Below are 288,358 nucleotides of genomic sequence, written 5' to 3'. Positions count from 1 at the left end.
ATCCTTTTGGGTCATAGTTATATCTATGCTATGTTAGTTGTCACATCTGTGGTTCACCATAAGATGTGCTTTCCACACAATAGAAAGATCGTCACCATAGATTAGTTGACATAGTACGATCCCAAATCTCAAACTTCACCTCAATCCAATATCTCATCAGTGACTAACGATAAGACAGTCTCGTCCCTCGCCAATGTCTCTCCTAGAGTCTACAAAGATTCCGCCTTTCTTGGTGCTTATTATGTTCCACCACCTACTCCTTCTAGCCTATCTCATCCAGTGTTTGCATGCTCCAAGCATCACATGGCTCCCACAAATAGTTTGGTATGCCTTCACAACATCCAATACATTTGCAACCTATTGTCCCCAACTCAACCCAGCCTTCTAGTACTACCCCTCAAGGAACATTTCCTTCTTCTGGTGTCTCTCCTAATCCATTTTTGCATGGAACCATTCCTCAGGTCTTAACCATTTGAGATAAGTTCCCCGAGACCATTATCCTTCTAGTCATATATCGTTCTTATTTCCACCCTCGAGAGTTTATTATACACCTGTTATGCTAACATTGAGTTTACCTAACATTACCTTGGGGATCCCAGTCTGGTACATTGATCCTCCCACAAACACTCCCCCAAATCAACTAAAACCTTACCCTTCTTTGACCCCTATCCACCTGTTGTTCCTACCCCTACCTTTGCTTCAAGTCCACAACAACCTCAACAAGAACCTACTCCTGTTGCAAAAGCATCTGGTGAAGGGGGAAAAGTCCAGAAGAAGGGAACCAAAGACAGGGCACCCCCAGCAACTCCAACTCCTCCTAAGCCACCAAAGCCTATTCCTCCAGGTGCTTTGTGCAATTTTTTGGTCATGCCACCAATCATTGTCATGAACTCCCTCATATCAAGAATTTGATCTCTAATACCTTCCCTGATTCTAACATTCATGAGGTCCATGTCACCTTACCTTATTCAACTAAGAAGAGCACATCATTACGTGTGAATCATCCACGTGCTTTGTGTAATAATTATGGCCATTATTCTCACTTTTGTCCCTGTCTTGATGATTTTCATGATACACTCCAAGTGTTTCGAGAATTAGAGGCCACTCATAGTGATTCCACCTCTCTTCTACCTACGATTCTGTTCCAACTCCTACACTGAATTAGGAGGTCTCTCAACCACCCATTATGATCCCTCCCCTTGATGTCAAGATGACAAATAATACCTTTACTATTCTCTACCTATCACCATCCATGAGATTGATGCATTGGAACCCTCTTAATGTCTCCTATTATGATTATATTGAACCTTCTTTAAGCATACTTTGGTCTCAACATCGATAGATGTCCCATCTACTAGTCATATGTCTCCCAACTGTGACGATGTGTATGTGAAACTTGTCTCTCATGAAGATGCCTCAAGTAACTCTTCTTCATCATGTGGCCTCTTTTCCTCCCATTGCCCCATATTCCATTCTGATGAAGACATCATGGAATCCATTGCTACCCTTGATTATCCTTGCTATGGAAATATCCTTGCCTATCTATGAACCCAAAAATTCACCCCCCATCTCACTAGTGATGATAGATGACTTATTCAACATCAAGCTCCTCACTACCTCCTCATCGGTGATGATCTCTATCGTCGCAATGTAGAAATTGTCCTTTGTCATTGTCTCACCCATGCTGAAGCTGAGAAAGTGATCAATGCCTACCATAGTGGCACTTGTGGTGGTCACCTCTCCCGAATGTCCACTGCCCATAAAATCATGCGTGTTGATTAATTTTTTCCTTCTCTGTTTAGAAATTATATTGAGGTAGTCAAATACTATCCCAATTTCTAGTTATACGCCCTAAATGCACGAGCTCCACCTGTTCCCCTCCACCCTGTCATCGCATTCAGACCTTTCTTTAAATGGGCTATTGACTTTATGGAGTGTTGGCCCTCATATGCTAATAACCACAAGTATATTATCGTGGTCATTGACTATTTCACCAAATGGGCTGAAGCCATGCCAACTTTCAATAATATCGTGGCTACTGCAGCTCTCTTTTTCTTTAACCATGTTATGTCTCCATTTGGGGTTCTGAAACAATTGGTATTTGACCATGGAAGACACTTTGAAGATGAGATATGGCATGATCTATCCTCTTTGTTGGGCTTCGAACACCAATATTCATTGTCAAAAAAATCCTTATGACTATGGTTCAGGAGATCGTGAATAAACACAAGACTAACTGAAATTTAATGCTATTCTCTTCTTTTTGGGCCTATAGAACTTCTATCAAGACCACCACTGGGTTCACTCCTTTCCACCTTGTTTTTGGAGAGGATGCAATCATACAAATCGAGTGTGAAATCCCCTCCCTCCACCTTGTCGTCGAACTCCTCCCAAACATCCAACCTCTAGAGCAATGACTTATCATGCTTGAGTGCACCAATGAAGACCATTGAGTTTCATTTCAAACCATTGAAGTGCTGAAAAAGTGCACTAAAGCTCTGTATGACCGAAAATTCCACCCTCATACCTTCCATAAAGGAGACCTTATTCTTGTTTTATGACAAATATCATGATCTCCTCGGTCACAAAATGTTTGAACCATTATGGCTAGGAACTTACAGCATTCGTAAGTGTTTGGGCAAAGCGGCATACCTTTTAGAGCGTCCAGAAGGAGAAATCATTCCTATCCCTTGCAATGCACTCTACCTCAAGAAATTTTATCCATAACATTTCCCATTTAAATGTATGTATCTCTTTCTTTTTCTTTTCATTTAGGTGATTTCATCCTCCAAAATCTTATACATTATCTTTTTACGTCTTTCATATGGATCCATCATCCACATCTTATATTGGTTATGCCGATGGTGTGATCTAGGTTATCTTTTGTTTATAGATGCATTAAAAGAATTACATATACAGTTTGTAACTTAACCAAAGAGAAACTTAAATGTGCACATGTGAGACGAAGAAGAAGAAGAGCATAAGAAGACAAGAAGACAAGAACTTGATAACGGAGTTCGTCCCTCCTGGACTACATCTCTGGGCCCTACTCGATCAATGGGGAGGCCTTCATTCATTAAAAATGGCATCAAAAGAAGTTACATTCATCAGTTACAAAAATGGAGCATTATACCTCCATGCTGGAAATGCCTGAAGATTAGAAAGCTCTACTACAAAAACTGACACCACCGTTGGATTCCCGTCGCCGAGAAGTGCAAAATCGATATAAAACTTGCCCAATTTTGATACTGGACCAAAATCACCCTCTTCAAAAATTCTGCTCTCCTTGACTTGAAAAATGTAACTTCTGATTTCTCGTTGCTCTGGGTAAAGATTCGAATTTATATAGCTCCCTGGGTGGAGTTTCCAAGAGGATAGTTTGGTATTACTTAAGAATTGGTTGAGGGAGGTCAAAAGCTCAAATCCTACCCCCTTTAATTTTACCATATTTGTTTTCATAAAACCCAACTTTTACTATATAAGAAACCATATGACATGGTTTATTTTATTTTTTTTGCTGCAGCAAAGTTAACAGAGTACGGTGGCGGATATGGTGGGGTTATATATGTATGGTACGGTGGTTGCGTTGTTTTATGCAACGGTTAATACATAACCCCGAAACCCATGGTGGTTACGTAACCCATATGGTATTTATATGCCCATACCATGTGCGGTTTTGTAAAACGGTTGGGTATATATATATATATTATAGTTTAATAATATATGCCAAGGTTTATATATGGGTTGAAATATATGGCTCACGTTTTTTTTTGTGGGTTTTCATTTTTTTATATATATTATATATATATTTTATATAACCAAATTCATACCCATAATATATATTAACTTTTTTTGGTTATATGATTTTTTTTTAAATTGTTTTATATAGTTATTTTAATAACCTTATTAAAATAATTTTTGCTATAGGGTTTCTAATCCAAAAAATGATTTTTGTTGCTTGTGCAGGTTTAGGAGGCCACTAGAGGGATGCCATGTGTCAAGCTACCATGTGGGTCCCACGTGCTGACTGGGATGCCATGTGGCGCACTGTGGGCCCCATTTTTCCCCTGCCATACCAAACTTTGAAGAGCTCTATCTTTTGCATACGAGCTCAGATTGACGAACCGTTCACGCCACTGCGATCAGGAAGACGAGCCCTCTCAACTAATGCCACCAAATTCTCCTTTCTACCATTTTGAATTTCGAGCCTTATCCATCCCCTTAGTGTCTCAAGATCCTCTTGGATCATGGTGTGAGTCTCGTCGCCAATACTCTAGCCTCGGTAGCTTGGGCCATTTTTACCCCCTTACATTCATTATTACACTCCAACAATATCTGCATTGGATCTTCCACCAATAATGAGGTCGAATATGATGTTGTGATAGGTTTGTTAGCCGATTCCCTTGATCTTCACATCCTTCTTTTTCATGTTTGTCTTCATTCCTTGCTACTTGTCATGCAATTGAATGTGTTTATTATGTGCATAATCGTGTCCTATTTAGAAATTATCTATGAGTTAAGATTTTGGCACATGAATTTGAATCCATTACATTTAGCCATTATCCTAGAGCCAAAAATCACTATGTAGATACCATTGCAAATAATATTCCAGATTGGAATTTATCATGTGCATATACAAGAAGACATCCATAACATAAACAAATGGTGAACCACAATCATCACAAAATATGCATAACCATAATTATGTATCATCATATCCAATATTGAGTGTTTTGAGTCCACTACACTAAATACATTCAACATGCTCTTAGCATGTTATCAAAAAACAAAAATGGGGACCCACATGTCCCTATGCCTAATCACTACCATCTAGAGGCTCCCGAGCCAATGACTCCATCCCACCAGCCTATAAGTCTCATTCTGCCTGACTGACAATAGCAATTCATCGCGTGATTCCTCGCCACTATGAGGGAAGAACTCATATGTATACCAATCTTCTAACTCATGCCACCCACACTCTGTTACCCCGGTCAGTAGCACATTGAATCTACATCGGAGATCCTCCAACAGAGAATCACTACCTTCTCTCTGTTGCGATGTGGACCCACCCTAATCTGCAACCTTAGGCACTGCAGATCGTCCCGTGTATCCTGTCGGTCTCATCATTTCTATATCTACATACCAAAAATATTAGAAATCAGTACCACATACACATATTTCTTAAACTATAAATGTATCCAATATATAACAACTTTCACTTACCATCTCGACCCCATGCTCGTCCTGACAGAAGTGGTAAGTCAGGATCCCCTTGATAGTTCATTCCATTATACAGATAATAATCAATGTATAGTGGAATCTAGTCCTAATGAGAAAAAAACCCAGGTAAGAACACTCGTCTAACTCCCCATCCTCTACCTTGTCCCGGTAGCTTCCCCTAGCGGCGTATCCTAGGCTCCTATGGGACCCCATCTTGGAACTTTACATGAGGTCAAATATTGGGGATCTTCTCAAAGAAGAATGAGAATAAAAATGTCTCAAAAGAAGAGTTATCATTGGTCCCCCACCTGCATAGTGTCAACTTTCGTTTCAACTTCGACAACATCATTTGGGCCCACCCATAGTAGGTCCCTGCCAACACACTCTCCACCAGCATCATCTGCCCCCCAGTGATATGGTGGAAAGCATGACTACCCAAGATCTCCAACACCCTAGCGGCCATAGAAAATGTCTCAAGCCTCTCTAGGTCACTGATCTAAATGGTTGTGCCCTTTGAATGAAACCCTAGTACACAGTTACAATTAATAAACTCACCTATATGCCTCCCACGAGGCAACACTAGATGTATCTCCCCCATGAACCCCCGAGGGGTAATCCCATCAGAAACGATGTGTCCTGGATCATGATCTTGATCCTATGCCCCTATACTACAAAGGCCTCCTAATCTAGGTCTCAGTAGCTTACAATCCTCGACAACAAGGGTTCACCATCCCTCATCAAAGGGTTCTTGAGGAACTTTAGCACACCTTACCATTCCAAAATCCCTCTCATTGTTTGATTCCCTTGAATCTCAGCATGAAGGGTATCCATATCTTGTTCTCACCATACAACCTTTATCTTTTCCATACCTGCAAAATACCTTTATATTTTTTTTGTTCAAAGTCAAAGGCATGCATGTTTGGTTCTTAGCTTCAACTCACCTTAGACCACAAATCCTTCTTTTCCTCTCCACCCAGAGAATAATTTTTTCCTTCAAAACTATGTTGGATGCACTTATCAGCCCAGTTTCTATGTTCTAGAATGCAGAACAAACCCCCAAAGTGTGTTGTGACTATGAGGATAAGCAAGGGTTCCCCATAGTGAACTGAAACCCTAATCTAAAAATCTAATCCACCAAAAATGATGAGTAAGGCTAGGCCACCTACCTCCAATTTTCATATCCTGATTGCAACAATATATGTCTCTTCTATGATCTCCATACGATTTAGGGCCTTCTCCTGATCTTCTCCAAATTTTCCAACAACTCACTATGAAAATGAATTGTATTTGGGGGAGAACAGGCCTTTAATAGGAAAACCCTATTCTTTTGATCGCCCATTGCGACCAAACCATAGCTCCATTTGACGAACCGTTAGCACCATTGGAAATTTCTCACTAAGTTCTATAATGGGTCTCCCTTTGGTTTTGGTAATTTGACCCTTCACCAGGAAGCCATTTTTCCATGAGGTCTCACTTTGCTACCTATTAAAATTGAAATTATTCACCTGAGCCACCCGTACTCTGGTACCAATTTACCTTTTCACTTGTAGACTCATGTGTCAATTTTCATCATGAGTGACCATCATTTACTCATGTTTTTAGGGTCCCCTCCGAGCCTTCCCCATGTGGAAGCATCATCGAGCCACCCTTGTTTAGAGCATCCGAGATGAGTGACCCTTGCATCTATGGATATTGTGTCGATTCCCGTTGAGTCCAGATACAACATTACATACATATTTGTGTCACATCCATCATATTTTATTCATCTCTTACCTCCAACTATATTTCTCCATCTTTGAAAAGCTCACGTCTGAGTGTTTGGTCAATTTAGTGTCCTAAATTGCTCTACATAAATTATCAATCCAAATATCGTAAACTGATGAAGTGTACTGCACTGTTTGTGCTAGATGACCCTTCTTACTTCATTGTTTTTATATTTTATGTTGTTTTTGGGGGTTTTGGGTCCTTTAATCCCTAATGATGCACAATGTAACTATCAAAATCTTAAATCTAACTTCTGTAAAGATTGCTAAAAATATAAAATGAGAAACAAAAGAGATTAAGGAAGACTTGAGAGCAAAGTTTAAGCAAGAAATGAAAACAGAGTTTCTATTCCTATTTTATCATTATTCCTAAATCATGAACTTAAAAAATGAAAGTGAAATTGCAACTAGTGTCTAATCTATCATAGAAACAAAACTAAATGAAATACTTAATTTCCCTGCCTCTCAATTTTGGGAGAAAATCTCCCTGTGATGACATTTGAGGATTTTTGTACTTCATTATTCTAAGAGAAAATAAATGCAGGAATGCAGAAAAGACTCATTGCATGAATGAAGTATTCAACCACTTAGTTTAAGATGAGATATCAACTAGAAGGGCTCTTCAGAAACATTCATTAACACCATGAGTCAATAAACTAGCAATAAACTGACAAGAACAATAATGGCACTGATCAATCTATTTGAAAATTGAAAGACTAGTAAAGCAGTTAAATGAAATAAACTAAATTATACTACTACCTTTTAACTTGTAATTGTTGATAAAAACTATAAAGAAATGAAGTAAGAAGAAACTATTCTGCACTAAAATAAGTTATTCTGCATTAGTGAGAAAATGATAAAATTTGCAATATAAACAAGGTTAGTACCAAAATGATTATGAACATTGTAATGAATTTACAAGTTAACTAGAAAAGACAAAACAAAATGAAATAAAACCTCATTCAGCGTAGGGGCCCTTTGCGCTGATCAGGTTATGCGTGCTTAATCAATCTCAAAGAAACTTTTTTCAGATATCCATAAAACACATGGTCTTCATATTAAAATAGGGAAATAAGTTTCAAAAACTACAAAGTGGTAAGTCTGTGCTTAATACATGAGGAAATTCGAACTCCTTCCGAGTCCTTTACAACTGATATTTAAAGAAAATTCCTAACTGTCCTTTGAGAGAATTTAGCTATAGGTGGTCCACGTATTACAACAGTTCTGTGTGAATGGATTGATCAGCCACAGGTGACTTTAAGTTAGCAAGGTAGTTGCGTGAAACAGTTATTACCGATGGCTGGTTCAAGTAGATGCTGCAACAGAAGCTGTCGAAATTATTAAATAGCCACAAAGAATGGACACAGAGTCCTATTTCTCCCAGGTTTCTTCATTTGACTCCACCTTTGACTGTGGCCTTGAGCTGGTTTCTTTGTTGATTTGGGCTGGTTGATTAGGATAGGATCCATGTCATGACCATTCCAGAGATGCCCATGTGGTCGGTTTCCTCGTTTGACACCTGTAACCTGTTGAAGAATGAAGATAGCTACAGAACAACCGATTAGCTGCAGAATAGGTTGCATTTTGTAGCTAAAAGACAAAAATTTATTCAAACAGCAAAATAAGAAGACTGTGTATATGGAAATAAGAAGACTGTGTATAAGGAGATAGGAAGAATGTGTATATGTAAATAGGAACACTGTGTGTATGGAATGACTGCATGAATATGAGAGAAAACTTAAGAGTTTACATGCAATAAATAGACAGTAAGGGTTTAGAAAGTCATAGATAGGTAGGTCACATTGTTGTTTTCACTGTTAAAAGGTGTAGTTATGGAAGACCGTTTGAGTACAAACTATGGAGTTTGAAGCGGAGATTTGTTATGAAAAAATAATTGAGATTGTTTGTCATTAAAGACAGAAGATATGGCAGAGACATTGTGGCAGTCAAATCAAACGATGATTGGTTAAGGAGACATGTGATCATACATATTATACAAACTTATGTTTTTAAATTGCTTTTTGAAATAAATTTTTGCATTTACCTTTGGAACCTTTACCTTCTACTTGCTAATATTTTGATGTTGATCCACAGGTACCTTGAGCTTGATTTCTTCAAAAAAAAAATGATTTTTCTTCAATCTCCTGCATACATGGTTTTATTATGAATTGTACACTTATGCCTGAACTGATAAGAAAATTGTAGCTGGAGAATCAGATTAGCTGTAAAACAGAATTAACTACAGAATGTGAAACAGAAAGTAAAATAAGGCTTAAGAATGAATGAAATGGAAATGGTTTTGTTAGTGAAAATAAGATGAGATGTAAGACAAGATAATAAATGAAAATGGAGATGGAAGAAATACTGGAAAAGGAAAATTTATTGGTGAAATATGCCAATCGAATGAAGTGAAACTATAAAGACAGAGTGAAATGAGATGAGATAATGGATTTTGCAGAATACAGAGAGACTGTGGCTTTTTGTCACGACTTATTACAGAAAGGAAATGGAAAATATAGGGTGTCAGAAATCTCTAATTTTCACCCTGTATTTTTTGTATAATCATGCTAATCACTGATTGGTTTTCAACCTTATACAATTTGTTTTTTAGATAGGAAAAATAAAGACTAAGTTGGTGAAGAAGAAGGATTCTTCTTCACTAACTTCATTTCAGAATTGCTCTGGAAGATCTTGATGAACTCCTCCTTTGAAATTGGTTTTTGATATATTTTTAATCTATGACCATTCACAAGAAGAGGAGTTTGACTTTCATCTATTGTTTTGATCCTCACTGCTCCATTACTAAAGAATTTTTCAATCTCATATGGCCCAATCCAATGAGTTTGAAACTTTCCTTGAAAATATTTAAATTTTGAACCAAATAACAACACCCAATCTCCCTCTTGAAAACTCTTGTCCTTGATATATTTTTCATGCCATTTATCCCTCTGTTGTTGGACTATACCAGTCCTTTGAACTGCCACTTGCCTAATTTCATCAAGTTCATTTAATTGCTCCAGTCTATGCTTTTGTGCTTCTGATAAATCCAACCCCAATTGGATTGCCATCTTGAAAGTTCTGATTTGGAACTCTATAAGGAACAAGACCTGTTTCCCATAAACAAGTTCATAGGGTGTATGTCATGTTGTGTTCCTCCATGTAGTTCTATAGGCCCATAAGGCTTCAGGAAGCCTTTTTGCCCAATCTCTTCTATGTAGATGCGTAGTATTGGTGATGATTCCTTCAATCACTTTATTTGTAGACTCCACTTAACCATTTACTTGTGGATGATAGGGAGTAGATTTCCTATGCTTCATCTTGGATTCCTCCACAAGCCTTTCCCCCATGTTGGATGTGAATTGAGATCCCTGATTTGTCACAATATCTCTTGGAACACCAAAACGAGTAAATATGTCCTCAAAAAGAAAATTAACTACAAATTTTTCATTAGCAAAAGGTAATGATTTGGCTTCTACCCATTTAGTGACATAATCAATGCATACCAATATATAATTTTTCTGCTTAGATGGAGGATTAATTGGTCCAATAAATTCTAAAGCCCACTTTTCAAAAAGGTTCGATAAGTACCTGAGTTTGTAATGGCATTTCATTTGAGGGAGCAAGTTTCCCTACCCTTTGGCAGTTGTCACATCTTCTGACATATTCTTTAGCATCCTTGAAGATGGATGGCCAATAATATCCTAAAGAAAGGATTTTATAAGCTTTCCTCTTGTCAGCAAAGTGTCCTCCACATGGCTCATCATGACATGCTTTGGGAATCTCAGGCATTTCATCTTCTCTGACACACCTTCTGATCATAAGATCTGGCCCTGTTTTATACAATTCATTAGTGATCCATGAATATCTTGCACTTTCTTAAATAATTTTTCTTTTCTCTCTAGGAAAAAAAGGTGAAGGTAACTTTCCTGTGACCAAGTAATTAGCAACATCTGCAAACCAAGGAGTTTGAGTAGTTACTGCAAAAATATATTCATCAGGAAACTTATCTTCAACCGAGGAATCTTCTTTGATATTCTGAATCCTGGACAAGAAATCAACAACTGTGTTTCGTTTTCCAGGTCTATATAGCACAATAATGTTGAATTCTTGCAAAAGTAAAAGCCATCTTGTAACTCTGCCATTAGTATTAGGTTTATTCATCAAATATCTAATTGCAGAGTGATCTGTATGAACAAAGGTTTCATAGCCTGTTATATAGTGTCTGAACTTGTTAATTGCATGAACAACAGCTAAAAATTTCTTTTCAATCACAGTATAATTCAACTCAGTGGGAGTCAAATTCTTACTTGTATAGTAAATGGCATAAGGAATCAAATCTTTTTGTCCCAATGTAGCTCCCAGAGCTGTATCTAAAGCATCTGTGGAAATATGGAAAGGGAGTTTCCAATTTGTACCTCTTAAAATAGGTGCTTCAGAAATTTTTTCTTTCAAGGTTTCAAATGTTAATTAACAATCAGGATTCCAACTGAATTCACAATCTTTCGTAAGAAATTTGAAGAATGGAAAATGCTATTTTATTGAAGTTTTCAATATCCTATAAATCCTAGAAAACTTCTAACATCCTTTTGGCAATTTGGAATTGATAACTTAGAGATGACTTCAACCTCTGATTTGTCAACTTTAATCCCATCTCCTGAAATGTGATGTCCTAAAACAATACCTTCTGTAAACATCATAAAACATTTTTCATGGCTTAGTGAAAGGTTTGTTTCTTTACATATTTTAAGAACTTTTTCCAAATTTTCCAAATCTTCTTCAAATGTATTTCCATAGACTGTAAAATCATGCATATATACCTCTACACAATCATGTATTAGATAAAAAAAAACTCCTAATACTGCTCTTTGGAATGTTGCAGGTGCATTACATAATCCAAAATGAAGTACTCGGTAGGAAAAAGTTCCCCATGGATAAGTAAATGTGGTTTTATCCTGATCCTTAGGTGCTACCTGAATTTGATTATAACCACTAAAACCATCCAAGAATGAGAAATACTTCTTACCTGCTAATGTATCTAATACTTGATCTATAAAGGGCAAAGGAAAATGATCTTTAAAGGTTGCTTTATTCAATTCTCAGTAATCAATGAACACCCTCCATTTACCATTCTTTTTAGGCACAATTACCAAAGGAGAAACCCATTGGCTATCTAAAATTGGGTAAATGAAGTTTACATTCAACAATTTTTGGAGCTCTTCTTTTACAATATCCCTAATATTTGGATTCATCCTTCTCTGAAGTTATCTAATAGGTCTACTGTTTTCCTCAATATAGATATGATGGATACAAGTATTAGGATCAATGCCTTTCATGTCGATGTATTCCCATGCAAATGCAGCGTAATGTTTTTGTAATGTTTGGTTAGCTCTTCTCGTTGTAGTTTCTCCAAGTTTTTGTTTATGTTCAATGTCCTACCTAGAAAAATTTCAATTGTAGAGCAACCAAACTCTTCCATAGAATAAAGAGACATCTACCTAGATGACAAGTATTCAACACTATATTTTTCTTGAAATTGTGCATGATCATATTCTGAAGATGTTTCAAAATTTTCCAATGTATTCAAAATTTGACTATCTTCACTAATTTCTGAAATAGTAAAGAGAGGTTGAATATCATCTTCATCATCAATCCATTCCTTTTCATCTATTTCTGTGATTTCTTTTGCTGGAGGATATAGAGTAAATTTCTTTATTGAATTACCATCAGAAATATACATGTCACCAGATCTACAACTAATAAAAGCATCAGTTGTGGCCAGCCAAGGTCTTCCTAATATGAGTGGGTGTCCTCCTAGATTATTCTTGGGAGTTAAGATCATGAAATCAATAGGATATTCCCAAGAATCTAAGGATACTGAAATATCTTCTAACACACCATCTGGTTTGATTATTGATCTATCTGCAAGTTGCAGTAAGGTAGGTGTGTAAAGAAGATTAGGAAGTTTAAGCTGCTCCATAGTTTGTCTACTCATAATGTTTATTGCTACCCCTAAGTCAATCAATGTATTTGGAATTTCAATTCCATTTATATGTGTCTTGACAATTGGACTTCCTGGATCCACATATTTTTGTAAGGAAATTTTTCCCATCATTATGTCTGCTATTTTTCCTACCAAGTGAATTCTTTTTGTTTCTTTTGCTTTTCTTCCTGGCCTTTTTATGCTCAACTCCTTTATTGTTTTGTCTGGAATAGGAATTTCTCTAATGGCTTGTAGCAAAGGAATTTTGATACAAACATTCTTCAATTCATATAGAAAATCATAGTTGGGCAACAAGATCTGTTTTTCTACCCCTCTATCAATTTGTAGTCTTTCAGGAAAAGGAGGTGTAGAAGTAGATGCTGGTTGCTCAATGATAGGAGTTGTGTTCACTGGTTCTTTTTGTTTTCCTTTTTCAATGTTTTGGTTTTGGAGAGATGTTCCCTCAAAACTTTTATTAACTTTTAGAGAATCCTCCTCAGAAATATCTTGTTCTTGAATAACTACAAAAGGTCTTTCCTTTGCTAATATCCTTCCATATCTTAGTTGCACATCGTTAAGATCTAGAGGAGTAATCATGTAAGTTGGAAATTGTTGTCCTTCTACCATGTAAGCATTCTAATGGTTTTTATTGTTGGGGTTTGGTAATGGTTGGGCAGGTAGCTGATTTGGTTTTTGCTAAAATGGTAGTAAGAGTTGGGGATTTTGGTTTTGTTGTGGAGGTTGTTGTGGAAATGGCAATGAAAGTTGAGGGTTGTAATTTTGATGTTGTGGCTACTGATTTTGTTGTTGATTATGTGGGGGAGGAAAATTCTGATAGGATGGAGGATATTGATAATATTGAGCAAATCTCCCATAAGGATTTTGTATTCCTTATGCCCACTATTGAGATTGAGGTTGAGGTTGAGGTTGAGGCCAAGGTTGCTGCCAAGAATTCCAGTTTGGTGGGGGTTGAAGATACATTTGATTGTTAAATCCCTGATTTTGTGTCCCAAACCAAGGTATTCTTGTAACAGAACTAAGAGATTCTGTAGAATTTGGGACTGTTTCCTCTTGAAAGACAGCCTTAAGACCTGGGATTGAAGGACAACCCTTGGTCTCATGGCTTTCGGAAAAAATCATACAAGTTTCTACAATTTTTGCATCTAAAGGACACTCCCTTAGAGCATGTTTTTTTCTGCATTTTGGACAAAAAATGGTTAAAGCATCAGCCTCTGTTTTCTACTTGTTTTGAATTTTAAGGGTGTCTAGTTGCTCACTAAGGCTCCCTAGAATGTCAGTTTTAAACTCCTCAAGCATATTGCCAATTTTTGCCCTACTTACAGATCCAGTTGCAGATTTGTTTTCTCTAACAAGAGAAGGATCTCGACCTTTTCCCTGTTTTAGATTTCCCTCTTGAGAGATGAACACATAATTCTCCTATATCACTAAATGGAAGTTGAGAGATATCTCCCTTCCCCATCATGTTAAGGATATTTATCCACTCATCTCTAATGACTTTTAATAAGAGAGCTTTCAAAGTTTCTTCATCTAAATTGTTCATCTTTGCTCTTTTCAAATTATAGTTGAATCTCTCAATCAAATCTTCTAAGTTTTCATCCTCTCTATGCATCATTTTGAACACCTCATCTTTATGATTGGTAGGCATGCAATATTTCAAGTGCCTATCCAAAAATGCCTTTTTCATGTCATTCCATGTTCTAATGGATTGAGTGACTAACCCCATGAACCATTTCAAAGCAGCTCCTTTCAGTGTTGAAGGAAACAATTTAAGTTTTTGAGAGTCCTCTAAATAGTCATAAGTTCTGCACAAGACTTCAAACTCAATCAAAAATGTTTCAGGGTCCTCACTTCTCAACCCATAGAAGTTTGGGAGGACAGAAGGTGAAATATTTTTCATTATGGCATGTGTTTCCTCATCCACTATAGGAAATCCGAAAGAGTTATCTATTTCCCTATTTCCTCTACCTCCTCCATTATTACCTCTACCTCCTCCATTATTTCCTCTACCTCTCCCTCTACCCCCTCCTCCAAACAGTGAGAATTCTCCATCTTGTTCCTCTTTTGCCATTATAGTTTCTTCAGAGTCAGTATAGGGTTCAACTTGTAAGGTTATTCCCTCCTCCTCTGGTTCTTCTATTAATGGACTATGGGAGAGAGGTTCTACTTCTTCTTCTCCACCAGGTACTCCTAATTCTTCAACTATAATGGGCTCTCCTGTGGAGGTAAGAAAAAATATCCCTGCTATTGGAGATTAGAAATTTTTCTCCCCTAGGACAGTGTCGGTAGAAGAAGTAGGAGATTCTTCTTATTCGATTTCTGCCCTTGGAATTTTAGGAGTCCTATGGCTAGGAGTATGAGTTTGGGATGGAGGTGTGTCTTTTTTTATTCTTGGAGTGGATGGTGTTGTGGGAATCAAACTTCTGCCCCTAGCTATAAATCTACCCCTAGTGTCTCTTTCTCTATGCATGTCATTGTTTTTTTTTTGAATGTAAGAGATAAGGCTACCTAGTTACACTTCCCCGGCAATGCTGCCAAAATGTTTGGTCAATTTAGTGTCCTAAATTTCTCTACATAAATTATCAATCCGGGTATCGTAAACTGATGAAGTGTAGTGCACTGTTTGTACTAGATGACCCTTCTTACTTCATTATTTTTATATTTTATGTTGTTTTTGGGGGTTTTAGGTCCTTTAATCCCTAATGATGCACAATGTAACTATCAAAATCTTAAATCTAACTTCTGTAAAGACTGCTAAAAATCTAAATATGAAAAAAAAAAGATCTTAAGGAAGACTTGAGAGCAACGTTTAGCAAGAAATGAAAACAGATTTTCTATTCCTATTTTATCATTATTCCCTAATCATGAACTTAAAAACTGAAAGTGAAATTGCAACTAGTGTCTAATCTATCATAGAAACAAAACTAAATGAAATATTTAACTGCCCTACCTCTCAATTTTGGGAGAAAATCTCTTTGTGATGACATTGAGGATTTATGTACTTCATTATTCTAAGAGAAAATAAATGTAGGAATGCAGAAGAGACTCATTGCATGAATGAAGTATTCAACCACTTAGTTTAAGATGAGATAGCAACTAGAAGGGCTCTTCAGAAACATTCATTAACACCATGAATCAATAAACTAGAAATAAACTAATAAGAACAATAATGGCACTGATCAGTCTATTTGAAAATTGAAATACTAGTAAAGCAATTAAATGAAATAAACTAAATTATACTACTAACTTTTAACTTCTAACTGCTGATAAAAACTATAAAGAAATGAAGCAAGAAGAAACTATTCTACACTAAAAGAAGTTATTCTGCATTAGTGAGAAAATGATAAAAGTTGCAATATAAACAAGGTTAGTACCAAAATGATTATGAACACTGTAATGAATTTACAAGTTAACAAGAAAAGACAAAACAAAATGAAATAAAACCTCATTCAGCGTAAGGGCCCTCTACACTAATCAGGTTATGCGTGCTTAATCAATATCCAAGAAACTCTTTCCAGATATCCATAAAACACATGGTCTTCATATTAAAACAGGGAAATAAGTTTCAAAAATTACAAAGCGGTAAGTCTGTGCTTAATACATGAGGAAATTCGAACTCCTTCTGAGTCCTTTACAACAGATATTTAAAGAAAAATCCTAACTGTCCTTTCAGATAATTTAGCTACAAGTGGTCCAAGTATTACAACAGTGCTACGTGAATGGATTGATCAGCTACAAGTGACTTTAAGTCAGCAAGGTAGTTGTGTGAAACAGTTATCACCAATGGCTGGTTCAAGTAGATGCTGCAACAGAAGTTGTCGGATTTATTAAATAGCCACGAAGAATGGACAAAGAGTCCTATTGGACACAAAGTCCTATTTCTCCTAGGTTTCTTCATTTGACTCCACCTTTGACTGTGGTCTTGAGCTGGTTTCATTGTCGATTTGGGCTGGTTGACTATGATAGGATCCATGTCGTGACCATTCCAGAGATGCCCATGTGGCCGATTTCCTCGTTTGACACCTGTAACCTATTGAAGCATGAAGATAGCTGTGGAACAGCCGATTAGCTACAGAATAGGCCGCGTTCTGTAGCTAAAAGACAAAAAATTATTCAAACAACAAAACATAAAATTATAACATGTAAATCACTAAATGTCATCCTTAAGGCAATATATACTGATCATTGATGATGAGAATGCATTTTCTTCATGGAAAAACAAAGGAAAGGGATGAGAAGAGTTCCCAGGGAGAGATTAGTTTTGAGGCTCAACACTGAGTAATTGAGCATCCCCTCTAGAATTAAGTAAATCGTTGCTAGGTCAATCATACATATCATGATCTAACAAGGGAAGTCATCAATCCACCACTCATCTTGTTTCCTTCCATCATCAACCCTAGTGCCAATCCATCAATCACTCTATTATGATACCACATCCCTTTGTTAAGGATTCCTTATTGCCTTAACTTGGGCGAGACCTCTTCTATCGACCTCAGTACATGTATTCCAGAAGAGTGGTTTAGAGGGTGGTGTACCTTGGTTCCAATTTTCATCTTTGTTCGGTACCTCAAATCAAGCAAAGGGAATCATCATTTCCCTTTGAATTAGTTTTTTCTCATGTTCTTGATGCCAGCTCCTTATTGCAAATTGAGAATCATACACTTGATGGTTCAGTGATCTAGACAATTGTCCCCGTGATTCGTGGGTGTGTGTGAGATATTTCTGACCTCATGAGGGGTTGTCCCTTTAGGTATCCCCCCACATGCCCGAATTTCCAGGGATGTTGATCCAACCTCAGATGTAGTTCCACAGATGTGATGGATTTGGTTTAAACCACTTGCAGCACCCACAACATGCATGTCTGCTTCAGATGGTCCATTCACATCTTTAGAGTCCTCCCCTGTTCAGCTGGGCTTCTCTGGTTGCAATCACCCTTCACCGTGTCAGCCTAAGGGGCATTATGTCTCATGTAGTCATATGTTATTGTATTCAATCCTAGCCTATGTCTTTCCAAGCGCATTATGTATATGGGATCCATTGTATTATTTTTTGGCCCATTGATGCCAGCATATCATGTATCATATACTTTGTAGCCCAGTCCCACATTGCAGGGCTCACCATTATTCTCTATACCAGTTATCTCGGAGGGTATGGGTATGCCTCCCTTGTCTCATTTTAGATCATGTACTCCCAAATAAAAGGAAACTTCTATCCATTTAGTAGGTCTCGTCCCCTCCATTTTTGTCCTCCCTTGCATTAATTCAGTTCTCTCTCTCTCTCCCCTTTAGTGTCTCGTGGAAATGTAACCTACAACATATTTCAGTCATACAATTTTCTCCTAACAGTCATACATTGGGGGGCAATGTGTTATCACCAAAAAGTTATCACCTAGCCATTTCTAACTAGGTGGATCGAAATACACCATGCAGGAATAATTTTACCATAGTAAAATCACTTTCACCATGGGAAATAATTTAGTAAACCATTTTTATTAAATTATTTTCTGATTAAAATAAAAAACCCTATGAGAATATTGAATAAATCACTATTTATTTAATTTTCTCTAGGAATAATTATTAAATCATTGTTTGATAATTATTCCTTGTCATATTTGACTAAATCCCCTACGCATAATTAAATAAATCACTATTTATTTATTAGTCCTTATTTCTATTATTGGAATCATTGTTAAATCACTATTTAATAATTATTTCATTTTCACACCATTCTTAATCTTCGTGAAATAATTAATAAATCATTTTATTTGTTAATTATTTCTAAATAAATATATTTGACCATTTTGAATATATTTTCCCTCTCCAAAAAATATAATAAAGTACCCCTAATGGTTAGATCTTGTTTTGGTCAATATTATTTTATTATTCTCCACTTTCAAGACTAACTCAATACTTTTTTATAAATAGGAGGGTTTTCCATTCATTCTTCACCATGATCATTATCATCATCACCATTATCATCTCTTTTCACTTGAGCTCCCATTTGAGTTCTCCACATTGTTTTAGGTTTTTCACATATTGAGAGAGAGAATTGATTACTTAAGCATCAAGGACATCAAAGGACCCATCCCACAAAGTGGGATTTGCAGATCCTTTTTGTAGATTTCCTTCACCAGGGGTTATCAATAAAATATTTGCTCAATTTACAGTCTTTCCATTTGGGTTATTGCATTGGATATATATATTGTTGTTTGATGTTTTAGATCGTATAAGTTGTTTTGTTGCAATTTTTCCAAGTTTTTACAGATCTAAAGTGTAGTCAACCACTAATTCTTGTTAGGTTCATGTCTCACCTAGTGACTTAAGTGAAGTGTCTTTGGTACATATTCCAAGAAATTTCACACTAACACCTAATCAAAAATCACATAGAGACTATAAGTTGTTCGTGCTAGAGCCCACTATAAATTATGTCAAGGAGTAGATTTTGGGAATCATGCCCAAAATTTATTCGGGCACTTGCTGAGGTGGAAACTATAGTAACTCACTAGATCATTAAAAATGCATATTTCTCTTTAAAGGAAAAGACATTCAGATTCTTTGTTAGCTACGGAAATTATCTGAATTAGTAAAGATCATTGGGATCTTTGGATTGCAGTACACAAGAATATGGTTTCAATCTTGGATGGAGTGTGATTAAGAATTTAAAACTCCAAGTTAAATTTGATCACCACTATTATTCCATGCTAATTTCAACTATAGAGAGAAGAGTAACTAATTTATTATGAATATTTAAAGGCACCAATTCGAGAATTAAGGAGTGAGATTCAACATAAGTAAGATCAAGGCATCAGTTTCGTATCAAAGCAAGGAGTGCTCAATATGAAAAAAAACATATAGCAGTAGCTAAAGGAGCATGTCAAGGGAGGCCTATAGAAAATGTGACCATATAATTAGAGATGAGACACATTTAGATGAGATTAGAGGCAATGGAAACTAATCAGAAAATAGGAGCTTACATGGGAAATTTTAGTGAAGTAGAAGAAGAAGGTGAAGAATTAATAGAGGATATAGTTCTAAAGATGATAGCTAAGATGGGTTATAGACCAAACATGGAGGTGCATATATATGAATGTAATTTAAATCTTAATGATTTCATGGACTAGATCAATGATATGGATAAACATTTTGATTACAAATATGTTGATGACGAATGTCGAGTGAAGTATATAGTGTTAGGATTGAAATATCAAGCAATCTTATGGTAGGACAAAGTGCAAGCCCATAGAAATAGGAAACAAAATTCCAAGATCAAGATCTAGTACATAATCGTTGCAAATTTCAAAGGTAAGTTCATGCCTAAAGATCACTGATTAAATATTTTCAAGCAATTGCGGAATATTAGACAAAAATATATGTCAATAAAGGAGTACACTAAAGAATTTTATAAATTAAACATTAGATCTAGACATGTTGAAGAGGATGATGAAAAGATTTCTAGGTATATCAATTATTTAATATATGGAATTCAAGACAAGATTAGTATCATATCCTTGAGGAAAATTGAGGATGCATATCAAGCTAGTTTGAAAGTAGAAGAGAAGAACATTAGAAAACAAAGTCTAAAGAATAGAAGAAGAACTCCTAGAAAAGGACACGGAAAACGTGGAGTGGTGGAGAAATATTTCAACCTCCAAGAGAGGAAAGTGGAACTTCAACTAGTCAATCACCACGAGGAGGTGATCAGAAGGGATTCAGAAGATATTTCTAAAGAGGCAGAAGAAGAGGTAGAGATTACTAACCTAGATGTTATAGATGTGAAAATTTGGGACATGAACTATGGGAATGTCTATAGAATAATATAGAAAGTCAGAGAAGTGAACATGTGATAGAAGAAAACTTGAGGAAAGTGTGAATTCGGCTGCAACCGAAAAAATCCCTAAATCAAGAAAGTCATTATTGATGAAGATAGTTTTAATAAAAATAGAGAAATATGTTAAGGAGATAATACAATGTAAAAGCTTGTTCAAAATTGTATTTAATTCAAAGGATGTGTTGCAAAATTGTGATTGATAGTGGTAGTGTAGATAATTTGGTTTCTATTGAGATGGTATAAAAATTATATTTGAAAATAAAAACACACCCTACTTCTCATAACGTATCATTGCTATAAAAAGGACTTCAAATTTTGGTGAATGAAAAATGAAAGATGGAATTTAAGATATGAAGCTATAATGTTGAGGTATTATGTGACATAATTTTGTTGGGAAGACCATTATAGTAGGACCCAAAGGTTATTCATGATGGTAGGAAAAACACATATACTATTGAGAAGAATGGTTAGAGACATACATTGTTAACTTTTAAAGATGAAGGGTCAAAGGAAGAAGTTGATCCTAGTGTGTGTTGATGAGTGGAAAGGAGCTATTGCAAGAACTCAAAAAGGTAGAGGTACATTTTTCTTTATTTCGAAGACCCAAGGTAATTCTTATTAGCACAAACTTAGATGAATTGCTTGAACAAGTAAATATTATGTTGAATGAATTTTTTGATATTGTTGTTTATGAATTACCAAGTATTTTACATCCTCTTAGAAGAATTAATCATCATATAGACTTAATCCCAGAATGAATTTTTCCAAATAAAACAACATACATAATGACTCCATAAGAGAATGAAGAAGTGAAGAGACAAGTGCAAGAGTTGTTGAATAAGGGTCTCATCAAGGAAATTTTGAGTCCATATTTTTTTTCCTATAGCGCTCAACCCAAAAAAGATGGTGGATGGAGAATGTGAACCAATTCAAAGCCATAAATAAAATTATAATCAAGGACATATTTCCACTTCCATGTATTTATGCTTTAATTGAATTCTTAAGTGGTGCCAAGTATTTATTTAAAATTGATCTGAATAGTGGATACCATCATATTAGGATTAAAGAAGGGGATGAATGGAATATAGCCTTCAAAACAAATCAGGGATTGTATGAATGGTTAGTGATGCCTTTTGATCTCACTAATGACCCTAGCACTTTTATAAGGTTGATGAACGAAGTTTTAAAATATTTAACTCATGAACTTGCCATTGTCTATTTACATGATATATTGGTATACAATCAAACAAAAGATGAGTATTTCATACATATTAGGTTAGCCTTAATAACATTGCATCAAGAAAAATTATTCATTAATTTGAAGAAGTGTAGTTTTATAAAGAAGGAATTGTTATATTTGGGTTTTATGATTTTTTAAGATGGATCTAGAAAAATTTAAACAATTATTAATTGGCCTTTCCCAAAGAATTTCTTTTAGGTGGGAGGTTTTCATGGTATAGAAAGTTTTTATACAAATTTTATAAATAAATTTAGTAGAGTGTGTACTTATATTGTACATACCATCAAAGAAAGAAAAAAATCATTCAACTGAAAATTATCAATTGATATTAGGAATTTTAAGTTGCTAAAAAAAAGATAACATAACAAATTTTCTTTACTTTATCAAATTTCAATAATCTTTTCCAAGTTGAGAGAGATGCAAGTGGAGATGCTATTAGAGTTGTTTTAAGCCAAGAGGGAGGGCTAATTTACTATTTTAGTGAGAAATTGAATGAAGAAAAATAGAAGTATTTTTCGTATGAAAAGGAATTATATGCCATAGTTCAAGCCTTAAAGAAATGGAGACATTATATTATGCCCAAAGAGGTTAGCTTCTACAATGATAATCAAGTTTTGTATTTTATCAACAATCAAGTAAAATTAAACCAATGATATGTGATGTGGGTATATATTCTACAAATTTCCACTTTTATAATTAAGCACGCAAGTGGTTCATCAAATATGGTAGCTAATGCATTAAATAGAATTCATTTTAGTTCTACATGAATTTCAAGTACATGTTTTGGGGTTTGATGAGCTAAAGCAGATGTACAAAGAGGATGTAGATTTTAAAGATGTCTATGCAACATTGAAAAATCCAGTTAGCATAAAAAAACCCATTGGTTGAATTACATGATCTAGGAAATATTGTTTTCCAAGAACAATAAGATTTGCATACCAAAAAAATAGAGGAGGACTATTAGGTCATTTTGTATAGGATAAAACATTTTCCTATGAAACACCTTTTTTATTTTTGGCTAGGTATGCAAGCTGATGTAAAGAGATTCATTGAAAGATGCAGAGTATGTCAACATACTAAAGGAAGGAGTCAAAATATAGGTTTATATCAGGCTTTTCCAATTCCAAAAATATCGTGGGACTTAATGAGTATGGATTTTTTTGGGGTTTCCTTCAACTTAGAGGGGTAAAGATTTTATTTATGTGGTTGTAGATAGATTTTCAAAGATGGCACATTTCATAGTTTGTACAAAGACTAGTGATGAAACTGATGTTGCTAAGATTTTCCCAAAAGTATTGTTTCAGATAGAGATACGAGATTTGTAGACCCTTTTTGGAGAACATTATGGAAGAAACTTGGCACAAACTTAAATTTTAGTTCAAAATATCACCCACAAACATATGAGCAAATAAAGGTGGCGTTGAAGCCCTAGAAATTGGGTCTACAACAAGGGGGATACCCACCCAGTCCAGACCTTGGTTAACAGCTCCTTTTTCGTTTGGTATAGTGGGTCCGACTGGGGATATGGGACCAGTTTCCCAATTTATGTGTGTGTGTGTGTGTGATGGACTGATATTTCTCTTTCTAACAGTTTCTAAATGGAATACTTCTACTCTAATTCTAATCTAATAATATAAAAATTGTATTCTAATAAGCAGAAATATCTAAGTCTACACTAACCTGGGGTGTAACCTTTCTTTTATGCGATCTAAAATGATTTCAAATAACAACTGGTAATAAAGATCATTCAACTATTATGAGAAAAGAATTCAATAAGGATGAACCACTTCGTATAAAAAGTTAGACGAAACAGTTGTAAGAAACATATTGCATAATAAGCGACTCATACATTAATCATAAATAAATAGCTATCACCGTATAAAAGTGCCAAATGATAACTCAGGCATTCATACATTAATATATAAATAATTGAACATGAAAATCACTTTAACACAAGGGCAGAAATACTTAAGAGATAGAAATACCATTTATAACTAGTCCTACTCATGAGCTTCAAGCAATAACGATTTATCTCTTCTTGATCTAACATCCACTAAGAGTACAAAAGTGCAACATCAGTAGTAGATATCAAATGCAAACATCAATAAATCTTGTTCCATTCATTCATCAAAACCTCCTCAGAGGGTACAAAAGTGCATGTTCTGGGGATAAGTTTTTGACAAATTTCAGGACCCTTCTCTAAATGCATGAGAAGGGTTTAAATACTACTAACTAAATCTAAAAATAAATTATTACAAAAATGCAGGATGCGGTTTAAATGACCGTCCTTATTTCAGGAAAATAAAACAAAATTAAAACTAAGATTGAATCTAAAATTAAAACTACTTCTGCATCTGGTCCTTGAAATCGCACGCATGCAACATCTGTTTGAGAAGAGTCGGCTGGCCGACTTCCGATTTTAGCTGACCTAAGAAAACAAAATCGACAAGAGCTGGCGCCATCTTTTCGGCCGAATTGATGATACACTTAAGAGTCATCCACTGGCTATGTGGCTTTATCAAGTATGCCCAGTAATAATCCCAGTTCAACTTGGTTAACCCTTGGATTGCTTCTGCCTTTTCTTGGGCCTTCTGCTTCCAATCTATTTGTAATTGTTGTACGTTAGGTAAATACCCTGGAGTGGTTTCTGCGATCAAATTTTCCCTGTGCAAATTTTCATTTACACAATCAATAATACTGTTTGCTGCTGTGGCTACTCCTTCTGCTGCTTGCTCTGCCTCCCTGATTTGTTCGTCCCATTTGTTAAAGAGCATTTCTTTGTGGTTTTCATTGATCCTTGGTGCACCTGCTCTTTTTCCCTCATCTGTTTCTTGCCAAGCCAAATATTCAGTCACCTGTTTATCAATTAAATCATAATCACTTCATAAATATACAACTTGATTAGTGGTTTTATCACTTATTTCACAATAATAGTTCCACTGTGATATTTTTTGGCCCAACGCCTCCTACTGTTGTAGTAATTATTCATTCAAGGAAATAGATTCTGTGATAAATTTTGTGAGTTTAGGATTGTCCTTGTGCATTTTCTGTAGGTCTTGTAACTGCTCTCCTTTCTCATCCAAACTTTTCTGGTATCCTATCTACATTTGTTGGAAGTCCTGCTATAACCTTTCAAGCTGTTTCGGTGTTTCATTTCTCCGTTCCTGCAATTCACAAGTGAAGTGAAAATAATGACAAGGAAGGGTGATGGGAAAGTTTTAAATGCCGAAGACACATCAAATATACCACCTTACGTGAGATGATTTTTCGATAAGCACGAAACTATATTCCATTAATAACTGGAAACTAACTCAGTTATTAGCATTAAAGCACATAACCAGGTGTCAGTTTATGGAAAATACTTTTCTTGAATAATGAGCCCGAAATATCTGCGATGAAGCAATTTTGCGATTTGCTTCACAATATCACAAATCGCAACATCACGAAATGATAACGTCGCAGAAGCATAACATCGCAAAGTTGACCGCTCGTGACATCACATTATCACTGTGTCGCTGTATCGTGAAATCGCAATATCGCAATATCGCAAATCGTAGAAACGTGGTATATGGCAATCTTTGTTATTCTGTTTTCTGCGAAATGCGATTTTCGATCGACGTCATCTCATATCGGAAAATTAAAGTGTTTCGATGTAAGTTGTGCTTGATATATGCGATGCGATATTTTATTATCCCGTATCATGATCTCGTAATGTTGGAATTTGGTTTGTAAGGTGGTATCCTGTCATCTTTTTGTGATGCGATATTTCCTAAGGAAAGATTTTGTCTTACCTTATCATAAAACTTAGATTTTTTTATTTTTCAAGGGGGTCTTCCTAAGCTTATGATGGTAAGCTTATTCGAAAAGGAAATTTAAGCACTACTTTGATTTTTTAAATTTTTAACTAAGGGTCCCCACTTATTTAGTATTAGGAATAACACTAAATAAGAAGGGGGGTTATTGCTGGCCACAAAAATTGGCGATTCACTTGGAAGAACCAGTTATCTCTGCTACTCTTTTGAATTTTCAAAACTTCCAAAACAGAAAATTTTCCAGAAAATTAAACTTTGCTATAGAAAGACTAAGTACATTATGCTTTTTCCTATCAATGATATTTTGTTTCTTCTTTTTCCCAACTTTGATTATTTACTTTCCCAAGCCATTCCTTGTATCTACATCAGTCATTACTTCGTTTATAAAGATAAAAACAAATTCTTCTCTGTAAATCGGTTTTAAATATGCTCATTTGTCATAGGTAGAGCCTCTGCTGCCAGCAAGCGTTTATAGCTTCAACAGGGTTAGCTATTATCTAGCAATGATCATGTATCCTACATAGAGAAATTTACAGCTTTTCAAAGAAAAATCCATTTCCACACTTTTTGCTTTCATTTTCTTTTTATTCGTAAAGAGCAATGTCTTGGTTTGGTAGCCAATTCATGACACAGTCATTCACTGATTTATAAATTTGCTGGACAAGCTGGCTTGTGATGAGACCCCTTGTCTTTTGATTTTAACAATCTTGAGTCATTGCCCTGTTGTGGTGTGCAGTATTTAGCAAAGTCAGCAAGCTATAACATCTATGATCATGATAATTCAGCTCGTGATGAGACCTCTTACTCTTTAAGTTAAAGTGTATCTTTGGTTCATTATCTAAATATTGTAGTTTCCTAAGTGGGGAGGAAGTCATTGTTTCCTTAAGACAGCTCTGGACGACAATGATAGAGTTTTTTTGAAAGAGCCTTTCTACAGAGAATCTTTATTTTGTTATTGGTACCTTTCATTGACTGAAATAAAACAATTTCTAACAAAAGGTGTTTTTTGTCAAAGTTTATACAGTTGAAACTAATATCATTTCTAGGCTATAGTCTTTAACTCTATATTTCAATAGTAATGATTAATTTTTCAGAAAGAATTCTATTTATACAAGCGAAAAAACAAAATCTATAAGAGAATTTGTCTCTTTTTCGTGAATCTCAAATGTAACCATTTACAACCGATTTTATTATGGAAAGAAAAAGAACTACTCTACAAAAATAGAAGAATGATCTTCTATGGAAAATATTTCTTAAGAATCTGACCATTAACAGGTAAATAATCTCTTTTCCCTGTTAAATCTTGTAACATGAAGGTAGACGGACCTATGACTTCTATGATTTGAAAAGGACCAAGCCACATTCTTTGAAATTTTGTATGTTTTCCCTTTTCCTCATGAGCCTTGTCCCATTTTAAAACTAGATCTCCCATCTGAAAATCTTTTCTGGATATCATATTGGAATCAAAAGAGGCTTTCACCAATGCTTGATGATGAGCGTGAGTAATCTTAGCCCGTTCTCGTTGTTCTTCTAGCTTAATTAATTCCAGCTGCCTTAGTTGTAGGGAAGAAGTTGGTGCTTCATCAATATATTGAACCAAGGCTAAAGAGGGAATTGCCAGATGTGTTGGAAGAACTACTTCTTTCCCATAAACTAAATTAAAGGGAGAAGTGCCAATAGAGGCTTTCTGTGTTATTCGATCTGCCCATAAAGCATATATTAAAGACTTATGCCAATTTTTATGATTTTGGTCAATGGTTCGCTTAATGATTCTGATTAAGTTCTTATTTGTAGATTCAACTAACCCATTCCCTTGTGGGTAATAATTGGCCGAGTATTTAAGCTTGAAACCCCTTTTGAGTGCAAATTCAGTCATTGCATTACCTGAAAAATATGATGCATTATCAAACATTAAAGTGGAAGGCAATCCAAACCTGGTGATTATGAATTGATCTATGAATTCAATTATATTTTCAGCATTAGCCATCTTGAGTGGAACTGCTTCTACCCATTTAGTAAAGTAATCTGTTGCTGTAAGGATATATCTATGTTGTTTAAAAGAGTGAGGAACGATCTCACCTCTTACGTCCAATCCCCACTGATCGAAAGGTTGTTCAATGGTAACTGGTTGCAGTGGCAAGGATGGTTTCTTTTGTCTCCCAGCAGCGGTTTGACAGACTTGATATTTCCTTACGTAGTTATGTGCGTCTTTAAACAATGTGGGCTAGTAATAGCCTGCGCGCAAAATTTTATGAGCAGCAACGTCTCCAACGTAGTGTCCGCCTGCTGGTCCATCGTGGAGTTCCTGCAAGACTTTTTCAGCTTCATCTTTCTCAAGACATCTAAGGAGAACATAATCATAATTTATTCTGAAAAGAATGTCATTCACGAGTTGATATTGTTTGGATTTTAACCTTAGAGCTCTTTCTTGGTATGATCGAGGTTTGAAGGAGCATATCCATTCTTTAAATAATAAATAATATCAGCGTATAATGACTCAACATCGTTTAGGCTTACCTCGTACAGTTGTACCTCTGCAGATGGATTTTCGGACATTAGCGATGCTCCTGCCAGCATTTTGCAAAAGCCTTGACCTTTTACAATACTTGCTGGTTTGATTTCTACATCATATTCCTGTAAGGCAGTAACCCAATTGGCCCTTTTCTCACCCACATCCTTCTGTACTAGAAGATTTCTTACCGCTGGAAACGGTAGTATGATTTTGGTATGTGTTTTGAGTAAAAAAGGTCTTAAATATTTAATTGCTTTAAAAACATCATAAGCTTGTTTTTCCACATCTGAATAATTCAACTCAGCTCCTTGTAAATTGGAACTGAAAAAAGCAATTGGGGCTTCCGCTTTTTCTTGATTTGCTTGAGTGAGTATAGAAACATATGACCTATCTGAGGCAAATGTATACAAAATAAAAGGATCGGAAAAATTTGGAGTTGCTAAAGATGGAGCATTAATAATTGCCTATTTGATTAAATTGAATGCTTCATGTTCATCTTGACCCCATTTAAAGTTTACGTTCTTTTTAATCATGGCTTGTAAAAAAGATACGATTCTTGAAAAATTTGGAACAAATCTCTTTACAAAGTTAATCTGGACAAGGAAAGATTGCATGGCTTTCTTGTTGTGAGGTAGGGGTACTGTGGAAATTTCCTTGATTCTGTCAGGATCAAAGTGAATTCCGGATTTTGACACTATGAATCCTAGAAGTTTTCCTTCACTTAATGCGAAAAAATATTTTTTCGGGTTAAGTGAAATCCCATACCTTAAACAACATTGGAATATTTGTTTTAAATCTCTGAGATGGTTGTTTCGTTTCTTGGAATAAATAGTTATATCATCCAAATAGATTACCACTGATTTATTAACTAACCCCTTGAATGCAATGTCCATGCCTCTCTGAAATGTGGCACCCGCGTTAGTCAAACCAAGTGGCATCTTTTGATATGCGTATGTGCCCCATTTAGTTCTGAATGTCGTTTTTAATTGATCGTCAGGATGTACCAACACTTGATTGTATCTTGAGAATCCATCCAAGAATGACATTAATTATGAGCCCGCAACTACCTGCAATATTTGTTCCATGGGAGGTAAAGGAAAATTATCCTTTTGGCAGGCCTTGTTAAGGTTTCGAAAGTCAATGCAGATTCTAATATCTCCGTTTTTCTTTCTAACAGGTACCATATTGGAGACCCATTTAGAATGTCTAACGGGAAATATTATTTTGGCTTTCAATAACTTATTGAGTTCAGTTTTGATCTGATTTTCTAAATTTGGATGGATCTTTCTCAACTTTTGTTGGACATGTTTTTCATTATCGATCATTGGGACAGTATGTTTGATGATGGAGGTGTCGTATGTTTTGAGTTCATCGTAATTCCAAGCAAAGACACTTTTGTATTGTTTCAAGAGACAGATATACGCTAATTTTTCTTCAGGGGCTAGGCCAAGGCCTAGGTTGATCTTCTGTGGTTTGGCATCAGTTCCTAGATTTACTAATTCATAATTCAAAGTTGAACTTTGGAGTTTTGAATTGGTAGATCTTTTGAATCGATCTTTTAAATCATAAAGGTATTCTAATTTGACTACTGATTTAGGTATATCATTGTTAGTACTATCCAGTTGCAATTGTTGGTCATGTTGGTCTTCATCAATTATTTGATTGGTGTAGGATCCTTCAGATGTGAGAAAACCATGGAAAATTTTAGGGGCTAATGTTCGCCCAGTGGGCTAATTTTCCATGATTTTTCCAAAAAACGATTCGCTAATTTCCAATTTTTATAAAAGATGATTCGCCCAAATTTTAGAATATAAAATTATTTTACCTTAAAAATCGCCAACATTATATAGAGACCATATATAAAATCATTATAAATTTGAATAATTTTGCAAATATATCATTAAAAATTTTATAGTTTGCATATTAGGGATTAGTGAGATTCGCCAAGTTTTTAAACTTCAAGAAAATTTTCCATCCTTAAAATTTTCCTTGGAGAAAACTCATGATATTAGGATCGTCGTTGAAAATCCTCCAATTGGTAATGTTATCAGGAATAGATGGTCTAAAAATTAACTCAATTGAAAATCGATCAGGGCTAAAATCTTCTGAAGGAATGAGCTTGGAAGTTACATTGGCAAAGAGGTTTGCGCTAGCATTCTAGAGTCTGGGAATTGATGAAATATTAAATGCTATAGAGTGTTCAGTCAGATCTTGAATTAAAGATTGGTAATGCTTTAAATGACCTGATAAACAGTGTATAGTATTACGTACCTGTCTGATTACAATTTCAAAATCTCCAGAAACTTGCAAGTATTTGACGTCTAGTCCGATTGCTTTATATAACCCTTGGATTAGAGCCTCGTATTCTGCGGTATTGTTGGTGCACTCAAATTTGAGTCTACAAGTTAGCATGGTTTTATCTCCCTCTGGGCTTAATAACACGCATCCCGCTCCTACTCCTTCGTTAGACTTAGAACCATCAAAAAATAATTTCCAAAACAAAGATTTATTTACAGGACTATCTAAAAAATCAATGCATTTAGAACTATCTGTTTGAGAGAAATTTTCTACTTGAGATAAAATAGAATGTTCTAAGTAAGGTGAAGTATGAGCATTAAAATTTCCTAGGAATGAATCTACTGAATAGTTGCCTATGATGTTAGAATTATATGCTACTGGTTCATTTTCTCCCTCGAGTTCTATTACTATGTATTTCTGATGTCGTTCGCGCTCAACTTTTATTTGGTTTGGTTTACCATTATAAGGCAGCCACATGTGAGACCAATCGGTTGCAAAGTATCCGTGAAGTTTTTCTGACCAATCTCTGCTAAGAATTAAGCCATAAAATTCAGGAATATCAGCAACTAAAATGTCAATAACTTGACATACCTTTGGGTTGGATGACAGCCTTATGGTAACCTGATTTAACTCGCCAATCACTTCGACTTGCGATCGATCTAGCTGAACTATGCATACAGTGGATTTCTGTGGTTGAACGTTCAATTTTGCACATATTGATCTTGGTAAAATATTTGATGAAGCTCCAGAATCCACTAAGCAATTATGCACGTTTTTATTGAAAATTTCATAAGTAAGGAGAAATGGGGGAGTATGAGATCTCGATCTTCCTCTAATTAATGCAATATCGTTTGGATCAATTTTATTCATCGTATTAGTTGGAGTTCTTCCCATATCATGGGAAGCTTGAGAGATTACAGCGGCTGGTAAAGGTGCAACTGGTACAACATGTAATTCTTTCAAAAGTACCTTTTGCTGGTGTTTTAACTTGCTCAATTCAAAAAGAGTAATATTTGCCTTAGTCTTTTTCATGTCTTCTATGATATTATACTCCATTTCATCTGAGACGATTAGCGTTTTAGATGGAGTTGATGTGTTTGTTTGGACTGGGCTGGTTTGAGTCGCTTTAGGTGATGTTTTCTTGGCTGCGACTTTATCCTTAGTCATCGAGCTTGCGCTCTTTGGCTTAGGTGTAGGTTGAGGAGGATCAAGTTGATTTCTACTGCGAGTACTAACCAGGAATGCCTCTTGATCCTCTTCATCTGGGAGGATGAAATCCCACATACCTTGTAACTCTACAACTTTTTCTTCATCGGTATGTTCTTCAGTAGCATTTTCCTCTTCTTCTTCTTCTGATTCAGCATTTGAAATAGCATTAGGGGGTTTGGAATCGGTTGAAGGATTTCTTTTAAAAGGCCTGTATGGCTTTTTAGAAGAAGTTTCTACCACTTGTTTCTTAATGTCGACCATCTTGTTAGACATGGTATTCAAAAAATTTTGTAATCCTTCTAAATCGAATGGATCTTTCGATTGTTTTTTCTTGGGATCTTCTTTGAAAGAAACCTTCTTAGGTTTTCGTTCCTCTATTGCGTTTTTCTTTTCTAGGGCCATAATATGTCTCTCTACTACTATTGCTTCTTTCATATTTTCAACTAAAGTTGTTTTGTTAGCCCTATCAATAAAGATTGCTAAGTTTGATGGTAAAGCAGTAATGTACCATTCACTTCGCACTTCTTCACTAGGCTGAGAAGCAGTAGGACTTTTGTTTAAGATTTTATTGAAACGTAAATTGAAATCTTTGATAGGTTCTCTTGGCTCAGCCTTAAGGTTAGACAAGTCATTGATCAGTGTTGTTGTAGACCTGTCATCACCAAACTTGGTCAGGAATTGTTCTTGGAAGATGTTCCAACTAGTAATAGATCCAGATGGTAATGATAAATACCATGATCCGGCTGTTCCTTGCAGAGTATAAGGAAAAAGTCGAACAACAGAATCTTCGTTAACAACTCCATTAAGATTTATGGATAGCATAAAGTTATTTATATGTTTGTTCTCTAGCATGCATACCTCAGGATTAAACATAGGAAGCCATTTTTCAGGATGGACCGGTAACTGACTCAAGGGTGCAGGCATTAAGACTGCCCCTAGGTTATTCCATGGAGATTGGGCCATCGCTGAACTACTAACAGAGGAAAGTGAAGAAGATGATCCCTGCGATTGAGAATATGAGGATATTACGACTCCAGATGGTTGAGAGGGAGTTGTGGAAGTTCCAGTAGGCTAATGGACAATGATATGAAGTGGAGGAGTGGATGGTTGACTTCACGGTGAAGAGGTTGAGATGGATGACGATGATGAAGAGTCTCTCTATCAGATCCTTTAGGAGACTTCCTTACTCTCTTCCTAGTAGGTAGAGATAATTCAGTTGGCTGAACACCAAACTTTTCGCTCTTTAACCTGGTAAGAGGATGAGCAGGGCTATATTGCGAAGTCAATCTGCCTTGAGATTTATCAGATTTTTGAGGAGATATAGAAAATTGCTGAATTTTTTGAATCAAAGATTCAACTTCAGGAGGTTCAATGGTAGATTGTTCTGAAATGTCAGGGTTTGTAGCAGCGGCTGTTGCTCTAGCGACTTCTGACCCTGGATTTAAAGATTCTAAATGCAATGGAGAATTCAGGGGAGATGGTGAGGGTGATTTACTCTCAGAATGGTATTTAGATTTAGATTTACTTTCCATTCACAGTTTGTGGCCCTCATTCTAGCGCCAAATATGTTGAAGCCCCAAAAATCGGGTGTACAACAAGGGGGATACCCACCCGGTCCGGACCTTGGTTAGCAACTCCTTTTCCATTTGGTATAGTGGGTTCGACTGGGGATATGGGACCAGTTTCCTAATTTGTGTGTGTGTGTGATGGACTGATATTTCTCTTTCTAACAGTTTCTAAATGGAATACTTCTACTCTAATTCTAATCTAATAATATAAAAATTGTATTCTAATAAGCAGAAATATCTAAGTCTACACTAACCTGGGGTGTAACCTTTCTTTTATGCGATCTAAAATGATTTCAAATAACAACTGGTAATAAAGATCATTCAACTGTTATGAGAAAAGAATTCAATAAGGATGAACCACTTCGTATAAAAAGTTAGACGAAACAGTTGTGAGAAACATATCGCATAATAAGCTACTCATACATTAAGCATAAATAAATAGCTATCACCGTACAAAAGTGCCAAATGATAACTCAGGCATTCATACATCAATATATAAATAACTGAACATGAAAATCACTTTAACACAAGGGTAGAAATAGTTAAGAGATAGAAATACCATTTATAACTAGTCCTACTCATCAACTTCAAGCGATAATGATTTATCTCTTCTTGATCTAACATCCACTAAGAGTACAAAAATGCAACATCAGTAGCAGATATCAAATGCAAACATCAATAAATCATGTTCCATTCATTCATCAAAACCTCCTCAGAGGGTACAGAAGTGCATGTTCTGGGGATAAGTTTTTGACAAATTTCAGGACCCTTTTCTAAATGCATGAGAAGGGTTTAAATACTACTAACTAAATCTAAAAATAAATTATTACAAAAATGTAGGATGTGATTTAAATGACCGTCCTTATTTTAGGAAAATAAAACAAAATTAAAACTAAAATTGAATCTAAAATTAAAACTACTTCTGTATCCGGTCCTTGAAATCGCACGCATGCAGCATCTATTTGAGAAGAGTCGGCTGGACGACTTCCGATTTTAGCTGAGCTGAGAAAACAGAATTGACAAGAGCTAGCACCATATTTTCGGCCGAATTGATGATACACTTAAGAGTCATACACTGGCTATGTGGCTTTACCATGTATGCCGAGTAATAATCCTAGTTCAACTTGGTTAACCCTTGGATTGCTTCTGCCTTTTCTTGGGCCTTCTGCTTCCAATCTATTTGTAATTGTTGTACGTTACGTAAATACCCTGGAGTGGTTTCTGCGATCAAATTTTCCTTGTGCAAATTTTCATTTACACAATCAATAATACTGTTTGCTGCTGTCGCTGCTCCTTCTGCTGCTTGCTCTGCCTCCCTGATTTGTTCATCCCATTTGTTAAAGAGAATTTCTTTGTGGTTTTCATTGATCCTTGGTGCACCTGCTCTTTTTCCCTCATCTGTTTCTTGCCAAGCCAAATATTCAGTCACCTGTTTATCAATTAAATCATAATCACTTCATAAATATACAACTTGATTAGTGGTTTTATCACTTATTTCACAATAATAGTTCCACTGTGATATTTTTTGGCCCAACGCCTCCTGTTGCTGTAGTAATTATTCATTCAAGGAAATGGATTCTGTGAGTTTAGGATTGTCCTTGTGCATTTCCTGTAGGTCTTTTAACTGCTTTCCTTTCTCATCCAAACTTTTCTGGTATCCTATCTGCATTTGTTGGAAGTCCCGCTATAACCTTTCAAGCTATTTCTGTGTTTCATTTCTCCGTTCCTGCAATTCACAAGTGAAGTGAAAATAATGACAAGGAAGGGTGATGGGAAAGTTTTAAATGCCGAAGACACATCAAATATACCACCTTACATGAGATGATTTTCGATAAGCACGAAACTATATTCCATTAATAACTGGAAACTAACTCATTTATTAGCATTAAAGCACATAACCAGGTGTCAGTTTATGGAAAATACTTTTCTTGAATAACGAGCCCGAAATATCTGCGATGAAGCGATTTTGCGATTTGCTTCACAATATCACAAATCGCAACATCATGAAATTATAACGTCGCAGAATCGTAACATCGCAAAGTTGACCACTCGTGACATTGCATTATCGCTGTGTCGCTATATCGCGAAATCGCAATATTGCAGATCACAAGAACGTGGTATATGGAAATCTTTGTTATTCTGTTTTCTGCGAAATGCGATTTGCGATCGGCGTCATCTCATATCGGAAAATTAAAGTGTTTCGATGTAAGTTGTGCTTGATAAATGCGATGCGATATTTTATTATCGCGTATCGTGATCTCGCAATGTTGGAATTTGGTTTGTAAGGTGGTATCTTGTCATCTTTTTGTGATGCGATATTTCCTAAGGAAATATTTTGTCTTACCATATCATAAAACTTAGATTTTTTGATTTTTCAAGGGGGTCTTCCTAAGCTTATGATGGTAAGCTTATTCGAAAAGGAAATTTAAGTACTACTTTGATTTTTTAAATTTTTAACTAAGGGTCCCCACTTATTTAGTATTAGGAATAACACTAAATAAGAAGGGGGGTTGTTGCTGGCCACAACAGGTGGTCGAAAAGAGTTTAGGAAATATGTTGAGTTTGCTAAGTGATCATCCCAAACAATTGGATCAAGTGCTTGCTTAGGTTGAGTTTGCATATAATGACTCATCCAAGAGAAGCATAAGGATGTGCCCATTTCAAATAGTGTATGGAATTCATCCAAGAGGAGTTTTTGAGTTGAGAAATTTGGTGAAGTAGGAATTATGAAGTGACAATGGTGGATACTTTGCAACAAGCATGCAATATTAACAAGAAATAGTCATACAAAAACTACAAGAGAACATAAACAAATATAAACAAAGAGAATATATGAAAAGAAAACAGGTGGAATTTAAATTTGGTGACTTCATGATGGCATATATCAGGAAAGAAAGGTTTACTATAAGGACATAAAATAAATCAAAACTTAATAAATAGGTCCATGTAAAATTTTAATAATATTTTCTTTTAATGCTTATGAGTTAGAAATCCCAAGTTATATTGGGATTTCTCTAAATTTTGATGTTGTGTATTTGTATCCCTTCAAGGAGATAGAAAATGTTATAGTAGATGAGCTTGTAAGTGATGAAAATTATACCAATGGATGGAATAAACAACTACCAAAAGAAGTTCATAAAGATATTGAAGTAGTTTTGGGTCAAACGGTAACTAATAGAACCAAAGGTGAAGAGTATTTTCGGTATTTGATCAAATGAAAGAACAAACTAAAAGAAGATGCCAGTTGGATGATAGCAACATAAATCTCCAAGTATGATATAAATGTTGAAGACCTCATAAACAATTTATTTTCTTCCCTAGGATTCTATTGCAAGAACATCTACTCGTTAAAACCATTTTGACCCTCCTACATCAAAACCCATTTACGAAAGGAAGTTTAATTCCCCAATTTATTTAATTTTGTAATATTTTCATAGTTATAATTTAGAAGGTATTTGTACTATTAGGAAGTTATATGAGTGTCATTCAGTTTCTATGTAAATGGATAGATTAAGACAAATTAATGATATAGATAATCTACCAAAACCAGTAAAGTTTGCTGAGTTAAAAATGTGAGAGATTTTATGAAATGAAACTGAATGTAATTATGGGGTATGTAGAGATAGATATAGATTTGAGAGTGAAGAGGTCAAATTTGACCAAAGGAAGCCTATGCACAAACACTCAATTATAATATTCCTCTTTTTTGCTTGAACTAATATATTACCTATATATTTATGTGTATGGTGCATGTTTAATTTGTGTGTGATTTAGTAATGGAGCCAAATTTGGTTCTTATTTATTACATGATGAATACAATGTCACAAGCAATAAATTCTTCGGGTCAATTTCAAGGGTACAATTCAAGTCATGTATAATTCAACGTTTTCAAGATGGTTTTTTCAACTTTTGATAGAAACATTGATTGATGGAGGTGCAAATAAATCTTTTGGGGAGTGTTGTCAATCCGGGCTAGCAAACATATTCGGGTTGGAGACTATTTGACTTCACAATAGATGAGTTGTGCATCTATAAACCATATTTTCAATCACTTCAATAATCTAGTGTGGATCCCGCCAAGCGTTTTGTAAAGAGATCCAAATTCTAGATCAAAAATCACATCTGAACTATAAGTCATCCAGGTGGAACCCACTATGAATTACAACAAGGAGAAAATTTTAGGAATCATGCCCAAATTTTATTTGGGAAAAACATATCTAGGCCCTTCTTGAGGTGTGAAGTATAGTAACTCATCGCTTGTAACCACCCCTCCCACCTTTACCCAATTTCACAAGCCTACCAGGGTAAACATGAGGCAAGTGTCACTATGTCATGACCCGACCTCCTAGTTCCAATTAAGGAAGTGGGGCCTATAAATGACCATAAACTAACATCCTATAGGGACAAAAGATCACATAAGAGCTAAAGAAACACATTAGGTGGTCGATCCATGAGCTAGAACCTTGTTTCATTGACCTAGACCCACAAACGCACCCTTCACACTACTTCCATGCAATTATGAGATTATAACCACACTCACAAGATTTCATGTGGTTATGTCCTAACTCTTCACTATTGAGCATGTGATCCCGCAATCTCTGCCACAGTTATAGGCCAACCTCCAGACTTGCCCATAATTTCCTGAAACTCTACTGAATGCACTAAACGGTACTGGGAATGCTAGTCAATCAAAACTAAAGCAAGAACTTGACCCAAAGATGTCTAATCCATAGAAAACATTTCATAAAACATATGGAAAACATGTAAGCTATAAGTCATGAATGCATATATGATCATAATAGTCTGATACTCATCTGAGAAACACCAACAAGGCTTTAAACCCTCTCCTCATAGCTTCAACAAAACTTATTAGTCCATACATTCATAAACCAATAAATAACTAAACAATTCATGACAGGATCCATAGATGGTACGAATCATATAATGAACATATAACCATAAAATAACCAACAAAGAAACTATGGAAACTCAACATAATCATTACAAATGCTCATAGAACTCAATAGGAAAATGTCTCATATTAACATATGAAAATTCTAACCAAGTTAGGGACTTCCGCATACCACTTGACCATAGATTGGGCTAAACCAAATCTCTATTTCAACTAATCACCCTTGCACCATATTCTAAGAATGAATGTGGGATCGTATGAATTAAACCAAAAAAAACCAAACCAAGGCTTCCTGAGGCTAAACCACCTTAACCCTCAACCACAATGACTCCATCTCTACGGTCAAACATCACTAACATCAACTAGATCAATCAAGTCGTCCAGGGCTTCAAGAACTAGTAACTCAACCCACAACCTTTGAGGGCTCTAGAGTGTTTGTCCAACCTGCTTCCAGGGACTATTAAATCAACACACCAAGGGGTCTAGAGTGTTTGTCCCAACCTAGGATTCACGACTAGTAACTCAACTTGAGATGTTCCATGGATTTTGGAGCATTTGTTCCAACCCACAACCAAAAGGAAACTCAACACCAATTGAAAAAAAATAAGTGGTAAAACCCACAACACTATGGCTATCCAGGAAATGGAAAGGCAAGTTAAAACCACTTTCCATCAAATAAAATTTCCATGCTAATGACAACACATAACCAAAAAATCACATATTTATAGCATGAATCCATAAATTAGCAAGGAAATCACACATGTAACATGTTACCTACAAATCAATCAAATTGTAGCTGCTAATCCAACTATTCCTTTGTGCTTTCCTGCTTTTCTTTGCCTTATTTCTCCAAATCCAAGTGAATGCTAAAGTGCTCCAAGCATGCTCCAAGATTTCTCTAAGTGTGAAAGAGTAGGAGAGAATGAGAGAATAGAAGAGAGCTCCAAAATTGAACTGAAAAAGTGTTGTGAATTGATCCTCATAAGACTTTTTATCATTGAGGCATATATTTTCTTAATTTTCCTTCAATTTCCTTGGCATGCAAACTCGTGTCTCTTCACCTTCTTCTTCTCCTATTTTCCTTTATGTCATAAATAAAATGCAAATTATCACCACTTTGCCTCTGTCAATGCCTTTACCAATTTCCATAGCCATAAATTAATCACTAGTGATACCCATCCCTATGTTTTTCCCAACATTTAGCTTGGAATATGTGTCTCATGACCTTCATCTTATTTTATTTACATAGAAAATCAATTAGAGGTTGTTACAAACACCTCCCCCTCGAGGGAACATCGTCCTCAATGTTCTATCACATTTATGACCAAAACACTACTGAAATAAAAACACATACTTCCCATGGAGTTTTATAACATAGCTTGATGCAATATTTACAATGAACAACTATGGAAAACCAGGACCAACTTAACAAACATGACAATCATACTGCTTATTGGAGATTTATAACATATATCATTACGGTATTTAAAAAACATCCACATTTACATATACATATACCAAAAAAATCATTTTATTGAACCAACAAATAATGAAGGATACATAGCCCACATCTGATCAATCATCTCATATGTTGCTTCATCGGGCCAAAAATGCTTCCGCCGCATTTTAACTTGCTCGATTTCTCTTTACCAAAGCATGAGTTGTTTCCATTGTAATATGCGTTGTGGTTCTAGCTGGAATTCTCCCTCCGGCTACACCTGCAATATAGACCATTCAATCACATGATCAACCTATTTCACGTACTTCTTAAGTAATGAAACATGGAAAACATCATGTAATTTCATTGTCGGATGTAGTGCAAGTTTGTAGGCCACTAGTCCAATCTTCTCAAGGATCTCAAAATGACCACAATATTAAGGTTCCATATTGGCACATGATCCAATCCATAAGGGGGTCCTCTTGGGCTTGATGTGCAAGTACACATGCTCCCCAACCTAAAAATCCTTAAATACCCTGTGTTGAATTGCATAAATCTTCTGTCTATCATGTGTTGCCTTCAAATTCCTCTTAATAACCTCCATTTCCTATTCCATATATACCAACATATATGGTCCAATGAACACCCTATTCTCTGGATCACTCCAGTTGATAGAAGTATTACAAATCCACCCATAATGCTCCTCAAATGGAGTCATTTTCAAGGACTCCTAAATACAAGTAAACTCAACTAGTGTAATATCCTCTTCCCACTTCCTCTATTGATGCATGACGTACATCCTCAACATGTCCTCAAGAATCTTGTTAACCCTCTTTTTCTTTCCATTTTTCTGCAGATGAAAAGATGTATTGAAATCCAAATCTCTCCCCAAGCCTGAAAACAACTCCTTCCAAAACATAAAAATTAACTTGGCATCTCTGTCATATATAATATTCTTAGGAACACCATGCAACCTTACTAACTCCTTGATGAAAATCTAAGCTACCTCACTAGTTGAATTTGCAAACTTAACTACAATGAAGTGGGCTACCTTAACTCGTCAACCTCAACCATGATGAAATCATGTTGTCTAGATGTACTTAACAAACTTGTAATGAAATCCATGGATATGACCTCCCATTTCTAGTCTAGAATTGGAATTGGTTGCAATAGACCACCTGTATGCTTACACTTTTCTTTTACCTGCTGATAATCCAAACATCTCTCACCAAACTTAGCTACCTCTTTCTTCAAGTTCGTCCAATGATATAACTTCTTAACTGTTGTCAATGTCTTCTGATATCTTAGGTGACCTAAATATGGCTTGACATGAAACTCCCTAAAGATAAGCTTCTTAAGCTCACTGTCATTTGGTACATAAATCGTGTTCCTGAATCTAACTAAGCCATCTACCTTGAGATGATACTACTCATCCCTATCACCTTCACCCTGCTACTATAACCTATGCATTAAGTGTTGACAATTTTCATCATGATGTCCTTCCTACAAGATCCACTCCTGCAAGTTTGTCCCATAATAATAATCATTGTTGTAATTTGATTCACCTACACTCTTCTAATAAGAGCTTCTCCAACCCTACTCTCCTTTCCCTTGATGTACCTAATCTTGAAATCAAACTCACTGAGAGTATCCAACCATCTAGCTTGTTTGGAATTTAGATATCGTTGATCAAATAAGTATATCATCCCACTGTGATCACTCATCAAGATGAAACTCCTACCAAAAAGATAGTGTCTCCAGATATTCAAGGAATGAATGATAGCTTCCAACTCAAGATCGCGAGCTACATAGTTCTTCTCATCCTCACTCAGCTTCCTTGACTCATAGCATACCACCTTTCCTTCCTGCATCAGGACTCCACCAAGTCCTCTCTTACAAGCATTTGTAAATACCATGAACTCTTTGTCAGGATCTGAAATATTCAAAACCAAATCATTTGTAAGAAATTGCTTCCACTACTCAAAACTAGCTACACACTCCTCAGTCCATTCAAACTTCTTTCCTTTTCACTGCAAATATGTAATAGGATAGAAAATCCGTGAGAAGTTCTTGATGAACCACCTATAGCAATCTACTAATATCATCAATGATCTAACCTCATCCACATTCCTATGAACTTCCCACTCCATTATAGCTTTGATATTTTCCAAGTCCATTGCAATACCTTCCTTGGAAACAACATGTCCCAAGTAATGAACTTTTGTCTGAAAAAGGCTACACTTACTAAGCTTGCAATAAAACTGATACTCTCTCAGCAATATTAACACTGCTACCATGTGTTGTACATGCTCTTCCTCATTCTTAGAGGACATCAATATGTCATCAATAAATATGATCACAAACTTGTCTAGATAAGAATATAACAAACTATTCATCAAACACATGAAAGTAGTTGGAGCATTAGTAAGACCAAAAGGAACTACTAAAAACTCATAATTCCCATACCTGATACAGAATGTGGTTTTGTAGATGTCCTCTTCTTTGATGGGTACCTAATGATATCCTGTTCTTAATTAAATCTTTCAGAACATTGTTTCTCCCTAAAAGTGATCAAACAAATTGTCAATCCATGAAAAAGGACACCTTTTCTTGATAGTCACCTTATTTAACTGCATGTAATCAATACACAACTTGAGAGTACCATTAGTATTCTTCACAGACCAAAATGGTGCACCAAAAGGTGACAAAATTGGCCTAATGTATCCTTTATCAAGCATTTCATTAAGGTGCAAATTCAGCTCCACTAATTATGGAGTGCTCATCCTGTAAGGTGTCTTTTATGTTGGTGCTTCTCCCAGCATCAACTCAATAAAATAGTTCACCTCCTTATGAGACAAGAACTCTGAAATATCTATTGGAAACACATCTTAAAACTTCTACAAAATTGGATACCTCTTTAATACTTCAGCATCCTCAAAATCCTTCCCTTCATCACTGGAAATATGAGTTGAAAACAATACACACCGTTTCCTGCTATTGCATTTTTCTTGCATAGTTGTAACCATTCTCACTAGCATAGGCTTCTTCTTACTCTGCAACATTATCTTCTCTCCATAATCATCGAAGAACTCAATAGCCTTGGCATAGCAATCTACCTTAGTATTTTGAATGTACAACCAATCCATACCAAACAACATATTGTATGATCCCAAAGGAAGCACATTTAGATGTTCTGATGTAGACATACCATTCACCTCAAATGCATAAGATCTCACCCAATGATGAATTATTTTTTTGGTACCTATATCCAACTGCACCAACCAATACTCTTCCTGCACTTCTTTATTCAAGAAACACTTATCTACCAGGCCATGATTTATATAACTATAGTATATCCAAGGTCAATCAAAATAGATACAACATGATCACAAGGCTTACTTTCCATCTCAATAATAGATGTTTGATTATCAACTTGCATATTATCCAATGTTGTATAAATCTTAGGAATACTTTGTCCAACATCCCCAACTATCTGGGCCTCATGAGAACCGTAAATCTGAGGTCTGCCACCCTGCTACTATGGAAAATATCTCCTGCGATGATCCTTGACACAAGTCCAACACTGCAAAGGCTTCCTTCTATCACCCTTGTTCTGGTCCTCAGATTAAAATCCTTGTCCTTTGTCAACTGCATTCAATTTCTTGTATGGAGTTGCATTCTCTTTGTTACCTGTATCATGAGGTCTTCCTCGCTTCTTATCCCATCTTCTTTTAGTCTTGTCATTACCTTTCCAATGCTTCTTAGGCTCTAAGTTATGCTTAGACTACTCATAACAATTTTTGAGCTTCCCAATTACTTCCTCCAATGTCTAAAGGTCATCATACTCAACTTGGTCTTTAAATGACAATTTCAATCCACTAACAAATCTTTGAACCTTCACCTTCTCATATTTAATATATGGTACATACCTCAACAACTCCAAGAACTTAGTTGTATACTCTTCATCTGTCATAGATTCCATCTTCAGCTCGTAAAACTCCTTATCCTTACCATCATAATATCTATCTGAAAAATCCTTCTTTCTAAAAATTCTTTTGAATTCATGCCAACTCAACTCCATTGTCTTGATGCCTCTTACATTCTTCACATCTTCCCACCAATTCTTTGCTTTCCCTTTGAGACTGAAAATGGTTATGCTAGCTTTTATATTCCTTGTATAATCATGTTACTCGTACAACTTCTTCTTCCCAAGCATCCATGCTTCTGCATCTTTAAGTTTCTTCAGCTCTCCATCAAAGGTAGGAGGTTTTGCTTTCTTAAACTCATCCAACAAGTATTTCTTCTTACTCCTCCTATAAGGACGATAACGATGATGACCATGTTGTCTCTCTGATATGGAACAAGAATAGAACCCATAAGCAATACCTCACCCATTAGGTGTATCCATCCATATGCCGCCTCTAACTGTGTCATACCTATCCAAATTGTGTCCTCCATGAGACCTACTACCATATTCCTCATTTGTCCTTCCCTCCTATCCATAATTGATCCATGGTTTTCCTTGTATCTGAAAATATGATAAACTCTAAAGGATCACTACATTGAACTCTGTCTACTTTTCTTGATCTTTGGAAAGTCTTTCATGTGATTCAATGATTTTTTCATTATCCACCTTAGAACTTCTAATTTCTTCCTTTAAACTTCTCAGAGTATCTACTATGTCAAGAGAGTACTCATCTCTTTGTTGCTCATCTAATCTATAAGGAGAGACACATGAACTGTAGTCCACCATTTTGCTTATCAATTCTGACCTTCTTCCTACAAACATACCATGTCAAGCAAACCAAATATAAACATGATCAAACATACCTTAGTGAAGTTCATGGCATGCTATCTCATCTGACAATCAATCTGATTAGCACAACATATGTATATATAATGAAATCAACATATTAATCATCCCAACATCAACTTCATGACAACACAAGACCATGACAATGAACATCACAATGCATGCATAACAATCAAATCAACAAGTAAGGTGCATGCATAAAAATCACACCTTAGCCCATCTAGTCCAAGTGTTTGAGCCTGAAAGCTCTGATACCACCCTATAACCCCCCTCCCACATTTACCCAATTTCACAAGCCTACCAGGGTAAAATGCATCAAGTGTCACGATGTAATGAATTCGCCTCCTAGTTCGAGTTAAGGAAGTGGGTCCTATAAACTAACCACAAACTGACATCCTACAGGGACTAAAAATCACCTAGGACCTAAACAATAACCCAAGGTGGTCAATCCATGAGCTGGAACCTTAATTCACTTACCTAGACCCACAAATCCACCCTTGAAGATATTCCATGTGGTTATGCGACTATAACCACACTTACAAGATTTCATCCATGTGGTTATGGCCTAACTCTTCAATTCTTAGCATGCGATCCCGTGAACTATGCCACTTTTTCAGGCCAACCTCTAGACTACCTAAAACTCTTCAGAATGCAATCAAAGGTACTGAAAATGCTAGTCAATCAAAACTCAAGCAAGAAATTAATCCAAATATGCCTAATCCATAACAAACATTTCATCAAACATATGGAAAACATGTAAGCTACAATTTATGAATGGATATTTAATCATAATAGCTTGAGATTCATCTAAGAATGACCAAGAAGGCTCTATTCCCTCTCCACATAGTTGAAAAAACACTTATTAGTCTATACATTCATCCACCAATCAATAAGAAACCATGGAAACTTAGCCATAATATCACCAACATTATCACTACAAATTCTCATAGATAACAATAGGAAATGTTTCATATCAACATATTAAAATTTCAACCAAGTCAGGGACTTCCACATACCATACAACCAAAGATTGGGCTGAACCAAATCTCTCTTTCAACCAATCAACCTCACCCCATATTCCAAGCATGAATGTGTGGTAATATGGATTAAACCAAAAAAAAAAAACAAACCAGGCTTTGAGAGGCCAAACTACCTCAACCCTCAACCACAGTGATTCCACCTCTATGGTTGGACATCACTAACATCAACCAAATCGATCTCTACCAAAGTTTTCCAGGGCTCCAAGAACTACTAACTCAACCCATACCCTTCCAGGGCTTCAAATTGTTTTTCCAACGTAGCTCAAAGGAATAGTAACTCAACCCACCAAGGGATCCATAGAAGTTTTCGCAACCTAGGCTCTAGGACTAGTAATTCAACCCAAGTTGTTCTAGGGATTCTATAGCAGTTGTTCCAGCCAACGACCATAAGGAACCTACACACCAATTGAAAAAACAAGTGGAAAAACCCACAACACCATGGACATCTAGGAAATGGCAAGACAAGGCTAAAATTACTGTTAATATAGAAAAATATACATGGTAATGACATCACATAACCAGAAAATCACATGCATATACTATGCATCCATAAATTAATAAGGAAATCACACATGCAACATAATACCTACATGGAAATCTAGTTGTATCTGTTGATCCAACTATTCCCTTACACTTTCCTATTTTTGTTTGCCTTCTATCTCCAAATCCATGCGAATGCTAACGTGGTCCAAGCATGCTCCAATATTTCTCCAATATTTCTCTAAGTGTGCAAGAGAATGAGAGAATGGAAGAGAGCTCCAAAATTGAATTGACAAATGGTTGTGACTTGATCTTTGGAAGCCTTTTTATCATTGATCCCTCTATTTTCTTCATTTTCCTACAATTTCCTTAGCATGCAAATATGTGTCTCTTCACCTTCCTTTTCTCATATTTTCCTTTATTTAATAAATAAAATGCAAATTATTGCCACTTTTCCTTTGCCAATGCATTTTTCAATTTCCATAGCCATAAATTAATCACCAATGATACCCATCGCTATGTTTTTCCCAACATTCAGCTTGTCCGATGACCTTGGTTTTAATTTTTTTTACATATAAAATCAACTACGGATAGTTATACTGCATCACCAGACATCCAAATTTTTCATTCAAGGAAAAGATATCCAGGTCACTTACTAGTTGGGGAAATTATCTAGATTGGTAAGGACAATTGGGATATTTGGATTTACCTATGCAAGAATGGCATTTCAGGCTTGGACATAATGTGATTAATTATTTAAACTCTAGGTTGAAGTCAATTACCACTATTATTCCACACTAGTTTTTTTGCAAAGAGAATGGTAAGAAATTTCTTACGAATATTTAAGGGCACTGATCTAAGAATTAAGGAGAGAATTTTAACACAAATGAGATCAAGGCATCATAATTATAGGAGATTCCTAATGAATTATTTTCCCTAACCTTAATTGGATTTCTTGAACACAAATAATTGAATATGCAGTGTTTGTTTCTTCTTCAGTATTTTTCCTCTTTATTATTTGGATTTGCCACTGGATGGGTTAGTAACTGGGTAGGTCTTAGTAGTGGTTCGTTAGATTGAAATTGTAATTATTGTGGTTGGGTTTCTTGCAGTGGAGGATGTATAAGATATGATTGTTTAGTTAACTAAGGATATTGTACAAATCATGATTATGGATATTGGTGTTGATATCGTTGGAAAGAAAAGGGTTGTTTTTTAATATGGTTGTTGAAGATATGACAATTGTTAAGATTCACGAGGATTATAGGGAGGTTGGTTTCCATAAGTAGGTACTCACCAACCTTGTTGAAACGGTTGGTTTTGGGCTTGCTAAGGAGGCCATGCCTACCAAGGCATAGGAACATTCCAAGTGTTTTGTATAGGATTTGCATTATAAAATTGAGGAAATTGTTGAGTAGAGTCTTGAAACATACTTATTGCTCTCAGTTGTCAATATCTTCTTAATACATCATAGTATAAAGATTCCAATACTTGATTTACTCTTTTGTACGTTGTTTTCAAGTTTAGTAGCATTGGAATTTTTTTAGTTTCATGCCCTTTTACACAAATTCCACAATGTTGAATACCATCTAATGGACATTCTCTCAATAAATGCTTCATTATACGCTTAGGAAAAAATAAACAGTATTTCATTTTTCTTTTCCTGCCTCTTCTTGGAGTTTAATGTATCTATTTGTGAGAAAAGTGTACTTAAGAAATCAATTTTAAAATTCTCTAATGAATTTCTTGATTCTTCCCTAGTGACACTATAGCCGAATTATTGATTTTGGTCAAAGTCTCTCTTTGATCTTTACCAACTTTTTCTCTTTCTCTAGAATACTTCTTGCAAAACTCACATATTTAATCACGAGGTAAATAATAAATGTCACTTTCTCCCATAATATTAAGTACATCAATATATTCATCCTTAATTAATGATTTCTTGGTTTATTGAGCTTTATTTAGATTTTTGAAGATTATAGGAAAATATTTCCAAATAATCTTCTAAACTTTCATCTTCTTGTTGGGAAATCCTAAATATAGCCTCCTTAGAGTCTTTAGGTCTGCAATATGCTTGAAAAATATTAAGAAATTTTTTTCTCATATCATCTCAATACATAATAGTCTATTCTCCCAAACAAATAAACCATTTTAAGGCATGTTCGTTTAAGGTAGTTACAAAAAAAACATGATTTTTGTGCATTATTTTTGTACCCGTAGGTATGACACAAAATTTAAAATTCAAAAAATAAATAATTAGGATCTTTAGTTGACATACCATAAAATATTTCAAGTACATATAGAGGAATATTTTCATTTTTACTTTAGTACCAAGGAATGTTGGCACATCTAATATGGAAACCCAAACTCGATTTCATTCTCTTCTTTTTGTGCTCGATATCCCTCTTCTCTCTCATTTATTCTTATAACTTCAACATTAGATCCTTTTTCATCTTGTTTTTCTTTATCTTTTCCTTCTCTTTCTTTGCTTATCGCTATTGGTCCTTCTCTTGCTACTCTCTCCCTTTCTCGTGCAATTGTAGCATCTATGTTAAGTTCTTGTTCCTCATACTCTTACATATATTCTTCCTAAAGGACCCAAAATTATTTGGTGCAATCTTAAGGGTTTACTTTCAATGTCCCAGTAGATGAGCTTGCTTGAACTTGTCCTTATCTTGATGTTTCTATAACCTACAGAGTTTCTTAAGTGAATCCTCATGGTTGTAATTCTTTTTTTCTTGATTGTTCCACAAGAGTGAATTGTTCTTGCATTTTCTGAGTACTCTAAGTTATATTAGTAGTGGGGGGATTTTTTTCTTCAACTCCAATATATTTTGTAGCTTTAATAAAACTACCTTTATTATTATTATAACTAATTAATATATTCTTATAATAATGGCAAGGGCTTGTCAAAGCTCACTAAAGTGAATGCACATTTTATTACATTTCATCTTAATACTTTCACTCCTCCTCCTAATTGTTTGTATTGAAAATCAAATGAAAATATCAAGAAAACCTTCATGATCTAAATATATTTTAATATGCTTCCCCAAAAACAATGCCATACTAATGATTTAATTTATTTGCATATATTCATACATAAATCTTATCAATCTGGGAGTTTGTAAACTTGGAAGCACACTGCTATATGTGAAGAGCTAGTCTTATCTTCACTTAGTGCCTAAAGAATGAATTTTCTTATAATCAATTCTAAATAAATATGTAGTTGTAGATACTATGATTTAACTATAGATTCAAATTTAAAATGAAATTTGAACTAATATAATATGAAAACATAAAAGATAGCTAAGTCAGTACAGTGGAAAAAGTAAAATTTTAAATTGCAAGCTTAAAGCAAACTTAAATCTTCTTCCCTCTAGAGTACAAAATCCTACATTGGTAGAAAATTAGCGAGTGGGAATCTATGCCATGAGAACAAATCAAACAATAATTATCCTTTGACTTATGTAGATTGTTGACAAAAGAAGAAATTTTAACCACAAATGCTTGAAATGAAAACTACTCTAAAAGATAAAACACACACACACACACACAAATAACTCATGTCTAATTGGTTGATCAAACACACATTAGGGAATCCACTAGTATAAACTTGATTTGTAGTGTCTTTGTATCACTCATTAAAGTGGCTCAAAGGCTTATAATAATAATCCTTTAGACTCCTCAATGTTTTACTTAATCAAGCAATATTAAACTCTCGTTTTGAAAAACAATAGCATTTCTATTTAAATGAAACTACGGTTGTTCATGAACACTACAACAATTAAGGTATCATGAAAGAAAATTAAACTTGAAAATAAACAACGAACATATTAAGAAAACAATGCAACTACTAGCATATAAAAAAAGGATATAAACAATCATTAGTTTGCACATCTAAATATGAAAATGAAAAGGAAACCACATAGATATTTACCAACAAATTTAACTACAATAATAAACAATATGCATAGGAAAAATAAATGGGAATCTTTGGAAAATTTTGGGACTTGAACTAATAATATACGACCCATATGTTTGGCTATTATAAGTGATGCATGGGAAAAATAAATGGTGCACATAAGGAATTGGGGACCTCCAAGCCTCAACTTGTACACTAAATAATTCTATGAGCTGAAGAAACTCAACACTATTGCATATATTGATAAGAGGAAACATAGTACAAATATTTAATGAAAAATTCTTTTGAGTATGAGGAACTAAATAGAACTTAAAACTTAAATCTAATAGATCCCCTCAAGCTTCACTTGTTTGTATATTTAGACAATAAATAATAAAACTAAAATGCTAGTGGATATCAACCAAACCAACTAATTCCTATTTTTATCACCCATCTAGATAAAATTTGACCAAGTGGCCAAAATGATGCAAAATTTGGAGCTCATGAAATCCGGGTGGATTTTCTTGTTGTGGTATCATATTTTTCTCCTAGGTGGTTGGGTTGACTAGACCCCTATGAAGCATTTTTTTCTCAAAAGCGTAGGACACAATCCATACAAGGAACAAGGAACAAAACCGATGTCTTCATTTTCTCCTAGCGCACCTACATATATCTCAACGAAGTAGAAATTATCAAAACTCCTATTTTCCTATAAAATTTGGTAAAAACAATTTAACAATGCAGAAAAAATGTCAAAATTCAAAAATTAAAGAAAATGACAAAAATACCTTTTGAGTAGTTGTATTGATTACAATGAAGACAAAATGTGATAAAATTGGTAGGTGATAGATTTATTTTGGTTGAAGTAAAGATTATTATGATGGTTATTTTACACTAAAAATGAAGACAAACACCCATGCTAAGTACATTATATATTTTTCATGACTCACTGAAAAGTAAGCATTTTATGACTTCAACTCCTGCCTTAACACAAAGTATTAGTCCTTTTCTTGCCATGGATTATATCATTCGCATCATAGTCAAAGTGCACTGTCTCTACATTATTTTGTTGTGTTTTTGAAATTTTAACTAAAGTTTTGGAAAATATTGAATATTTCTGTTTTCCTGTAAATTCAAAAATAATTTTCTAATTTTCTAAAAATCTTATTTCTAATTTTTTATTGTCTAAGCAAGCTATGATGGGACATAACCCCCCTAGTCAAGGTCATTTTATTTTCGGTATTTATCAGTGCATGATAATTTATTTTAAAATTAAAAAAAGGCTAATTTTGTGAGTGGCCATTTCGTTGGTGAGTGCTCTAACACCAACACTGTTATTCTACTATTATGTCCAATGATACAAAAGCTGGCGTGGTTACAGATCCTTTACATAGGCAGGGGGGGTGTGAAAATATCTCCATAAAGTTAATACATTATGTAGAGTGCAGAGGTCCAAAGGAAGAAGAAGCTTTCTCCTAGCAAACTAAAACCATAATTGTAGCAACCTCCTTCATTGTGTGGATCTTTCAAAGAAAGCTTTTATTGTGCATAGGAAGCTTCCTCCGCACAATGAAATATTTCATTAAAACACTATAAACCTTAAATCATAAAGATAAATTAATTTGATTTAACTTTATGACCAAATCAAATTTATTTAATAATAAATTTTATTAATTGTTGAAAACAATTAATATTATTATGAAATAAAATTCAGTGTCATTTATGAGTGCATGTAGGCAAGCCGGAGTTGTAGGGATCAATTTTTCATTGTGCATATCTTTCACTACGGGGAGCTTATAATGAAAGCTTCCATTGAATAGAGGAGACTTCCTTCGCATAGTGAAAGCTCCACACAATAAAACATTGACAATGACCAAATCTAATTTATTTAATAATAAATTTTATTAATTTCTAAAGACAACAAGGACTTATGATACAATAAATTATTTTGTCGAAGTTGAAAGAAGAATCTCATAATACATTAAACTATGGGCTTTATTTTTCAAAGCGTTGTGAAAATCTTCAAATTTCATTTTGCAATAGTTAATTATAAATTAGTATTTGTAATTAATTTAGTTATACATGTACATTTTATTTTCTTAAAGCAAAAGAATTTAAAGAACCCATGCTAGACACTGTGTAGACATATTCCCTTTGCACATATATAAAATTCTATCGAAGTTTTAAATATTTATTTAATAAGTAAATATTTAACTTGTCAAAGTGCACTTGGAGAATACACATTGTTTTTGAGATCATAAGCTTGCGGTGCAAATTCAGAACGATAATTGTAGAAGTCTGTTCGATTGTGCGGAGCTTACAATGAAATCTTTCATTGTGTGGATGAATCTTATCTCTATTTAATTTGAAAAAATTCATTGTGTGGATCTTTCATTAAAAAACTATAAATCTAAAAATCATAAATATAAATTAAATTAATTTAACTTTATGAATAAATAAATTTTATTTAATAATAAATTGTATCCTCTACACAATAAAAGATTTCATTAAAAAACTATAAACCTAAAAATCATGAATATAAATTAAATTAATTTAACTTGATAACTAAATCAAGTTTATTTAATAAATTTTTTTATCAATTGTTAAAAATAATTAATATTATTAGGAAAGAAAATTCAATGTCATTTATGAATGCATGCATGAAGCGACAATTGCAAGTATCAATGTTTCATTATGTGGAGCTTACAATAAAACATTTCATTGTGCAGAGGAAACTTCGCCCACACAATGAAATCTCTACACAATCAAACATTAACTATAACCAAGCCTATCTATGTTTTAATTTGAAGAAGTTCATTGTGCAAAGGAAGCTTCCTTCACACAAAAAAAGCTTTCATTAAAAAAATATAAACATAAAAATCATAAATACAAATAAAATTAATTTAACTTTATGACCAAACCAAATTTATTTAATAATAAACTTTATCAATTGCTAAAACTAATTAATATTATTATGAAAGCAAATTCAATGTTAGCTATGATTTCACGCAGAAGCCAAAGTGAAAGTTGTGCACAAAGAAACATTGATTATGACCAAATCAAAATTATTTAATAATAAATTTTATCAATTTTTAGAAACAACGGGGACTAACAATATAATAAATTATTTTCTTGAAGATGAAAGCAGTGTCTCATAATACATTGAACTATCGGTTTTACTTTTCTCAGTGTTGTGAAAAAATCCATATTTCATTTTGCAATAGCCATTGTCAAATTAGTTTTTGTAATTAATTTTGCTATATACATGTACATTTTATTTTCTTAAAGAAAATAAGAATTTAAAGAAATCATGCTAGATTATGTATATACATATTCCTTGTACACATATATAAAATGTTATCAAAGTTTTATATATTTATTTAAGAATTAAATATTTAACTTGTCAAAGTGCACATCGAAAATACACATTGTTTTTGTGATCATTGTATAGAGTTTTCCATGTGCGGAGTTTACAATGAAAGCTTTTATTGTGTGGAGGAAGCTTATCTCTATTTTAATTTGAAGAAGTTCATTGTGTGGAAGAAGCTTCCTCCGCTCAATGAAAGCTTTCATTGAAAAAATATAAACATAAAAATCATAAATTTAAATTAAATTAATTTAATTTTATGACCAAATAAATTTTATTTTATAATAAATTTTATCCTTCACCCAATGAAAGATTTCGTTAAAAAACTATAAACCTAAAACTCATAAATATATTAAATCAATTTAAATTTATGAATAAATCAAATTTATTTAATAATAAATTTCTTCAATTGTTAAAAATAAATAACATTATTATGAAATAAAATGTAGTGTCATTTATGAATGCATGCATGGAATCCAAAGTTGCAAGTATCAGTATTTCATTGTGTGGAGCTTCCCTATCTAGAGATTTCATTATGTAGAGTTTACAATAAAATATTTCATTATGCAGAGAAAGTTTCCTCTATACAAAGAAAGCACCGCACAATAAAACATTTACTATGACCAAACTTATCTATGTTTTAATTTGAAAAGACACATTATGCAGAGCTTACAATGAACGATTTCATTGTGCAGAGGAAGTTTCCCACCCATAATGAAAGCTTTCATTAAAAAACTATAAATGAAATTACTTTAAATTTTTGATCAAATAAATTTTATCCTTTGCAAAATGAAAAAATTCATTAAAAAACTATAAATTAAAAATCATAAATATAAATTAAATTAAATTAATTTTATGAACAAATCAAATTTATTTAATAATAAACTTTATCAATAGTTAAAAACAATTAATATTATTATGAAATAAAATTTAGTTCTGTTTATGAATGTGTGCACGAAATCTAGAGTTGTAAGGATCAATGTTTCATTGTGTTGAGCTTCCTTATGCGGAGCTTACAATGAAAGTTTTCATTGTACAGAGTAAGTGTCCTCCTTGTAGTGAAAGCCCCACACAATGAAACATTGACTATGACCAAATCAAATTAATTTAATAATAAATTCTACCAATTTCTAAACAAGAGGGACTTATGATACAATAAATTATTTTGCTGAAGTTGAAAGTAGGATTTATTGATACATTAAACTATGGTTTTAATTTTCAAAGCCTTGTGAAAAGCTTAGTATTTCATTTTTAAATAGTCAATGCTAGATTAGCCTTTGTAATTAATTTAGTTATATCTGTGTACACATTATTTTCTTAAAGCAAATAAAAATTTAAAGAAATCATGTTAAACGTTTTATATACATATTCCCTCTACACATATATAACAGGCTATCAAAGTTTTAAATTTTTATTTAAAAATTAAATATTTAACTGGTAAAGCACACATAGAGAATGCACATTGTTTTTATCATCATAATCTTGCGGTGTAAACTGAGAATCATAATTGTAGGAGCCTATTTCATTGTGTGGAGCTTTGCTTAAGCGAAGCTTGCAATAAAAGTTTTCATTATGCATATGAAGCTTATATCTATTTTAATTTGAAGAAGCTCATTGTACGGAGCTTTCATAAACTAATTAATATAGATCACAAGTTACAAATAATTAAATGAAAACATTTAGAGAAACTTATTGAATTGATATGGATCACATATTTACATATGATTACAAAGAAACATGTGATTGCAACAGAAAAGGAGGAATTCAACAAACCACACCAAAAGAAATCCAAAGCTAGACAATCCTAACATCTATCGGGTTGAGTCCCTATTATTCATATCATTTAATGAATGCATAAATAGAAGTTAGGGTTGAGTCCCTATTATTCATATCATTTAATGAATGCATAAATAGAAGTTAAAATTGCACGTATCAATGTTTCATTATGTGGAGCTTTCATTGTGCAGAGGAACTTCGTTCGCATAGTGAAATATCCACACAATGAAACATTTACTATAACCAAATCAAATTTATTTGTTATTAAATTATTAATTTCTAAAAATAACAGGGATTTATGATACAATAAATTATTTTGCTGAAGTTCAAAGTAGGATCTCATAATACATTAAACTATGGGTTTTATTTTTTAATGAGTAGCTTCTTCCGCCCTCCACACTTTCGCAGTCTGCACAGCCTTGAACAATTAACTAGTGGCAGAGGCAGGGACTACGTTGTGATGTATCTATTTCCCTTGTTTCATACAACCATTTAATCAATTTCCAAAAATTCAAAAAGTGTTTTTACCTTTCTTACCAAATTTCACTACATCCCTCACTACACAACCCATGTTAACTGGAAGTTTCACATTAAATTCAGCCAACATAACAATATATCATCCTCTCTAGCTTTTATTTACGTACTTTTTCTAGTTTCCATACACTTCAACTCTTATTACGACCATCCCAAAAATAATCAATTATTATCTATTGTGTAGTTTATTCCTTTGGGATTTATTAAACCATAAAAATGGGGCATCTGAAACATGCAATGATCTAACTACTATATCTAGTTTCAAAGCTTTGTTTTTCATCGTGTAATTAGAAATAATTTTGAAATTTTCTTAATGCAACAAAAATAACCTATAACCTTTTCATTCTTGATCTAATCTTGCAAAAAATTACACTTTGAATCTTTAAGGAATTTAGACTTCTGTGATCCATAACATTGTTTAGATAATCTTCGGCAAAATCACATAACCAATCTTTTGTCGACGCGTTTCGAACCAACCAGTGTGGTTCATCGTCAGGACAAGTTGAAGAACCAATCCGGTTTAGCTGATTAAATAGAGTGTGCAGAGACTCCAATGGCTATATTCCAACGGCTAATTTGACCTAATGATCCTGGTCAAACCATCAATTCAATTATTAACATTTCTATAAATAGCTAAAGCAGGTAAATTTGTTAATTATATTTAAGATCATTTAATAATATGAGTATTGAATAATACAATATCCATGTTTATTATTTAAATATAATGGTCATATGTTTATTAAATAATCTATAATTATTATTATTCTAATATTATTTAAGTATAAATAAATGTTACTCTTAGAATTTAGTTATCTTAGGTAAAAATATACCATTTTATTATTTATTATTTAAATATAATGGTCCATTCGAGAATAATATGTTTATTAATTCAAACCTATATAATAGCTAAACCATATAAATAGTTGTAATTCAAACCTCTAAATAGCTAAAACAGGTAAATTTGTTAATTATATCTAAGATTAAAATCATTGAATAATATAATATCATGTTTATTATTTAAGTATAATAATCTATACTTGTTATTATTCTAATAATATTTAAATATAAATAAATGTTACTCTTAGAATTTAGTTATCTTCGGTAAAAATATACCATTTTATTACTTATTATTTAAGTATAATGGCCATTTGAAAAATAATAATATATGTTTATTAATAAATCCATATTTATTTAATAATTCATAATTCCAATATTATTAAAAACAAACAAATAGAATTCTTAATAAATATTATTATTATTAGAATAAAGTAATGTTCATGTTTATTAATACTAGAATAACTAATATTATTGTTATATCATATATATATTTATTTATACTACTATCTAATTATCTTTTAAACCTAATGGTCATTTGGTAAACTAGGTCTCCTTTAATATTTAAATTACTGATTTATATTTATTAATTACTCAATATATACTCAATAATCTGTTATTCCATTATTAAAGTTAATTATGTCATTAGGTAAATATAATATTACTATAAGGTTTAAAAGGGGTATTTTAGACATTAGTAAAGGAAGCATATTTAATCAAAATAATGGAACCAAAAAAAAAAAAAAAAATCTAATCCAATAATAATATATCCAATAGTATCATAAGCGGGACAACGTTAATACCATGAAACTCACTAGGACTAATCCGCCAAAAACGAAACTTAAGGAGGGGGAAGACGGAAACCCTAAGACTAAACACAAGGGGAATGAGGAGGTTAGGAAGACAAGGCTGGGACCCAACAGCTGCTAATCTTCCAGCCATCATCCCTATTAAGATTATGCGGCCTTTTTTCAATCTCCAGGGCCTCTCTAAATTTGCGATGGTGAAACTGCGCAACTTTGGCAATGACTTGAGCCTCCTCTATACATACATGATGCATAGTCTTCCCCGCATGTTCAGCCAGGGCGGAGGACTTGGTCCTACCATGTCTCAAGTCAGCCGAATGCTCACTAATCCGTTGATTGATAGACCGACCAGTCTCACCAATATAAGGGGTCCCACAGGAACAGGGAATGACATAGACGCCCTTCATGTCCTTAGGGTCAATCGGGTCTTTCACAGACCTGAGGTAGCCACAGATAGTGTTGAGAGGTCTAAAACTAGCGGTCACATCGTACTTCCTCAGAATTCTCGCAATCCTGTCCGTGGTCCCCTGGATGTAAGGAAGGTTCACACCCAAGATATGATCTTTAGGAACCTTTCGGATTGAAGGCTCCTTCTTGGCCCTGAGGAAGGCTCTATGACCGAGGTTGCCTACTGTAACCATTCTTCTCAAAGACATCTAGGAGATGAGCCTTCTCTGTTTCCAGGCTCTCCTCATCCGAAATTCTTACAGCACGGGTGGCGAGCGTGCTAAGAACCCCTAACTTCTGAGCGGGGAAATGATGCGAAGAAGCATGCAAATATTGCTCAGTATGCGTCTTCTTTCTAAACACCTGATGAGAAAAGGAACCATCCACCTTCTTAGAGATGAGAACATCCAAGAACGGAAGACAACCATTATCTTCTTTTTCCATCGTGAATTTAATGGCGGCGGATTGGTTATTGAGGTGACTAAAGAAACGATCCAGCTCGACGGGACCATGGGACCAGACAACACCAGTGTCATCAACGAATCTTTTCCAAAGCTTTGGTAAGAGACGAGAGGAGGCCAAAGCCTTAGACTCAAAATCCTCCATGAAGAGATTGGCGACGACAGGGGACAAGGGGGAGCCCATGGCAACTCCGCAAGTCTGCTCATAGAATTCTCCCTCGAAGCTGAAAAAGGTAGAGGTAAGGCACAACTCAACTAACTTAGCCGTATCAGGGTCGGTTAGCTTATTAATAACGCTCATGGCCTCATTAATAGGAATACAAGTATAAAGAGAGACCACGTCAAAACTCACCAGAATGTCCTCGGGCTCAAGTTTAATTCTCTTAAGATCCTCAATAAAAGAAGCTGAGTCTTTAACAAAGGACTCAGTCTGCCCAACCAAGGGTCTTAACTTTGCAGCGAGAAACTTGGCCAGGAGGTAAGTCGGACCACCGATGGTATTGACAATGGGTCTCAAGGGGACCCCATCCTTATGGATTTTAGGAAGACCATATATCCTAGGAGTGATGGGGTTTCCCTCAATAAGCTTCTGGGCTAGAGGAATCGTGGAATTGCACGACTTTATCGCAAGAGCGACCGCTCTGGAAACTTTTTTGAGGGGATTTTTAGAAAGCTTCTTATAACTCCCACTATTACAAAGATGGTCAAGCATCTTATTTCTGTAATCTTTCCTATCCAGGATAACGGCAGCCCCACCTTTGTCAGCTTTTAAGACCACGACGTCACGATTTTCGTTCAAGCTCTTCAGAGCTTCAAACTCGGCCTTGCTGATATTGCTACGGGGAGGCTTAGCCCTCCTCAGGGTAACAACACAATCCTGCCTGATCGTGTCTTTAATCTTATCAGGAAGGTTCTTAATGCCAAATTCCACATCGCAAATGATGTCTTCAATCGGGATTTTTCTGGGTGCTAAGGCAAAATTAAGACCTTTCCCTAAGAGACTAAAAACCGCAGGCGGAAAAGAAAAACTCGACAGATTTACCACCTTATTGCCCTGAGGGGGGAAAACGAATTACCCACCGACATAACTCTACAATCAAGGTTAACATTCCTATTTACCACATTATTACAACGACTCCTATTATTATTATATACCTTATCATCAACAATTATATTATTGCTTTTATGTATTACATATTTATTATCACGATTGTTTATAATCATATTATCATTACCTTTATGTATATTATCACAATCGTTCATAATAATATCGTGCTTATTGTTATCACAATCGTTTATACTAATATTATTACTTTTATATATATTATCACAATTGTTTATAACACTAACGTGCTTAATAATCTCGTTATTAACCTTAACAATACTATCCTTATCCTTATTTGCCACGCTATTAGAACTAACGATACCATTATTCACGCGCAGATCAGTTTTCACCGATCTACCACCATTTATATCGTTCTTATTAATTATTACAGCTTCACAATTGTTTAAAACGCTATTAGAACTCACGTTATCATAATTAACGCTCAGATCAGTTTCCGTTGATTTACCTGCAGCAACGCCATCTGAAACCACCGCTGATTTACCAGCAGCAACGCCATCCGAAACCGGCGAGACAACTACCACACCAGATCTTGCGCGCAGATCCATTTTCAATGACGAGTCAGCAGCTACACCATCCGAAGAACAGGTCGAACAGAAAGGAGAGCTATCACCCGAATCTGCTGCTTGGCTGATCAGATTCACGGGCCCTCGCTTAACGCAGATCGATTCACTGTTCAACACCAGGCCGTTCACATCGCTGCTTCCTTTCACCAAACCGGAGCCAGAGGGTGGCGGATCAAGACCAGAAGAGCCGCACAAAACCCAAGCCCTCAGGGAGGATACCTCGTTAAAGGAGACCCGACTATCTGAATGCCGACCATAGAATCTACCAGACTCCAAAGTTGAACAACCAAGTTAGTTGAGCTGTGCCTTACCTCCACCTTTTTCAGCTTCGAGGGAGAATTCTATGAGCAGACTTGCGGAGTTGCCATGGGCTCCCCCTTGTCCCCTGTCGTCGCCAATCTCTTCATGGAGGATTTTGAGTCTAAGGCTTTGGCCTCCTCTCGTCTCTTACCAAAGCTTTGGAAAAGATTCGTTGATGACACTGGTGTTGTCTGGTCCCATGGTCCCGTCGAGCTGGATCGTTTCTTTAGTCACCTCAATAACCAATCCGCCGCCATTAAATTCACGATGGAAAAAGAAGATAATGGTTGTCTTCCGTTCTTGGATGTTCTCATCTCTAAGAAGGTGGATGGTTCCTTTTCTCATCAGGTGTTTAGAAAGAAGACGCATACTGAGCAATACTTGCATGCTTCTTCGCATCATTTCCCCGCTCAGAAGTTAGGGGTTCTTAGCACGCTCGCCACCCGTGCTGTAAGAATTTCGGATGAGGAGAGCCTGGAAACAGAGAAGGCTCATCTCCTAGATGTCTTTGAGAAGAATGGTTACAGTAGGCACCTCGGTCGTAGAGCCTTCCTCAGGGCCAAGAAGGAGCCTTCAATCCGAAAGGTTCCTAAAGATCATATCATGGGTGTGAACCTTCCTTACATCCAGGGGACCACGGACAGGATTGCGAGAATTCTGAGGAAGTACGATGTGCCCGCTAGTTTTAGACCTCTCAACACTATCCGTGGCTCCCTCAGGTCTGTGAAAGACCCGATTGACCCTAAGGACATGAAGGGCGTCTATGTCATTCCCTGTTCCTGTGGGACCCCTTATATTGGTGAGACTGGTCGGTCTATCAATCAACGGATTAGTGAGCATTCGGCTGACTTGAGACATGGTAGGACCAAGTCCTCCGCCCTGGCTGAACATGTGGGGAAGACTATGCATCATGTATGTATAGAGGAGGCTCAAGTCATTGCCAAAGTTGCGTAGTTTCACCATCGCAAATTTAGAGAGGCCCTGGAGATTGAAAAAAGGCCGCATAATCTTAATAGGGATGATGGCTGGAAGATTAGCAGCTGTTGGGTCCCAGCCTTGTCTTCCTAACCTCCTCATTCCCCTTGTGTTTAGTCTTAGGGTTTCCGTCTTCCCCCTCCTTAAGTTTCGTTTTTGGCGGATTAGTCCTAGTGAGTTTCAGGGTATTAACCTTGTCCCGCTTATGATACTATTGGATATATTATTATTGGATTAGATTTTTTGGTTCCATTATTTTGATTAAATATGCTTCCTTTACTAATGTCTAAAATACCCCTTTTAAACCTTATAGTAATATTATATTTACCTAATGACATAATTAACTTTAATAATGGAATAACAGATTATTGAGTATATATTGAGTAATTAATAAATATAAATCAGTAATTTAAATATTAAAGGAGACCTAGTTTACCAAATGACCATTAGGTTTAAAAGATAATTAGATAGTAGTATAAATAAATATATATATGATATAACAATAATATTAGTTATTCTAGTATTAATAAACATGAACATTACTTTATTCTAATAATAATAATATTTATTAAGAATTCTATTTGTTTGTTTTTAATAATATTGGAATTATGAATTATTAAATAAATATGGATTTATTAATAAACATATATTATTATTTTTCAAATGGCCATTATACTTAAATAATAAGTAATAAAATGGTATATTTTTACCGAAGATAACTAAATTCTAAGAGTAACATTTATTTATATTTAAATATTATTAGAATAATAACAAGTATAGATTATTATACTTAAATAATAAACATGATATTATATTATTCAATGATTTTAATCTTAGATATAATTAACAAATTTACCCGTTTTAGCTATTTAGAGGTTTGAATTACAACTATTTATATGGTTTAGCTATTATATAGGTTTGAATTAATAAACATATTATTCTCGAATGGACCATTATATTTAAATAATAAATAATAAAATGGTATATTTTTACCTAAGATAACTAAATTCTAAGAGTAACATTTATTTATACTTAAATAATATTAGAATAATAATAATTATAGATTATTTAATAAACATATGACCATTATATTTAAATAATAAACATGGATATTGTATTATTCAATACTCATATTATTAAATGATCTTAAATATAATTAACAAATTTACCTGCTTTAGCTATTTATAGAAATGTTAATAATTGAATTGATGGTTTGACCAGGATCATTAGGTCAAATTAGCCGTTGGAATATAGCCGTTGGAGTCTCTGCACACTCTATTTAATCAGCTAAACCGGATTGGTTCTTCAACTTGTCCTGACGATGAACCACACTGGTTGGTTCGAAACGCGTCGACAAAAGATTGGTTATGTGATTTTGCCGAAGATTATCTAAACAACTTTGAATCTTATTAGGACCACCCCAAAAAAGACAGATTATTATCTACCATATGTAGTTTTTTCCTCTAGGATTTATTAAACTATAAAAATGGGGACATCTAAAACATGCAATGCCCTAACTATTATGTCTAGCTAGTAAGATTTGTTTTTCACAATGTAACTAAAAATAATAATGAAATTTTCTTAATGCAATAATAAGAACCTCTAACCTCTGTAGTCTTGATTTGATCTTGCAAAAACACATCATCTTTTGTAGCACTAGTTTTGCCATCATCAACTTCAGCAACAACCTTGTCATTTTCTTTGTCACAAAAGAATGGCTGAATGCATCTTGAGCAAATTGTTAATTCGTTTCTACCACATAAATTACTGCACAACTCCCTTGCACCAATTATCATACACCAACAAAAAATGTAAAGTAGTCTCATGGTGAGCTCCAACTCCAAGGGTGCTTTCGTCCCTTAGATTTTAACAAGTTGTCTTTCTAGACACGTTCTTAATAGAAAATTCTACAAATTCACAAGTTTAACAATAATAAAGTTAGTTTGATATAATTTATAGTCACAATCTCAGAGTCAACCCTTCAATAGGTTTTCCTCCATGGAGGTTACAAGAAACTCTCATGGGTGGAATATTAAGTTGCACTTCTATGTCTAAGAAATAGAACATAGGGATCCTGCTTCATGTGGCAAACATAAATACTTTCAGAATCTGTAGTCGACATACAGATTCCCTAGTAGAATCCTAAACTTATGTAGATTTCATATTTCATAAATATCTTGGAATCTGATGGTCAAGAGAGATATCAATTCTTTGACCTCTCTCCTGATAGTTAGATTCCTAGATATTCTAAGAATCTTGATCTACATAAAGATTCCCATAGCATAAATGTTACTTCAAGCCATATTTCCTTATACGTGGTATTTCCTTGTACTAAATGTTGCTTCAAGTGATATTTTGTTTTACGTGGTATTTCCCTATACATGGATTGGAGAAGATAGGATTGTTGACAACATGGCCTCCTTATTTTATGTGGTGACTATAATAGGTGGCTCCTTCTCCTCGTTTACAACCCTCTCTATGACTCTAGTAGAGGCTCGAATGCATATAATTTGTCTAACAACCTATTTAGGTGTCTTTTGCTATTTAAGGTAATACCTCTTTCATCATTAGGATCCATCAATAACATTAATATTCTCTAGTTGATGCAAATATATTGCATGCTACATAACCACAACTCTTGAAAAAAATGAAGTGAGTGAACCACATTTCTTTGACACCCAAAATAGATCTTAGCGAAATCACCAACTCCAATTTTCTGCCTTAGAAATATTTTTGCATCATAGAAGTTGAACTAAGAGTTTATGGGTTATAGGAACTCAATGCAATCATGGATTTTCCCACTTTCTAAGCATGTAGATCAATACACAATTCATGCCATAATTTTGAATATCCACAATTACAAATCGACAAAATTTATCTGTAGTGTCAAAATGAGGTTTCTATACAAATTCACCACTTCTATCCATTGGTGCTTCACTAACAAAGTAATACCATAACATGTGCATTCATATTAAGGCATTAAAAATGAGGAAAACATAAAATAATGTATTGAGCATATAATAGGGGTTTAAAGGGTTTTTATATGTTATATAGTAATATGTGTATTTAAGGTATTGTTTATAAGGTACATTGGCCAAGAAGAGGCCAAAAAATAAGCGAAATAAGGAAAAATATATGCATAGACTAAGCTTTTGGCTTGGAAGAGTCAATTTTGTTAGTGGAATAGAGGTCATGGGTTTTCTTTGTGTACTAGGCATGCATAATGATGGTGCCAAGTTTTGGGATCGGAAGAGTCAATTTTCTTGGTGGAATAGAGGTCGTGGGTTTTCTCTATGTATTGGGTGTGTAGAACCATGGCGTCAACCTTGTTGAGGACAACTTTGGGATCCCTAACTAGTTGAGTTTCCCTCACGGTTGGAGTTTGAGTCATATATTTGTTGTTGGCCATAACTAGTCCACTCAAGAGTTGAAGGGTGAGTTTCATAAGAAGTCGAGGTGTACCAAATTCCTTGATAATTTGTATCATCCTTTAGTGGGAGTCTTGTAACATGTCTTAGATAGAGCGAAGTGTCAAATTAAAGTAATGGAAGGGCTAGTCATTATATATATATATATATATGTATATATGTATATATATATCTATATATATATATATATATATATATATATATATATATATATATATATATATATATATATATATATATATATATATATATATATATATATATATATATATACATATATATATATATATATATATATATATATATATATATATATATATATATATATATATATATATATATATATATATAGCGCAAAACAAAGCTTTGAGTTGAAGCATCGTTGCAATCCTTGACCAAGTTCCTTTATTTCCTCTGTTATGTATTTTTGGCTTTGTTAAATGTGAATACCATGTTATTTCTAGTTCATCATTTGTTATAAAGTTTTACCAGTGAATCTTGTCAATTTCCTGAGTATGGTATGAAATATCAGTCACTGATATGAGGCTGGCCTCTTCATATGTACATCACTGTATGTTTATATTCAATATTAAATTAATATATTACAGCTACAACATTATGTTTGTGACGTGTTTTGTGAAATTGTTCTCTGAAGAGAGATATTAAACTTAGAAAATCCTTGACCCTTTGGAGTATTTCCTACGTGGTATCTTACACCAATATTCCTTGATGTTAAAACATAGCAACAATTTTGGCCAAGGTTTTGGCACTAAGATTCTTTAACCCAAGGGATGGCTTCCTCGTAGCTCTATTTTTTGTTAGGTTTTTTTGTTTGGAGTTTTCGAATTCTACTAGAAATGTGCAAGAGAGTTGGGAGGTTCTTGCATCCACCTTTAGGGATGCCATGGGGCTTGCAACGAAAAATGAACATAGCAAACCCTAGTATTTCCTTCCTTTCTCTTATTTTTCACCAAAATTTGTACAAATTATTTGAAGTTGCGCATGCCAATCAACAACATTTGTGTTTTCCTAATTTCTTGAGTCACTAAAGCATGAAGAATTAACATTCGGAAGAAAAAAAATTAGTCAAGGTCTAGACCTCCACTTCTCTTATGCTTTTGTTACCTACTCAACATCTGCAAATTCTAGTCTCTAGGGTATCCCTCCATTCTATTTCCTTAAATCTTCACTATTTGAAAAGTAAGAGTAGTTACAAGGAAGTTAAAGGATCTACAATCTTCCTTCATTATTTCCATTTTTAGGGATTTTGTAAATGGAAGAGTCATGAACCATTGTATTGTGGCTATAATTTGGTTAACTTGTTGTTTTTACATCTTTTCAAAGCTAGGAGGAGATTTGATTCGATGGGTTGGCCTGGGATCAACTTCCATAACCTCTCTAGATGTCTTAATACTCAGAATAATAGAAAAAATTCCAGCAAAGTGATAATGTTTCGAAGGTCAGAGGAGTAACCCAAAGTCCAACAACCTCATATATAAATAATGAGGACTAAGTTGATACCAAATTAGTTAGTTGTGGTTCCAATGCTTTAAAGACAATTATGGCTCACCAAGTTGTTGCATGTAGAGTGAAATTATTGATAGGAGAAGCAAGAGAGCATGGGACACAGAAGTGCCATACCTAATGTGAATCACATTTTCCCCAGTGTGCATGCCTACGGTGGGATCCAATGGATGATGGAAATAAATCTAGTGTAACTTTGTCATACATGTTGTACTATTAATCATTGAATGCATTAGGATGGTGGATTAATTTTCTTCTTTAATGTCAACCAATCCCACACAAACATGTCACCTTAGCATTATTCACAAGGTCTACATGCCGAAATTCATACCAAAGTTCAATCAAGTATCCAAGGAAAGTACTGAGTTATGCATAACATTTCGATAAGTCTCCAAACATATCCCATAATGACAAGATAGATCAATAATTTATGCCTGAGAAAAGTTTTAGACATAGGTTTATCCTTTCATGAATCCAGACAAAGTACACTGATACATCTAAGCAAGGTTTTATATTGATTGTTCCTGGAATTATGGTTGTTTTCATCCCAACAAAACCTATCTGTCACCTCTTTTCATCTACACACCATTGTTGGAAAAATCACTGAAATCAAAGCCTTGGTTATACATTAGTTTACAAGAAATACAACCACTACAATATCAACTATGGATCCCCACGCTATCATGACCATTAACCATGGCTTATGCCACCCAATGTTACTCACATAATTGAAAAATTACCTAGCCATGGCCTTGTTGGTGGTGTTGAAAGGTCCTACACCAGAGTCTACTAGGGACTATGAAACTCAATGAAATGATTATTTACATGTTACGTAACCATTGTGATTTTTTATACCAAGTGATATTTCAAATGACAAGCTCTTCAAGGAGTTAAGAATCACATTACAAATGATTTTTTATTTTTATTTCAAAGTTATTATAAGGTGATTATTTTGTTGAAATTAATATGAAGTTCCATTTATTTAATCCAATCATTTTTTTATGGACAACTTTGATGATTGTTCTCTTCTAATTCCTCTTCTACTTAGTGTTGAAACAAATCAAAATAGTGACATTAGGCACCCTTTCTCTTTCCTATGTAACATAGAAAATTATGTTGGCCACCTTGTACTTGTTTTGAATATTTTTGTAAGCCAAAGTTGTGTTTTCTCGAAAGAACCTTGCATTTGGACTGAATTTTCTTTGCACAAGTAGTAGTGATTGAAATAAATTAACGTATTAGGGTCAATCGTTTCCATCTTAGACTCTAGAGTCTGGATACAATGGAAGTGAATGCAAAATTTAGTATGGTTTTTTCTTCTGAATATGTATCTCTAAAATGCTTATAAAATTGTATATTCTAGCACTAATAAAAGTTGGGATCTTTTTATGTGAAACTTTTGAGGCATATCAAATGGTTCCTTCATATAGTTGCCAATACAATTCCTTTGGATTTTTCTATCTTGCTTCAAGTAGAAATGACTCTGTCTCTAAATAAAGAATGGATAATTTGTTCTCCGGTTTCACCTTTCTTGATATGCAAATGTGTGTACCAACATTGTATGTACTTCCTCACCCTTATGAGCTGTGATTGACAATATTGTCTTTTCTCTATCAAAGTTTCAAGCACCACCTTTCCATTTTTGTGATGTATGTTGTGTACTAGTGTCAGCCAATTGAAGAAATCCTCTTTAATTATTCTTTTATGTCTCAAATCTATATACACAATTAATTTACAGAGACTTTTTCCCACAAGTTTTCCTCTTTTTCAATGGCATGTATCCAGATTTAGGTCAAGGCTTTCCATTGAGGTGAAATGAATTCTCTTGTGCCTTTTCTTGTATTTTCAATTCATACTCGCTTTTGGGTTTTATTTTGTGAGCTTAGTTTTATAATGTTTTTGTACAAGATAAAGGAATATTCTAAAGCCAAATTAGACTAAAACGTTAGGTTGGTATGTTAATTTTGCAGTAGATTTTGAATATCCCTAAGACCATGAGGTACCTTACAGTGAAATTTAGCTAATTATTGTAAATTAAATAGCCTCTTTCCAGTAGAAAACATATTTTTTTATGGAATTTTGGATACCATGAGATAAGGGAATATTATAAAGCCAAATTAGGCTAAACATTTAGGTTGTTGTGTGAATTTTGCAGTATATTTTGAAGATCCATAAGACCATGAGGTACCTTATAGTGAAATTTAGCAAAGTATTGCAAATTCAATGGCCTCTTTCCAATATAAAACATATTGTTGTATGGAATTTTGGATACCTTGAGATAAACTATTTGTACCCTTAAAAGCAGTGTGAGATATGACAACCCTACATATATATGCAATTAGAATAAATCATTATGGTAGGGTTTCCTCAGGGTGATAATGCATAATAGTGAAAGCCCTTAGATAGTCAAACCATAGGGCCTCGATAGATGAATTTTATTAAAGTAATGATAAAGAATGAGCCATTAAATAAACATCTAGGTGTGACTAAACCTTTGAACAAGACAACAAATCATATGTTATGATATGTGGTTGACTGCAATAAAGCTACCTCAGGGAGTGGACCTCAAACGTGTGTCTAGAAGCTCATGTACCAATCCACTAATGTACCAATCCACTAGGGGTGGATTTCAATAAAAGGCTCCGAGGAGCTTATCCCATGCTAGAAAATCTAATATTTTCTGTCCAAATTGTACTAGTTGAGATAACTAGTATCTTGGTATCAATTTTTTCTCACCTTGCGGCAATCATTTAAATTTGCAAGTTGTGATGGGTATGCCTCTCATAGATGAAATTGATTAAGGAACATTGCATTTTGGTTCTCATCATACACAGTGAGAAATTGTCACATTATGTTCGAACTAGCCTTTGTCCTCCTATTGAACAGTTGTCTGTTGTTTCTAGTCATTATACTTCCATAGATCGAGGTGTGCACTTGAAAAATTGATAACTTGATTGAATAACTAGTTTATACATATTGTCATTGTATATATGAAAAAAAAGTGAAATATCACTTAATCTCAAGAACCAATGAATTTAATCAGCGAATACAAATTTATATAAAATTTGTACAAAAATGGTTAAGCTTCATTTGTTTAAAAATAAAATTTACAACACTGCATTGCTTTGCGTTCCTTCTTTTAATTGCAAAATTTCTTTACCAAACCATTCATTTAAGGTCCATGTTGGGCATGGAATCCCCCCGCAAGGCATGTTTTGGGGCTTAAAGCCCAAGTTTTGACCAAGTCCATTGTAAAGGCTCCGTGATGTGTGGGCGTGGAGCGCAAAGTCATAATAGAGAAACATGGTTGTTCGCCCTTGTTTTGTAATGTAATGTCGGCTTGATAGACCTACCCATGGTCTACAGACCATGGGATTGTATAAATAGAGCGAGGCTCTAAGTGTAGAAACAACCAATTAAGGAATAAAATAGAAGCATGATGAGTCTAAGGGATTGAATCGAAGTGTAAAGTTGTGTCTTTGGGTCGTAGAGTAGGAGAAGGCTATGTAGCTGTGTGCGTAGAGGCCTAGTAGTCCGCAGTTGAGTGCAAGGACCCCTACAAATGAGTGCACAGGGCAAGTCGAGTCTGTAACGGTGGGAAGAATTAATAAAGAGACGTTTTACCATATTTTTGTGTATGTTTTCCTGCTTTATGTATTATTGGGTATAATTTGCAAGTTTATTGTTTATTTACTGCGCAAACTTATATGAACGTGTTGTATAAATAAATATAACACAAGGCTTCTATTTATGCGAAGATAACTAACTGGTGTAAGAAGGTAAGTAAGATCTTAGGTGTGATTTAGGGGAATAGTGCAGAACGTTGTTGCAACAGTGCGGAAGCCCCACAGCCCCTGGTTAGGGTTGCGCAAATGTGAATATATCAGAGTGCGAAGGATAGGGAAGTGTGTGAAGCAACCTACATGCAAGGACTAGCAGTTGGACCAAATCAACCCCTCAAACATCTCAAGGGTGCAGAAACCTAGTTCCAGCATCCCCCATACTACTTCGGGTGAGACCTCAGTCCACGCTCTGCGGACTATTGCTAAAAGGGCCAGTAGTACAAGGATTTGCTTGGCTAACTAAATCCAAACCTGGGTCATGCCACAACAAACCAACAGTCCATGAAACTTTCATAGTTTTCCTCTCTTTCAATATCTTATATACAACTTGATCAAATATCAAAATGCAAAAAAAATGGAAAGTACCTTGTTTTATCTCTAAGAAACTCTCTTTCTATATTACTCAAATCAAAATAGTATGTTTATGTTTAGAGACATTTGACAAAAACACTTTTGAAGGCCTTCTATTTAAAAATACTCCCACAAAACCATCTTTATAGTGATAAGGTCCCCTTGTCTAGGTGCAAATTTTGGATGAGAAAATGTCTTAAGTTACTGTTAACTGCATTGTTACGACCATAATTGGAATGAAATTATGGACATAATTTTTTTAGAGAAGTTCTCATGCTGGAATATAAACTCAAGAATATCCCTTATTGATGTCACACTGTATTAGCGATTGTCATATCATCTTTGTAAGTTTATAGTACTTATCTATACAATGTTGTCATTGGACTTTGATGCATGGTTAATAAGTTGCAAACATGTTGGTCAATATTTTGTTTTCAAATCTCTTACATGAGGTATTCTAAGTCATTCGTTCATAATTGACATTGATATATTTTGGCTCAATGCAGAAGGCTCCCAATAACATTATTGTAAGTTATCATGTATGAGTGGAAGATTCTAAAGATGCCTAGATCAATGGAGAATTTCTAGAGATCAACGGATGGAAAACTAAAATTCAAACCACTAATAGAAACATAGTAAGACAATGTTACCATTTATGGACTTTTTGTTTTATTTTTTATATTAAAGATCTTCTGTAATTGATGCAATTTATTTCTTTTACCGATTGGATTTGAGAAGCAAATTATGAAAGTTATGTTCCAAAAATACACATTTCCAGTGTCCAACAATTTTGCACCAATTAAAGATGTTTACTTTCCTAAGTATCCTATAAGCATTCCTCATTAGATGAATTACCTAGACAAAAGACCAGAATGAGTCATTTATTTTGCAATGCATAATGTTATAGCTTATCAACATTTGCTATAGAAATTTAGAATGAATTTAATTTATGAATATATTATTTGTCTCATTGAAATTCTATGAGTATCCTTGAAGGTATTTGCATTTATTCTCACCTCTACTTTCCTTGGTTTTGGAAAAATCTCATCTCACTCTCAAGCATATATGTGAGGGAGATTGTCAATACCTCGCCAACCCTAATTGGCCCATGAATAGAAAACATGTCACAAGAAAGATTTGACTTTGGGTGGGGAGGATAAAAACTTTTCCTCTTAACCATGCAAGCTAAAACTAGCTGACACAATACTTGCATAATAGTTTATAACTAGTTTTTTAGCAATTGATTATTTTGAAAATTATATGATCGTAAACAAAAAGGAATTATTTAAGTAATTTCACTTTTTTGGGTTGTAAATGATAGTTTGTTTACTTCTTTATAGGTGGTTGTGGATGTTTCAAATGCACACCTTAAATATACATAAGCACTGCCAAGGGGTGTGGATGATATGAAGAAATTAGCTTATTTGCATGAACTTGGAGTTTTGCACAATTTGTCAACTAGATATGAACTTGATGAAATTTATGTGTGTCTTAGTTTCTTGAAAATGACCACTCTATTGAGCATTGCGCTTGAACTTTTTGAGTGGTTTTCTCAGGATTTGATTATTTTCACAATAATTGGTTAAGTTATATTGATAAGAAAGTTATACATAATTTGTCAACTAGATATGAACTTGATGAAATTTATGTGAGTGTTTTAGTTTCTTGAAAGTGACTACTCTATTGGGCATTGCATTTAAACTGTCTGAGTGTTTTTCTCAGGCTTTGATTTTTTTAACAATAATTAGGTAACCTATATTGATAGTAAAACTACATCTACAACTGCAGCAGATGTCACATCACTGTATTGTTAAAAGATAATCTCAAACTAATTTATTTATAATCCATATGAAGTCCTACTACAAGCCCAAAACATGAATTGGCTTGATTCTTATACAAAACTTCCTAGTGTTCCTTAATATTGTAAACCCTAAAACATATCCCTAATTTAGGCTAACTATTATGAAATAAAAGAACTAACAATTATCATAATGAATTGTAGTATCCGCTAGACATTTGGTTGCTAGTTCACTTTCTCGGTTCATAGTTTCCACCTCCTTGTCAAGTTGGTTCACATTCTCTTCTCCCTTGAACTCTTTCCCATGGATGAGTAGGTTTTCATCCTTTGGTTAATGAACTGGTTAACTTTACGTAGATTCAAAGTCAAATTCCAAAGGATACAATACCCGGCTTCCACATATGCTAATTATTTCTTCAATTCTGGCAATGACCCCACATATTCTAAAAATTTTGAAATACATCAAAAACTAACAAAGAGAATAATTATTAGCAACGTCTTACATACTTGTGCTTGTTGGTTCAGTTTCTTGGTTCATATTTTCCATCTCCTTGTCAAATTGGTTCATGGACTCTTATCCCTTAAAATTTCCCCTGGATGAGGATGGTACTATGCTGGTTGTCATCCTTTGGTTAGTGGACTAATCACCCTTACACAGATTCAAAGTCAAATTGTAAAGGAGATTTCACTTTGATTCCAAATTTCTATCTGCTTCTTCAATTCTAGCAAAATACCGCATAATTTTTGCTGCTAATGTAGTGATTTGACATCCCATTTCATGAACCTTAGAAATAACTATAATATTAAAAATTGAGTACTTGTTGCAATGCACATTTTCCTCATGGATTCTGAGAGAATGACATATTTCTTGAATCTCTCTAGTGTCCATTTGATGTCTCAAATGACTGCATGTTTCAGTTATGGAAATATATTGTACCTTGCTTGCTATAAATTATCCATCAAGCACATAGATCATGCCAAAATTGGAGATTCACAAGTTGGTTTGTCTCTCAAATTTTGCAGACAGTATAGGCCTAGAAACGATTATGTTTCTGCAGACTACAATTTTTTCAGGAAAATGGTTCCCCTAAGGAATCCCTAACACCACAAAACTCTTGAAACAACAAACAAAAAAAACATTGGTTAGATTGTTGAGAGTTTTACTGGTCCACCTGAACCTTCCTAATAGAGATATCATTATCCCACAATGAACTAGAGAAACCAATGCTATCAGAATATAAATGAGCAAAAATAATTCTTGGAGGATGTGATTGACTGACTTCCATCCCCTCACATTTCAAATTGTATGTTATATGAGGCATGGAATGTGCGCCATGAGACCTAAGCTTTCCTTATCACTTGTCATGTGACAACTTAAGGTTCATAGGCATGTCATGGTACTGATCAATAAATTAGGATATGGATTGTTTTCATGTGCAATTAACCACTAATTTCCCACCTTGAAAACTTGAACCATAATTTACCACCAATGTACTACTTGGTTTAGTTCACACAAGACATGGTAGAAATTGATGGGGGAGGAGCTCATTTCATGCATACTACAAATTAGAATTTAATCTAGATGATGATATTTTCGCTTTTAATTATGCACCATATATTTAAAAATTGTTTTAGAATCTAATCCCTCTAAAAAATTTAAGCCCTTGCCACAAAGATTATGATTCTTCCCTGTTGTTGGGAACAATATCAAGACCGCAAGGATAATAGATTTCATTTGTTCCTCTAGGATCCATGATGATCCCTTCCACACCTGACACCCTAGCTTAAGACTTGATTTATTATTATTTTATATGAGAAGAATTGCATTCAGTTTTTTTTTTTTTTTTTTTAAATAAAATGAAGAGTTATTTCAGTTATAATAGAAACAACGAACTTAAGGTGTTCTCCAGTATTTTATAGACATATACTTGGAGCATACTGATTGCCATCAATCCTTTTTAAACACTTCCTCATTTGTATGATAGCCAAATGATGGAACAATACAAGGGGGCTACATTTGGAGAGTTAAGCCCTCATGTTTCTGTTGTTGTAGATGTTGCATATAGGTATGATTTTGTGATTCTTCTTGATCAAGCGATGTTTAACCTAGACTCAAGCTTATTAAGGTAGATAATTGAGAATTTTATGAAAGTAGGGTGATATTCAATGATGGAATAAGTCAGGCCATTTTAGTCAAAGGAGAACGTGGAACAGGTAAAATAGAATTTACCAAAATTATTATGTGTTGTCTTTCTTACATGGGGGGTCGAGGAGAAACTAAGGGGAGAATAGTGGAACAACAAGTGGTAGAAGTAAGAAACAATATTTCTATTTTTGAATAGAGGCCATAGAATTATTGACAATCCACCATTTATAAAATCTCTTAGGATATTAGTTTTGTTTTGGTATGTTTCTAAATGATAATTTTCTTTCTAGTTATCTAACTTTTCCCTTTTGTCCTATTCTTGAAGCCTTTGGAAATGCAAAAACCGTCAGAAATAACAATTTGAGGTGAAGGAATTTTTATATTTTAATATATGTTATTATGTGATTTATCTAAGGAACTCATGGGAAATTCAAGTTGTCATTTAAATTAGCCGTAAAATATGTTTTTTAATGTTTTAAAACGATAGTTTGATTACATTCCTTATCATCTACAATCGCTTTGGTAAATTTGTTGAGCTTCAATTTTACAAGAATGGGAGAATCTCATGAGCTACTATTAGAACCTACCTACTGGAAAGGACCTATGTTTGTTAGGTTTTTGATCCAGAGAGGAACTATCATTGTTTTTGTTGTCACCTACTATACCTTTTTGAATTGTGCCAAATGTTGTCAAGTGTTGGCCCAAAAGGGGGATCCAAAGTGAAAAAGACAAAGGGAGAACAAATATCAAAGGCCGAAAGCTCGAGGAGGAGGCCAAAACCAAATCTTAAATTTTAAATCCAAGAGGAAAGCCCAAATTTAAAGAAGAGCATTGCAGTTCGGGACCCAATCACATCAGAGCCTGATATTGGTGAGACTCGTAGGAAGCCATATCGAAGGAGGTAATATCAAAGGTTGGTGGCATCAAAACCCTTTTAAATATCTTTTTGAAAATTTTGAATGAGAAGGGCTTCAATATTAGCTAGCATGTGGTAACAAAGACCTCAAACGACAAAGGGCACTGAGTTGGGCGGAACTCCCTAGTGCTAAGAAGGAATATTGGGGACTGAAAGCATCGATACTCCTTTATAAAATGTTTTGATGAAGGGAGTTTCCAATACAGATTGGTACACGGTCATGAGAGATCCACGAAACCTGAATCCAAGGGAATATTTAGACACATGAGTGCTACAAACCATATCAGGGAGGAAAATATCGTAACTCGTGTTTAAGTTTATTTTGGAAAAGTTACGATAAAGAGGGCTTTCAATGTATACTGGCTCTTGGTCACAACAATATAAAGAAACCATCAAAAACGAAAGGCCCTAAGGACCCTTTCTCTCACCTCAAAATTGTACACACGAAAATAGGTAGTTGGTCCTGAGAAGTGACTGTAGAAATTCCTTGTAGATTCAAACTATAGATTGTAATCTGCTAAAACAACTAACTTGAATCTAATCTACTCATCAGAAAAAAATAAAATAAACAATTGATGAAATCATGAAGCATATAAGAGAAATAATTCAATCACACATAACACAATGATTTCTTGGGGAAAGCCAGAGCTAAAAACCCCTACTATCTGCATATTTCATTAATCAGAAAATATGAGAAGATTACAATGCTTTGCTCAAGCCTGAGCAACCTCTACACTATCTCTATCTATCTCACTACCAAGTTGTGCACAAGCTTCTCTTGGCACACCTTTCTCTCACAAGCTCCATGCACAAACTTGTGCTTCCTATTTCTTGGCCTCACCAATTTGTGCTCACCAAAACAATGATTAAACTTATGCATTCATTCCTCCTTTTAAAGGAAATTTGAATGCTTAAAATTAGCGAGTTTTCTAATTAAGGAATCATTTATTTTAGGACTTATTCTCACTGCATGTGCCATCTGTTTAATTTAGATGATTTTACAACTTATAGTACAATGTCCTTGAACTCCAATATCAACTAGGTCTTGCTCTGATATGACATGCATGAGTTAATTATGAGTGAATCTTTAGTTTACTAGTTGAGAAGTGTTGGTTACACCCCACTACTGCAAGTTACTCCCCACTACTGGATCTCCCACTAATTCCTCCATCAGTTGGAACTAGTTTAACTAAATTTAACTCAGTTGAACTAAATTAAATAATTACAACTCAAAAGAACTCAACCCAGGCCGCTAAAATTTAGGGATCACTCTACATGACTCTAGATAGACTTCAAACTCGAATTTACTGAGCCAACTAAGTCAACTTAACTTAGTTAACTGTTACAAGTTGATATGATAATTAGAATTACAATTTAATTCCCATTTAATTCATGGAAAAATTAAATTAGGATTATTATTCATGCTATTTTCAATATTTCTTGTTGTTATTTTCAACACTCCCTCTCACAAAGAAAGGAATTCAACTCTATCCCAATATAGTACCTTTGGAATGTTCTGCATGCAACTCTTTTCATTGTTGTTGTTTCTACTGCAACATCTGCAACCCCAAAAAACATCCAAACAAAATAAACTAAATCAACTACTGAGCCTTCTGCTCTGTTGTCAACACTGCTCTACACTCCTTAGTTTCTTACTGACACTTATCCTGTTGCTACTAAATACTATGGGCCCCCATAGCAAGGTAATGATCCATGAGACAGAAACACCTCAATGGACCTTGCCCAAATTTCTGCACTCTTGGGACTATTGCCTCACATCACCCCACCTCACACCAGGAGGTATAACTGTTGGCATTATGGTACATGTGTTGTCCTTGATGGAAACCCACACACAGGTGAGTTCAAAATTGATAAAGGGAAACTCACATTATAACTTGTCAATTCATAGGTAACAGAGAAATGGCATTGAAGAACAGGATGATGGAACAAAGGATTACAAATTAGAATCAAGCAATTGAAGAAAAAGAATGTTTTAAGTTGTATTAAGTTATATATGTTGGTTCACCTAGTCCAAGTAGCATATACAAGCGGGTTCACAGAATAAAAGGAGCATATATGTACACACGCACTTTCACAAGAGGAAAAGCGCGTATGGGATGGAAAATTAAAGTTAAAGAATACCAAGGGTCAATACCATGGTATTAGCCCACAATATTGAGTGGAATAATGGTTACTTGATCCTGTCTAAGAATACCACAAATTCTAAGTGTTGTTTTGGTCTGAGGTATTGAAAAAGGATCTAAGTATATAAGGAGGAGAAGATCAAAGTGCTAAGGGTGCAAGTGAAAGGGTTTTTCATGAATACTTCTATCTAAAGCATATTTTGAATTGTAAGGGCTATGGTTATGATATAGATATGAAATATCTTGTGTACCCTTCGATACAATGTTGGATCAAGATCATGAGACCTGAAATGACTTATCATTGTATGATATAATAATGGAGAGTCTAGATCTGATTGTTAATTCATGTTTTATCGTTTATATGCTATGATCTAGGTATATCTGAAGTCTGGAATAGCTGTGAAGTTATAAGTTATTATTTACAGATCTATAAGTTGTTTCGCCTGGGTGAAGGCGCGTATACACATTGGTTCAACACTTCCAAGTAGTGTATGCAGAATAAAATTCTTTTGTTCAGAGATGACTGATCTATCTGATCAGTGTTATTGTTTTAGTGTTGTTTTTCAATGATGTCTCCATTAGATCTGAAATTAAAACTAATTGTATAAGGAGATTGAGTCTGGTTGATCGATTGATTGAGTAAGAAGGGTGATCTTTGCTGTTATCTATTTAGAACTCTATAATATGATAGTAGATCTTCAAAATGTCATTGGTTGGTACAATTTTTAGTTCAAAGGTTTTATGATTCAGTATCTTTAGAGGTATACATAGGTTGGGTTACATAAAGTAGTGTATACATGTAGGTTGGCTTCAGTGAAGTAGTGTATGCATTTTGACATATGCTTTTTGAGGTTGCAGCTGGTTCTGGTTGTTGATGCAGTGTTCAGGGTTTAGCTTTGTGTTTTGGTGACAGTGATCTGATTATTCATATTGACTGATTGTTGATAGATGCAGTTGTATTTGATGGTTGTATTACAGCGGTGATTGATTTTGAGCTTCAATGTTACTGATGGGTCCAGTATGAAAATTAGATGAAACGTGACCTACATATTGTGTTGTTGTGTACCAATAGTATCGAGTCAAAAAATTTATGAAACATTTTCCCTGGAGAAAGAGTGAAGGTAGTATCTTTTTGTAGGTCGATGCCTACGTACTGGTAAACATACCAGCCATTACAAGAGTTAGTGGGTTGGAGCTTCCTTCAAGTAGAATATGGAAAACGAATGAAGGTTGTAGCCTTCAGCAGGTAGATGCCTACATACTGGAAAAAGTTTGCACCAATACAAAACTTGTAAACACCTTTTACTATAAGAAGATTAAAGACTGATATGACAACAACAATGGTTTTTTCCCACATTGGGTTTCCACCTAAAAAATCATGTTGTTTATGTGTGCTACTTACGTGTGTTGATTTATTCCATTCTTATTGCATCATTTTATTGCTTAGTAAATACATCACACTTTGATTTAAGAAAATTAATTAGTTGTTTATCAAAGTTTATTATATATATGTTGGTTTCATTCTTTATAGGCACGAACATATGCTGGTTGGTTTCAGTAAAATAGCATATACAGTTTGAAAAGGAAAATCATTATTGTAAAAGTTTAAAATACTGATGCACCTCCCCCCGCCCCCTCCCCTCTCAGTATTTTTCCCAACAATTGGTATCAGAGTAGGTCCTTCAGAAGAAGCTTGATTGCTTGAAGGAAGATCTCTCAATATGAGCAATCACAAAGGAATGGGATCTATCATATCATTAATATTCAACATAAATAACTTAACATTTTGGAAGACAAGAACTAGAGCCTATCTTCAATCACTTGGAATTGATGTTTGGGAAATTGTGGAAGGAGGATACCAATATCCAACAGTAGTCCCCACAGATCAAGCAGAAAAGAAAGCATATGAAACAATGCCAAATTCGTCAATGCGTTATTGGGAAGTCTATCAGAATTAGAATTTGTCAAATTCATGCAGCTCAACACAGCCAAAGCAATATGGGACAAAATCATTTAGAGGTATGAAGGAGACTCCCAAGGAAAACATGCTAAGCTCCAAACTCTCAAAATTCAATATGAAACTCTCAAGATGTATAGTGATGAAAGAATTTCTAGTTACTTTTTATGAGTAGATGAGATTGTAAATCGTATGAATAATCTGGGTGAAAAAATAAAGGAGGCTACTATAGTAGAGAAAATTTTAAGATCTCTATCTTCTAAAATTTAGTCAAAAGTATCTTCCATTGAAGAGAAGCAAGATCTACAATCTGTTACTGTTGTTCAACTTCATGGAATTTTAACTTCCTTTGAAATGAGGAAAGGAGGTCCATCAGAATCAAAGAAGTCGCTTTCAAAACCTCTACAAAGGGAAAAGAAAAGGAATATCTCAATGAATCAGGATATATATCAAAAGAAGGCAAGGTAAACTTTGTGAAGAAACTTCAACTGGGTACCAGAAGATTCAAAGGTAGGCTTCCCTTCAAAAAAAATTCTTTTGGTAGAGTTGGTCATTGTGTTGCCAAATATGCTCATAAAGATAACCATGACAAAGGAAAGGATTCTGCAAAAGTTAATGGGAAAAAAATTGTTAATAGAAGAAATTATTATACTCATGAAGATAGTGATTGCTTATCTAATAGTGATGAAGGTGAATCTGAACAAGACATTAAACTACTCATGGCTTATGAAAATGATGAGTTTATGGACGCCTTAGAAGAAGAAGATTTTCTTGAAGAAATAACTCATCTTAAAATATATTTGGAAGAAAAGAATATCGTCATAGACACTTTGACACATCAACTCACTGAAAGGGAAAAGCACAATGAGAAATTACAATGTGAAGTAGTGGGTCTAAGAAAATAACTTGAGAAGACAAAATCTTTGAAGCTTAGATTTCCTAAACGATCAGAAACCTTAGATGAAATCATCAAGGTTCAGTTTTCTCCTCTTATAAAGACTGGTCTTGGATACACTAGAGAAACACCTGAACCAGAAAAGCCTTCAGCCATCACCAAAATCTATCTTGATGCAGTAAAAACCAATGAACAATGTGTCAATCTTGAGCAAAATCCTAAAGGTACTCCCCAGGTGAATCATGCTCATTTTATTCCAAAGGTGAACATCAATAGAAGCACTAACCGAAAGGTGAACAATACCAAAAGATTTTATGATCACATAAACTTCTTCTTTAATGGAAAATGTTTTTCATGCCATAATTTTGGTCATAAGGCTGATGAATGTGTTGCCTACAAAACTATCATGACTAGAGAATCAAAAAACAAAGAAACATGACTGAAATCAAGAAGAGCTCTTATAATAACTTTCCTCCTCTTGAAGATGAAATTGAATTTTCATTTTGCAATAACTTTGGTCATGAAGAATCTGAATGTTGGAGCAAAATTCAGCCAACATATCAAAAGGAGCAAACATCATCCAAATCCAAGGTATGGAAAAATAAGGAACTATATTCAGAAATATGTGGCATAGATCTGTTTGTAGAAGGAGAAGAAAATAAATGGTAAATTGATAGCGGATGCTCAAAACACATGACATGTGATAAAGATAAACTCATTTCATACAATTCTTTAGAAAAGGAAAAGAATGTCTATTTTGGAAATGACACACCACCTGTCATTAAGGGTAAAGGTTTTTTTATCTAAAAGAAAAGGTTAAATCTGGAAATGTTATGTATGTTGATGGTTTAAATCATAACTTATTGAGTGTTATTAAAATATGTGATCAATGAAATGAAGTTGTGTTTCAATCAAAATAACGTGTGTTTCACGAGCTCGACATAGGAAAGATCATAATCAAAGGTACAAGAACTCCAAGCAATCTATATATACTAAAAGGAGGTCAAGAACAATTTTATCTAAGCAAAATAGAAGAGAACTAGTGATGGCACAAAATATTGGGGCATCTAAGATTTTCTCAAATAACAAAATCATGTAGAATCAAGGCGATTTGTGATCTTCCAGATATCATCATCCCAGAAAATACCATCTGCAAACCACATCAATTCGGTAATAAAACTAGAGTTCAATTCAATGCCAAAGAAGGATCAGAAAGTAAGCCTCCTGAACTCATTCATATTGATTTGTTTGGGCCAACAAGAAAAAAGTCACCTCGTGGAGAAGAATACTACATTTTATTCATTGATGATTTCTCTAGAATATGTTGGATTGGTTTATTAAAGCATAAAGATGAAGCATTTGAAAAGTTCAAGGTCTTCAAAGATTTAGTTGAAAATGAATTAGATCTAAAAATCAAATGTCTCAGATCTGATCGGGGAGGAGAATTCATATCAAATCAATTTTTTTTAATTTTGTGAACAACATGGAATAAAGAGACAATTCTCAGTTGCCAAAACTCCTCAACAAAATGGCGTGGTGGAAAGAATGAATAGAATAGTTCAACAAATGGCTTGAGTTATGCTTGATGAGTCTGGAACTCCTGACACCTTCTGGGGTGAAGCTGCACATACTGCAGTAAATATTCTCAACAAAGCTCATGTACATGTAAATAGTGATCAACCTCCACATGAACTTTGGTATGGTAAGCCTCCTACTATAAGACACTTCAGAGATTTTTGAAGCAAATGTTTCATAAAACAGATTGATGAAAAACTTGGTAAGTTTGAACCCAGAGCTGATGAAGGAATATTTCTTGGTTATTCATTTAGAAGTAAAGGATACAAATGTTATAATAAGAGACTTCGAAAAATTGTTGATTGCATTGATGTTGTAATCTATGAAGCATGCAGAAATCCGAAACAGGTGACATCAACAAAGGAAGATGATAATGATGAATACAGTGAATTCTTTCCCATATCAAATCGAAATGATATCGAGGAAGAAACCATTGAAGCATTGGAAGAAGATACATCTGAAAGGGAAAAGGCTCCATCCAGGTATGTTCAAAAGAATCATCTAGAATCTCAAATTCTAGGAGAAAAAGGGTCTGGACTACAGATAAGAAGAACTCTTGTAGGATCTTCCAGTTATCTAGCATTACTATCCTCCATGGAACCATAAAATGTAAAATAAGATAAGGGATATGAATTTTGGGTTAAGGCCATGGATGAAGAACATGACCAAACTAAAAAGAATGATAGTTGGGAATTAGTTCCTAAACCTCATGATAAAAATGTGATAGGAACAAAATGGATATTCAAGAATAAGTTGAAAGAAAATGGAGAGTTTATTGGGAATAAAGCAAGGATTTTTTGTAAAATGTATTCTCAAAAAGAAGGTATAGACTTTGAAGAAACTTTTGCACCTATTGCTAGACTTGAACCCATAAGAATGTTTCTTTCTCTTTCAAGTTTTCGAAAATTCAAAGTTTATCAAATGGATGTAAAATCTGCATTTCTTAATGGAGATTTAGAGGAATAAGTATACATTGAACAACCAGAAGGATTCATTCTCGGAAATGAATCAAAGCTTGTATGCAAACTTAAAAACGCTTTGTATGGACTAAAACAAGCTTTGAGGGAATGGTATTTACTATTATCATCTTGATAAATATCTTCAACAACAAGGTTTCACAAAAGGATCTACAAACAACAACTTATATACAAAAATTGAGAATGATAAACTGCTAATTATTATCGTTTATGTTGATGATATTATCTTTGGCAGTAATGAAGAATCTATGAGTCAAAACTTTGCTTCTATTATGAAGAAATAATTTGAAATGTCTTTACTTGGAGAAATAACCTATTTTCTTGGTATACAAGTGCAAAAAACAAAAGATGGCATATTTCTTTCACAGACTAAATATCTTAAGGAGATTCTGAAGAAGTACGCAATGGAAGATTCCAAACCAGTATGTACTCTAACGGAACCAAGATGTAATCTCAGTTCTAATGATGAATCTCCTACAGTGAATCAACTAGAGTACATATCTATGATTGGAAGTTTGCTTTATCTAACAAGCACCAGACCAGATATCATGCATGCGATAGGAATTGTTGGAAGATTCCAAGCCAATCCAAAGGAATCACATCTTTGGGAAGTAAAAAGAATATTCAAATATCTCCAAGGAACTCAAGACTTCTGTCTATGGTATCCTATAGATAGAGATCTCACTCTTCGTGCATATACAGGTGCGGATTGGGCTGGAAATTTTGATGACCGAGAAAGCACTAGTGGAGGTGCATTCTATATGGGATCATGATTAGTATATTGGTTCAGCAAGAAACAAAGTTTGATTGCCTTATCTACAACTGAAGCAGAATACGTGGCTGTTGCATCTCACTACACACAACTACTCTAGATGATGCAATCATTACAAGATATTAAAATCACATGTTCTCCACCCATCTCCATTCTATGTGATAACAAAAGTGCTATTAGTATTTCGAAAAATCTAGTCATGCACTCCAAGACCAAACACATACGCATTAAGTACCACTTTTTATGAGAACAAGTGCTTGAAAAAAAGGTTAAATTGAGTATGCCCCCTCCAAAGAACAGGTTGCTAATATATTTACCAAACCTCTTCTCAGAGAAGCATTTGATTATCTCAGACAAAAGTTGGGAGTTGTTTATACCTCATCCTACTGTTAAAACTAGTTTTCAGAGGAATGTTTCCTATACATGGATTTCATGAAGCAAAGTAGTGTATATATGTGAGTTTCTGTGCCTGTAGGGGCATATGTGTTTTTCAGATAGAAAAACAGTGGGTCAAACTCACAATCAGTTGTTGACATGGATGTTTAGTCTGATATTTATGGTTTCATTCTACTAATATGTTTTTATCATTGATTCTTATTTAATTGATGAAGATGCCTTGATGAATGAATTGTTGACAATGCATAGGTAGCATAGGTTCAAGGGGAGCATTAGCCTTCAAAACATTATGCATTGTTGGCATCATGGTTGTTGAATTCAGATATGGTCTCAGTTATTAATATCATTTGTTGTAAAGGTCATGTAAAGACCTATGGTGTAATAATATGTCTCTTTCTGTCATAGTCTATCATGAATGAGTCCTTTTGGACATATGATGTAATTTGTATCCCCACTATGCATGGGAAGGATGATGTAGTAATTGCAATTTTTCAGTCATGTATAAACATTTGGTATATCCCCACTTGGTTGGATGATTGATGTATGTATGAGTCATTGGTGATAGGAAGGTCATACTCACATAGTTGAGTTATAGAGTCATGTTATTCTTTTGAAAAATATTTCTGCAGACTCTACATGTGCCTAGGGGGAGCATGGATATTATAGTGAATCTCAGCATGTACTAAGGGGGATAATATCTTGGTCCGCCCTTTTCCCTTGATGTCAAAGGGGGAGAGTATCTTGGTGTTGCATGATATATCTAACAAGTTCTATAGCTTGAAGTGATCAACAACAACATGGTTGTCGTCAAGTCCAATGGGGGAGATTGTTGGCATTATGGTACATGTGTTGTCCTTGATGGCAACCCACACACAGGTCAGTTCAAAATTGAGAAAGGGAAAATCACATTATAACAGGTAAATTTAGAGGTAACAGAGAAATGTCATAGAAGAATAGGATAATGGAACAAAGGATTACAAATCAGAATTAAGAAATTGAAGAAAAAGAATGTTTTAAGTTGTATGCGTTGGTTCACCTAGTCCAAGTAGTGTATACAAGAAGGTTCACGGAACAACATGAGCATATACGTATGCACACACTTTCATAAGAGGAAAAGCCCATATGGGATGGAAAATTAAGGTTAAAGAATACCAAGGGTCAATACCATGGTATTAGCCCACAATATTGAGTGGAATAACAGTTACTTGATCCCGTCTAAGAATACCACAGGTTCTAAGTGTTGTTTTGGTATGAGGTATTGAAAATGGCTCTAAGTATATATGGAGGAGAAGATCAAAGTGCTAAGGGTGAAAGTGAAAGGGTTTTTCATGAATACTTCTATCTGAAGTATATTTTGGATTGTAAGGGCTATGGTTATGATATAGATCTGAAATATATTTTGCACCCTTAGATACAATGTTGGATCAAGATCGCAAGACCTTAAATGAGTTATCATTGTATGATATGATAATGGAGAGTCTAGATCTGATTGCTAATTCATGTTTTATCCTTTATATGTTATGATCTGGGTATATATAAAGTCTGGAATAGCTGCAAAGATATAAGCTATTATTTACAGATCTATACGTTGTTTCACCTTGGTGAAGGCGCGTATACACACTGGTTCAACACTTCCAAGTAGCTTATGCAAAATAAATTTATGTTGTTCAGAGATCACTGATCTATCTAGTCAGTGTTGTTGTTTTACTGTTGTTTGTCAATGATGTCTTCATTAGATCTGAAAGTAAAACTAATTGTATAAGGAGATTGAGTCTAGTTGATTGATTGATTGAGTAAGAAGGGTGATCTTTGCTACTATCTATTTAGAACTCTGTAATATGACAGTAGATCTTCATAATGTCATTGGTTCGTACATTTTTTGGTTCAGAGGTTTTATGATTTAGTATCTTTAGAGGTATACACAAGTTGGGTTACATAAAGTAGCATATACATGCAGGTTGGATTCATTGAAGTAGTGTATACATTCTGACATATGATTTTTGAGGTTGCAGTTGGTTATGGTTGTTGATGTAGTGTTCAAGGTTCAACTCTGCATTTTGATGACAATGATTTGATTGTTCAGATTGACTGATTGTTGATAGATGCAGTTGTATTTTATGTTTGTATTGAAGTGGTGATTGATTTTGAGCTTCAATGTTACTGATGGGTCCAGTATGAAAATTTGATGAAACGTGGCCTACATATTATTTTGTTGTATACCAAGAGTGTCTAGTCTGAAAATTTATAAAATGTGGTCCCTGGAAAAAGAGTGACGGTAGTAGACTTCTATAGGTTGGCGCATACGTACTGGTAAACATATCAGCCAGTACAAGAGCTAGGGGGTTGGATCTCCCTTCCAGTAGAAGCTGGGAAATGAGTGAAGGTTGTAGCCTTGAGCAGGTAGATGCCTGTGTACTGGAAAAAGTCTGCACCAATAAAAAACTTGTAAGCACCTTTTATTATAAGAAGATTGAAGACTGAGACAACAACAATGGTGGTTTTTTCCCTCATTGGGTTTCCAACTGAAAAATCCTGGTATTCATGTGTACTTATTATGTGTGTTGATTTATTATGTTCTTACTACATCAGTTTACTGCTAAGTAAATACATCACACTCTAATTTAAGAAAATGAATTAGCCTTTTATCAAATATTATTATTTATACGTCGGTTTCATTCTTTATAGGTCCAAAAATATGTTGGTTGGTTTCAATAAAATAGCATATATAGTTTGAAAAGGAAAATCATTATTGTGAAAGTTTAAAATATTGATTCACCCCCCCCCCCCCCCCCTCAATATTTTTCCCAATAATAAATGCATGCAAAGTGAACTTTGATCTACTCATATTGTTGTTTCTACTTATTTTTTGATGCTTTTGCATTGTTGCTGCAACTACTGCAATAATGAGTGTGATTTCGCCATATCTTGGAGTAATAGATTCCATAAGGTTTCTCCCTCTTAAGATAGACTCCCTCATAGTCTCGATATCCCCGTGGGAAATATCTCTTCTCCTCATTATACCAATTTCAATGATGACAACCCCTTTTTTGTGTCACTAAACATTAGCTCACTAATCTACCCACTAGAAACCTTCTTGCTCCATTAAGAAGTCTGCACAGAGGGTCTTCTATATCTGTCCTGAACTAGAGCTCCATCAATCTACAAGGACAACTTCAAATTCTTCTCTTATATCATGATTTTAGTAGTGATATCATGTAGATATTTCTAAAATTCTAGCTCTGATACCATGTAGACATTTCTACAAATCTAGCTCTGATACCATGTAGAAATTTTTACAAATCTAGCTGTGATACCATGTAGAATTTCTACAAATCTAGCTCTGATACCATGTATAAATTCCTTGTAGATTCAAACTAAATATTGGAATATGCTAAAATAATTGACTTGAATATACTCTACCCATCAGCAAAAACAATAAACAATCGATGAAATCACGAAGCATATAAGAGAAAGAATTCAATCACACATAACACAATTATTTCCCGGGGAAATCCACAACTAATAACTCATGCTATCTATATATTTCATTAATCAGAAAATATGAGAATATTACAATTCTTTGCTCAAGCTCAAGAAACCTCTGCATTATATCTATCTATCTCACTACCAACATGTGCACAAGCTTCTCTTGGCACACCTTTCTCTCACAAGCTCCACGCACAAAATTGTGCTTCCTATTGCTTGGTCTCACCAAATTGTGCTCACAAAAACAATGATTAAACTTGTGCCTTCATTCCTCCTTTTAAAGGAAATTCAAATGGTTAAAATTAGTGATTTTTTAATTAAGGAATGATTTATTTTAGGCCTTATTCTAACTACATGCGCCATATATTTAATTTAGATAATTTTACAACTGATAGTACTCTGTCCTTAACTCCAATCTCAATTGGGTCTTTCTCTGATCTGAGATGCATGAGTTAATTGCGAGTGAATATTTAGTTTACTAGTTGAGAAGTGTTGGTTACATCCCACTACTGCAAGTTAACTCGACTATTGGATCTCCCACTAATTCCTCCATTAGTTAGAATGTGTTTAATTGAATTTAACTCAATTAAACTAAATCAAATAATTACAACTCAAAAGAACTTAACCTAGGCCCCTAAAATTTAGCGATCACTCTACATGACTCTAGATAGACTTCCAACTTGAATTCAATGAGCCAACTGTGACAACTTAACTTAGTTAACTATTACAATTTGATATGAGAATTCAAATTACAATTTAATTCTCAATATAATTCAAGACAAATTAAATTAGGATTTTTCTTGATGTTATTTTCAACAGTGACAAAGTAAATTACATCATCATGATGAGGAGGGACAAGGACACGTGCAAAATATTTTCAACATTTTTGAGGGTCCAAAAGGACAAATATGGGTGACGGGTGTCACCACCTAGGAGGCGCCACGTGGAAATGGGACATTGTCATGACGTCACTTGAAAGGCCTACATATCGGAGGAAGAGGCCATCAAAAATATTTGTAAATCTCTTTGCAAAACTTCCGATTAGATATTCTTCGATATCTACTAGCACTTGGTCACAAAGACCTCAAAGGACCAAGGGCATTGAGCTGGCTGGAGCACCCAAGTGCTAAGGAGGAATACTAGAGGTTGAAAGTATCAGAACCCTTTTAGAAAGAGTTACGATGAAGAGGGCTTCCGATATAGGTGGCGCTTGGTCATGACCATCCATAAAACCAAAGGCGAAGCATGAATCACAAAGAGAGATAAGCCCCAATAGGAGCCCAAAAGGTTTTAGCACCCAAGCATTGAGCCTGAGGTCATGGCACCCGGTCCCATGGGATAGACAAGAAGAGGGCCAATAGAAAAGGAGCTTGAAGGCATCAAAACTTTGTGATTTCGGAAGGCTAGTTCAAATAAAGTTATGAGGATGAAAGGCTTTGATATCACAATGCCTATACATTGAAATTTTGGTCACAGGCAGTGGTTCCATGGTTGAGGAGCTTAAGCAAGAGGAGTTAAGGGTGATCAAAACTCTGTGTTATTGTAACGATCTTTTATAAGATGTTATGAGATGTATCGAGTTCTGATGGTATAACTTAGAGTGTAGGCAAGCGGATGGGTTAGGAGCTATGATTACAGAGCATCATCAAGGCCACCACAGTTGATTGCTTCTAGCTCCAAAAAGTAAGAAATTCAAGCAGTTAAGGGAGGAAGCGACAGACGTATCGATCGGTAACTGCAGAGGAAAACCAGGGTAGAGATATGGCCTAATCAAAGGAAATGGCATTGAGATATTTTGTTAAGGCCATCATTCAGTTTTCCCATTTTTTTTATTTTATAATTTCTGCATTTTAAAAAGAGAATCAAATTTGTTGTAATCATTTGGGGAGAAAAACCTCTGCATGTCGAGAAATCTAATCAATCAGATAGCTGGGGCATCACTGAGATTTTTTGTAACTATTGTTTCAAGCTTCCCCTCTCCTTATAAATAGGAGGAAGAAACTCATTTTAATGGTTCCCAAATGCGGCATTCTAGAGGCCGGAATTTTGTTTTTTCATGTTCTAAACTCTATTGCAGAGAACTTGGTTCCACTTTTGGTTCAATTTTGATTGTTTCATGAGGTGCTCAGATTTACACAAATTTTTAATATGATGGACCAGGGATTTGGACTCTATCTTCAAAGATTAATGAAGTCATTTTGTTGATTCCAATCGGAGCAATGTGCAGTACATTTTCCCTTTATCTATCATTTCGTGTATGCTTTTTCTTCCTCCGAAATTGTGTAATGAAGTTGTCGGTCTCACTCTCACTTATGGTTGTATATTTTCTGTGAAGTAGTGAATAGCACTAGTGCAAATGATAGATTTATTTGTGTTATTTTATAGTCTGCACTTCCTTTATGAACATAGATTTACTAATTGATGTTTGGTGACAAATGTTTCCATGAGGCATATAGCTTGAAACCTTAATTTTTGTTCCACTTTTCCTAAATTTTCACATCCTCACTCTTCCATAATTCTGCTGGAGATTGTTTCTTAGGATTCTATGTTTTTACCCAGCCCTCTGCATCGAATTCCTTATTCTATCTCCTCTTGTTCATTTATACTACAACAACAATATTAAGCTGCATTTTGTCGTGTGTCGGCCACCAAGATTAGGACATTCCTCTTTGAGATAAGCCATATTTACCCATGCGTATAATATATGTGTGTATTCTTGAGTATGCCTTGGTGAAGGGCTATTGAACCAATCTCTGAATTATCCAATTTAAAATTATATGACATATGTAGTGCAGTAGAAAGCCCTCAAACAATCTTCAAAAGCACTCCTCTAGGATGCCCTAGGAACTAACCCTTTCCTTCAACCCTGTGGTTGTCTCTAGGAGGCTTCTACATCTTCTGAAGCATTTTTTCACAGGAGATAGAAAAATCTACAAGATATTTCGGTGTCATTTCCTGGGAATGAATCAGAATATGTTTCCTTGGGTATGATCATTTTTACATTCCCTCTGTTAGGTGAGAAAGGGAAGTTTGGGTTGAGATCTCTCACCTTGGCAACTCCATTGTCAGAATCTTATTATAAACACCCTTGTTTTATGGAGACCTCATACTCACTCTGATACTAGCCAGCAAAAATCTCCTCCTGTATTCAACCCTGAGAAAATCATATCCCAGAGGATTTGGAAAGTGAGGACCCCTGTCACTCCAAATTCCACAAGCCTTTTTCCAGAAATATCATCAACCATTTCTCAAAAATTTGTTATAAACTACCATGAGCCTGCCTCCAAAATCTTGGAATATCCTAAAGAACAATGTGTATTGTTTAGCTCATATCCTTCTAGAGTTAAAAATGAAGAAGCTTCTATAAGTTCACCCACTTTCTCATTTCATCCCTCCCCTAAAGTTGACGAAGTTAAATAAATCCTTATAAACAGTCCCACATAAAGTATTAATAGCTTCCCAACCCAGATCCATTCAGGTGCGACTCAAATACCCCCTCAGCAACAACTTGTAATTAATATTCTACCACGTCATTTGCTTAATATGGTTGCCCCAAGTTTTATCCTAAACAAATATGCCCCACTGGACTTGCCACAACCCTTGAATGGTATTCCATAAGACTATCTCAAGCTCTTGCCAAGATTCACAAGGGAATATGACATTTCAACAGAGAGGCATGTAGAAAATTTGTGTACGTTTGCATAGAATATCAATTTAAAACACCTAGATGTAGAGTTAAGACTTTTTATCCAGTCTCTTGATGGGGAGGCCAGGAAATGGTTTAAATCCCTACCAAATGCTTCAACTGCTACATGGGAGGAGATGGAACATTCTTTCATGTAAAAAAGGGGAGAGAAAAGGGACCATGGGTATATCCTTACTTAATTCAATGTTATGAAGAAAAGGCATAATGAAGATGTTTCAGAATTCATAAAAAGGTTTTAAAAATTGTACAATAGTCTCCCTACTGAAATCAAACCTCCACAGGCTATTGCTAAAGTAGTTTTTGTTGGGGCCTTTGAACCAAATTTTGTTTTCACTCTCAGAGAAAGAAAGTCTCGCTCCTTAGACCATATTCAAATAGATACTTTAGAATTTGATGCAAATTTCACCTCTACTAGGAATTGGAGAGGGATAACCGATCATGGAGATAGGAGAAGGGGAAAATAAAAATATAGCTCCTTAAACCAAGGAAAGGAAACTCAAGAGCAGAAACTCGAGGAAATGAACAAGATGATAAGAAACCTATCTAACAAGCTAACAAAACTGGAGTTAGAAAACAAAAATCTTGCTCGATAAATCCAACCAGATCCTAACTGAAGTTTCAATCCTCAGTATAGGAGACCACCTTTGAATATTTTGCAAAGGGAGAGAAGGGAGCAAAAAAATCACATTCAATCTCCATTTTATTTAGAAGATAATCAAGAGGAAAATGCCAAAGAAAAAATAGAAGCCTAATAAAATCATGTTTTTTCTCTTTTAGAGGGAGAAAATGAAATAGAGGCCAATGGAGTAGAGGGGGATGATTTGGATGCACCACTAGATGATGGTGATATTGACAACTACTGCAAACAGTTTTCTTATTTCATGCAAGAACAACTGCATAGGAAATGTGATCTTAGATCTTCCAGGAAAAGAGCTAGAATGTAGGACCAAAATGAGGAATCTTGTCCCCTGAATCCTCTGAAACCAATAGAGAAAGGAAAGAATCCTCTAGACTAAGCCTCACCCAAAAATAAAGAGCCTCTAGTTTCCATTGTCCACAAGCCCAAGGTCTCTAAAATAGAGCAGTCACTTTTACCACCCAGGCCAGTCTGTGATAAAGAAAAATAGTTTATTGATGTTTTTATAGCTCATAGGAGCTATTTTGTTTTCAATCTTCAAAAGGAGATGGAGAAGGTTATAATTTATGTTCCCTTAACTGAATTGTTGAAACAACCAAATTATAAAGCCCAGGTGTCTCATTTTATGTGTCCATCCGTTATAACCCCTCTGGAAGATAGCTTGAAGCTCTAAGAAGAAAGACCCATGGTTGTATTTGGACCTCATGTGGAGGACCAAGACCCTTCTACTCCCCATTTATATGTCACTCTAGTAATTCATGAACTTCTCTTACATAACTGCATGCTTGACTTAGGAGCTTCTCACAATTTGATGCCATTTTCTGTTATGGAATAGTTGGGACTGCAAATAACAATACCATATAAATATATGTATTATTTTGACTCGAAGAGAGTAAAATGCCTAGGGTTGATTAAAGACCTGGTGGTATATTTGGCTCAGATCCCTGCAAAGAGTGTTGTAATGGATATCATAGTGGTTGATATCTTGACGAGGTTTGGTATGCTCTTATCCGAATCATGGGGATCGAAAATGGGAGGATCCATTAAATTGGATTTGACTTATGCTACCATCCCCGTATTCAATGGAGAAGAAATATTATTGTATAGAGAATCAAGGTTTGTTAAGACTGTTACAAAAGATGACTATTCGAATAGCATTCCTATATATGGTAAAGAAAGCGAGTTCTCTTTCTTGATGCTAGAGGAAAATGATATGATCCTAAAAGGGACACAGCTGCAGGCTTCTGTCCAACTAGATCAATAGTTACTAGATTGTGATAAGTTGTGGAGGTTATATATTGATGGTTCTTGTTCCCATGAAGGAAATGGAGCAGGTGTATTGTTGATATCCCCATAACACAGTTTGATCCCTCTCTTTTTTAAATTGGAATTTAAGGCCACCAATAACGTTGTTGAGTACAAATCTTTAGTCCTGGGTTTGCAAGCTACAAAAAATCTAAACATTGAGTGCTTGGATGTGTTTGAAGATTCAAAGCTGATAGTGAAACAAATTAGAAATCAGTGCCAAACCAAGCTGGTGGGCTCCAGTATTGTAGCAATAATGCTACAACTCCTGGAGCTTCCTATCTCTAATTTTATCAACCCGGTAGTTCGTACAAACTTGGAAGCGACGGTGCTGTATGCACAAGTACTAGCTCTTGTCGCAGCTGTCACTTGGTCAGCTGGCACAAGTCCGCTAGGGCTCAAGCCAACTTCTATAGGCTCTTAGAAGAATCTTGCTAATTGATGGACGAAAGCTATTCTCAAAGGAAAACTACTCTACTTGACAAAATGGACTAAAAGCAAATCAAAGCATGTAAACCTAGGAAACCCTAATTTAACTAGTCTAACCTCTACAATGCAAAACATGTGAATGAAACTTCTACCAATGCTGCTGTTACCTCTAATAAGTGCAAATGCATGGATCTAAACTACTTGCATCATGAAAGATATGTTTTTGTATTTTTCCCTTAAGTGTGTGGAATGATTGTGATTTTGTGCTAACTAGGGTTTGATTGTGCAGATGGGATGGAGAAGGAAGGAAAGCGTGGGACAGGTTGGGAAGGCTAGGAGAGGTCCCTAGGGATCCTTAACATCCATCCACAGAGGTTCCTCGCATTCAGATGCTCAGCAACCGAGAGAGTGGCCTCCTACAGGATGGCTGCAGGGGATCCTACAGGATACTCTGGTTTCTACAGGATGTCTACAAACGGCTACAGGATGACCTACCGTGAGTGTTTGAAGTGATGGAGGAGTGATGGAATGGTAGGGGGAGATGTGTAAGGTAGGAATAAGGCTGGTGAATGGAAGGATGGTATCTATGAAAGGTTAAGTAGATGGGGCTATGTGAGTAATAGAAGAGCTGGAGGTTGAATGAGCTGAACAGAGAGTGGCTAAGTGGCTTTAGGTGTGGTTAACAAGAGGAGGAAGGTAATGGAGTGGTATGGAGCAGTGCAGATGAAACAAATTGTTTATGAGTGTCACCAAAACGAGAATGCTTCAACCTAAGCTACCTGTGACATAAAATCAATGAACAGCAATATAAATTGTGAAGGAAACTCATGCATGGCAGTGGAATGAAGAAGTAATGCTAAATATAAAAGTGCATGAATGGATCTAAGTAATGCCTCAGCCTACTTCCAAACAACTACAACAATTCTAACTGATAAAACCAATCTGTTTGACTTCTACAGGAAATCCAAATCAGCAACTATACTCGAATGCATGTAAAGGAAAATGGAAACGAAATGTGAAAGGAACAATATTGATACAAAGGAAGGAGGCCTAAGCTCTCAGGTTGGGCCCAACCCCGAGAGCTTTAGGCTCCTTTAAAAACTCAAAATCTGATCCAAAACTGCTTGCTTTTATTCATAATCAAAAGTCTAATGTCATGCCAAAACTGGCTTACAAAGAGCGAAAACCAAATTGACTAACTAGCTGCTATGAAATGACTAACTACTAGCTACCAAAAATGACTACCAACTAGCTAACCAAAATGAGGCCCCAAGCCTTCTTATTTATACAATTTGAGGACCCAACAGTCCTCCTAAAAGTTAGGGACTTGGCTGCCCAAGACTTGTAGTTAACAGCAGTCCAACTTGACTTGCTTGGCTGCCCTTGAGCTCATTGATTTGGTGGCCTTTGAAATCCGAGCTGATGGTGGAGAATTCGAGGTAAGGGTCCATAAATGAGGGGGACACCTTCCTACAAATCCTCTAGCTTGTTCTCCCACGAATTTGGCTGCCAAGTGCTCATTAAGACCTTCAATTTTGTCTCCAAGTTGACCAACAAGGCTACACAAAGCACCCATTAGACTTGTTGGCATAATGACTAACCAAATTCACTCTATTAACATAAAAATAATCAAAAACATGCAATAAACAAATGAGAATGGTGGATCAAGTCACATTAGGAGGTTGAATGAGCCCAAATATTTGTCCATTTTTGGGGCTCATCATCACCCCCCTACTGAAAGTGTTGCTCATCCTCTGAGCAACCAAATCTCTCCCCTTGTCTTTGATGGCCCTGGTGGCTTCCTTGGCTAACATCTCAGCCGATTTCTCCTTTGGCTTCCCGCTTTTCAAACTTTCCTGTAGAAACTGTTCGCTGGCTTCCTGTAGAAACAGTCTGCCAGCTTCCTGTAGAAAGGCCTTTGTGTTCAACATTTTCATTCTTTCTCTCTAAGTGGATGTCTTCGGGCTTCCCTGTTCATAGCTGATGGATATCTTTGAAGGAGGCTCCTCCCTTTGTTTAGCCTTCGTGTCCTTAATTACGATCTGCTCCTTTGACAGTGGTTTGGGTTTGCCCACTTTTATTTGTGTGCTCCTTTTTTACTTTAAAGTACATGAAGGTTTGCCTCTTTCTGTTCCTTTTTGGTCTTCGAGGTGTGCTAATGGTGGAAAGTATGGCTGCTGCCTCCTTAGCTAGGATGTCCGCCTTCTTCTCCTTTGGTTTTGCCTTTTTAAGGCTTCCTGTAGAAGACCCTGTTTTAGCCAATTTCGGGCTTCCTGTAGAAGCCTGTTTCTGCTTTCCTGTAGACACGGGTGTCACCACCATTTAAATAAAATAATAATTTGCCATCATTCCAAATAACCAGCATGTCCTTGGCACATAAATAAGTCTGAGATGCAGAACAGAACAGCCCTTTTTCTAATCAGAAAGACAGCCACCAATACATGTAATCAGTATGTTCTTTGATGCACAAAAACTGAGATGAACCCTGGAAGTTTAGGCTGAGTGAATGAGAGTGCAGAGATCAATCCAGCCTCTGTGGAATGTGGACATTTAAACCTCTTAAAATTACCCAAGGGAACAATCTTCAGTCTTGGGTTTAAGTGCTGGAGGACATATTTGATTTCTGAAAGGAAATTTCGGGCTTCTATATGAGTGAAGCTTGATCCTTTTTCTGAACATGAAACTCAGCTACAAATGATGACAGGTATATATGAAATCAGTCTCCTCTTAATGCATAAGAAATCTGAAATGGATCTGAGCGAATGGCATTGGAGAAATTCAACTCAGTCCTCTTGACTTGAAGGAAATTCGATCAACAGTGCGACAGGCGGGAATTGTTTAAGGAACTGAAGAGACCTCGAGAATGAAAGGCAGAAATCGGTAGAGCACCGTTGTTTAACTGATCTGGATGGTGGACATGCGCTTCAGTTGACCGCTGTTGAACAAAGAGTGGTGAGAGTTGCAGCCAAGCGTCCCTTGAATTACTGCGTGACTTGTGGTGAGGTGGCAAAACACATGCACGTTGGCTTTTTCGAACTGAAGTGATTTTATGAACTGCATGTCTTCTATTTGTTAATCAACTGCACTAGAGTTAAACTTCCGATCACTGTTTTTTCCCTTTTACAATTTTTTAATAATTTTTTTTTACGTGAGTCCATTGTCCACGTGCACTGCATGGCTGTCGGCGGAGTTCTGAAGGAGGACAATCAGTTGAGCCTTGCTACATTCATGGCTTAATCCCTCATCCCATTCGTTTATACAGTTCCCAATTAAATCTATGCAATAGAAGAATGAGATTAGTCACATACCTCGAAGTTGAATGGTTGCCGTGAGCTGCTGTGGCCTGTCCTTGCTGCATGCATTGATTTTGTGATTGCATGATGGCTTGGCTGCTAATCTTTGTTTGTGTTTTTCATGTGCAGGTGTCCTCTGACCGGATCCAAGCTCCAGAAAATCGTTTCCACGTTCAGATCTGCATCCTGAAACTGCTGCCATTGAATTTTCTCAGGACCAGAACTTCGTTTTGCCATTTCTCCCAAACGGCAAACCGGATTGAGCTGAAACTCGGTGGGCATGTTCCTACCATCATGATGCATCTCCCATAGCAAATTCGTGATCAATGGATGCACAGATTTCGAGAAAAATAGAAAATGGCTGAAGATTTCAGAGGTCGATTTCTCGAAAACCGTGCATCGGAATCGGCTGAAACTGCTTGGGTAGGCTACTATCATCCATGTGCATCTCCCCATGAAACAAGTTTTGAAACGGATGCACGGATATGGAGAAAATGCAAAAATGGCTGATGGTGATGGAGGCCGATTCCTTGGAAACCGTGCACCAGAATTGGCTGAAACTGCTCAAGCATGTTGCCATCGGCCTTGTACAATCCCCCATAAAATGGTTTGTCAAATGGATGCATGGTTCTCAAGTTATGGCAAAAACAAATTCTGCTCTATGTGTTTTTGGCTTCAAGGCATTTTGCATGTGCTTGCATGGTATGACAAAATGAATTTTGGCTGTGATGCAGGTATGGAGATGATGGAGGAGGAGGCGATGGTTGTGGATGAGCAGGTGGTGGAGGAAAATGAGCGGGATGAGAGTTGTACTGGGGCCTCCACTCCTGATAAGGTGCATTCCACTGAGGCTGTGGCTGAGCATAAGAGTGAAATGAATGAGCAACTGGTTGGGCATAATATGGATCTGTGAAGGAACAAGGAGAATATGACCAAGGAGGAGGTGTAGACCAGGAAGGATGAGCAGGGGGATCCCAAGAAGGCATGAAAGTGGCTTGATAAGGGTCATAATAGGTCTCGGGTATCCCTTGCAGTTCCTGCTGGTAAGATCTAGGTCCATGTGGCCAAGTTTGGTTCATATAATAGAGTGATTCAGTGGCTCCCTTGGCTCTTTGATATGCAGCTTTGATTCTGGGCAAGGAAGGGCACTGATCTGTAGGATGGTATCCTTCACATACAAAACACACTTCTAGGGAGTGCATTGGACATTCGTTCCTAGGATGCTTTTTAAGACACCCAGGACAAAAAATGACCAAAGCCCTCTTGGCTTCTTCTTGCTTCTTTTGGATCCGCAAGGTATCCAGTTGCATGGCAAGAAACTGCCACATATCACTCTTGAAATATTTGATCTGATTTTCAAATTCATCTTTGGACAAGATGTTGCTCCCAACATCTCTACTTGTAGCCATTTGCTTCAGAGGAATGTTTCTTCTTCTTCTCCCCTAGAGGTTCTTCAGATATGTCTTGATGTCCACACAGGGGTTCTTTCATCACAGCCATCGAAGAAGAACGTTGGCTGTGTGAAGTAGTGGGGGGTGTTGTGAAATCATTTTTCTAACTTATCTCTACTCCTACAAAGCATGAAATAGATTGAACTGCAACTAACTATCTTGCGAAATTGAAATGAAAGCAGGAAAGGACTAATCTATTTTGCTCAAATGAAATTGCAAGAATGAAATGCTAGTCTACGCTTGCAGAATTGAAATGCTAATCTACGCTTGCAGAATTGAAATGCGGAATTGAAAGGCTATTCTAGGAAAGCAGGAAATGCTAATCTATGAAAGCAAGAAATGCTAATCTATGAAAGCAAGAAATGCTAATCTACTTTTGCATAAATGAAATTGCATAATGGAAATGAAATAAACTACTTAGCAGAAGGTTGTAGTAGAAAATAGAAGAATAGCAACAATCACCAATACTCTGCCGCTTCCCCGGCAACGGCGCCAAAAAGATGGTGGGCTCCAGTATTGTAGCAATAATGCTACAACTCCTGGAGCTTCCTATCTCTAATTTTATCAACCCGGTAGTTCGCACAAACTTGGAAGCGACGGTGCTGTATGCACAAGTACTAGCTCTTGTCGCAGCTGTCACTTGGTCAGCTGGCACAAGTCCGCTAGGGCTCAAGCCAACTTCTATAGGCTCTCAGAAGAAGCTTGCTAATTGATGGACGAAAGCTATTCTCAAAGGAAAACTACTCTACTTGACAAAATGGACTGAAAGCAAATCAAAGCATGTAAACCTAGGAAACCCTAATTTAACTAGTCTAACCTCTACAATGCAAAACATGTGAATGAAACTTCTACCAATGCTGCTGTTACCTCTAATAAGTGCAAATGCATGGATCTAAACTACTTGCATCATGAAAGATATGTTTTTGTATTTTTCCCTTAAGTGTGTGGAATGATTGTGATTTTGTGCTAACTAGGGTTTGATTGTGCAGATGGGATGGAGAAGGAAGGAAAGCGTGGGACAGGTTGGGAAGGCTAGGAGAGGTCCCTAGGGATCCTTAACATCCATCCACAGAGGTTCCTCGCATTCATATGCTCAGCAACCGAGAGAGTGGCCTCCTACAAGATGGCTGCAGGGGATCCTACAGGATACTCTGGTTTCTACAGGATGTCTACAAACGGCTACAGGATGACCTACCGTGAGTGTTTGAAGTGATGGAGGAGTGATGGAATGGTAGGGGGAGATGTGTAAGGTAGGAATAAGGCTGGTGAATGGAAGGATGGTATCTATGAAAGGTTAAGTAGATGGGGCTATGTGAGTAATAGAAGAGCTGGAGGTTGAATGAGCTGAACAGAGAGTGGTTGAGTGGCTTTAGGTGTGGTTGACAAGAGGAGGAAGGTAATGGAGTGGTATGGAGCAGTGCAGATGAAACAAATTGTTTATGAGTGTCACCAAAACGAGAATGCTTCAACCTAAGCTACCTGTGACATAAAATCAATGAACAACAATATAAATTGTGAAGGAAACTCATGCATGGCAGTGGAATGAAGAAGTAATGCTAAATATAAAAGTGCATGAATGGATCTAAGTAATTCCTCAGCCTACTTCCAAACAACTACAACAATTCTAACTGATAAAACCAATATGTTTGACTTCTACAGGAAATCCAAATCAGCAACTATACTCGAATGCATGTAAAGGAAAATGGAAACGAAATGTGAAAGGAACAATATTGATACAAAGGAAGGAGGCCTGAGCTCTCAGGTTGGGCCCAACCCCGAGAGCTTTAGGCTCCTTTAAAAACTCAAAATCTGATCCAAAACTGCTTTCTTTTATTCATAATCAAAAGTCTAATGTCATGCCAAAACTGGCTTACAAAGAGCGAAAACCAAATTGACTAACTAGCTGCTACGAAATGACTAACTACTAGCTACCAAAAATGACTACCAACTAGCTAACCAAAATGAGGCCCCAAGCCTTCTTATTTATACAATTTGAGGACCCAACAGTCCTCCTAAAAGTTAGGGACTTGGCTGCCCAAGACTTGTAGTTAATAGCAGTCCAACTTGACTTGCTTGGCTGCCCTTGAGCTCATTGATTTGGTGGCCTTTGAACTCCGAGCTGATGGTGGAGAATTCGAGGTAAGGGTCCATAAATGAGGGGGACACCTTCCTACAAATCCTCTAGCTTGTTCTCCCACGAATTTGGCTGCCAAGTGCTCATTAAGACCTTCAATTTTGTCTCCAAGTTGACCAAAAAGGCTACACAAAGCACCCATTAGACTTGTTGGCATAATGACTAACCAAATTCACTCTATTAACATAAAAATAATCAAAAACATGCAATAAACAAATGAGAATGGTGGATCAAGTCACATTAGGAGGTTGAATGAGCCCAAATATTTGTCCATTTTTGGGGCTCATCACAAGCATCCAAGATTGAAGGCTTACCGTAATGATGTTTGGGATCGCCAAGATGTCATCACTAGTAGAAAATAATGAAATTAATGACTAGGTGACTAAAAAATTTAGTCGCTGCAATTATTTCAAGTAAATTACTGTTAAATTTGAGCAATTTTAACTGACCAAACTAAAAATGACTAAGTTAAATGACTAATTTAGTCTAGGGATAAAATATATGACTAGCTAATAAGTGACTAAATTAAAAGTGACTAACTTAAATGACTAATTTAGTTAAGGATTAAAATATATGACTAGATAATAAGTGACAACATAATTTCATGACGAGACTACCATACAAGCCACCAAATTTCTATCATATCCATGAGGTCAACAACAAGTTGTGGTCCAAGATATAGCTAATTTGGAACAAACTTAGCTCTAGAGCCTAGGATTTTTTTCTACCTCTAATATTTATGGACAAAGAGATCAATTTCTAAGGCCTGTGGGAGCCAAACTATCACCTTTCCCATGTTGACTCCCTCTATTGAACATCATGGAAAATCTCCATAGATTAGTTATCCTTACTAAAACAAACATTTCATTGGAAATGATCATTAATCCTATGATATTACTGCTTCACTATACTTTTACCACACAAATTTTATTTTTATGTCCACCCTTCTTATTTTATGACAATATTAACCTACAAGCCACCAAATTTCTATCATATCTATGAGGTCAACACCAAATTGTGGTTCAAGATATAACTAAGTTGGAACAAACTTAGCTCTAGAAGCTATGTTATTTTTCCACCCCTAATGTTTATGGACAAAGAGATATCAATTTTCTAAAACATTTGATAGCCAAAGTATTACCTTTCCCATGTTGACTCCCTCTGTTAAACATCATAAAAAATCTCTATAAATTAATTATCCTTATTAAACCAAACATTTAATTGGAAATGATGATTGATCATTACCATGACATTAGTACTTTTCTGCACTTTTTAACCATGCAAAACTTGTTTTGATATCACCATAATTTACTTTTGATAAATCAACCAAAAACCCTCAATTGATATTTGGTGACATAAAAACCTAAATTTTTTCATAACTTAATAATTATTTATAATAAAAAATACCTCCCATTAAACAAAGGAAACGACTCAACCTTTTATTTAATGGAATTTAATTCCCTTGATAAACACAAGAGCATTTCATTTAATTTTCATTAAGGTTTCATGGATTTTTTTCTTTCAAATAATAAAATGGTTTATTTCCCTTCATTTCAAAGGTTGTCCAAATATCAAAATTGTTTATTTCCCTCCATTTCAAAGGTTTGTCCATGGGAAAGAAGGAGAAGGAATGGCACATTTTGAAGGATTGAGGGTCGATGCCACTTTTGGCTTAGCATGTCCACCGGATTTGACATCTATTCTCTAGTAGGGGCTCCTAATGGGACTCCCAATGTCCCATAATGACTTGCGGGCACAAGCATGCATCTTGTGAAACGCATTCCTAACACATTCCATGTGTTCATGTTCCTCTTGTGTCGAAGGGTATATGCGGTGAAGATCTTGTGGGCACAAGCATGCATCATGTGAAACACATTCCTAACACAGTCCTTGTGTTCATGTTCATCTTGCGTCGAAGGGTATATATGGCGAAGAAGGCTAGCATTGCGAACCCAAAGCCATGCTTGCTTACTCTGCAAGTCTTGGACTGAGGCCAGCCCTTGGCGCCTTCTCTCTCACGCATTTGGTTGCATGCCGCGAGATCATAGGGCTTAAGCGCTTTAAATTCTTCACCATTGTCAGCAATAGAGGTTCAATTGATGCCCCTGACAAACAACTCCATAGATGCTATCGTTTATTTCTTGCACCAGGGAAATTACAGTGCCAATCGTGTAGCAAAAAAGGAAAATATTAATATATATAAAGCATGGGTATAAGCTATTTGGGATTTTCAATCCCTACGTATAATATATTTTGATATTTTCAGCCCCCAAATCTCAACATGTCCTAGTTTCCTATGACCATTGGATCCCAAAATGTTGTTTGTCTAGATTTAGGATTCACTAATTCAACCGATCTTTACAATTGGATAGAAGGATGTCCATGTGCCTTTAACTCTAAATATTTTTTAAAAGATAGAGTTGATATATCTTAAAAACTAAAACAAGTGGGTATTGTAGGTGAATGCTCTATTCTGATGATTGTGTTAAATTTTTCTTTCCAAAAGTTGTACGCTTGTTCAAACCCCATCATCCCTTGTGTCGATTTGCCATAGTCTATTGCCGAGAATGCTCTGGATGTCCATGTTCACAAAGGACAGCATTGACCTTGTCTTCAAACAACTTCTCCTGTGTGTGTTCGTTTTGACTCCATGTATAAAATTTGGAACTATCAGTCTGAATTGAAAATAAAAACTACTTGTGTTATGAGTATTGGAAGAATGGTAAGTTGAAGCCAGGGTCCATAATGAAAGATATTGGATCTTGCACATATGGAATTGTGCATGTCTTATTTCCAATTCACCAGTCGAACTATTTTGTGTTTTCCTTCTTTGAAAAGATTTAAAAATTCCAAGGACATGATGCATAGCAATGTCCACATCCTCTTCTTGCATCAAAGCTCGAAGCTCTCAGCGTATCCAAAATTGCAACCAAAAACTACTTGGAAAATTCTCATGTTGTTTTCAGTGCCCCAAAGCCTAATTATTTCTAACTGCAACATCTAGAGGCCTAGAATAGACCATTAATCTAGAATGTGTCCTTCTGACAAGGCAAAGCTCTTTGCAGGAAAATTTAAGACATAGTGGCATTGAAATGTTGTAGCAATAAAATTATGTATTATTGAGGTACTCTGCATCTTGCAAAGAGGGCAAGGTAGATGTGGAAATGACATAGATTGTTAGTTAGAAAGCGCTTGAGACCATTTTCATATATAATGATAACATAAATTATCTTCACTTGGTTCCTAGTTGGAGTTTACTTCAAAAATATTCGACATTTTAGCTCTTCAAGATTTTCTACATCCTGAATCCACATCAATTGGAGTTGTGGAGTTGTTTCTTAATTCCTTGGCCTGGTATTCTTCCTTGGGTGCTAGAACACCAACATCATTTGTCACTGTTGGTTTCTATGCCTTTGTATCTTTCTACATTGCTTCATTTTCTTGTTCAATGCCCTAGATAGCATTAATGATACTGTCATATTTGGACTCCAATTGGTGTAGCCTGAGGCCTCTAAAGGAAAACATTCTCCTGAAGCCTTTTTTTCTCAGTTTCATAAGCTAGTGATTCCTCAATGTGATCAATGATCTTCAAAGGTTTGAGATGATATGATGGCATCTTGTAATGGATCAATGTCAATTGTTTTTTGGGAACAGTGATTGGTTCCATGAATATAGTAGGATAATTTGCACATGACAAGTTTGTTGGACTAGCAAAGGGTGTCAATGAAATTTTCAAACCCTAGAATTCTAGAAGTATATGACTTGTATTGAAATCTTGTTCCCATGGGTTTGTGAAACCCTTGAACAAGACCTAGAATTCTAAATGGTATAGGGTTAAAAATAAACTGTATCAGGTTAAAACTTACATTCTCAAAGCATATATAATGCCTTCAACCACACTAAAATAATCCAAGGATAGATAAAAATGGCACCTGCTTAAAAATAAATATTTTTCATGCTATAAGCCTTTTGGATAAAATCCACAAACATATTCATAGGATCAAACTTTGCTTATCCTTTGATCCATGAGTTCTATCTCAAAAATATGCTCGAGAGGATATTTATGTGTAGAATCTGGATGTGAATGCTAGATCAAAATTTTCATGCCAAGGTTGTACATAAGCTAGGGCTCTTGCAATCATCCATATTCCATTCCAGTAAATGCCCTATGTTGTTCATTATTTTTGAAGAATGGTAGATTTAGTCTTTACCAAGGCCCCATAGGGAATCCACATCCCATATTTTGTTTCCTAATTGCTGGGATACCATTTTTCAATGTCCTTCTCCACCAAGTTTATACTGATTCAAGTGAAATTTTAGGTGTTTACTCCTTATTTTTTTCAGGTTCTTCATAGGTCACTTTCCTTTATATACACCATTTCCAATCTGATGTTTTTTTAATTCCTTTGGTCTTTTCTATCAAAATTTGACTTGTATGCTAAAAAATGCTTTTTTCATATTCATAAAATGAAATTTTTCTTATCCTTTGATCAATGAGTTATATCTCAAAAATATGCTCGATAGGATATTTTTGTGTAGAATCTAGATGTGAATGTTGGATTAAAATTTTCATACCAATGTTGTACATAAGCTAGGGCTCTTGCAATCATCCATATTCCATTCCAGTAAATGCCCTTTGTTGTTCCTTATTTTTGAATAATGGAAGATGTAGTCTTTACCAAGGACCCATAGGGACTCCACTTCCTAGCTTTTGTTTCCTAATTGTTGGGATACCATTTGTAGATTTCCTTCTCCAACAAGTTTATACTAATTTAAGTGAAATTTCAGGTTTTTACTCCTTATTTCTTTTCAGGTGCTTGATAGGTCACTTGCATTTATATACACCATTTCCAATTTGATTTTTTTTTAATTCCTTCAGGATTTTCTGTCAAACTTTGACTTGTGTGCTAAAGAATGTTTTTTTTCTTTAATATAAGTGTATATTGTAGACCTTTCATTTTTGGTTTGATATGGACATTATCATTCTATACTATAGAACAAACTATCCAAGCACACAGGACATTTGTGGCCACATTCAAAAAGTCTTTGTTTGAATTCTACTATGGCGTCAAAGTTTCAAACTACCTCCAATTATAAGTTTTGTACGCCATGAAAACTCTGCAAGTGCTGCTGCAAAGTCACTTTTGAAACACAACCCATGTAACTTTCTTTATGCACATTTGACCCATTCATGCTTCTTGACTTGAATTCAAAGCCAAAATAGTCACATGTCGTTTTGCATATTTTTTTCATTCACCTTATGAAAGTCATTAAAAATACTTTAGACCTTCAACTAGCCATGTGATTTCTTGCAAAAACCAAGGGGTAAACATGTCAACATTGACACATTTATGGTGGTGGATGGTGATGGCTCCTCTTTGTTTCAAATTCTAGTAAGGATGTTGCTCTTCCTCACCTCCATAGTCTTTGCTTTCTAGAGGACTAGTCATGACATGGAGGATTTTCTCTCTCAAGTATTATCTATTATCATTTCCACTTTCTAAGGATACTCTTTTGGGTTCCCTTCCTTCTCTATTTTATTATGTACTCTTCTTTTATTCTTCTTATATTTTAGAACTGGTTGACATATTTTCTAGGCACTCCTTATTGTTGTTGTCAAATGTTTTCCTCCTAGCCCCATTGACATAGTTTGAAGTATTCTTTTGTCACATAGAAGGTATCCCTCTCTTGTTTTTTGTTGAGAAATGTTGCATATATACTTCATAGATCAAATAAGTACATCATGGAACATGAAGGATTACAACAAACAGACAGCAATGGTGCCCCAAAAGGTGAAGGTAAGCGATTTTAGAGTTCCCCTCTCTTTTGTGAACTTTGATATCTATGGATGTTTTCTTGTATGTGTTTTTATAGATTGACATCTTTAAGGAGTTTTTATTTTATTTGTTTACAATAGCAGTCAACACATGTTCCAAAGTTTGGGAATTGGAATACTAAACAAGATATTGGTTACACATGTTATTTTGAGGGTGCCCGTGTTGTTAGAGGTGCAAATCCTGGCCATGAAGAACAATCTAACAAGGAAGATGAGGGTATCAGATGCCAAAGGTTTGGGAACAAACTTGGATCAGAGTGCATGTTACCACCTTCAACAACTGGGCAAGAGTCACAGGGTGGAAACATGCAAATCAATGAAACTATAATTATTTCATAGTTTTTCCTTTTGTAAAAACCATAATTTATAATATTAGAATACATGTTAAGATAATAGTTCCAAATGTAGAAATAAGACAAAATTTTGTAAGTTTTCTAATTAGTCACTAGATAAAGTGGTCAATAACACTGGAAAAGGGCATTAGTTTTTTCTTGTGGTTTGAATAGCCATGATCTTGGATTGATAGATATACTGTCTAACTAGAATAATTTATTATATTTATTTTTTTTATAAATATTACTCCCAATTTGTGTGTCTAGGACCAAAGTATGCTATTACTTTCATGCATATTTTAGAAATCATGCCATGAAATTGCATGCTTTGTGGAGTGTTGGGACTCAGAAATGTCATATTTTCATCCACCTTTTTCTTCACTATTCCTTACATTTCATCATCCCATTAACCTTTTATCATATCATTTTCATAAATACATTTGGGTTTCACCTTCTTATTTTCCATTTTATTCATTTTTGTATTACAAGTGAATTTATGATTAAATATTATAAAATATACATATTTTTATATATATCTCAAGAATATGTGAGTTTTGTAATGTGTAGGAAATATGTGAAGAATTAATATCTCCTCCACCATATTAAGGAGATAATTATGCAAGCCTATTCCTAAGGAGAAAATCATGGAGAATTTGGTTGGCATATCTTATCCTATTCCTAAGGAGCAAATCATGGAGGATTTGGTTGGCATATCTTATCCTATTCCTAAGGAGAAAATCATGGAGGATTTGGTTGGCATATCTTATCCAATTCCTAAGGAGAAGATCATGGAAGATTTGGTTGGCATATCTTATCCAAGATATGTGAGATGTTTATGGAGGATTCAAAGGGATCATATTTTGTAATAATGGGAAAGTAGTTAAAAATGCTTGAGAGATTTGTGGGATCATATTTTGTAATAATGGGAAAGTAGTTAAAAATGGTTGCGATATTTATGGAACTAAAGAGAGATTAGTGGATGATCATTATGAGTTTGTTACTCATCCCATTGTATAAATAGGAGTACAATCTCCTCCATTTGTAATCTGGAAGTTTTTGTAATCTTAGAATTGGTTTGTAATGGAGATTTTGAAATAAAGGATTATACTTCAATTTTGCTTCTACATCTGAGTCTCCATTGGAGTGGTGTGCTTGTGGAGTTATGGAGGGCCCCCATGGCCTCACTTGCATGCTTATTTGTTTATAATTTATTTTATGTTTTTTTTTTATTTCAGCTTTCAAGTTTTGTTAAATGTTCTAATATTGGAAGAGTCTTATTTGAAGGTGTTCTTGTAAGAGAATCGTAAGATCTCATACAATTATTAGATCTAGATTTATTTCATTTCAGTTTTTAATTTCTTATTAGATGTTCTAATGTTGGAAGAGATATTGTAGAATATGTTCTTGTAAGAGAATCATAGATCTCAAACAATTGTTAGATCTAAGTTTTATTAGTTATTGAAAGAGATCTTAATGAATATGTTCTTGTAAGGGGACTTTAAGATCTTGGACAAATTAGGAATCTTTCTAGATCTATATATTTTAGATAAGCACTTCTAAGTTTACCTTCTTGGGTTGACATTAAATTAAACTCTAATTTGCATCCGCATTTTAGACCACACATGGAGAATGGGCGTGAAAAATTGTCAGCGTCCTGCAAGCCATGAATACAAATCTTAGGCACTTATGAACCAAGTTTGAACACAACTGATTTGAGAAATTATTAATGGCATAGGTTGATTAAAATAAAGGCCCTTCCATCTGTAATGTTTGAAATTAAATATTTTAGGTTGACTACAGACATTTCTCACCATCTATTTTTCAAACTCATTATTCTAAAAATTCAAATGATTTTACACCTTCTATGAGACAATACAGGTCTTTGTGAAGCCTTCTTAAGTTAGGTACTAGTAGGGCCTAATTTTTCATCAGAATCTATAATATGGATATTTATTATACCTATGCTTCTAGGAAAACATTAAAATATTGTTGTGTATTATCTGACAGGTGAGAGGAATCCATTAGCATTTCGTTAGGCAGATTCTTAGCTCAAGCAAATTGATTGATCACTATGAATATTTGTTACAAGGTTCATGGCATTAACATAAGATTTCATAAAGCAATAACTCTCTCCAAGGAACAACTCTATATTTCATTGATGTAAGGGTTATTCAACATGCTATGGCTTGGCAGAGGTGCACATATCCTCAGTGTTGGAGCCTTGAGTGAAATCAAACCTATATTTAACAAAGCATGGGAAGACATGCAGACAAGAGGAACAACCAAAATTCCAATAATACCATCAGAAACTCCATCTCGTAACAAGCCACCCTAAAGGTCATCGGTAATTAGTTTTGAACAAGATAGGTTGTATCTACAAAAAATCTAACCATTTTCATTTCGAGCCAGTAAAATTTGAACATGTTTATGTGTTTGTGTTCATGTTGCTTCAAACTAGGAGTTGATTTTTACAATAGAATTTGTCTACAAAATTTGCAATTATTGATTTTAAAATTTAAATCACTCAAATTCTTGCAAGAATTATTATGTGCTTTTCCTGAAGAAATTTCATAGAATAATTTTTGGGAAATTAAAATAAAATTGAAAAGAAATATTGCAATGATACCCATCAAGGTAGGGAGTCGTTGCCCACCAAGGGGAAGTCAGCAATGCCACAGATCTAGACATACCATGAATTAAAAAAAAATTGAAAGTAGCGATGAAAATCCACACCAATGGGGATCTTAGAGTCACTTTAAAAAAATAACACACACCCTCATGACTTTACAAGGCTATAAGGCACATTCTTTGGGCTTATATGGTGTGTCAAAAAATTTTTGGAGTACCCTTACTGAAAGAGGGGTAACATGAACTTGGGCTTACAATAATGGTGATAAATATGGTGAAGTCTTCATATGTACCCATGCTTACAGGAGAGGTAGTAGGCCCAAAAAAGTGACCCATCTCCAACAAATGAGGGGAAAAAAGGCTTTGGTGCAGCATCCAACCTCCAAAGGCCCTTCAAATGTACTTCTCCTCTACAAATCATCCAGTAAACTCCCTAGGTGCCATCTAAAGTAAAGGAATGGGCTCCAAAGTAAACTACCCAACCTTAGTGGTGGGTCTTCTCCTCCAATCCTGTCAAGAATGATCCCAAACCCTCCTGCAAAATGAGCACAAGGACTTCAAAGTGGACACATCTAACTTTCAAGAGGTGGAACAACTCTTCTTATCATGTACATGAGACCTCCAAGTGTTAACCAAGGTGGCAAAAATATTCTAATGTGAATGCTCAACATAAAAATTTGCCAACAATACTCCCAAACAGGCTTTAGCTCTACTTCTCATATCTATAACCCACCCAAAACAGAGGTCAACATCTAATTGTTGCAGTGGCGTGGGCCTGCTTCATATAGAATAGATGATTCAAAACACATTATAAATTGGTCCTCCATGAAATATGTTTCAATACAGCTTCTAGGTTGGCTCAAATAGGTCATCCCTTACTCCTTTAAGAGGTTTCTACACAAGTGTATCTATATATATATATATATATATATATATATATATATATATATATATATATATATATATATAAACCTAAGCGACCCTTTTGAAGAATACAAATAGAAGTGTCTGACCTTGCTCCTACAAAATCTGAAATAGGTACAGAGCACTGGATTCATAATTTAGATAGACATTTGATATCCTTGAGGAGGCTTGAGTTTGCATCCGATCCAAGAATTCTTCATTGTGGAAAGGCTTTGTTGCAATTTCCTGCTTCATTACAGCATATCACACCAAAATTCAGGCTTCAAGAGAGAAATCTTTCTGTGTTGTGTCTAAAAGTAGCCCAGAACACATTAATAGCATCCCTTTATACTGATTCAAGTGAAATTTCAGGTGTTTACACCTTATTTCTTTTTAGGTGCCTAATTGGTCACTTTCCGTTATATACACCATTTCCAATCTGATGTTTTCTAAATTCCATTGGGCTTTTCTATCAAACTTTGACTTGTGTGCTGAATAATTTTTTTTCCTATAATATAAGTGTATCATGTAGATCTTTCATTTTTGGTTTGATGTGGAAATTATCATTCTCTACTTCAAAATAAACTATCCAAGCACACAGGACATATTTTACCACATTCAGAAAGTCTTTATTTGAATTCTACTATGGCATCAAACTGACTCCAATTGCAAGTTTTGTATGCCATGAAAAATCTGCAAGTGCTACTACAAAGCCATTTTTTAAACACAGCCCATGTAACTTTCTTTATGCACATTTGACCCATTCATGTTGCTTGACTTGAATTGAGAACCATAACAGTCATATGCCCTTTTGCCTATTTTTTTCATTCACCTTATGAAAGTCATTAAAAATCCTTTAGACCTTCAATTAGCCCTGTGGTTTCTTGCACAAACCAAGGGGTAATCGTGTCAACTTTGACACATTTATGGTGGTGGATGGTGATGGCTCCTCTTTGCTTCAAGTGCTAGTAAGGATGTTTCTCTTCCTCACCTCCATAGTCTTTGCTTTCGAGAGGACTAGTCATGACTTGGAGAATTTTCTCTCTCAAGTATTATCTATTATCAATTCCAATTTCTAGGGATACGCATTTGGGTTCCCTTACTTTTCTATTTTATTATCTACTCTTCCTTCATTCTTCTTAGATTTTAGAACTGGTTGATAGATGCTCTAGGCACTCCTTATTTTTGTTGTCAAGTGTTGTCCTCCTAGTCCCATTGGCATAGTTTAAAGTATTCTTTTGTCACATAGAAGGTCTTCCTCTCTTGTTTTTTGTTGAGAAATGTTGCATATATACTTCATAGATAAAATAACTACATCATGGAAGATGAAGGATTAAAACAAACAAACAACAATGGTACCCTAAAAGGTGAAGGCAAGGGATTTTAGAGTCCCCCTATATTTTGTGAACTTTGATATCTATGGATGTTTTCTTGTATGTGCTTTTATAGATTGACATTTTTAGGGGGGTTTTTGTTTACAAAAGCAGCCAACACACGTTCCAAAGTTCAGGAACTAGAATACTAAACAAGATACTGGTTACACATCTTATTTTGAGGGTGCCCTTATTGTTAGAGGTGCAAAGCGTAGCCATGAAGAACAATCTAACAAGGAAGATGAGGGTATCAAATGCCAAAGATTTGGGAACAAACCTAGAGTAGAGGGAATTTTCCCACCTTCAACAAGAAATAGTCACAGGGTGGAAACATACGAACCAATAGAACTGTAAGTATTTCATAATTTTTCCTTCTTGTAAATTTCTTTCAGTCAAAACTGACATAATTCAAATTTAAACCATAATTTATAATGTTAGAATACTTGTAACATAATAGTTCCAAATGTAGAAACAAGCCAAAAAATTTAAGTTTCCTAATTATTCACTAGATAAAGTGGTCAGTAACAGTGGAAAAGGGCATTATTTTTTGCTTGTGGTTTAGGAACTCATCCTGATTTATAGGGAATCTGCTAATTTTCAAGAACTAGAGCATGCATGCACAAGAAGAAACTCATTGGGGTTCCTTTGATTAAGGCACAAATCAAGGAACCCTTTCTCGCTAATACTTTTAACAAGAATTTGGCCATGGCTTCCTTCAGGTTGGAACCAAAGAGAGGTTTTTGAGCCATGAAATTGAGATCTCCAACTGAGACACCATTAATGCCCTCCTTTTTGGCCTTAGCTTCTTCTATCAAAGCTTGATTAGATGCCTTCAAATTCTCTTCTTCATCACATCCATACTTGTCCAGTAGTTATTTTTAGTTATATGTCCAACAGGAATCTTCCTGAAAGGCCTCCAAAACACCCATGAGCTCAAAAAGTTGGGCTTTGGAGAGGAACTTGGGCAGAATTTGGTCCCTCATGTCTGCTCTATTTTTTATGTGGAATAGTGCCCTCACCAATGCTCTACAATTTTGAATGGATTTGATTGTTATCACTATGAACAAGAGTGAAATTACCATGAGTAGAGAATCTCGAGCCTCAAAATACCTAGGGAAAATCTCCAAACAACACCAACCATCTTCCATTCCAATGTTAGAAATTTTCCCATGTAGCTTTCAACCTAAGAATCTACTCCTAGAATCTAAAAGGAATTTCCACATTACTAGTCTATGAAACCATTCAAATGAAATACAACATGCATGTTTCAATCTGCAACAGATGATGTCCAATGCAAAGTTGTCCCAGTTCACAAATTTTGCAAAACAACATACAAAATAACATTGCCACACAAAAACTGCCAAGTTGCAAACTTAAATCACATTGATGAACCAGGAACATGTGATGGCCCTAGATTGGGTAGTGCACCCTAGTGAGGGCTAATGGTCATGGCTCTGAAATATCTCCTTCTCTAAAATGGGAATTTTATATGGTAGTGCACATACCATGCTACTTTTTTGTTGCACTTGTTTCTTAGGATCTGAAATCCCTGAAATGTTTCTCCTATATGTTTTGGAATTCATTATTGAATCTTGTTAGATGAAGAATTATTTTGTTATGAAACCAGCTCAAGAAAAGATAGAAAAGATAGATCAACGCCTTAGAATTCAGCCTCTTCGAGGGGGCAACCTCCTTTACATTACATAAATGAACAATTCTTTTATGCTATAAATGACAAAACCTCCTTTCTATATATAGGAGTCTAAGGAGTCACAATATAATCCAGCCGACCTAACAATAATAATATAAAGCCACAAAAATAACAATAGAGGGATTCTATGGGGCACAGTAATAACATTATGGGGGAAATAGGGGCACAACAATATTAATAAGGGGTATAACTACAATAGTAATGGGGTAATCACTAGTATTATAGGGACCCAACATATTTACATCTTCCAATCTAATCCTCAAGATGTCTCTTATTTTAAATTGTGATACTAGTCAATCAAGAAAATTCCAAGAGCAATATCGGTCTATGAAAATGGGGAAGCAAATGAGAGAATTGTTGTTCAAATTTTCACCATCTAGTGTCCTCTATTCTAAACTTGTCTCACCATAATTTTTAGTTCTATTCACATAGATCTCTAACCTGCCTCTAGGATACCATGCATTAAAATTTAAAATTTATCTAAATAACATGACACACTAATAGTAGAATTTTTCTGAGGGAATGACCTAGAACTCTGAGAGGGAAGCGAGGTTCGGCGACACGGCATTAGGGTTTCTGATCTAACCTGCAACGGCAGGACCTTTGGACAGAGGCCACCAGATCCGAACGCGGCAGAGTAGAATACCTCAGCCCGCAGGTTTTGGCAGGCGGGTACAATGAACCCCCATCAGGGGGAAGGAGGGGCGCCTCCTCCAACAAACGACAACCAGCAAGGGAATATCGAGGGTTCTGAAAGGGAACAGGAGCACAATGATGGAAGCACAGACAAAAGTCAGCAGAAGCAGACTGAACAAGCACAGCAAGACAAGCCGAAAGTAAGCTCGTCCACATGCAAGCCAGTAGCTACGTATAGGCCAAAAGTGGAGCTACCCAGTCATCGCATCAATGCTAGAATTCAATATATGAGAGATCATGCTCTCATAGGTAAATTTATTGGAATATGGCCAAATGAGAAAGCGTTGAGAGCCTGGATAAATGTTAAATGGCATCCAAAAGGACACATAACCTTGCATCTAGGGCCGAAGGGGTTTTTCACCGCAGTCTTCAACTGCTTGGAAGACAGAAACAGAGTTTTTGATGGAGGGCCTTATTTCTTTAACTCTGCTGGGCTATTTCTCAGAGAATGGATTGAACGATTCAACCCTGATAAGGAAGATCTAAGTTGGGCACCGGTCTGGATCAGGCTGTACTCGCTGCCATGGGAATATTGGGAAGAGGAGTCTCTCAAAGCTATCGGTAAAGTACTGGGCGACTTCGTCAAGGTAGCAGAAGAAACAAAGACGTAGAGATATACCTCATATGCACGGATCTGCGTCTACATGGACCTAAAACAACCTCTGCCTGATACGATAAGTCTCTTTCATGAAGATGTGGAATGGATCCACTTAATTGATTATGAGCATGTACCCTTTAGGTGCAGGAAATGTCATGACCTAGGACACCTTTACAGAGACTGCCCTTTAAATAGTAAACCTTCGGTTCAAACTGACCAGGAAATCCAATCGTCAGATGGCTTCACTAAGGTGACAAATCGTAGAAGAGGAAATAAAAAATCAGTAGTCCCTACAAAGATACCTCCAGGGGATCAATCAAAACCCTCTACTAGTAACAGCTTTGAAGCTCTAGCCAATGAAGATTTGCAGGATCCAAACAATTCAACCTCCGATAAAAAAGGATCTAACCAGGAAAATATTGAAGGATCCCATTCGAAAGCGTGGGAAAAGGTTGCAGAACAAGAAGGTAATAAGCTCAAGACCGCTTCAAAAACATGGAGCCTCCCTGAAATGGATATAGATGGCACAGACCCCAGTATAGAAAAAGAGAAGGAAGTTGATGGAAGCTATCAAGAACCTCAAATCATGGAGGAGGATATGGAATATATAAACATCGGCGAGCTAGACATATTGGGCCTAGAACAAGCATGCAAAACAGGGAATTTCGACAAAATACCTGATAGACAAGTGGACAACATAGTGGCAGTCCTCAACAAAGCCCAAAAAAATTACTCACTAGGGGTTCAAATCGACAGTCAATGAGATGGGAAATTCATCACCAAAGATAGTAAAAAATGAGGAAGGAAAACTACTCTAGAGAGAACCATCAATATTGGAGAAGTATTGGTAGAATCAGGCAGATATGCTAAGCTAACCAAGTATTTCAATACCAACCCCAAACCTTCCCAATGAAGTTGATATCATGGAATATTAGAGGGCTTAATTGCCCAAGGAAAGGAAGACTTTTAAAAAATATGTTAATGGAGGAAAAACCCGCAATTCTCTTTTTGCAAGAGACAAAATGTAATTCGACAGTCTTGGAAAAGATAGCAGCAAAGGCCTGGCCAGGTGGGTTAGTAACAGCTGTTGATGCTCAGGGAGCCTCAGGAGGACTTGCAGTGCTCTGGGATGCAAGAATGATCCAACTAGTTAACATACATGCAAATAAAAATTTCATTCAAGCTATCTTTCATATAATTGGAACCAATATCTATGGTCACATAACAAATGTGTATTTTCCTCAAGAAACCCAGCACAAGGTTGAAATCCTGGATGCTTTAACGCAGCTTAATGCAGAGAGGAAATACCCGCTATGGGTTTCAGGTGGAGACTACAACATGATCGCATCAATGGAGGAAAAAAAGGGAGGGCGTTGCAGAATAAACAGGGATGGCTCCATATTAAAAGACTTCATTCAAAATAATTGGTTGATAGATCTTCCTACAAACAATGGCCTCTACACCTGGAACAACAAAAGGGCAGCACCAATGCAAATAGCTTCACGTCTTGATCGATTTTTGATCTCTGATAATGCAGTTCATCTAGGGGGAGAATTTACAGCCTCCATCCTTCCTTTTTCAGGCTCTGATCACTGGCCCATAGCCCTTCACTGGAATCAGCCTGGTAGCAATATAAGGCGACCCTTTCAGTTTGAGGCTTTTTGGCTAACTCATCCGGACTTCCATGAATTTATCAGGACAACTTGGCAAAAATTCAATCCAACAGATGGAACAAAAATGTCCATATTCCAAAGGAAGCTGAAGCACCTCAAAGAGGAAATAAAACGCTGGAATAAATCCATTTTCGGCAACATTTTCAAAGCGAAGGAAATCCTCATTCAAGAAATGAAAGATATTCAGCAAAGAATGATCTCTGAAGGACGTTCTGAAGAGCTAGCCCAGAAAGAGCAAGCTACAGAAAACAAAATCCTTGAAAGAGACCTACAGGAGGAAACTCTCTGGAGGCAAAAATCGAGAGTTAGATGGCTGAAGGAGGGTGAAAAGAATACGAAATTCTTTCACAAAACCACAGTCCAAAGAAGAATGATCAATCAAATCTCTTACGTCAACAATGAACAAGGCACCAAAATTGAAACCCACGAAGGAATAGAACAGGAATTCCTCAATTACTTCAAGAAGATGAATCAAGAACCTAACATAAACAGAACAGAGGCTATTGATAAAATTATCAGACATATACCCAGATTAATTACTGAAGATCACAACATTCTTCTTCTCAAGCCTATAAGTCTTCAGGAGGTTGAGACTGCGGTGAATCAACTAAAAGCAGGGAAAGCGCCAGGACCAGACGGATTTACTTCAAACTTTTTTCAGCACTTCTGGGATCTAATCAAATGGGAAGTTTGGCAGGTAGTGGAAGAATCGCGCACTCTAAGATGGATGTATCCAGGTCTGAACGCAACATTCATCGCATTAATCCCCAAAGCATAGGAATCCAATACTCCAGACGAGTACAGACCAATCGCTTTGTGCAACATTATATACAAGATTGTGTCCAAGGTCATAGCTTCCAGACTGAAGCCCATGCTTCCCCTCATCATATCTCCAGAACAATCTGGCTATGTAGAAGGAAGACAGATCACGGATGGGATCATTTTAACCCATGAAATAATCCACTCTCTCAAGCAGTCAAAACAACCAGGTATGATGCTCAAAATTGATTTATCTAAGGCTTTTGATAGTATCAGTTGGGAATATATGCAAAAAATCCTCAAAGCCTTTGGTTTCGCCCCCTCCTGGATCAGATGGATCAGCAATCTTCTATCCTCCTCGTTCTTCTCTATTCTCATTAATGGAATACCGTCGCCCACCTTCCGCCCTTCTAGGGGGATTAGACAAGGGGATCCACTATCGCCCTTTTTGTTTGTCATCTTAGCTGAAGGCTTAGGCCGTAGCATTAAATCGGCTATCCACTCTCACAATCTCAAGGGTCTAGCTTTCCACCAAGCCCCTGCTTTCTCGCACCAGCAATTCGTAGATGATAACATGTTATTCGGTCATCCCTCTGTTCAAGAAGCTCGCTCTTTTAAATCTATTCTTGAAAACTTCTCGGATGCCTCAGGAGCCCTCATCAACAAAGTCAAATCTCAGATATTCTTTTTCAATACACCTCCCACCACCCAAAGAGCTATAGCCCGTATTCTAGGCTTCACCATAGCTTCCCTCCCTTCTAAATATTTGGGAGCTCCTCTAATTGCCTCGGCTCTCAAGCATTCCTCTTGGAATAGCCTTTTAGAAAAACTGGAAGCCAGATTATTCCTCTAGACTCATAGAGCTCTTAATATGGCGAGCAGGATAGTGCTAATTAAAGTTGTTCTACAGTCTATGCCTCTTTACCTATTCTCTATCTTGGCGGCACCGAAGTGGGTGCTCAAAGCTATCAAACAGCTGCAGCGTAACTTCCTATGGGGAAGTTCGGGGCCAAATCGAAAGTGGGCACTTGTCAAATGGGAGAAAGCTTGTCTTCCTAAAAAAGCAGGAGGCATTGGGCTAAGAGACCCAGAACATAGCAATATGGTAATGGGGGCAAAAATCTGGTGGAAGTGGCTCTCAAATCCCAGCACACCTTGGGCTTCCCTATGGACAGCGAAATATGCAAGAAACTTACCCTTAGAGGAGAGAATTAGAATGTCAGAAGTCAGTAAGGGCTCGGTTATTTGGAACTCAGCCATTCAACATCGAGATATAATTCAAAAGCACAGTTTTTGGGATGTGAAAGATGGCCATACAGCAAGGTTCTGGGAAGACTCATGGCAGCAGCTTCCAAACCTCAAAGATATCATTCAGGGAATCTCAGATCGAGACATAAACCAGCATGATAAGGTAAGTCACTTTTGGAGATCACACACTGACCAAGAACACAGAGAGTGGAAAGAAGCTAGTCATATCTTACCTCACAGCTCGGAGCAAATTCAACTTTCTCTCTCCTCAGAACTTCAAAAACGAAAAATTCTAAAGTTGGCAGGCATGGATACTCTAAGATGGGGATATGAGGAAAAGGGTACCTTCACAACCAAGGAAGCCTACAAAATCATTATCAAAAACAGAGTAATCAAAGACAATTTATGGGACAAAATATGGAACCCTCCCATTTGGCCGAAGGTTTCTACTTTTCTGTGGCTTCTTTCACACAATAGAATTCTCACATGGGACAACCTCAGGAAAAGGAACTTCTCTGGTCCATCTATATGTCTCAACTGCAAACAGGAAGAGGAATCAGCATTACATCTTATGCAAACCTGCCCGCTTGGAAGGAAATTGTGGGAAAAGGTTACATTCCGTTGTCGGAAGGATGGCAGAGTGGTGGGGGACATTAAAAGCACCCTTCGCACCTGGAGCCAAGAGCCATATCAGAGCAAAGTTTTAAACACACTTTGGCAAATCATACCGGGATTACTGATGTGGAATATCTGGAAGGAGAGAAATAGACAGATTTTCAAAGATCAATCAATGACGATTGAGCAGATATGGACCGGGTTGCACCATAACATCAAAGAAACTCTATTTATTAAAGGCTGGTCCCAAGAGGATTTTCCATCTCTTCCGCAGGAACAAGCTATATGGGACAACTGGCAGATACAATTACAGAGTCCGACTTCTTCTAACGAAAATTCCTCCAGACATCAAGAGACTACAGCAAGCTGGACTCCGCCGCCAATCAATGTGTTTCAACTCAACTTTGATGGTGCGTCGAAAGGAAATCCTGGGAGAACGGGATTTGGTGGAGTCATCAGAAATTACCAGGGTATTCCCCTCATCACTTTTTTTGGCTCAATTGGTTGGAATACTAATAATGCAGTGGAATTGGAAGGATTATGGAGAGGGCTTAATCTAGCGCAGGATCGAGGGCTCCTTCCTCTTATAGTGGAAGGGGACTCCCAAATCATCATCAATATGGCCTCAAAACTTCAACAGGGATCCCCGGTTCACAAGGTCAGCAGCAGCTGGAGAATGGCCACTCGACTTGAGCTACTACAACAATGGCTCAGTCATAATCAAGCTATTTCCTTCAAACATATCAGAAGGGAAGGGAACAAACTGGCAGATTTTCTTGCTAATTTAGGAGTGGACAGTGGGAAGGAATTCTTTGAAGGATCAATACCTTGCATAGCTTCTGAGAACCAACTTTCTACCTTCCATTCTATATTAACAAGAGATATGCAGTCGAGGGAAGAATCACACCCGGATGCGGGTGTCTTTAATAGATGTTAATGCTGGAGCATGCGCAGCCGGCAACTGGCAAGCAATTAAGCAAGGTAAGGCGGTTCAAGGCAGGTAATCAATTAGCATTAATGCAGGCACGAGCTCGAGGTACGCAGATGGAGGTTATCAGGATGGCGCACATTCTCCATGGTTCATTTGTTCTGGTCCTTTCAGGTATCATTGTAGTGTTTCCGGTCTATGCAAGCAGAGGTCTCTTCTGGTGGTCATGGTCTCAGAGTCTTAGCGCAACCCAGAGACCTGGGAAGCCTCCATGGTCTCATAACTGTTCCCAGTTGGTCAGCTTTAGGTATACAATTCTGCATCTCTTCGAAGGCGTTGGGCGCTCTAAGTTAGTTTTCGCCTTTTGCATCTGGTGTCTCAAGTCAGTCTTCGGCATCATCTCTGTAAGGGATTTGGTCTCTGTCCATGCTGTAGGTGTCTGGGTTGGGAATTGGGTTCACTCAGTCGTGGTTGGGTATTGTCTGGAAGCCGGGTCTATCTTATGTGAGCTCAGAGTCTGGGTCTTACATATTTCAGTCTGGTTCTCATTTTGGGTTCTATTAGTCTGTGAGTTGCTTTTCCCTCACCCTCAGTTCTTGAGTTTCTTCATTTCGTTGTTTCATTCGGTTATGGCCCGTCGTCGGGGCATTCCCAGGCGCGGGAGCAATTCGAGGTCCCGGGGAGGGCTGGGGGGGCGTGGAAGCTCTACGCCTCGTCGTATATCCCCGTTAGCCACTGCTTCGCCTTCCTCTCCGCCCTCAGATAATTCTGTTCCCTCCCTATACAGTTCTCTTCATACGTCCAGGTTCAAATTCAAAAGCAGGCTCAACAGACCGCTCATCTCCGCTATAATCACGATCATCTTCTCGGAGGAAGAAGATGAGCTCGCCAGCTTAGATGAAGCTTCCAAGGAACAGTCGCTTTCTCAGAATGCCAGTGCTTCTCAGAGTAGCTTGGCTGATGTTGTCCTCAAGGTTTCTGCTGAGGTGCACGAAGAGGGTCATCAGGAAGATGCTTGCACTCAGCTGGACTCTCCTCAGGAGCAAATCATAGCTTGTGAGCCAGTGTGCCTATATGAAAGTGTTCTGCACCTCGTGCCTCCTTCAGATGGCAACTTGATGGAAGCTGAAGATGAGGTGATGGTAACCTGGGCGCGCTCCCCTGACCAGGTCAATGATAACGCTACAGGTGAGCCAAAGCAGGTTTAATTACCTTTGGCTTCAGCTTCAGGATAGTATGTCAGTTTTTGGTTTTCAGGATCTCGTGTGTAATTCTCAGTGTGCATGGTACCTGATATCACCAGCAGGAAGTTGTTCACACTCATGGACTTTATTTTGGCTTTCCTTTTTTGTAATGATGTTAAAGGACAGTATTTAGTAATATGGGAGCTCTCTCTGAAGCGTACTGTACTGTTTAGTCTTGGGTCTATATAGGTCTGTTCAGGTTTTAAGGTTATGACTACCATTTTTGTAAACAGAAGGAACAGCGAAATCGGCAACGGTTTTTTGACAGAGGGCTGGCTACGGCCCCCTTAGAGGTTCAAACCTCTTTGTAAATATTTTTTCTCTTTTTAATATTAATAGAATAGCCTTTACACAGAAAAAAAAAACATGACACACTGAGGATTTCATGACACGCCAAGTGGTTCCATACATTCATGTTCCATTATGGTTGGAAAAGGATTGCATCTAGAGAAAATATTAACATCTCATTGCTAAAATTTTCGGCCTTGCACTCATCATCGATTGCATTGTTGTTTCTCTCTACTTTTCTCCCCATTATTGTCTGAATTTCATCCAAAATCCAATGAAATAACATTGCAACTGCTCCACATCACAACCAAAAAAAGCTCGTTTGTTGATTTTTCTCTAGTGTCTTCACATAACCAAGCTCTTCAATGCATTCTTTCAATTCTGGAAGTGCATGGTAGTGCATCACATATAGTTCACAGGTTCTCCATGTTACTAGACTTACGCAACACAACAATATCTTCCTTTATTTCAATAGCTCACATGGAGATAGATAGCCTGATTATGCACAAATTTCAAATGGATATCATCATAGAACCATCTATCTATCCCTCCTGGAAGATCATCTCTCATTCATTATTTACTACCACAACCTTCATCCTCACTTTCTCACTTTATTTCTCTATTCTCAGTCTAAGGCTAGGGAGAAATGGTTGTTGATGTTGTTTTCATCACATTCTTGTACCTTAATTTCAACCGACGAGGGAGTAGTGATACACTCATAAGCTCCTCTACCTTAATCTATGAGTAGCAATCCCAATCAAGGCTATCATCATCATTACAGTTGTCCTTTGTTATCTTAAATGGGATGAGCACTGCTACCATAGTTAACTTGATGTTCACCACAAAAATAAATCTCGCAATGTTCACTCTTAAATGCAAGGTGACTTTGAGCACAAGATGAGTGGGATTGTTAATAACATATAACACTTGAGAATCAGTGGAAACTCAATCAGAAAGAGGACGTCAATGATGAAATCTAGTTTTAATTAGAGTTTGATTGAGCTTGTTGGTTCTTGTGGTTAAACACCCATGTTACAATTTTTATTTTGTTGCTAGTAAAATGTTATTTAAAATTTTATTTTAATGAATTTTTAAAACATTTCTAAAAATTTGTGAAACTAAAGTCTCATTTACTAAGGTTTTATTTAGAAACCTCCCAAGTAACACAAGATTTTGAAAAAATGCTTTGTTGTTTGTTAATTCTATGTGTCATCTTTACAAATGAAGTATTTATATTGTTTGGTTGTTATGTGTAGCATATTATGTTGGGGACAAACTCCTCACATGTTCCACCTGGGTTTGGTAATGGTTCCAGTGTACCAGCTGGTCTTGGCCCACAACAATATATCGATCTGTATAAGTAAGTTCCAAATGGAACCAATTACCCAAATTCCAATGTCAAACTAACTCCAAGGATGCAAGGAAATGTTGAACTTCATAATTCCACAACAGTTGAGGCCTATCAAAGGCAGCATGAGGTTTCAGCCCAGGTATCATTTTCATTTATAAGATGCTTTCACAGCTCTGAAATTTTTTCATGTTTCAAGATATCTACTTTTGTACATTTATTTGGGGAGGTAGATTTGACTAATTTTATGAAATAGAATACATTATTTTGTTCTTGTAAGAATTTCCAATGTGTTGAGTGATCATTTGGATATTTTCTCAAAGCATTTATCACTACTCAAGTCTATTTTCACATTTAGTATTCAAAGTTTCTTCCATATTTTCTAAAATTGTTGTGGTTGTACTAATAGTGGGAATGTAGACTAGATTGTTAGAGGAAGGTTTGTCACTATGTATGGTGTTGCGACATTGCTATGTGGATTTTCCTTGCGAAAAATTATCATTTGAATTTTTATAAAGGGTAGGTTGTGCTCAGAGCGATAATTTTCCTACTCCTTTTATGACAATTAACCAGACTGGATTTCCATCAGAGATTCTTCTAGAGGTAAGATTGTCTACTTTCTCATGCTTTCGATTGTATCTAAGAAATTTGTAGGTTAATTGTGTCTCTTCTCTCCTATAGCTGAGTATTATTTATCTTGGTTTCTACAATTATTATTAGCAACTCTGTTTTTATGTGATTGACATCCTAGTTACTTGTTAACTAGGATAACAAGTTACAATCCACAATGTGTTTAGTGCCAAAATCACTTGTTTTTTATCCCTTGTACTTGTTGCAGGTACGATATTTTCTCCAAAGAGGAGCATATGTTGTAGATTGTATTGTTATACAACATAAACACTGCTCCTTTCTCTCTTGTTTGGCCTTCATGTAGTTGGGGCCTATTTGCTGGGGGATCATTGTCTGAGGGTGGCTTTCAAGTCACAAGACGGGTTCATGACTGCCAATGTTTTTGGGCTAGCCATATATCTTGTGAATAATCCCAATTCTTTTGTCACAGTTGCTTCAATAAGAAACCATGTACATTGGAAATGCTTCTTCTTTGTTACTGATATGTTCAATTTTGTGATGTTTTTGGATAGACTGATTGATGGGATTGCATTTAGAGTATACAGGCTAATTTGTGATACAAAATTTCTGATATTGTTTCAAATGTTGGGTTTTTGAGCTACAAAATGTAGGATTCTCCTCCCCCACTCCAATATAGGCACAATCAAGGCCTATTGCTATGCAAAATTAGGACATAGTAGCCATTGCCAAAACAGGTTCTAGGAAAACATTAGGTTATATTTTACCTGCATTTATTCATCTTCAACGCCATTGTAACAACATTCAGATGGGCCACAATACTTGTTTTGGCACCAATGTGAGAGCTTGCAACTCAAATACAAGAGGAAGTGATGCCATCGTGATGCCACCCAAAATGTTGGCAAGCTTTTCAAACTGCTAGCATTCAATCATTTATACATATTTACCTTCCTTGATATTCCACTTTGCACTTTGTTCCCTCCAATACACTCAAAATGGGTGTTTTCACATCTCACACAGATATGCTCTTTCATGCATTCCCAATGCAACCATGTTGTCACAGTTTTGTTCCTTTTCCGCAGTGTCTTTATCTAGAAGACCACCTTATGGGCACATCGTGAAGTCCATGTCTTCATACAAACCAACGTATTCCAGTTTGAACCAAGGCAATAAAATATTAATTCATCTTACCTCAAAAATATTTATATCCAGAGGTAATTCCCATACCATACCCATTTCCAAAAAGGAATTATGCCCTCTCCTTTGGAACTCAGTGCAACCCTTGCACAATTCACAAATAATGAGGTTCTAAGTCTTTGCACACATTTTTTATTTCAGAATTCCAACAACAATTGGAGTTATCAAAACCATCAGGTGAAATGTCTAGTGAGAGCACAAGATGCCACACTTTCCAGAAAATCAATTTAATAATGGAATTGTAAAATGCCAACGCATTCCTATACATATTTTGCAATGGATCTCAACCCATTCAATGCATTTTCAACATCAATCTCCTTCCTGGCATTAAATTATATACAAGGCGATTTTCCCTCCAACGCACATCTATTGGATGATCGTTTTTGCATATCCATTGCTATGATCAACAAACATTAGAAGAAAAATCTCTTCAATTCTCGAACCACAACTTCTCCAACACAGCTCACAAGGACATTATACTTCATGACATTCAAGTTCTATACTTAAAACTTTATTGCAAAGATCACAAATCGATTATCCTCTCTGAGTCCATCTCACATTTCCAAGACACATATGTCTAATTGGAACACTAGGCATCCTTTAAAGTTTTTCCTCTCATCCTTCTAATATAGAGGTTTCTCTTTTTGTATGCTAGTATTTCATCTCATAATTCCTAGCTTTGAAATCATGCCCTTCTCCACATTAAGTCTTCACTTCAGGCTCTTGTGCCCATTTCATATACACGAAGATTTCAACTGATTCAAAATGGTTACGATATTCACCTAATCCCTTTCATTACCTTTTTCTTTGTGATACCAACACCATCAATTTATGAGTTCTACTCTCATTATACCAGGGTAATTCTATACAGAAAACCCCCTTCTTGAATTCCCAAATGAATCTATCTGCTATCTCTGTTTGTAATAAATATTCCTCATGCCTGCAACTTACTGTGGTTCTTACTATGAACTACAAGATGGGAATCATAACCCATTTCTACTTGACTATCATTCCTATAGATGAAGATATAGACAAACTGAAGGCAGAGCCTTATACAAAATCCCAACATTTTCTAAGATAGAAAACAACTTAGATGTCATAAATGCCTAGCTTATTGCTTCGTATGATGATTAGCAATCATGATTTCTTGGTTGGAGACTTTTCCATATGCTACTCACTCTTCTCTCTCTATTATGTGGGGGGTTATCATGGCCCTCTTTGATCTCGCTAATCTGGTATATCAGGGGTTGGTTCAACTCCTCAATAGCTCAATTTCTCCTTTGTTGCAGCTATCCAATTTTTCTACTACTCACCTTGTGAATGGAGGTTGATGTTCTACACGATTTCTACTTCCCTCACCTTCTCCTTCAAGTAGATCATTGACTTAGATAACATTATATTAGTTTCCTCCAATTTTCCAGTCTTTTATTTGCATTATGCGATGTCAGATTGCACCTACCCTACTTCTCTGTCTTTAGCTAAGCAGTTGGGATAATTGTTGCTCATTCTAGGGTACTTGGGAGACTCCAAGATAGTCTTGAGGTTGATAATATTTAAGGATGTTTCTATTGACCTTGCTACCTCTCTAAGTTTCTTGCTTGGGAATATTAGGAATCTCACTAAAGGATATGAAGTGATTTCCTTCTTTCCCATGACTGTCTATCTTATATTTTTCATTTTGTTCCTTTTTGTTTAGGACATGTGTTTGGTTGGTGTCCTATGAAGAGGACATGTGCCAAATGTGTCAGACATGTATCCTCACGTATTGGTGTCCAACACTAGGATACAAGATATGAGGCTTGTTTGGAGGTGTCCTATTACTTAGTCACTAAGTAAAACACAACTTTATTTTTCAAAGTGAATTTAGCCTCCTAGCTTGAGTGCTCCTTGATAAAGGTCATTTATTGCTTCCATTGTAACCATAATGCTGGTGAAGAGGGTTTTGACCATGTTAAGTGGTTTTCAGGCTCATGTCAACAAGGATGTTCTCTAATTTTGTTTTTCAAAAGCTTCAAATGATAACATGTGGAATTGGAAGTAGTGTTTTCTCATTCCATTCCTTTATTTAACTTAACTTCAAAGTTCAAATTTGTTATCTCACAATCACTAAAATTTATAATACAATTTTTTATGTACTTTGGGTAATGGGGTGAATGACAAGTAGTTTTTCATTTTGAATGACTTCAATGCTTGAGTGATCATGGTTCTCCTTCAACATTTCTTCAAGTTCTATTAAGCACTTTTGATTACACTCTTCATAGGTTGTAGAAGCTTTGTTCAGGGACTCCTTCCATGTAGGTTTCCCATAAATCCAAATATTCATCAATGAGGGGGAATAATATATTGATATTCAATGGATCTCCTTTTTCCACTAGGATTTTGTGGTTGAATGGAACAACATAAAGTGGTTGAAACTCTTTTAATATTGCTTAGAATAACTGCGATGAACCCAAATTAGAAATGACATTAATTCTTTGCTTCAAGTGGCATTGGAATGACCTCAATTTGGTTCACAAGTAGAGAGAAAATCAAGCCACGAGAAAAGTTTCCAGTTTTGACAGCCAAAACTTGTAGAGCTGGAAAGTTGACTTTTTAAGGGTATATCTTCCTCAATATTACTTAAAATTTCTATTATGACCCCAATCTGAAAATGACATCAAAAATTTGCTTTGGATAACACTGGTGTGATTGCAATCAGGCTCCTAAATAAAAAGAAAGACTAAATTCATGCCACAATATAATAATCAACTGATCTCATTTTTTTGGCTATGGTTTTGAGGCCACAACTTAAAATGGTTGTAACTTCCTCAATATGGCTCATAATTGCAATTATAACCCATTTCGGAAATGGTGACACAACTACACTTCTGATGGAATTTGGTGTGACTACAATATGGCTTCCAATCAAGGATGAATTCTACTGCAAGATAATCTACAAAAAATAAAACAATATGATTTCACATTACTCAAATTGATGCATTGATATTACTTAAGATCAATAGTGCATAATAATAACAAGAATAGAAGGAACACACAATTGGACATCAATGGGTTTCTATTATCCACACTAATCAAGTGAGGGAAAGATTTCCCAACCACTTCAAAGGGGATGACCTCCAATATGAGTGCCAAAGCATGATAGATAAAAATCCCTTGATTACATAAGGAATACTCCATCACTAGTTACAACCACTCTAGCTATTGTTGCACTAATCCACCATTAGTGGACCTTACATAATGAACATAGTGACTTATTTATTAACCATCATAGTAGGCTTTCATTACTAACTAGGCCACTTTACATTAATTAACCACAATACATCTATAAAATTTACTCTAATGGACATTTATGCCATTATTACATTATTGGAGAGGGCCATGATGATAATTATGTCTTGCTCTAGTGCTAGAGTGAATTTGATACAGGGGATTTTAGGAACTATAGAAGATATTGTGTTGGACATAATAATTGTGGATTATTTTGCTTTACGTGACTTACTAATACTGTAATATGGAAATTTAGTTCATCATAATGACATCATAAGGATGCTACTAGAATGTGGCTCGTTGTGGTCTTTGTCACTGAAATTTAATTTGTGTGGTTTGTTGAAGTTTAATGTGACCAACTAACCAGTCTTGTGCTTACCTTATACATTACTTTTATTTTTTTGGGCATGCTTTCTAGGCCCTTGATGTTAGTGATCTCTCTGATCCCACGACCTTCTTTTCCCTCTTTTTTTAGAAGTTGATGTGACATTTGGGTATGTGTCATCTATTCATCCTAGTTTCTTCCCTATACTTCTATTTATCTTCCGATTTTATTGTAGCGTCCTTGGACTAGTATTGGCACGAGGGAAGCATCCATATAATCCTTTCTTTGTTGTTTTTTGTTTCTTTTAATAAAGATATGTGATGATTTCTCTCCACTACCTTGCAATGACGTTTTTTTTTTTGGTTCCTTGAATCATACTTGAATTTCACTGATAATAACCTGGATTTATATATTTATTTTAACACCAAATTGACATCATGATAAAAATATGAATATCCCATTAATTATGATCTAAATATGGTTCAAATAATCTCAGCTTTAGCCTAAGCATGTGGCATACTAATTTATGAGGTGTGAAGTTTTATTAGAGGCACTATTTGTTTGTTTGTTTTGCTTGGAAAAAAGGGTTTTCTCTTGGTTTTATGTGACTTTCAATTTATCATTTGTATGATGTTGAGAACTGGGAAATAATAATGTATGACATTTATCTTGCAAAAATTGATGTTGAATGAAAGGATACAGAGTTTAACCAAGCTACAGTCTTCTTTGGTAAACGCAGAGGAACATCTTAAAAATTTGCCTAAGAATACATCATATACAAAGTTTAAACATAAGTAATATATGAATTTTTCTTTTGCATATATTTTATTTTTCTACCCAAGATATCACAAGAAGAAAAATATTGATATTGTAGGAATTGTTTGAGGACCTCATTAAGGCCGATTTTTCTGATGTCCTTGATTGATACCTTCTCATGACATGAAGGTTTTAAATATGAATTAATATGTTCATGAAACAAATCAAATTCAAAATTTATAGATAGAAATGATAATAAAAAATGCCTTCGTTTGATTTTTACTTGACTCTGGTGTCGACAGGTTATTGGAAATGGTATTGGAAAACAGACAGGGAGACAATGTAGAGAATGTTTTGGATATGATTCATTTGTTTTTCAAGATTCTTCAGGCATCTGAGCCATCAACTTTGTAAATGTTTCCAGTATGGATTCCTGTGGTTTTTAATATTGTGATTCTTTCACCTCATGGTTATTTTGGGCAAGAAAATGTTTTAGGAATGCTAGACAAGACACTAGTGGATAGGTAAACAATTTTTTGATAATTGCAATGTTCATTCCATGATATCCTCTCTTTATTATTTGATTATATTTTTAACGTTTCTTTTGATTTTGGTTTGTCTTTTAATTATGAAATTGAAAATACTTGGTATTATGTACATTTAAAAAACATCCAAAGCTTGAAGATGAGTTTAGTATTACACAATATTAATTGAAATCCTTTTAGTTGTTTTGTGTTAAAATATTTTCATGACTATTAAAATGTTGGCATTATGATGCATGTGTTGTACTTGATGACAACCCACTCGTAACAGAATAAGTATATGGAAACTAGATGAATCTACATGACAAATCAGAGGTGACGAAATGATGGAACAGAGATGAATCTATAGGTCAGAGGGGACAAAATGATGGAAGAGAATAATGGTCAAAGGTTTGATACACGGAGATTGTTAGTGTGTGTTTTCCTTGATATTTTATGAATGAACTAATTGATAAAATTATAAACAGGATGTAATAGAATGCATGGCATTTGTGTTTACAGATGTGACAAAATGTAGGGAAATCAACTCAGAAGTGACATATGATAGAAAATCACATTATAACAGGGAAATTGTACAGAAGAACAAGATGTTGGAACAAAGGACTAACGTCAGAATAAAGAAGTTGAAGAAAAAGGATGTTTTTAGGTATGTTAAGTTGTATACATGGGTTCATTGTGCAAAAAGAGCGTATACACATGGGTTCACTATACAAAAAGAGCGTATATGTATGCACACACTTTCACAAGAGGAAAAGCGTGTATGGGATGAAAAATTAAGGAAATTAAGATGAAATAATACCAAGGGTCAATACCATGGTATTAGCCCACAATATTGAGTGGAGTAATGGTTATTTGATCTTGTCTAAGAATACCATAGGTTATAAGAGTTGTTTTGGTCCAAGGTATTGAGAAAGGCTAAAATATATAAGGAGGAGAAGATCAAAGGCTATGTGCACAAGTAATGAATATCTTATGAAGTGTTAGATCAAAATAAATTATGCATGTTATGGATTTTTGATGCTACCTGATTGTTTGATGATGTATGAGATCTAATAATGGATCAGGATCATAATGACTTACCATTATGAGATCTAATAATGGATAGGCTAGATCTGGGTGCTAACAAATGTTTTGTGCTTTAAATGCTATGATATGTTTATATCTGAATATTGGAATAGTTACGAAGTTATAAGTTTTTATCTGCAAATATGTATGTCGGTTCGCCTTGGTGAAGGCGTGTATACACGTTGGTTTGGCACTTCCAAATAGCGTATGAAAAAGAAAATCCTGTTGCTCAAAAAATGATTGATCTATCTGATCAGTGTTGTTGTTTTATTGTTGTCTATCAATGATGTCTTCTTAGATATGAAAGTAGAACTAAATTCATAATGGGATTGAGTCTCATTGATTGATTGATTAAGTGAGAAGGGTGATCTTTTCTACTGTTTGTTTAGATATCTGTAATTTGACAGTAGATCTTGAGATTGTTACTAGTTGGCACAGTTTTGATTCAGAGGTTTTTATGATTAAGTAATTTTAGAAATATATGGAGATTTTGTTAAAGGAAGTAGCATATACACGAAGGTTGGCTCCATTGAAGTAGCGTATGCATTTTGACACATGATTTTTGAGGTTACAGTTGGTTCTAGTTGTTGATGCAGTGTTGTGGGTTCAGATCTATGTACTAGTTACAATGATCTGTCTGTTCCAGTTGATTGGTTTAATTTTGATTAAGGTTTTAATGAGTAGTTGATTCAGTTGTGCTAGAGGTTCAATGATTGTTTGATTTAGTGTGTCAGAGGTTTCAGTGATTGATTGATTCAGTTGATTCAAAGATTGATGGTTAGACTTTAGTTATATCAAAGATTGATGATTGGGTTTCAATGATTGGTTGATTCAGATGTATTTGTTCGATGTATTGTTGTGGTGATTGATTTTGAGCTTCAATGTTAATCATGGGTCCAGTGTGAAAATTTAATGAAACGTGGCCTTCATATTATGTTGTTGTGTACCAGGAGTATCCAGTCTGAAAATTTATGAAACATGGTCCCTAGAGGATACTGAGGGTTGAAGCCTTCAATGAGGAAGTCAAAGCTTCCCACCAATAGTGACTAGTGATTAGATCAGGGGGTTGGAGCTCCCTTCTAGTAGCAGCTGGAAAACGAGCAAAGATTGTAGGTCGGCGCCTACGTACTGGTAAACATATCAGCCAGTACAAGATATATGGGGTTCTAGCTCCCTTCTAGTAGAAGTTGGAGAACGCGAGAAGGTTGTAGTCCTATGCAGGTGGGTGCCTGCATACTAGTATGGGTCTGCACCAGTATAAGATTGTAAATTTCCTATTCTTTATATTAAAAAGAAGACAGAGACAACAACAGTAGGTGGTTTTTCTCCCACATTGGGTTGCCACCTTAAATATTGGTGTTCATCTATGTTTCTTATGTGTTATGGTTTATTCTATTATTACTACACATGGTTACTATTTAATGTTTAATAAAGTACTGATGTACTAATTAAAGATCAACCTATGATGAATTAACTGAATCACAAGTTCACTGGATATACATCGGTTGCCTTAAGAACAATTGTGTGCACATGTGAGTTCCCTTCACTAAAGTAGCGTATATAAATCTGATTATGAAATGGAAAACATTATTGATTTGTAAATATTGATTCACACCCCCCCCCTAGTATTATTCCCAAGAATGGGTATCAGAGCGGGTCCTTTGGCAGAAGCTTGATTTCTTGAATGAGATTCATCGAAACAATGGGAAAGAAGCTAAAGAAGAAAGCACCTCAGAAGAAGAAGACACCTAAAAGGAATAGTAACAGCAGGAGAGTCAACTGGCTATTATGTGGAAGCAACTCTTCATATCCCGAATCACCTCAAAATGAATATGAACAGGCAAAATAATTATCAGGTACGAATTTGTTGTCCTCTGGTGATACATTTCTCTGTTCACTTGAAGATAATGAATGTGACAGTGAAACAACCGAATTTTCTCTTATGGGTGAAAGAGAAAGAATTTAAATAGAGGCAGAATTTTAAAAGCTCATAGACACAATTAGATATCAAAAAGATTTAATTGATAAAAGGGAATGTGCCTACAAAGAAGAAGTTGCCAAGTTAAAAGCTCAGTTGGAGTAAGGAAAAAAAATGAAGAAAAAATACAAAGAAAAGGAAGATCAAAGTCAAAGGATGCAGGATGAAGTGACATCATTGAGAAATGAAGTGAATGAAAAGGACACAACAACCAAGGAACTTATAGAAAAAACCAGTTACTGTAAGGTCTTGAAGCTATGGTCATATCTCTAAAAGAAGATCTTAAAAATTGAAATAAGCATAATGAAGAACTACTTCAAGCATTTGAAGAATAAGAAAATGAAGTTCTCGAATTAAGGCAACAAGTGGAAGAAGGAAGAAAAATTGAAGAAATCATGAGGAAGCAGTATTTTGAAAAGGAAGAGCAATATTAGGTTGAGGTGAATATCCTAAAAGGTAAATTAGAAGAAAAGGAGAAACTTTTACGATTTCAATATAGTACTAATATTTTGGATGTATTCTTAGTAGTCAAAGGTCTTCTTCCATCAAATCTAGTCTTGGTTTTCATGAAACTATTAAAGGTGAATCTAGCTCACAAATTGAAGCAAGGAACTCTAGTGCAAAATCTGAAATGCTCAAGAAGGAGATAAGAGGTCAACCCCATCAACAACCAAGCAAAGAAAGTCTTCAAATAAAATCATTTACTCCAAACCATGGAAGCGTTAACATATTATTTCCTCTCATGAATAATGTTGAATGTTTTATATGTCATAATTTTGGACATGTTGCAGCAAGATGCAGAGGTAGAATGGTTCAAGCTAATAACTGTCACATAGAAATATCATCAACTTCCAGGTACTTTAAGGGATATTGTTTTTCTTGCAATATGTTTGGTCACAAAGCCATTGATTGATTTAGAAGGAATATGAAACATATAAGATGTTATGCTTGTAACAATTTTGGGCATATAGAAAAGAATGTAGGAGAAAATGCCAGCCAACATACCAAAAGGAGCAAACATCATCACACTCCAAGGTGTGGAAGAAGAAGGAATTATAGTCATAAAAATGTGGCATAACTCAGAATACAGACAGAACAAAGTCAGGAGGAACTGAAAGTATGAAATTTCAATGTTCTAATTCTCATACGCAGTTATCATGAATACAAGTCACATATATATGCGAATTAGAAGCTGCACGGTCGCATATATGTTGGTTCTATGTAGAAGTAGTAAGACAGACTCAGGAAAAGGGGTCTGATATGGTTCAGTCAATTATCAAGTATCCTTTATGTTTTGATCGATGATGATTACAATCTGTTGATGATATGCAGAAGTGATTTTAACCCTCATAAGTTGTTAACGACTTGACATATAACTAGTTGATGTGGATGCCTTGATGATCCTTACTAATATATGCAATGATCAGATCTAATAGTGGAAAATTGCCACAGGTTCAGGGGGAGAATATGTTATGCTTCTAATAATGTATTGTTGGAATTATGTTTGGAAGTCTTTGGTACTTATGTTGTTGAAGTGTTTAAATGATACATCATGTTATGTTGCAATCATGAGTTTCCTATGATGAAATCTCATATGATACTTATATTGCTTGAGCCACATAGTCGTTATTCAGATCATATTTATGGATGATTGTGGATGACCCTTTTGATCATGCATACAGTACATATGGTATGTTTCTTACATGGTGATCTTCATAAGGAAAAAGAGAAGAACAAAGCTTGATTACACAACTTCATTATTTGATAAGTGTCATTTCTTCTATGTTGCTGTCATCATGCCTTCAAAGATGCATAAACTTCATATGGTGCAGTTATGGATGAGGATTCATATAGTTCTTGGCTCTCACATGGTTGAGGATTGTTGATGTTGATGGTATCAAGAAAGCTTGAAAAATGAATATGAGCTCATGGTTTGCTAGATACATATTGATATCTCTTTGATGGATACACATTATGCTGGATACATGGATGATTAATTAAGTTTCATATTTCTAAATATTGTTGGTTGACCAAGAGAATGGTATTATTGCAAGTTTTGTGAATACATAGCTATTTGAAGACATGGATATTCGGATACATGGATTACTTAGTCACATAATGATGATGATTTCTTAATTTATGATGATAGGTTTGATAATCACATATGTTGATTATCATGGTTGATTCTTATCAGATGTGGGATGTTCCCTGGTGATGATACATGGTTGATATATTGAGGGTTCTTGTGGAAATATCATGCATTTATTGATGATGATGTTATGATCATAGATAATGACTATGGTGTTTTCACATACATATGATATGATCTGAATGATTTTGTGTTACTGCTTGGAGATATGACATATGCTTAGTTAATTCATGGAAGGTTATGATAAGGCTCCTTCTACTAAGGAAACGGTTCAAGTTGATCTTGATGAGATCAAGAGGATGAGTTGATATCTATATGTGGCATACTTTGTCTTAGGTTGATGATATTTACATTGTCATATCTTGGGAACTGATGATGGACATGTTGGAAATAACACTAAGAGGGGGGGGTGAATCAGTATTATTAATTTCTTTTCAATAAACCATCCAGATTTATGCTTTAAATTATTCTTCCGAATTTGATAATTAACTTGTATGCCAGTACCATAAAATGATGAAAAAGAACAGTTAAAAACATATTTTCACACAACGGAACACCAGATATAAGGTGGAAACCCAATGTGGGTGAAAACCACCTACTGCAATATGTCTCTATCTTCTTTCAAATAGAATTTCTTTTACAATGAATTTGTATTGGTGCAGTCCTTTACCAGTACGCAGGCTGCAACCTGCAGAGAGCTACAACCCTCTCTCGTTTTCCAGTCTCTCCTGGAAGGGAGCTACAACCCCCTACTTCGTTCAAGGACCACGTTTCATTAATTTTCAGACTGGATCCAAGAAGATCAAATGGTCATCAAGTATAAACAAATCTTCAGAATTACCCAAGCATCAGATCAATATATATTTTCTTTATACAACAGATCTTTCAAAATCACCCAAGCGCCAACCCAAGCACTAGATCAAAATATAAATAAATGCTCGATCTGGTCACCCATTAAAAACAGAGGTTGTTTATGCCGAAATCAGAACACAATGCAGAGGATATACATATAACAGTGCACCCAGAGGCTAGACACAAGACAAACCCAATATGCGCACCCAGAACCCTTTAGCGAACAGCAGAGGAGGCTATATCAGAGTTAAAGAATGACTGCTGCTTAAAAGAAACCCTGTGGTTGGCTGCTCTTATGCAATACACCCGAAGCAATGCGATTTCTCTCGAAGAAATGTCTGAACTTCAAGCCTACAATCCTTTGCTCTGTTCTACACACATTCTCCTTGATCAGTAATTGCTCCTTAACCGATCACAAGAATTCCAATCAATTCTCCCTTAAGATCTTCAATTCATAATCGATGCCTTGCCAAAGGATCTCTTTTCTTCTTATATAGCCATGCTTTTGATAAAACCATGAGTTGAAACCAGAGGATCCGAAATCCTGTGGCTCGCTTGCTTTGACCAATGATTTAAGTGATAAAAATAGCGGGAAAACGAAAAACAATTCCAAACAACAAAAGGCGGACTTTTAAACTTAATGTACCCATAACAATAATATATCGGGTCCACTCCTTTTATCGTTATCGGCAATTAGATGTGGGAAGCCTTTATAAAATGGGCGATTACCGCAAATGCGATGTTAATATATGCTGCCTTTAATGCTTCCATCGGGCCCGCCACCTCTTATCGCAATCGGAGGATTGGGGTGGACGACCCTATATACATTGCGACATACTGCAGATGCGATATTATTATAAACCACATTTGAAATGCCATCGGGTCCATATGTTATTACAATCGATTACCGCGGATGCGATGTTAATATATGTTGCCTTTAATGCTTCCATCAGGTCCGCCACCTCTTATCGCAATCGAAGGATTGGGGTGGGCAACCCTTTATGCATTGCGATATACTGCGGATGCGATATTATTATAAACCAAAAGTGATATGTTGTCGGGTCCAATGCAGCCGAAGGTTTCAACAGTGTTACATACCCGAACCATCGATGCGCATATATGCCGAAATACATGTATTAACACATATAACTGTGTTTATCCACCGAAAGGGGGAAATGCATACATGCTATTGTTTATTATGTAATATATATATATATATATAGAGAGAGAGAGAGATATATATATATATATATATATCTATATATATATATATATATATATATATATATATGGGTTTTAAGTGCCCATACACCTCCCGATAGTATTAATGAATGCATATATGGGATTTGATCGCCCGAACAACTCCCGATAGAGTTAAAGCATGCATATATGGCCTGATGACTCCCGATAATGAGTAAGCATGCATCCAAGGGTTATATAGGCCCGATTCCTCCCAATAAGCTCTTTATATATGAGAATGTGCATCTATTGCTCCGATAAGCTCCCAATGGCTCAATGGCTCCCGATAACTGCTTCTTTGGCATATATAAGTGAGATGTTCATCTATGAGAAGGTTTCCATCAAGTACAACGCATGCATCACAATGCCAACAGGACATATACAGGTTTCTGGTCTGGATGCTACTAAAACATTCTTATGGTGCAAATCATATATGGTGTATGATAGTTGTTGATGACTATCATGGTCTTGTTTAGATCTTTGGTCTTTGTTATAAATTCCATGTATATCATTTGATGTAAAGGTAATGTAAATACCTATGATGTAATACTTTTCATATTCAGTCATGTATGGACTTTTCAAATCATGTCAAATATGTAATCCCACTTGGTTGAGAAGTTGAGTCATTTGGTATATCCGCACTTGGTTGGGAGATTGATGTATGTATGAGTCATTACTGATAGGAAGGTCATGCTCACATAGTTGAGTTATAGATTCATGTTATTCTTTTGGAAAATATTTTTGCAGACTCTACATGTGCTCAAGGGGAGCATGGACGGTATAGTGCATCTCAGCATGTAAAAAGCGGGAGTTTATTCAGAGAATTTAGCATGTGCCTAAGGGGAGCATGATCAATGTTCATATTCAGTTGTTCAGATATGGAAGTCTTCATTTAACATTGGCCAGTCAACCCTTTTCCCTTAATGTCAAAGGGGGAGAGTAGCTTGGTGTTTGGAGAGTTATGTTTGGAGAGTAGGTTGATGTTTAGAACATTGGTGTTATTTACAGGTTGTGGTGACCAAACACCAAAGTAGCTGCCATCAAGTCCAAAGGGGGAGATTGTTGGCATTATGATGCATGTGTTGTACTTGATGGAAACCCACTTGTAACAAAACAAGTATATGGAAACTAGATGAATCTACAAGATGGATCAGAGGTGAAAGAATAATGGAATAGAGATGAATCTACAGGTTAGAGGTGACAAAATGATGGAAGAGAATAATGGTCAAAGGTTTGATACAGGGAGATTGTTAGTGTGGGTTTTCCTTGATATTTGATGAATGAACTAATTAATAAAAGTATAAACATGATGTGACAGAATGCATGGTAGTTTTGTTTACAAATGTGACAAAATGCAAGGCAGTCAGTTCAAAAGTGATGTATGATGGAAAATCACATTATAACAGGTCAATTCAGAGGTAACAGGGCAATGGTACAAAAGAACAGGATGTTGGAACAAAGGACTACAGATCAAAATCAAGAAGTTGAAGAAAAATGATGTTTTCAGGTATGTTAAGTTGTATATGCGGGTTCACTGTACAAAAAGAGCGTATACATGTGGGTTCACTATACAAAAAGAGCGTATACGTATGCATGCACTTTCACAAGAGGAAAAGCATGTATGGGATGAAAAATTAAGGAAATTAAGGTGAAAGAATACCAAGGGTCAATACCATGGTATTAGCCCACAATATTGAGCAGAGTAACGGTTATTTGATCCTGTCTAAGAATACCACAGGTTCTAAGTGTTGTTTTGGTCCAAGGTATTGAGAAAGGCTAAAACTATATAAGGAGGAGAAGATCAAAAGGCTATGTGCACAAGTAATGAATATCTTATGAAGTGTTAGAGAAAAAGAAATTATGCATGTTATGGGTTTCTGATGCTTTGCTTGATCTGGACTAAGTATGCACCTGACTGTTTGATGATGGATGAGATCTAATAATGGATCAGGATCATAATGACTTATCATTATCAGATTTAATAATGGATAGGCTAGATCTGAGTGCTAACAAATGTTTTGTGTTTTAAATGTTATGATATGGGTATATCTAAACACTGAAATAGCTACGAAGTTATAGGTTTTTATCTACAGATTTGTACGCTGGTTCACCTTGGTGAAGCGTGTATACATGTTGGTTCGACACTTCCAAGTAATGTATGCAAAAGAAAATCCTCTTGTTCAGAGATGATTGATCTATCTAATTAGTGTTGTTGTTTCACTGATGTTTGTCAATGATGTCTTCTTAGATATGAAAGTATCACTGAATGCATAAGGAGATTGAGTCTGATTGATTGATTGATTAAGTGAGAAGGGTGATCTTTGCTGCTATCTATTTAGATATATGTAATTTGACAGTAGATCTTCATATTGTTACTGGTTGGTACAGTTTTGATTCAGAGGTTTTTATGATTCAGTAATTTTGGAGGTATACACAGATTTTGTTAAAGGAAGTAGCGTATACATGCAGGTTGGCTTCATTGAAGTGGCGTATACATTCTGACACATTATTTTTGAGATTACATTTGGTTTTGGTTGTTGATGCAGTGTTTTGGGTTCAAATCTGTGTACTGGTTACAATTATTTGTCTGTTCTAGTTGATTGGTTGAATTTTGATGAAGGTTTGAATGAATGGTTGATTCAGTTGTGTTAGAGGTTCAATGATTATTTGATTCAGTGTGTCATAGGTTTCAATGATTGATTAATTCAGTTGATTCAAAGATTGATGATTGGGTTTCAATGATTGGTTGATGTAGATGTATTTGTTGGATGTATTATTGTGGTGATTGATTTGAGATTCAATGTTACTAATGGGTCTAGTGTGAAAATTTGATTAAACATGGCCTTCATATTGTGTTGTTGTGTACCAGGAGTATCCAGTCTGAAAAATTATGAAACGTGGTCGCTAGATGATACTAAGGGTTGAAGCCTTCAATGAGGAAGTCAAAGCTTCCCGTCATAATGGCTGGTGATTAGATTAGGGGTTGGAGCTCCCTTCCAATAGCAGCTGGAAAATGAGCGAAGATGGTAGGCCGGCGCCTACGTACTAGTAAACATATCAACCAATACAAGAGCTAGGGGGTTGTAGCTTCCTTCCAATAGAAGCTAGAGGACGAGAGAATCTTGTAGCCTTCTGCAGGTGGGTGCCTTATTCTTTATATTAAAAAGAAGAAAGAGACAACAACAGTAGATGATTTTTCTCCCGTATTGGGTTTCCACCTTAAATCTTGGTGTTCATGTATGTTGCTTATGTGTGATGGTTTATTATGTTATTACTACACATGGTTACTGTTTAATGTTTAATAATGTACTGATGCACTAATTAAAGATCAACATATGATGAATTAATTGAATCACAAGTTCACTCGATATACGTCGGTTGCCTTAAGAACAATAGCGTGCACATGCGAGTTCCCTTCATTGAAGTAGTGTATATAAATCTGATTATGAAATGGAAAAATTTATTGATTTGTAAATATTGATTCACACCCCCTCTCCCCAGTATTATTCCCAACATAAAAAAGTTGACTTTCATGTTGTTATTTGGGCATAGGTTTTCTATATACTTGACCAAGTTCATGCGTTAGAGAATGAAATGTTGTTGCGAATAATGTGAGAAGGATTAGACTCACCAAAGATTATTTGTTTTAACAAGTTATCTACAACCTGATATTTTTAGCATGTAACTTAGATGACATGATTGTGCCTAAGTTGTCTCTAAAGGTTGAATACTAAGTTATTAAGATGTTCTTTTTTATGGTGATGTTTTATTTTTGTTTTTTTATATAGGTCATTGGGCCACATAGTGGCCACTATTGCCCAACTAAAGAAAACTTGTTCGAGTTTCTTGCTTTATGGGGGGAAATGGCATTGACATTGTTGATGTTGAGGTATATGTCGTATAAATATTTTATAGTCTATTTTAGTTTATATTCAAGTATTCATTGTCTTTCATGTCTTATACTTTGCATTGTATCTTCTTTCGTTTTCAGGAGAGGAACTCAGTATTGATGGTAAGAAGCAGGAATTGAAGAAAGAGGAGAGAAATTACACTGGAGCGACAAATGTAAAAAGAGAGAGAAGAGAACCGGTCTAGTGATACCCTTAGAGCCGATATCTAGCATAAGACACACACATAGAGATTAATGATCAAGTCTTCAGAGTTGGTGAATTCACTTGCAATGTCTTGATAAGGCAGTGATAATGTTTTGAAGTGATAAAACAATATTTCATGTGTAAAATGTAGTCCAACCAATATTAAGTTGGAAACTCATGTTGTAATACTTGACAATTTATATAATAAAATTTATGTGGTTGAAATTATTTATATTTGCACATGATATTATTTAGTATTGTAATTAACATATGTAACTTTGTGTTTTCATATTAGATGAACATGCACATTGTATGACTTGTTTTTTAAATTTAGTCACAAAATCATTCTAATTAATTATGTTGATTAATAATGAACACAAAATCAATCTAAAACTACTAAATTAGTAGTTTATATTGATTAATGATGAACAAAAATACAATTAATATATGACTAAATTAGTCGTTTATAATGGTTATTAATGAAATCAAAATGAAATGAATAGAAACTACTAAATTAGTCATTTATATAATGAATATGAAACTACCAAAAAAAGATAAATGACTACTACAAATGATAAATTTGTGATTACAAATTACGACTAAATTTTGCATATATATGACTATTAGTAGTTAATTTACAGTATCTTATAACACAACCAAAATTTAGTCATATTTCTTTGGTCATTAATTGGTTTCAAACGATGACTAAAATTTGCATATATATGACTATTAGTAGCTAATTTATAGTATCTTATAACACGACCAACATTTTAGTCATATTTTTTGGTCATTAATTGGTTTTCTCAGGTAATCATATAGTAATTTATTTTGTTGTATATTTGATCATTAATTGCCGTAATTAATGACCAAATTTATGACTAAATATACTACTAGACGGTAAAATTGAGACAACCAATTAATGACTAAGCTAAAAAAGACTAAAAGTTGGTCACGTTATAAGATACTGTAAATTGGCTACTATTGGTCACCAACTAAAAAATGGTCATTTATATACAAATTTTAGTCGTTTTTTTAGTAACTAATTATCCATTTTGTACTAGTGCATGAACCTATTGGTGAATGTGCTAGATTCATTCAATAAACCTAATTTATTTATCAACCTCAGACTGTATATGTGTGAACTTTGTTTGTGTAGTCGCATGAGGCATGGCAACATCAATCAGACACAATGGTAGAAATCCCAGACCCACTTGAAAGGGACTGCCACCAATTTAGCTATGCAGAGATCTGTTATAGATGTGTTGCACATAGGGAAGGCTCTCATCCCAGGTTCATGGATGTAGGTAGTTCTACATGCAGAGTATGTGTACTATCATCTTATTGAGGACCTCTTTCTCACCATCAATCTAGGGATGGAATGCAGTTGAATTGGTGACCTTCATGTCCAATAGTTTCTAAAGGCTCAACCAAAACGTGCTCAGGAACCTTCTATCATGATTTTCTATAATGTCTTTCGATATCCCAAAATGTACCCATACTTGTTCAAAGAAGAGTATGGCAGTGTCCTCTGCTATGATACTCTTCTTGTAGGCCACCAATATATTCATCTTAGAAAATTTGTCCATGACCACAAATACACAATCATTACCATTCTTGGTATAAGGGATGCCAGATAGATAGTCCATGGAGATGGATTCCCAGGGCTAGCTGGGAGTAGGTAGAGGAGTGTACAATCCTTACTTCTTAATGGTTGTTTTGGTGATGGCACGTGTAGTGCACGATCTGATATATTTTCCAACATGCTGTCAGATTTTTTACCAATAAAAATACTTTGTAGTTCAACCACAATTTTCTCCACACCAAAGTGTCATGCCACCCAACTGTAGTGCACCTCCCAAATAAAATTGGCACACTCATTTGAAGGAACAAAAGGGTGGCCTAGGTAGCATAATAATGAATCCTAGAGGTGGAAATCTAGAACTTGTTTTCCATCCACTAGCATTTGGTATGTGGTGGCAAACTCTAGATCATTTTTTTAAAGTTGTGGCCATCCATAGGTCTCATGGCCATAAGAGTTTAGACCAAAAGTCAATACTACAACTGGGGGCGTCTGAGGCAATATGAAACATGATTGGTGTTGCTCTTTTTGTATTTAATTTTCAAGTGGAATTGTTTCAGATTTGTATACCACTTTTGATGTCAATCATTCTACAATTTCCCTTGTGTCTGTATACGCTTAAGTGGTCAGTGATCTATTTGGATGACCTTTTCCTTCCCAGAATTTAATGCTTCCATTGTTGGAAAGCGTGCATGATAGAATACATCTCTTTATCATAGGTGGGATACTTCCAAATTATATCATAAAGTGTCTCACTATGATAGGCCATCAGATACCCATGTTGGGTGAGGACTACACCAATAGCATAGTCTGAGATGTCTATCTAAATTTCAAAGGGTTGTTTCAGGTCTGACAATGTAAGTACAGGTGCAAAGGAGAGGTAGTTCTTTAGCTCAACGGACACCTTCTGTTGGGACCCATACCATGAAAACTTTTCTTTCGCTCCACCCTTGGTAATCTGACTTAAAGGCCAAGTGATATGGGATAATCCCAACACGAACCTCATATAAAAAATTGCAAGGCCCAAAAATCTATGAAGCTTTGTTAGAGTGGTTGCGGCTGACAAATCTTGGATGACTTAGATCTTAGCCAGATCCACATGCACGCGTTTCTCATCTATGATGTAACCCACATACTCAACTTGAATAATGCCAAAGGTGCATTTCTCCAAGTTGGAACACAGTTTTTGTTGCCAAAGAGTTTGAAGGAAATGTTGAATGTGTTGCAAGTGCTCCTCCCAACTCTTTTTTATTCAAGGTGAGGATCTCTTTGTTGGTGAAGCCACTCGATGGTGTACGTTTAAGGGTGTGGTGTGGTCAATAGGCCAAAACGCTTCAAAACCTCTACTAAAATGAGGTTCTTTTAGCTCCTATGGTCGATAATGAACTGCAATGGAGAAAACTTCACCTACATATGTGAGTGGAAGAAACGCTCCCCCTCCTTTGGATCTTCGAGCTCAATATTCTAGACCTTGGTGGTGGAAATGATGGAATTGGGCTCCGCATCAATAATATGCTCCCCTTTGTCATTCCCCTTGTCAGGTTCTAACTCAGAGTTCGAACATGCATATGACTCTTAAGTCTTTAGCTCGGCCACAGTGACTATGTAGGTTTTAACCCTGTACAGAAATTGCCTGCATACAAATTTTAAAAACATAAAATAAACAATGGCGAGAGGATAAAACATAAAACAAATATACACGGAGATTTTCCCCTGAATCCCAAAACTGAGACTACGATATTTATTTTTCTCTATGTTACTTTCAATGTTACAATACATATCTATACATGTCAAAGCATCCATAAACCCCAATACATTAACATTGGATTAGAACATAATCATAGTTTGCTTAACCAGATCTACAAAATACCATGGACAAAAAACCATCATACCCAAAACCATGTGTGAAATCCATGCACAAAGTCATAGGTAATTCACCCACCTAATATAGGGTCCAAAAAAAAATTCTCGACGCGTTGCCCCTGTCCCAGTGCATGGGGGCTACCACCCCCCCTAAATACCCCCCGACAGGCAGGCCAACTGCCCCCCCTATGACCCCCCAACAGCGCCCCGCATGTGGGGTAGTCGTGGAAAGAATATAACACAACCAACACATTCTCCCACTTATTGTGTTCTTTCCACATGAGATCTTAGTCATTGATCTAGCCCCTGCAACACCCATTTTTTCTCTACACCAAGAGAACTTCTCAGTGCTCACAGAATTTATCAATGCATCTACAGTATTCTTCAAAGTTTCCACCTTTACGAGCAACACCTTTTTGTCCTCAACCATATCCCTCACAAAGTGATACTAAACATCAATGTGCTTTGTCTTTGAATAATAAGCAAGTTTCTTTGCCAAAAAAATTGCACTTTGGCTTTCACAGTCTATCCTTATAGCTTGCTATACTAACCCCATACTTGAACACAATCTCTACAACCAAAATTATTCCTTGCTTACACAAGTGGCTTCCATGTATTTTGCTTATGTAGGTTAAAGTATCACTACAGACAGTCTCTTGTTCATCTAACTGACTGCACCTCCAAATAGGTTAAACACATACCCACTTGTAGATCTTATCTAATCCATATCTCCAACCTAGTCTGCATCAACAAAGTCAAGGATGTCCAAAACTTTGTCCAATCCTGGTCTTCCTTGGTAGCACAAACCATAATCACTAGTGCCATGCAAATACCCGAAAACCTGCTTCGTTGTTGTCCAATGCTCCTTCCCTAGTTTTGACATAAACCTGCTCAATAATCCTACTGCATGTGCAATGTCTAGTCTAGTACATACCATTGCCTACATCAGGATATTGACTACACTTGCATATGGAACACAAGACATGTCCTCTTCCTCTTCTTGTGTCTTGGGACACTATTCAACATATAACTTTACACCTACAGGAATAGGAACCTTCACTGGTTTATTATCCTACATATTAAACCTCTACAGTATTGTCTCGAAATAATTCCTTTGGTTTAACCAGAGCTTCCTCTTTTCCCAATCTTGTTTAATTTCCATGCCCAAATTATAGTTTTCAATACCAAGATCTTTCATGTCGAATTTGGAGGACAATTGGGTCTTCAAATCCTGGATAATTTCTTTGTCATTTCTAGCTAGCAACATATCATCCACATACACAACCAGATAAATAACATAGTCACTAATTAATTTAAAATACACACAATGATCTTCTTTGCTTCTGGCGAAGCCAAGTCCCCATACAAATTTATCAAATTTCCGATACCACGTCCTTGGTCATTGTTTTAACCCGTATAGAGACTTTTTTAATTTTCATACAAGTTCTTTCTTACCCTTCATGGCAAAGCCTTCAAGTTTCTTCATGTAAATCTCTTCTTCCAGATCCCCATGAAGAAATGTTGTCTTCACATCCATCTATTTTACCTCAAAATCAAAAAGAAACAACAACAAATAAAAGTAATCTAATAGAAGCTACCTTGGCAATAGGAGAAAAAATATCACCAAAATCAACCGAGCTTTGTATTTCTCCACCTTTCCTTCTGCATTCATCATCTTATTAAACACCCATTTGCTACCAATGGGTTCCTTCCAGCCTGCAACTCCACCAAATCCCAGGCCTCATTTTTGTGTAAAGATGCCATTTCATCAACCATGGCCTCTTTCCAGATTTTTCCATCCTCTGAATCTACTGCTTCCCTCATATTTATGGGATCATCATCAGTAATAGATAAAGAAAAATTTGAATAGAAAGTAGATGGACTATAACTTTCTCGAACTAGTCTTCTCACAGTTGGAGTTTGCAGTTCTTCATCTTTTGATTTCTCTTCTATTGTAGAGTTTGATTCTTCCTCCTTTAGCTCAAACTCTATCTTCTTAGGTTCCTTCGGTAGGACTTCATCTTTAATAAAATCTTTCACCTATCTAAACACCATATCTCAGGTGTACACAACTTTCCTTGTTTCTGGGTTCCAAACCTTATAACCTTTTAAACCATCCTTATACCAAAAAAAGATGGACTTTTCATATTTAATATCCAAATTTGTTATTTTCTTCTTTGGAACATGTACATATGAATCACATCCAAATACCCTCATATGTGAAATAGAAGGTTTCTTACCAGTCCAAACTTCTTGTGGAGCCTTATCTTCCAACACTAGTGAAGGTGATCTGTTGACTAGGTAACATGCGGTCTCCACCGCCTCTACCTAGAATTGATGTCCTAACCCAACACCACTAAGCATGCTTCTTGCCCTTTCTATCAACATATTTTCCATTCTTTTTCCAACTCCATTTTTCTCATGTGTGTATGAAGTAGTCTTATGTCGTGCTATAACACACTTCTTACAGGACTCTTCAAATTCCTTCTTGCAAAACTCTCCACCGTTATCTGTCCTCAACACCTTTATATTCTTCTCTATATGGTTTTCCACTAGAGCCTTAAATTCTTTAAGCATGTCAAAGACTTCAAATTTCTTCCTAAGGAAATATATCCATGTATTCCTTGAGAAGTCATCTATAAATGATACATAGTACACAAACTTTCCCAATGACGGAACCAACACAGGTCCAAACACGTCACTGTGCACAAGCTCTAATATCTGTTTCGCCCTCTTAGCACTAGAGGGGAAACTCACCCAATTCTGCTTCCCATATACATGATTTTTACAAAAATAAAAATCCAGAGAGAAATTAGACATACCTTCTATCATACCATTACCATGAAGTATTTGAATGTCCTTCTCTACAATATGTCCAAGCCTTTGATGCCATAGCATGGCCTTTTCTCCAAAGACCACTACATTTTCTGCTCCACTTTCAAGAACCACATAACTATTGCACCCATCAATAACAGTTCTACCTTGAAGCTTGTACAGAGTTCCAATCCAAACTGACTACATCAATACCAATGCTCCTCGAACCATCTTGCAAGTATCTTTTTGAACACTATTTTTACACCTGCATCATCCAGCTTGCTTATAGAAATTAGATTTCGAGCTAATGCAGGAATATGTAGAACACCCAGAAGTGTTCTAATCCTTCCACCTTGCAAATTCAACTTGATGTTTCCACAACCAACGACTCTAGCCTTCCGGTCATCCCCTAAGAAGACATAACCACCATCATATTTCTCATACTCACAGAACCACTCTCTATGGGGAGTCAAGTGAAAGGATGCACCTAGGTCAATCAACCATGCCTCATTATCTACATGTGTACTTGAAGAAGAAGCCAAGTACACATCGCTACCTTCATCTGAGGTGGTTTTCACCTTTGCACAAGGAGCATCATCAAATCCCTTTCCTTTCTTAGGAGCTTTAGATTTAGAGTCCCTTTTGAAGTGCCATTCCTTTTCACATTTCCAGCACACCTTTACAAGTTTTCCTAGAGATTTAGATATCCCTCTAGATTTAGATCTCCCACTCGAGGACTTATTTTTGTTTCTATTCTCAAATTGTCCTCGTATAGACAAGGCATTACCATTTTGGCCCTCCATATTTTTTTGTCTCATCTCCTCTGACAGCAAGGATGAGACTATTTCATCAAATTGCAAGGTAGTTTCATTTCTACCTATTGTAACAACCAGACTATCCCACAAATCTGGTAGAGAACACAACAAACTGATGCACTTATCTTCATCTGAAATTTTAATATGAATAGATAATAAATGGCTTACCATAGTATTAAATGCATTCATATGCTCTGTCACCGAGTCTCCATATTTCATCCCCGGGTTATACAACTTTTACCATAGGAAGAGTTTATTCACCAGAGACTTAGATTGGTACAAAGTCCCTAACTTGTCCCACAAAGCCTTCGCCGAAGCTTCCCCTGATACATTCAACAATACTAAATATGAGACACACAATTGTATTGTGATCTTTTCCTTCTGATCCAACTTCACCCAATCTTCAGCTAACATTGTTGTTGGTTTAGTAGCTGGATCTACCACAATCCACTGATCTTTATCCACCATCAGATCCTCCATCTTAAGTTTCCACAACTCAAAACTCTAACCATTATATTTTTCAATCTCTATGTTTCCACTACTCGCCATCTTCTTTCATCACAAGAATTGATCCCACAGATCTCCCACTAAGTAGGGTCTACCAAAGGCTCGAGAAAAATACCCCTCAGCAGAAAAGGCGTCCCCTTGAAGCCAAAACAACTCTGATACCAAATGTAGGTTTTAACCTTGTACAGAAAGTACTTGCATACAAATTCTAAAAATAGAAAATAAAAAATGGCGAGAGCATAAAACATAAAGCATAAATATGCAAATATTTTCCCCTAGATCCTAAACTGGGACTACCATATTGATTTTTCATTATGTTCTTTTCAATGTTACAATTCATATATATACATGTTGAAGCATCCATAAACCCCAATCCATTAACCTTGATTTAGAACATACCTATAGTTCCCTTGACTAGATCTACAAAATACTATGGGTAGAAAACCATCATCCCCAAAACTATGTGCGAAATCCATGCACAGATCCATAGGTAGGTCCACCCACCTAATATAGGGTCCAAAACAAAATTCCTGGGGCATTTCCGCAGACCTCATGTAGGGAAGCTACCGTGCATGGGGTAGTCGTGGAAAGAATATAACACAATCCAATAGAATGCTTGGATCAACACTCACTTGTGTTGTGCATGGGGCTCTTATGGAACTCACACCACTTTCTCGTGCCCTTATTTTTCTTCATGGTTTTTTTCTTTACTTACGACTTTTCCAAGTTGTCTTAGGTCACCCCAACTTGCCTTTTTCCTTTTTTTTATTGTTTGGGGGCACATTTCCCTTTCTTTGGATTTTCAGATCCAAAGTCTTGCTTCTTCTATTTAAATTTCTCCTCGATATTGACATCATATCAATATGAAGTGTTGAGAGAGGAGATGTCCAAGAACTCCATCTCGTCCTAGATGTATTTGTATGGATAGTTGGGGTACCTGAGTACCAGATGCTGCTCATAATTCTTGATACCCAACTTCATGCAAAGGGTATGAAAAATATTTGTGAACTCTAGTACATCATGGTCCCTTCCCTGCTATAATGTGATCCACTTTATGCACTTATCGTCCCTCTGCTCGCAGTAGGTTTCCCACCAGTTCTTGATGTGGGGGGCGACTATGAGGAGTGCAAAAGTAATATTTTACCTATTGGATAAATCATGAACCAAAAATTATCCTTCCAATAGTTTTAACCATTTATCTATGACATCTGCATTTATCTGGCCTTCAAATATGGGAATGTCAAAATTGGCTTGTACCTTAAAGGGATTGGCACCTCCAATTTGGTTGTTGGATGAAGATACATCGAATAAGGGCATCTATCGAAGGATCTAGGAAAACTTGTCCATCATCGTGTTCTTTGTCACTCAAGGGCTTCTTTAAGAAATATTTAGAAAGGATCTCCTCCTCACTCATCTTTCTTTTCTTGCACCATGGGAGGTCGTTGGGGTTGGCGAGGCTAGTCTTGCAAAGGTTCAACCAATTCGAGCCCTAACTCCTTATACCCTGACCTCAATGGGGACGTGCACAAAAAAACAAACAAAAAAGAAAACAAAACAAAAAAACAAAAACAAAACAAAAAAACAAAAACAAAAACAAAACAAAAAACAAAAAAAAAATGAACTTCAATTCATCGATAACAAAATACTTAAAATTGTTACATGCATAACGGAAATAAACTAGCTTAGGAAATATTAGCTTATCTTTGAGAAGAGATGTGGTGGCTACATGCCTTATGAATTGTGTTACAATGAGGCTTGGAGACATTTTTATCATTAAGAAACAATGGGAAACCCTAAACATCCAAAACCTAGCCATAAGAGATGAAGCGTCAAAAGTTTGTGGGCCCCATTGAGGTTAATTGGAACGTCAAATTTCCAGGGTCGTAAATTTGGTATATAATCTCTATTTGGCTATCACAATACCTCAATTCAAACATCTCCAAGAGGAGACCAAAAGAAGACCAATAAATTGGTCTTGCACTTTTATGGTCTCTCTATTTTCGTAAAAGACATCATTTAGGCCCTCAAACTGACTTTGAAAGTTTAGGACCCAAAAAACTGCCAAAAATAGTAAGTTGTGCTGCAATTAAGGAAACTGAAATAAACCATGGTGGGAGTCCAATTGGAATAGACGGGTGGGCACCAATATCCATCTAGATCAATTGAGTAATTGCATTATGAGAGAACTAATATGCATATACAATGTATATCAAAAGAAGAAAGGTGCATTATAGAATGCATATGGGGTTATAAGAGAGGCATCATGTCACTAAATTAAGGATATAAATATAAAGGGGTATAAAAAATGTTAATGAAAAAATGGATGCCTACAATATCAAGTGAAAGTAGGGTTTTTTAATTTCGAAGGTGTATTAGGTTTGTATTGATAGGGAGTTAAATAAAGTGATTTTGAGAGGTATTTTCCAATATGTAGTCAAATTAAGGGTATTTTTTAGTATGCCACAAACACATGTGCTATGTTAGAGTTTCATTGACTAAAATCCCCGTGCTTCTATGCTAATTTTTAAAATAAAATTGTATGCTTACCTTACCTAACGTCTTCAATGATTTGATATTGGATCATAATCTATAGACTGGAAATTGAGCTTCACTCCTCTTCACTTAATAAATATTTGCTACTACAAGCCTTCTCACATATTTAGCCTCTTTGAATGCACTTCATGAGAATAATAACTTTTCACTTTTCTTAATAACAATGTTCCAAAATGCTTAGCAACTTACTTGCACTACTAGGTTGCATGATTGGTACCAATGTTTTAAGATAGCCATGAAACCATGAGCCACAATAGAATAAAAACCTAGATGTACTTGCACATTTACGGAGTAAGCGACGCTTTCAAATACCCCGAAAGGGGAAATCATATTCACTAAAACCATTTTATCATATTTTTCTAGTATACAAATGGTTCCCATTATAATAATATGTAACCATAAAAGATATATTATAATTTAGTTAGTTAGTTTAACCATATTCTAAATGAACTCCATGGTATTATATAAAATCTCTAGAAATATTCATCCTTACATCTCCCATTCTCTCCGTGTCTCCTTCCTATGTAGAATTTTTGAAATAAACATGTATACTTTCTAGAATAAGTCTACATTATTATATTTTTCATCTTATTTACTCATTAAACATTATAAATAGGAATTTGATATTTTTCATAATAAATCTTCATTAAATTGGTCCTTTCTCTCTTCTAGATTCCATACCTTCATCACTTTGTCTTTATTTTTGGCTTTCTTTTATTTTTGGTATTCTTCACTCTCAACCTTTTCCACCTTCCATCTCGTACCTATAAACATAAACATAAGTTAACTTCCATCTAAAAAATTCACATGGGTTATCAACTATTGTATCCATGGATTCTCTAAAAAACTCCTTCTCATACCTAGTTCATCAACCATTCTTCCATCACATTTTTGTGTATTGATACATCTTACTCCCCCACATCACCATCATTATTATCATCCTCCTCATTCTCTTGGGTTTCTAGATTAGCCATAACCTCATTATAAATTCTCCTGCATCATTGTGTAAAAGAAAAATAAAGAGAAATATAAATTGTTATCAAAATGTGATAACGATAAAAATGTGTATTGGTAAAGGCACAATGAGAAGTGCATGCCTTGAAAAAATGGATGGATAAGGTTATGTCTATTGTTGAATTTTCACTTCTTTACCACATATAAATTGATACTGTAAGTTGCAAGGAAAACAAGTACTTGTACTGAATACCAAGTAAAGGTCATGAGAAAAAGATAATTTTTTCAAATGCATATCCATTCATAGTGAGAACATGTAGAAGGTAATAATTTGACTGAACAAATTTTATTATTTAAAGATTTTTATTCTCAATTAGCTACCGCAAGGGATAAATATGAAGCTTCAAATCCTCACAAGGGATTAAATTTATTAAAATCTTTGTTGGAGTCAAATTATACATAGAGAAATGTTTTTTTATAAATAATGATAACTTAATCTTTGAAATAGTGTGTGAGAGAGGGAAGAAAAGAAAATTATTATTGCAAGAATTCTAAGGGATGGCATAATAGTGATGTTATTTTGAAAAAAAGAAAATCAAAATATTAGGTGGAAGTAGAATAATGCAGATAGGAAATGTTAGTGAAAGAATGTTATTAATTAGGAAAATCAAAATGCATGTAGATAAATTTCAAAAAGGAAATTTCATGAATGAGGTCAACCATCATAGAATGGTGGAAGAAAAAAGTTGAAGTACCATTATTGCGGCATTATAAGTATTATAAATATGAATATTGGATGAGAAAAGTTGAGATTCATTTCGTTGTCACTTAGAACATGAAGAGGAAGATATATTAGTCCATACATATAAGAATATAATGTAGTCAAGTTATTCGAAAATATATTATGATGCATCGCATCATATAAATTGTCATAAATATTGTATTATGACATAACTTAAGTATTAATGAAAATGTTCAATTACAAGATACCAATGTTCATGAAATTCATGGAGTTGGAGTGCTAGAGTTCACTTTGGAGAATGGAGAAAAAGGAACTAAATAGATTATTATATGTTCCAAAAATGACTAAATATTTGTTATTTGTTGCAAAGTTTATAATTTGGAATTAAAAGTAGATTTTAATTGCGATACTTATTTGTTAAAGATCAATTTTCAATGCTCTTATGTATGCTACCACAGAAGGCAATATCTAATTTTATAAATAAATTATGATATTATATTGGTTGTAGTAGGTGAGAATAGGATGGAACTATTGAATATATGTTTTATACACATCAACATTACAATAAAAAATTATTTTAAGTACAATTTCAATGAAATTTATTAGTATAGTTGCTTATTTGTAGAGGTGGCAAGCAAAGGGTATTGTGGGAATTGTGTCAGGGCACTCCAAATTAACACAGGTGTACTAATGTTCCATTTTGATTACTAGCCATATACACATTGGAGTGATGATAAGATAAAAATGCATTGTTTCTTGACTTTGGCGTAAGCACATTGATGCTCCACATTGGTCTAAGAATATCTATGTTGCTGGACTAATTCATATTGGAGTGGCAAGAATCTGAAATGATATTGGTGCTCTAGTTTTACATAGGTATATTAAAGCTCCACATTGGTATTGGAACATTAGTGTTTCATGACCTATGCACAGGTGAGTGACAACAACCTAGATGAAAACGATGCACCCCTTTAATCAAGGAGAAATAATATTTTCCTTTGGTTGGGAAGCACCATTGCTCCATGAACCATATACATTAGTATTAAAAAACAAAAGGACACCAATTCTCCACTTTGGTCTAGGTGTATCAATGCCCTGCAAGGGGTAAAAGGGCATCGATGTTATATTTCCCATGCATACTACAATGCCAACATCCCAAAAATAGAATAGCGTTTCAATTTGGATGGGGAGCATCAATTCTTTTTAGATAACAAACACTAGACATTAATTAGTGTTTTTTTTAAATGTATGAAAGTAGGAAGGGAAAACTACATGACAACTCTTAAAAGCAGGAAAATGTATGGAAAAAATAGGTTTTATTTTATTTCCACGTTTCACATGACATAAGAGGAAATATTTGTCATTCTATGAGAGGGGGACATAGTGATGACATAATGAAAGAAAAATATTATTGCATTCTTCTTTCCCCTCTTCATTATTTATTTTCTTCCCATTAATGATTTCGTTTTTTTGTTATTTCCCATTTATCACAATTATTCCTCATTTTCGTACCTAGTTTTCCTAGTTTTCCTAGTTTTTAGTTTTTCCTTGTTCGTTTGAAATATTTACCCCTCTTTTATAAGTTAATGGTGTATGTGTTTTATGTTTTTACAACAAAAAATATGGATAGGCAATGGGTGTAACACCCCTTCACTCATGGTGGTCACCATGGAGGGATATGGTTCTATTGATGATGGATGTTACTATTGATTATTGATGATTTCCTATTCACTAATTAGTTTTGGATAGTGTTTATCACCCCTTTATGGATAGTGATCGAGTTTACGTGGTGATTAGTTGTTGATGAATTGCACTTTAGCAACTTGTGATGAGAAACCTCCTAAATTTTTATTATGCATGTGAGTCCCTTAAGCTGATATTGATACCTTTATCTCATATATCCTTGGCTTGAATTGTATTGACCCCATCATTTAGTTAGCCAAGGGATACAAAAAATATAAAGTTTGTGTTGGGTAAAATTAATTTCTTAATAAACAAATAAAACAACTAATCTCCTAGACATTAATTATCAACCCGAGGAGCGTCTTTTTATTTCAAGGCAATCAACAAAATATATGCATAACAATACCAACAACTAACACTGGTTCTATATGATTGTATTCTATACTATTAAGCTCATTCAATAAGAAATAAAATGTAAGACTTGAATAATAAAACTAAAATTAAAAAGAAGAAAGTAAATGATAGGAAAAACAATTATGCTAATCATGCAACTTGAATCATTGCTAGATTAAACCACACATTGCTGAATTGGAAATTTAATCTATTGCACTCAACAGAATTCAAATGCTAATATAGAGCAGCAAATTAAATGAAATCTAGAAATTAGATGAAATAAAAAATCTGGAAAATGCAGCAAACAACAAATTAGTTCAAAGAAAGGAAATCTACTTTAAGGAATGACAATTGGAATTCAAATAAACGGTCACATAAGTAAACTAATTTACATGTTCAAGGTAGCACCTCGTCCAAGGTAATGGGCCCAACTGCCCAAGACTCAACTCCGCCTTGTGAAATAACTCAGATCAAATTACAAATAACAGATGTAGAATTCGATGGATAACTTCCTTTATTAAAACATATGAGAGAAATAATTACAGCATAATTAAGTTATTAGCTTTGCCTCAAATTCAATAATTGTTCATCCTCTCATCTCTTATCTCTTATTTATTTTCCTACATCCTATCTAAGAATTGTCCATTTCCTATCTCCTAATTATCTCTCAATTACCCTCTAATTCTCCTCCTATTCTCCATCCTCTCTTTGATCTCTATTTTCATTTAAATACATAGAGAGCAAAGGGAAGTTACAACAGAGCTTATTAAAAAATGATTTCCATTACAAAATTGGATTATACAAAACAAATTGATCAGCAAGATCATATCTGAAAGATCTTTCCATCAACATTCAATAGGAACAAGTCGAATTTGGTATTGTAACTGGAAGAATTTGGAAAACGGCCGCAACAGTAAATCTGAGAAAATCATCTTCGAAAAACCTTCTGTTTCTCTTAATACAGACCGAATTTTGGAAAACTGCTCACTGCAAAACTAACTCGGTCCATTCTGGACAAAACCGATGTTTCAGATTTTCTAGATTCTCCTTCGTTTGTCTTAAACGTCCAATGCAAAACTATCACTTCTTATTCTAGCTAATTTCTGAGTTGGAATAATTAATTGTGAGTTGAAGATCAAATTTGCAATCTAGAAAAGATCTTGGAGGCTAAAACCATGAGTGGTGTTACAAAAAATCCATTAATAAACCATCATTGGTAAAATCATGCATAATAATAATCAATATATTAAAAATAAAGGAGAAAAATAGTATTTATTCATAAGAGCATAAATAATTATAAAATGGAATTATATGATAAATTATGATAAATGACGTGATAAAAAATGGTAGAAATGGATGAAATAGGCGTCAAAAAGTGATAATAATACCGACAAATTAGTGGACCAACATACCCCCAAACTGAATATGTTGCATGTCCTCATGAAACCCCAAAGCCTCTGTATTAACGAAGCTATAAGAAATGTTCATCCCAAGTCATGAAAGTGATGGGACAAATGAGTTCTTCCTCAAATAATGAATACTCAATTTTAGCAATGTTAATGAAGGTGTAACAATTTTCACATTGACATTCAACCATATGTATATGAAGTTGCAGCTAAATATGATCTAAGTAACGACAAACATCATTAACTATTTTCTCAAAAACTACAAACTAAATTTTGCTAAGATTTTCCAAGAAGATTTCTACTATATTAATGCTTCTCTAATCCAAAAATCATATCGTTTTGATGCACGGAGCATGAGATATAAGCAAAATGGTTGTAGGTGATAGTGCGTGATTCTGAAATTTTACAAACTAATTTAACTTGAAATTTTCTGGGTTTGTGTATTTTAGTGATACCTTTTTGCTGTCCAACAATCACGAAAATTCAGTTCATAGTTTTAAAGGTATGCACAAATCAATTTCTACACTGTAGAAAAATGAAATTGTATGCCTTAAATGAGAAAAAAAGTAGAAAACATCCATCATGTGTAGCAATTCCTCCCCCAAACTGGAGAATTAGAATTTCTGCATGAAATACTAGAAAACAAATTGAGGTGGTTGCTACAATTGTGGTTGAAATCCATGCTTGGTGTAAAAAACATGGAATAAGATAGGTTTTGAGAATGAATAATGAGAATAGTGGATGATGGCTTGATCATAATAAATAAATGAATGGAAGTAACACTCCTCCAAACTTAAAGCTTCTATGTCTGAAAAATGGGAAGTGGTAAAGATGTGTAATGAATAATGTAAATAATGCTCAATGGATTTTTATGAAATTCTCCTAAACTTTTAATAAATCAGAAACTTATGCTATTTTACCTCAAGTTTTACCTCCGAAAAAAATGTGGAATGACATGTATGGACTGGAATTTGTTGAAGCTGATGTAGGCTGAGATGATGCTGAAAGTGATGCAAAAGGTGGAAGCCATGCAAGCACATCCTGTATGAACAATTGTTCACATTCGCGAGTTGCTCGAGCCTCTTCTATTAGTTGCAATAGTGTGGGCTCGCTGCGAATAGAGTTGCCCCCCCATACTTGCTATTCTCCTGTAAACAATTCACTACTCTGCATGCAATTTTCTTGAATCCACAATTTTAGTTTTAAACAACAACATATAAGCTGCATGCAAAGATTTCAATCAGGAAAAAAAAAAAGATAGAAAGAAAGAAAGAAAAGAAAGAATGAAAAAAGAGAAAGAAAGAAAGAAAGAAAAACAAAAAAAAACAAAAACTTTTGTATAAATGCAATATTTTGTCAAATCAACACGTTATGGCAGAGTTTGGTAATTATTACGCATGTTATCGCATAATGCATAGCTCCCCCCCTCAAATAAGAAAAGGGCATCCATGACCATAAAGCATAAGAAAAAGGGAAATGACGTTGAGGATTCATAAATGCAGTCGAATAATCAAATAAAAGCGGCGTAAAATACGACAAAGGCAATCAAAGCATTACACATCAAAATATTTGAAATGCCCAAAAAAAGAATAAAACAAATATTAGATCATTATGTAAATAGATCTTTACCTTAGGTGGAAAAGTGACGAACGCATGACTATCGATAAATGTTAATGGATGTTGGAAGAGTGATTGGACAATAATGATATAATGCATATAAAGATATAGTTTACCATGCATGTTGGCTAATTGAATTAGAAATGTTGTTCAAATGGTAAATTCTCCTTTAGAAATGAATCCATATGGGGTAATAGGATAGAAAGTATTTGGCAGTGTAACATAGTACTTCAATACCACAAGCAGAGCCACTGCTGCCATCAGGTGTTCATAGCCTCGATAGGGTTGCTTTTTAACCCTACAAATGAGCGAGAGTCCCCCATTTAGTATTTAGATGGTTTTCTGTTTTTTATTGCTATAAAGAAACCACTATGTCGACATGGTAGCTAGATAATCATAGTTCCATTCACTAGGATATAACAAAGTGATCAGGTTGGCTCGTGATGAGACCCCCTATCCTTCTGATGGTTTTAACTATCAAGAAGGTTGTTACCTTAGTGTGGTGGCTATAATGGAATATCGCCTATTACACCCTTATGATTATGGTAGGCTGGCTTGTGATGAGACCCCCTATCCTCTTTAAGACAATGCTTGTATAATTTTCATATTTTTATATTTTAATGCTTTTATTGTAAAGAGAGGGAGGCTCATTTACTCCTTAAGAGTCCGGGATAGCGTAAGAAGTAAAAAAAAATGCCAATGAAAGTTATGATTTCCCCCCCATATCATCATATCAGAGGGATTTATCCTTTTGAAAGTGTAAAATATAAACTAGCATGGTATTAGAATAATAAATCATTTTATGATGTGTCCAAAGAGAAGATATTCAATCAGTCATTATATAGGTGCACCATGTCAGCTTCGAAATAAAGATGACCATAAAAAGGTTTTATGAGTCATAATGGTATTAATATTACTGTTTTTCTTTATCTTAAGCACAAATCCAACTAGATGGTTTTTTAATTTAAAACATAAAAGAGAAAGAAAAATGATAAAATGATCAATGATGAAACAATAAAAAGAAATCACAGTTATTCCTACAAAAATGCAAAAAGTGTCGTTCAATGATTGAAAAACAATCGTTCAATCAATTGAAAAGAAAAACACACAAAGGTGTTTTTCAATCAATTGAACAACGATCGCTCAATCTTTTGAACACCAAAAGTCAAAAAACATCAAAATGTTGTTCAATCAATTGAACAGCAATCGTTCAATCGTTTGAACAATAAAAATAAAACACGCAAAAGTGTTGTTCAATCGATTGAACATCAATTTTTCAATCGCTTAAACAACAAAAGTCAAAAACGCAAAAGTGGTGTTCAATTGATTGAACAACAATCGTTCAATCATTTGAACAACAAAAATAAAACATGCAAAAGTTTTGTTCAATTGATTGAACAACAATCGTTCAATCATTTGAATAGCAAAAATAAAACACGCAAAAGTGTTGTTCAATTGATTTAACACCAATCGTTCAATCATTTGAACAACAAAAATAAAACACGCAAAAATGTTGTTCAATTGATTTAACAACAATCGTTCAATCATTCGAACAACAAAAATAAAACATGCAAATGTGTTGTTCAATTGATTGAACAGCAAAAATAAAACACGCAAAAGTGTTGTTCAATCGATTGAACAGCAATCGTTCAATCATTTGAATAACAAAAATAAAACACGCAAAAGTGTTGTTCAATCGATTGAACAACAATCGTTCAATCATTTGAACAGCAAAAATAAAACATGCAAACGTGTTGTTCGATTGATTGAACAGCGATCATTCAATCATTTGAACAGCAAAAACATGCAAAAGTGTTGTTCAATTGATTGAACAGTAATCGTTCGATCATTTGAACAACAAAAATAAAACATGCAAAAGTGTTGTTCAATTGATTGAACAACAATCATTCAATCATTTGAACAACAAAAATAAAACACCCAAAAGTGTCGTTCAATTGATTGAACAGCAATCGTTCAATCCTTTGAACAACAAAAATAAAACACGCAAAAGTGTTGTTTAATTGATTAAACAACAATCGTTCAATCATTTGAACAACAAAAATAAAATACACAAAAGTGTTATTCAATTGATTGAACATCAATCGTTCAATCCTTTGAACAACAAAAACAAAACATGCGAAAGTGTTGTTCAATTATTGAACAACAATCGTTCAATCCTTTGAACAGCAAAAATAAAACATGCAAAAGTGTTGTTCAATTGATTGAACAACAATCGTTCAATAATTTGAACAGCAAAAATAAAACACGCAAAAGTGTTGTTCAATCATTTGAACAACGAAAATAAAACACACCAAAAGTGTTGTTTAGTTGATTGAACAACAATCATTCAATCATTTGAATAGAAAAATAAAACACGCAAAAGTGTTGTTCAATTGATTGAACAACAATCATTCAATCATTTGAACAACAAAAATAAAACACGCAAAAGTGTTGTTCAATTGATTGAACAACAATCATTCAATCATTTGAACAACAAAAATAAAATACGCAAAAGTGTTGTTCAATTGATTGAACAACAATCATTCAATCATTTGAACAGCAAAAATAAAACACGCAAAAGTGTTGTTCAATTTATTGAACATCAATCGTTCAATCATTTGAACAGCAAAAATAAAACACGCAAAAGTGTAGTTCAATTGATTGAAGAACAATCGTTCAATCATTTGAACAACAAAAATAAAACATGCAAAAGTTTTGTTCAATTGATTGAACAGCAATTGTTCAATCATTTGAACAACAAAAATAAAACACACAAAAATGTTATTCAATTGATTGAACAAAAATCGTTCAATCATTTGAACAGCGAAAATAAGACACACAAAAGTGTTGTTCAATCGCCAACGAAGCGGAAACTACAACTTTGAAGGAAGTAACACCTGAAACACAAAAATATAAAATAAATCAGAAAATAAACAACACTTTATTTAAAAAAAAAAAAAAAATTAACTATTTGAGTTACAATAGCTATGATGTTATGTCCTAAGGGAATATCAATTTGTCAATGAAAAAATGACCCCTTGGAAAAATGGTTTGGCATTAGTGACATGAATCTTCAAATGGGAATCAATTCTCCATTTATTCTGTTATGAATCTGTTAGGTAATGAATTGGATGAGATGCCCTTGTTTCATTAAAATTTCTTTCAAGAATCGCTCGTTCATAAATTGACCTTATGTATTCTCCTAGGAAGTGCAAAAAATCGAGTGTATCCCTGCAATAAAACATTAAATAATGGAGAAAGAGAGGTGATCGGACTCCCCTAATACAAGAATTATGAAAAAAAATAACAAGTAGTTACTCTGTAAAACAAATCCATGGAGAAAATAGCAAAGTAAAATTAATTTATTACCTGCGAGAGAGCAGTGATCAATCATGCTAACCTGCAATGTTTTAATCATAACTTTTTTGTTTTTTGTCCGATTTGAGTGATTCCAAATCCAAATGAAAGTAAATTCAGAGGGATATATTTAAAAGAAATAAGTTTTAAAAAATCCATGATATGATTTGTCAAATTTACTTAAGACGACCTGCATAACAGAGTCATTTTCGATTTCCCAGCTTAGACCAATAGTGGATATTTTAAGGATACCGTTTTCGTTTGATGACGGATTGAGCTGATTCAAATTGGAAATGAAATTAGGTTCTGTTATGAAACCAGCTCAAGAAAAGATAGAAAAGATAGATCAACGCCTTAGAATTCAGCCTCTTCGAGGGGGCAACCTCCTTTACATTACATAAATGAACAATTCTTGGATGATACAAATGACAAAACCTCCTTTCTATATATAGGAGTCTAAGGAGTCACAATATAATCCAGCCGACCTAACAATAATAATATAAAGCCACAAAAATAACAATAGAGGGATTCTATGGGGCACAGAAATAACAATATGTGGGTAATAGGGGCACAACAATATAAATAAGGGGTATAACTACAATAGTAATGGGGTAATCACTAGTATTATAGGGACCCAACATGCCCCTCTCCTTCAAAAAAGTGTTGTCCTCAATGCTTGAGTAGTTCTGGATACTTCTGCATAAAATTCTCACCCTCCCATGTGGAATCTTCAGCGGAAAAGTTCTTCCACTTTATAAGATACTCTGAAATTGATCGATTTCGTAGCTGTCGAGTTCTTGTTTCTGTGATTGCTTCCGATTCCAATATAATTTTTCCTTCCTCATCAAGTTCTGGCAATATTGTTTGAATTGGGAGCTTGTCACCTATAACCTTCTTTAAACATGAAACATGGAAGACTAGGTGCAATCGAGAAGCTGCAGGAAGCTCCAATTTGTATGCCATAGTACCAATCTTTTGCAACACCTTGTACGGACCATAATACTTTGGTGATAATTTATTATCCTTCTTAGCTTGCTTTAGGGACATTTGCTTATATGGTTGTAGCCGTAGGAATACCCAATCACCTACATCAAAACTTCTTTCACTGCGATGTTGATCTGCCTATTGTTTCATTCTATTTTGTGCCAACACGAGGTTATCCTTTAAGAGTTGGAGGACTTGTTGTTGATGTTCGATGTGATGTTCCACTGCTTGAACCTTAGAATTTTCTCTTAAATATGATGTGATGGATGGTGGTTGATACCCATAAAGTGCCATAAATTGGGTCATTTTTGTTGTTGTATGGAAGGAAGTGTTATACCACCATTCAGCCAGAGGCAACCATTTGACCCATTGTGTCTGTTTATCAGATACAAAGCAACGAAGATATCCTTCCAAACATTTGTTTACTATCTCAGTTTGCCCATCAGATTGAGGATGATAAGATGAGCTATGAGCTAACTGAGTACCAAGACAAGAAAATAATTCTGTCCAAAAATTTCCAGTGAAAATGGGATCTCTGTCACTTACAATAATCTTTGGGTTTCCATGTAGCTTTTGAACTGTTTCCATAAATGCAGTAGAAACTGTACTGGCTTTAAATGGATGTGATAATGCACAAAAGTGTGCATACTTGGTAAGTCTGTCAACTACCACCATGATGACACTCTTTCCCTCAAACTTGGGTAAACCTGTGATAAAATCCATTGAAACCTCCTCCCAACGTTGGCTTGGAATGGATAAAGGTTTTAATAGACCCGGTGTCTTAATTGTTTCAACTTTATTTTGCTGGCAAACCAAACATTCCGCCACAAACTTTTGAATATCTGATTTAAGGCCATCCCAAAAAAATTCCTTCTTAACCCTGTGGTAAGTTTTTAAAAATCCTGAGTGCCCTCCTAAGGGAGAAGTGTGCAATTCCATAAGAATCTTTTGTTTTAGCTGAGAATTCTTACAGAGGTATAAGCGATCTTTGTACCATAACGAATCATTTTTCCAGCTAAATGTATCAGAAGTACTGGAATCTTGTTGTAGCTTTCGAATAAGTGCCCACACTTCTTCGTCATTCTTCCATTCCTCCCTTGCTTCGTTTATCCAATCTGGTTGGATAATAGAAATGGCACACAACAATGCTTCCACATCCTCATCCTTTCTTGAGAGTGCATCTGCCACCACATTTTGCTTCCCTTTTTTGTAGATGATTTCAAAGTCATAACCCAACATCTTTGTGACCCACTTTTGTTGCTCTTCAGAGGATAATCTTTGTTCTAAAAAGTATTTAAGGCTATCATGATCCGTTTTTACCTTGAAGTGTCTTCCCATTAGGTAGGGTCGCCATTTCTTAAGTGCATGGAGTATTGCCAACATTTCCTTCTCATAAATAGCTTTGCTTAAAAACTTTCCCTTGATTGGACGACTTTCAAAAGCAATGGGTCTTTCATCTTGCATTAGAACAGCACCAATTCCATTTCCTGAAGCATCACATTCCACAATAAAGGTTTTTGTGAAGTCCGGTGTAGCTAAGACCAGTGCTTGGCACATTGCCTCTTTAAGATGTTCAAAGGCCTTTGTTGCTTCCGAAGTCCATGAAAATGAATCTTTCTTCAATAATGTTGTTAGAGGTGCTGCTATTCTCCCATAATTCTTAACAAACTTGCGATAATACCCTGTCAACCCAAGAAATCCTCGCAGATGCTTTATGGATGTGGGGATTTTCCATTCCTTAATGGCTTTAATTTTGCTAGGGTCTACCTTAACTCCTTCATGAGATACAATATGACCCAAATATTCCACCTCCTGGACTCCAAAGAAACATTTGGATCTTTTTGCATATAATTGTTTCTCCTCCAATAGTTGTAGCACCCTGTCAACATGTTCAACATGATCCTTCCAAGACTTGCTGTAGATTAGTATATCATCAAAAAATACTAACACAAATTTTCTAAGGAATGGTTTGAAAATTGAATTCATCAAACCTTGAAATGTTGAAGGTGCATTGGTAAGGCCAAAAGGCATGACCAAAAATTCATAATGACCCTCATGAGTTCTAAATGCCGTTTTTGGAATGTCTTCAATCTTCATTCTGATTTGATGATATCCCGAACGAAGATCCAACTTGGTGAAGTAAATTGATCCATGCAATTCATCCAGTAATTCATCAATAACAGGAATGGGGAACTTATCTTTAATAGTGAGCTTGTTGAGCTCCCTATAATCTGGACACATGCGCCATGATCCATCCTTCTTGTGCACCAATACTACTGGAGCTGAGAAAGAACTTTGACTCGGTTGAATTATACCAGCCTCTAGCATTTCTGCAACCATACGTTCAATTTCACTTTTTTGGACATAGGGATATCTGTACGGCCTGATGTTTGGAGGAACACTTCCTGGAATCAAATGAATAGCATGATCATGATCATGCATAGGTGGGAGACCCTTGGGAGTCTCAAATACCTTGGAATGATTGTCCAAGACTTTTTGGAGATCTGGAGAAATAGATGATTCCAATGTGGAAACATCTAGCGAGCATAATTGTGCAATTACACCTCTTTGCTCCTTTCTTAGAAGCTTTGTCATACCATGAGAGCTGATTATCTTTCCTGGTTTCCCTGCAATACCCCTTAATTCAACTTCCTTTCCTTCCGAAGAAAATTTGATGAAAAGTTCTTGAAAATTAAAAGCTATTGTACCCAAGGATTGTAGCCATTGGACTCCTAGTACAACATCCGCACCTCCCATTGGAATGGAAAGCATTGGGCTAGTCAATACATATTCTCCCATGGATAGCTTGATATTATGGCACTTTCCAGAGCAATTTATTGTTCCTCCATTTGCAATCATCACTTGACACTCTGGTGCTGGATATAGGAAGCAATTCAATTCTTTTGCTACCCTACAATGAATAAAATTGTGGGTGCTTCCTGAATCAATCAACACTATTACCTTTTTCTTCTTGATTTGTCCTTCTATCTTGATGGTTTGAGGAGTGGTAATTCCCGCCAATGCATTACAAGATATGGTCGGATTTATTTGTTCTTCATCTAGGCTTTGTTCCTGGAATATATCCTCTTCTTTTGACCTTTCTTGCTCCTTTTCTTCTTCCTCTTCACAATCTATGTAGAATAATTTCTTCTCAGCACACTTATGACCTTTTGTGTATTTGCTATCACAATTGTAACAAAGCCCTTTTGCTCTTTTTTCTTCCAATTGTTGTGGTGTCAACCTTGTAGGTTGTGGAAGACTATGGGCAACAACACTTCCATCTTTATAGTTGTGAATGGTATGCTTCCTAGTTGCCATAATTTTGCTTTCCATTTTTCTCGCTAACCTGAATGCCTTCTCTAATGAATCAGGTTCCCAAAGGCACACATCATGTTGGATATTATCCTTTAAAGACCCTATGAACACATCAATCCTATGCTCCTCTAGAATATCTTTTACCCTTATGTTCAATTTTTGGAACTCCTCAATGTGCTCCATTATTGAACCCTTTTGTTTGAGACTTATCAATTGGCTAAAAAAAGTGTTGCTTTTTGTATCCTCATAATGTGCTATCAATTCTTCCGTAAAAATTGCCCAAGTGATAAATTGTTTACGAGAACAAAGCCATTGATACCATACAAACTGATTTGGTTCCAAATATAAAGTTTCCATACGTACCTTTTGTGTGTTTTGCACATTATTGAGATCGAAGAATTGCTCCATCTGTAATATCCATGTGGCGGGATCCTTGCCATCAAACTTCCTCATATCGATTTTTGGAACATGGTGAGTCTTCGATCCAACATTGGAGTCTATGGAATCATGATTAACATTTCTTTTGTTCTCATCATGAGTTTCCTTTACTACCTTTTCACCATTAGTGACCCTTTCTTGTAGCAAGTTCTTCAATTCTTCCATGTCTGTCTTCAAATCTATCTTCAAATTTACCATCGAATCCTCCATCTTAGCTTCCATGCCCTTTATCTTAGATTCCATGCCATTTATCTTAGATTCCACGCCACTTATCTTAGCTTCTGTTAGCTTTTGTGAGCGTGACATTTGTTGCACTTGTTCTTGTAATTTTGATATATCATGTAGCATTTCTTCCTCTTCTTCATGAGTCATGCTAGAGCTTTCAGGTTCCTTACTAGGTGTTTGCATTTTCTTTCCTCGGGGCATCAGTTACCGATAATAATGCTTTACTATTCCCTTTGAATTCCGTTAAACCAAGCTTAGATAAAAAAATTAAAAAAAAAACTACACACCTTTTTTCACTTTATAGAAGCCTGATATTGAATCTGATGTATCTCTGTAATTTCGGATCATCCAGTTCTGAAATTGCTACCTGTAGTAGCCTTCTGCGTCCTCTTTCCAATGCCACAAGTCTGATCCAAATTGGATTCTCCAAGTAAGAGTTATGTGAAATCTCCCACAGTGACTTGCTTTTAGACTGGTTCAGTAGAGCGAACTTGTACGACGTGCCACGAGTCACTGTTTCAACCTTTGAATCTGAAACAAACATACAAGAAACTACAGTCCGTCCTCTTTCTGTACCTTTTTAAGAAATTTCAATCCGATCCTCAGAGAGAGAGTTATGACGATTTTCCCCAGGTCACCTGTTTTGAATGTAATTCATGAGTCTTCAAAAAGGCCAACTTCCTCAGATCATATCCCTGAAAATATCGCGCCAAAAGCTCTGAATTTCGGACCCAAGGTTCAGCGCCAATTCTTCTCAAATGGGTTTTTTTTGCGACTTCTGAAACGTCACAGAAACAAAGTTATAGCGAAAATTCCACGATGACCTGTTTGGAGCAGCGAAACCCTAGAATCCAAAGCTCTGATACCAAATGTTATGAAACCAGCTCAAGAAAAGATAGAAAAGATAGATCAACGCCTTAGAATTCAGCCTCTTCGAGGGGGCAACCTCCTTTACATTACATAAATGAACAATTCTTGGATGATACAAATGACAAAACCTCCTTTCTATATATAGGAGTCTAAGAAGTCACAATATAATCCAGCCGACCTAACAATAATAATATAAAGCCACAAAAATAACAATAGAGGGATTCTATGGGGCACAGAAATAACAATATGGGGGTAATAGGGGCACAACAATATAAATAAGGGGTATAACTACAATAGTAATGGGGTAATCACTAGTATTATAGGGACCCAACAGGTTCATTTATTTATCTCCAATAGAAATAGGTTTTGAAGACAAAAAGAATTGATGGGTCAAATACTTTAATGAACCGCTGGAAAAAACAGAGTTTTAAGAGTGTTGATTTATGATAGACAGTCTGTATTTTAGTCATAACTTCCTCATAAGATATCTAAATTGAGTGATTCAAATTTAATTTTAAACTAAATTCGTAGAGGAATATAACATAGAAGCACGTTTTAAAAATATAGTCATTTAGGCCTCCAAAACTTGATTGTCCCAACTTTGTTCCTAAGATGCCTACTAGACACCCTCTCAATGTTTTTGTTATAACTTTTTCATTTCAAATCCAAATGGAGTGATTCAAATTGGGTTGGAAAGTAAACATAAAGGGATACTTAGGATAGAAACAAGCTTTAAAAATATTCTATTTCCCGACTGTATGTTCAGAATTTTCATCAAGCCCGTAAGCCAAAAAATATGATATTCAAGCAATTTTTCCACACTAACCTACTCTTCTTTGAAAAATGAATATGTTTACATATAAGAATACTTCCAATGGATCCATTTTCAAAATAAGGTCTCAAATATGTACATACCCAAATTTTAAAAATGTATGTTAATAAATAGTAGGATATGAGGAGCCAACTTCCCTTGAAAAGATGGTGTCAAAAATTGTTGAAGTATGGAGTGAAGCTGCAAACAAATGATGGAGTGAAACCAATCTTCAATATATCTTTTACTTTCTTGATTTCTCATAGCCGTCATATCATGAAGTTCTTGAGTTCTTAAAATGGTTTGTTGATGCAGGCTAGAAGAAACCTCATTTTCTTCCATAACTTCTACAATTTTTGGATTTGAAACATTCCCAATCTCAATATAAGTTTTCTGCAATGGTGCATGTGAGATAGAATGGGTGGGAAGGGTAGTTAAATTTTGTAGTTCAACACTGTAAGCATGTTGTACTGGTTTATTACTGTGGGGGTGTGGAATGAGTTGAGCAGGAAATTGTGTAGGGCACAAAGCATTTTGATGATGTAGTTGATTAGGTTGTGTGGATGATTTTGATATGCAAGCAAGATGTTGTAGAAGAGTTGGTGAAGAATATGGATGATGTGTTTGTGCTACAAGATGAGGGAGAGTAGTCATGCAATCACTAGATGAACCATGCCAAACTTGTAGACAATATTGGTGGGGGTTATATTGAGATTGACATGGCTGCCCTAAGACATGAGTATTCCATAATGGATTATGCAAGTAATAAAATTGAGAGGAAGTGTTTTGAACCATACATATAGGCCACGATTTCCATGGTTTTAACCTTGTTGCAGCTTCCCCATCTCTTTGATACGCTACTTCCATCCTAGACAAGGAAGAGTGACTATCTATGGGATGCTCCTTTGGGCAATGAGGTAAAAACACTTCTTCAATTTCTTGATTTTTCTAAACCTGCAAACCATCCAATTGTGAATTTAGAGAGCTAATAAAATCAATTTTAAAATGTTCAAATAAATCATTGATTTCAACTCCTATATCTCATGTTCTTGTAATAGATTTGGAAAAGAAAGAAGAAACTTCTCTAGAATTCTTACCGTCTTTAAAGATCCCTCTTGAATATCTTATGCATAATTCACAAATTTCATCATATGATAACTGAAAAACATCACCTTTTCCCATTAGATTTAAAAGTTATAAAATTTTATCTTTGATTCCTTTAAGAACGAGTGTTTTTAAGACCTCTTTTTTCAAATGCTTATGCTTTAATTTTTGAAGGTTGTAATGAAATCGCTTTACATAGTCCTCCAAACTTTCATCTTCCCCTTGTATCATATTGAAAATATCTTCATCAACCTTGCAATAGTCTTGGTACTTCTTCAAGAATACGTTCTTCATGTCCTCCCATGTTTGGATACAATTCCCACCAAGGCTCATGAACCATCGAAGAGTTTCTCCTTTTAGAGTAAGAGGAAACACTTTCAACCTTTGATCATTAATACAATAATCATATCCTCTACAAAGTACTTCAAACTCAAATAAAAATGTATCTGGGTCTTCCTTTGCCAAACCATGAAAATTTGGCAGAGAATATGGGGGAATTATGTGCATTTGTGTCACTCCTCCTAGATTTTGATAGGGAATTCAAAAGTAGCAATGTAAGCCATTTCTTACAAAAATATAAGATGTTCTTCATGTGTTGCTTTGAGGCTCCTATTCAAATGTTTCTATCAATTGGTTAGTGAAATGGGTGGTGCTTACATCACCACTCAAGTGGAATTATGAGATTTTTTCAAAATTCTACCTCTAAAATTCCTACTTCTATTAGTGCATGCTATATGACCTAAGCCTGACTACTGAGGGTAGACCCATCACTGGTTCCCTAGGATGCACACATAGGTTCTTACCTTTCGTCTTCAATATCCAGCTCTCACGAAGTCAGGTATGCATCTACAACCAGATATTAGTGTGGTAGTGAAATTTGATTGTCTCCCCGGCAACGGTGCCAAAATGTTGGGTAAAATTAATTGCTTAATAAACGAATAAAACAACTAATCTCCTAGACATTAATTATCAACCCAAGAAGCGCCTTTTTACATCAAGGCAATCAACCAAATAAATGCATAACAATACCAACAACTAACACTGGTTCTATATGATTATATTCTATACTATCAATCTCATTCAATAAGAAATAAAATGTAAGACTTGAATAATAAAACTAAAATTAAAAAGAAGAAAGTAAATGACAAAAAAAACAATTATGTTAATCACACAACTTGAATCATTGCTAGATTAAACCACACATTGCTGAATTGGAAATTTAATCTATTTCACTCAATAGAATTCAAATGCTAATCTAGAGCAGCAAATTAAATGAAATCTATAAATTGATGAAATAACAAATCTCGAAAATGCAGCAAACAACAAATTAGTTCAAAGAAAGGAAATCTACTTTAAGGAATGACAATTGGAATTCAAATAAATAATCACATAAGTAAACTAATTTACATGTTCGAGGCAGCACCTCATCCAAGGTAGTGAGCCCAACTACCCCTCGTCCAAGGTAGTGGGACCAACTACTCAAGACTCAGTTCCGCCTCAAGAAATAACTCAGATTAGATTACAAATAACGGATGTAGAACTCAATAGATAACTCTTCATTAAAACATGTGAGAGAAATAATTACAGCATAATGAAGCTATTAGCTTTGCCTCAAATTCAACAATTGTTCATCTTCTCATCTCTTATCTATTCTCCTACATCTTATCTAAGAATTTTCCATCTCCTATCTCCTAATTATCTCTCAATTACCCTCTAATTCTCCTCCTATTCTCCATCCTCTCTTTGATCTTTGTTTTCATTAAAATACACAGAGAGCAAAGGGAAGTTACAACAGAGCTTATTACAAAATGATTTCCATTACAAAATTGGATAATACAAAACAAATTTATCAGCAAGATCATATCTTAAAGATATTTCCATCAGCATTCAATAGGAACAAGTCAACTTTGGTATTGCAACTGGAAGGATTTGGAAAACGGCCGCAACAACAAATCTGAAAAAAAATCGTCTTCGAAGAACTTTCTGTTTCTCTTAATACAGACCGAATTTTGGAAAACTTCTCATTGCAAAACTATTTTGGTCCATTCTGGATAAAACCCATGTTTCGAATTTTCTAGATTCTCCTTCATTTTTCCGAAACGTCCAATGAAAAATTGTCACTTCTTATTCCAGTGAATTTCTAAGTTGAAATATTTAATTGTGAGTTGGAGATCAAATTTGCAATATGGAAAAGATCTTGGAGGCTAAAACTATGAGTGATGTTACAACAAATCCATTAATAAACCATCATTGGTAAAATCATGCATAAGAATCATCAATTTATTAAAAATAAAGGAGAAAAATAGTATTTATCCATAAGATCATAAATAATTATAAAATGGAATTATATGATAAATTATGATAAATGACGTAATAAATAATGGTAGAAATGGATGAAATATGCATCAAAAAGTGATAATAATAAGGAAAATTAGTGGCCCAACAGTTTGTAACTATGCCCTCTAGGGAAATTTAGAATGCTATACAAATATATATGAAAATTATAAGGTAAAGAGAAAAACTACTTGAGGAACTACAAAAAATATGATTCAAATGCAAAGCAAGGTTGATATACCAATGATTTTGCTACAAAAGGAAGCAAGATGTATGAAATTCAAAGATTTGATAAGGAAGTAGGCCAAATTTTTCTGGTTTTTAATGTACCTTCTTTCCTGTGGGTGTATGCATATAGTTGTAAAATTTTTGGCTTGGTAATGGCTTTGCTAACTGATAGAGGGATGGTGGATTTATGTATTGTATATTAATAATTAGTATGTAATTTCATATGTTATGGTCATTGATTGAAACCATTTCAAGATATATTTGTTTTTAATGCAAGTGGATGCAATGATCCCTATAGTAATTTTTTATTTATATTATGCCATATGATGATGATCTCGTTTACTTGTATTTCATATCTATTATTTATAATGATAATTTTTTATTGCATGAGTTATCACACCTTTAATATTAAATATTAGATACAATCTAAATGGTAGTGGTTCATAATTAGTACTTTAATTGGAAGTTATAATGTGATGTTGGGGTGTATTCATTATTGTTTCAAGTTTGAAATCAATGTTAAGGAGGGGAAAATGATTACGATAGTCATATTGATTAAATCTCTACATAACTTTTTATGGCTTGAAATAACACTATATGTGACCCCTTCTCCACCAAAGGTACTAAAGATGGAAGTACCTAGACTACAACAAACCCCGAGTTAGACACCCCTTCTCCACCAAAGGTACTAAAGATGGAAGTACCTAGACTACAACAAACCCCGAGTTAGACATCAATGTGTTCCTAGGTATCAAATTTAGCCAACATTTTATGTCAGAATAAATTATGATTAATGAAAAATTGAATAATGGAAATTAAATTATGGTATTGTGTGTGATATTAAATAGTATGGCTAGATGTTTTGAACCATCATATTTAATGGTAGTTATGGTTGTAGAAACAGAAATACCAAAGGAAAATAATTTATACAATGTTGAGAAAACTTTTTGTCTTCGCGATGGTGATACAAAAACTTTGATGATATAAAGATGACTAATATGGATTTTTCGAGTGATTCTAAAATATCTATATTATTAAAAAGATGTATAAATATTAAAACATGAGTGAAAAGTACATGTAGATTATGTGAAACACATTATAAAATATTTGAAAGGGAGATTAAATGCATTTAAAAATTTCTACCCTTATTAAAAGGGTTGTGTTTTATCAATATATAAAAGTTTCTAAGATTATTAAAAGCATTTGATATTTTCAATAACAAAGTTGATATATTATATGGATAATATAAATTATTGAATGAAAACAAGGAGAACTTGAAAAATATTGATTTGCATATGTAAATTGGTTTTAGAATCTAATGATTATACGTTCAACATGTTATTAATAAGTTGTGCTTAATTATAAGAGTAATTGGGAATTTAATATTTACATTTTTAGAATTTCATTTCACATTTTTGGAAATAGATTTTTCACTTTTAAAATTTAATTTTCAAATTTGTTATTGGAACATTTGGAAGCATAATTTGCACTTTATAAGCTTAAATAAAACACTTTGGAAGCGCTAATTGTAATCTATCTCCAAAGGGGATTAGTCTAAATTTAATGAAATGGTCGTTAAGAAAGCACATGGTGGGGTAGTTTTATTATGAATTTCTACCCTAACAATTCCCACACTTTCTTCACTTGTCATAGTCTAAGATATATTATATTTATAATGTTATATTTAGCAAATTGGATGTTACTAATAACCATATCTTATGATTCACTTCATACTTGAGTGGACTTCTTATTGGTTCTTCGAACACTTCTTTGTAAATCTGCAAAATCTCCTCTAGTTGACCCCTTTGTTCTTTCAAACACATTTCAAAGGGTGCCTTCACACTTGTAGAATTGTCCTTTTTCAAGTTATGTCTTAAGAAAATTAGTACATACTTCTTCGTTCAACTAATCAATATCTTAGCTTAGTGTGCAATTAATTTGAGAGATATTATAATTCCTCTTAGGTTCATTGATGATAAAATATTACATACTTGATTCTCAGGGGCTTCACTGAATGAACTTCTGACATATCACGTGTGTTTGTGGCATACTAAACAATACCTCTAATTTCACTACATATTGGAAAATATCTCAAAAAATCACATTATTTAATCCCCTACCAATATGAACCAAATACACCTTCCCAATTTAAAAAACCCCTACTTTCACCAGATGTTGTAGGTATCCATTTTTTCATTAACATTTTTTATACCTCTTTATATTTTTCATTAACTTTGAGCTCCATTTTTTATATATGTCAATATAAAAACCATTTACTCCCTATTATATGCTCAATATATTATGTCATTTTTTTGTCAATATATATCCCCCAATATGAATGCATGTGGTGGGGTATCGCTCCACCGATGAAGTCCCCATGACTTGATTAGGTGGTATTGTATGAATACACTTTGAATAATTTATCATTGAAAAACAACTAAAATTTGTGTATAAATTGTTAGTTTTAGTATAACTACTAGTGGTAGTATAATTAAAATTTGTAATAGGGCGAAACTTACCAACAAATGGGATTTAATAACTAATAATTTGAAGAAATATGACTAAGCATGATATATAGTACATTCACTAGTTTATTGAATCATGAATTGTTATATTTTAATTCATACTTGGTGATTGTACTTTAAGAATTGTAACATTATTATTCAATAAAAATACTTAATGATGGTTCTTTAAGGTTCTTTCCCATTTGATTCAATTTTATTTTCAGTGATTATCCCATGGGGGCTTCACTAGGGGAACAATACCATACCACATGGGTTCATATTATGAGATATATTTGAGGAAAAAATGACATAATATATTGAGCATATATTATGGGGTAAAGGGTTTTATATTGGAAGGTATAAAAAATGGAGCTAAAAGTTAATGGAAAAATATAAAGGGGTATAAAAAATATTAATGAAAAAATGGATACCTACAATATCTAGTGAAATTAGGGGTCTTTTAGCTTGGGAAGGTCTATTTGGTTAATATTGGTAGGGGGTTAAATAATATGATGTTTAGATATGTTCTCCAATATGTAGTCAAATTAGGGGTATTATTTAGTATGCCATGAACGCACTTGACATATAAGAGGTTCATTGAGTGAAACCCCATGGATTATTCTTAAAGGATTATGCCATTGCTATTGAATTTTTTTGTTTCAAATGATAAACCTTTGGCCCATTTCCATTTCTAGTAGCCTAATCACGATTGATGTTCTTAATCAAATTTATGATACTTAGTATGTTATATGGATTGAATTTCTAAAGAACATAAGCCTTATTTTAGTAAATCCCTAGAAGCTCCATGAAATAAAGAATAACAAGATTAAAAATAATATTCCAAAACCAAAATGACAAATTACTAGAAAACAAGCATGAGCACTTGTTAAAACATCACTTCTTTCTCTATTGAGATATTAATCTAAAAACACATCCAAAATACCAATTCTAATTACAACTTGAACCAACCTATCATTATAATCAATATGAAATTACCAAACATCACTAAGATTTATTTTCTCTCCTTATAAGGTCTCATCTAACCTTCCAACTCCAAATGTGATAAAATTGTGATTATATTTACTAAACCTAAAATTAAAAAAAAAAAAAAAAAAAAAAACTATATATAATTAAAATCAGCAAATAGATAGTCAGAAATACATTACAAAATATAATTAAAAAAAAAAACTAAAAAACATGAAATTGAATAACAAAAATATGATAAACCCATAAATAAAAAATTATAATTCTTATAACTATATTTTCAGAATCATAGAAATAAACCTAAACTATTGAAAATGCATGAGGAAAAATTTTCAACAAACATATCCATATACCACTAGAAAAAGAAAAATTCATTAACCTCTATCCCTAAATTTAAATAAAATTAAGATAAATAACATAAATTTTAAAATAAAAATTAAAAATTAAAAATAAATCAAGAAACAAAAAAAACTCAAGTCGACAACACATTTTTAACGACTTTAAAATTGCCATCTTACCTTTGCCATTTTTAACGACTTTAAAATTGCCATCTTACCTTTAATTATTGAGTACAGCTTTAACGACTTTAAAATTGCCATCTTACCTTTCCACTTAAATTTGGCATTTAGTGGATAATCATTATCCCTTTAATTATTTTATACAACGAAAACATGATCTTGTGTTTGTTTGATGGATCTAAAAATGTTCCCTTTATGTGTTTGATCGGTGTTATGGGTGCTATCGCGTTGTTATGAAAATGCATTGTGTATTCCACAAGTGAATTCAAATCTCTATTAATGGTGTGCTTCTTTTGTCTATCGTTTTTCCAGTGGATTTTGTTGGTTTGTGCATTTTTTTTCTTTTGAATATTTAACTTTTATTTTTTTAAAGTTTTATTGAGAGATTTTTATTATTAAAAAAAAAAACTTTAGCTTGATTTCAAATTCATTGTAATCGTTGGTATTTAAAAGTAGAAAATCAAAACCAAAATCAAACAAACATCCAAACTTTAAAATCTTTTGGAAAGAGAGCATGTAGGGCATTTTGGAGGGTTGTAATATCTTTATCGCTAGAAAAACCAATTATCAAAGAACTAGATATGTTTGGTACTGCCGTGGTGCTTAGCATGTCAATTTGAGATGATGAAACCAAAATCGAACAAACATCCAATCTTCAAAACCTTTTGGAATGAGAGCATGTAGGGTATTTTGGAGGGTTGTAACATCTTCGTCGCTAGAAAAACCACCTACCAGAGAACTAGATATGTTTGGTACTGCCATGGTGCTTAGCATGTCAATCTGAGATGATGATGTGGGAGAGGGGTGACGAATTATCATGAGGAATATGAGCTAGAGGAGCCATATTAGGTGGTAGCTCATTAATAACATCTCAATTATCATTGAGCTCCATTGATTCAATCTAAAACAACACATTTCTCCATCCTGGTGACAATGCCATCTAGTTTGCAAAGAATATCCCTGAGGCTTTGCTTGATTTACTCGTGTCGCACAAACAATATATAGTTTCCACCTATTTATCCCTTAAGACCATACACATGAGAGTTTCCATTTGTTGGTGCACTAAGATAGAGTGCAGGAAGTGAAATTTTCTCTTTCGAAATTTACCTGGGTAAAAAACTCATTTAAGAGAGGCACCTCCGATTTCTAAATCACAGAAATAAGCTCGGTTTCCAAACTCCTTGGATTCAAGGAGGAGAATTTCCCTCCTTACCTCACAAGGAATTGTATCAAAGAAATTACTCACTAATTCCAGCCCAAACAAATGACTATGGTGTGAGGGTGAACTTGATGAACCAACTTGAGGACTAAGAATTTGTTGTCGAGGAGCCATCTAGATAGTAGAAAATCGGTTGGTTGGACATGGAAGAATCTGAGGAAAGTTTACTTTAGAGGGTGATAGCACCGACATAACTATAGGCATTAAAATTCCCCAAGGAGTTAAACAACAACGGGTAACCAATGAAAATCCCCTAAACCAATAAATTTCCACTCCCCCAAGAAAGGGAAAAGTAGGGGTTGCGTACAATAGTTCACAAGTGTGAAAAGAGACGTTGTATAACCAAATTCACAGTTCATTGTGACCTAAAATGACGAAAAGGGATGGGTAAGGATGTGACACAACATTGACTAGGTAATTACCCACATAGGTGACACATGAAAGTCCTGATATAGGAATACAACATTGCTTCAACTTAAGGGATAAAGACGACTCAGTCACAAAGTAACCCTCCAGAAGGAAGGAGCAAGTACCCAACACCTATTGATATTGCGACGCAACATGTTATAATTTCTTTTCTTTTGGTTTTTTTTTTTTTAATGTTAAGGAATTAAGAATGGGTTGGTAATTTTTAAGATTGGAGGTTTGAACATGATATTTTGTATTTATATTTACTTTACATTTTCACGGGCTTTCCAAATAAACTTCTCTTCCACATTAATGTCCATAGGTGGGCCCACCCAAAGGGGCCTCATGCCCAGCCAACCACACAATCAGGAGCCTGACCCTTATGAACACAAGGAGAATTGAACCCACACCTCATGACAAAGGGTCAATAAATTGGTAGAAATAGCTTCAACTAACTGAGCTACCTACCAAAACTACTTACCAAAATAGTTCTTAAAAAAAAACCTTTTCAAAATTGAAAAATACAAATTAAACTTTAATCCACCTATATATACATAAATTTGTTACTATTAATTTAACATAATAAAACATATATATCTTAAAAATACATAATATTTTTATTTTTTAAATCATTATAACAAAATATTCACATATACCAATAATAATACATATATTACATGCTTGAATAGAAGTGAGAATATTTTTTACCTATAAACAAATATATAATAACAAATTACAATAGTTTCATAAAAGTATCTTTTGAACTAAGGATGATTTAATTGTTCAATTTTAATAAACAAAGATTCAAGAAAACCTTGATGTGTTAAATCTTATAATAAGCCATGCCCATCTCTCTAATGTATCTCATTTGTAGTTATAAACCACTCATTTGTAGTTATAAACCACTTTTATGACGATGTATGAACAAACTCTTTGTTTTAAAATTATTTATGTAATAAAAAAATAATAATAATTTGAATTTGAATATAGGAATTTTATACAAAATAAAGAAATCACTTATTTATTTTGAATATATTATAAGTTAATAAAAGATAGCAAAAAAATAAATTTATAAGTTAATAAAAGATAGCCAAAAAATAAATTGAAAAATAAATTTTATGTGATATATTAAATAAAAGATTTAGTTGGAAAAAGTTATTTTGGGGAAATATGAAAAAGACATTAGTAGTTTTTTGAGTTGAGAGATTTTAGGGTAGATGTGAAAAAAAGAAAGAAAGAAATTATTTTAACGTCTACGAGGCTAAAGATAGCCTATGGGACACATTGCTTCTTCATCTACTTGATGTATTCGGCCCTTTTCTATGAATTTGTTGTAGCCGCTGCAACAACCCCTCCAAAATTTTCAAACTCTTCTAAATTTTGGAGCCCCTCCACCTTTTCTGTAGCTACCACCCATCCTTAGAGTCTATTCAGAAGCCGGGAAACCCCAGAAAGGTCTAGAAAAGACTCACGTCTCTTTCATCAGCCAAACCAAGTCGCACAGGTTGCAAGGTCACATAGGTCATAGCTTGCATAGGTCGCAGGTCACATAAGTTGCAGGACACATAGGTCACAAGGTCGTGTAGTCGTACCTCCAACCACTCAACTATCATGCGACCCCGCGACTCACAAAGGTCACATAAGTCGCATAGGTCGCACAAGTCGCAGGTCGCATAGGTCGTAGGTTACATAGGTCGCATAGGTCACAGGTCGCATAGGTCACACAAGTCGCAAGGTCGCACAAGTCACAAAGGTCGCATAGGTCACACAAATAGCATATGTCGCAAAAGTTTCACATGTCACATAGGTCGCACACTAACCTATATCAAACCCTGCGACCCATGCGACCCCACATGCACGACCTAAGACTACAAATATAGGCCTCAACCGGCCATTTACTCAGTACTTTTGCAAATGTTTAAAAACAACACAATGCAACAATGCCCAGCATGTACGACGAGGATGAAAAGGATTGTGAAAGGTGATATAACAACGATAATCTAACCACTCAAGGAAAGAAATGATTGATGCCAAGACATGGAAGCTATCAACGCATAGATTTGTGACCATGAAATTGCAAGAGATGTCAAGGCTACGAATTCTGGCTCGTATTAATTGTGATATTTATGTCTTATATTTCATCAAAGTACATTTTTTCTTGATATTTAATTTATGATTTTGTACATGTGTAGGATTGAAGTGGCAAAGGCAAGTCCCTGTCATTTATGCAAACACTTGAGCCTATTTGTTGCTAAAATGACCCAAAGGATCGTTGTTGTGGAAATGCATGATCTTGGTCAACAAAAAATATTGAAATCAAGCTAGCTCCAAGGCAGAAGGAAGGTAGAGAGATATTGCCATCTTCTGCAATAGCATAGAACATGTTTGTGAATATGAAAGGTCATGTGGAATACCAAAAGTCACCAGGTAGATGAAAAGTCATGAGGAAGTTCAAGTGTCAAGGGTAGGCCAAGAGTCACTCTCACCCTATAAATATACCCTCATGCCTCATTTGTAAGAGGGGGGCTTTTGAGAAGGACTCTTTTGGAGATATATATACATTACTTAAGAGAATTTATGTCCTTCTAATTGATACAAGGAGTATTTGTACGTTTCCACTATTGGATTCTTCGGATCTTTTATGTTCTAATTCCATGAGTATTTTCTTCACTTGATGGATCAAATGTTCCTGAAAACTCTTTGATGTGTGGTTTCCTCATATGTTGTCTCATACTCCAAACTTTGTGTTGCTTCATATGAATGGTATTTGATTCACTAACTCTATGCGCATGACAGTGAACTATTTCTTTGGTATTGGTATAATCTGTTTGACTACACCTTTGTTTATGCTCATAAATGTTTGATCATTGTGAACTAATTTACAATTACTAAGCATTTTATCTGGGCAAACATGAGTCTTATTTGAAGCCTACTAACAGTAACTTTACATAATATTTATGTTGTTTATAGTCTGGCTATTCATGGTTTATGTGACATAAAATACTTGCCAATTATTTCCTTGTATTTATTGAGGAACATGCTTTCAATTGAGTTTATAGTTTGCCTCCTTCCAAAGCAAGCTCAACAAAACTGAACGGCAGCCAGGCCTACATACCGGAAGGGACCCCTATTACAAACGGTGGAAGCTCTAATTGGGAACTTACACCGGGGAGGTCCCCCTTGTTGTTGGTGGAGAATTCCAACCTGTCAACAGATTTGGCGCTAGAAGGAGGGCTAGTTGACAAGCTAAGCCCTTGGAGCCTGCAGTTTAGTCTCATATCTGTTAATGGCTCCAACCAAAATCTTGCTCCCAGGGTGTTTATCTGGTTTGTCTATTTTCTGATTTTCCATCCCCTGTAGCAGCTCCGTCACTTGTCTTAGTTAAAGTTTGATGGTGAGGATGTAACAACCTTAAAAAAGCACATTTCTTATTTTCTTGAGTTTTTTGAATCTTTTGAGATCGATGATGAAGATTTTTCTTGTGCATTTCTCTCCCTCACCCTTGAAGGTCGTGCCAAGCAATGGTGCCACACGTTGCCAGTGGCGTCCATTCATTCGTTCGAGCAACTCGTCAGTAAGCTCCAACAAGCATTTGACAGGTACAACTTTCAAGATGTGTTAAAGAGGATAAATGAGCTTAGGATGAAACCTGAGGAATCTTTAGAGGGTTTTGCTTTCAGATTTGTGCATCTTTGTTTTGAATTTCCTGAAAGTGATATTGACTGGGTGTATTTGAATATAAATTTTCAGCGATTGGTTCTCGTTTCTTTACAACATTTTCAATTAGAAACAAGTCCTGTTTCACATGAGTATCATCATAATTTGCATATTACAAAGTGTCCAGATTCTTCCCGTAATTTTGTTTGGCCTATCTCTTTGAATATGGAACAACCTCAAACCCTCGTGGAAGAGATTACTATTTGTGGGATTTCTCATCCTCCTCTTGACTTGTTACATAATAATATTGTGACTGTAAATGGTTCAAACGATGAACAATTCTTTCTGGGAAACAGATCTGATGGTCTCATCTCTAAATCCCTCATACATTCTTTTGGTTTGGAATCTAAAAATCACATAACATCTATTCTGATCGAGTCCATTCAACATACGTCGCACTATATCCTGGGATCTCATTCAACTGTGCATGATGGCATTGGTCTTGTCTCAAGTAATGTTGATTGTCTTATCAAATCCATGAAGAATATCAGGCCTTTAAATTCATCTTTCTCTTTGGCGAACATAAATGGGCAGGATGTGAGTCTGGGTCCGATCGGTGTTCCTTCATCTAACCCTGTACATCCATCCTACCCTGATTTAGTCTATGGGTCTATTGCACTTGCAGTTCCTTTAGATCATTCATAACCTTATCCCGCTCGCACTGATTGTAATCATGTGCATGGGCATGAGGTTTCGCAATCAAGGGATGCAAAGTCTAAATCCCTTATGCCAGATCTTTGCCACTTGCATCCTTTAACAAGTGAGGAAGAGGGCCCTACATCTCGCCCAACTCAAGTTGGGTCTCTCATTAATCCCTTTTTCAACAATCCTAATTTTTCCAGAAATATATTCACTCACGCCTCTGGTGATTTTCCTACTTATCCGGCTGTTGATCCTACGGAGCCCCTAGAATTTGATGACCCACCTTTCGAATGTTTAGGGACTCATCAGGAAGTTGAGGCACTTCAGCTTTCACTGATGGTTATGTCAGGTTCCCACGTTCCCGATGAGACCCCTGAACCTAGTCGAATTAGGGTTTCTACACATCACGCTCCTCACAATAGTTTCTCACCGGATGCGAGCTCATCTTGGAAGCCCTCTGATTGGAGCAATGTCTCTTTGAGAAAATATTTCCATCACCTTTCAACTGAGGTGCATCAACCTCTTTATCCTATTTTGTTTGCTAAGGGGAGTGCTCTGGCCATTGTCTCAAATATTTTTTATTGTCTCCCAACCAATACAGTCTATCAACATACACAATCAAATGATACCTTACAATATCCTAGATGGGAGGGTGCCAATCGCCTGATATCCCCTTCGTTTGATACTCTTGCAGTTGATTCAGTTCATTCTCTAGAATCTAAAGAATCTCATTTTTCAAGGTACCATTTTATCAATGTTTAGTCAATGGATCCAATCCAAAATATTTTCACTGATAGTTGTCCGATCACAACCAATGATAACCATATGCACTCACATATTAATCTTGCAAAGCTACCAATATTGGATGGCGTGTCGTTTGAAGGTTCAAAAATTGGCCAGGACAATGAGGCACTTCAGCGTCTGCTAATGGTTATGTCAGGTCCTCATGTCCTTGACGAAGTCCATGAACAATTTCAAACCAAGGTTTCTAAAATTGGGGTTTCTGTGTTTGAATCCTCAGGGATCTCCGTTACACCCGACAGGGGTCCCTGTTTTCAAGTTTATCAAATTGGTCATCCTCTACATCATGATAGGGTCATTGATCGGATCAATCTGGAAAATGCCTTTACTAGCCAGCAGCATCTTGCCTTACTTGCATCGGATTTAGGATTAGGCATAAACAAATGTATGTTATGGCTAGATGAATATAAATTTCACGATTGTGGTTCGGTTTATCGGGATTGGGTGGTAGTTCGCTTGAAAGGTCTTCTCTGACACATTTCCCTGTAGGTGGACGAGATGTTCTTGCTGTTGTGCATGTTTTACATGTAAACATGTTATGTTTTTCACAACTCTTTCCACAAATTCTAATTGTTGTCATCTTTGTTTTTGCATGTTGGGAACTGCTATGGTGGCTGCATTGGAAGTTTGATTTCACATAACCCGACCTATACTTTGGTTAAATTAGGATTTAGGGTTTTAGACTAGCTAGGTTTTAGTTTTGCTTATTAGTTGGCTGATTGGAATTTGCTTTATGATTGAAATTTGTCATGCTTCATTTTCTTTACTATAGGTAGTTAGTTCCCTACATGTTTATTTTGCACTCATGTCCTTGCATTTTCTTATTATTACATGGAATCTGTGAAACCTCTGCATATGCATTGCATTGGTATTTTTAATTGCAATTAGCTTATCTCTTCTGTACATATCATTACCTTGCATCATAAGCCCTATCCACTGCATTACATCATACATCTTTTCTTTCTTAACAAACACTTGCCTTGGACCTAACCTGGAAATTCCCTCTATTTTGCATACCACTTGATTGAGCCTCCATGAGCTTGAAGCTTTCGAACCTTTGGTACTGTGAATATATTTCTCATGCCTTTTTTTCACTTGCTCAAACCTTAAACTACGTTACTTCGACCTCTTCGCACATGTTGAAACCCTAGGAGAGTTTCCCTAGTCATCAAAAACCCTAGAATTAAAACCTGAGCCCTAATGATTGTGTGAAGTTGTGATGGTCACGCCAATGGGTAGCTTCTCTTAGAACCAACCATCAAAGTTGCCTCCTAGATATCTTTCCTACGAGTCTAATTTACTTACAAGGAAGATAAGAACAGATTGCTCGTGGGGAACCCTAATCAGTTTGAATGACCTATACCCTTAACCTGAACCTTGTGCTCACCATGGTCGTGACTGTTTCAATGACTTGTTTTGTTTGTTCACTTGTTAACTGGAGATGAGATGAGAAAGCTTAACAGGAAGGAAAACCTAAATCAAGATATCTTTTCATTTCTGTCAAACAAGAAACAACCTCTCTTGCTCATAAAATATGTCAGGATCCCTCGTCTACCCTAGCACAATGAACACCCAGTAATAAGTGTAAAATTACACATAAAAGAAAATGATGTTCAATAAAGGGTAAAGGATCGAGAAAGGCTTCTTGCGCATAAGAGGTGATGGAATGACTCCGTCGGGGTGTTGTCTAGGCTCACTGGCAGTGGAGCAACATTTGTGATTTCTTGGAGTGACTCCACCAGGGTACTCTCAAGGCCTACTGGCAGTGGAGTGACACTAGAAACGTATTTTAAATTCTGAATATAATAAGCCCTCTGCCTCATGCTTTGCATCATCATCGACTATTGGCACGTGTGAACTCCTAATTGGATGTTTACTGACTAACAGGACCTGGATGAGACACAAAGAGAAGGCATATCTATAAAGGTCAAGGTAACAGGTACCCATAGTAATTGTTCAATATTCCCTTGCATCATTATCTAGACTCGAGCTATTGTAGGGATGTGGGCCAAGATGTTGAATTCTACGAGTGAATCACCAATTTTTCTAGCCGCTACAACAACGCCTCCAAAATTTTCAAACTCTTCTAAATTTTGGAGCCCCTCCACCTTTTTTGTAGCTACCGCCCATCCTCAGAGTCTATTCAGAAGCCAGGAAACCCCAGAAAGGTCTAGAAAAGACTCACGTCTCTTTCATAAGACAAACTGAGTCGCACAGGTTGCACGGTCGCATAGGTCACAGGTTGCATACGTCACAGGTCGCATAGGTCGCAGGTCACATAGGTTTTAAGGTCGCGTAGTCGCACCTCCAACTGCTCAACTATCATGCGACCCTGCGACCTTGCGACCTTCCGAGTCGCAAAGTCGCAAAGTCGTAAAGTCGCCTTCATTATCGTCAATCCCTCGTGCGACTATGTGACTCCGTGACTTGCAAAGGTCACATAGGTGACATAGGTCGCACAAGTCACAGGTCACATAGGTCGCAGGTCACATAGGTCGCATAGGTCGCATAAGTCGCAAGGTCGCACAGGTCGCATAGGTCGCACATATAGCATAGGTCGCAAAGGTTTCACAGGTCGCATAGGTCGCATGGGTCACAAAGGTCGCACACTAACCTATATCAGGCCCTACGACCCATGTGACCCCACATGCGTGACCTAAGACTATAAATATAGGCCTCAACCGGCCATTTACTTAGTACCTTTGCAAATGTTTAAAAACAACACAATGCAATAATGCCCAACATGTACGACGAGGATGAAAAGGATTGTGAAGGGTGATATAACAATGATAATATAACCACTCAAGGAAAGAAACAATTGATGCCAATACATGGAATGTATCAACGCATAGATTTGTGACCATGAAATTGCAAGAGATGTCAAGACTACGAATTCTGGCTCGTATTAGTTGTGATATTTATATCTTATATTTCATCAAAGTACATTTTTTATTGATGATTAATTTATGATTTTGTACATGTGTAGGATTGAAGTGGCAAAGGCAAGTCCCTGTCATTTATGTAGACACTTGAGCCTATTTGTTGCTAAAATGACCCAAAGGATCGTTGTTGTGGAAATGCATGATCTTGGTCAACAACAGATATTGAATTCAAGCTAGCTCCAAGGCAGAAGGAAGGTAGAGAGATATCGCCATCTTCTACAGTAGCATAGAACATGTTTGTGAATATGAAAGGTCATGTGGAATACCAAAAGTCACCAGGTAGATGAAAAGTCATGAGGAAGTTCAAGTGTCAAGGGTAGGCCAAGAGTCACTCTCACCCTATAAATATACCCTCATGCCTCATTTGTAAGAGGGGGGCTTTTGAGAAGGACTCTTTTGGAGATATATATATACATCTATATATATATATATATATATATATATATATATATATATATATATATATATATACATTATATATATATATATATACATTACTTAAGAGAATTTATGACATCTAATTGATACTAGGAGTATTTTTATGTTTCCACTATTGGATTCTTCAGATCTTTTATGTTCTAATTCCATGAGCATTTTCTTCACTTGATGGATCGAATGTTCCTAAAATCTCTTTGATGTGAGGTTTCCTCATATGCTATCTCATACTCCAAATTTTGTGTTGCATCATATGAATGGTATTTGATTCACTAACTCTAAGCTCATGCCGGTGAACTATTTCTTTGGTATTGGTATAATCTGTTTGACTGCACCTTTGTTTATGCTCATAAATGTTTGATCATTGTGAACTAATTTACAATTACTAAGCATTTTATCTAGGAAAACATGAATCTTATTTGAAGCCTGCTAACAGTAACTTTACATAAGATTTATGTTGTTTATAGTCTGGCTATTCATGGTTTATGTGGCATAAAATATTTGTCAATTATTTCCTTGTATTTATTGAGGTACATGCTTTCAATTGAGTTTATATTTCGCCTCCTTCCGAAGCAAGCTCAATAAAACTGAACGGCAGCCGAGCCTACATACCGCAAGGGACCCCTATCACAAACGGTGTAGGCTCTAGTTGGGAACTTACACCCGGGAGGTCCCCCTCGTTGTTGGCGGAGAATTCCTGCCCATCAACAGAAGCTTCAAAATAAATGCTCCCAGCTTCTTGACAAACCCCTCGCTAAATAGATTATCCCAAGAGCTAGCTACCAGCATATCTACATAATTTTCCCTGTTGTTTTTGAAGGCCTCACATTCTAAAATGAAATGTTTTTCTGTTTCCACTTTTTCGGAAGAACAAAAAATGCATACTCTTTCCTCCCACACTTCTTTTGGCCTTTTCCAGCACCCTGTTTCACAACGGAGTTGATGAGAATTAGTCCTTAACTAAGTAATAAGAATTTTGGTTCTCCAAGAGATATTGGCCTCTATGTATGCTTTTGGTTTATGACTATGAGTGGGATTAAACACTTCAATATAGTACATTTTCTTTCTTCATAGCTCCTTATCCCAAGTACGCATGTGGAACTTTCCCATAACAAAATCTTTTATCCCTTTTTTGTTTATGGGACAGACGTTCAAGCAAATACCTCATTTACTAAGCCATTTGTTATTTTGTTGCATCCAAGTATTTTTTCTCTTACACAATTTGTCATTAAAGACAACCTTAGGCCATCTACCATCTTCCATTTGCTCATTTTTTTTAAGTACCTTATGACATTCACTATATCAATTGCTTCAATAGGAGCAATCCCTGTTTCACATAACAATATAGCATAAGGAACTACACTTTTAATCTTGAATTTGTTTATAATCAAACGCTTCTGAATTTTCTCAATTTGTCTCCACTGCATGTCGGATGTACTGCTGGCCCATAGTTCACAACCATAGAGAATTACTGGAATCACTAGAAGCCCAAAAAGAGTTTGAGTGGTTTTCCAGTTCCATAACTCTGCCTCTCTACACCTATTTTGAAAAGCATAAAATGCTTTCCAACCCCCCAAAGTTTTTTTCTTTCTAAAACCATTCCAACTTATATTTTTCTTGAAGTCAATTCCAAGATATTTGTAACCCGTAACTTCTTCCAGAATGTTTCCTTCAAAGTAGAACTTATGTTGGTTATGTTTTATTTTCTTAGAGAAAACCACTACTTTTGTTTTGCTGATATTTACTTGCATTCCCACACTTCTACAAAAATGCTCAAGGGATAGTAAGTGCTCTTGCAAACTAAGAGCCGATTTAGCGAGTAGAATAAGGCCATCTGCATACAAAAGAAGCCTTATAAATAACATGCTCAAATAGTTACCATCAACCCCTTACGAATTCAACCACTCCTCAAGCTTGTCGATATATAAACCAAAAAGGGTAGGAGACAGTGGGCAACCTTGCTTTACCCCAATATCACTTCTGAAACTTTCAGAAATGCCCACTAAAGTTCTAATTTTGACTTTCACCTCTTCATACAGCCTATGCACAGCTGCTCTCAAATGTTTAGGAACCCCAAGTTCCTCCATTCTGTGCCAAAGTTTATCCCTAAGAACCGAGTCAAATGCTTTTCTGAAATCAACAAAGAAAAAAAGACTTTTTCCTTTTAAATTTGATGTAAAAAAATATGTCAATATTTTTAAATATTAGTGCAATAACATAACAAAATTAAACTCCATTAAAAAATAAAAATATTTAATCAACCAAAACTAAATTAAGCTAAATTACCTTTTACAAATTAATTTCTAATTAATATATATATATATATAAACTATAACCATGACAATAAAAAATGAACTATTATATAAATAAACTCTAATAATCAAAAATCAATTTAGAATAATATTTTATTATATTATTAATCTGAAAGTTACTTAGGATGGAAATACCAAATAAATCATTAATGTGTGATTAATCTTTTATTATGCATGAGCATTTAGTAATTTTATTCATGCAAATAATTTTTCAAAACCTAAAATTATATATATAATCATTTCGAAATTGTTTTTTTTCAAACTAAACTAAAATTTTATTATATATACATATCTATATATATTTTTTATCATTTCGGAATTGTTTCTTTTCGACTTAAACTTTATTTTATAAATATGAATATATTTACGCTTTAACATTTGGTAATTGTATATGTAGTTATTTATTTTTTTTATTTTTTTTAAATATAGACGGGATTATGACTTGGGTATAAATATAAGATGACATTTTCAATATAAACATAAGATGACATTTGCGATATAATATAATTATAAAATTATTTGTTGATTAATCATAGCGTAATTGTAAAATAAAATAAATTATTAAAACATAATTTATATTTCGTTATCATAAATATTTTGGAATTTGCAATTTCATGTGCTAATAGTTATTTTTACCATATGACTTGGGTATAAAGAAGAATGAGATGAAATAAGTGATGTGCTTAAAAAAAATATAGTTTTGCAGGTAAAATTAATAAATAATAGAAATAAATTTAAATAAATAGTTGTTTCTTAATATGATTTAGATATTATTTTAGAATTATCTTAATTTATGATCTATCAAATATTTTGAGATGGATATATCTTTTAAAGCAAAAATAGATTTTTTGAAATGTAAATCTTTTTTAAAGCGAAAAAAAATGTGATCTTTTTGGTGTTTGGTAGATCTAAAGTTGATGGATCTAGGTTGGTTTATTACAATAACAATGAAAATATTACATTTCACTCACTTCATTTTTCACATTTCTTTTTACTCACACCCTTGTAACAATTTGTTAGGATTAACTTGACTTGAGAATGATAGTTTGCAGCGACTGGTTTGAAGCACATAGTTTTGTGGCCCATGCTATTATGTGAGTTATATTTAGATGGAAAGAAGCCTATAAATAGGCTTATTAGTTTCCATTGTAATGTTCCTAAGGGCTAAGGGATGAGCAAGTGTGGGCTCCGACCAGTGTAAGAGGAGGGTGGAGCAATTGTGGGCTCCGACCAGTGTAAGAGGAGGGTGGAGCAATTGCGGGCTCCCCAGGAGGCTTGGCCAGGGTTTTGGCCAAGGACTAATGGAATTTTGTTAGCTAGGTTTTTCCTAGGGTATTTCATGGTGTTGTTCATGTTGTGTGATTTGTTCTATATTGTGTTCCTAATTATGTTTATTGATGAAGAGGTTCCTAGAGGAACTAGATCTATAATAAGAAAACTATGTATTGAATTATGATAGCCAAAGTGTAATCAATCTTGCCCAAAACTCTTCTTTTCACTATAAGACAGCATATTGAGGTTATATATTATTGGATTTACCAAGTGCTAAACGACTAGCTACTACAGTTTGATAAAATACACATAGAGAACAATCTAGCTAATACGGTAACAAAATGTGTTCTAAGGGATAACTAGGATATTTGTAGAACCTTGGTTGGATTGTTGCAAACATGATAAAAGAAGGCTTAGGAAGGATTAACAACAAAGAGATAGAAATTGTATTTGGTCTCAAGTAGGAGATTATTATGTGGGACATTATTATGTGTGAGGCCAAATAAATAAAATAAAAGTATACTGTAATATTATGATTTCTTGAAACTTCTCAAAGAGTCTACAAGTGCGGTTTTGGACTCGTGGTTTGCATAGCACATGGCATTGTGCCTACAATTTTTCTTTATATTATTAGATGAGAGACTATTTATATGTACTATTGGTTAGACATCATCTATAGGGTGAAAAGGCAAGAAGATTGGAGTTGATGGTAATCCTAAATATTTGTAACTTTTATTTAATAGTGAAGCTACAAATCTCTTTCCCTGTGGTTTTTCCCGGTTGCATTTTCCATGTAAATTTTTTCTCTATCTTTTGTTACTGTGATATTATTCCACATGTTATTATTCAGATCTATCAAAATTCTTTAAGATATTTGATTAGACATTTTAATTATTCAAATCTAGAATTAAATTATTATGCAGATACAAATCTATGGAATATATTTACCGATATGATATTTGTGTGGATAATATATACAAATAATTTGTTGACTGATTCATTAAGAAAATATATTTCATTACAATACCATGAGACAATACTATGGGTTACCGATACCATGGGCATAGACAACTTTGACTTTGATTTGACATCACACCTAACAATCTCCCACTTCAAATGAGATACAAGTTTCAATGAATAATTTTTACATTGTTTCTCACTCCTTGCCACTAATCATTTCAAAAGATGCCTTTCATCATGTTTTCATTCCTTCAACCAAGGTTCTACAAAGCTCATGATTATCCATTGGCAAAATATTCATTGAAATATCAGTTGGATTGTCTTTATTATGTATTTTCTCCAACCATAGAAACCCATCATCTAAGACTTGATGAATCCAATGATATCAAACATCAATGTGATTTTTCTTAGAATGACCATAGGGACTTCACTAGGGGATAAATACCATACCATGTGCATTCATATTGGGGGATATATATTGTGGAAAAAATTCCATAATATATTGAGCATAGAATATGGGGTAAAGGGTTTTTATATTGCAAGGTATAAAAAATGGAGTTGAAAGTCAATGAAAAAATGTTAATTGGTATAAACAATAATGAAAAAAATAGATACTTACAATATCTAGTGAAAGTAGGGGTTTTTTAAATTGGGAATATGTATTGGGTTTGTATTGGTAGGGGGTTAAATAATGTAATTTTTAAAGGTTTTTCGAATATGTAGTCAAATTAAGGGTATTGTTTAGTATGCCATGAACACACATGATACGTCATAGGTTCATTGAGTGAAGCCCCTGTGAGAATGACATGCTAGGTATGTTACTAAATGAATGCTGCTTTGAATTTCAAAATGCAACACATATTTGTTTTGATTTATTCCCAACTCTCCTAAAAATCACTGTATCACAACATCTCTTTGCAAGCTTATATGGCAACTACGTATTTTGCCTTTGTTGTAGAGGGAGATGCAGCTTTTTGCAGTCTACACAACCAAGAAATTGTTTTGCTTGCAAAAGTGATGGACTTTCTAGTATTCACAGCCCCAATAATATTTGCATCTATATAACCTTCAAGAACAACAATGTTGTTATCAAAACATAAACAATAATTATTAGTACCGTTGAGATACCTTAAAATCCACTTCACCGCTTTCCAATGTTGTTTCCTAGATTTGTAAGGAACTTGCACACTACTCCCACTCAATGTGCAATGTCTAGATGGGTACATACCATGGCATACATCAAACTACCAATCACTGAAGCATAATGGATTTTATTAATTTCCTCCTTCTTCTTTTCATCACAAGGGCACAAATTAGCACTAAGTTTGAAGTGTGACGTTAGGAGTGTACTAACTATTTTGGCACCCTTCATATTGAACTTGTCTAACACCTTTTGAATATATATTTTTTGTGGAATCCACATCTTTTTCTTCTTTCTGTCACATATAATCCTCACACCCATTATTTTTTATGTTGGACCTAAATCTTTCATTGCAAATTAATTGCCCAAATCTTTCTTCAACCTATTAATCACGTTCTTGTCATGTCCAACAATTAGCATATCATCCACATACAACAGTAGCATAATATACCTTTATTGATCATACCTCTTAAAGCAGACATATTGATCAACCTCTAGTCTTTTGAAACCATGATCCAACATGAATCAATAAAATTTCTTGTACCATTGGGGAGGTGCTTGTTTCAGCCCATAAATGTTCTTCTTCAACCTTAGACAAGGTTCTCCTTACCTTTTACCTTGAATTATTCCAATTTTTCCATATAAATTTATTCCTTTAATTCTCCATGAAGAAAAGTTGTCTTCAAATCTAATTATTCACATTCCAACTCTATAGAAGCAGAAAGACCGAGGATAACATTTTAACAATAGGTGAAAAATATTATGCAAATTCAATACATTCTTCTTGGGAAAATCCCTTCACCACTAGCTTGGTTTGTATCTTTCCATCTTCTTCTCCTCACCCCCATGTTTAATATTGTATACCCATTTGTTTCGTAGTGCATTTCCTCCTTTTGGAAACTTCACTAAATCCCAATTTTTGTTTTCAAACAAAGGGTCCATTTGATCCTCCATTGCTTTCTTCCACTTTTTGCTAGTTTCCACTTCACAAGCTTCCTAAAAATAACAAATTTCACCTTCATCAGATAGAAAAATATAATTTGAAAGTGGATACCTTTGAGAGGCATTTTGAGGCCGAGGATATCTACAAACCAACTGTGGTGGTGTGTTTTTTGGTTGAATCTCTTGTAATGGATATGACATATTTTCTTCTTGTTGTCCATCATGTTCTTGAATTGGTTGTCCAAATTCTTCCAATTATGGTATTTTTCGTATTGTTATATAAACCTATCAATAATTTTCTTAACCTCCACATCACCTACATACCTTTTATACATCTCAAACTCATTAAATATTACATCTTTGCTTCTAACAATTTTGTGATTAATTGGATCCCATAGACCATAACCAAACTCAACATCTGCATATCTTATAAAAATGCATTTGCTTGATTTATTATCTAATTTGTTTCTATGCGTTTTTGGAATATTCATCAATGCTTCACATCCAAAAAATTATAGGTGAGAATAATTTACCTTTTTACCAGTCTAAACTTCTTCAACAATACCACCATCTAGCACTATATAAGATGAGTGATTGATGAAATAACAAGTTTTCCTTACTATTTCTACCTATGAATGCTTTTCCGATCCATAATTTGACAAAATACTCACCTTCTCCATAATTGTGTGATTCATTCTTTCTACATATAATTATGTTAGGGAGTACCAGGGAAAATGTTCTTATGTTTAATTCCAAACCTATTATAATAATTCTTAAATGAATTGGATCAATACTCTCCGCCATTATCTACCCTCAAACACTTGAGAAATTTATTAGTCTCCCTTTCAAAAGCAACAAGAAATTTTTGAAATATCTCAAACACCTCACCTTTACTTTTAACAGGGTATGCCCAAACCTTCCTAAATGCATCATGTATGAATGTGACAAAATATGAGGTTCCTCATAAAGACTTAAAATTCACCATTACAAGCACATAAGAGAGTATTAATTCTAAAAAGTTTATTTTCTTTCATGACCACCTCTCATAAAATAAACTCTTCATTTCCTACCATAAATACAATTCTCACAAAGATCAATTTCATGGGATTTCAAACTTGGAAGTATATTTTTACCAACAAGAACTTTTAGGCCCTTTTTACTCATGTGGCATAAGAGATTATGTGATAATTCCACTAAGTTTTCTTCTTTTGCAACAAGAAATACATTTGATATCTATTTTCTTGCCCTAATTGTATACAAGTGTCATGTCTTGAATCCTTTAGCCAACACCAATGTCCCTTTACCAATTTTCTAGCCACCTTTCCCACAGGTTGTGGAGCAGCTTTCAACATCCAATTTTCCACAACGATCAGGCTCATACACATCTCTAGGACATGCCTAACCTATTTCAGCAAGATACTATGTCCATCCTTTGTCTCAATTTGAGCATCTCCCACTCCAAATATATTACAAAAATGATTATTTCTTAAATGTACTCTACCCTGATCACTCACTTCATATGTAATAATTAATTTTTTGCATGGACTCACATGGTGAGATGCCACAGAGTCAAGTTCCCAATCAATGCTACTACTATAAGTATATAAACAAGCTTCTTCTACTGAAACAATAAATAAGACATCACTTTCAAAAGTTATAACAGTGGTCCTACCTTAATATGTGTTGCTTTATTTTTATTTGTGTCAATTTAATTTTGTTCCTTCCATTCCTTCTTACAAAACCAATAATCAATTTTCTTATGTCCTACTTTTACATAATGAAAATAAGTAAGTCTTCCCTTTCTTTATTTTGATCAACCTCTCGATTTTGAACACCCATGTTTGTTACATTCAATTTTCCTTCCATGATCAACTAAGGCTAGAGCTTCTCCTCCCTAGTTTTCTGCAATTGATTTGCATATCAGTTCCTCATTCATTAAACTATTTCTAATATCATAAAAATTTAGAGTCCCATCAGGTGCTAAATTTCTCATAGCTACTATCAAATTCTCCTAGTTGTTTAGCATGGAACACATAAATAGTATGACTTTTATTTCAACGTTCAATTTTTTTTTACAGAGGCAAGTGGACTAGTAATTATATTAAATTTGTTAAAATTATCGATAATTGAATCGCTCTCATTCATCTTGAGGTTATATAGTTTTTCCATCAATAATACTTTATTTGATGTTGTATTCTTCTCATACAAATCAGGTAGCTTCTTCCATAGCCCTTTTATTGTCTTCTGACCCGCTATATTAAAATAGACACCCTTTTCTAGGCATTATCGAATTGTAGAAATGGCCTTCTTGTCCAATGACATCCAAGGTTCATTTATCATTATTGAGAGTTTCTTTTCCACTCCTTCAATTGGAAAATACTAAACATTCAGAATTAGATTATCCTCTATTTGATATTTGCAGAGGGTGAAATTGATCCCAATCAACTTCTCCATATTGCTTATTATATTACTCTTCGTACTTACTAGATTACATCATATAAAACTCCAATACCATTTGTTAATAAAAGAAAACTGCAAAATACGTTGAATAATAAAGTTCAACTCATACATTGGACACAAGATTTACATGAAAAACCCCATTTGGGGAAAAACCATAGGGAAGGGGCTTAGTAGCTTTGTTATTACAATAACAATGAAAATATTACATTTCACTCACTTCCTTTTTCACTCCACTTCTTTTTGCTCACAACCCCATAAAAATATATTTCATTACAATGTCATGGGCCTAATAACATGGGACAATACCATAGGTTATTGATACCATGGGTGCAAGCAACTTTGACTTTGATTTGATCTCACACCTAACATTATACAATCTTCTAATTTTGTGATTTATCTACTTATCATTAGATATTATTATCTATTTCCACACATAGTGTAATGTAAAATTTAACATGAACTATGGAAAATTGGAGAGAAATAGATTATGTAGAGAACTAATGAAATGGGGATAAAATCTAGGAAATGTATTTAACATATATATTTATTTTTACTATAACATAAATACAAATTTGTAGCTATCTCTCATTCAATGAAATTCCAATCTCCATTCACTCATGATAAAGGTCCACTGCCCTTTATGTAGTTCTTTTTCATGATTGTTGAATGAATATCCTAGCTCACAAATGACATAAAATTTGATTCACTTGCATTATTATTATTATTATTATTATTATTATTATTTATTTTTTTCTAAAAACTAATTACATTTTTTATTAAATAATTTATTGAAGATGCCAATTAATTTTATCTTGGGGGAGGCTAACCCTACCTTCCCTTACCCTGGTTCATGCCTCCCTGCACCCTTGCCTCGACATTCCCTATCACTTTTGGCTCATATGTGGCATGTGGGGTCATTTGGTGCTAGATTTCTCTAGGGTCTCTGATTGGGGTTTCATTTACCGTCATTTGTGGCTTCTGCGGGAAGGGTTGAGGGTGCGACGCACTAGGTGGTTCTCTATTTCTTGGCTCTAGGTATCAGACCCCTTTCCTTTGTTGCCATGTTTGGTCGTCTTCTACATGGATTTTTTAGTGGTGGTTTTGGTAGACTATGTCTTCAACTCTGGGTGGGTTTTTTGTTGGTAATGTTGGCATTGATGTCAAATGATCAGGTTTATGTTGATTGCTACATTTCCATTGTTGCAAGATTACTTTGAATGGAAATGTTGAAAGTGATGTGAAGTGAAAAGGTTGATCATTGATGACTATGTTGATCATTGTGAAGGCTAGATGTTATTAAATATGTTTATTGGTTATCTTGATGCAAAAATGGTACATGATATATTGAGACACAAGCTGGAAAATGTATGCTTTCATTAAACAGGAAAAATGTATGGTACAAGTTTGGAAAATGTAGTTAATACAAATCTTATTTATCTCTTGCAATCATTATTGTTGAGCTATATTATTTCAACTCTATTTTATATTACAAAATTTTGATTTTCATATTTGAAAATGAAAACGCAGATTGTGAACAACTTTAGAAGACCAAGAGACAACTCCTCATTTCGTATTCCTGCATAGAATACAAGTAGTCAATAAGTTTTCCTTATAAAATATACATTATTGAATGAGAAGATAACTTTTTAATGTGAAGAAGTTTGTATGAAAGGGAATATATGCAACATTCTAGTTAGGGTGTAACAACCTTGGTGAAAAATTCATGTAATAAAAGTTAATAAAGGAAAAATAATAGCCACGGTTATGGGACACTTATTCCAAGCTTAATGTTGGGAAAATACATCCTAGTGTGGGTTTTCATTTGGTTTATTATGGCTAAGGAGATTGGAAAAGGAAATGACAAAGGCTTTGGAAAAGAAAAATGACATTTTTGGCAATTTATTTATGAAAATAATGGAAATTAGGAGAAAAGGAAGGTGAAAGGTTGTAGGTTGCATGTGAGGAGGAAAATGAAGGGAAATAATGGGAAAATGAAGAAAATAGAGGCCTCATTAATAAAAATGCTTTTGAGGATCAGTTGGAACTTTTTGTGAGTTTAGTTTTGGAGCCCTTTCTCTATTCTCTCTCTCTCTCACTCTTGAACACTTAGATTTTTCTTAGAGCACTTCAACATTGGATCAAGAAAATAAAATAAGGCAAGAGGAAGCAAATTATCAAGAAAGGAAGAGCAAGATCAAGCAACTACAATGGGATTATTTGCAGGTATCGAGTTGCATGTATGATTTCCTTACTAGTTTTTGCATGCATCGTTATGCATGTGTGTTCTTGGTTCCCTTGCTATCATTGGCATGGGTTTTCCTAGGTATGACGGTGTTCTTGAGCCTTGCCTTTCCATTTTCGAATAGCCATGGTGTGATGTGGTTATCATGTTTTGGTTGAGCTAGATTTTCGATTAGATTCGAAACTAAGTGAGGTGATCTTTGAAAGAAAGAACACATTGCCTAGTGATCCCTAAATCAGGCTGTGGATTGTGTTAAAGCTATATTTTTTGTTACCTCGGTGGGCCTAGGAATCCTCGACCAGTGAATGGCAGGATATATGGTAAAGACTAGAGGTGGGTATCCTCGATTAGGCCTAAGAATCCTTGGACGGTGAGTGGAAGGATATATAATAAAACCTGGAAGGTGGAGTCTTGATTAGGCCTAGGGATCCTGGACTATTGTATGGAAGGATGTATGGTAAAGCCTAAAGACTAGGAGACATGAAAACTCCTCATAGTGTAGGTGGAGAAATATGGTGGCATCCATGCTTGTTTAGGGCCTAGTGATTTGGTGTGGATTATGGTAAAGTTTGGCCCTATTGATGAGGGTGAGGTGGTTTGGCCTCGGGAAACCCTAGTTGATTTCTAGTTATGAGTCCCACATTCATGCTTGTAATATGGCACATGGATGATTGATTGAAAGAAATATATGGTTCAACCAATCTATGGTTGGGTGGTTTGCGAAGGTCCCATACCTAGTTGGCTTATGCATTCATTAATAAGAGTTCCTTCTCCTTGGTATTTCATGTGTAAATGTATTGATTTACATGTGGATTTCATGGCTATTGTATCCTTATTGTTGTTGTTGTTTATATGCAGGTTATGAGTATGTTCTATGACAATGATGATGAATGGCTATCATTATGTTTTGATTTGTAAATGAATTAAAAATGAATATATGACCTAATAGATGATAATTCAGTGAACGTGATAAGGCAACAATTCTTCTTATCGATTCTCGGATAAGTATGAGACACCTATGCTCAGATCTATTGTTATGACCCGTAGGATGCATATTTGTGACATGTTTGGCGAGATGCCTATCATGGCTAGTAGGGGTCTAGTCAAGTCATTGATCAAATGTTTTCATTAGTACCTTTTTTTCTACATTATTTATCATTTCTAGAAGTTTCATGGAGTTCTGGGAAGTGGCCTGAGTCCTAGCCTTGGAAAAGTGGCACAAAATATGGGGTCGCTGGCACAAAACTGCCTGAAAACTTCCCCAGTCATTGACATGGCCTTATTGTGGGAGTGACTAGAGGGTCCTAGTCACATGCATGCCCATGTCATGGGAGCGATTAAGGTTCTAGGTTAGTAAAATGTCAAGTTACCTCAGGGGTTGGTCACCTAGTAAGGATGGTTGGCTCCTGAAGGTTCTGTAACATGTTTAGAAGGTCAGATTGGTTTTGTTTTGTCAGTTCCACTTCCCTAACTATACATGGGGATTTGAATCAGATCATAGTAGCCTCTTGTCACATGTTTACCCTAACGGGCTCATTAACTTGGGTAAATGTGGGAGGAGGGTGTTACATAGGAGAAGTAGAGAAAAGTAGAAGATACAGGACATAACTAAAGAAGAGAAGTAGAGAAGATGAGAAATAGACTTGAGGGAAGAAATTGATATCAATTATCCAGGAAACTTGACTTTGTTTTTTGATTAGGAGATTGCAGTCTCCTTTCCAATTGTAGTTTGATAATAGGTTGTAGCTTGTTGAGATAGTAGCATCCTGTGGGTTGTATCATGTAGAAAAAATTGTTGCAGTTAGAGCTTCCTTGAGGTAGCATCCTCCTGTAGGTTGGAGCTACAAAAATATGATGTAATTTGTAAGTAGGAGCTTGCTTTCACATAAATTTTAACCAAAAATTCGTTATTTTCTCCTTGATGGGTTTCCACTTATATCTGGTGTCTTCATTTGTTGTTTCTTGAATGTTTTGTGAATGCTCTTGAATTTTGAATAAGTATATATGCAAATGTCTCTCTCTCTGGTAATTATAAAAGGAAACCATTAACGATTGAGCATATACATAAGTAATTAGTTGCATAAGAAGAAATTTAAGTTGAATGAAACTTGTAATTTTAAATTACTGATTCACCCCCCTCTCAGTAATTTCCAAACATGTATCAATTGGTATCAGAGGAAAGTTTCTTCAATATCAGTCTAAAAACTAGAAGGAGGTACTAAATTAGTAGAATGGATAGTTAGGAATGATGATCAACAAATAAATCCCCCTTGTTTGTTGGTACAAAGTATGCCTTCTAGAAAGTGAGAATGAAGAAATATTTAATGTCTCTTGGAGTAGAAGTGTGGGATGTTATGATGGTAGGGTATGAAGAACCAAATGAAATGACTAGTGATAAAGTTTCCAAAAAGGAATTTACAACTAATGCAAAAGCTATGAATTCTCTTCTCAGTGGATTAACTGAAATGGAATGTATTAAGGTAATACATTGTAAAACAACTAAAGCAATTTTGGATAAATTTCAAAATATCGATGAAGGAAATGACAAAGTAAAGCTGAAAAATTTACATGTATATTTTTTGCAGTTTGAGAAATTAAAAATGAATGAAGATGAAGATATCACTAAGTTATTTCTAAGAGTATATGAAGTTATTATTTCATGATGGGTCTGGGAGAGACAGTCAAACAAAGTGTAATAGTTCAAAAAATATTGAGGTCATTACCTTCAAAGTTTAAGCCTAATGTTTTTGCTATAGAAGAGACAACCAACTTTGAGACTCTAAACATGGATCAACTCTTGGTTCCTTGACAACATACGAGATGATAATTTCAAAAGAAAATCCAAATACTAGAGATGGAACCTTTAAGGTAGAAAAACCTATAGAAGACAAGTAATTTTCATGTTCAAACTCTAACGAAGAAGAGGAGAAATTTGTCAGAAGGTTGAAGAAGGGTATAGGTAAGTATAAAGGAAAAATCCAATTTAAGTGTTTCAATTGTGTAAGAGTGGGGCATTATGCCCCCAAATGCCCTTATAAGAAAGAAGAAAAATAGTCTATAGGGAAAGAAAATAATAATTTTAATAAAATGGAGAAGGGAAAAAGTTTAACAGGAAGAGATTCTATGCTCAAGAAGATATTAGTGAATTCAAAATCTCCATTGGATCCTCTAGTGAAGATGGAACGAGTGAATTCACATTGATGGCCTTAGAATATATGGAAAATAAATGCAAGGAATATGAAGAAGAATATGAAGGTGAGGTAGACCTTGAGGGGGATTTTATCAGTGCCCTCGAGGAAATATATAGACTTAAATAGAAGAATAAGAATCAAAAAGAGATTTTAATGAAATATGTAAAAGAAGAATTAGATTCAAAGGAAATTATCAAGTTTAAGGTTGAACTTGAACAAAAAAATAAGGTGGAAGATATTTTGTTGCAACAAATAAAGGAGAAAAGTCAGGAGTGTGAAAGATTGGAAGAAGAGGTGGTAACCTTGAAGAAAAGGCTAGAAAAGGCACAAACTAATTTGAACATGAATATTCAACATATAAATGGATCTGAAAAATTGGATGTGATATTGAATGCTCATAGGTCTCCACTTATGAAGGTTGGGTTAATCTATGAAAGGGAATCTAACGAAACTAAGATAGAGGACAAAAGGACAATTACTTTTGTAAAATTTGTTAAGAGAGACAATGACAGTTCACATCAATTTGAGAATAAAAATTTGAGCAACACTTCAACATCAAATGAGAAGCTACAAAGAAGCACTACCAGTAAACAACTTCAAAAGAAAGGAGAGGAAAATCAAACAACAAACTATCAGAGACCATATTTCTTTGAGAGAAAAGATTGTCAAATGTTGAGATGGTTATATCATCAAATGTCAACCACTTCTAGGTACAAAAACTTTTTCTATGGGTATTGTTACTGTTGTAAACGTTTTGGACATAAAGTTATAAACTGCAGAGCTTGGGTTAGACGAAATGGTCTGAGGAATCTTAAGAGAAGTGAAGCTAACAATAGCTCCACAAACATCAAAACAAGCATAAATCTAGACAAAAATTTACTTGCTCCTCTCTTTGATATTGCTAAGTGTTTCTACTATCATAATTTTGAGCACAAGTCACAAGAATTTCATCTTAAAGCCAACAGATCACTATCTCATAACAATTTCATAACAAATGAACGTATGCAGTGGAGAAAGAAGAAGGAAGGGAAATAAGTTGATAAGTGTGGCCTAGTTTTGTATGCTCAAGGTCAAAACAATAAATGGTATGTGGACAGTGGATGCTCTAGACATATGAGAGGAGACAAAAAAAAGTTTGTATCCCTTGATGAACATAAAACTAGAAACGTCACATTTGGAAATGAAGAAGCAAGAAGAATTAGAGGAAAATGAAAAATCAATCTGTATAATGGAAAAGGAAAGGCTCATGATGTGATGTTTGTAGATGGGCTGAAACATAATTTGTTGAGTGTAATTTAGATGTGTGACGGAGGTTGTGATGTTGTCTTTAGAGCTCAAGACTATGAAATCATGTGAACAACTACTAGGAAGGTTTTAGCTAAAGGAGCCCAAACAAAAAATAATGTATATATTTTGAAGGAAGATAATGCAAAATGCTACATCAACAAACAAGATGAGCCTTGGCTATGACATAGGATATTGTGGTACTTCAATTTTGATCACATTATCAGGTTTAGTAAGAAAAGAGAAGTCAAAGATCTACCAAAGATAAAGAAACCTCAAAATCATACTTACAAGTAATGTAAAATGGGCAAACAAACTCAGAATTCATTTAAAGTAAAGGATAAGCTATCAAGTAGCAATAATTTGTAGTTAGTACATATGGATTTGTGTGGTCCTTCCAGAACAAAAGAAATAGGAGGAGAAAAATATTTTATGTTGATAATAGATGACTATTCTAAATTGACATGGGTGGCATTCCGTAAAAATAAGTCAGAAGCATTTGAGAAGTTCAAAATATTCAAGGCACTGGTAAAAAATAAAATATGATGCAATATTAAGTGTATAAGGTTAGACAGACGTGGTGAATTCACCTTAGATGAGTTTGTAGACTTGTGTGATGAACTTGGAATAAATAGGAACTATATTATTGTACAGTAACCACAACAAAATGGAGTTTCAAAGGGACAAAATAGATCTATTTATAAAATGGTCAGAGCTATGATCCAAGAAATAAACATTCCTCAAACCTATTGGGAAAAATCGGTACACATAGCAGTGCATATTCTCAATAAGGCACATCTCAAACCAAACTATGGCAAGACACCTTATGGATTGTGGCATGGTAAGTCATATTCAATGAAACATTTTAAAGTATTTGGAAGTAAATTATATATCAAAAACAATGATAACTTAGGAAAGTTTGATGCTCGATCGAATGAAGGAATATTTTTAGGACATTCGTAGAAAACAAAGGGATACAAGTGTTATAATAAAACGCTGCCATCAAACCTAGAGGAGAAAATCCTATACATTTTTATGTTTGATTTCTAAAAGCATTCATCATGAAGTGTCATGAGATCGACATCTGCACCATATTATTTGAAAGTGCTATATGAAGATATCTAATCAAACAACTAATATTTCACAATATTGGTACAAAGAATCGTTTGATGCAAATATCTTCTATGGTTGCAAAAGGTTGCTAATAAAAAAAAACTATGAAAATGGTTCTATGATATGAAGGCTAATAAGTGATTAAGATACAATGCTACATTTCATTGCATCACCAAGATTCCTCTATATCCTTCAACTTTGTATTATGAAAGCAAATATTTGTATGCTATGCTATATTCAATGTTGGATTTGAATGTAGACAAATTGTGAATGCTTGAAGTATTAAAGTAGATATTCTTTGAAGCGCTTCTACAGTGTAAAGTTCATTTGCAGAAGAATAAATAACATCATATGTAGATGTCATTATCCATATCTCTGGAAGAGGACTATCTTTGACAGAATGTTTAGTGTAGATCATTGAAAAAAAAGGCATTTGAAAAAGGAAAATAAAGATCTAAATGCAAATGACAGTCAATAAGCTAGTGCAAAAATTCAAGCAAGCAGTGAAGCCAAATTTAAAGCAATACTACAATTGCAAGTGAATTTCAAGAGCAAAGGAGAGTACATGTAGTAGAAAATGAAGAAAAAAAGCGGAAACAAAAAATTCACTAGTGCATGCCATTGAAAGAGGCATCACCAACATTGATATATTGAATAACTACATATATTTAAAATGCTACAAATGAAAATGAAGAAAGTGAGGAAGAAACCTAAAAATAAAGATCCAGGTTGGTCTTGTGTGAATCAATCACAAACAAAGAACAATAGACTCTGAATGTCCTTGATAGATTTTTTTTTTGGCACAAGCCTCTAATACTAAGACTAAAGCCTCAAAATGAAGCTTTCACATGCATCTAGACACAATGGAAAAAAAAAAAAAAAAATAAATAAATAAATCTATATGCTAAAGAGAAGGAAAGAACCAAGAGAATGTGCATATATCTACAAGAAGAATTCCCTATAATGGAACATAGAGAATGGGTGCCAGGTATGAGGTGACAATGACAGACAGGAAAAAGGCAGAGGTAGAAAGTAACACAAAAGGTAGAGCTACAATTATTTAGTATGCAAAATTGATAGGAGCAGAGATGGTAGAAGACAAAAAGGAAAATGACAGTGACACAAATAATGAATAGTGTAAGTACATTCATTAATGGGTGTTATATCTTAGCTATGTGTTGTAAAATTGTTGGTGTTATGTTATTGAAACATTATTCGACACTAATATTATTGTCATTTCTCTTAAGTTGCAGCACAAATCCTATTGGCATATGAAGGAGTATGACGGTTGTGTTGAGGCAATCTAATTTTGAATATTGTGTAGCATTATGTTGAAATTAAAGCTTTTTTTTCATAATAGAGGTTGTGACTATTATCATTAACATACTATGGCCATGACTATACTATGGCTTTGATTGTATGCCATGAGTTCATTCATATTTGCATCCTTTTAAATTAATGTCAAAAGACATGATTACTTTGACATTGAGGTATTTGCAACAAGCGTTAATATTTCAATGAAGCAGTGTTTAATAATATAAGTTGATAGATTATTTGATGAGTTGACATGAGTTAAATTTAGGGTTTTATGCCCCAATTTCAAACTCCATTTCTCAAATCCAAAAAATAATTTCAACATGGACATAGGAAATATGGTTGACAAACTCTACAATATGGTATACAATCAGTGGAACTAATGCAACTCAACCTTATGAATTTGATAAGGCCATATGCTAAGAACAATGCTATAACAATATGAACATCGCACAAATCTATGGATTCTTTAAAACACTAGTTTATTCCAACAGAATGTTGGCATTCTCATTAAATCTAGTAGTTGAAATTATTAAATCTGTAATGATGCCTTTAAATTGGCATAGAACACTAGTTATCCAAAAATTATTACAATATGTGAGTTAATATATTAATATGGAACAACCTTACTACATATTCAATGTTGTGCATATACATAATTTAGAGCAACATATTATATATGTACATACAATGTCTTGGTAGGGTTGCAGACAATATATTGGAGAACAACTTTGGTAAACATTGGAGAACATGTTTGAACACTAGCGTTGAGGAGTAGTGTTTAGCATTAATAACTCTTGAGCTTTGGACATTGAAGCAATATTAAACTTTGAAGTCGCTTTGAAAATTGAAAATGTGTGGATGAACATTAATACAATGTCAACACATTGCTTGGAGTAGCATTCAATAATATATATCATTATTTGGGCAACATTATAATAATTGTTTGGAGCAACAATGAATAAATTCATGCATAGTGTTATTTTTCTTTCCTATCGGTTTCCATTTATATTTGGTGGCTTCATGTGTGTTTCTTGAATGTTGTGTGAATGCTCTTGAATTATGAATAAGTATATCTACAAATGTCTCTCTCTCAGGTAACTGCAAATGGAAACTATTAACAATTGAGCATATATATAAGTAATTAGTTAGATAAGAAAAAATTTAAGTTGAAGAAAACTTGAAGTTTAAAATTACCGATTCATCCCCCAATAATTTCCAAACATATATCACTTTCCATAGTTCTTCCTTTCGTTGCCTTATTTTCTTTTTGCAGGCGTCGACTTCTTTGTCAACAATTGGGCGGACGTGGTGGATCTTCAATGGGTTTTGTTTCCTTTTTTGTTTTTTGGCCTAGTTGTGGGTTTTATCTTTGAAGCTTGTGGGGAGGCATGTTCCTTCTATAATGTACGTAACCCTTTAGGATTCCAATTGTGGGCCTTTCTGTCAGGTTTTGGTTATTTTTGGTCTCCTTGTGGCCTATTTGTGGCCTTTCTTTGAAGCTTGCAGGGCGGCTTGTGCCCCGACTTAGAATTTATAAGACTTCATTTGGTTGGGGTTTTAGACCTGTTCACTATGTGGCCATGATTTATTTCCTGGTTCATGGTTTCTTTGTTCTACCGTCATGCCATAATTACTTGAATGCATTTCAACATGTGCAAAATGTAAATTTGTTCCTCCCTTGGATGAATAAAATTACAATTTCTTTTCTTAAAAAAAAAATAATAACTTTGTCCTTAGTGTGAATCATAAATTTTATTAAAAAAATTATTAAAGAAACCAATTAAATTTTTCCTAAACCCGAAACATATATATTTTATGTTATTGTGGGTAAAAAATTTATACTATCTTCAATGACCTACTACATTGATATTGCACACTATTGTAGGTAATTTTATTTATTGATGTGACTAAATGTTATGTGTCATATGTGGTAGAAGTATTATTCTTTGGAATATGTGATATCAATACTACGTTAATGAATCCTAGAGCTTAACTACATGCCAGAAGCTCCACTGTTTTTTCTATTTTTTATTTTATTATTATTTTTCTATTTTATTATTATTATTATATATTTTTTTTAAATATAATGAGTTAAAGATAACATCACAATTAGTAAATATAAAAATTGATAATATATTTAAGGTATAAAGCATTCTAAAAAAATCTATGTCTTGAGTTGATGTAAAATTTAAAGAGGGCTTTGGGATGGTTTGGGAATCCCAAAGTTGTATAACTTAATATAGACACAGTTTTGAAAATATATGTAGCTTAATGTTTAGGTTTTAATAACAAAACTATGTGATTTAAGGTGCTTTTCATAATATAAAAGAAACAAAATAGAAAAGGCAACAATTCAATATGTCAAGAGACTAAACTTTTTGAAGAAAACACATAAATTTTTGGAAACTCAATTTGTGTTTACAAACTAAGTGAGAGTATTAGATAGGAAACCATCTATATAGAAATATCAAACCTTACATAAAATACCTAGGACACATTAAATTACACACTTCAAGTTATAAAATAAAATATAATTGGATATGTGAAAAACGAAATAGTAGATTAGGCGACAATATTGATTACAAAATGAAAACTCATTACGAACAAAATACCAAGGTCACTTCTATTTATAAATATGTTATACAAAAATTTATCTAAATATTATTTTAAGATGATGAAGATTATGTTGGTTAGTTAAAGTGAGGCAAAGAGTTTGAGAAGGTAATAAATAATTTACAATTTAAATTATTTACCTCTATTACTTAATACTTTCTAGAAATTATCTTGATAACATTTAGCTATGCAACTTAGTACTTTCTAGAAGTTATATAATAATATGCTTAGCGTGAAAGTGACATATATTTTGGCAGAGATGTATTCCACTTTTATAAAGGAATCATAGATCCACCTTTTCTATAATGTTTTTGAAGTATGAAAAATATTTTTGAAAGTAATCACTAACATTATAATATAAATAAATATTAAATATTATAATCAATTTCAAGAAATTCATCAATCTCAATTTCATAAAAAACATAAATCCATCACACCTTAGAGGTGTATTGAGATAAAATAAATACAATCCCAATACCTAAGATATATAAAAAAATAAATACAATCTCAAACAATACCTAAGATATGTAAAAATATCTTTATTTATTTCATTTAAATATCCTTTAAACCTTTGTTAATGATTTTTCAGTATTTCTGGAAAAATGAATTCCTTCTTATATTATTTTGTATCGATTAACCTATCAAACTCAAACCTTATCTTACTTATTAGTCCCTGCCATCTGGCAATGGCCAGGGACTATAGTAATCGAAATTGGTTGATTTAGCATTAGTTTGAAGCGCTATTTCGGTGATTATGGTGGTTAGAGCAAAGTCTTCAACTGCGTCGTGCGAGGATAACCAAACTCTTCTGCTTTCCCATGGTTTGCCATCTTATTTGGCCTCTTCCCGAGGCGGGAGAGGCCGGAGCATAGGCTATCTTCCTTTGCGGTGTTTATTATTGCGACCGTCAGGCGATTTCATAGATTAATGTTAACATTACTTAACATTAGTTTGTAGGATTATTAGCAGTTTGAATTATTTGCAGTTTCAGTTTTGGCATATTGGCAGGCAGGTGTTCTGCATGCAGGTGTTGCAACTGCCCGTGCTGCAGGTGCTGCAGCTGTCCCTGCTGTTCGTGCATGGCGGAGTGCCGGGAGGCGCCTTAAGGCAACTTACAGTAGCTCGGAATCGGGACAATGAGAAAGCAGCCTGACTTCAACAACGCGAAGTACAGGAAAGGGAACGCGCTTTGGAACACTCCGGCTATGTATCTTGCTATCGTCGATTCAGGGCATTTCGCTGGCCTCGCTTGGTTCAGGAGCCGAATTAACTGAGACCGGAGCCGAATTAAGAGATGCTGGTCTCACTTGGTTCAGGAGCCCCCTACTTCTATATAGATAGCCGCTTGGCCCGAGGAATAGGGAGATAGGGGTCTTCCCACATCCTCTCTACACAGAAGGAAGTCTTCCCACACTGTTATAGCTCCAAATCTCACTCTTATGGTTTGTGATGCTGCACTTATGGCCTAGGGCAACCCCTCCTTCCAGACCTGGTCCAAAAATTTAAAAAACAGTGTTTTATTCCCTATACGCGACTTTGCCCTGTATTAAACGCGTGTATACGCGGGTCTGTCATACCCAACCCGCGTGTATCTATTAAAACACTTAAAAAAATATAATTTCCTCTTTTTCGGGCGGTGATCGCGGGTTTACCTGCTGGATCACCTGTTAGTGCCCGTGGCCCAACCGTTCCCAACCAACTCCTAACTAAAAAACTACTTTGGAGAGGGTATAAAAAGACATCAAAGGGAAGGCCAAGGAGAGAGAGAAAGGAGAGCAAGATTATTATGCTGAGATTTTTCCCTTAGACCAGGTCTGAAGTCCTTGGTGCATTCTGCACTTCCCCCATTTTGCATAGGAAACCCTTGTTTCCATGTGTATTGGTGATCATTCATCCTTGACATCATCATTGAGTAAGACTTGGAAGGAGCTCTTGTTGGAGGCTGGAGGCTGGAACGAATCCGGGAGGAAGCTTGCTTGGAGCCTGCTGAAGGTGTTCAGGTGATATCTTTCCGATATATGTACTTTATTTGCCTTTATATATAAAGAAACACGTCTTTGTTCCCGAATAATCTTTCTTTATGCATATGAGATTCTTGTGTTGAATTCTTATGAAAGTGGTTACTTAAAGATTTTTTATAACTAACTTTATAGCATAAAGATGATTTATATATAAACTTCTATACATGTACTGTTGTGTTCTTTGATTTGTTTATCTTGCAGGTCAAAGAAAGAAGAAGGGAACTCCAAGAAGGGTTTGCACCCTAACGGTCTTCTCGAACGTAGGACCTTAGGTATGTACCCTAAACATTAGAATTTGCTTAAAAGTAAAAAAGATGGCTGTGTGTGTGTGTTTCTTTGTATAAGCAATTTTCAGTCTGGTAGAGTCTTAGCCCAAAGGACCCTAGGGGTACTTTCCCTTCAACCAGAATTGGCGACTCCGCTGGGGACAACACTCTTGTTGTTCCTAGTTTGGGTAGTCCTCAAGCCAATCAAGGCTCAGTCCCTCTGTTTGTTGGTTCTGACTGTCTGATATTTTCTTGAACTCCAAGCTTTTCCAGTTTTTCAGTTTGTGTTTTTTATTTTTCTTGAAACACTTCATATACGCACTTTTTCTGGATTACAGAAGCGTATATACGCAAGTTGCACTAAGTAAACCCGCGTATACGCAGGTTTCCTTAGTTACAGTCGCGTATACACGCATTCTGCAAATAATTGCAGGCGCGTATATCACATAACTTTCAAGATTTATAATTTTTCTTTTGCTGAATGTCTGTCTGGTGGTTTGGGTCAGTTTAAAACAGTCAATTTCCAGTGACAGTTCTCTGTTTAACAGGGGGTATCTTGTTTCGAACTCTCTCTAGTTATAAGGAGTGCTAGTCTTGTTTTTCGTTGATTGCAAGCGTCAGTGATTTTTGACACACAAGATTTCTGTTTAAGAATCTTGATTGCTCTGTTTCGGCAGAGTGGGAAGATTGTCTTCAATCTTTGTGTCCATTTTGTTTTCATGACATTTGTGTTTGCTTAACGAAATCATTTTTATGACCATTTGCTCCTTCGTTTCGGGAAATTTGTTTGTTGCCATTTTTCTTGAAACTTGTCTTTTGATATTTTGGACTTTCATCGCTGCTTTTGATTGTCAAAAACGTTTTCGAACACATTTTATTTTTGTTGAGTTTTCATCATTTGAAAGGTGTCAATTCACGAAAGTGTTTGGTGGCTTGTTTATCAATCATTAGTGTCAGTATTGTTGAGAGTTTTCCTTTGAAAAAGACTTTTTGGTTTGATTGAAAGAAAATCTTTTGAAAGTTTTTGAGTTTCGCTTTCTTAAACTTGCTTCTCATCTGATTTCCTTTTTTGCGAAGTGAAAGTGCTTTGTTTTTTATCTTAAAACTTGTTTTTATTGTTTGGACGAAATGATTAGTAACAAATCATCTTCTATCTAAGCATTTTAGTGGCAAGACAAAATTTGGTAAAGCAGCAACTTTCCTTTTTTGTTTTTAGAGTAGTCTTTGAATGTTGCGTCCACATTTAGTTCTTGCATTAGGCTAAGATTTTCATCCCTTTTTATGCATACATAGCTTTGTTAGCTTTTGTGAGTGTGGAGTTTGAAAAGAAAGCAAAAATTTTGTTTAATTTGAAGTTCCTCTGAACCCTCTAGAGATTACTTTTCATCGAACGAAAAAGTGCATGTGCATATAGTTAAGTTTTTATTAACTTCTTTTGCGTCATAAAAACACCACAAGTTTCATCTCCATAACCCCGTGACTTAAAAAACAGCCAAATAAAATCAAGCGCTTAATTAAAATCCACTAGAACTTTTTGTTTTAGTTATTACACCAACAAGTTTAGGATTTTAGGGCCTTGGAATAGGCGAGTGGAGAGTTAACTCTCCAAGGCCACATAAAACGTCAAACATAAGAGTCTGATTAAAGAGAGTAAATCCAATAGCGTTAGGAAGACCAGGAAAGCTCCGGATCTGGGAGTTAAGCACGAGGGTCTGTGAAGACAGGGAAGAGAGATACCCCCTCTCCTACTTGTCCGAACTTACCTCACGACTGTTCCGCCTGGCTTCTGCGACGAGTTGGTACCCATAGTTGCCTCTCCTAGGGATCTGCATAGGTGGCTGCGGAGGGGAATCCCGTGGCACCTGAGGTCGACGTTGTATCACTCTCGACAGTACTTCCGGAGGGCACCCTTGCGAAGCTTTGGGGCTTGCACCGGCGCAGGCTGTTGTTAGGAGGTCAGCGTAACTTCCTCTGTTACCTTCGCTGATAGGACTGGGCCGTCATTATCCCAGACTATCTTCGGAAGGCCCCTGACTCCGCTTTCTTGTATTTTGGTGTCCGGTCCTCATCACCCGGAGTGGAAATACTTGAAAGTTGTTTGACTGGCTGTATCTTTAGGGACTTTATAGTGAGTGCTCTTTTCTCCTTGTATATAGTTGGCTTTAGGTATTTTTGTCTAGTCACATTTGGACTTTGTGGTCTGAGTGACTGGCTTACCGCTCTACCGATCTTGAAAGGCTTTTGGTCGTTCTTTCGGAAGTTGTGGAGTTGCCTCCTCAAGGGAAAAGGTTTTGATTGCTTATCCATATTCTTTGAAGAGTTATTTCTATGTTCCCGCAAGGGAAAGGGTCTTTGGATCAGTTAGATATGGCTAATATTCCTGTGGAAACCAACCAAGGTACCCTTCCAAAAGGGGATCCTTGTGCTTTTCCTTTCTTTGGAAACGTTGGTACTCCCTTGATGGCCACTTTGAATATTCCTGGGTTGAATGTTGGACTACCCGTTTGGCTGTGGTCCACTCCGAATATTCCGAATGCTCTTGAAGCTTCTCAGATGAATGCTTTATTTCAGGGGCATCATATGGGTGCTAATTGTTCATCTTCTTTCAAAGAGAAATCTGGGATTCCTTCTTCTTCTCCTTCTTGTAATAAGAGATCTAAAAAGAGGAGAAAAAGGAAGTCAAAGAAGAAGAATAATTATATCCCTTCATCTTCAACCTCTGCAAGTCATGTTGGAGATGAGTCTTCAGCCGCTGCAAGTCATGCTGGGGGCACAAGTCTAGTCACTGCAAGTCATACTAGCACTTCATCTTCAACCTCTGCGAGTCATGTTGGAGATGAGTCTTCAGCCGCTGCGAGTCATGCTGGGGGCACAAGTCTAGTCACTGCGAGTCATACTAGCAATGAGTCACCAACCTCTGCAAGTCATGTTCAGGACTCTCCGCAAACCACTGCTAGTTATGTTGGTGGAATGGAGGTTGATAAGAAACCTGGACGTAGAAGTTTTAAACCTAAGTTCCCTTGTAAGATATGCAAGGGAGACCATCTTACTCATTTATGCCCTGGTATTCCAGAGGTTCAAAGGATATGGTCCGAGTCTGAAAGTACTTCTACTCCTACACTTGATATGGTTTCTCATCAATCCCATCAACCATCAGTTGAAAATGTGGTAAAGCCAGTGCAATCGCTGGCCGATTACACTCCTCTTTTGGGGGGTGAAGTGCCTAACAAAAGAGTCTGTTTGATCTCTAGTACAGAGTCTTCTAGTATAGGGGGCATTCCGGTTTCTTCGAATGTTCCCCCTCCAAGTTCTAAGAGTGTTTCCTTTGATTGGGATAGTCTTGTTGAGCCTCGTCTTCCTTCCGCTGTACCTTTTCAAATAAAGGTCAGAGTTAATTCCACAAATGTCTATCGATGTATGGTGGATGAAGGATCCTCTACAAGTATTATATCCTCTTTGACTTGGAAAGCTTTGGGTTCCCCAAAGTTGTTGATAGCTCAGAGTCAGTTGTTAGCCTATGATAGAAGGCCTGGTGAATCTATGGGTGTTCTTCCTCAAGTGCCTATCACTTTAGGTGGGAAGACTGTCTTAATCGATATGATGGTGGTTGATAGCCCTTTAGACTTTAATATGCTACTTGGGCGTGATTATGTCTATGCTATGAATGTTGTGGTGTCTTCACTCTTTCGAGTAATGTGCTTTCCTCATAATGGGAATATTGTCACTGTTGATCAGCTTGCATCTGACAATCACCACCCTAATTCGACTTTACTGCAGAATGCCCCTTGGTTTGTTCCAAGTGTTCAAGTAGACTCTACCCCGCCACAGGTGAATTATGTGGCATTGAGTCCTCAATGTTCAATCGCTTCTAAGAAGGATCCTCTGACTTATTATTTTCCTTCTTGGGACTTGGTCCCGGCAGTTGACCGAGAGATTCTTCCTATAAGGACATGGGACCCTTTAATTCCCTCTTTTGATCCTTGTAGTTCTCATGATTTCTTAGAACTTGTTTTGCCTTCACAGGAGGAACTCTTTGAAGCCATGAGTTATGACTACCAAAGGAGCCCTTGGCCTGAGCCCTGCAAGGGGTTTGTTCAGCAGAACTATTATGCGTAAGCCGCAAGGCTGCGTGGTTCCCTATACCATATTGTATATATGAGGTACGCATCTTCAAGTTTTGTATCTTATAACACAAAGATTTTATATGAAGTTTATATGTGGGATGTATTAACTTCGTGTCTAGTGTTCCTATTTATGTTTACAGAACTTGGAAGATTTCTCCTCTGGAAGTTTATGGTTGGTCCGTTCTGACAGGTATTGGTTCTCGAACTTGGCATATAGGTTAGGTTTTTCCGCCTGCATTGTGCATTTATCAGTTTCCTTTTCCATTTTGGCCTTAGGATCGACCCCACCAAGTTATGATGCGGAACCTTCTCATTGCTTAGAAGTATCATGACTTGTGTGGTAGAGCCTACCTTATCATGGGTGCCCTAGTTAGTACCTGATTGTCACTTGGCACTCATGCTGATTTTTTGTCACTAGGCTCGGGAGTCCTCTGTAGTCCCGCCATGACTTGTGCGTTGAAGACTCATTCCTCTTTGCTTCCTCGCCTCGTTCTGGCCTTATACCCTAGAGGCTCCTATGTGTGTTGAGTTGTACTTCTGCATTGCATGTTGACCATTTGCACCTTTTGGCCTAGAGCCGGCTTCACTTGGACTCGTGTTTAAGCCCACTTTTGACCATGGCGTCTGCAAAATCAACCTTGCATACCCTTGACCTTTGCAGCTTGACATACCCAGATCCGTGGAAGGAACATACCTCTGAGTGTCACTGACCAGTTTTTCACCTCCCTGCATTGAGCATAGGAACGTTCCTTTCCCAGGAACTAGATCATCTGTTTCACCGACACTCGTTCTTTCCACTGTACCATAGCATTCTTTTATTCTTTTTCCGGCTTATCAGAAAAAGACAAAAAAATTAAATATTCCAAAAAGAGCGGAAACAGGGACATTATTTCCATTTATTGTTGGCAGCTAGAGTCAGTCGTGTCGCCCTTGAACAAAGCACTCAAAACAAAGTCTCCTCCGCATGGGTGGGATTTAGTTTGACTTAGGTAAGCCATAACCTTGTTATCGAGTCAGTCCTCCCCCGATTGGTTATCTCTTCCAATCATATGGAGGGTTCGTTCGTGCCTCCTGCATGACGAACTTATACAGATTCATTATATGCTGTCACATAGTCACATTGAGTCGTGCTTTTGTTCAAGGGAAGTTAGCCTGAGTCGGCCTTTCTGCGGTGTCTCTTGACTCATTTTTCAGTCGGCCATCCCTGGTTGTCAGTGTCATGTCTATCATCACATCAGTTATATTGGTCCTTCACTCGTGCCGGTTTGAGAAGGTCCCCATTGACTTCTTGCTGGCGGGTCTTGTCCTTATCGACGACGACACATTGCTCTGAGGGTAGACCTAGAGACCGCACCCTGGCCCTATTTTCATTATTGATAGGTCACCTTGTGCTCAGCATCGATCAGTATCATGGGTCTTTGACTGAGTGGTTTCCCTTGTGTTCGACATCAGCATACATTATCACACATTGGGATTCGTGCAGTACCTTGGTTTCCATTTGACCCTATTGGTGGATACCTCGCCTCTGTGTCAGCTTTCATTATTGGTTGGTTCAGAGGGTTTCTGCCGTGCGCTAGCCACATCTTGTGTACGCCGGAAACGTACTTCGGTTGGGTTACTACATCTTTTTCGTCCGATTCCTTCCACATTATTGGCCTACGGGTTACACTCGCGCTAGATTGATGGAGGATGCCTTAATGCCTTCCTTCTAGCGGATCTTTCCCTATCGACTCCGACTCATTGCTCTGGGGCAAAGATCTAGAGTCCATTTGGCAGTACCTTGGGGTTTGCAGTCATTAGTGGCAGATTCCTCGCTATCGACAGTGGGAAACCATCATTGTCTCCTGATTGATAGATTCTTACAGGTGTTCGACTTCAGCTCATCTATTCACACTTGTTAGATTGTACTGGGTACCTTGACGCTCATTATCATTATCGGTGAGTAGTCTCGCGTTTGTTAACGGTATACATCAATGACCGGTAATCAAACGATTTCTCACATGGTCGACTTCAGATCATTTATTCCCATGGTGTAGAAATGTACCACGGCGGTCGGTGAAGACCTCAGGTTGTATCAGCATTCATTGGTTCACTTGACAGTTGCTCCTGTTGCTGCTAGTTGATACCACTCCACCTTATATGTTGCAGTCAGTCATGGCGACATTCTATATGCTGGCACCTGAGTTTGCAGTGTAGTACCATCCTATTCCATCATGTTCAGTTGGTACCTTGTGGGATCAGTCTTTGATTTCAGTGATCCGTTGCATCTTTCAGCATCATTGACAGTTTTATATGTGATATTCAGACATGTACTTACTCATTATGATCAGATGATCCATTATGTATTTTACAGTCATTTATACTTGTATACTTAGTGGATCCACTTGTACTTGATATGCGGACATGCTTTACTTTTCCTGAGCATGGGTATGCCCGCCTCAGACAGTGTTTCTTTCTGATCTCCTTTCGGTGGCTTGGCAGGCTGAATTCTGGTGAAGTCCTCCTCGGTTTTTCGGCAGAGTTCCTTTCCTTGTACTTACTTAATGTATTTCGGCCATCATGTTCCCCTTCTGACCTCATACATTAGGGGGCATCTGTTATAGCTCCAAATCTCACTCTTATGGTTTGTGATGCTGCACTTATGGCCTAGGGCAACCCCTCCTTCCAGACCTGGTCCAAAAATTTAAAAAACAGTGTTTTATTCCCTATACGCGACTTTGCCCTGTATTAAACGCGTGTATACGCGGGTCTATCATACCCAACCCGCGTGTATCTATTAAAACACTTAAAAAAATATAATTTCCTCTTTTTCGGGCGGTGATCGCGGTTTACCTGCTGGATCACCTGTTAGTGCCCGTGGCCCAACCGTTCCCAACCAACTCCTAACTAAAAAACTACTTTGGAGAGGGTATAAAAAGACATCAAAGGGAAGGCCAAGGAGAGAGAGAAAGGAGAGCAAGATTATTATGCTGAGATTTTTCCCTTAGACCAGGTCTGAAGTCCTTGGTACATTCTGCACTTCCCCCATTTTGCATAGGAAACCCTTGTTTCCATGTGTATTGGTGATCATTCATCCTTGACATCATCATTGAGTAAGACTTGGAAGGAGCTCTTGTTGGAGGCTGGAGGCTGGAACGAATCCGGGAGGAAGCTTGCTTGGAGCCTGCTGAAGGTGTTCAGGTGATATCTTTCCGATATATGTACTTTATTTGCCTTTATATATAAAGAAACACGTCTTTGTTCCCGAATAATCTTTCTTTATGCTTATGAGATTCTTGTGTTGAATTCTTATGAAAGTGGTTACTTAAAGATTTTTTATAACTAACTTTATAGCATAAAGATGATTTATATATAAACTTCTATACAGGTACTGTTGTGTTCTTTGATTTGTTTGTCTTGCAGGTCAAAGAAAGAAGAAGGGAACTCCAAGAAGGGTTTGCACCCTAACGGTCTTCTCGAACGTAGGACCTTAGGTATGTACCCTAAACATTAGAATTTGCTTAAAAGTAAAAAAGATGGCTGTGTGTGTGTGTTTCTTTGTATAAGCAATTTTCAGTCTGGTAGAGTCTTAGCCCAAAGGACCCTAGGGGTACTTTCCCTTCAACCACACACCACTATGAATTCAGCCAGCGAGCTAAGCTGATGCCTTGTTCAAGTAACAGATCTGGGTGCCCTGGTCCCATAGCCCGCTACTTCCCTTTGTACAGCTCCAGATTCACCACCATCACTTACAGCATATCCAGGCGCAGATAAATATCCATATGCATATCCTACAAGGACATATCCTGTCCCGGTTCCAGGTGTGGTTGACAGGTCAGACTGGGATGACAAAGTACCTGCTGTTCTTGTTGCAAAATCAATTTCCATTATGAAACAAAAAACTCACCTTTGTGCAGGTTGTGCAGGCTGGCTAGATTGATGGCTTGAAGAACATGGTCCTTGCTCCTTCCACCATGAATTATCAGTACTTTCACCTGAAACCTCTTCCTTTCATCCTTGCATGCACTGCTCCACTTGTCCTCACTTCAAGGCAATATTCCACTATTCTTCACTCAATAAGCAGTAATAGAGCTTAACATTCCCATCATTGAATGCATTGCAAAACTGTAATTTCTTGATTTAATGGTCGCAGGTCAGTCATCAGCAGGTATCGCTCCAATTTTGCAGTCGAAAGAAGCTGTTTATGGTATCACTGCTCGCAATCTAGATTATGATGCGCAAAAATCAAATGGTTACATGACGCATCAAGTCCAAGATATTGGTAATACTGGTACAGCAACACCAGATTTAACTCTTCAAACTAGAGTTGATGCACTTCCTAACTACAGGAGGCGAAAAGAAGCGCAATAAAATGTATTGGATGAGCAGGATGAAACGAAGAGAATTGATTACAGCTTTACCTTTGCTAAATCTCCTCCACTTCTTGTCGGAGTGTCTGTGACATGTAATCATCCCAATCGATCTTAATATCTGTTAAAAAATGAACGTCTGGGTTAAACTTAGACGCCGCTCCCATCTGGTTTTATTTTGACATTGCTGCAGTTGATGACACCTTCGGGGCACGTAATAAGCCTCCATGGGCGTGGCTGGTGCAGCAGACGACACCTTCGTTGCGGGTACTGAGGCTTCAAGGCCACACGTCTTCCTTCTCATTTTCGAAGTTTAGGAAGTGGGAGGTCGTTCCCTGGAGTACAAGCTGAGCGTCAAGAGCAAGCAAGACAACATCTGTCAAAATGCATGTAAGCGAAGTTGTTATTATAAATAATTGAAACTTACTTTTATATTATATATTAAATTGTTTATAAAATTTTGTTTTCCCCTTTTTCATATATTTTCATTGTTCGAGCGTTATAATGCTACTCCTTGCGTCCTTTCTCATAACAGGTTTACGCGCGATTTCTTCCCTTCTAAAAGGCCTCTTCCTCCTTTACTAAATCGGGTGTGGTTTCATCAATTTTCTGCACAAAATCCCTGAGGTTCTCTTAATTTTTTCAAGGGTTGGCTTATCGGATGTGGTTTCATCAATTTTCTCCACAAAATCCCTGAGGTTCTCTTAATTTTTTCGAGGGTTGGCTTTTTATAGTGTTATATATGGTTAATATCAGGGAAGGGCCTTTAGATCCGAAGGTATTATGGGTCAGCAATCTCTGATATACAGTTTTGTCGCGAGGGTCACCGTGGTGCTTGCGGAGTACACGAATTCAAAGGCAATTTTACAAGTATTGCTGCTCAGTAAGAAGAGCTTCATGTTTTGTCGATGGTTCAGTTTTCAAGGAAGCAGCAGGATTCGAACCAGCGCCCTATCAGAGAATCGGTTCCCGGAGACAAGCCCTTCTCTGGCGTGACCTTTTATCTTGCAAACCATGATTTGTTCTTTTTCTTAGCTATCATTACTGTAACATTTGTCTTGGATAGAAATTCCAAGAAAGCACTATGAAAATCTGTTGTTCAAGGTTTTGGAAATGCTCTTGTTCTTGTAATAATTAGGCTCTCCTGTAAAAATGTTTTACTGGCAGCAACTTTGTTTGCACTATCAAAAGACAAGCTAAGTGAAATTGCAACACAAGCCCCCCGCCAACGCTTGAGACACACTCATTTTATTCACATTGATGGTAGCTTTACTCACTCATCCTTAGCAGCCATTTTTTATCAGAGCTTTTGAAAAGGAGTCAGAGCCATAATGGAGAATGTACTCGGTCATATTCTGGCAGTATGAAATTGCAAGATACCATGGTTTATCTTGCTTGGGTTTACTGGCTTTGTCTTCACTACGAGGTCCACTGCCTCAACTCTTTTTCAGATCTGGTTTTTAGAATTCTTTCATGATTTACATGTCAAGTCTTTTATATGGTTTGTATGTTTATGATTTCTTTTTTACTGAATCTTTGCTGGGCTGACCCCTGGGTCTTTCCCTGGTCACAGATCAGCTTTGACCCTTAGCCATTTGGATTAAGTACCGAGTCAGGTCTGGCAACTCTGTTCAACAGAATCTCTGAAGACTTTTCTATGACTAGTGTTATCATTTACATTAACATTGCTAGGATTCAGCTTATTGGTTAAACACGCTTGTCATCCATATTAACAGGAGAGATGTTTCCATAATAACTAGTGCTTTTCTTGATTACTGGATCGTGATTTAGCTAGTATGAACAAGGAGCTAGTAACTAAGGCTAATGAGTATCAAGCTCAGCAAGTACAATGATTGTATTAGAAGAAGCTTATGTGCAATGGTTACTCCTTGTTAGATAGGGTTGTATAGAGCTTATTGACACATACTAGTACTCCTTAAATTAGCTATACAACATTAGAGTAATCAACATAATGACTTGGATTCACTAGCATAACTATTACTGATATACTTAGTATTTGCTAACAATGACTGTAATCATACACGTGGTACGTATTAATACAAGGCTTTACTTATCACTATCACTTACCTCGTATATGAAAAAGCTTAGCTTTGTTATCATTACAGTATCTCTGTAATCAAGTATCTGCATCATACTAGTAACTCTGACTGTCCAGAATCAATCAGTACTTTCTCTTAATGGACTCTACTCTCTTGTTCATATTGTATTAATAGGGCGATACTAGTGAGTGAATATATCCCATATGTATTGATTATTTAGAATACTATGATCACCTTTCTGTGTTTGTTACTTGTTACTAACCATGCTTTATTCCATAAGTAGTGGGTACTCAGCTTCTCCATTGCTTGTACTTAGCTTACTTACTGTGATGTGCTTTGATTACAGATATGCTTATGATCTACTTGGTAGACTATGTTCAATATATACAATGTGCATGCTTAAGACTAGTAGGTGTTATGATCACTTGTAAACTAATCCCATACGAATTACTATGATCTAACTTGGTGAGCTAAGCTGTGATAGAATAAAGCACAGTGTTACTTACTTGATTACCATTAGTATCCATGTTTCACTATGATTACCCTAATAGAGCTAAGCTTGAACACTATAAATGAGCTATCACTATTACATTGTGTGAATAGTAGTACCCATGAAGCTTAGAGCTTAGAGTATAGATAGCTTAAACCTTTACGTCATAGGATAAGCAATGGTATTCAAGCTATTAGTAACACATAACTATCAGCTTAAGTAGTACTATAGTAATCACCTGTTATAAGCACTGAGATAATAGATAGCAAGTGACTATGAAATCCATGAACAGTTCAATGAGTGCCATATCATACATAAGAGCTTATACAATACATGATGACCTATCAGTGTTCACATAAAAGCTTGCAAGTTAAAGCAATGTGATTACAAGATTCAGAGTGATACAAATGTTATGGATATGTAGTAGGCATATTCCAGTTTATTGGGTTCCACTTCAGTTTCAACGCTTTACTCCAAGTTTCAACTTGTGTTACATAATTAGTGCGAATTTCCTCTTGTATTCAATGTCAATGCAGGTGCAGGTGCATTCTCAGGCTGAACTTAATGCAGGTCAGCAATTAAACAAGAAAATCATGACCCGACATTGCGTTTAGGCTTATGTTTCTGAATTTTCTTAGGCATATTGCATTTGTACAAAAGTTGATCAAGAAGCAACTTTATTAACAAGGAAACACTCAGTTAATCTCACTTTAAAGAGACTTCAATTCTGAAGGTCATGTCTCTATTTGTCACAAATGTTTGGTTGTCACCTTACGTAATTTTGATGACTGATTGAGTCTATTAAAAGACTAACATTATCATTGCATAACTCTGATACAAGTTTGCAGCATTTTGATCTTTCCTTGCAGTGATTGTGCAGTGGCATCTTTACATTGTTTCTAGCACATAAGCTTGGATTTTGTTATTGGCAGTATTCCTAGCATCCTGGTGATGCCTTTTGTGCCTTGATTTTCTAACTTGCTTGTGATTCTGGGAGGTCTGATATACTGCTTCTAGGATATGATATAAGTTTGCAGAGGTTTGATTTCACTCTACAGTGGTGTTCTTAAAATCATTATTCGCATAAATCTCTTCCCTTTGCCTTGAGGATAGCCTAGATTTATCATTTGCATTATTGGGCTTGCATTGCTTGGCTTTCCTTACAGTTTTTGAAGGACTTTTATGTTAAATTAGAAGTCTGATATATGCATCATTAAATCTGATCATTAATAAAGCAATGGTAAAAATTGGATTCTAGAGTCTCTAAAATTCATAAAGAAATAAATCTAATTTACAAGGACTCTTGTTTGAAGGATTGCAGTGAATTTTGGAGGATTGTTTAGGTCTGATATATCACCTACAACAGTGATATAAACACCTAACAGGGACATAATAAGCAATCTACAGTCATACCTTCTCATTGGCATATATCTTGCATTGTTGGGTTACTTCACCAATAGGGATTGTATGACATCTCTTGTGATTTGTGGAAGGACTTCCATACCAATCTGAGCTCTGATATAAACACTGTAAGGGAGAGCCCTTCTTGGGCATGTTACAAATGTATTTAAGTGTATAGGATTGTCTAATTGCCCTCCAAGACAAGCACATGTTTCTCATTTATTCGGCCTCAAGTTGAAGTGAAACTCATGAAAACACATGGCATCTTTACATTGTTTCTAGCACATAAGCTTGGATTTTGTTATTGGCAGTATTCGTAGCATCCTGGTGATGCCTTTTGTGCCTTGATTTTCTAACTTGCTTGTGATTCTGGGAGGTCTGATTATGATATACTGCTTCTAGGATATGATATAAGTTTGCAGAGGTTTGATTTCACTCTACAGTGGTGTTCTTAAAATTTTTATTCGCATAAATCTCTTCCCTTTGCCTTGAGGATAGCCTAGATTTATCATTTGCATTATTGGGCTTGCATTGCTCGGCTTTCCTTACAGTTTTTGAAGGACTTTTATGTTAAATTAGAAGTCTGATATATGCATCATTAAATCTGATCATTAATAAAGCAGTGGTAAAAATTGGATTCTAGAGTCTCTAAAATTCATAAAGAAATAAATCTAATTTACAGTGACTCTTGTTTGAAGGATTGCAGTGAATTTTGGAGGATTGTTTAGGTCTGATATATCACCTACAGCAGTGATATAAACACCTAACAGGGACATGTCACATAATAAGCAATCTATAAACACCTAACAGGGACATAATAAGCAATCTACAGTCATACCTTCTCATTGGCATATATCTTGCATTGTTGGGTTACTTCACCAATAGGGATTGTATGACATCTCTTGTGATTTGTGGAAGGACTTCCATACCAATCTGAGCTCTGATATAAACACTGTAAGGGAGAGCCCTTCTTGGGCATGTTACAAATGTATTTAAGTCTATAGGATTGTCTAATTGCCCTCCAAGACAAGCACATGTTTCTCCTTTAGTCGGCCTCAAGTTAAAGTGAAACTCATGAAAACACATCCCCTCAATAGATCATGTTGGCTTATTTATGTAGATGAACAACTATATATATGCAAGTATGATCTTCACATTTCCAGTCATAAATTTGGATATCTCTCTAAAATTCGGATAGGATTATAGTCAGTGAGTTTAGATACTTCGGAAGTTCGGATGTCAAAGGAACTCGGATAGGGATGAAGGAGCAACTAAGAGCTTTAGGGATAGACACAGTTGCAGTGACAAGGAACAGAAAGAAGTTTGGATCTCTCTGATTTGGATCACAGTTACAGTGACTAGTAAAGATACAAGTTCAGTCTCAATACTACAGTCTACAGTCTACAGTAGAAGCACACAGTTTGGTCTAAGGCATAGAGATTATAGTTTACGTAATTTTGATGACTGATTGAGCCTATTAAAAGACTAACATTATCATTGCAGAACTCTGATACAAGTTTGCAACATTTTGATCTTTCCTTGCCGTGATTGTGCAGTGGCATCTTTACATTGTTTCTAGCACATAAGCTTGGATTTTGTTATTGGCAGTATTCCTAGCATCCTAGTGATGCCTTTTGTGCCTTGATTTTCTAACTTGCAGTGATTCCTGGCATCCTGGTGAAGCCTTTTGTGCCTTTTGTTATTGGCAGTATTCCTAGCATCCTGGTGATGCCTTCTGTGCCTTGATTTTCTAACGAAGAGCTTTAGGGCTAGACACAGTTGTAGTGACTGTGCCTTGATTTTCTAACTTGCGTGATTTCTAGCATCCTGGTGATGCCTTTTGTGCCTTGATTTTCTAACGAAGAGCTTTAGGGCTAGACACAGTTGCAGTGACAAGGAACAGAAAGAAGTTTGGATCTCTCTGATTTGGATCACAGTTACAGTGACTAGTAAAGATACAAGTTCGATCTCAATACTACAGTCTACAACAGAAACACACAGTTCGGTCTAAGGCATAGAGATTATAGTTTGGTGCCTCATGAACCAATGTAGGAGTCAAGACCTTCCTTCTGCATAAAAAGTGCTTCTCTGTCTCTTATTTAAGCATAATAATGAACTATAGCCTTTGCGGTAGGCTCTATCCAGACAAGTAACTAGTTTTGAGGCTCAACTTGATGCAGGGACATGCTGCCTCGCAGCTTCCCTTGTTTTTCTAGTAGAGGGAATTTTATTCCTCTGCTAACTTATGAGAATGGTTAGTCTAGTTACTTTTCCCCTTTGCTTTTCTCTAGCATGCGATTTGGGCACGTATGTTTTATTTATATAATATGGACTTTTGTAATGTAATTTATTTGAAAATTAATTATAGACTTTTGTGATGTAGTTTATTTGAAAGTTAATTATGTAGTTAGTGTGATCATGGGGTGATTCAAAATATGGAAAGTTATTGGATTGTTATTACTTTATAAATATAGTTTTATGTAAGAGATTATGAAAATGAGTTGTTTTTAGTGTGATTTAAAAAAAAAAATTAGGTAGGTTTTTTCTGGTTTAATTTCTCTAAAATCCGGCAGGAATTTATTGAAATTACAATTTTGATAAGAAACCCCTGTACAATCGAAGTGTCTTAGGGGTTTTTGAGGCTACTGAATCCATATATGTAGTCAAAAAACCAGTTTAAATATCACAAATCATGATTTCACCTCATTTTTTTCCACCGGAGTCCGACACCGGAAAGTCCAAAAAGTCGCACTATAGACAACTCCTTTGTGAAAATAGCCTTATGAAAGAGATTTATGATCTAAGAGGGTTGAGTACAAATCTTTTTCTAACATGTTATGAATATGTGTATTTTTTTTATTTACTCATAAAATAAGAACCTCGAACACAAAAAAGAATATAATTTATATGAAAAGATGAGGAAAATTTAATAGCAATTCCGAGTATGTTGGAAATTGTATAATGTGGAAAGTATATATACTCTATATTGGTTCTTCTCACTTATGTTAAGTGATGTAGGAGCATCCATCTCACCATGACCAGGTGAAGTATCTACCAAGTTGGAAGGTTGTTTGAGTATTTGGATTGTTTTTTATGATTAGTTTATCGGGTCATGAGATAGGATTTTATTTTATTTTACTTTTAGTTGCTATGTTAGCCAAAGTTAAATGGTCAGTTAGGGTTGTTATGGTCAAAAAAATAATAAACAGTAGTTTAAAAATTGATCTGTCAACTTAAAGAGGAAAAGACACAAACTGTCTAAATAAAGATCTTGTAATGTCAACCGAACTGTAGTTACACAACCATATCATTTCTGTTCAACTAAAAGCAATGCCAGTTTCAATTAACTGTAACCAAAAATGTGTAAAAGCAGCAATGTAAGACAAGAGAAAGGTTCGGCAATTTCATGAAAAAGAAATAAAAATGAAGACAGATCTCATTTCCAAACTGTCCATCTGTATCATTACCTATTTACTGTAATACTATATTTTTTCATTTAACGTATTGTAAGAACAGTGCTAGCAAACAGAGACCGACCACTGTAAGGTCATGTTTCATTTTGTTCCCAATAGCAAACGACATCAAATTAGTGCATACATCCGAAAACAGAGCAAAGAACAAATGTATTGAACCATAGCCAGAACAGTGCAGCACAGCAAGTCAACCAAGAGGATAAAGAACCGGAAACAGAGTGCCGAAGAAAACAACCTATAAGCAGAGGTACTGTCGAACAACCCTTCATATTTTTCATACGTAAACAGAGATGACAAAATTATGTTCTCATTGCTATTGACTGAGAAATATAAATGTATTACATGCGTTTATAAATAGAAACAAGTGTCGAGTCCACAGAGTGGAAAAACCCTAGCCTAGGGTTTGGTAATAGAGAACATCCATAAATTGAACGAACAGCCAACCAGCACAAATACTAAAACCAGACTGAAGTTCATTTTCAAAAGGGATTTAGACCACACATGAAGGCAGAACGGCGAGCTACAAACCCTACAGAAAATTAAATACCCTAACAGTGCATTGATGGACTTAAGAACCAGAGCCTATCGGTAGAGGGTTGCCACATTTAGGAGACCGAACCCAGAAGGAACCCGCATACCCAGGTCAAGCCATTGACCTGCACATACGAACAGAGCATAGTCAATACATTTGTATAGTGAGACCTGAATTCGAAGAAAAAATAGAAACAGGAGGGTTTTATAAATTACCTAAGTAAGCCGGACCAAGGAGTTCGTGGAGCAGAGTCGTTGACAAATCAACAGAGCTGAGACAGAAGGATCATTTCTGGTCAGTGTTAATGTCGGAAGAAGGAAAAATTGAATCAGGGAGAGGATCATTTACCTGTTTCGAGCCGTGGAAGTCCATTATCTTGTTACCTGAATTCAAAGGCGTCAGAAGTTAAACCATTTCACACACCGAACAGAGACCAGAGGCAACAATAATAATAACAAAGGCAACAATAACAATAGAAAAGGCAATAAAACAATAGCAAGGGGTGATTATCAGACGAAAGACCAGATTCTAAAACCAAACCATAGAAGAACGACAAGACGAGACCAAGGAGCTTACTGTGTGAAAAGAGTTCGATCGAGCGCACTTCCAGAGCCAGAACAGACTCGAGACATAGGAGAAATCCACAGGCAATCACATAACCAAGTTTGGAAGGCCGACATTCACTCATAGCTGCACCCAGAGGAAAACCAGAGATTTCCATATTCGTCAGAGCAAGAACCATACAGTGTAACCAACAAACCCTCGCAGAAACCTCACAGCAGAACAAAACAATTGTGAATGACTGGGGAGCCAAAGCGTTTTGGCCAAAGATCAAACGGAGGGAACCAGGCCCAAGGATCGTAGGTAAGCATTGAATGCAGCATTAACTCACTCCCGGTTGCCAAACAAATATCTACTAACCATATTGCATACAACTGTCGAAAATAAGAACCAAATCTACCAAGTCATAAAGTCTGACAATAGGTGTAAATCCGAGAATACGTGGAAGTGTGGGCCAGTGTGGGTTGGGTTACATCAGAGTGGTATCAGAGTAGTTGTTTATGTTAGTAAGAGGAATGGAGAGAGGAAGGTGGGGTCATGGCAGAGGTGTTCGAAGATTGGTAGAGGAAGGATTGAGAGAGGAGATTAGAATTCTTGTTGCCCGTTTGGAGGCAGTAGAGGCAGGTAGACGAAGAGATCTGGAAATAGGCGATGACAGTGAAGAGGAAACTGAAGTAGCAGCAGATGGACCAGAAGGTGAGTCTGCAAAAGTGAGATTGTTGAGATCTGTTTTGGTAGCAAGCAGTAAACCCAAGCCAGAACTCCCGACTTATGATGGCAGCCTGTCTATTGAAGTTTTATTGGATTGGATCAGTGAGATGGATAAGTATTTTGAGTGTGAGGAAGCCAGCGAAGACCGCATAGTTAAGTTCGTTGTGACGAAATTGAAGGGACACACAGCCCTATGGTGGGATAGTGTCCAAAACAAGAGGAAAAGATTGAACAAGGAGTCGATTAAAACCTGGTCAAGGATGGTGGCCAAGTTAAAGGGTAGATTTCTGCCAAGGGACTATCAGATTGCACTGCATAGGTAGGTGCAGAATCTGAAATAGAAAGGATTGACGGTAAGGGAGTACACAGAGGCATTCTATCGAGTGAATTTGCGAGCCGGATGTACAGAGGATACAACACAAAGAATAGCCAGGTATGTTAATGGGCTAAGGTTAGATATTTTGGATGAAATCAGTATTTTGTCTTCGAACAACACTGAGGAAGCGTATCAGAGTGCGATGAAGGCTGAGGAGAAAATTACCAGAAGGCAGAATGCCCGAAGAGGACAAGGAGCCAGCAGATGAAAAGGCCAGTCATATGGCAGAGGCCGAACTGCTAATAGCAACGAGGAAGGCAGTAGTTCTAAAGCTTCCGGATCAGCAGACAGAGGTGATAGCGCGAGAGGCAGTAGGTCATCCCAGCGAGGCAGGGGAAATGGCCGAGGTAGAGGGGCTGGTTATCAGTGTTATAGGTGTCATAAATGGGGACACTGATTGTTTGAATGTCCAGAAGCAGATCAAGCTGGACAGCGGGGTGCATATGTGGCACAACTAGAGGAAGCAGCGGCACCTCTCCAAGAAGCAGAAAATGCTCCAAAGACAGGGGAAGCTATGGTGCTGCACAAGGTGTTGTTAAAACCAGTCAAGGAGGTCACCGAATAGATGCAGCAGAAGGCTTTGTTTAGAACAATTCGGAAGTCGCGAGGTAAGTGTTGTAAGTTAATTATTGACAGCGATAGTACTGATAATTTAGTGTCCACAGAGATGGTGGAAAAATTGGAGTTGAAACACTTGAAGCATCCCAATCCTTACAGAGTTTCATGGCTGCAAAAAGGCCATCAGTTGCTGGTGGATGAACAGAGCGAGGCAGAGTTTCAAATAGGCAAATATAAGGATAAATTTGTTTGTGACATCATGCCGATGGATGTATCTCACATATTGCTCGGCAGGCCTTGGCAGTACAACCGGAAAGTGGTACACGATGGATTGACGAACTGTTATAAATTTGTTAAGGATGGAATCAAGCATACGCTTGTGCCCATCAAGGAAGAAGGGACAACAGAGACTAGTGAACCAATAACGTTGTTGGTCAGTGGAAAACAATTTCTAAACAGGTTGAGGATAGTGAGATAGGTTACGTAGTTGTAAAGAAAGCAAGGACAGTATTGTTGCATACAGAGGTATCAGATTTACCTATGGAAATCCAACAAATGTTGCAAGAATTTACAAACATAGTTGTAGATGACTTACCAGACAAATTACCCCCCAAAAGGAGCATAAGTCATCATATTGACTTCATACCCGGAGCCAGTTTGTCGAACAAAGCGGCATACCGAATGAGCCCCAAAGACAATGAAGAAATTAGGAAGCAGGTGCAAGAGTTGTTGGACAAGGGATTGATAAGGGAAAGCTTAAGCCCTTGTGCTGTTCCAACGGTCCTCGCCCCCAAGAAGGGAGGAGAGTGGCAGATGTGCACCGACTCAAGGGCCATCAATAAAATCACCATCCGGTACAGGTTTCCACTGCCACAGATGGATGATATGATGGATTGTTTAAGCGGGGCAGCTTATTTCTCTAAGATAGACTTGAAGAGTAGGTACCATCAGATTCAGATACGAGAGAGGGATGAATGGAAGACGGCCTTTAAGATGAATGAGGTGTCGTACGAATGGTTGGTCATGCCATTTGGGTTGAGCAATGCGCCCAGTACATTCATGAGATTAATGAATGAGATGTTGAAGGAGTACATTGGGAAGTTTGTGATAGTATATTTGGATGACATACTTATTTTCAATAGGACAAGGGAAGAACACCTTCAACATGTGCGTAAGGTGCTGGAGAAATTACAACAGAATAAACTGCTAATAAATTTGAAGAAATGTACTTTTCTACAGAACGAATTGATTTATTTGGGGTTTGTAATAGCAGAGAATGAACTGAAGATGGATTCGGAGAAGGTGGTAGCGATAGTGAATTGGCCATCTTCGAAAAAATTATTTGAGGTACGTAGCTTTCATGGATTAGCGAGTTTTTATAGGAAATTCATAAAGAATTTCAGCAAAATTTGTGCACCTATGCTGGACACCATCAAAAGGCCAGCCAACCTTTTCGATGGACAGAGGCAGCGGAGAGAAGTTTCTAGTTGTTAAAGAGAAAGATCACTGAGAGGTCAATCCTGAGATTACCAGATTTCAAGAAGTTATTTCAGGTTCGCTGTGATGCGAGTGGGACAACAATTGGAGCTGTACTCAGTCAGGAGGATAAGCCTGTAGCATTTTTCAGCGAGAAGTTGAATGAGAGTCAACAGAAATATTCAGTTATGCATGCATTAAAACACTGGAGGCATTATCTATTGGGAAATGAATTTGTGTTGTTTTCAGATAATTCTGCACTATAGTATGTAATGTAGTAGCACGAGTTGAACCACAAAAACGCCAACTGGGTGGAGTATTTGCAAAGTTTCAATTTCACATTGAAACATATTAGTGGGAAAGCAAATAAGGTAGCGGATGCACTAAGTAGGAAAGCTCTACTTCTAGAGGAAAGCACTATGCAGGTGCTGGGTTTTGAGCACTTACAAGACTTATACCAGACGGATACAGATTTTAAGGAGGCCTATGAGGCATGTCAGAATCCCTTAGTGAGAGATAACAGTCCTTGGTTGGACTACAATCTACAAGAGAAGTTGCTGTTTAAGGGAGGACAGTTGTGCATACCTGACTGCTCGATGAGGGAGAATATCATTCGAGAGAAGCATAGTGGAGGTTTAGCCGGACATTTCGGCATGGACAAGACACTCGAGCAACTCAGTCATTTCTACTTTTGGCCAAAGATGCAGAGAGATGTACAATGATTTGTGGCCAGATGCAAAGTGTTCCAGTTAGCAAAGGGTCACAGTCAAAACACAGGACTGTACACACCGTTACCTGTTCCAGGTAGACCATGGGACTTAGTCAGCTTGGACTTCATCTTAGGTCTACCTAAGACACAGCGAGGATACAACTTGGTAATGGTAGTAGTGGACAGATTCTCAAAAATGGCACATTTTATTCTTTGCAGAAAAACCAGTGATGCCACCCACGTGACCCACTTGTTTTTCAATGAGATTGTTAGGTTACATGGATTGCCTAAATCTATCCTTTCGGACAGGGATGTGAAGTTCACGGGACACTTTTGGCGTACCTTGTGGAAAAAAATGGACACACAGCTAAGCTACAGTTTTGCATATCACTCGCAAACGGATGGGCAAACAGAGGTTGTAAACAGGAGTCTGGGAAACCTGTTACAAAGCGTGGTCGGAGAGAATTCGCGGATGTGGGATTGAGTGCTTGCACATGCAAAGTTCACTTACAACGACTCGCCTAACCACAACACAGGTTACAGCCCATTTCAGATCCTGTACGACATGCATCCTCGCAAAGTGCATGAACTGCGGGACCTTGGACTGCAGGAAAGGCGAAGCGCAGATGGAGAAGATTTCGCTAACGCGATGAGAGATTTGCATGAACAGGTAAAAATTAAATTGCAAGACAACAGCTTAAAGTATAAACATCAAGCAGATTTGAAGAGAAGGGAAGTATAGTTTGACGTTGGGGATGAAGTCCTCGCGCATTTGCGCAAAGAATGCTTCCCTAAAGGTACGTACAATAAACTGAAGTATAAAAAGATAGGGCCTTGCAAAGTCCTTCAGAAGTTTTCGGCGGATGCCTACGAGATACAGTTGCCACTCGGAATAGGAATTTCACCTATCTTTAACATAGCAGACCTGTTTCCCTATACGACTGATCCAGAGGAGAAGGGAGAAGATGGAACCATACGACCTACATGGAATACCCAGGATGAAGGAGAAGCTTGGAAGAGACAGATGCCTTACATTCAACCTCCCAAGATCGAAAGCATTCTCGACACTCAGGTGGTTAAACAAACTCAACGAAAGGAATATGTGCAATACCTGGTCAAGTGGAAGAACCGTCCTATTGAGGACACTTCGTGGCTTGATGCCAGGCAGATTGAACAGACAAGTTCTTTATTTGAAAAGGTCATGGACCGGAGCCATGATTTCTTTTTGCCTCGGGAGCCTGATGCAGGAGCATCTAGCTCACCATGACCAGGTGAAGTCTCTACTAGGTTGGAAGGTTGTTTGAGTATTTGGATTGTTTTTTATGATTAGTTTATCAGGTCATGAGATAGGATTTTATTTTATTTCACTTTTAGTTGCTATGTCAGTCAAAGTTAAATCGTCGGTTAGGGTTGTTATGGTCCAAACAGTAATAAACAGTAGTTTAAAAATTGATCTGTCAACTTAAAGAGGAAAATACAAAAACTGTCTAAATAAAGATCTTGTAATGTCAACCGAACTGTAGTGACACAACCATATCATTTTTTTTCAACTGAAAGCAATGGCAGTTTCAATTAACTGTAACCAAAAATGTATAAAAGTAGAAATGTAAGACAAGAGAAAGGTTCAGCAATTTCATGAAAAAGAAATAAAAACAAAGACAGATCCTATTTACAAACTGTCCATCTGTATCATTGCCTATTTACTGTAATACTGTATTTTTTCATTTAACGTATTGTAAGAACAGTGCTAGCAAATAGAGACCAACCACTGTAAGGTCGTGTTTCATTATGTTCCCAACAACAAACAACATCGAATTTGTGCATACGTCTGAAAACAGAGCGAACAACAAATGTATTGAACCATAGCCAAAACAATGCAACACAACAAGTCAACCGAGAGGATAAAGAACCGGAAACAGAGTGCTGAAGAAAACAACCTATAAGCAGAGGTATTGTCGAACAACCCTTCATGTTTTTCATACGTAAACAGAGATGACAAAATTATGTTCCCATTGCTATTGACCGAGAAATATAAATGTATTACATGCGTTTATAAATAGAAACAAGTGTCGAGTCCACAAAGTGGACAAACCCTAGCCTAGGGTTTGGTAACAGTGAAAATCCATAAATTGAACGAATAGCCAACCAGCACAGAGACTAGAACCAGATTGAAGTTCATTTTCAAAAGGGATTTAGACCACACACGAAGGTAGAAAAACGAGCTACAAACCCTACAGAAAATTAAAGACCCTAACAGTGCATTGACGGACTTAAGAACCAGAGCCTACCGGCAGAGGGTTGCCACATTTGGGAGATCGAACCCAAAAGGAACCCGTGTACCCAGGTCGAGCCATTGACCTGCACATACAAACAGAGCACAGTCAATACATCTGTATAGTGAGACCTAAAGTCGAAGCAAAAATAGAAACAGGAGGGTTTTATAAATTACCTGAGTAAGCTGGACCAAGGAGTTTGTGGAGCAGAGCCGTTGACAAATCGACAGAGCTGAGACAGAAGGAGAATTTCTGGTCAGTGTCAATGCCAAAAGAAGGCCAAATTGAATATCATTTACCTGTTTCGAGCCGTGGAAATCCATTATCTTGTTACCTGAATTCGAAGGCGTCAAAAGTTAAACCATTTCACACACCGAACAGAGACCAGAGGCAACAATAATAATAGCAGGGGAAACAATAACAATAGTAGAGGCAATAAAACAATAGCAAGGGGCGATTATCGGACGAGAGACCAGATTCTAAAACCAAACCATAGAAGAACGACAGGATGAGACCAAGGAGCTTACCGTGTGAAAAGAGTTCGAGCGAGCGCACCTCTAGAGCCAGAACAGACTCGAGCCACAGGAGAAATCCACAGGCAATCACATAACCAAGTTTGGAAGGCCGACATTCACTCACAGCTGCACCCAGAGGAAAACCAGAGATTGCCATATTCGCCAGAGCAAGAACCATATAGTGTAACCAACAAACCCTCGCAGAAACCTCACAGCAGAACAGAACAATCGCGAATGACCGGGGAGCCAAAGCGTTTTGGCCAAAGATCAAACGAGGGGAACCAGGCCCGAGGATCGTAGGTAAGCATTGAATGCAGCATTAACTCACTCCCAGTTTCCAAACAAATATCTACTGACCATATTGCATACAACCGCCGAAAATAACAACCAAATCTACCAAGTCATAAAGTCCGACAACAGGTGTAAAACCAAGAATACGTGGAAGTGTGGGCCAGTGTGGGAAGGGTTACATCATTAAGAAAAACTAAATTCTTAGTAATTGTAATTTGTAGCTTATTTAGATGTTTTTGATTGACATAGAACCTTATAACACTAAGACAATTGACCAACATATCATATCCAACACATGATGAAGTTGAACCCTCAGACAAAGATCCACTCATTGTTAAGCATGCTTAACATTGATGTTATGATGTATAACTATAATGCTTCCTTTGGATTTGAAATTGGCATATATTGTAACAATGGGTACAATAAGGCAAAACAATTCATCTAATCATATTAGAAAGCAACTTTTTATAACATGAAAATAAGTGAAAATGAAAACTTGCAAATATATGAGTTTGAGATAGTGTATATTTTATGAATTAAATGCTACATTTGATATCTGCATTGTAATTTAGCCGATGAGTCATGACTCCATCAACTGAGTAAATTTTTTAACAAAATACCCTACCATGCATGAATAAGCGAGAACAAGTACCTTAATATTAAAGCACTAAATATCCTTAGCTAAGAACAATTCAAATCAAATTTTGTTTATGCTAACGATAAGGATTCACAAATCATACTAATTACCCATATTTATAATTCTTGGTGATTAAATGTTTCTCTTAAAAATTATAATAAAAATTAAGTAAAAGATAATATTAACAATACGTGAGAATATCCTTTTAAAATTTTCTCCCCAAACATGGATAGCTCATAAAATCTACTGAATTAATTGATATATAATAAAAAAGCAACCACTATATGATTAATTAAAGAAGGAGAAACTACTAAGTATAATAAAAAAATTATTATGCCAGTGTACAACTTATGAAATAAAAATGGGGGTTGAAGTGAACACCATTTAATAATACATATACTTTAAATGTGTTATTTAGTTTCACTGGAGACAAAACTACCTAAAAATTGAGTTGGGTTTTGGATTTTGTGTCACAAATTTAATTAGGTATAGATAATTTTACTTTGTTCAAAAATAAACATAAAATAGTTTAAGCATGTTGAGTGGATTTGAATATCTTATATTTACATAATTTATTCTAGAGCTAATAAATCAACACATAAATATAAAACAATAAATCTAGTGGCTAATAAATCAACACATAAATATAAAACAATAAATCTAGTGGCTAAAATTTTCAAGACTCCAAAGTTCAATAAACTTTCCCAAAATACTAAAGTGACAAGTCAAAATTTGATCAAAATGCTGAAATGGTAGGTAAGTTTGAACTTTTAGAATTATTAGTAATAACCTACTACAACCTTTCAAATAAAATCATTAAAAACAATTATATTTAGAAAATAAAAAATAAATAAATATATATATATATATATATATATATATATAAAATAACTCATTCAATTAATATACAAAAATATCATCCTCATACAACATAAATATCATCCTCATACAACATAGTAGTCGAAGTTAATGAAAGTTAATTGATTGTAGAAATATATTTGTCATTCAAATATGCATACAAGTTATTTATAATCTTAAAATTATATAAGGAGAGGAATGCAGTTCCCATACCCATTCCCAAACCAAGAATTCTACTTCATTATTTCATTGTATATGTCTCCATAAGAAACATTATTCTTCAAGAGTTTACGAAACAACGCCGCTTCATATTCCAAAAGCCCCATAATAATACTTAAAGTCGCTAGGTATTGTGCACTAATAACAAAATTAAAACTAATAACAAAATTGGAAAAAGGAGTCATGAAAACACATGATGTCTAACCTATACTTACGCTACCAAATGGTTACATGTGCAATGAATATACCTGTCTTATGCTATATTTTATTTTAACATAATTGTGTTGATACTGTGATATGAAATGGTATTTGAAAATTCCAAGTTTAATTTTATTTTATTATATTCTAATTATTGGAATTAATTCTTTTATATAGTAATTTGAATATATATATCTATATCTATATATATATATATTTAAATATTTATTAATTTTTTTTGGTTAAGTTTGGAAGAAATTATATATTTTAGTTTTTAGATTTTTTATTTATTTAAATATAATATAAATATTTAAAAATATTACATATATTTATTTAGTATTAAAGGAGAGGATGTGATATGCATTCGCATGCATGTATATGTAGTGTTTTGGTCGGTAATGGTTTTATAAAATGGTTTTGGTAGGTGTTGGGTAAGCTTGTGGTGGGTTGATAGGCATCCAATGAATTAATAGAGAGTGTTTTAAGAGTATGTTCATTAGTTGAATGTGTGTTTTAGTTTAGGAATTAGCTCCTATATTTTTGGTGGTTGTTCTAACTTTCCTATTTGCATGTAAACTTATTCTTGATGATTAATGATTAAGGTGTAAAGCATTATGCCGAGGCAGTCTCCAGATAAAGCTCCTCGGTGAGCTGCATAATTTGAGAATATATTTATTGTTTCTTCCAATTTTAACATGATATCAGAGCCAACGACTTTGATGGCTAGATGATTGGATGCTTGAGTGTCCTTGGTGGTGGAGAGAGTCTCGATAAAAGTTGAGTCTCAAGAAGAACTGATTGTTTTTTTCTCTGCAGACGACTCTTGATCAGTTCCATTTTGGTTCGAAAATCGTGTTGGTCAAACGCAGTCAGAAGAGGAGGCATCGTGTTTGTGACCCCAAGAAACACGCTGATCTCCCTTCCCTTACACGAATCTTCATTAGCGCGTGGTTTCTCCCAATATATGCGTTGGTTGACTTTTTGAGAAGTTTGGGTACATGTCGTTGTTCCATTGCTCTATGTGTGGTGGAGGATCGATCCAGAGACAAATAGTGGACGAGATTGTCTGGATCGAGTAGGTGGTGGGAGGATCATGCAGTGGAGTCGGCGAAATTGCTGAGTCTGCAGTGGAAACGTTCATAGTTGCAGATCGACCCTAGAATTCGTGGATCTGGTGATCTGGTGATCTGTGGTTATCTGTGGTATTATGGATTTGGTGATGGTGAGCTAGTTACCTACCTAGGTGATTGGTGGTTAACCCGACGTGAACAGATCAATGGTATTTCCTACGTAGTACGTAAAAACGTAGATTGACAAGTTCCCGACGAGAATCAGTGGATCATGGTATCACCTGATCTGTGGCAAGCTCCGTTGAGCTAATCCCTGAGGCAGAAGTGGCAAGCTTCGTTGAGTTTGTAGTGTGGGCATGTTCTGTGTGCTAGAATGCAAGACGTAAATCAGAATGGAGTTGCAATGATGGTGATGATCAACTGGTACATGAAGCTGACTTGAAGGTCCATCAATGCCAGATCATACTAGATTATTGTTGAACGTTGCGGACCAGTCGTTTTCCTAGATGAGGATGTCATTGTAGATTGTTTTCAAAAAGATTCTGTCAATCCCTGGCTTGTTTTCATTCAATTCATGTCCAGTTTTGGTTCTAGTTCTGCGTTAGTGGTTTCTTAACACCGATAAGATGGTTTCCTCAGAGATCCAAACTCTCACAGACAGTTTCTTTTGGAGAGACTCTTACTGCTGGAGAAACGTGGAACCCCTCATTTCCACTGCCAATGATTAGATCCAACGTTGTATGTACTGTAAGAAAGGTTTTTTTTTTCGTTAAAGGTGAGATTTGCATATTTTTCTTAAATACATGCATATGAAATTGATTCCCAATCTTGGTCGAATCAAATGCCGAAGTTTTTTTATTAAATGAGATTGAATTTTCTAGTTTGGAGATCGATATTGAGATCGCTAGTATTTCTCAATAAGTACCAAATCACCTCAGAAGGTGCTTTGATTACTTGGTGGCCGAAAGTGTTGGAATTTTACTAGTGTTTGTTATTGAAGGCATCTCAATTGTTCAAGACTGTGGATCTTGTGCTGGATCCATAGATCGGTCTGTCATGATGAATAATAAGATGGCAGAGGCGTACTTGAACGAGAGAAATAATCTCGATTGGTTCAATTATTCTAATTGGAAATTCAAGTTGCAGACCCTGCTTGAGGGAAAAGAGCATAGGTGATTGCAAATGGGGATGAATTGAAGCCAATTGTAGATCGAGGTAGAAGAGTTGCAGCAATTCAGGATTGGGAGAAGAGGTAGAACAAAGCAAAAGTGTTGTTGAAATTGTTAGTGAAAGACTACATTATCCCTCACATCAGAGAATGTAAATCAGAAAATGAGATTTGGACAACTCTCAAGGATTTGTATGAGATAAAGAATACAAATCGCTTATTTGTTTTGGAATAGCAAGATTATCTCCATTAAAATGGAGGAGAGTGAGTCAGTTGATGCATTCATCTCTCGGATCGAGGAGTTGAGAAATAAGTTGGTCGATATAGGGGAGATAGTGTTGAACATTGATCTCATCACAGTTACCATGAATGGTATGACTGTCGATTATCAGATGTTTATTACAGGCCTCAACGCGAGGAAAAAAGCCTCCAATTTTGAAGAATTGACAAGGATCATGATGCAAGAGGAAGAGAGGTGGATGACTTTGAAACCCCAGAATTCAGATCTTACATTAATAGTGAAGAAAAATCCTTTCAGAGGGAAAGCAAGCGTAGGACAAAAAGGCGGCGGACACCACAGAGAAAGCCGCCTCAAGGTATGTATTCAACCAGAAATGATTCAGGAACCAATTTTTTTTATTGTGGTAAAGTTGGTCACACTGCTAGGTATTTTCATAAGAAGAAGCTAGATGAAACTCGACATAGACACAAGAAGCATGCAGGGCACTTTGCTGATGAATATCAGAATCAGAATCTCAAATTGTTTGTATCTGATTCTGCTTTCTCTGCTGAGAATGATGAAGTAGAAACTTGGTTTGTGGATTCAGGAGCTTCCACTCACATGACAGGTAATATACACTGGTTCGAAAGTTTAAAAGAAACCAACAGTGGTGCTAATATCTACCTTGGTGATGATGAAGCCTACTAGATGAAAGGACATGGAGATATTCCTGTGATTTTTTCTCATGGAAAGATGAGGAAAATCTTGAATGTGATGTATGTACTAGGAATTAAAAAGAATTTATTTTATGTTTCAATGATTGTAGATCAAGACTTGAAAGTAGAGTTTTTTAAAACCTATTGTATCATTAAGGATTTGCTGGATAAACATAAACTTGTTGCATTTGGAATTCAACTTGGAGGCATGTACAAGTTGAATGTCACAAGCGTACCACACCACACTTTGACTTCAACAACATTGACAACAGAGAATCTTTGGCACCAAAGATCCAGACACATCAATCTTCCTGATATAGTGCTGCTACAAAAACAAGGTATAGTTAATGGTCTCCCTGTTTTAAAAAATGTTTATGTTTATTGTGAAGGATGTGACCTCGGAAGATGCATAAGGATGATTTTTCATCAGGTTTACATAGAATGAAGAGAGATATACTAGAGCTTGTGCACACTAATATATGTGGGCCGATGCAAACAAGGTCATTAGGAGGTGCATATGATTTTTTTATTTTTTGATGATTCATCAAGATTTACCTGGGTATATTTTCTCAAAAAGAAGAGTCATACTTTTGAATATTTTAAAGAGTTCAGAAGCATGGTTGAAAAACAAACAAGGAAGTTCATCAAAATTCTTTGCTCACATCAAGGGGGAGAATACAAGCAGAGTGGCTTCATCAAATATTGCAAGGACCATGTGATAGTTCAATAATTGACAGTACCCCACACTCCTCAACAGAACAAGGATGCAGAGAAGAAGAATAGAACCCTTGTGGAGTGTGCACACAACATGTTAAAAGGTAAGAACCTGTCTAATGGCTTTTGGGAAGAAGCAATAAATACTACAATGTATTTAAAGAATAGAAGTCCAACCAAAAGTCTCAATATTAAAACTCCATTTGAATCTTTATTAGGTTTTAAGCCTGCAATTAATCGTTTAAGAGTTTTTGGCTCCAAAGCTTTTGCTCATGTTCCAAAAGAGGATAGGAAGAAACTGGATTCAAATGTCATTAAATGCATTTTCGTAGGGTATTGTATAGAGCTTAAAGCATATAAACCCTTTAATCCCTCTACTCACAAAGTGTTTGCAAGTAGATATGTAGTATTCCATAAGCAGGTTGATGATGGAAACTGTAGTAAAGGCAATGAAGAGTGGTACATGCCTTTGCTGGTGGAAGATGGAAGTGATGAAACAAGGGTCAACCATGAGCAACAACAACAGCAACAGAAGCAGCAACAAGAACAAAAGGAAGAATCAAGTGATGTAGGTACAGTTAGCAAGACAAGTCCACCAAGGAATGAGCAAGACAGATTTGAGGCAAGTCCACCACTAAGGAGATTAGGTAGGCAAACTCAATTGCCAACAAGATATAGAGACCATGCTCTTATAACTAGTTCTTTAAATATTGTTGAGCCCTCAAATTATAAAGAAGAAAGTCAATATAATGAATGGAGGGCAACCATGGAAGAGGAATATGAGTCAATACTTAAAAACAAAACTTGGGATTTAGTTGAATTGCCGGAAGGGAAAGAACCTATAGGTTGCAAGTGGTTATATAAACCTAAATTTAAATCTGATGGTAGTGTAGACAAATACAAAGCTAGGTTGGTAGCTAAAGGTTACTCATAAAGAGAAGGAATTGATTATGAGGAAACCTTTGCTCTAGTAGCTAAGCTAAACACTATTAGAATGATGATAGCTTTAGCTACAAAACATCATTGGAGTCTACACCAACTAGATGTGAAGTCTGCATTTTTAAATGGAGAATTGAAAGAAGAGGTTTATTTAAAACAACCTGAAGGGTTTATCAAACAAGGGCAAGAGAATTTAGTCTGCAAATTAAAGAAGGCATTATATGGTTTAAAATAGGCACCCAGGTTGTGGTAAGAAAAAATTCATTCATTTTTTTTATGCATAGTTATAAGAGGAGCAAGAATGACTGAAATCTGTATACAGTGTTTGATGAAAAGGGGCGAATTGTTTTTATTTCTTTATATGTAGTTGATCTTATTATTACATGAAATGATAATCAACTCATTAAAGAAATCAAAGTGCAAATGTCACAGGTTTTTAAAATGAAATACCTTGGAGAGTTACATTATTGTTTGGGTCTTGAAGTCTGGAGGGATCATGGCCAGACCTTTTTGTCTCAAGGAAAGTATGTCAGGATCTTATTGAAAAAGTTCAGAATGGATCAGTGCAAAGTTGCCTTAGTGCCTTTACAACAGAATCTCAAACTTCAAAGTGATGATGGTTCTAAGGAGGTGGATGCAACACTATACAAAAAACTACTTGGGAGTTTTATTTATCTAACTACAACTAGACCCTATTTAGCTTTTGCAGTCAGTTCTTTGAGTCAGTTTATATCAAATCTTCTTGAGAGTCATTAGGTGGCAGTGGAAGGCATCTTAAGGTATCTTCAAGGAACCTTAGACTCTGGTATTAAATATAGTGATTCTTGTGATGTTAGATTGACAGGTTTTTCAGATTCATATTGGGCCGGAAACTTGGATGACAGAAGATCCATAATAGGTTATGCATTTAACATTGGGTCTGGGGTCATTGCATGGAGCAGCAAGAAGCATAATATTGTATCTTTTCCTTATCAAAAGTAGAGTATCAAGCAATGTGTGTAGTTGAATGTGTGAGGCAGTTTGGTTGAGGAGACTTCTCCATGATGCTAGAGAAGAACAAAAAGATGCAACAATTATCATATGTGACAACCAGAGCTCAATCAAACTTGCAAACAATCTTGTGTTTCACAAAAACACAAAGCATATTGATATGCAGTTTCACTTTGTTAGAGAGAAGGTTCAGTCAAAAGAGATTTATATTGAATATTGTAATACTTGTGATAATGCAACATACATCTTTACTAAGCCCCTTGGAAGAATTAAATTTGAATTATTTAGGGAGATGTTAGGAGTACTAGTGATCCCTTTCTCCATTAAGGGGGGGTTGTTGGAATTAATGGAGAATGCATTATTGGAGAGAGTTTGTTCATTAGTTGAGTGTGTGTCTTAGTTTAGGAATTAGTTCCTACATTCTAGGTGGTTGTTCTAACTCTCATATTTTCATGTAAACTTATATATTGTTGATGATTGATGATTAAGGTGTAGAGTGTTCTACCAGAGACATTGTCCAGGTGAAGCTCCTCACTTGTGAGCTACACAGTTTGAGAAAATATTTATTGTTTCTTCCAATTTTAAACATTTGAATATTTATTTTTTATTTTTTAATTATTATTTTTATTTAATTTTTTTTAAAGTTTAGAAGAAATTATATATTTTGGTTTTTAGATTTTCTTATTTAAATATAATAAAAGTATTTAAAAATATTAAATATATTTATTTAGCATTAAAAGAGAGGATGTGACTTGCATTCGCATGTATATGTAGTGTTTTAGGCAATGGTTTTATAAAATGGTTTCAGTGGGTGTTGGGAAAGCTTGTGGTGGGTTGATAGGAGTCGAGGGAAGGTACTTAGCCTCTTGGTGCATAATATTTGTTCAATTTGAGTGTGCAAGTAACTCCATTTTGTGGGTAGCATTTGGATTTGAAGCATTGAGAGGTGGTCGTGTTGTCTAGTGAAAGCAATGGTTAAATGTTTCAGGTTTCCTGGTTTCCTGGTCTCATGCATGGCCACTTGAAAAGAAAATTTCAGAAGGTTTGTTAAGGGCATCGAATATCATAAGCGATGTGAGTTCTCAAGTTTCTTCTTTGTTATACTTGGTCTTCTTCTTTCATTAGCTCGTCGTATTTTTGCCTAAGGTGCTAGGGCATAAGTCTCTATGCTGGATTTTTCAATTATGGTTTTTGTTTTCAGCTTGGGGCGATTTGTCAATATGCTAATGCATATTGGTTCGGGGACCCTGTTTAAGTTTCAATTATGGAATGTCAGTCTAGTTTGTCCTGAATTATTGGGGTTTGTAGTGTTAGGTCTTTTCCCTGGCCATATAAGCTTCTGTTGGCCATATATTGTGGTTGGTTGTGCACTAATGGTATTCAAGGTCTTCTAGTCTTTCTATTTTTGCTCTCTTATTAAATGGTTAATGGTGGAGGGGTATTGGTCGAGGATTTTGTATCGTCTGTCTCAATTGATGGGGCATTTGTAGAGTCTGAGGCGTGTGTCTGGAGTTTTTGTGATGATATCGTTTGTTGGTACCTTGGTCTTGTAGGAGGTGGGTCCTGTCTATTTTATTGTTTCTTTCTAGGTAGAGGTATAGACAACAACTGCAATAAGTGTTCCCTTTGGGTTTTAGCTATGCCTCTATGATAGAAAGTGAGTTGTAGGTAAGGGGGATGTGGAAAAACCCAGCACGGGCACCTATTGCAATGTTATTTCACTAGACACTTGGAGGGAAATTCACAAGCTTGACACCTAGGTAGGGGCTGAAAGACAATCTCTTTAAGATTCTGAGATCATGGAGGACATGTCGGCCTGGGTTCCTGGCGGTGGGCATACCAAGGACAAGAAGAGGTTGTACTTGAAATATGTGGCTCTTCATTGGAAAATGAAGACTCTGTTGGGCTTTCTCTTAAAGGATAAGCAAGTGGAGAAGTATAATGTTTTCACTTCTATGGAGGACATTAAGAGGATGCTCATAAATCAACGATTTTTCTTGGACAAGATTTACTCCGGTTTGGCGCATGTGGAAAGCCATATAGCCTATGAATCAGACAGTGGGGACCCGATGAATCCTCCTGGTTCTAGTCCAAGGTATCCAAAAAATATTTCATCCTTAAATAATGATCAGTGTGTATAGTATGTTGGTTGTGCAATGTGATGGTTCTCATGGTGGTCCTTGGCCCAGTATCCAGGGCACTTGTTATTTTTTTTGGTCTCCTTTTTGTCTAGGAAAATACAAGTCGGGACACTATAGTCTTAGTATTGTTGTCTGTGCACTAGTCGTAATAATTTTGTATGGTTTTATTTGGGTATATTGGTTGGATCCCTTATTATTCACAAGCGAGTTGTGGTTTTTATATATGGTTAATTTGGTTGCAAACAATGTCTCAGATTGCATGGTAATGGGATAGGCCAGTTTTGGTCGTAGCCTTGATCTAAATTGGGCTATGGGAGTAGTTCGTTTTTGGGTGTGCACGAGGACTCTTTTGTTCTAGTCTTCAGTTGTAGTATGTTGAGGGAGGTTGAATCCTCTAAGATCATTATGGAAAATCCATGTAAATTCGATTTTTGCTTATTATATAACCTTAATTCACAAAAAAAATAAAAATAAAAAATTACAATTTGAATAATGAGAAAAATATTTTTACCACTAATTGGATTTTAATAATAATTATAAAAAAAATAGAAAATAAAATGTTTAATTTATCCCAATCATATTTATAATATACTAACAATGTAAAAAAATTACAGTAAATAAATAAAAACAAGTGAAATTAGCAACAACTTTGCTTATACCTACCTTTAGAAATAATTGTATGTAATCCCCCAAAAAATTAAAATAATAATGAAGTATTTAAAACTTATAATAATGCAATAATCATGCATAACCTAAAAAAACAAAGGTAGAATTGAAATGATAATGACTACTCCATACATCTAAAAATTAAAGTAGAATTAGATAATAATATCTCACTTTGAAGACTTGATTTAACCCTATAAAATAATATTATAGAGGACATTTAAAATTGCCAAATATTATATTAATAACTCTCGATTGTGAATTTATTGAGATAATTTATAAAATATTTAATAATTAGATTAAATCTTCAAAATATGGACTTTGTAAATTTTCTTAATAAATTTAAGTTCACAAATTTAATTCATGTATCAATGATTAAGCATAACTAATAAATTAAATTTACATGACACATTGATATATTTATTGAAATAATTTATTAAACATGACACATTTATTTATTGAAATAATTTATAAAATATTTAATAATTAAGTTAAACCTTTAAAATATTTTGGCTTTATAAAATTTAATAAATTTAAATTTACACATAATTTCTTTCTTCAGGATTAAGTGTAACTAATGAATTAAGGTTACATTACACATGAATGTACTTACCAACTTCTTGTGCTCTTCGCGTTTCAAAGAACATACCTTTTTATAAACACAAAAACAAATTTGAGACGTGTATTGAGAAACTCTTATATATAATAAAAATTGTATGTTTGGCTGCTAAGGCCATTAAATATAACATCAAAACAATAATTAAAACTACTTTTAATTATGGGATTGCAGTGATGAGGGTCTTGTCCTATTCCATTATGTATTCCTTTGTTGGCCAATGAATCTGCCATGATGTTTGTGATGTGATGCTAATACACATGGAAAAAACTCTATCGGTGTGAAATATTCTTTACAAAACTGGGGGAGAGTTTATGTTCAGTGACCCTTTTGTTTTTCCAATTTGAGGAATGATCACCATAAACCATGATTTTGGTTTCTCTTTTTGCCATTGCAATTTGTAATCCTTACTGTAATACAAGATATTTGACATGATGGTTAGAATTCATTCCCAATCTCACTCCTGCCATTTTTTATAACTAAATTTTAATTTATATATATATGAATTAATTATCAAATTTGTTATATATTTTGTAAAATTTATTATGTATTTATTATATTAATTGTTTAATATTGTATCTTAAATTCAGAAAAATTAAAATATATAATATTAATTATAAAAATATATTTATAAATTTATAAATTTTGTTTATCATAATATTATTCTATTATATGCTTTTTTTTCCTTCTCTTCACCAAAAAAATATGATTAATTATATAACCAAAAGAAATAATTCACATGGCTTAAATAGTGATTTCACTTTATACCTAGGTTTTCACTAATTTACACCATTTCTATCCATAATTGGGATTCCATAGGATCTGATTTATTAGGTCCTGCCGTGTGTTGATTTGTCGTCATAACGTTTTGATTTTTAATTGAGTAAAAATTTATATAAAATTTTTAAATATTTTTTGATAATTTTTTATTAAAATTATTTTCAAAATTTAAAAATATTTTTCAAATTTTAAAATATTATTTGAAGTTTGATTGGACTAAATATCTATCGTTGGATGTGACATTTACTAAAAAAATTAATAATAAAATGAAATAACAAGTAAAAATAAAAAATTTACATTGAGCATGACAATAGTTGAGTATCGGTCATGTGCGTATTAAAACATCTTATCTCTCATAGACCATAACCTATGGTACACTGTACTGTAGGCCTTCATATATTTCATTGGTTGATAGGTTATACAAATTGGATTGTGAATGAATTGGAGTTGGAACAACAATTTTAGAAACATAACAAAATCCTCCACGATCCAATGCTATTTTAAGCAACAACCCCAAAGCTTAATAAAATTAAATAAAAATACAAAATTGACACCTAACATGACAACATTTAAGTATTGATCGTGTGCCTATCAAATCATCTTATCTCTTATAGCATACAACCAATGGTATATTGTACCTATGGGCTCTCATATACGTCATTGACACACAAGTTACACAAAATTGGGCTATGGATGAAGTGGGGTTGGGGCAACCATTTTAGAAACATAACAAAATCCTCATTGACTTAGTGTTATTTCAACCAACAACCTCTAAAATGGAAAATTGTTTCACCACATCATATTTTCAAGGGCTTTTAGTTTAATGGTAATTCTTTTCAAATTCCATAGAAATAAATAATCATTTATTGCCTTTTCTTAATTTATTCAACACAACTTTATTATTTATCATTTACACCCAAGTCTAAATACCTAGGATATATTCCCAACATGATTAAAAATTAAGTATTTCCTTTGGCCCCACCTTGTGCAGATTAGTGGAACTTACCATTTTACCTCCACACATGTTTTACCTCCACATATACTTTACTTTCGCACATACTTTAGCTCCCCACATGCCTTACTTACACAAACCTTAGCTCTTCATGTGACTTTTCCTCTAATTTTAGACTTAGTAAGAATTTTCAAGTTGGGAGACTTATTACACAAGCCTATAGACATTAATATGTGCACATGCTTATTTTCGTTAATGGAATTAATAAATCTTGCTTCGAGAAATTAAAATTTTATCTTGTAAGTATATCTCCAATTCTTACAAAGTAAAGACAAAAAAATTACATTTGGACATAATATCTTATTTCACAAGGAATAACTCTAACCCACCAAAAATATAGGGTAAAAAAGGAAAGATTTCCACCAAGTGAGGGAGAGTGTCATTACTCATTTTATGCTCAATTTTCATATAAATACTATTGGATATCTTTCTGCATGGACTATATCAAATTTTCAAATTCTGAAGAAATACATAACCATTTATTACCTCTTCTTAATTTATTCACCACAGCTTTATTGCGCTAAAAGGCGCTCTACAACCCAGTATGGTAGAGATGTTGTAACATAATGTAATGTAACGTCCTATAAATAAAAATAAAACATTAAATTAAACAAAAATAATAATGTAATGTAATTTAATGTAAACATTTTAACTCAGTCAAAATAAAATAAAATAGAAAAATAAAATTACAAAATAAAAATAAATAATAATTAAAATAAAAATGACCCATGGTATTGACTCATTGTATTCATGTCGAATATAGCCTATTTAAAGGGGAAATTAAACCATCCTATATTAATATTAACTTTGGATCTACCAAGCATCAAGAGGGATCAAATCTCTTGAGATGCAATGTCTTTTAGAGCGAAAAGACATTTGATCACTCTTGGTGCTTGGTAGATCCAGAGTTAAGATGGATCTAGGCTGGCTATTTATCATTTACATTTAACTCTAAATACTTGGGCCACTTTACCAACATGATTATAAATTAAATATTTCATTTTATCGCCACCTTGGGTGGAGAAGTGGAACTTTCCCTTTTACCTTTGCACATGCTTTACCTCGACACATAATTTACTTCTGCACATGCCTTGCTTCTGCACTAACTTTAGCCCCACACATGTCTTACCTTCACACATGCTTTACTTCCACCAGTTTCAGACTTGGTAAGAATTTTCAAGTAGAGAGTCTTATCACATAGGCCTATAGACAATAATTTATGCACATACATATTTTTTTAAATGGAATTAAAAAACCTTGTTTCTAGAATTTATAATTTTATCTAGTCAATATAAATTCCTCTCCAATACTTACCAAGCAAAAACACAACGGACATAATATCTTCTTTCAAACATGACAACCCTATCGCTCCAAAAATAGAGGGGAAAAAGGAAAGATTCCCACCAAATGAGGGAAAGTGTCATTACTCACTGTATATTTAATTTTCGTATCAATACCATAGGAAATAATTATGCGTGGACTATATCACATTTTCGAATTCGAAAGAAGTAAATAATCATTTATTACCTCTTCTTAATTTATTCATCACAACTTTATTATTTACCGTTTACATCCAAGCCTAAATACATGGGTCGCTTTACCAACACAATTATAAATTAAATATTTCCTGCTAGCCCCACCTTGTGCAAGGTAGTGGAACTTACCCTTTGACCTCCACACATGCTTTACCTTTGCACATAATTTACTTTTGCACAAACTTTAGCTTTGCATATTCCTTGCTTCTTCACATAGTTTAGTTCCATACATGCCTTACTTCCACTAGTTTTAGACTTAGTAAGATTTTTCAAAGAGGAAGACTTATCACACAAACCTATATACATTAATATATGCATATACATGTTTTGGTTAATGGAATTATTAAACATGGTTTCAAAAAATTAAAATTACATTTGGGTGTAGTAACTTCTTTCACACATTGAATTACTCAAAGAAATATTTCCACTAAATGAAGGAGTGTCATTACTCACTTTACACTTAATTTTCATATAAATACCATTGGAAATCTTTCTATGGGGACTATATCAAATTTAATAAATTATTTCAATTAAATAATTATTGTGAATTTAACCCTAATTTAATTATTCATGTTCTATATTTGTATTCCATGCATCAAAGTAGCTTCATTTCTCTCCACATAACCCAATAAGGAATTTCATGGATATAGAAACCATATAACCATCATATTTATTAATCCATAACATATCCTAAGATGCCTTAACTTCTCCCAATATATTTGGCATGAGACCAAATTTAGTAAAATAAAATATAAAATATTATGACTTCTCCGTTCTTCTGGAATATTACGGAAGGATTCAAATGACACTTCCCCTTTTACCTCTGCACATTATTTACCTCTACATACCTTTACTTATGTGCACACTTTAGCTCTGCATATGTCTTGCTTCCACACAGTCTTTAACTCTGCATATCCTTACCTCCACATGTGCCTTACTTCTACATATGCCTTACTTCCACTAGTTTTATACTTAATTAATATTTTTTCGAGAGTTACTAATTACTTCAAAGAGTTATGGATTCACCATAGTTAAAAAAAAAATTCAAGCGGGGAGACATATCACATTGACTTATAAACATTAATAAATGCACATGCATATTTCCATTAATGGAATTAATAAATATTATTTCCAGAAATTAAATGTTTATCTTGTAAATATAAATTTATCTTTAATTTTTATCAAATAAAAACACAAAAATTACATATATGTTTAGTACTCCATACTTTACATCCATATGCCATGTTTTATTTTTCAATGTTTTTTAGGTATATGAACTCTACAATTAAATTTCTAATTAGTTCATTGTATCATGTTGTATTTTCTTGTGCAATGTAATTTTTTCGTTGGCTTACTCTTCTATCAAATTTTGAAAGAGTTATTAACTTTCAAACCAAAATTATCAAATTTTGAAAGAGTTATTAACTTTCAAACCAAAATTATAAATCATGGTCTAAAAGCAGCGACTAACTTCTTTGAAGTGATTGCCCTTATTTATATTAATGTGATTGAATTTTATCTTAAGATTGTACTCGTCTTCTACGATGATTTGGAAACGAATAATCTTTGGTGCCCCAACCAAACTCTGAATATTAAAATGGCATCGAATGCATAAGTGCAAATATATATAATAGGTAGGTGGCGAATTCTTAATATTGAGGTGTTCCCAACCAAATATATAAACCAATAATGGCCCCAAATCTATTTGATTATGTTATTGAGGAATATCTATGCTATTTCCATATCTATCGGCCTATTTCACTAATTACACTATTACTCCAAATATCGCACATTACAGAATATCATATCATAATATTAAATATTGCGTACTCTTTTGCATAAAATTCCATTGTTTTTGCAACTCTAATGCTTGTTTTTCAAATATTTTTATTATATTGGATAGGAAAATCACTACATAGAGAAATTCCCTGTCAAATTCCATACTTGCTCATGCCTCTTAATGAGGAGTTCTGAGAACTTGTACGATTGCAAAGTGCATTTTTCGGAAATGCTCACATAGTTCTTAATGATCACCAATGCAATTATATTTGTTCATTTCCTTACTTGTACTTCACCTATCAGTTTGAATCAAATTATATAATGCAAAATTGATGAATTTGTTCTACCATATTTAATTATAAGCACAGATGGTTATGTTTTATAATTTATAATTTATATTTAATATCTCATAATCATATTTAAAAGTCTTATCAAATATATTAATCAATTAATAAATAAATAAATAATTTAATTTAATATTTTTTTATTAACTTTAATAAATATTATAAGAAATTTATTTTAATCTATAAACTAATTGTAAATTATTTGACTCCTAATGGTATAATAAGACATAAATAATGTAGGATAAAACAAATTTAATCAAATTACTAAATGTTACATTTACAAAAAAATTCCCTATAATGAACCATAATAAGAGTTCATATTTTATGTAGATTAATGATTTATTAGATAATTTGTTTAATATGATATATACATTTAAACTTGGTATAAATAGATTATTGCAATACAGTTGTCTTAATCTCTTCTAATTAAGCAAGGATCTCGTTTAAATGCCATAACTAAGAATTCTATTGGAATTTGTGAGTCTCACTTAAATTAAAATTTCCTTAAATATGAACCATGAGATATGCTATACAAAGAATCTTCCAAAATTGGTAGGTTAACACAAAAAATGGTGGACTCATGTCAATGAATTTACATTGGAATTTATATGAACAGAGTTAAGAAATTCAATTTACAATCAATAAGAATTGAGAATTTCAATTAGCCATTAAATCAATACATATAGGGAGAACACTACATATAATGATTAAGTCGGATTTTATACCCTAGAATTGCATAATTGTTTTTATTACTTTATACTAGAGCCAATAAATCAAAATATACATGTACAACACTAAACATAGTCCTTGAGCTGGGTTTTAAATTTAGAGTTTAATGAACTCGCTAATGTTAAAATGGCAAGATAGAACCTATCTCAAATATTGAAGTGGCATGTTATTACTTGGAACTTGGAACTTTATAGAGTTATAAAAACTTGTCACTTCAATATTCCAAGAAGACTTGTTAGAGGGAAAAAGCAATCCATATTGGATCATTATATTGTTTTTCATCCTACTTGATGCTTTCATAATGGAAAAGGTGGAGGAATAATCTCACAAGACCATATTTTTTGGTAGGTTCTAGTTTGGCAAATTGAGGTTTTAAACTTTTTAAAGGTAGTTTTGAGGCATTTCCTAAAGTTTTTTTGAGGTCCAAAAACCCTCACTTGTGATAAATCCGCTGACATTGTTCTAAACTCAAATACCTTTCCAATGATGCAAGAAAGACCTCAAATGGAGTTTGTATGCAAAAGTTATGCCACCTTGAAGTTAACCTTCTTGTTTTACATGGAAAAAAGGGCTAGCCATGTGACCATGATAAAGAATAGTTTAGAATATTTTAGTTGTAACTCATATTTTCGGTTGAAAGGTTCAAATTTACCCCCTAATTGACTATCGGATTGTGTTATAACTAGGCCATTAGGAAGAAAAGGGATTCTATTCTAGTGCATTTTGTTCTATAGTTGAGAAAATTAGTTGAGAGTGGAGAAAGAGAGGGTAGAACATAGAGGATTTGTATAATGTGGTATCCTAGAGGCTATAGGTCTCACTCCTTTGTATTTGCACCATTTTCCATTTAAAGAAAGAGAGAGTATGTAACAGCGCTAGGTTAAAATTCATGTAATAAAAAGGTAAAAAAATACCAAGGTCATGGGGCACATATTCCAAGTTAAATGTTGGGAAATCATCCTAGTGGGTATCACTTATTTTTTACTATACAAGGAAATTGGCAAAGGAAATGGAAAACGCTTTGGAAAAGGAAAAAACATTTTTGGCATTTTATTTATGAAAATAAAGGAAATTAGGAGAAAAGGAAGGTGAAAGGTCATAGGTTGCATGTGAGGAGGAAATTGAAGGAAAATAGTGGAAAATGAAATTAGAGGCATCAATGATAAAAAGGATTCTAAGGATCAGTTCATAGCCTTTTTTCAGTTGAGTTTTGGAATTGGTTTCAGAAAGGTGAAGAACACCAAGAGGAGAAAGCAAGCAAGCAAAGGAAGGACAAGAAAAGCAAAGGAAATAAGGGATCAAGCATGCAAAGGTTGGATCAAGTGGCTTTAGCAGGAATACTTGCAGTTAAAAGGTTGAATGTATGACTTCCTAGCTCGTTTTGGCATGCATGGCATATGCATGTGTGTATTTGGTTCCTTTGCTATTATTGTGTTGACGATGCTGGACCCGCTAACATGTCAAGGGGATCTCCCCGGTAAGAAGTCCCAATTAGACCTTAGACTATTTGGTGTAGGAGTCCTAGCAGTGGGTCGTAAGGTAATGCCTTGACCGCGATGTCGCACAGAGGAAAGTAAGATAACTTTTTCAGTAGCAAGGGTGTGACTGATGCAGCGAGTCAAGGAATGAGTATGAGAGGTTCCAACACTTCAAAGGGAGAGGAAGGTGAAGGTGAGTTCCAGGTTGAAAGGGATCAGTCCCAACTCGGCTAGGAACACACAACACAAAGGACATGCACAGCTTCCGGTAGAGCAGTCGACACAGATGTGGAAGTCCCAACATACAAGGTAAGATAACACGAACAACACTCATGGATCAGTCCAAGATGAGTGTGACGGTTGATATAACAAGGTTAAAAGAAAGGTTTGTCTGATATCCGGCAAAGCAGTCGACACAGAATGTGATAGCATTAACAAAATATGCAACACATTATCAACAAGATTCATATAAGTGCATACAAATCAGTTCATATACAATTACGCAAGTTAAACAACATATATCATTAAGGCAACTGGAGTAGTCCAACTACAATAACAACATATGCATGAAAATGGGTTGGCTTTTATCATATAAAGAAGTGTAAGTCACAATCATACAATACACCATGTAAACCTTCTAGCCCTATCAGTAGAACGTTATAGCCACATCCGCTTGCTCCTCCAAAGAGATGTACTAGCTCCGTGCAGTGGAGAAGCCAAGGCACATTACAATATTGTCCAAGCTTTCGTCAAGATAATATTAGTAGAAGCTTGGCTGACCAAAAGCCCATACAATGAGTTATGAGGGGCTATTTATAGAAAAGGGTGGGGTGACCCTTGTCATTCCCCTTTGTGACAGTTCAACTACCCTCATGACTCTTCACCTACTCTATGACTGTTACATCCAAATGTTGACACTCGGCTTACACTTGACATGAGTCAACATTAAAATGCACATGTACTCATGTGATACAACATGGCTTGGGCAAGCCTTGCAAGATATCACTGACACTCGGTCCGCTGTGATGAGACCAACTCTTTGACATGCTTGTGATAGTGAAGGTGGTGAGTTGATGCCAAGCTTAGTCATCCGTGATGATTTGCGTGCACCTCATGGTGACATCTTGCTGAAGCGAACTCTTGCCTCCGTTGAAACCGGTGCATTAGTTCGGCCCTTTCATCCAAATCGTCTGCTAACATGCGCATGGTCTTCTTGGGTATGGTTGAACTGGCAACACACTAATGCATATTTTCTGTGTTGATCTTCAAGTGTGTGTTGGTCATCATCCGCATCAACTTGCCAAAGTACATGTTCAGCCCTAGTTGGACTTGCTTCTTGTCTACGCCTTGGTGAGTGTGTTGAATTGGTTAGATTGCATGTGTGTGCTCAAAAACATGCATGCTACTGGATTCTTTGGATGCAATCAACAACATTGCTCACCATGTTTTCTCTGTGTCAGTTGCTGGGATAGATCCTTAACTCGTACTGGCACAATTTCATCTGCGAGTGCATGTTGCACCCACTGTTGTTCCTGTTCCTGTTGCAACTCATTGGATTGTCTGTGCAACTTCATGTTCTTCCTGAGTTGCTGCTTCAACACATGCAACTTATTCTTTGTTCCATCTTCTTCCTTCACGTGATCTTCATGTCGCGTTGTCACTTCATAGCCCAAGTCTCCAAAGTTGCTTTCATTATCAGTGGATCTTCTTGATTTTGTAACTTTTCTCCACCTCTATGTTGTCAACAACCTTCCTCTTGCATTCGTTGTGTTCGCTGCATTCGGTATGCTGTCTTTAGTTGTTGTTCATGATGCTACTCGTTGTGATGTTGCTACTTGATTTCCTTGTCCATGAACAACTTGATGTCTTTGTAAGTAGGTAAGCCCATGGACACTTGATCGACTGCATCCAAAAGCATGCTCTGAACGGTGTCTTCGTCTCTGCTCTCTTGGAAACCATTGTACTTGTGTCACTGAGAGGAAGATGAACACCTGTGATACCTGGAGACATGGAAACACTCATAGAAAGCAATTTTTCAGTCGAAAACCAAAATGAACATGAGAAATGACTTGCAACATACTTGGGTGAATGATCATGAAGGTTGCGCAATTTCGGCCAGGAGGTCTGGAGACCGACTGCCAAGACTGCAAGGCACAGTCTAGGTTGCTGAGAGACTGAATGGCTGTTGGAATTGCGCAATGCACAGTCCAGTCAGGTAGTTGGCTGCTGGTATTACACAATGAGCAATCCCAACTGGGAAGGACTACTGACCCTGGGGTAGATTTGCGCAAATTTTTGGGCCAAGAAGCCACTGACCTTTAGAAATGCGCAATTCAGTCCAGGAGGCCAATGCTAGGCCAGAATGTGCAAATCTGGATAGGAGGGTGAGCCTTCCTTCTCCATATTGCGCATTGCAGCCTTGGTGAAGGCGGAGATCGGGCCAAGGTTGGCTCGACTTGCCGATGGGAAACTGAAAGCAAGTAAGTCAATGAAATGCATGGTGACACTAAGTGATAGCAGAAGTGATAAACATTACATGCAAAACATGAATGGAAGATTGAGCAAAGAGATCAACATGCATGTGGGTGAGGTAGTTTGTCGGTTGGGCGAACGTTCGTGCAAAATAGTTTCATTCATGCAAAAGCAGTGAGATAGTGACGAAAATTGAAACAATGTTAGGACAAGCTAGAATATGTGTAAACGACACCAGACACTCAGAGAAATCAAGAAAACAACACTCACACAAGTGAATACACAAAAAGTGACAGAAATGCAACATAAGGCATTGGAAGCAAGCTTTCCCCAAAACAGCTGAGCTAAATGTGCTAGCTGCTCCTAGATGTGATGTGGGATGCCAGAGCTACAAGGCTGATGTGAAGAATGAGCTCTGCAATGTCCGTTTATGAGTTTTCGTAACATCGAGGTTGTGACTCGCATGCCACAAATCTAGGAGAAGCGACACTTGGAGGAAGGTTTCTGAACTGTTCCTTGCATGTAACCTCCAACTGATAAACATAGATTCCTGAAACAAGGGATGCCTTTGCATGCTACCTTGGGAGAAGTAGACCATGCATGCAAGTCTATTTTGCTCAGTCCTAGAGGGAACCGATCAACTCAGTTGCACATGCAAGAGACTGCTTGATAGATGGAGAGAAAATGGGCATTCTTGACTGTAATTTGTGCTGACTAGCCAAAGGGATTGCACAATTTTTGGGCCCAATAGCTGATTGTTGCCCATATTTGTGCAAATTTTGGGCTGAACTGCCTGTTGATGGGAAAAATTGTGTAATTCCTACTCGGAGGGTTGGTTGGAAGGATTACACAATCCTAGAGCCTAACAGGATGTCAGAGGGAATTACACAATTCTTGGAGGGAAATGCTTGTTTCCCTCCAGAAATGTGCAAATTTCACTAGGAATCTGCTCATCATGCAGCTGAACCAAGTCCATATGAGCATCCTGTGAAGGGAAAAGATCAAACTATGATCGAAAGGTTGACTTTGAGCAGGAAAGACACTGAATCTTGAGGACTTGATGAAGCAAGGCAAGATGTTGTGAAGATTGGTAGGGAGGCTCCAAAACAGGGTAAGGAAAAATTTTGGAGGGTGGTTGTAGCCGCTACAACATATTGGCATGGGATTTTCTAGGTGTGACAGTGGTTTTAGCCTTACCTTGCCATTTCTAGATAATCATGGTGTGATGGGATTCATTCTTGGTTGAGCTTTGGATTTTTGGAAGGTTTTGGACCCGGCTGAGGTGGTATCAGGAAAATCCCAAGGGTTGGTATGGTTTTCTATGGGAAGCCCTCAACAGGTGGGTGGAGACAGGAAAATTCCTCAAGGGATGGTGAAGGAATTCTAAGGCATCCAAGTTTAGTATGGTTTTGTGATCTCGAGACCAGTTTAGGTGGGATCACGGTAGTTTGGGGGTGGAGGTGGTTTAACATATGGATTCCGTTGGTTTTTTATGCATTGGTTTATCACATGACATCCCACATTCATGCTTGAAATATGGCATAGGGGTGATTAGCTAAAATAAATATTTTGTTAAGCTCAATCTATGTCTGGGTGGTACATGGAAGTCCTTGACTTGGCTGGATTTTTCATATGAATGATAAGAGCTCTTTCCCCTTGTAAATCATGAGTAATTATACTTTTTATTATGTGGCTTTAATGGTTTTTATATTATTGTTATTTATCTAGCTATATGCTAGTTATAAGCATGGTTTTATGACAGATTCAAGTTATGGATCCTATCATGTTTTACTTGTAAGTGACTAGTTAATGAATGCATGACCTAATAGATCCTATGGAAGCTATTGTGAGAGGGTATTGGACCTTCTTGATGTTTCTTAGATAAGTTTCAGATCTCTATGTTTATATATGAATGCATGACCTGTAGATTTCATGTTCATCATGAGTTTGACGGAATGACTGTAATGGTTAGGCCTGGTTAGGTCAATTCTTTGATAAGGTTTTATGTTAAAGGATTTTTCCTTGTGTCATTCATCATTTTGGAAAGTTTTGTCACATTCTCGACAGCGTTTTGGATACTAGCCTAAAAAAGTGGCTTAGATCTCACGATCGTTGGGTGAAAAAGGCTGTAGTCACTCCCTTGCATGCTTGTACATGTGACTGGAGGGTTACAACCATATTTAGGAAGTGTTATTCCAATGTCTAGGGGTCCAGATGAGTGAAACAACAAGTTAAGTTAGGGTAGTAAGGGTGGTTTAGCTCTTGGAGGTCCTGTAGCACCTGAGGGAAGTCAATAAGGTCTTTGTTTGTCGACTCCATTTCCTTAAGGTTATATAGGAGGTTGAGTTATGACATTGTATCCCTCAACTCATGTTTACCCCAATAGGCCAGTTAAAGTGGGTAGATACGGGAGGAGGAATTACAGGGTGGTATTAGATCATGGTTCAAACACTTGAACCGGATGGGATAAATGCATGTTGTTATGAATGCATTTTCATGGCAATGGTTGTCATGTATATAACTCGTGTCACGGTTTATGTTATAATGTATGATGTTGATGTGTTTCCTTAGAGGAAGAAAGAGATGCAGATCATTAGAGAGAGGTTGTAATGTTGGACCTTGGGGTAAACGTAGATCTTTATACAAGTTTGTATCTTGGGTATGCAGGTATGTTGGTTAATGGTTGTTATATACCTTGTGGCTATATGCATACTTGTCATCTATTGTCGTTATGGTTATATATACATCATCAATGCTAGTTAATCAGTGTGGTCTTATGCACATGTCGAATAGTCATGAATGGTAGTAACATGTCGTTACATGCATTTAGGTCATACACATGATGATTAGGGCTGTTGCATTTAAGATCTTGATATTGTATGTAGCATGCTAATCTAGATTGGTCTATGCAGATGGTTATGGCTATGGTATTTAGGTATGATTTGATGTACATGAGATATGGTGTCATACTAATCTAGTTTTACTTGTGCAGATGTGATAGCCTCCCCTGAGATACAATGATATATGATTGTGATTGTCTTGTCTATTTGATTTATCTAATGTGGTATGTTTATTGGTTGTCTAAATGTTTGAGTAATTACATGATATGAGGATGTGTCTATAACGTTGCATGAAGGAATGATATTGTTTTAAGATGAATGTACTAACATATATATGGTGAGATAGCTGATATGTACTTGAGTGCAAGTGAGTGCTAGTTGAATAGTATGATTAATGACTGTTAGTTGATTATGACATGGGTGTTAGTCATGGTAAAGGTTGATTTCAAATTAATAGACATGATGTCTTAATGCTTGGAACATGTGACTCACATGTGGGAATAGTTGTAGGGCAGCATGCTTGGTATTAGCATGACAAGGTAATAATTGATTTTCTTATATAATTAATAGTTGGGTGATGTGACAATACATAGTAGGACTTGATGGCAGCAAGGTAAAAGTTAAAAGAAAGGATTTGGGCGAGAAATCTTGTGGCTATGTTTGGAAACCACAATTCCAAATGAACAAATGATTTTCATAAAAGAAGTCTTCTTACCCTTAATCTTGTCTCACATTATGTGGATATGTGCTATATTCATGAACATGTATTTGACAAGTATAGTAGTTGGTTTCTAGCTATGGCTGGATTTGTCAAGGAATTGGAGTTGCTTGAGAGATGATATATGTACGTGTTCAGTTATAAGGAAATGTGCTTGGAATAACAAGGTAAGGTAACTGATATACTGTTATGTTTATTTATGCACTAACGATTATGTGTTTATGGCAATATAATGCAAGGGATTGCATGACAAAAGAGACTTCCATGAAATATTGAAGAAGGCTCTGGTTGAGATTTACCTTGGAAGCATTGGGAACCCATGGGGATTGAGTCATGGTGTCTGTCGAGAGTCTTGTGATTTTCGAGGCTTCTTGATTTACAGTTTAATTTATGTCTAGTGTATGTCCATACCACTTTGTTTGTGGTGTCGTATCATTATTGATTTTACATGGTTTTCTTCTTGTTTTTTATTTTCTTTCCTTTTATGTTTTGAGGATCTTGGGAATTGGTTTGGGAAATAGAAAGTTAATAGAGCTCAAAGAACTGGATGAAACCCAATAGGTAATGTAAGACTTATATGAGGCTTGATGCATGAGTAAAGGGCATCTGAAGGTAAGAATATGACATCCAGTTGGATTGATTGGGTCCATTGGGGTAAATGGATAGTGGCAGGACAATGATGAGAAAGGTAACTAGAAAGGTGAATTAAATGGATTTGAGGAATTATATGGCTTGGATGTGTTGGAATTGTTGTTCTCAAATGTTGTGCATGTTATGCACGGATAAAGGGATTTCTCTTAACCTTTACCTTATGATATATGGTAATTATGTTGTGATCATGATTCTGTCGGTGTCTATATATTTATACATGTATGTATGTATGTCATTGTCTGATAGGGTTGTTAGACATCATGATTTTTTTATTCTATTGTTTATATGTATATATATATATATATATATATATATATATATATATATATATATATATATAGATATATATATATATATATATATATATATATATATATGCATGTATATATGTCATTTTCTGACAGGGTCATCAAGGATCAAGCTTGTGAAGGAATGACTACTTATACAGGCGAATGGCATGAAGAGGTTCCTAGGTTATGAGGAATCAAATGGGAAGAGTAGCCTTGACAGATCTATGAGGTTAGTATCATATGGATATGAATTTATATTATGTGATTATACTATGTCTATGTTTATGCTATGGTAGGTAATGATGAAGGATACAACAACTGAATGAAAGAAGTATGATCTGTGACATGCTGTGACGTGTAAAGACGCTAGAAGCAAGGTTGCTTGGTAAGGATAATGTAATATCCTGATGTGTGGTACTATGATTATGTATATGTTTTCCCTGTGATGTTGTGTACATGTGATGTTATGTATATATGGTGTTCTGTACAGATGGTGTTGTGCGCATGTTGTATGTGCAATGTTGTGTACATATGGTGTTGTGGGCATGTTGAATATGTAGTGCTATGTACCTGTGGTGTTGTGTGCATGATTGTACATGTGGTGTTGTGTACATGTTGTACATGTGGTGTTGTGTGTAGGTGGTGTTATGTACATGTTGTGCATATGGTGTTGTGTACACGTCATGCATGTGGTGTTGTGTACATGTGGTTTTGTGTACACGTTGTGCAGGTGGTGTTGTGTACACATTGTGTAGGTGACACTATGTACATGTGGTATTTTGTATGCCTCATACATGTTGTGTTGTGTATATTGAGTACAGTGTTAGGGGTATTGGGTAATCGTTGTATTGCAACATGCGTATTTGTGGTATTATATAGTGTGTACATTTATGTATTGGATTCTACACTGGGAATAGGTGTATGTTTTGTGTTGTACAACATGTGTAGGTTTATGTGTCGTGTTTTACACTGGGTGTAGTTGAATGTATTGTGTTGTACACCGGGTGAAGGTGTATGTGTCGTGTTGTACATCGGATGTAGGTGTATGTGTTGTGTTGTACAATAGGTGTAGGTGTATGTGTCACGTTGTACATTGGGTGTAGGTCTATGTGTTATGTTGTACACTTGGTGTAGGTGTATGTTTCGTGTTTTACATCAGGTGTAGGTGTATGTGTTGGGGTACACTATGTATCTGTATGTGTTGTACATGGGACAGGAAGGTATGGGATTGTCTAGCCCTTATCGATATTGAGGGTTGAGGAAGTTTAGTCTTGGGATACCCTTTTTGTTCATATTGAGGGAGGAGGTAGTTTAGTCTCCAGATTCCATTTTTTCTTAAAGAGAAGGCATTGGGTGATTGTTAGGTTTTGCAACCAATTTAGTGTGTGTACAAAAAGGACAAAGAACAAAGGAAAAAGAAAAAGAATCATCTGAAAGATAAGTATTAGTATTTGATTTTAGTTTTAATTATGTAGGGTATCTATGAATCTGATTTATGATGGTTACATGTGATCTATGATTTGATTTATGACGGTTATGTCTTGAGATAACGGGATGTGATATGTTTATACATGATGATTTGAATGAAGAGTTAGTTTGACTTCTTGTGACATGGAGTAAACAAAATTGTAGGTGTATCTTATTGACAAGCCATTAATGAGGTATGATTTGAAGTTATTTCAATTCCTTTTTCATCTAATGAAAAGATGTGCTTGTTACTAGAGGCATGAAAATGTCTACTTGGGTGGTTGAAATTGACTACAAAAATTAGCAGCAACAACAAAAAGGAATTGGAACAGGTAACAGTATGTTGGTAAAGCATTCACAAGCATGGCCAATATGGGACACTAATACCCAATAATGTACATTGATTTCCATGAGCATGTTGTGATGGGTATGATGGTTTTGAGGCAGAGATATGCCTTGGTTTTTGGACTTTCTGATGCAAGGAAACCTTTCCAAGGGATGGATCGCCTGGGAAAGGGGATGTCGGGGAACTTGAAAGGTGAGTGACTACACAAAAGGGGGTGCCCGGATTTCCTAAGGGACTGTGTAGTAGAGAAGGGTAGGTCAGGGAATGGATTTGAATTGGATGCACATTAGGAGTGTTCCCTAAAACAATGAATCGATAATTGTAACTGAGGAAACAAGTAGCGCAAAGATTGTAGCACTAGACATTAGATGCAGGTTTGACTTTGGCAGTGGATTCTGGACTTCTTGGGAAGGAGGTGAATCCTGGTATTACCTCGAGGGTGGAGGTGTGAGCCTTTGGATTCCCTTGTTGCAGATGCATGAATAATATCCTTTTATTTACTAGTTAGAGAAAATGTGCATATGTGAATATTATTGTAAATACTGTATCGAGTTATAGTTATAAAGCTCCATGAAAAGTATGTTCATTTACTGGTTGAATAAAATGTGCATAACTATATGTGGTTGTTGTTATAAATATTGTAATGAGTAATGATTACAAAGCTCCAATAAGAGGTACATTGTCATGTTTTTAGTAGTGGTCATTGTAAATACTACAACGAGCTAAGTTATAAAGATCAATGGGCAGTATGTTTTGGTTTTCAACAATTTTACTGGTCATAGGTGTAATAAAACACCAAGAACGGTGTTCCCATAAGGGGGAGGGGTCTGTAATAGCCCCAAGTTAAAAGTCATGTAATAAAGTTAATGAAGGAAAAATAAGACCTAGGTCATGGGACCTATATTCCAAGTTGAATGTTGGGCAATGCATCCTAGTGGGCATCACATGTTGTTTATTATGGTTAAGGGGAAATTGGCGAAAGAAATGGCAAAGGCTTTGAAAAGGAAACAAGGCATTTTTGGCATTTTTGATCTATAAAATGTTGTGGATATTCCACTAGACAGTTTGTCATAACATATCTAATAATATTATATTAAAACTCTTAAAATTGTAAACTATTACAATTGATTAAACTTTAAGACCTATGGATTTAATCATAATTAGTGCATGCATGCAAATGGAAATTATGCATAAAAGTAGAGAATAATAAAATAAGTACACAAGCACACACACATACACAAGATATGTTCTCTGGGAAACCCTTTCGAGAGAAGACCCAGCTGGAAGGTGAGGCTGCTTCACTGTATTTCTCTGTCTGGAAATATGGCTGCAGGTACAAAGAAGTAATGTTTGTGGCTCGTAGGTTGCTACAATGCACAGATCCTCTTTGTGTGCTCTACCTCCTATCTATCTTGGCTATCTTTGCTTAGTTATGGAACAAAGTTCTCTCAAAATAATGGAATGCCTCTTCCTCCTAGCGGCCCGGTTATAACACAACCGAATAGCCTACTAGTGGTTAAGTTTGACTACATCAACTCTTCACTAGAGTTACAATATAGACTATTATAGAGTCTTTTACATAAAAAAAACATGTGGCTATCCCCTTTTCCATAAATAATTAGGGCTAATGTGGTATCCTCCCAAACTATAAGTGTGAAAATAGGAAGTTCAACTTCTCAGTGGAATAAATTTTGCATGCAGACTTCAATTGATGCGCTTGTTGCACTGTTGGAAACGCCTCTATTTACAGAATAACATGAAAGGTGCAGCTCTAAAGCGTAAAAATCTACCCCCAAAAAATGTCATTTGATGCCTCAAAATGATCCCAGAAGGTTTTAGACCCCTTTTAGCCAAACTAGGTCCCACCGGTAAAAACGGTCCTGTGAGCTGATTCCTCCACTTTTTCCACTCCAAATTCATTGAGATGGATGAAAAACAATATAATAATCCAATTCTGATCAATTGTATTTATGAAAATAAAATAAATTAAGAGAAAAGGAAGGTGAAATGTCACAAGTTGCATGTGAGGATGAAAATGAAGGAAAATAATGGAAAATGAAGAAATTAGAGGCATCAATGATAAAAAGGATTATGAGGATCAGTTCACATCCTCTTTTCAGTTGTGTTTTGGAATTGTTTCAGAAAGGAGAAGAGAACAAAAAGGAGAAAGAAAGTAAGAAAAGGAAGGAAAAGAAAAGGAAAGGAAATCAAGGATTAAGCAAGGAATGGTTGGATCAAGTGGCTTTAACAAGAATACTTGCAAGTAACAAGTTGCATGTATGATTTCCTAGTTGGTTTTGGCATTCATGGTATATGCATGTGTTTTGGTTCAGTTTTTCTTATTGGCATGGGTTTTGTCAAGTGTGATAGTGGTTTTAGCCTTGCCTTTCCATTTCCAAACAGACATGGTGTGATTGGATTCATTCTTGGTTGAGCTTTGCATTTCCATAAGGTTTTGGATTCGTGTGAGGTGGTCTCAGGAAAATCCAAAGCATTGGGGTTGGAGATGGTTCTCTCTGGGAGGCCCTCAACAGGTGGGTGGAGACAAGAAAATTCCTCAAGGGATGCTGAAGGAATTCTGAGGCATCCATGATTGGTATGGTTTTGTGACCTTTGGACCAATTTAGGTGAGATTTCAGTAGTGTGAGGGTGGAGGTGGTTTAACCTATGGATTCCCTTGGTTTTTTATGCATTGGTTTATCTCATGAGATCCCACATTCATGCTTGGAATATGGCACAGGGATGATTGGTTGAAATAAATATTTGGTTCAACTCAATGTATGGTCGGGTGGTACGTAGAAGTCCATACTTTGGTTGGATTTTTCATATGAATGATAAAATCTATTTTCCCTTGTAAATCATGAGTAATTATACTTTTTATTATGTGTCTTTAATGGTTGTTGTATTACTGTTATTTATTTGGTTATATGCTCGTTATAAGAAGGGTTTTATGATAGATTCAAGTTATGGATCTTATCATGTTTTACTTGTAAGTGTTTAGTTAATGAATGCATGGCCTAATAGATGTTATGGAATATATTGTGAGAGGGTATTAGAACTTATTTATGTTTCTCAGGTAAGTTTCAAATCTTTATGCTGATATATGCATTCATGACCTCTTGATTCCATGTTCACCATGTGTTCGACAAAATCACTGTCATGGTTAGGCTGGGCTAGGTCAAGTCCTTGATAAAGTATTGTGCTAGAGGATTTTCCTTGTGTCATCAGCATTATGGAAATATTTTTCAAGTTTTGGGTAGTGGTGTGGAGATTGGCTTGAAAAAGTGACTTAGATTTCACGGTTGTTGGCACAGAACTAGGTGAAAAAGACTCTAGTCGCTCCCTTGCAGGTTTGTGCATGCGAATGGAGGGTTACAATCACATTCAAGTAGTGTTATGCAAAATATTAGGGGTCTAGATCAGTGAAATAGTAAGTTAACTCAGGGTTCGGACACTTAGAAGGGTGGTTTAGCTCTTGGGGGTCATGTAGCACCTCAAGGAAGTAAATGAGGTCTTGTTTTGTCGACTACATTTCCTTAAGTTTATCTAGGAGGTTGAGTTATTTCATAGTATCCCTCAACTCATGTTTACCTCGACAGGCCAAATAAAGTGGGTAGATATGGGAGGAGGTGTTAGAGAGCAGATAAAGCTCACCTTCCAACTAGGTTTTCTCTCAAAAGGGTTTCTTAGGTAAGATCTTGCGTTATTATGGTTTGTGAGTGATTGCTTTTATATGTTCTCTATTTTATACATTTATATATGTTACATGCATAAGCATAACACAGTAACTTAATAATTTATAATTATAAGGAAAAATTAACCATCATAGCATAGATTTCAAATTTCAGTAAAATTTTATTAGATATGTTGTGATGAACTATATAGTGAAATATCCACAACGATTCTATCAAACATCTAAAAAAATGAAAAAATATATATAAATGGTAATGTTGTTGGGTACATTGTTCGTTCATTGATTCTAATTTTTTTATTATCAAATATATAGGTTTACGAAGTAATACAACCAAGAGACTAAATAATTGGTATATGTAAGAAATAATGGTGTGTCTATGAGAAAAAAAAGAAAGAATTCTATATGGTATTTTAATTCCAAAAATACTCACCATTTTAAATACAAGAAAAACATTATCATAAAGAAACATTCTATGTGTTTTCTCAACTCCTAATAAACCATTATAGATATGAGGAAAACATTATCTAGAACATTCTCTAGCCTATACTTGATATTTCTATCTAAACTATATCTAACATCACAATATTTAAACTATACATGCATATACTCTAATATATGAACAAATAAAATAATTAGAAAATATATGGCATACATGAGTACTATAGTACATTTACATAAAAATAAATAATTGCAGAAAATGTAAGTGTATGCCATGACCATTATAGAAACTTTCTTGAGATAAATTATAGAATGGCTTAGTAAAGCCACAAATAATGCAAAGTTCAGAGTTATTATTAGTTTATATGTCAATCACATGGGTTATATTTAACAAGCCTTTATGTTTTAAAGCATTTTCATCTTTTTAAGAATGGTTTATTTTGATAGTGGAACTGATTCAAGTTGTATAATGAAAGAAATGAAAGGTAGGAAAGGAAAGGAAACATATACACAGAGAAATATAGCAAAAAGCACAGTAATATGGTGAAAAGATAACTTCTATTAATAAATGAAATAGTGAAATATTGTAGAACACACATTGGCTAGAATGGTGGTAGATATATTTGAAGAGAAAGAGAGTGTGTGTGAGTTGATGGACACATTCATTCACAAAAGAAATAGCAAGAGGCCAAAGGAACGAAGTCTTAACATAAATAAAGAACACTATAGGTCCAACACCCTCAACCTATAGGACGAAGCACCAAAGGGTTTGCGGGCCACAAGGTGGTTAGATACTACATCTACTTCCTAGGGGTGAGTATTTTTCATAAAATATATATTTCAGGTGCATATTAGTTAGAAATAACTATCCAAGAACTACATGTTTTGAGTATAGTTGAAGCATGCCATTGCAACCCCTTGCCACCAAAATTTCCAAAAAACATCATTTAGGGCCTCAAAATTACCCCAAAAGTTTGGGACCCAAAAACCATATAAAAACTACTAAAAAGATAGGGGAACCTTAGAGTCAGTGGAAGAGGTGGGTGGCCACTAAAATCCACTTGGATTAGTCCTACCCCCTTAGGAAGTAATTTTTTGTAGGATCATTTTAGTGATCAATTTGGTCAACTTGGTATCCATTAGAGCCCATAGGATAGACCAAAAGGTACTAAGGAACCTACTATCCCTATCTAACATAATGGTTTTAGGCAGTCCAAAATGAGCCAAAAAAAATCAATTAAGAGTTTAGTATTGGCTTCAATTATGATACTTGTTGGGACGAGGTCCCCTGGGGTCAAATTTTGTAAAATTTTTGTTAATATTGTAAAGTCTTTGCATTTTGACGAGCGGAGCGTGAGTAGCACAAGTTGATAGGAGTTAAATGGGCTTTAGGAAGGTCAAAGCCCCTTAGTTTGTTATGAGTCAAGTTGTTTTGTGACCCGCTCATGGTTCGCGGACCATGGTATTGTAATGAACAAAGATATAAAAGGGAGTCATAGAAGAGTTATAGGAATCAATCCATGATCTAAGTAAGAAGTGAAATATTTAGGTTTGCTTTATGTACTTAGGAGAAGGGGGAGGCTCTTGCAGCTGTGTGCGAGGAGACATTGGTAAGTAAGCAGCTGAGTGTTCTAGCCCCTGCAACTGTGTGCATAAAGACCTTGGTAAGTCCATTGTTGAGTGCGCTGGCCCCTGTAGCTATGTGTGTAGGGTTGGAAGAGTCTGTAATTGAAGATATAAGCATAATAAAGGCGAGTTTTACAGATTTATCTGTGTATCTATGTGTTATTGTTTATATCTGAATTTATTTTATTGTTGATCTGTTGAATGCAATTAATATGGAAAATACTTAATAGATGCATGGAGAACTAGATCTACTAATTTATATGATGTTATGAATGTTTAGTGCAATTGATGAAGGGTTTAGATCTGCTAACTGTTAGTTGCTGTAATTTCCAAGTTTTAAGGGTTAAGGTTCATGAAGGATGGGATAAAGCCCTAAGTTTAACTTAAACACATCACATAGTCCTTTGGATGTAGAAACCTGGTTCTAGCATCCCCCAATACTGCCTTGGGTGAGACTGCAGGCTACGCTACGCGAGTTATTTCCGAAAGGGCTAGTAATGTAAGGTTTTGTTGGTTAGCACAACTAACTTTGAACTTGGGTCCAATCCCCCTCAAGCTAAAAAATGGTTCCATTGTTGGGACCAAGATCTATTTGAGGAATGTGTGATGTGGCATAAGTGGATACCAACTAAGAAGGAGATTCAAAAGTGGATAGATCAGAAGTGGCACGAGTTTGCAGCCCAAGAAAATAGGAATCTGCGCTTTTCAAAAGAAGAGTGGTTGAATAGATACCTACATACAGAAGAACACAAAATTTTCTTCTACTCTTTTCCATGTGAGCTATACGAATGGTTGGCTAAATTGGCAAATGGTTAAGGTATCTAGAAATTAGATAACCCTATTTTATGGAATCCAGAGTTAGTAAGGTGCCTGGAAGGATCAGAAAAAAGATCGTGAAGGTTTTTGATTATTGGATTGATAGTATTTTGGGTGGTTTTATTACTAAGTTCATGACTGATACGTCTATAAGTTATAGTGAAGCTAAGAGTTTATTTTTCAAAGGACTAATAGGTAAGTATTTGAAGTCTCTGAAAACTTAGATTAAAATGCTATTTTGTGAGAAACAGGTTATGCCATTAAATTGATGTTTAGAAGAGACTTGACGGGAGCTACACGAAGTGGGAAACCACTCACAAGAGATCTAAATTCAAGCACAGAGTAAATGCCTTTGTTGGGAGCATCTAATAGTGACGAAAATAATAATAATCTGAAGACGCTTCAAGGTGCGTCGCAGGCGGTAAATCAAGGTATTGTGGGAATATCACATCCATCCACTCCACCTTCGCCACCACCTCCACCTCACACACCTACACCTCCACCTTTGTTATTCAACATGGAGAACACTATGAAGATGCCTATATTCAAGGGTCTGTGGACTAAAGATCCTAAACAATTCTTGTTTGTGGCAGATGTTGTGTGGAAGTGATAGCAGATAATGGATGATGATCTGAAGAAAGCGCATCTGGTCACAACATTTCAAGATAGGGTGTTCAGCTAGTATATTAAGTACAATATGACTCACCCAGCTATGAAATTGAAAGACACAAAATATGTGTTGAATTCAAGAAGCCTAAGTCGCAAGCCTAGTCTATAATTGAGGTCAAGGAAATAAAGTAGAGGGTAAATGAGTCTGCATGGGATTTTGATCAAAGGTTAAAATTTCTGCTACAACAGGCTAATCTACAAATCTTGGATGAGAAACATAAGGATTGGTATATTGCTTCGTTGTTACCTCATTTGAGATTACCATTGTCATAGTAGAATCTTGGAATGCAGGTGGAAGCACTAGAAATTGCTATGAAGTTGGAGGCTACGCCTATTCAGGATATGAATCTGAGTACAATAGATTCAGTCACAATTGGCTAGATTGCATATGGAATTGTATGACCTCAAAAAGGGGAAAGAGGTCCAAAATGAGACCTACGCAGAAGTATGGTTCTTAAAGTGCAAGGGGAATGGTCACGAAAAGGATAATTGCTCGGTGTATCAAAACTATCTAATTGGGGGAGGTCGTGTCCCCCTGAAGCCAGAAAATACCACTAGATCGAGTGCTAGTGTGGTATTATCGTATGCTTTCTACCAGATCATAGGAAAAAATACAACAGACAATTGCCACTTGTTACAGAAGTTTGTACAAACTCCCCAACAACTGTTCTGCAATTTCTATAAGTTTGTAGGCCATGATGAGCTTAATTGCCGAAGCTATGAGTTAATGATGGAAAGAACTCTAACATATAGATTACAGGATGAGACACGTCCTCAGCAAGATCAAGGTGCATCTAAAGCACATGGAGGATTCTAGGGATGAGGAAAGGGACGAGGAGGAGGAGCTGGAAGAGGTCACAGACAGATCATTTGTTACAATTGTGGGGAACCAGGCCACTTTGTGCAAGATTAGCAAAACCCAAGGCACCCCTCTTATCAATATTATCGACAGTTTGATCACATCATAGAGGATTGTCTTGTTCTCATGACAAAGATGAGAGAAAAGAAGACCCAACAACCTACTCAGAACATCTAGATGATGAGATCAGAACCGTGCGAAGATGGGCCTAGTGTTAATATCATTACGCGAAGCGGTGTAACTACCAGGGAGGATAGAGGGAAACAACAAGAAGATACTATCTGGGTGTGAAAGGCTACTGACAAATATGTTGGATTCAATCTAAATAAGGCAAAGGAAAATTTTATGGTGGTGAAAAAGAGTTTTGTGGATTTGGGAGATTCCACATGAAAAATTCAGGGTACACGAACGAAGAAGCTTGAAGAATTCATTGTTGCATAGGAAATATATCCTTCATTGTTAACATATTTTTTACAGACTTACATGAAGCTCATAAGGAACAAAAAGTAGTAGAGGGACTACAAGGGTTGATAGAAAACTGCATTAGCAAGGGTAAGCCACTACCTAAGCAGCGCGCAGTGCACAAAGTGGACAAGGGTAAGAGAAGGACTAGTCGAGAGATGAGATTGACTCCACAGATCGGAGAATTCGAAATGGACCAAGTGATCCTAGATTTGGGATATGATGCGAATGTCTTGCCTAAACAAACCTGGGAAAGAATGAGAAAGTCAGTGCTACAATGGTCCCCAATTCAGATGTGAATGGTGAACCAACAGAAGATAATTTCTATGGGGCGCTTACACTGAGTAACTATAGACATTGAAGGGGCGCGTGCTATAGCTGATTTTGAAGTGATCGAAATAGTGGATGACAATAATCCATATCTGATGCTACTTGTAATTGATTGGGAATTTTATATTAATGTCGTCATCAACCTGAAGAAGTGCAACATGACGCTTGAGAAGAAGGAATTGAGGGTCATTGTTCCATTGGATCCAGCCGAGGGTGCGTGGTGTTGGGTGTGGAGCCTGATTATCTTTTGTATTCAAAGGTATCGCTGCATTGGACCCCAGTTCAAAATGGGGCGGCAATGCCACCCGTAAAATATTCGTTGTAGGGGGGGTCCAGGGGGGTTTTGGGGGCAGCGTCCTCGAAGCTAAGAATAGATATAAAATTGCTTTGTAAAAGTATAGTAATTTCTAGTCAATCTGGGCCATTCATTAGGCGGAGTTCTGATGGTAGAAGTTATGTTTAATTTAGGGTTTTTTTCCCTAGAAGGCAACCCCTCACTATATATGAGGGAATTGTATTGCGTATATGTATATCTGTATTCTAATTAAGGAAGAGAGATGAGATTGAGAGCGAAGAGGGAGTTACAGCAGATCTGCTGTAGGTTGTATCTCTTTAGTTTGCTGGATAATATAAAAAGAAGGATTAGCTATTTCTCCGTGGACGTAGCCCAAATTGGGTGAACCACATATATCTGTGTCTCTATTGTTTTATGCTTTTTCTGTGTTTATATTTTTGCAATATTTTATGTGTTCCATTTCTCTGTAATATATAATTTTCTAACACGTGGTATACTGAACCGCTCTAAGATTACTATGAGGAGGATGATATTGAACAAATCTATAAGCTTACTACGCAACATGAGGATTGGATCAACCCTTCTATGGATGGGAAAATTACTTGGGAAAATGACAAATCCTGCAACTCAGATTCAGATGAGGAGATGGAGAATTGGTAGAATAGACTGCATGAAGTATCGACACTGCGACGCAACATGATTTCTAAGTCACTCCAGTGTATATCTATTGAGATACACAATTTACCATATGATGATGTCTTAGATGATGTAAATTTATTTCTGGATAAATTTAAAAGGGATGTACCAAAGGAACATCGGTTCTAGGAACTAGACATCGCACTGAGAGCTACACCTGCCAGATGGTGGGGTACACATAAGAAAAACTTTGCGAACTCAAAGGAATACCGTAGGATAATGAAGATGTGGTTCAGATATGCCAATACCCGCATGAATGAAAAATATACAGGGAAGGATGATCTGCGTGAGCATCTGGCTCATTGGACAAAAGCGGGAGAGGAACCACAGCCTGAATGGGTACACATATTCTACCACACTCTGGATACTATTATGATGAACTAGTATCTAGAAACGGAGCTACAACACAGAACTGTGGAGTGGGATGTTTTGAAGGAAATATTTTTGTTGACATTTAATTTTGAGGATCGATTCAAATGTATTGATGAAGCATTACAGGAAATTAAGGCTACAATATTCAGGATTCCAGAAGAACCTGTCACATGGGTACAACTAGAATGGAGTACACAACTATGCCATGCTCTGTAATACTACAATGTGACCACAGAGGAAGGTTCAGAAGATCCCAAAAATATCAAGTATCCTTGAGTCAGAGGGTTAGCACGAAATTGTAGGGCCTAAGGCAGAAGTTCCTGACATCTCAAAACCATTGAAAACCAAGCAAGTGAACATTGGGTTGGAAGTGCAACCGAAGTTCACAAATATAAGTGATTAATGGGATGAGGACACAGTCGACAAAGTCGCGGAGTTAGAACATCAGGATTTGTTTCCAACAAATTTCTCTGATATGAAGGGCATAATAGGTGATCTGGGTGTTATGAATATCAATTTGAAGCTCGATGTGAAGTCAGTCAAGTTGTGCCCCTACCGATTGAATCCTCAATACAAAGAAAAAGTGTGTGAAGAACTGGATAATCAGACTGGGTTAGTCCAGTTGTAGTTTAGGAGAAGAAGACGAAGGGTGAAATTTGAATCTATGTAGATCTAAGGAAGTTGAAAGATGCTTGTGTACACGATCCATTCCATACTCCATTTATAGATGAAGTATTAGAGAACGTTGGTGGTCAAGAAGCCTACTCGTTTCCAGATGGGATCTCAGGGTATCACCAGATCAAGATCGCACCAGAAGGTCGAAGCAAGACTACCTTCGCCACAAAATGGGGCTATTTTCAGTATACATTTATGCCGTTTGGACTTAAGAATGCTCCTGCAATCCTTTTTAGGGTGGTAGTCACAACCTTTAAAGAATTTATTCATAAGTTTTTGGAGGTTTACTTTGATGATTGGACAATGTTTGGGTTAGTGAAGAAGCATGTTGCCAGGTTTCGTCTAATGTTTGATACTTGTAGAAAGTACCAAATATCCCTTAATCTAAAGAAGTGCATATTTTGTGTACCATATGGGATACTCTTGGGAAATGTTGTTTGCAAGCAAGGTTTGACGGTGGACCTTGCCAAAATTGGAGAGATTATCAATCTGGAGCCTCCAAGGAATGTCAGAAAGTTGCATGCAACATTGGGCCATATAGGAAACTATAGGAAATACATAAAGGCATATGCGTAGATCACTGTGCTTATGGAAAAATTATTGAAGAAGGATACGAAATTTTACTGGGATGATGATTGCCAAAAAATCTTAGACGTATTGAAGGAAAATATGGTTACAACACCTATTCTGGTGTTCATTGATTGGAAGAAAGAGTTCTATGTACATGTTGATGCATCCTATATAGTGTTAGGAGCAATTTTAACCCAACTAGGCATAGGCGATATTGACCATCTGATTGCATTTGCAAGAAGAAAGTTGTCTAATGCAGAGAAGAATTATTCAACCATGGAGCATGAAGGATTGACGATGGTGTATGCTCTCCAGAAGTTAAAGCATTATTTGTTGGGTGCTCACTTCAAAATGTATACAGACCATTCAACTTTGAAGTACCTGGTCAACAAGCTTGTGTTGAGGGGGAAAATTTGTAGGTGGTTACTACTATTTTAGGAATATGACTTTGAAGTAGTTGTGAAGCCAGGGAGATTAAATGTTGGATTGGATCACCTTTCACAGATTGAGAATGGTGATGAGCCTACAAGTCTTGATGAAGGATTTCCTGATGCACAACTCTTTGTTGTGCGCGTTGTAGATGGACATTTTGCATACATAAGCCAGTTTTTGTCTACGCGGACAACTCTCGAAGGTTATACGAAATAGAAAAAGAAAGAATTGGTGGTCAGGGCTGCAATTTTTTTTATCATTGCAAGGAACTTGTATAAAATGGGATCAGATGAAGTTCTGCCCAAGTATCTATTGGATTATGAAAGACAAAGTATCCTCATTGAAGCACATGGAGGAGTTGCTGGAGGAAATTATACTGGAAGAACAACTACGAAGAAGACCCTACGATTAGGCCTATAATGGCCAAATGTGCACAAGGCTTCCAAGGAATATTGCAGGGCGTCTCATGTCTATCATAGGATGGGGAGGTTGTCAAGAAGTGATGAATTGCCTCTAAACCCGCAAGTGTCATTACAGGCATTCGATAAATGGGCAATAGACTTTGTGGGACCGATTCAGCCACCAGGGAAGAAGACAAGAGTGCGATACATCATCATAGCAACCGAATACTTGACCACGTGGGTTGAGGCACAACCTTTGAAGGATTGCAGCGTGGCTACAAGTGAAAAGTTCATATTTGAATACATTTTGTCTCAGTTTGGTTGTCCTAATATTTTGATGAGCGACAGGAGTTCGCATTTCCTGAATGTAACAATTGCTTCTCTTCTTGAATAATTCCAGATGTATCACCAGAAAAACACATTGTATCATCCTCAAGAAAATGGTATAGTTGAAGCCTTTCATAAAATCTTGGAGAATTCTTTGACAAAGATCTATAATGCAAATAGGAATGATTGGGATGTGCACATACCAACTGTTCTTTGGGCAAATACCTGTAAGAAATTGACTGGACAGGCACTGTTTAAGCTACACTATGGACAAGAGGTAGTGATGCCGATGGAGTACATTGTGCCCAGTTTAAGGATTGTTGTAGTCACAAAGATGGCAGATCGGGATACCATGGAAGAATGCCTCGCACAGATACTTGAGTTATAAGAGGATCGCTTCTTGGCAGGCTTTCTTCAATAAGTGCAGAAGGCTTGTGAAAAGGTGTGGCATGATCGCCACATTAAGCAACACACCTTTAAAAGTGAGGATTTAGTATTGCTATATGATAGTAAGTTCATGAAGTTTTCAGGAAAGTTTATGCATTGGTTGGGACCATATATCGTCAAGGAGATTATGGATGGAGGTGTAGTACAACTTGTGATGCTGAACAAGGAACTATTTCTAGGAAAAATCAATGGAAGTTGGTTAACATTGTATAAGGGTGACCCCACCCCTATGCAATGACTATGTGAATGTAGGATATTCTTAGTACTCCAGACAACTGGAAGGAAGTGTTGGACTATAAACTACACTGCCAAAAGGACAGTTTGGTGAAGCGAAGGGTTTGCACAACGATTAGGAGAAAGGCACAGAGGAGGGTTATGACAAAGGAATTTCACTAGCACGGTGGGTCCTGCATAGCTTGGCCAAACATTGACCTTTGGAAGGACTGTAGATGATTGGATGGCTATTTTTCCATTAAAGGGAGTGGGGGCAGAGCGTTTAAGAATCATATCTTTGGAAATATACCACCAAAAGAGCATTAATGACGGAGATCTAGAGGGAACAGATGAATTTGAATTCAAAATGTGTTATAAATATAATATATCGCTCCACATTCGAACACTTTTCTTCCAGATAAATTACCTTGATCTTTTGCGCTTTAGTTTGAGCCAAGACAATTGTTGCATGTCTGGACGGGATTGGAAAGGGGCACGTGAAAATTTTTCACAACAAGGATTTGGGTGGGAGGTGAATTTACTTGAGTGATAGTGAAAAATATTCTGGGAGAGAATGACTACAACACAACCCTTACCTACCATACCGTCGAGGTCGCTGAGGCCTAAACCCACTACCTCCACAGCAGGAGAAAAGAAGCAAAAGAAGCCCCAACAAGCACTGGTAATTGTCGCCCAAGGATCCCATGGAGATTAGATAGAAGGGTCAGATGGATAAGAGCAAGTAGCCGACGGAACCCTTGGACTTAGATGAGGAAGAGTTAAATATGGGGGTTGAAGAGATTGATGCTGACGAAGCAGTTTCGATTACTTTACTACCACCTTATGTACCCCCTATGAAATCAACATCCAAAGTGACTAAGGACCTAGATTCAGTGAAATTCCAGGTCTCTACACCATTGCTGCTAGAGGAGGTACCTTTTGAGGGTAATTTGTTTGCCTGGATACCTTTTTTGAAGATGGAGGACTAGGACTTGGGTGATCACGCAAATTTCCCGCAGTTGAAACCGAGTAAATATCTGAAGAAAGTCTACTATGAGGAGTCAGATTTTACACAAATTGAGCCAATGAAGTGGGCAGCCTGAATTGAGCGCGCGAGATTGCTCTACATGTTGTAGGAGCCACATTTAAGTTGTAGTACCATTAACACTGTTTGTGTGCGTCAATTATTTATGTTGGTTCACGGTGGGTGCCTTTGGTTAGGAGGTCCCATTTCAATCACCGACATGTTGATCCACCGAATAACTTTGTTTCCTTATTAGGGTGTCAACCCTGCAAATGCTTTGGGAAATCACAGGAGAAGAAGCTGGCAGCCTAGATGAAGAGCGACTTTGGGTTGGTGAAGAAGTCGCTTGGCTATACGATTAGCTCCATATCAAATGGCATTGTGTAGTTTGCTGCACAAATTTTGGCTAGAAAAATAATGTGGAAGTGTCGAACCAATGAAGTGTTGGCACCTATGGTATTTTTGGCTACACAATGCAGTAAAGGAGTCTAGTATAATTAGGCCAAGTATCTTTTTCATGAGTTCTTGGAAGATTTCTACGAAGCCCAGGATAACGAAAAGGAATTCCACTGCACGTGGCTACTTCTGTTGATCGTGCTAGTGGCATGCAGGATGCCTAAGGAAAGCCAGTTCCCGCAACATGATCTAGATTTATACGAGGCTGCGAAATTTGCCTCACTCTGGATGACGAAGGGTCCTAAATGGGTCAGGGAAACAAAGATATTTTGGGGCCTGTTCGAGTCTCAGTTGCATATTGTGATCAACCAATGAATGTGTTTATCACCAAGCTTACATGCGCAATATGCTTACATTGCAGACTTCAAGGCATATTTTCATAATATTTCTATCAGCGCAAAGAAGGATGCCACGGGAACATGGCATAAGTTTCCATACTTGGTTGCAAAAGATGATATTATGGGGGTCATCAGTAAATGGCCGAGCAAATGGCTCACCCCATATGATGCAGGCACAGGAACCAGTAAGGTTTTTGAAGGTGAAACAGGGAAAACCACAGGTACGACAATAGAAGATAAAGATAAGAAGAAAGAAGCATAGAAGGATTTTGTGAAAGAAAAGGAAGTGTAGAAAGAGCAATCCATGCACAAGGAAAGGGCTCTACAAAGGAGAAAGAAGTGTTGAAAGAGAAGGTGGCTGCAAAAGAGAAGGAAGCACCAAAGGAGAAAACTGCAACCACATCACATGCCAATATTGACCTCGATGAACCTGAAACAGAGTGCACTGATGTGTTGGTTGCGACACAGGATGAAGAGGAAGGGGGCATAGACTTGGAGTCCCCCTTCATACTCAAGAGGAGGAAGAAGTGAAGTTCCATGGGACCTCGCAAGAAGCAGAAGTCCGACAAGTCTGTGAGCGTGACACCATTGGTCCTCATGGAGGGGCACCTAGATGAGATCGATGATGTGGTCTATAATTCCATGGAAACTATTTGGGGACACATCGAGGACTAGTACCATCACACATTGGACAAAGTGCATGAAGGCCTAAAGGAACTGTAGGTCGAGACATGAGTTATCTAGGCGAGCATGGGACAAGCGAACCTAAAGCAAGCGAGTGAGACAACCTCAACAACAAAGATCACCACAGACCTTCGTGCAGTGCAGTTACTATTATGTAGATTTCTTCTTGAAGGTGTATGAAAAGAAACTACTTTAGACTGTGGATGAAAAAAAACCTTAACAGTAAAAATGGTTGTAAAACAATGTGGATCTGCAGCAAATGATAGAAACAAAACCTACCAAAGTCCTGATCTATGGAATGGAAATAGTTAAACAACAAAATGAAATAGTAAAATAAGTGAAAATATCTCCAATAATCCAATGGAAACTAGAAATTGAGAACTAAAGTACACGCTAAAGGGTACATGACATGCTGGCATAAATGAGCTATTAAATAATACAATGTATCCCATATACATAATGTGCCTGGAAAAAATATGAGCCAGGATTGAATACAATAACAACTAAGTACATAAGACAGAATGGCCCTTCGCTAAAAAATTGGGTGGGAGGGAGGGTATAACAACCAAAGAAGCCCTGTTGAATAGGGAAGGGCTCTGCAAAACTAAATGGATCATCTGAATGAGACATGCATTCTATGAGTGCTCCAAGCGGTAGGAACCGAACCCATCAAATCTGCGGAACTGCATATGAGACTGGAGCATAATAAGAAGTCATCTAGCCATGTGGGGGGCTACTTTAAGGGCCAACCCCTCATGAGGTCTGAAACATAACACACACACCCGAGAAACACTGGTACAATCTGTTGCATCATTGGACCATCAAGTGTATGAATCACGAGCATGAAACAATCAAGTCAAAGGGAAATGATGATTCCCTCTGCTTGATCTGAGGTACCGAACAAGAGTGGAAGCTAGAACCAATATACACAGCCCTCTACGTTGTTCTTTTGGAATAGCTGTGCTAATGTTGATAGAATAGGGCCTGCCATAGGTGAGGCAATGAGGATCCTTAGCTAAGGCACGAGGGAAAATAATAATGTGATTGATGGAATGACACCAGGGAAAATGGGGAATATGGGACTGAGAGACAAACAAACGACTTCCCTTATCAGAGCATAAAGTGCATGGTTGACTTGGCAGCGACTAACTCAACTCGGGAGGGGATGGTGGATGGTATGACTGAAGGCCAAAATGGTAAACATTGGATGAATAGTATGAAAATATGGATGTAATATTGTGACATGATACAATGGGATTCAAAACAGACTCCATGGATGCAAAGTGACTCATCACAAATGCTCTAAACAAGGGTGAATCGATGATGCTACCACAAAAAATAGGCCCGATGGGGACCATGAAATCATGAGAAAATGATGGTTTCCCATGACGAAAATCAAATCATGAGATGAAAAGTGCCAAGGGAAGGTGGTCCTCAAAGTACAAGCATTGCATATGAAGAAATTTGATTTTAAGAGGTAACGAAGTGACCCTTCTTGGAAAAATGGCTTCTGGGTGAAGTGTTACATCATAAAAAATGAAGAGATATACATTATAGTGCTCGATGAGAGCTTTCCAACAGTGTTGATGGTTCATCAAACCGAGCTACGATTTGGTTGCAACGGGTGACAAAAAACCTGTGGGTTTTTTTAATAAATGGATTTTCCCCTCCAATTTAATTCATTTGCTAAGTCAGTTTTGGTGAATTTGGAGAGGAGGAGAAGGCCCTAAATCTTTTGGAGATTGTAGCGGACAAACCAAATGAAGGAATCAAGATCTGTGACTTTCAGGTAGGTGGCCTTACTCATCTCTTCAATTTTAGTGGTTTACTTGCTGATTTTGGTGATCTACAGCTCCGTGGAAGACCCCTACTACTCCTCACGGCAGGCTCACATGTTTTTGGGACTGAAGCGTGATATGTATTACAGGAACCTATGAGCTCACACTTTTGTAGCTAAAATATGCTAGATGGACCTAAGAGGGAGGGTGATTTATTGGCCTAGTGGGGGCTGGAGGTTGAACAATCAAGACCAGTGTTTTCATCTCTGAGCTGACAATACATGTGGTGTTTTGCAGGTATGCCAGAGTTGAAAATCAATTGGCACGAACTAGATTTGGGCACCCTTCGATCCAAGATTCAGGGGGATCAAGCGGTTCAAGGGGCGCTATCTTTCTATGGGGTTCTCAAGTTGCTAGAGAACCCATTGATGAGGGTAGGTGAGCCCTCGTGATTGAGGATAGTGAGCTATTGGGACCCCGACCGGGAGGTCTTTATGGTGCAAGGGCATAGGATCGACTTCACTTTCTAGGAAATTTATTTCTTGAGCGGACTCCCCCCGCCGGGGGTGGTGGGGGATATAAATCTGGTGTTCCCTCATGGGAGGAACATTACAGAGTTTGTGGATTGCCATTGTCCACGAGGTGTTCATGTGAAGGGTACAACCATCCCAATCAGTGATCTAGATAGGCTAGAGACACGGGTTGTCACCACAAAAGTGCTACAGGTTCTGGGTAGTCAGGCTTTCCACCATATCACTGGTGGGAAGATGATTCTTATTGAGATTGTTTTGGCAGGGACCTACTATGGGTGGGCCCAAATGATGTTGTCATCAGTGAAGCAACAATTGAGTCTATGTAAGAGATGGGTGAACCACGACTATGCATTTGGTACAATTATATGTGCTTTCTTCTTTGAGAATATACAAACCATTCTTCCTCATGTATAGATCCAAGATGGGGGCCCACATGAGCCCAAGATGCACCGCTAGGGGAAGCTACTGCGGAGAGGGGGAGGCAGGGGGTTGGGTGTGTGTTCTGACCTAGTTTTTTCACACATTGGGATCAGACGCCCCTATTCACAGATGATTATACGTAAAGTGGGATGAAATACCAAGGTGATCCTAACCTACCACTTCCACCCGGACAAGCATGGGGACTAGACGATAAGTGTTAAGTTATTATTTTTATGGTGCATTTCATATTTTTATCACATGTATATGGTACTTGTTGTAACATGATTAGTTTTGATAATTTAAATTTTTTGATATAATAGGTTTTAATAGTTTAGAAATAATAAATGGGCCTGAAAGAGTAAATGCGCCCTCAAAATATAAATTTAAGTTTCATTAGCTCGTTGATTTAGTTAATCATGCATTTAAACATGATTAAATGATGTAATAAAGTAAATTCAAACATGGTTTACAAATAGATGCGAATGGGTTTTCAGAAATGGAAAGAGGTTTTTGTTTCTAACATCCTCTTTTACAAAAACCTCTCTTTGGTTTCTAACTTCTATTATGGTTTGGGAGATGTAAATGCATCTTTGAAGACATGTTTTCTAGAAATTTCCTGTTTTAGTCACCTTTTTGCAGAGGCTATTGTGACTAAACAAAGATTAATATTTGGAAATTGGAAGAGGTTTTGGTTCAAGATTCCAAAATACAAAATCCTATCTCACTTTCATACAGGTGTCAGGGGTTGAGAGATACACTCTCATCATGTTTAGCCTATTTTTCTGACGGTGCAATGTCCTGTTTAAGCCACCATTTTGCAGAAACTATAGTGGATAATAAGAGATGCATCTTGGGAAACTGGAGCATTCTTTGGTTTATAAGATACTAGACTACAACAACCTCTCTCAGTTTTCACACAGATAGCTCAGATTGGGATATTCGAAGGGATGACTGGACCCTAGTTTTCAGAAATTCAGGAGGAATAAGCTCAAGACAGTTAGTGACTTGGAGGCCACCTCATTAAATATGAGTTGCAATCAAATTTGAATTTCTCTTCTTTAACAACCAAAATCCTCAAGGATAGTACAAGAACTCTTCAAATAGTTTTAGTTACCTTTATTTTGTTCTATTTTTGTAATACAATTTTTAGATATTTGTAATAGCTCTTGATATTTTTATCAAGATATTTTGTGAGGAAATTGTATAAATACTTCATCAATTGAAGTAATATGTGTGGGATTTTGATGCCAAGGCTCTTCACTTTGTAATAGCTTCTATTATAGGATTTCTAATGAAAGCCTTCTGGCTCCAGTTTGACAGAATTTTGTGTTTTCTATTATGTCTTTCTAGTGTTTCATATCTTATTTCTACAAATGTTCAAAGAATTTATAGGAAGGTATCAGTAAGTGTAGATTGAGTATCAATTTATTCTCAAATCCCCTATAAAATCATAACCTTTAGAAAGAGATTAGCTTATTGGACTGTTTTTCCAATATAACTCCTCTTTGACTAGTTTTTGCTTTATGTTTTCTGATAGCCATTAAAAGAGATTAGCTTACTGGACTATCTGTTCAAAATAGCTCCTCTTAGAATTGGTTTCATTTTGGCCTTCTTGAATACTCTACAATGTGTTTTGTTGGGTTGTAGAAATATTATACACACATCCAAATTTCCCTATTTGTTAAGAAGTTTGTCTGGTTGCTTAATTATTAGGAATCTCCTTACATTCTTCTATCATAATCCTTGAAAATCTAAGTCATTTTATCAGGCTGGAAGCTGACACGTTTTAAATGGACCTTATGAGAGAGGCCTTTAATCATGGATAGAAATTTCCATTGATCGCAACCACCCCCAATTAAAACCATAAATCTGGCCATTATGCTTCAAATGCTTTTTTTCAGTGACAACTGACCAACATTAAACAAAGCCTCGTAACCACTGAGGGAGCCCCCTCTGGTTCAAGGACCAGCTTGAACCTAAAGGCTGGTTGAGTTGGTTTCCTGGCGTAGTTTTTGTAGCCAAGGACTGCCTACAAGAAATAGGTACAACAGTATTGATTGTAAAATATGTGGTATGCAGATATAGCACCGGTGAAGTCAGTAAGATATGCAGGCCAAGCTGTAGTGCCTAGGACTGCAGATTAGGAAACATCATCGTCACACCAGGGTCCAAACGATAGTTCTCTACTCGCTTACATATGTTGTAGATGTGATGTGCTCCTAGCCGGATTTTATGAGCGCAGGTGGCATGAGTTAGACTATCAGTATGCAGATGAGTGTATAGGTCTTCCCTTAGAGTGGCGAGGGATCATGCAGCGCATGGCGATGGTCGGTCAGGAGGTATGTGATCTACGGGTAGGTGGAGCAGAGCCTTTGGCGCTGGATCTGCCAGACAGTGACTAGGGACGGGGACATGTGGGTCCATTTGTTTTAATTTTTGTAACATGCTATGGGCATGTCAGATGTATTTAGAGCTATGGGCTCCAAACACTTATATGTTTTCTATGATACATAATCTAATTATGCATCTTTTATATGATGATGATGGTTCACCATGTGTTGTGTTTGTGGTTTTCTTATGTGGTATACATGTGATAAATTCCAATCTAGAATGTTATTTGCAATGGTATCTACATAGTTATTTTGGGCTCTAGGAAGATGACTGAAAGTAATGGTTTCAAATTCATGTACCAACAACTTAACTCGTAGATATTTTCTAAATAGGACTTGTTTATACACATGATACACACTGTTCAATTGCATGACAAGCAACAAAGAATCTAAACGAACATGAATGTGAAGAATGCTATAAGCAAGGGCATTGACTAAAAAACCTATCACTGCATCATATTCGGCTTGGTCATTGGTGGTAGGTCCAATGCACATGTCGTTAGCATGGAATAACATATGCAAAGGGGTGAAAATGGCCCATGGTGCCAAGGCTATATTCCTGGAGAAGCGACTCACACCGTTGGCATAACCGATATACAGTGTGGATGATGGATCCATCTAAAAGGTGTGAAAGACAACAAACGAGATGATGCAACCTTCCTAAATTCATGATAGAAATAAATACATGCAAATCAATGGGATATGCTATGGGTAAAATTTCTTGAGGCAGAGTGCATTGTGAGGACTAGGAAGAAGTTGACCTTCCAAATCCTCTAAGAGATATGCCCCATTACTCAAGTCCTTAAGAATGATGTAAGGTCCTAGCCATAACGATGAGTGAGACAACAACGAAGGATAAAATCAACACCGTGATGATAAAGGTCATCACTGATGAGAAGATAGAGAGGGGTTTGGTATTGGATACGCCATCGATCATCACAAGTAAGATGGGGTGTAAATTCTGGTTTGCAAATATGTGATGAAGTATGCAGGATGGTGCATATCATCCCAAGGGTAATCAGGGGTATACATGGTTTCCATGATGTCCTCATCAGAATGGAAGATGGGTGGACGGGAGGAAGATTGACTACATGATGTGGCGGCAGTACTTGGTGCATCATCCTGAGAAATAAGGTTCACATATGCATCATTTGAAATGGTAGACAATGAGCTAGTACATGGAAGATCTATCGATGTTGAGACCTGAGTTTTCGATTAGGAAGGTTCGACAAAAGCACGCACGGGTACCTCAAAGTGGTTTTCCTGTGAGGATCTCAAGGATGAAAATAGGTAAAGGATATGTACCATGGAATCTATCATCTCAATATCAGGGGGAGGGATCACGATGGTGGGACCAGAGTCCCCCTGTTTTGGTGCAGGAGTGGGACCAGAACTCACAAGCAGAGGGCTAGATGACCCACTATGTGTGGCCTTGAACTTGAGAACTTCCTGAAGGTATTGACGAAACTCGTTGATATGAGGACAATGATGGGTATAATGGCTATAGTTATCACACAAATCATAAGGGTGATTCATGTGAAACTATTTAAGTTTCTTTGTAGATTCAGGTGAGGTAACATGGACCACCGGGATGTTAGACTCAGGAAATGTATCATTAGCTAGAGACTTGAGGTGAGGGAGCTCAGGATAGTTATTGATGGCATGCCCAACAAATTCACACAAATCACAATGAGGTGTCGACTTTCTAGGCTTGGGGGTAGCTGGAATTGTCTAGGAAGCCTTCTCCTTAGGTTCCTTCTTCTTGGCTTTTCTCGTCAGCCAGATGCTTTCACAATAGGAGTGGGTTCCTGTTGAGGTTACGGTTGAAATGGAGCAGCAACATGGGTCATATGAACCAAGTGAACCGGGGTTAAAGCATGATGTGGTCTGAGATGACCAGGTAGAGTGCTCGTTGGACGATCAATGTACCAGACTAGGATCCCCAAAATCAGCCAAGAACATAAAATATTCCAGGAGGAGGAAATAAGAAAGGTATCTATCTTCCAGGATAATGTCCCAACAGAATGGTTCTTGGATTGTTAAGACCTAGAGGAAGAGTTCCTCGTGGGAACAAAGGAGAGGCACCCACAAAAGGAGGAGGTCGTGGAGGAGTATGTCCTGATGGCTCGATTGAAGTGACAATAGTAGGGTGTTGTGGAATTGACTATTGACGAGAGGTACCAGACGACTTTTGAGCAGCCGGTGACACTTGTAACATGCAAACACTCAATGAGTTGGGCTCAGAGATGGGATGGGGAAGACCATGGAAAGCACACAATAAGGTGGAATCTTTGTAGAATGTAGGTGAAACACTAATGGGAGGGGTGGAATACTTCTTGTCGGACATCGATGAGATAATGGACTCAGGGGAGCTCAAGGATGATGACTCGTAGTACGTCAAATTATCAATAATGATGATCTTCCCTTCATGGGGGAAGCACATCTTGTGGAAAACTATAGACACAATGGATGACATGGCATAAGTGTAACTACAACCCAAAAGAATGATGTAATCTAGAGGGGCATTGATAACCTCAATGGATACAGAAAAAATCTTGCCTGCAAGAGTCACTGGACAATTGCGATAAATGTCGAGAGGCAAGGAGGGGTAACCATCCCAAGCATGCAAAGTGATGGTGGATGGGGAAATTTCAGGTGACTTGAGTTTCTTCCAAACGACAGCGGACATCATACAGGTGGATGCACCTTCATCAATAATGCAACGGGAGATGATGTCATTACGGACTCAGATTGGTATTTGGAAATCAACGGATGGTGGTAATGGAGGATGTTCTGACACATCAACATGAAAGACAATCAAACAATCATCTGAAGATCTACTGCACCCAAAGCAGTTAGTAGAGAGTTCTTTTGAGATGGGCATGACTAGAGGACCTCCAATGTTGACATGGAAGTAGGTGATTGTGCCAAGTCATCTATGATATTGTATGTGTGGGTAGCTCAGTTAGAATCCGCATTGTGGCGCAATGGCCCTTTAGGGATCTTCAGAATTGACTCAACCTTGGGTTGAGAGATCTGTAAGGAACCATTTGGTGTCATAAGAGGCTCAGTATATTCTTTGGTTTTGGGCTCGGTTGCAGACGAAGTTGATGGCTTGTCGTATTGACACGACCGAGTTTGCAAGTCGACATTAGAGGTACTCACCCCTTCAGAATTCATCATGAGAATCTGGTAGTCATCATGACCAGAAGTTTGGGGAGAGTGGGCTTCCTGACCTTGTTGAGGTTGAGAAACAATAAATCCTTACTGAGGTAAAGGATTCATAAGCATGGCCAGTTGAGATGGCGCAGGATTCTGAGGTGGTTGCGGTATGGGTGGTTGACCTATAGAATCTGCTTGGGCTTCCCACATTTAGCGCATTTGAGGTAAGAGGGGACACTTATGAGTATAATGGCCATGTACACCAAAACATGCAAAAGGTTTCTTCATACAAACAACCTTGTTCTGCTTGGGCTGGTTTCCCTGTTGTTGGTTGTTGGTGTTAGGCTAGTTCCCCTGGGATTGATTAGGTTGATTACCTTGGTTACCCTAGTTACCCTTCCCTTTATTATTTTTCTTCGAATTTTGGGGATTGGTCGCACTCTGCTATGCATGCACTTAACCATGAAGGGGTGATGGTTGCCAGGGTGGAGGATGCATGGGAGGTTGCGGTGGTAATGACTAAGGGGTTGGAGTGCTCGGCGATGCATAAGTGTAAGATGGTGAAGGGGAAATGGTTTGTAGAAAGGTTGAGCACTAGCTGGCCCTGACATCTACTGATGTGGTTGGGTGAATGGATAAGATATGCTTTTTCCTAAATACACATTGCTGGTAGGAGGGGGATAAGTGTTGGAGGAACTGGTACCCCCCGCGGATAGCCATAACTTTGTTGAGTATACAATGAAGGATGTGAAATAGATCCAATGATACTGTCAGCGGCATGAGATGCCCCTGGTGCATTGGCACCACTAGGATGAGGGAGGTTGGGTATAATGGTATAGAGAGCATAAATCAAGTCATATCTCAGGGCGGTCTAGAGAGCCTCTTCCTCTATCTGAGGAAAGTAAGATGTGACATATATGGCAATGTGAGCTAGAAGAGTTCTAAGAAACTAATTGAGGTAGACAGGGTATTCAAAGGAAGGAGCACGACACATCTGCCTCCTTCTATGCCATTACTGGACATGGTCAAAAATATAGGGGGCAGAGGACTGATGAAATGTGGTCAAGAGCTCCGTACCAATGTCATATTAGAGAGGTAACTGAAAATATGAAAGGAACGCTTTATAACGCGTTGCAAAAGTGAAATGAGAATAGAAGGGCTGGTCAATGTACCATTCTGCAGCATCTCTAGTGAGTGTCCGTTGGAACAACCGAAGATGAATGGAGTCTTCGGTGATGGAATTAGATGGAGAACACATATGGAAGGAGTGGACGTGATTAGTGGGGTCCTCTCCAGAATTACCCTCAAACTTGGGAATGTCTAAGGAAAGCTTAGTCGGCATAGTTGGCCAACCAACATCATGGTATATGGGGTCATTAATCAACTGGTTAAAATCTGAGTGACTTAACCTAGCCATGAAAGGTAGCAAAGGGGCTTCCAGGACAATTCCTATAATGGTTCTGCTAGATGTGACTCTGTTTTGTTGAAACTCTCATATTATTGTTACATTTTCCTCTGATAAAAATGAATTCATGAACTCATGCTCATTTTGAAACCTTTACTTTTCTACCTTATACACCATGAAAAATCAAGAATGTTAACTGAGCATGCCTACTTGCCCCATTATATTTCTAAAAAATCATATTTTGGAAAACTTGACCTAGCCCCCTAGACCTAGACCATCATCTAGAAAAAACCCTAAAATCAAAAACCCCAAATTTAGTTGAACTATCTAGCCTAAAATCCATTCTTGCACCAGTCAAATCCTTGGCCATGACCATAGAGAGATCCCTCTATGGTTTGGTAGGGCTAGCTGTCAAACTAAAAGATTGGTTTGAGGTTACCTCCATTGGTCTCCTTTCTCAGCCTTAGGACACTGAGGAGTGCTAACATAGCGGAAATACCTCCTTTAGTTTCCAGTATTTTTAATTCATTGAGATAAGTATTCTTGGATAATTCATGTTAGGTTATAATATTCCTTATTGGAGTTACGATCACTAATCAATCTTGTTCCATTTATATAAGGACACATGATTCACTTTAAGTATGTGGATGTAGTCTTTCTATTCTTCTACAGGTTGTATGATATGATCTTGATTGATGATCTGATATCAATGTGTGCATGGAATAGCTCTATCTAAGGAAGTTATTGAGATATATGTATGATCATGGTGTATACTTTTCTTTAGGTGCTTGCATGGTTATGAATTAACTTATTGATCTTTGTGTTTGTTTATATTGTCATAATTTATAGAGTTTCAGACTATCATGATTACTTAATCTGCTGACTTGTTTTTATGTGTGACTTCTATAATAAAACATGTTACAAAAATCATGATTCATGGCACTATTGGATGTTATAGACTCCCTCGTGAGAGTAGGAAGTAGTATGGTTCAAGAATGCTTTAATTTTCTTAGTTAATATGATATAGCATGTTATTTTGTTCATCTTATATGAATATGATGGTTATTTGCCTTGTTTTAGAATGAAAGTTACCTAACTAGTAATGAGGGACTTGGAGGAAAATGTGTTTGCTGATAGCGGCTCATAGACGTCTTTGTTTGCTGGTATATTTCTATGTGCAAAGCTATTTACCTGGTTGGATATGAATGTCACTTGATTTTATATGAAACTATGACTAGTTGCATGAGGTCATGTAGTTAATTTTTATTATCGACATTCTAATGGTTGGCATGATTATGAGATGAAAGGTTCACCGAATAGCTTAACATTGTAATGCACTCTATTTATGTGAAATATGGATTGTGTCATGTGTGTCTTGTGTAAGACAACATATAGGTAAAGATTTAATGTGATGCTATTGTAATCAAACTTCTAGAGTAATGGCAACTGTTGGGTTAGGGTCACTAGGGTTAGTTTTGGGGTTAATTTAACCAAATTTTGTAAAAAGTTTTGTAAAAGAAGTAAAGTCTCCATTCAGAGCATGCAGATAGATAGGTTTCAAAGGGGTTTTAGCCCCTTGCTTGGGTCAGTTTTAAGATTCTCCAATGGTTTGCAAACCGTGGTAGTGTATGAAGGAAATCTATAAATAGTTGAGTCATATCAAGTCTTAGAGATAAATTTTGATAAAGAATTGGGAACGCTGAATGGTTTTGGTTGTCTTGGGAAAAGTGTTAAGATAGGAAGGCTCTGCTTCTTGTACTTAGGTGAAGAAGGGAAGGATCTTGCAACTGAGTGCACAGGCGGCCTAGATAGAGTCCACAACTGAGTGCACAGACCCCTACAGCTGAGTGCGTAGGGTAGAAGAGTCTGTAATCTAAACATGGAAGATCAATAAAGACTAATTTTGAAGAATTACTATGCATTTTTGTGAATTTGTTTATGTTATTATCTGTCACTTAATGGTATATTTTTATGAAATAATGAATGAATTTTTCACGAAATCACTGAACCTATCTTAATGATGCATGGTATGAATAGTTATCTACTTTCATGAAGTTAAAATCTATTTCTATTATGTTTTCTGATGAATTGATATATCTGCACGAACTCGGATCTAGGGTTGATTATTGATGCACATAAGTAGATAATTTGTTTGTTTAAGGTCTGCAAAGACTGATCGTATACCTTCACGGAGGTCTAGAATCCATCTTTCCCTAGTTGTAGTGACAAGCCCAAGGAAGATATCGATATGCGCGAAGGCATATCTAAATTTGTGCACACTTAGAAACCACTTATCACATATCCCTGGATGCAAAAACTTGGTTCTAGCATCCCCCAATACTGCTTCGGGTGAGACTGCAACCTGTGCTATGCAAGTTGTTTCTGAAAGGGCTAGCAGTTGAGGGTATTTTTTGGTTGGCGTGAACAACTCTGAACCTGTGCCAGGCCCCCTTAAGCCAACAAACGGTTCTATTGCCGGGATCGGGATTTGTCTAAGAGATGTGTGGTAAATGGTTCCCGACAAAAAAAGATCTTGATAATTGGATTGATCGGAAATCGCACGCGTTCACGTCTCGGGAAAACAGGAGCCCTAAATTATCCAAGGAGTAGTGGTTGCAGATATTTTTGTATACAGACGAGACCAACGCGTTCTTCTGCTTCTTCAGAGAAGAACTACATGAGTGGCTATCTAAATTAGTTGATATTCAAGGGATGTGGAGACTCAAAGGTCCTATAGTGTCTACTCTTGAATTGGTGTGACACTTGGAGGAATCAGGAAGCAATATAATGTGGGCTATGGATCATTGGATTGATTGCACATTGGGAAGCTTTGTGACTTTTTTCGTG

The 288,358-nt window shown here is 35.9% G+C and overlaps 1 protein-coding gene across 1 annotated transcript; it reads left to right on the top strand.

Moving 5' to 3' along the window:
- Positions 1-114,088: 114,088 nt before the first annotated feature.
- Positions 114,089-114,472, top strand: LOC149221771 (uncharacterized). Its single transcript, XM_089387473.1, has one exon. It carries the CDS (start codon positions 114,089-114,091, stop codon positions 114,470-114,472), a length of 384 nt encoding a protein of 127 aa, XP_089243599.1.
- The last annotated feature ends 173,886 nt before the right edge of the window (positions 114,473-288,358 follow it).

Source organism: Pinus tabuliformis, chromosome Q, assembly GCF_031772625.1.
Source record: "Pinus tabuliformis cultivar Carrire ecotype Pingquan chromosome Q, CPIR1, whole genome shotgun sequence".
Classification (NCBI taxonomy): domain Eukaryota; kingdom Viridiplantae; phylum Streptophyta; class Pinopsida; order Pinales; family Pinaceae; genus Pinus; species Pinus tabuliformis.
This window is presented reverse-complemented; position numbering and strand designations above follow the sequence as displayed.

Excerpts from the sequence above, each read along its gene's own strand:
- LOC149221771 (XM_089387473.1), top strand. The coding sequence starts at position 114,089 with ATGAGAGATCATGCTCTCATAGGTAAATTTATTGGAATATGGCCAAAT.